The sequence below is a fragment of the Macaca nemestrina genome, chromosome 3, assembly GCF_043159975.1.
Source record: "Macaca nemestrina isolate mMacNem1 chromosome 3, mMacNem.hap1, whole genome shotgun sequence".
In the NCBI taxonomy this organism is placed as follows: domain Eukaryota; kingdom Metazoa; phylum Chordata; class Mammalia; order Primates; family Cercopithecidae; genus Macaca; species Macaca nemestrina.
Window position 1 is genome coordinate 61,811,446 of NC_092127.1, and position 288,358 is coordinate 62,099,803.

The 288,358-nt window shown below is 37.4% G+C and overlaps 4 protein-coding genes across 10 annotated transcripts; all 4 read right to left on the bottom strand.

Annotated features, from left to right (window-relative positions):
* Positions 1-1,714: 1,714 nt before the first annotated feature.
* Positions 1,715-64,491, bottom strand: LOC105486102 (heat shock protein family A (Hsp70) member 4 like). 2 transcript variants are annotated; one of them, XM_011748796.3, is made up of 20 exons: positions 64,370-64,491; positions 63,047-63,244; positions 51,813-51,870; positions 50,061-50,201; positions 47,268-47,390; positions 44,702-44,801; positions 44,055-44,188; positions 42,101-42,345; positions 41,887-41,963; positions 40,767-40,918; positions 40,208-40,314; positions 37,879-38,012; positions 29,068-29,267; positions 22,896-22,994; positions 20,382-20,519; positions 18,065-18,190; positions 17,338-17,445; positions 13,263-13,382; positions 9,614-9,775; positions 1,715-7,700 (listed from the first exon to the last, which is right to left on the bottom strand). In XM_011748796.3, the coding sequence occupies exons 2-20, from the start codon at positions 63,151-63,153 to the stop codon at positions 7,509-7,511; spliced, it is 2,523 nt and encodes an 840-aa protein (XP_011747098.2). In that variant the 5' UTR covers positions 63,154-63,244; positions 64,370-64,491; the 3' UTR covers positions 1,715-7,508. The 2 variants fall into 2 exon arrangements, with proteins under 2 accessions (XP_011747098.2, XP_011747099.2); XM_011748797.3 differs by lacking the exons at positions 63,047-63,244; positions 64,370-64,491 and adding an exon at positions 61,951-61,994.
* LOC139362326 (SOSS complex subunit C) lies at positions 31,211-37,872 on the bottom strand. Its single transcript, XM_071093068.1, is given in 2 exon segments — positions 31,211-31,236; positions 31,239-37,872. Coding segments are annotated over 2 exon segments (219 nt in total). The 5' UTR covers positions 31,432-37,872.
* A 7,191-nt stretch (positions 64,492-71,682) lies between the features above and the next one.
* On the bottom strand, positions 71,683-104,451 carry LOC105486103 (solute carrier family 25 member 31). Of its 2 annotated transcripts, XM_071093069.1 has the most exons (7): positions 104,060-104,451; positions 90,518-90,645; positions 80,039-80,156; positions 77,202-77,356; positions 75,627-75,752; positions 74,694-74,817; positions 72,447-72,581 (listed from the first exon to the last, which is right to left on the bottom strand). In XM_071093069.1, the coding sequence occupies exons 1-7, from the start codon at positions 104,289-104,291 to the stop codon at positions 72,574-72,576; spliced, it is 891 nt and encodes a 296-aa protein (XP_070949170.1). In that variant the 5' UTR covers positions 104,292-104,451; the 3' UTR covers positions 72,447-72,573. The 2 variants fall into 2 exon arrangements, with proteins under 2 accessions (XP_011747100.1, XP_070949170.1); XM_011748798.3 differs by lacking the exon at positions 74,694-74,817 and having other exon boundaries at positions 71,683-72,581; positions 104,060-104,448.
* Positions 104,452-117,156: 12,705 nt separating this feature from the next.
* On the bottom strand, positions 117,157-214,123 carry LOC105486104 (inturned planar cell polarity protein). Of its 5 annotated transcripts, none has more exons than XM_071093071.1 (16): positions 213,956-214,123; positions 186,976-187,511; positions 173,572-173,657; positions 167,382-167,585; positions 161,509-161,627; positions 156,411-156,500; positions 152,312-152,389; positions 148,921-149,110; positions 136,169-136,234; positions 131,963-132,025; positions 130,437-130,658; positions 129,298-129,780; positions 127,600-127,697; positions 123,490-123,679; positions 120,518-120,675; positions 117,157-118,281 (listed from the first exon to the last, which is right to left on the bottom strand). In XM_071093071.1, exons 1-16 carry the CDS (start codon positions 214,042-214,044, stop codon positions 118,170-118,172), a joined length of 2,784 nt encoding a protein of 927 aa, XP_070949172.1. In that variant the 5' UTR covers positions 214,045-214,123; the 3' UTR covers positions 117,157-118,169. The 5 variants fall into 5 exon arrangements, with proteins under 5 accessions (XP_070949172.1, XP_070949174.1, XP_070949173.1 ...); XM_071093073.1 differs by lacking the exon at positions 213,956-214,123 and adding an exon at positions 203,932-204,484 and having other exon boundaries at positions 148,921-149,047; positions 152,330-152,389; XM_071093072.1 differs by lacking the exon at positions 213,956-214,123 and adding an exon at positions 203,932-204,484 and having other exon boundaries at positions 148,921-149,047.
* Between the last annotated feature and the right edge of the window lie 74,235 nt (positions 214,124-288,358).

The following is a 288,358-nucleotide window of genomic DNA, read 5'->3' on the forward strand; positions in this document are numbered from 1 at the left end:
AAACTGGGAAATTGAGAAATCAAATGTAGTACCTCTCTTAAAAAGAGGAATTGTTAACAAGTAGGAACTAAACTGCCAAAAGTTATTTTCCATAATGACTAGAGCCAGTCATTACATACATAAATTATTTTATTTTTTATTTTTTCCTTGAGATGGAGTCTTGCTCTGTCGCCCAGGCTGGAGTGCAGTGGCGCGATCTTGGCTCACCACAACCTCCGCCTCCTGGGTTCAAGCTATTCTCCTGCCTCAGCCTCCAGAGTAGCTGGGATTACAGGTGCACGTCACCATGCTCAGCTAATTTTTGTATTTTTTTTTTAGTAGACATGGGGTTTCACCGTGTTGGCCAGGCTGGTCTCAAATTCCTGACCTCAGGTGGTCTGCCCAGCTTGGCCTCCCAAAATGTCAAGTTATTTTAATAATGGTTGGAGAAGAGAAAAGATGACTTGGATGCCACCTTACGAATACTAAGCAATTCGGTAACCTCATTAAAAATTGCTTCTATTTGCTGTGGTATTAAATAACAATGGCTTTATCCTACTAAATATAAAAACCACTTTTAATGTGAGTCTCTTTCCAAGACATTAAATCATAAAAGTTTATTTCAGGGAAAAAATACAACACTTCAAAGCTTCCTTTACCTAGATTTCCATTTCTAATTACTTTTCTTTCTTTCTTTTTTTTTTTGAGACAGAGTCTTGCTGTATCCCCCAAGGTTGGAGTGCAGTGGCAGGATCTCAGCTCACTGCAACCTCCACCTCCCAGGTTCAAGCAATTATCTTGCCTCAGCCTCCTGAGTAGCTGGGACTACAGGCGCCCGCCCCCACACCCGGCTAATTTTTTGTATTTTTAGTAGAAATGGGGTTTCGCCAGCGTTCAAGTGATTCTCCTGCCTCAGCCTCCGAGTAGCTGGGACTACAGGCATGCACCACCACAGCCAGCTAATTTTTTGTATTTTTAGTAGAGACGGGGTTTCCCCATGTTGCCCAGGCTGGTCTCAAACTCCTGAGCTCAGGCAATCCACCTGCTAGGATTACAGGCGTGAGCCAATGCACGGGGCCTCTAATTACATTTTAACATCTACATTCTGGGTAGATTCATATAATTTTAAGAACATTTTAAAATACTCAAGTCCCCAGAAGCAAAAAATTTAGGAAACTAAAAAAACAAGGAAGATGCACAACACATGTACATAACCAGACAGCAGCAAAGAATCAAAGGTGTTTAACAGCTATTCTGAATTTCTGACCCTTGTTATTCTGTCAAATTGATATTTGGATTAAAAATGAAGGATGTTGTTTGCTTAATAGGCAATACTCACAAAATTGACCTCTTTTGGTCCAGAATTAAAGTATTCCAAGGCCAGAATACTATATATATATATATATATAGTATGTGTGTGTATATATATATATATATATATATATATGAACACACACACATACACTCCAGAATGCTACTATTAAATGACACAAATAACATGGCTTATCAGTACGAATTTAAAGCCAAGAAACCCTTAACAGGAAGAATAAGTATTAAAAGGAAACAAAAATAAAATTAACTATCCAAGTGACTGGATTATCAGTGAAACTATTTTTAAAAAGCCATGAACAAAAAGATCTAAAGGATAATAAAAAATAACAAATACTTGAGAAAAATACAGTGATTATTTAAGAGTCTAGAATTGGATAAGAGCATAAATAAAGCAAGATAAAGGAAAGACAAAGATCATTTTTATTTATAGTTTATATGCTATAATGCAATTAAATTATTTAAAATATGTTGAATTTCACCAGTCTCTTTACAGGATAGGTAATTTTTAGGTGTCAATGACATTTTCCTAATAATCATCCTGTGACTTAGGGCATGATAATAAATTAGAGATTTCAAAGCAAAGAGCATACTATTAATTTTTTTTTGTTATGGATTTTTGACTTGCCTGACTGAACCAAATGTACATTGTTTCAATTAGCTTTGTTTCTTTGACTTGGGAGCAGCACCAAGTCATTTAGTAACGTTTTTCAGCAAACCTACTTTTTCTTTTAATACTTATTCTAACAACATGTTAGAAGTATCCTTAGGGATAAGGAAGATGAAAGAGCCATCACCCACTTAACACTGATCACTTCCATAGACATTTAGGTTTCTTCTTTTCTTCTAAGCGGTTTCAGTTTTTTAATGTTCTGAAAATTCCAGGTGCCCTTTTATTGTTGGAAATAATTACCTTTGAATTTAGAAAAAAATTTGTAATGACATCTGGCAGCATTATAAATCCAAAGCTGTTTTGTTAGAAAACATGAATATATAAAAGAACATTGGCCGGGTGCCATGGCTCACGCCTGTAATCCCAGCACTTTGGGAGGTGGACGTGGATAGATCATTTGAAGTCAGGAGTTCAAAACCAGCCTGGCCAACACGGTGAAACCCCGTCTTACTAAAAATAAAAAAATTAGCTGGGCATGGTGATGGGTGCCTGTAATCCCAGCTACTTGGGAGGCTGAGACAGGAGAATTGCTTGAGGCTTGACCCCAGGAGGTGGAGGCTGCAGTGAGCAGAGATCGTGCCCTCCAGTCTGGGTGACGGAGTGAGACTGTCTCAAAAACAAAACAAAAACAAAAACAAAGAATGTAATTTTCATGCATTTTAAATTAGAGATGTGAGTTAAATAGCTAAAGTTTCTTTTTGCTTGTTTTGTTTAAAAGCCTTGCTCTTTGATCTGCATTAGATTTTTGTTACTTTTTATCAAAAGAAATTATATGCTTCTTAAAATTATTTTATATTCTTACTTTATATTAAATCAAATGTTGGGCAAAAACCGAAAGGTATAATGTTAAACCTGCTATCTTTTTTGATAAAAAAGTATCTTCTGAAACTTGACTGCTTTACAAAGATTAGTTTGCTAAGTGGACTGATTTTTGCAAAACATACTGTAGTTAATAAGAGGATAGTATCAGAATTAATCTTTATAAGCATATCCCTCTCATGCCACAGGAAAAGTCATCAAGGGCTATTTAACCAGTATTACCAGATTTTAAATGTATATTGATATGTACAATTAGCTATGCTTCTTGTTAACAGTTTATACAAATATCAAACAAATTCTGCTTGCAATTCAAAACTTTAGATTAACCACAAAATAACACTAACTTTAAAAGCAAAAATTTTTGCCGGGTACGTGGCTCACGCCTGTGATCCCAGCACTTTGGGAGTCTGAGGTGGGTGGATTATCTGAGGTCAGGGGCTTAAGAGTTCAAGACCAGCCTGGCCAACATGGCAAAACTCTGTATCTACTAAAAATATAAAAATTAGCTGGGTGTGGTGTCATGCACCTGTAGTCCCAGCTACTCAGGTGGTTGAGGCAGAAAAATCGCCTGAACTCAGGTGGTGGAGGTTGCAGTGGGCTGAGATCATACCATTTCATTCCAGCCTGGATAACAAAGCCATACTCTGTCTCAAAAGAAAAATGTTTTGTAGACTTTTAAAAACTGAGAAAGTTATATTTTACCAATCACTTAAGAATCATTTCTAAATCTATAATTTGTAAAATTAATGCAATGACTTTAATTGTGGACTATCAAATACCAACTAATTACTACAAAACAGAAAATCCTAATGGGAGAGGCTTATTATTTTTCAAATTTATGAAAATGGAGGAATGGTTGTATGTATTTGGAGTTAAACCAAAATCAGATAATTTGATTGCTATATTCAGATGTCTACTGCCTTTAATAAATATAGATTTTTCAAACCAGTTAAAAGATGGGCTAATTTGGATTAAGTGCTTTAACAGTGACATTATGTTAAATTGAGCCCCAAAATTCTCTTTAAAGACTTCTATCATGGAATTAATCACAAATATACTAAAAATTGATACCCCCCTCCAAAAAAAAAAGTCTAAGAAACCTTTACTTCTCACCGTTAGCTCTTACTATACTGAAAATTGACACCCCCCCCAAAAAAAAGGAAAAAAGTGTAAGAAACCTTTCTTTCCTTTAGCTCTTCTTAGTAAATGACTTATTTATTTATTTATTTATTTATTGAGATGGAGTCTTTCTCTCTTGCCCAGGCTGGAGTGTAGTGGCGCAATATTGGCTCACTGCAACCTCCACCTCCTGGGTTCACGCCATTCTCCTGCCTCAGCCTCCTGAGTGGCTGGGACTACAGGCGCCTGCCACCACGCCTGGCTAATTCTTTTGTATTTTTTAGTAGAGACGGGGTTTCATCATGTTAGCCAGGATGGTCTTGGTCTCCTGACCTCGTGATCCACCCGCCTCAGCCTCCCAAGTGCTGGGATTACAGGTGTGAGCCACTGCCTTTTATGTATTTAAGACAGGGCCTCACTCTGTTGCCCCAGGCTGGAGTACAGTGCTATGATCATGGCTCATTGCAGCCTTGACCTCCCAGGCTTAAGTGATCCTCCACCTCAGCCTCCAGAGTAGCTGGGACTACAGGTGTGCACCACCATGCCTTGCTAAGTTTTTATTTTTTCTAGAGACAGGGTCTCACTATGTTGCCCAGGCTGGTCTTGAACTCCTGGGTTCAAGTGATCCTCCCTTCTCAGCCTCCCAAAGTGCTAGGATTACAGGTGTGAGTCGCTGTGACCAGCCTTGTTATCCTTTTCAAAATCAAGTTTATCTGTTATTTCAATAGCCATATTCTTTGCTGTGCTCTTTCTAGTTTTTTGTAAAACTTAATTTTTTTTTTTTTTTTGAGATAGAGTCTTGCTCTGTTGCCCAGGCTGGAGTGCAGTGGCATGATCTCGGCTAACGGCATCCTCTCTCTCCTGGTGATTCTCCTGCCTGAGCTTTCCGGGTAGCTGAGATTACAAGGGACATGCCACCATGCCTGGCTACTTTTTTGTATTTTTAGTAGAGACAGGGTTTTTTACCATGTTGGCCATGCTGGTCTTGAACTCCTGACCTCAGGTGATCCGCATGCCTCGGCCTCCCAAAGTGCTAGGATTACAGGCGTTAGCCATGGCACCTGGCCAAAACTTAATAATTTTCCATTACTGCTAAGGAATTAAAACATCACAAACTTCTGTTATATTATTTAACAATTGTTTTTTTATAATTACAGTACAACTGGCTATCAAGAGTACAGAGCCAAAGTATACTAATTTATATTAATCATTCTAAATATTCCCTACAAACTTAATTCTTATTTGCTTACCATAGGAAAACACTGTTTTACTATGTATCTTTTAAAATAATTTCTGAAATAATAGCTTTTTATTTTGAAAATCTGTCTAGCATTGCATATTTTAATGTAGATTAAAATTGGACTGAATTAGACTGTCTACCCAAAGCTATATTAAAGAGAGCACTCTCTCTCATTAATGAATTAAATAAATACATTATAAGGCTAAATTGCTTTTGAAATTATCTTTTAAGTTGAATAATTGGGTAGAAAAAGTATATATATATGGATGTATTTAAGTTACTAAATGAAGTATTATATAATTACAAAAATTAGTGGTACTATCTGACGAAAACACAAAACTAAAAGTGATTTCAGAGCAGGAATGGAAAATGTCAGGATATACTAGAAAATTTAGATGTATTAATAGAAAAGTTGTTCCCATATTTATTCCCAGGAAGTTTCCGAGGCATAGCTCCTAAACAAGTGAGTGGATATTTTAACTCAAACAAAAGCTTTAAAGTCCCTACTTGTATTGTTATATATTTGCTTTCATTATCTTCATGCCTTTCCTGAAATGAATCTATACATTCAACATACAAATAAAAAGCATCTATGTTTTTAAAAAATGTATTTAATCACCTATTTGATATACCTATTTCATTTTAAGAGAATTAAGAGAAAGTTTAAAGACTAGAAGTTTTAAAAATATATTGTTTATATGATTTTTTAATGCAAAAAAGAGATTCTTCCCCTCAAAAGACTGAATAAAAATCCCTGCAAAATGCACTACTCCATACTCTCCATTAAGTGCCGACTACATTGTAGAAACAAAATCTCTCGTAGAGAACTAGTTGTGAGAAATAATGACTATCCCTAAAGATATTATACTCTCAATTTTTACAACTTAAGTCAATATTTAGTTGTTCCTAATATAAAGATTTAGCTTTGGGAGAAAATGAGCCTTTTGAAATTTTAACCTAGGTCAATCTAGTTGATTGGCATTAAGGACATAAGGGCTCATACACTTGTCTATGCTTCTGTCTCTTGTAGGTCGAAACATCATTTCGGTCTGTTCCCATACTTAAAACAGTTTCAGGTCTCTGGACAGAAATTAACAATGTGAACAAGTTTGGTGATGAAGCACAGATAAAGTCCTTAAAATACATCTTAAGTTTACAGTCCCTTTTCCCATTTAATTTGTATAAGCACCACCAAAACTGGAGCCAAGGTTTCAAAAGGTAATGTTAACAGCAGGAACTATAATTTAATCACATCATACAACACTATGTAACATTCTATATTTTTGCCTGTTGATATGTAACATAGTTAAGTTTATTACAAACATTATTTCCTAAGACTTACGGTATAAGTGCTCCTTTTCAAGTATTACCACTTAATAGTGTTTAATCTACAAGGTAACATTAGGTAAATCAATGATAAATGTATATAATGCAATACACTGTGCCACTTCTCCCTACCCTGTGTTAAGGTATTATTAACAAAATCAATTAAGAAAAAAACAAGACAACTATTATAACTGAAACAAGGCTATGAACATCACAGATGCATGTCTGAGTAGATAAACAGCATTTCCCCTTAACATGAAGGTCATTTTGTCACAGACTCCTGTGTCTTTAGGCTAGCATTGTTTTTAGCAGCAGCTAGTCTTCAGGACAAGATCAAAAATTTCAAGCAAAAAAGATGAGTTACTCTGAGAAAACATCAATCCACATTACTAATAAAAGAAGCAAACTGCTGGTTTCACCTTAACATAAAATCGGGTGTGTTCCCTTTCACATGTGATTTAGTTCATTTATGTGATGATAGCAAAGCTTTGGAGTTCTGTGGTACATCAATGAGATGGACTAATTTGTTGAGAAAGCTCTTATTTGTTTTAATATTTAAATTGTAACAATACAATAACTAGAAAAAGGTCAGTGCCTCTGTAGCTTTCAACCCCATCAATTTCCATTTGTTTTTCAAAATAAAGTTGCAATGAAATCTATGCATCTGCAACAATAGTGCAATAAAGTATCCTTTCCTGAATAAAGGAATTGAGGTTTATCCCAGTAGAAGCTTTAAATAAGGTAGACTGTTGCCAACTATCTATCAATTCTGTTATGTTTGATATAAAATGTATCTGGAAAGCTTAAATTGTCTTGTAAATCTAATTCGGCTAAAGCTTCATGTAAGCAGCAATGGAAATGAACAGAAGTGCACTCAATATAAAACACTTTTCAAAACTACTCCAAAAAACAAATGACAAAAAGAGGTTAAGAAAACTGAACATCTGTTGTGTGTACCAGATGTAAAAGATGGACCCCGTGGTTACTTGCACTGTTTGAATTATGTGAAGGTAAAATTAAGACTTAGTCCACTTCCATCTCTCCGGAGGATTTAGTATGCTGTGAGCTGTCTTTTGTTGAATCTGATTTCGTTTCATTTCCACTCTGTCCATCCATTGGGCCATTGTGTTCACTATTAGCTTTTGCTTTGTCTTCAGGAACTTCTACTTTTGGTTTGGGCTTGTAAATGATGGGGTTACAGAAATTATCCAGTTCCTAAAGACACGAAGAAATTGATTATATTAAAATGATTACAGAACAAGTTACCATTAACTTTCTAAATTTCACATTAACTTTCTGAATTTTCACATAATTCCAACTTTCTGAATTTGTGTTAGCTCAGCCAGATAACCAACTGTTTTCTTCAAATGCCTCATGAAAGATTTACCTTCTTTGTTAGTATATGTCTGTGGCAGTCAAAAATTATTGAATCGTAAACAATTATTTTTTGTACTTAACCTTTCTAAAACTTGTTTCTTTATAATAATTCAAATATAGTTTACTTTGGCAGGAATAATTTTTAATTCTTCCTTTACATTATGTGTAATGCTTTGCTATGAGAATTACATCAAATAACACCTATTTCATAAATTGAAAATTTTCAACATTTATATGAAAACAATTCTAATAAATGGAATCATACAAATACACAAACAACTTTTTTTTTTTTTTTTGAAAATAGCTCAGTAGCCTCTTCTGTTGAGGGAAAAAGTGCCATGAAAGTAAACTGTAACTTAATAATTTAAATGAAACAATGTTCTTCAATTTCCTTGCTTTTTACGTACAAATAGAAGAACACTACACAAACACTACTCAAATTTAAAAACCTTTGAAGATCAATGTCACAAAGATTGGGGTAGGGACGGAAATATAGGGATTAACATCCTAGGGGGAATGTTTTAGTTGCAAACTGCTCTTGTCACACTCCACATCTCATCTCATTAGGAGTAAAATATATATTATAGCTTCTTGGCAAAACTTTGTTAGAATAAAAATATTTTTATTACGCATTTATTAAAAATACCAGCTTTTGTTAAAAAAAGAAAAATTAACATATCCCAAAACATACTGAATGATATTTTTAAAATCCCCTGAAATTCCATCTCCTACAAATAAAGAATATTAACCTTTGGTGGATATCCTTCTAGATGTATATTCATGCATACACATACATATAAACAAATCTATGAGCACACATATTTATACAAATGAACACATTTTATTTAGGTTTTGTAATTTAACTTAGCAATACACTGTATACATCTTTATATCTAAATAGATATCTCTATATGTAAAATGCTATATTTAATGGCTGCATAGTGTTGTATGGATGCATCAATTTATTGATCTAGTTTCCTAGTGATAGGTATTTAGATGCCTTTTTATTTTTTTAAATAGACAGGGTCCTGCTCTGTCGCCCAGCTGGAGTGCAGTGGCACGATTGTAGCTCACTGCTGCCTCAAATTCCTGGGCTCAAGGGAGCCTCCTGCCTCAGCCTCCTGAGTAGCTGGGACTACAGATATGCGCTACTACGCCCAGCTGATTTTTGTATTTTTTGTAGAGACAGGGTTTCGCCATGTTGTTTATGCTGGTCTCTAACTCCTGGGTTCAAGCAGTCTGCCTTTCTCAACCCCCACAAAGTGCTGGGATTACAGACATGAGCTGTCTCAACCCCCACAAAGTGCTGGGATTACAGATATGAGCCACCACGCCTGGCCAACATTTTCACTGGCAGTGTTTTTTAAACTGAAAAGTTTATCTCGGAATAAGATTTTACCATGAAAATTTATACACTTCAAACTAGGTCAAAGACAGACTTATACTGAAAAATTCTGTAATGAAGACTTAGAGGTCTCATTCAACCTATAAATCTGAAATACTTAATCAGAAGTTGCCACATTGCTTTTATTTCATTCTATATTACTCTTGAAGTTTAAAAACCAGCCTTGTATGACAAATTAAATCAATTACCCCATACCTAAAATCTTAATTTAACTAAATAAAAAATTAGCCTTAAATTTCTGTTCTTCTAAGTTCTTCTGCAAGTTGATTATTTGCCAAAGTATGACTCTCATTAAAAAATTTTAATCCTTGAAACCATTAAAAAGGCAATTTCGTAAACTTCTTACCTTTGACTTTGCTACTATTTCTGAAACTTTTACCACAGGATCTTGAGTGAGACTTAGTTTGTTTTGTGCATTCATCTTACTATTCAGCCAACTCATGGCATCACTGATATATTTTTCAACCTTTTCCATTTCAGCAGGATCCAGATGGTCATATCTTTCATCCTATTTAAAAAAAAAAAAAAAAGCTTGACTGCATGTAATGATTTTTCAGGTAGCACCAGTTTATTAATAATTTCTACTTTAAAAATTTAGACTCTTACTGACTGTATACCTCAAATGTATTCATCTGAAGAAACCACATACAAATAACACAGAACTGAAGAGAATGGGATAAAAGATAAAATCAGTGTGAGTTTAAAAAGGAAAGGTTCTCTGAAGAAATCACGTTTGGGAAAGAATGACTACTAAGGAATACTCATGGAGAAAGCACTTAGCCAAGAAAGAAGCTGCAACGAAATGGAATGTGTAAAGGAGAAATAAGGTGAACAAGGCATATAGCAAATTAGACACAAAATTATGAATATATAACAGAAAAGTATGTTAAATTCTTGATTAGAAAAATGACAAAATTCTTTCTGAAAAAGAGAAACTGCAGTTGTCACATGTAATAGACAACCAAGTAGTCATGGTTTAGATTAGTAGTGATAGAATCAGAAAGAAATGGCAATGAACATACAGAAAGAGAATCTCCTGATGGATTACAGTTTGGACACAGAATATAAAGGGAAAGAGAATGTAAGAACACTCCAAAGTCAAAGAAGTGGGAGGATGGTGATGCCATTTTTAAAATCATAAAGCTATATATATGAAGGAAAAAAACCCCAAACAAACAAAAAACCCATAAAGTTCCCTCAGATACCCAAGTCCTGTTTCTGCTTGTATGATCAGAAATCATGCATCAATCGTCTGACTCAGTTTCTAGGTTGCCACATTTTCTTGAATTTCTTCCTATGTCATGGATCACTTTTTAAGTTTCTTTTGCCATTTCATCCTCATTCATCTCTCTACCCACATGCTTTAAAAAAAAAATGCTTATGTTTCAAACAACTGATTATGTCCCCACCTCCTCTTCCCAGTTTTCTTCATCTCAGCAAATGGAAACTTCATTCTTTCAGGTCAAAATCCTTGGAGTCATTTTCAACTTATTTGTGATAGATTTACATCAAATCTATCAGGAAATCTTAAAAGCATCTACCTTCAAAATAAATGGAAAAATCTGACCACTTCTTGGCTCCCCAACCCTACTCTCTGGGTTCGAGCCTCCATCATTTCTTGCTGGTATTATTCTAATAATGTCTTAATCTGTCTCTCTGCCTCCAGATCCTTAAAAAAAAAAAGCCAAATGTTATTACTCCTGTGCTCAAAAACCTCCAACAGCTTCCTATCTCAGAGTAAAACCCAAACTTTTACAAGGGCCAACAGACCCATTTATGATCTGGCAACTGCCACACTTACCCCTATTTTCAACCACACTGACCTTGCTGTTCCTCTAACATGTTCTCCCCTTGGTGTTTTGCAACTGCAATTCTTTGTCTAGAACATTTCTCTTCCAGTTATCACATATCTTTGAGTTTTCACTTCTTCATTTCTCTCCTAACATGTGTATCACCTTATTAGTACACCCTTCTGACAAACTTCTACCAACTCTGGCAGTCCTTTACTTTTTCTTCAGCTTTTTATTACTATCTGATATAACTTACAGTAATTTATTGTCCACTTTTCACTATTGAAGCATATTAAAAACAAGTTCAATGTTTTGTTTGACACTATAGTTCAATCACCTAGAAAACAGCCTAGCACATAATAAAAACTCAAATGTTTGAGCAAAAGTGAAGTCTTGCCTTGTGTGGGATAATATCTTAAACCTGTATATTGAAGAAGATAGCTAAAGCCTGGGGAGAACTGTGCCACTAGTAATTATACCAGATTTAAAATATTCTTGGTGTTTTCATTGGGTTGTTTCTTCTTTCTTACTTTTTCATTATCCTTACATTCTATCTGTGCCTATAAGAACAATTTGAACACTGATATTAACGGGCATATTTACAATCAATATCTGAATTTTTCCTTTAGGTCTGCTGGACTGCAGTTTTTGTTTCACAAAACTCAAGAATCTCTTATTTCTAAAATAAGTAACTCTTTTCCATTTTGTGTAGTGGGAAGCAATATAGTTGCTGAGAATTTGTATGTTGATGTCAGACTGGTTAGGTTTGAATGTTGATTCCATCATTAACTACTTGGGTAAACCTCAGTAAGTTGCTTAAGCATTTCTGTTTTCTTAGTTGTAAAATAAAGATAACATTAACTTTGTATAGGATATATCCTGGTGAGATAATCCACACAAAGTACTTAAAATTCATGACATGCTCAATAAATGTAAGCTATTTTCACATGTTTGAGTATTTCTGGTGCTGGTCTCTGGTCTCTTCTTCCTACTAATGCACGTTTAACATAATGACAAAAACTAGGGATTACAGAGAATATTTCCTTAGAGTAGGGATCAAAAAACTTGTACCATCAGCTAAATCCAGCCACTGCTTATGATTTTTTAAATAAAGTTTTTGGGAACACAGCCATGTCCATTAGTTTGCATACTGTCTATGGTACTTTTGTGCTACAATGGCAGATATGAATAGCTGTATAGACACGTAAAAACTGTAAAGCCTAAAATATTGTTTGTCTTAAAAAAAGTCTGATAACTACTGATTTAGAGAAACAAAATAAGCTTAATTTTCTCAAATTTTATGGTTATATCTAAATGGAAATATCATCTGTATAACTACATATTTGAGACTTAAAGACAGTGGAAAGATTAAGGTTATATAGATTTGAATATGTTTATAAAAGAAAAAAGCATACAGGAGATTATGGATGACTAATGGACTGGAGGACAAAAAGCAACTAAAAGAAAAATGAGCCAAGAAACAAAATAATGGCTAGCAGAGTCCAGTCTCAAAGAGGCCCATAATTTAAAAAAAAAGTCACTACATAAAAAACATAAAAATGTTTCACTACATAAAAAACATAAAAATGAAATCGCTGGCCGGGCGCGGTGGCTCAAGCCTGTAATCCCAGCACTTTGGGAGGCCGAGATGGGTGGATCACGAGGTCAGGAGATCGAGACCATCCTGGATAACACGGTGAAACCCCGTCTCTACTAAGAAATACAAAAAACTAGCCGGGCGAGGTGGCGGGCGCCTGTAGTCCCAGCTACTCGGGAGGCTGAGGCCGGAGAATGGCGTGAACCCGGGAGGCGGAGCTTGCAGTGAGTTGAGATCCGGCCACTGCACTCCAGCCTGGGCTACAGAGCGAGACTCCGTCTCAAAAAAAAAAAAAAAAAAAAAAAAAAAAAAAAAAAAAGAAATCGCTAAGAAGAAAACAATGGATTTGGTCACTGGGTTATTTTATAATGTAGTTTCAGGAAATTCTAAAAGATGAAAGCTCCGTACCTTCACTGTTATTTCAAATGTATCAGAATCCTTAAGTGAAATTCTCCAATAAAAAAGTAAGTTTTAAATTTGGTATACAAAGTCTCTGGAATTTGATAGCTACAACTGCTATAGCTTTGTAGCTGAGAACTTTTAGATTTGCCCCATTCTATGTACCATGCACATGCCATCGTCAACAATTGGCTTTATGAATTCAATACCTTGTTTCTATAAGCTTCTATCACTTTCATGACAAGTTGGATCTTTTTTCCCAAGTCATTTAAGGCTTTTGGTCTCTCTTCATGCTCCATGTACTTCATTTGAATAGGCTGGCCATATTTCTGTCAACATGAGAAATTTTTAAAGAAGAAAAAATGTTATTATTTGAGTTTTAACAGAAAACTTTTATAGGGCCCTTATAGGATGATAAATAGAAAAGATGGACAGATAAAAATATGTCCCCTCTTATTTTCCTATATGGAAGCGAGTTCCAGTAGCTACTTCCTCAATCCTACACACGGATGCCTTCCTCACACCTTATCTCTTTTTCTCACTCATTAAGATTACGTCTTAGCTTCTCCAATCCGAAATCTCAATCAAAACTTTAATTCCTTAAAAGCTGGGTGTTAAAACTTTGTAGAACTATTAAAATAAGAAAACCATAAAAACTATACTGCATGCAGAATTTGTAGATTTGAAACTTGGTATCAAATACTCAAAACCATAATATAACCCTCTATGTACAACATAATTACTGGGACTGATAATTATTATCAACTAAACATTATTTGTATATTTAATCAGTAAAATGAGTACTGTAGTATATGTAGGTTTTTCCCCTACATGTCTTGGATTAAAGAGTTTCTAAATGTTAAAACAGACTGTAGTTTTGGGAAGGGGAGCACATTAGAAGGATAAAATAACTATTTTCTTTTAAATTCTTTATATACTGAAATAAAAATCGGCTTATTTTAGAACAATTTTAGATTTACAGAAAAGTTAAAAGGAAATTATACAGAGAGCAAGCACCAGACGCTTCTCTATGCTTTTCTCTAATGTTAGCATCTTAGGATACATTTGTCAAAACTAAGAAACTACCACTGGAGCATTACTATTAACTGAACTACAGTCTTTATTCAGAGTTCATTATCATCTGTTCCAGGATACCATTACTAAATTTGGTCTATTCATATCATATTCTTTATAGTTTAAATGTTTTTGAAAGGGAAGCAAGTAGTGCTTTTTTTTTTTTTCCATTGGGACAGGGTCTTGCTGTGTCACCTAGGCTGGAGTGCAATGGCAACGGCTTACTGTAGCCTCAAACTCCTGGGTTCAAGTGATCCTCCTGCCTCAGCCTCCCAACATGGAACTACAGGCACATACCACTGCCTGGCTAATTTATTTTTTTGTAGAGATGGGGTCTTGCTTTTTTGCTCAAGGCTGGTCTTGAACTCCTGGCTTCAAGTGATTCTCCTGCCTTGGCCTCTCAAATTGCCAACATTACAGAAAAAGTAAAACTTGTGAAACCTTCTGTAATACTAATTTCTATGGCTACTTATATATTTGAAGCAGAAGAATCCATGATAGGAACTGCTGGGATTTCCAGTTATTTCTACTGGCCTCTGCTGCTTGGCTTGTGTTTCTTTTTGAGAAGGAGTTTCACTCTTGTTGCCGAAGCTGGAGTGCAATGATGCGATCTCAGCTCACTGCAACCTCCGCCTCCTGGATTCAAGCGTGTCTCCTGCCTCAGCCTCCTGAGTAGCTGGGATTACAGGTGCATGCCACCATGCCTGGCTAATTTTTTGTACTCTTAAGTAGAAATGGGATTTCACCATGTTAGCCAGGCTGGTCTGGAACTCCTTACCTCAGGTGATACACCCACCTCAGCTCCCAAAGTGCTGGGATTACAAGTGTGAGCTACTGAGCGTGGCCAGCTTGTGTTTCTTTTAGGGAGATAGGGATTAAAAACCACCAAGAAGATATGGTAAAGCCTAGTTTTGCTATCACAAACTTAGGTTTTCTAATTATTTCCTTTGGAAGTAATTTGTTGGCTTGAAGGTAATTTTTTGCACAATATTAACTTCTTTTAAGTTGAGTAACTTCTTTTGTACACCCTCCCCCACCTCATGCCTGTCCCAAGTTGTAAAGGGCCATCTTTTCCCATATTCTAAAAATCCTTGTTAATGTCATCATGTAGCATCTATGTAATCCCTTCCTACTCAAAGAATGGTTCGGGGACCAGCAGCATCAGCATCACTTGGAAGCTTGTTAAAAGTGGGTCCACCTTGTATCTACTGAATCAAAATTTCCATTTCAGTAAGCACCCAGGTAATTCATACGCACATTAAAGAACTGCTATGATCCATACTAAGAAGGAATGACTGAAAATTTCCTTCATCCTTCCAATATAGACTTTTTTTTTTTTTTTTTTTTTGAGACGGAGTCTCGCTCTGTCGCCCAGACTGGAGTGCAGTGGCGCAATCTCAGCTCACTGCAAGCTCCCTCCCGGGTTCACGCCATTCTCCTGCCTCAGTCTCCCAAGTAGCTGGGACTACAGGTGCCCGCCACCATGCCCGGCTAATATTTTGTATTTTCTTTTTTTTTTTTGGTAGAGATAGGGTTTCACCGTGTTAGCCAGGATGGTCTCGATCTCCTGACTTTGTGATCTGCCCGCCTCGGCCTCCCAAAGTGCTGGGATTACAGGTGTGAGCCACAGCGCCCAGCCCAATATAAACTTTTAATCTTTTAAGGTATTTTTTCCAGATTTGGTAGCAAGTATGGAGAAAGGAGTCAACAGTGATCTTTCCCTAGAACACCACTGACCTAAAAAACGAGATTTTGTGGCCAAGTCTCCTTATTTGTGAAAGGACGTTAAAATTCAAGAGCATTGGTACTATTTTTTAAGTCCTTGGCTGGTCAGGTATCCCCATGAGCTACACTGTGAAAATACAACAGGCCACTGTAGTATTACTCCCTAACATCAGACAGTTAAGAGTCAGAGGAGCAGGGGAAGAGGATGACTCCCTTAATGGATAAGAAAGGGTCAAGATGATATACTTATCACTTCTTAAAGACATGCCAGTAATATTTAACTTGTGCAAAAGTAACACTGATCATCTATAAACATTTATATTTCTTTTTTTTTTTTTTTTTTGAGACGGAGTCTCACGCTGTTGCCCAGGCTGGAGTGCAGTGGCGCGATCTCGGCTCACTGCAAGCTCCGCCTCCCGGGTTCCCGCCATTCTTCTGCCTCAGCCTCCTGAGTAGCTGGGACTACAGGCGCCCTCCACCGCGCCCGGCTAATTTTTTGTATTTTTAGTAGAGATGGGGTTTCACTGTGGTCTCGATCTCCTGACCTTGTGATCCGCCTGCCTCGGTCTCCCAAAGTGCTGGGATTACAGGCTTGAGCCACCGCGCCCGGCCAAACATTTATATTTCGACATTATGACTATACAATATCTGATTTCAATTATGTAGCACTGCTTGCCTCTCAAAATGCTTTTAAAATTAGAACATTTCCTCTTATACATTTCTGATTTAGTAATTTTTCATGTACTTACTAAAAACATACCGATCCAGCAATCTCACTACTGTGTATATATCCAAAGAAAATAAAATCAGTATGCCAAAGAGATATCTGCACTCCACGTTCACTGCAGCATTATTCACAATAGCCAAAATACAGAATCAATGTAAGTGTCCATCAATTAAAGGTTGGACAAAGAAAATGTGGTATGCATACACAATGGAATACTACTCAGCCTTAAAAAGAAATAGATCCTATCATTTGAGACAATTTAGATGAACCTGGAGGACATTATGCTAAGTGAAATAAGCCAGGCACAAAAAGACAAATACTGTATGATCTCAAAGGTTGACTCTAAAAAAGGTAAACTCTTAGAAGCAGATAGTAGAATTGGTGGTTATCAGGTGGTATGATGGAGAGCTATTGGTCAAAGGACACAACATTTCAATTAGACAAGAGGAGTAAGTCCAAGAGATCTATTGTACATATATACATAACAATATACTGTACATTTGAAAATTGCTTGAGAGAGTAGATTTTAAGTGTTCTCCCTCCCAAAGAAACATATGTGAGGTAACTCATTTGTTAAATAGTTTGACTTAGCCATTCTACAATGTGTGCATAATCAAAACATCATGTTGTACACCATATATACAATTTTCCCCTCAATTAAAAAATTAAAAATTAATAGAACATACACTGTGCTCTTACACCCTAATTTTTAGAAAAAAATTACTGATTTACACTAACATGGACTTTAAAAAATGTACCTTTAGTTCTTGAAGCTTATCCACATAAACTTGTTTAGGTTGGTCCTCTCCATCTTCATAAAGCCAGTTTTCTGTGTCTTCCAGTATTACAGACAGTTTATTCATGTCCTAGTAATATATTTGAGAGACACTAATTAAAAATACTTTCCTAAGAAATAAAAGTCATCATTGGGCCCAGTGCAGTGCCTCATGCCTGTAATCCCAACACTTTGAAAGGCCAAGGTGGGAGGATCGCTTGAGCCCAGAACCAAGAGACCAGCCTGGGTGATATGGCAAAATCATGTTTTTACAACAAATTAAAAAATTAGCCAGGCGTGACAGCACGTGCCTGTATTCCCATCTACTTGTGAGGGTGAGGTGAGAGGATTGCTTGAGCCTGGGAAGTAGAGGTTGCAGTGAGCTGAAATCGTGACACTGCACTCCAGCCTGGGTGACAGAGCTAGATGCTATCTCAAATAAATAAATTTAAAAAAAGTAAAAATTATGGAAAGACAGAATGTTTTTCAAGTATAAAATATTAAATTTCAAAATTTTCTAACTTCTTATTCAAAAATATGTTTTTAACCATACTTCTGCAACTTGCAAAAATAACTAAGAACCTTCCCCATATGGGCCCAAGATTGGCAACAATAACAACATTTGGTACATTTATTTATGTAATTTGTACTAGCATTCTCAAGTAAACATTTAAATAGTCCTCACAAAAAATTACGGAATTTAGACTTACTTCTGGAGTGATGAATTTTTCATAGACAGTGCCCAGCCTGTCTCTAAAATCATATACATATTCTTCAACGGCATTCTTAGCATCATTTCTTTCTTTCTCTAACTTATCTTGCATAATCATCTTCCCCTATTCAAAAAGCTTCAGATTAGTTGTCATAAGAATACGCATTAGGGAAACAGAAATCAAAACCACAATGAGATACCACTTCACACTCACTAGAATGATTACAATAAAAAAATAAGCATTCATGAGGATGTGGAGAAAGTGAAACCCTTGTACACTGCTGAGAGGAATGTAAAATGCTGCAGCCACTATGGAAAAAGTTTTGGCTGTCCCTCAAAATGCTAAGTGCAGAATTTCAATTTCACTCCTAGATACACCCACAAAAAAAATGAAAGCAGAGACTTGAACAGATATTTGTATGTCAATGTTCACTGCAGCATTACTCACAATAGCCAAAAAGTAAAAACAACCCAAATGCACACTAATAGATGAACGAATAAAAAAAGTATATAAACGCAATGTAGTATTTTATTTCATTTTAAGAAGAAATGAAGTTATGATACATGCTGAAACAAGGTGAATCTTGAAGTCATTATGCCAAATAAGCCAGACACAAAAGGACACGCATTGTATAATCCCACTTAACATGATTCTTATCTATTGATAACTAGGCAATTCACAAAGACAGAAAGTAGGGGACTGGGTGAAGGGAGGAAAGCAAGTTATTATAGAGTTTACGTTTGGGGTGATGGAATTGTTTTGAAAACAGACAGTGGTGATGGATGCACAATACAGTGAATGTAATTAAAGTCATTGAATTACACACTTAAAAATGGTTATAATAGCAAATTTCATGTAAAAATTTAATGTAGTATACCAAAAACCACTGGATTGTATACTTTAAATGGGTTATGATATGTACATGTATCTCAATAAAGCTGTTAAAAAACAAAAGAAAACATAACCTATGTCATTCTACATACTCAGGTTAAAATCCTAGGTTCCCTATTTACTATCTTGAGATAGCAGAAAAATCATTTAAACATAAGTTTTCTTATCCTAAAACAGACGGCATAATTCCATCTAACTCATAGGGCTGCTAATAAGGTTGAGAGAATTCATGTCAAATATTTAGTTAAATGTTTGACACATAACTGGTACTGAATAAAAGCCTTGTGGGGGTGGATATGGTATAGTTGTTATGATATTGAGCTTTGGAGAACAATCACCTGGATCCAAATCTAAAGGGTATCCTGGGTTATTTAATCTACTTGTGTCTCAGTTTCCTCACCTGTAAAATGTAGTTCTCTAACAAAACCTACACTTCATAGGTTTCAGGGTATAAATAAAAAGTATTTATAGATGTTAGTTTATGATGAACAAAAGCAAAGAAATAACCTGAAGATTATAATACTTGAGCAAAATTTTCACTTTAATAAAAACACATGTAAACATAAGAATCCCTTTATAAACTACCATGTATTCATATTTGTGAACTGAAAATGAGATATTCAAAAGTTAAGAAAATCTCATTTTATATACAAAATTTGCTATAACCGTGCTTCCCTACAATTCATTCCTTTGGGAAAGTTTTTCTCAAGACACACAAATTCCAAATTATTCAGGATCTCCAGGAATGCTTGCTTCACATAAAATGCAGCTGTTAACAATTAATGAATAGATGATATAGGTAGGTACTACAAAAGCAAGCATTGTAAAGTCAGAAGACTGACCTTTTAATACAGGCCAAGCTTGTAAAAATTAGGAACTACCACTTAAATGCAAAGTTACAAAATATAAATTACTTCTTACACAGATACTGGTAAAGAAACAACACTCATTTCCTCTAGAGACTGTAACTTAAACATGTAAATAGAAAAGAACATGTAAGAAAATGTCAAGAATGACAAAGATTAAAAAAAAAAAATTTAATGGATGTCAGAAAACATTTTGAATAGAGATATAATCTTTAAGGACAACACAGGAGAAGAGGGGAACAGCTAATATTTCCCCATATGTTGTCTGCTGGGTGTCATTGTTAAAGACAGGATAAAAGGAAGAATCAATTTCAGAAGTCTTTCCCTATAAAGGAGGCAATACATGTTTTTCACGCAACTAAGATGAAAGCTACACGGTACATAAGGCATTAATACAGCTCAGTATTTTGTAAAAAATGAAGCAGTTTAGTAATTTACTTAATATAATTCCTTAGGAGTTATAAACTAGTGCCCTAAATTTTGGAGATAATCATTGACTTCTACAAAATATTGGAATAAATTACCACCTATTTCAACATCAACTCAGATTTACATACTTCATTTTCAATGTAGCTGTTGAGAAGATCTTGGCCCAGTTGTCTACATAGGCTACTCTGGATCGGTAGATCAATACTTTTGACTTTTCCTTTTTTAAGTGTCTGATTTAATCGGTCTTGTTTGTCTGAGACAGCTGACTGCAAATCCGAAAGAGAAGTATAAATTTCTAAAATTAGCTTAAAATAGATTTAAGAGGTAAAACAGAAAGTAAAATCAAAACGATTGTGATCTGTTATACTTATTTTAAAGTACTACCTTAAGACTGATGGTATTTTGTAGTCTGGGTATGTTAAATCCTAGTTTCTATATTAAAATATTGGGTTGGAAATGCAAAGCAAAACTAAAATGAGTAGCTACTTCTCACCCATTACGGTGGCTATAAAAAAAAAAAAAATAAGTGTTGGTGAGGATGTGGGGAAACTGCAACCTCTCATACATTGTTTGCAGGATTGTAAAATGTTGCAGCCATTCTGGAAAACCGTTGGGAAGTTCCTCAAAATGTTAAAGATGACAATATTAACAAAACAATGTTAACAAAAATGTTAAACAATTATGACCCAGCAATTCCATTCCTAGGTATATGCCCAAGAAAAATGAAAATACACACCCCTGCAAAACTTGTACATGATTGTTCATAACAGCATTATTCATAATAGTAAAAAAGTGAAAATAACCCAAATGTCTATCAATTGATAGATGGCTAAATAAAATGTAGTATGTATTCATACAATGTCATATTATTCAGCCATAAAAAGGAATAGTGATATTTCCTACAACCTGGATGAACCTTGAAAACATCATGTTTGGTGAAAGAAGCCAGTCACAAATAAGCACATACTGTATAACTATATGTATATGAAATGTTCACAATAGGCAAATCTATTGCCTATTCCCTATGGCTGGCAGGGAGAGGGTTGAAGGGAAATGGGAAGTCACTGTTAATAGATACAAGGCCTCTCTTTGGGATGATGAAAATGTTCTAAAATTGTGATGATGGTTGCACAACTGAATATACTAAAAACTGTACATCTAATTGGATGAATTGAATATGTAAACTAAATCTCAATAAAGCTGTTCAACAATTAAAATTTTGAAAAATGCCAGAAAAAAAGTTTCCAGGTTTTAAATAACTTTAGAATCTAAGATTTAAAATTAAATTTTTATAATCTCTGAGAAATGAATCTATTTGGCTAACCTGCATAGATTAAATTCTATGCAGGTTAGAAAAATCTGTTGAAGATGACAGCTTAAGAGTTATAACCACATTCATCTGGGTGACTGGGGCAAGGTCTCTCCCTTCTGTCTTATTGGCAATCGCTGTCTTAGAAAAATAATTACTCTCAATAAATCATTTATCCTTTAACATTTTATTTCTGAAAGTATTATTTTTTGCACATAGAAAAATATTTTATGATATACTTAGAGTGGTTAATTCTGAGATACAGAGTACAGCTAATATAAGTTTTCCTCATATAGCTTGTTCCATCTCATATTTTTCTGAAACGATTTTTTTCACTTAAAGTTAAAATTTTAACTTATGTATTCATACTTTAGAAATACAATGCAGTTGGCCGGGTGCGGTGGCTCAAGCCTGTAATCCCAGCACTTTGGGAGGCCGAGGTGGGTGGATCACGAGGTCAGGAGATCGAGACCATCCTGGATAACACGGTGAAACCCCGTCTCTACTAAAAATACAAAAAACTAGCCAGGCGTGGTGGCGGGCGCCTGTAGTCCCAGCTACTCGGAGGCTGAGGCGGGAGAATGGCGTGAACCCGGGAGGTGGAGCTTGCAGTGAGCCGAGATCAGGCCACTGCACTCCAGCCTGGGCCACACAGCGAGACTCCGTCTCAAAAAAAAAAAAAAAAAAAAACAAAAGAAATACAATGCAGTTATTGGTGAAGCATGAGAAATAATGAATTAAGGAAATAAGGTAAAGAATTTAGGCAATTTTATTGTTCGGTTCTTTGATAAAAGTTTTTTTTTTTTTTTTTTTTTTTTAAAATAAGTTCAAGGGCACACGTGCAGGTTATATAGGTAAACTCATGTCACAGGGGCTTGTTGTACACATTATTTCACCACCCAGGTATTAAGCCTAGTACCCGTTAAGGGGAGGGATCCTCTCCCTCCCTTCCACCCTCCACCCTCCACCCTCCACCCTCCACTAAGCATCAATGTTTGTTGTTCCCCTCTATGTGTACATGTGTTCAAATGAGATGAAAAAAAAAAGTTAATGAAAAATGTATCTTTTTTCCTACCAAAGAAAAAGTTAATGAAAAATGTATCTTTTTTCCTACCAAAAAAGGTAATTTTGCTGATGTTGTTAGGGTTCATTTTTTAAAAACACAACTCTTAATAAATCATTAAAGTATACTTATTCCGGCTATCAGCTTTCTATACTTTCTCACAGTTCTAAAATCAAAAATATCAAGTGCATTAAAAGAAAGCATTATAAAATACAATAATTCAAAATATAAATTTCAAAAAGACACAACTATAGAAAAAGTAAACCGAACCTTTGTTTTGGCTCCTGTATGATCAATTTCCTCTTCTGGGGTGTGTTCTGCATGACATTTTTGTTGCCCTCCTTCTTCTTGGTCAACCTGCATTTTATCCTAGAAAGAAAATACATAATTGATAATATATGCAGTGTCTTTTTTTTTGTTTTAAAAATGTAAACTGCATCTTAGAGTTCAAGCTTGTTTTGAAATGTAAAATGTAGAAACAGTTAAGTAGAAGCTCATTTTTCAAACGAGAATTGCTACAAATAAACAGATTAACAGGTAAGTAAAGTGGAAAGATCTATTTGATGCTATGGGATAAATCTTGTTTGATTTGTCTATGGCTAAGTAATTGCAAAATACATGGAAAATTGTTCTCAATTCAAATTTACAAATAAAGATTCACAAAAGCTTACAAAAAAAAGAGAACACTCAAGGGTTGGGGGCTAGGGGAGGGATAGCATTAGGAGAAATACCTAATGTAGATGACGGGTTGACAGGTGCAGCAAAGCACCATGGCACGTGTATACCTATGTAACAAACCCGCATGTTCTGCACATATATCCCAGAACTTAAAGTTATAATAAAAATAAATAAAAAAGAGAACATTCAACTTGATATGAAAAATGTTAATAACACAAGAAAATAAAATGAAAAAGATACAAAATCTATGAATTACACAAATACAATACCATATCTTTAAATTGTAAAATGTAAAATAATTAGAAATACCCACTGTGAGTTTTGATATAAATTAATGAAAATTAATCAAATTAATCAAAACTCAAAGTGGGTGTTTCTAAATTATTAAAAGGTACACTTTTAAGATTTTTTTCTTTTTATGTCTAAAAACCAAACTTTCTACCAATAAAATCTCCAAAATGAACTCTCCACTTGGCAAATAATCCCATATATATAATAGATTTTTTTGGTCACCTTCTTTTTTTTTTTTGAGACGGAGTCTCACTCTGTCGCCCAGGCTGGAGTGCAGTGGCCGGATCTCAGCTCACTGCAAGCTCTGCCTCCCAGGTTTACGCCATTCTCCTGCCTCAGCCTCCCGAGTAGCTGGGACTACAGGCGCCTGCCACCTCGCCCGGCTAGTTTTTTGCATTTTTTTTAGTAGAGACGGGGTTTCACCGTGCACCGTGTTAGCCAGGATGGTCTCGATCTCCTGACCTCGTGATCTGCCCGTCTCGGCCTCCCAAAGTGCTGGGATTACAGGCTTGAGCCACCGCGCCCGGCCTTTTGGTCACCTTCTTAATCCTATCTGTCACCATCCTCCTGAAGAAAGCTTGAAATGTAGGAATCAGCATAATTTAGGTCTTCAACTACATCTAGAATTAAGCAAATCTGTAATACCCAGAAAGCTATCTTGAATAAAAGTTTATTTCTGCCAAAGAGGAGCTAATTTTTTTTTTTTTCTTTTGTAGTTAAAAGGTCAATTATTCTTTGGGAGGCTGAGGCAGGCGGATCACGAGGTCAGGAGTTTGAGACCAGCCTGACCAACATGGTGAAACCCCTACTAAAAATACAAAATACTAAAAATACAAAAATTAGCCGGGCGTGGTGGTGTGTGCCTGTAATCCCAGCTACTCAGGAGGCTGAGGCAGGAGAATTGCTTGAACCTGGGAGGTGGAGGTTACAGTGAGCTGAGATCGTGCCACTGCACTCCAGCCTGGGTGACAGAGCAAGACTTCGTCTCAAAAAAAAGAAAAAAGAAATCAATTATTTCTGATATTTCAACTGCCCTCCCCCACCTTACAACCTCCCCAACTCTGTTGATAGGTAAGATAAGTGAAAAAAGTGATAAAGTGTTGAGTTATTAACTCTAACTTTTGTATTACTCAGAAAAAAATGCTAAAGGTCACAATGCCTTATCACTTAGAATTTTTATATTTATTGAAAGAGCTCTTCTATTGTTTATATATTTGTATCTCTCATAGAGAAAAGGAAAATAAACCAGATTAAGTAATCTTCACATTCAGAATCCAACTCTTCTGAATCACTTAATCCAGCTGTTAATGTATATTTCTATACAATATCATTCTATGTGTCATCAGGAGTATAAATGACCCAGCATTTGTTTAAAAGTTGCTCTAATATGGTCTCCAGTGTTTTCTTATAAGTCACTAATACCTATTCTACAAGACTTATGACTGTATCTTTATTACAACCTGTTTTTGAACAACCAGGACTCATATTCCTTCCTTGAATGCTCCTTAAATGGTTTGTTCACTAAAATGTCAAGAGGTTGCCAACTACCTAGTCATGCCACTAGGAATTTCAACCGAGTTAACAGACGCACAGGTGATGAGAAGTATCTCATGACTATTGTGATGGTCAACAGCAAATATAAGATGTTATCATTTGCAAGACTCATTAAGATACATTTAAAAGCAGAAAATTACACATCTTAAAATGGATATGAAATGCTAATAAACTTAATTCTTTGAAATGATTTAAAAATGTTTATAGAAATATTATCAATAGTGGGATAATTTAATGGAAGTGCCTCTAGACTCTGGCTTCCCTGACAGATTTTAAACTCCATGAGAGTTGAAACCATCTTTCTGTTTGCTGCTATGGCCAAGCATACATTTTAGGTACTCACAGCTATTTGTTAAATAAACATAAAGCACTTAAGAAACAAATCTAGATACTATCATGAACTATAAGGTTTTACCCGATTTGTCGCTTGATTTGCCCTCTCAATTTCACTTTTTTTTTCCGGCTATTCCCCCATTCTCCACACCTATATCCTATACACCAACAACTCTTCTATTTGTTACAACAAAAAAAATGAAGGCCTTCCTGTCTCGGTACCTTTCTATTTGTTATTCACTCTGCCCGGACAACTATCTACCTACTCCTTACCCTTAAACTGCCTTTTGCATCCTTCAGACTAGCTTACCTGTTTATTTCTAAGTGGTTTCCTCATCACTATCACGTAATTCCCACTACACATCCCATTTCCTTTATGTTTATATGCTATCTTTTTGCTTCATGCCTGTCCTCTCCCACTAGACTGTAGGTTACAGATGGGTGGCAACCTTTTCAATCTTGTTTAATCACTGTATCCCTAGTGCACAGAAGAGTCCTGGCTACACATAATCAAATATTTTGAATTAAACAAATAAATAGAAGTAGATAAAGAACCCAAATGGTCAACAATTGGGAAATAGTTAAACTGTGGTACATTAGTAAGATGAATAGCATATAGTTTCTTTGATCCCTGGGTTTTGTGATATAGTTTTAAGATGTGATAATTTTTCTTTTTTTTGAGGACTGTGTTGTCCAGGATGGACTCAAACTCTGGCCCCAGCATCCTGAGTAGCTGTAACTATAGGCACAAACCAAAGTACCCGGGGCTTGATGTAGTAATTTTTTAGTAAGTACCTGGAGCCTGATGTGGTAATTTCTTAGTAAGTACCCAGGGCTTGACGTGGTAATTTAATATGCCCCTGTATTAAATTATACCTACAAGAGAGGGGTCAATTTTCTCACACATCATTATATTGAAGTCAGCAAGCTCTATTGTGATTTTTCAGGAAAATCAATGCTATTTTAATTTTGAATTAGAAAATAACACATATAAAATAATCTTTCACAAACTGACCCTCATAGGAAAAAAAAGGCTCCTGCTGATGTTCACTGGTTTATGTCTAGGCCTCTTTATCTACCTCGGAGCCAGCAATACCATCAACTAGGATAGAGTAAAAAGAAGAACTTATTATCTTATTATTCCCCACCCCTTGAAATTTAAACAATTAGCTTCCAGAGTCTTTGAATTGGTTTACTTTTTTGAGGGGAAGGGGAGACTACTTTATAATGGTATTTAAGTCTTTAAACTTCCAAATACAGAATTAAAGACAAAAATCCTAGAGAGAACCATTAAGAAAGTGCACAGGCCGGGCGTGGTGGTTCACACCTGTAATCCCAGCACTGTGGGGGGTAGAGGCTGGCGGATCACAAGGTCAGGAATTTGAGACCAGCCTGACCAACATGGTGAAATCCCATCTCTACTAAAAATACAAAAATTAGCCAGGCGTGGTGGCGTGTGCCTGTAATCCCAGCTACTAGAAGGGTGAGGCAGGAGAACTGCTTGAACCTGGGAGGTGGAGGTTGCAATGAGCCGAGATTGCACCACTGCACTCCACCCTGGGCGACAGAGTGAGACTCCGTCTCAAAAAAACAAAAAAGAAAAAAAGAAAAAAGTCTACAGAATATTTTCAACACAGTGTATTCAGCATCATCACTTTTATTAGCAAGGAAAAGAAAATAAATTACAATTTATTCAATATTTATTATATTAGCTGTGGTAGGGATTTAAAAGATTTAGGCTGGACATGGTGGCTCAAAAAAAAAAAAAAATACATGAATGTGCTCACCAACAATGACAAGTATATGATCTGTGTTAGTTACCTTTTTCTTTTGATTACATACATTGTAAAAGAAATATTAAGGAACACATCACCTATCCAGAAAGTCCTTGTATGGGAACCTCAACTGCCTGCAAATGTTCTAGCAAGCCAAAAACTATCATAAGCAGGTAAGTCTCTGAGTAACCAAAGCAGAGGTCATAAATCCATGCACTTTATTCACATGTGAACCCACTTAGTTCACATACAGAAATCATCCTTTAAAGTTTGGTTAATTGAATTTCCAGCTCACAAACAGAAGCAGCAAATAAGAAATGCCAGGGGAAGTACAAGATGGGTGCCATACTATTCTTGTTGTATTTTCAGTTCTTAGGATTCACTAATATTATATAAAGAAAATTAAAGGTTTCAGCAGAAATACTTAAAAAAAGATAAACGAGCCGGGTGCGGTGGCTCACGCCTATACCCCCAGCACTTTGGGAGGCTGAGGTGGGTGGATCACGAGGTCAGGAGATCGAGACCATCCTGGCAAACACAGTGAAACCCCGTCTCCACTAAAAATACAAAAAAATTAGCCAGGTGTGGTGGCACATGCCTGTAGTCCCAGCTACTTGGGAGTCTGAGGCAGGAGAATCACTTGAACCCATGAGGCAGAGGTTGCAGTGGGCCGATCGTGTCACAGCACTCCAGCCTGGGCGACAGAGCGAGATTCTGTCTCAAAAAAAAAAAACCAAAAAAACACAAAGATAAATGATTATAAACACCTGGTCTTAGAAGGCATACAAAGCACTTCCAATTTCAGTAAAAATAAATTTTAATGGATTAAATTTACATATCTAAGTTATTGTGGATTATAATTTGAAATATTAACTTTTCACCCTTGTGTTAATTTATGAAAAACTATCTTCACTAACAGATAAAGACATTTCCTCTTCCTCAATTCAAATAAGAAAGTGATTACAAAATGATACATGGAAAGAGTGAAAGAAAAAACCATAGTCCTTAAATGAAGTAGTTTAAAGGGCTAGTGGTTGAATTCTGATCAATTTGGAAGAAAGATGCATAGTAATTATTAATAAAAACAAAAAGCAACCTTAAAAAAAGGGAGAAACTGTCTTAAAATAGGACAAAAGAAAATCTAGGGCAGATTTCCAACTGTAATTAACAAATGCCATTAAAAATAATGCACAAAAGTAATTCATGAGGAGCGCACATAAAAAGATGAAAACGTTGTGTAATTAAATACAATAAAGTTCTCCTAAGATTCCTTCATCTATAATATCCCCACAGTAAATTCAGTGTCACTCTTTAATAAAGAAAAAATTTAAAAATCTGTAACATTACTGAATGTACAGCACATTCCTCTGTTTAACTGTCTCAGATGTCCCCCAAATAAACCCTGAAACATTCTTTATTAAGCATGTATTTTCAATCTAAAAAGAATGTATAGTTCAAAATTTATCATTCTGAAGTGGTTTATCTGTAAGCTAAAAATCTAGCCATAATAAAATACATGTTTTAATGGAAGTTAAGAACGTAGGAAAGAACTCCAGATTCACACGCTCCATGTAATACTATGAAAGATGCACCAAACTCTTAAAAAGTATATTACAACGTGAAAGATGTAAAGCATTGAAAATAGTATTCCTTAATGCTTTTATCAAAAGACTTTACACTGATTCCCACAGCAGAAAATCAAAGCAAAACCTCAGAGAGTAATGTATTCAACTATTAAAGTCCCAATTACGATTAAGATATACCATATATACTATCTATTACAAGAACATTGAGAAAGAATTTCTACATACCATATTATCTTTGTTTTCATTTTTAAATGAAGTTTCTGTCTCCATTGGAGCATCACTGTGATCCCCTTCCAAATTTTGCTTCTCAATTACTGATGCGCTAGCCACACTGAAGATTCCATGGATGTTAACACGAACTTTAACCTTCACTTTGGAACTATCACCATCAGACTGTGGAAAAACATTCTGAATAGTGAAGCTCCCTTAAGGAAAAAAAAACTCCAATCAGTATGTGAGCCTCAGATTAACTTATTCAATTCATTGAATAATTTGGCTATCATCTTTAAGATGTTGGCAAATAATCATGTTGGCAATAATTATGATCGTATCCTGATTGATCACTATGGGGCAGGTACTTCCCCCAGATTATCTTTTATAAACCATAACAAACCTGTTATTAAGTCTCAGGAAGCTTAAGTAACCTGCCCAAAATCATGGAAGTAGGAAAAAAAAAAAAAAAAAAGAAAGCATTGGGAATTTAACCATGGACAATTTGATTCAAAGGCAGTAAGTTATCTTATAATACTGCTACTCTAAAACCAAAATAACAAAATTCAAATTCTGAATTTGAAAACAAAATAGATATTCCCTTTTTTGATATAAGCTTTACAAATCATAACCATCTTGGTAATTCATAAACAAAGCAATTCCAATTTTTTTATTTTTTCTATAGCAAAATACCTGCAGAGATTATTAGCAATGCTTTAAGAAATCTACTGATGTTTTATTTCTCTAAAGAAATCTCATATATATATTATCTACAGTAGAAGAGAGAATATTAGGCAGTAAAATCAGGTAGTAAAAAACTTGGATGACTTTTTTATGGGTTAAATTTTGCCCCCCACCTGCTCCCACACTGTGCTTAGTACCTCAGAACATGACTATGTGTGTTTTGTTTTGAGACGCAGTTTCACTCTGTCACCCAGACAGTAGTGCAGTGGCATGATCATAGGTCACTGCAGCCTCAAACTCCCAGGCTCAAGCAATCCTCCCACCTCAGCCTTCAAGTAGCGGGGACTACAGGTGCACGCTACCATGTCTAGCTAATTTTTCTGATTTTTAGTACAGATTAGGTCTCACTATGTTGCCCAGGGTGGTCTTGAATGCGTGGGCTCAAGCAATCCCCCTGCTCAGCCTTCCAAAGTGCTAGGATTACAGGCATGAGCCACCATGCTCAGACTGTGACTGTATTTGGAGATACCTTGACTTCAGACTTCTAATCTTCAGAACTGAGACAACAAATTTCTACTGTTTAAGCCACCTAGCGTGTGGTACTTTGTTATAGCAGCCCTAGCAAACTAATATAATGTTCAATAATTTTACTGCTTTATATAATATCCTTGAAATATTTATAATATTTGTGCTGTCCCCTTCTTAGTCTATAAAGCAGCACATAGACAAAAATATAAAACTTGAAAATCCTTTTAAATGTTATAAAATAATTTCATTTTATATCTTCTGAAAAGATCGCTCAGTTAAAATGGATATTACAATCTCCTATTCTCACTTTCCTTTTTTTTCTATTATTTTTAATTGCATTTAGTCACATCATTTATAAGGGAATATGTTTATAGAAGATGGTTAAGACTGGTTAGTGATTTATTCTTGGGGTTTGTTTTAAAATGAGAAAGGGGGAAGTAGTTATGAGTTCACAAAGAATATTTCAGGATGATACAGGTTGACTGTAAACTCAAAAGGGACACTGACACCAATCCTATAAACAGCAAATATGGATGTAACTGATTTAAGCCTATTGGTTCATTTTTAAAAAGTACTCTTCTTTCTTTAAAGTTAAGTACTATAAATGATTCTTGAAAATCTACTGTGGGCATGATATATTCAGTCAAACTTGTTAGGGGTTGGGGAATGTTTTTGTGACTATCCAATTCAGAGCATGATTGAGAGTTAAAACAGCATTACAAAGAGTAACAGTCATGGTACATAATCAATTCCTTGGACGATACAGCTTCCACAGCTCTCATCATCCTGGTTACCCTTCTTTCCGCTTTCACTTGCACACTCCTTTAACAAACAAAAAACATCAAAGTTCACCAAAATTCTTAAAGTCACAGTTCATCTAGCACTGAATGATAGTAGCTTTGGCATTTGATATTACAAAATCACTTTTCCATCACAAATATTTTCTTCATTCTGGATCAAGGCGAGGTAAACAGGAACAGTCAGGTTCCCAAATGCAGAGTCTTGAATTATGAAGTATCCAAATGAATGTGCATGAGCATGCTGCAAAGCTGCCTTCTGCTGGGCTGCAATATACTGCTGCTCAGCGTGATCCTGGAAGTCCTTAAAAGAGGGTCTCGAGAGTGCAATGCTAGCTCCAGCATGATTTGTTGAAGACTGGTTCTGCATAAGTAGTTTTCTTTTCTCTTTGTCCAGTTCTGCCAAGATTGCAACTTGTTTTGAAAACCTTGTCCTGAAGAGTTTGCTGCAATTTTCCTATTGTGTTTCAATTATGTCCAGTGGCAACTGGTCAGCACTTCACAATCACCTGGGACGTGAGAACACCGGGACCGCCTCACCTTCCAATCGCCCTCACTTTCATATTAATCCAGTAATAGTCATTCTAATTGTTGCCAGTGAACATAAAGTTTAAAATTAGAACATACAGTCTGTCTGGCAGCACAATTTCAATCTACTGATTAAAGTTAAGTTTTTCAGTAAAAAATAATTATTCCACAAACCTTTCAGGACAGTTACAGAGCATTTTATTTTTATAGAGGGAGTCTCACTGTGTCGACAAGGCTGGAGTGCAGTGGTGCAATCTCAACTCACTGCAGTCTCTGCCTCCTGGCTTTGTGCAATTCTCCTGCCTCAGCCTCCCAAGTAGCTGAGATTACAGGTGTTTGCCACCACACCCGGCTAATTTTTGCAAAGCATTTTAAATACAGAAGTAAAAATGAATTAGAAATATAGCTGTCCCCTCAGTATCTACTGAGGATTGGTCCTGGGTCTCTCTGAGGATGCAAGAACCTTGTACACATAGTTTTGCATGTGAGTGAAATGGGGTCTCACTATACTACCCAGGCTAGTCTTCAACTCCTGGGCTCAAGCAATCCTCTGGTAGTCAAGTCCCTTATTAAAAATATGACATAGCGCCTCCGCTGTTGATACCCAGGCAAACAGGGTCTGGAGTGGACCTCAAGCAAACTCCAACAGACCTGCAGCTGAGGGTCCTGACTGTTAGAAGGAAACCTAACAAACAGAAAGGACACCTACACCAAAACCCCATCAGTAAGTCACCATCATCAAAGACCAAAGGCAGATAAAACCACAAAGATGGGGAAAAAGCAGGGCAGAAAAGCTAGAAATTCAAAAAATCAGAGCGCATCTCCCCCTCCAAAGGAACGCAGCTAATCGCCAGCAACGGAACAAAGCTGGACAGAGAATGACTTTGACGAATTGAGAGAAGAAGGCTTCAGTCAATCAAACTTCTCAGAGCTAAAGGAGGAACTACGTACCCAGTGCAAAGAAACTAAAAACCTTGAAAAAAGAATGGATGAATGGACAACTAGAATAATCAATGCAGAGACGACCATAAATGAACTGATAGAGATGAAAACCATGACACAAGAACTACGTGACAAATGCACAAGCTTCAGTAACCGACTCGATCAACTGGAAGAAAGAGTATCAGTGATTGAAGATCAAATGAATGAAATGAAGCGAGAAGAGAAATGCAGTGAAAAAAGAGTAAAAAGAAATGAACAAAGCCTCCAAGAAATATGGGATTATGTGAAAAGACCAAATCTACGTCTGATTGGTATGCTTGAAAGTGATGTGGAAAATGGAACCAAGTTGGAAAACACTCTGCAGGATATCATCCAGGAGAACTTCCCCAACCTAGCAAGGCAAGCCAACATTCAAATTCAGGAAATACAGAGAACGTCACAAAAGATACTCCTCGAGAAGAACAACTCCAAGACACATAACTGTCAGATTCAACAAAGTTGAAATGAAGGAAAAAATGTTAAGGGCAGCCAGAGAGAAAGGTCAGGTTACACACAAAGGGAAGCCCATCAGACTAACAGTAGAATTCTCGGCAGAAACTCTACAAGCCAGAAGAGAGTGGGGGCCAATATTCAACATTCTTAAAGAATTTTCAACCGAGAATTTCATATCTAGTTAAACTAAGTTTCATAAGTGAAGGAGAAATAAAATCCTTCACAGACAAGCAAATGCTTAGAGATTCTGTCACCACCAGGCCTGCCCTACAAGAGATCCTAAAGGAAGCACTAAACATGGAAAGGAACAACCGATACCAACCATTGCAAAAACATGCCAAAATGTAAAGACCATCAATGCTAGATAGAAACTGTATCAATTAACGAGCAAAATAACCACCTAATATCATAATGACAGGATCAAGTTCACACATAACAATATTAACCTTAAATGTAAATGGACTAAATGGTCCAATCAAAAGACATAGACTGGCAAATTGGATAAAGAGTCAAGACCCATCAGTTTGCTGTATTCAGGAGACCCATCTCACATGCAGAGACACACACAGGCTCAAAATAACGGGATGGAGGAAGATCTACCAAGCAAATGGAAAACAAAAAAAAAAGCAGGGGTTGCAATCTGAGTCTCTGATAAAACAGACTTTAAATCATCAAACATCAAAAGAGACAAAGAAGGCCATTACATAATGGTAAAGGGATCAATTCATCAGGAAGAGCTAACTATCCTAAATATATATGCACCAAATACAGGAGAACCCAGATTCATAAAACAAGTCCTTAGAGACTTACAAAGAGACTTAGATTCCCATACAATAATAATGGGAGACTTTAATGCCCCACTGTTAACATTAGACAAATCAATGAGACAGAAAGTTAACAAGGATATCCAGGAATTGAACACAACTCTGCACCAAGCAGACCTAATAGACATCTACAGAACTCTCCACCCCAAATCAACAGAATATACATTCTTTTCAGCACTACATCACACTTATTCCAAAATTGACCACATAGTTGGAAGTAAAGCACTCCTCAGCAAAAGTAAAAGAACAGAAATTATAACAAACTGTCTCTCAGACGACAGTGCAATCAAACTAGAACTCAGGACTAAGAAACTCAATCAAAACCACTCAACTACATGGAAACTGAACAACCTGCTCCTGAATGACTAGTGGGTACATAACGAAATGAAGGCAGAAATAAGGATATTCTTTGAAACCAGTGAGAACAAAGATACAACATACCAGAATCTCTGGGAAACATTTAAAGCAGTATTTAGAGGGAAATTTATAGCACTAAATGCCCACAAGAGTAAGCAGGAAAGATCTAAAACTGACACCCTAACATCACAATTAAAAGAACTATAGAAGCAAGAGCAAACACATTCAAAAGCTAGTAGAAGGCAAGAATTAACTAAGATCAGAGCAGAACTGAAGGAGATAGAGACACAAAAAACCCTCCAAAAAATCAATGAATCCACGAGCTGGTTTTTTGAAACGATCAACAAAATTGATAGAGCGCTAGCAAGACTAATAAAGAAGAAAAGAGAGAAGAATTAAATAGACGCAATAAAAAATGATAAAGGGGATATCACCACCGATTCCACAGAAATACAAACTACCATCAGAGAATACTATAAACACCTCCACGCAAATAAACTAGAAAACCTAGAAGAAATGGATAAATTCCTGGACACTTACACTCTCCCAAGACTAAACCAGGAAGAAGTTGAATCCCTAAATAGACCAACAGCAGGCTCTGAAATTGAGGCAATAATTAATAGCCTACCAACCAAAAAAAGTCCAGGACCAGATGGATTCACAGCCGAGTTCTACCAGAGGTACAAGGAGGAGCTGGTATCATTCCTTCTGAAACTATTCCAATCAATAGAAAAGGAGGGAATCCTCCCTTACTCATTTTATGATGCCAACATCATCCTGATAGCAAAGCCTGGCAGAGACACAACAAATAAAGAGAATTTTAGACCAATATCCCTGATGAACATTGATGCAAAAATCCTCAATAAAATACTGGCAAACCAAATCCAGCAGCACATCAAAAAGCTTATCCACCATGATCAAGTGGGCTTCATCCCTGGGATGCAAGGCTGGCTCAACATACGCAAAGCAATAAACGTAATCCAGCATATAAACAGAATCAAAGACAAAAACCACATGATTATCTCAATAGATGCAGAAAAGGCCTTGGACAAAATTCAACAGTCCTTCATGCTAAAAACTCTCATTTGGTATTGATGGGACGTATCTCAAAATAATAAGAGCTATTGATGACAAACCCACAGCCAATATCATGCTGAATGGGCAAAAACTGGAAGCATTCCCTTTGAAAACTGGCACAAGATAGGGATGCCATCTCTCACCACTCCTATTCAACATAGTGTTGGAAGTTCTGGCTAGGGCAATCAGGCAAGAGAAAGAAACAAAGGGTATTCAGTTAGGAAAAGAAGAAGTCAAATTGTCCCTGTTTGCAGATGACATGACTGTACATTTAGAAAACCCCATCGTCTCAGGCCAAAAATCTCCTTAAGCTGATAAGCAACTTCAGCAAAGTCTCAGGATACAAAATTAATGTGCAAAAATCACAAGCATTCTTATAAACCAGTAACAGATAGAGAGCCATATCATGAATGAACTCCCAATCACAATAGCTTCAAAGAGAATAAAATACCTAGGAATCCAACTTACAAGGGATGTAAAGGATCTCTTCAAGGAGAACTACAAACCACTGCTCAGTGAGATAAAAGAAGACACAAACAAATGGAAGAATATACCATGCTCATGGATAGGAAGAATCAATATCGTGAAAATGGCCATATTACCCAAGGTAATTTATAGATTCAATGCCATCCCCATTAAGCTACCAATGACTTTCTTCACAGAATTGGAAAAAACTACTTTAAAGTTCATATGGAACCAAAAAAGAGCCTGCATTGCCAAGACAATCCTAAGTCAAAAGAACAAAGCTGGAGGCATCACGCTACCTGACTTCAAACTATACTACAAGGCTACAGTAACCAAAACAGCATGGTACTGGTACCAAAACAGAAATATAGACCAATGGAACAGAACAGAGTCCTCAGAAGTAACACCATACATCTATAGCCATCTGATCTTCGACAAACCTGACAAAAACAAGAAATGGGGAAAGGATTTCTTATTTAATAAATCGTGCTGGGAAAATTGGCTAGCCGTAAGTAGAAAGCTGAAACTGGATCCTTTCCTTACTCCTTATACAAAAATTAATTCAAGATGGATTAGAGACTTAAATGTTAGACCTAAAACCATAAAAACTATAGAAGAAAACCTAGGTAAGACCATTCAGGACACAGGCATGGGCAAGGACTTCATGTCTAAAACACCAAAAGCAACGGCAACAAAAGCCAAAATTGACAAATGGGATCTAATTAAACTAAAGAGCTTCTGCACAGCAAAAGAAACTACCATCAGAGTGAACAGGCAACCTACAGAATGGTAGAAGATTTTTGCAATCTACTCATCTGACAAAGGGCTAATATCCAGAACCTATAAAGAACTCAAACAAATTTATAAGAAAAAAACAACCCCATCAAAAAGTGGGCAAAGGATATGAACAGACACTTCTCAAAAGAAGACATTCACACAGCCAACAGACACATGAAAAAATGCTCATCATCACTGGCCATCAGAGAAATGCAAATCAAAGCCACAATGAGATACCATCTTACACCAGTTAGAATGGCAATCATTAAAAAGTCAAGAAACAACAGGTGCTAGAGAGGATGTGGAGAAATAGGAACACTTTACACTGTTGGTGGGACTGTAAACTAGTTCAACCAATGTGGAAAACAGTTTGGCGATTCCTCAAGGATCTAGAACTAGAAATACCATTTGACCCATCCATCCCATTACTGGGTATATACCCAAAGGATTATAAACCATGCTGCTATAAAGACACATGCATACGTATGTTTATTGCAGCACTATTCACAATAGCAAAGACTTGGAATCAACCCAAATGTCCATCAGTGACAGACTGGATTAAGAAAATGTAGCACATACACACCTTGGAATACTATGCAGCCATAAAAAGGATGAGTTTGTGTCCTTTGTAGGGACATGGATGCAGCTGGAAACCATCATTCTCAGCAAACTATCACAAGAACAGAAAACCAAACATCACATGCTCTCACTCATAGGTGGGAATTGAACAATGAGATCACTTGGACACAAGAAGGGGAACATCACACACGGGGCCAGGGGGAGGGATAGCATTAGGAGACATACCTAATGTAAATGACGAGTTAATGGGTGCAGCACACCAACACGGCACATGTATACATATGTAACAAACCTGCATGTTGTGCACATGTACCCTAGAACTTAAAGTATAATTAAAAAAAAAAGACACAGTATTTTGCGTATAACCTACATACGACCTCCCAAATACTCTTAAGTCTATATCATCTCTAGATTAATTATGATACCTAATACAAAATAAATGGTATGTCAGTAGTTGTTATATGTAGTAGTGGAATAATGACAAGAAAAAAAAGTCTAGACATGTTCAGTACAGGCACTTGGTTTTTCCCTAATATTGGCTGAATCTACAGATGCCAAACTCATGAATACTGATGGCCGACTGTAATAAACCCTGCTGTCATTATAGAAATAAACTGAGCACTACAAATGCACATTTTAAAAAAGAGTATAAATATCTTTTTTTAAAAGTACAGTACTGGCTTAGCTGAAATGTCTATTTGTTTCCTTGATTCTAAAATAACACATTATGTATAAAAGGCCAAAATGTTATCGAAAACTTTTTTTTTTTCTCTTACCAATTCTTGCATCAGGATAAGGCACTTCATTTAAATTAGTATAAAATGCTTCTAGTTCAAATGGTTCCTTCTTGTGGAAAGTAATGACTTTTGAGAATGGGGCAGGATGGTTCTTACAAAAAACTTCACATTCCCTAAAATGGAGTGGGAAAGACACTCACTTAGAAACAAATAGAAAGATGCCTATGAACCTATTTACTGAATCCATTTCATTCTTAATCCATTAGCAGCAATTGCAAAAATCTCTGCACAAATAAAAAGAGAAACGATTATTGATTTTGTTCTAGACATGCATTGTGACAGATTTATGGCTCAAAGTTTTCATGATGTCTATCATAGTAACAGACAACTGTATACTATTAAAAAAAGAAAAATTACCTGAGAATATGTATATTTTAAAGTCAATGTGTAGGGTTTTTTCCCCTCACATCTGAGGGCCAAGTCCTACCCATTAACTTCTAAAATACTTGCCACCTATTACCCTTGTAATTCTGGCTACCTTTAATAGAAACTTTTGTTTGCAAATAATTTTAAACCTACAGAAAGGTGCAAAATTAAAAATAGGACAAGGAACACTTGTATATCTTTTACCCTGATTTGCAACTTTACTCCATTTGTTTCATCATCTGAGCGTACACACTTTCTGTGTATATTTTTCCTGAACCAACTGAGGGTTATACATACATTATGGTCCTTTACCCCTAAAAACGTCAGTGTGCATCCTAATAGGGATATTCTCTGATGCTGAACTATTCATATTTCAATTTTTGTTTTCAGTTGATATAACAATGTCCTTTGCAGTACTTTACCCCACCAAAACAGGGAGTTTTTAAAACCTACATAGCAATTCCTATTCTTAAATCATTTAACAGAAACAGTTTATGACTATTTGTTATAGTGGCCCAGAAACCAATCTTTAATACTATATTATCATCCTATTACTGTAAGTTTGCAAGATTTTAAAATCTTGAATCCTTAAACCTCTTACTCTATCCTAGTTTTCAAGAAACTACCAACACCTTCTACTTTCTTATTGTAGTCATTAGGCTTTTCAATTTAGCTCCCCCATATGTTTTCTCGCAATTTTTTTCTGGATCACTTATACCTTGAAACTGAAATTAAATTTTATAGAATAATAATTCTTGCCTCAAAATTGACATTATCTGGGGCAGACAGGTGAAAAAATATTTAAAAAGAAAAAACTGACATTAACACATGCCATTAAAATCCTTTACAAGACATTCAGATAAGGCTGATAATTCGTATTTTTGAAATGTATACAAAAATCTCGTTTTCTTGGGGGTACTTATGTATAGCACACAGAACAAAATTTAAAAAATAACTTCAAAATGTAAACACACCATTATTCATTGTACAAGCTATACTTCTGAAAAGCAGGCAAGTAAAACGTTTGAAATATAAATTTTGATTCTGGTAGGGAAGCAAGCTACCTAAATCCTGGGCAGTTCATGGAAAAAAATGTAAACGTTAACACAAGCATGAAAATATTGTAGCTTATGACAGACAAAAACATTAATAACAGAGTACTTTTTTTTTTTAATATCTTCATGTTCAATTGAAAGTATAGGAGAAAATGAGCTAAAATAGGCAATCTCATGAAAATTAATATGAATATAAACCGGTATCCTTTTAGTGAATAATTTGCCAATATTACTCAAAATAATGTGCATATTCTTTGGCTCAACAATTCCATTCCTACACTGCTATCTTACAGATACACCATGCACAACTGAACAAGGGTATGTGCACAAGGATGTTCTTACTAGCCCTGTTTAAAATAGCAAAAATATGACTTAATACTGTAGTGGTTAAATTTATTATGGCACATACAACTAATGAAAAAACAGTTACTGTGTGTTGACATGGAAAAATAAAACACAATATAATTTAAAAAGCTAAATTGCACTAGAGATTTATAGATAATTCTATATGTACTTAAAAAGTGTATGATTTATTTATGGATAGTCAAAGAAAATGACTGGACAGATAAACTAGCTGTTAAAAATGTTTATGTCTGTAAAATGGGCTAAGAGAGAATATGACAAATGCAGGTCTTTTTTATACCTGTATACTGTGATTTATTTGAAAATGAGCCTTGCTTTACTTTTATAAAAAACACAAATTTAAAAATATGCCCAATTATGATTTATAGGTGATATATCATTTTTATATTCTTTTTTATCTAATACATTATTTAAAAGTATTTGGCAGAATTTTAAGAAGTGTAAATTTCTCTAATTTAGAAAAGTAGGTTTAACTGGTTAAAGATTTACGACAAGCTCTAATCAAGGTTTTAAAAATAACTTACCCAGTTCCATCTTCAAAAGAGGTCTTCCACCTTAATGTAATTGAATAGGGAACAAGGTCTGTTATGGAAAATTCACGCACTTTAAATGCTGGTGAGAGAATCGCACACTGAAAATAAGATACATACCATATTTAAATCAACAAATATAAAACATACCCTAGATTACTCTGATTGAACTGCTTAAGAGTCCTCCTATTACAATTGTTACATTTTAAAAGTTACTGGTTTTTGGCAATGAGAAGTGAAAATTTAAAAGGGCCTGAGTACTCTTTATGTGACCTTACAAAAATTAACATCTTTACTCTAAAGGGATTTTAAATGGGCAGATTGCAAGAATTTGTAAAATTAATATTCTTTCAGTGTCGTTACAGACACACTGTCCTATTATAGCTTAAAAATATAAATGGGAAAGACGTAATACTTATTTATCAGAAATAACTTCAATTTACTTTAGCTTATTGATAAGTGGAATGGAACAGGTAACATTAAAAGGCCCCTTTGGATCTATCACTCATTTCTGGCAAAATACATACTCTACAAAATAAAATAACAATCATACCTGTAATGCACATCCTCTTGCAACAGCTTCATCAGCATTTAATGTGGTACTTATGTCTTTAAGAAAGAATTTAGTGATTTGTTCTTTCACTGCAGGAATTCGTGTTGCTCCTCCTACAATTTCTATACTACTAATGTCTTCCCGTTGTAAGTCTGGAAAATTTTTTTAATTGAGAAAAATGATAGTCTTTAAAAATCTCAACAGAAGGCTTTGTCAAGTACTTTTTTAAAAAGTGGATTGACTTTTTACTTGTCAGAAAATAAAAGGAAAGAAAAATGCAATTTTTAGAAATAGATAACATTTAATAAATATTATTTATGTGACAGGCAATGCACTTGGTCCAACTTGGTACAGATGATAGAGTGGCAATAGAAGCACTTCATGGGTTTTAAAGGATCTCTTCAGAGTCCTTCAATTTTCTTATTTCTACCTCCTAAATCCCTATAGAAGATATTTTTGATTACCAAAATCCTTATGAAAAAGCAATCATGTCCCCATTTCTACATTAATTTCATTTTAGAATCATCTATAGTTTATAAACACTTCCAAATAGAACTAGCATGAGTCTTTTTGTTGTTGCTTTCATTTTTTGTTTTTTGTTTTTTTTTGAGACAGAGTCTCACTCTGTTGCCCAGGCTGGAGTGCAGTAGGGCAATCTCAGCTCACTGCAACCTCCGCCTCCCAGGTTCAAGTGATTCTCTGGCCTCAGTCTCCTGAATAGCTGGGGTTACAGGTGTGCACCACCATGCCTGGCTAATTTTTGGAATTTTAATAGAGATGGGGTTTCACCATGTTGGCCAGGCTGGTCTTGAACTCCTGACCTCAGGTGATCCACCCACCTCGGCCTCCCAAAGTCTTGGGATTACAGGCATGATCCACCATGCTTGGCCAGAATTAGCATGAGATTTATGATATAAACCATAAAAAGAGCCAGGAAGAATTCCTATAAACCCAGAATTATAGTGCCTTACTCTTATGAATAATGAGTTATAATCTTCTCCTCTAAAATGAGAAATATAAATCTTTTTAAATAACAAAGTTTATTCTTTTATCATTATCTACCCCTGCTAAGTAGGCAACATTATGGTACAGTTTTGATAGTCCAGTAATTTCCACTTACTAGCTTGTTCCATTACTGCTTTTAAAGGTGGTTCAACCCTGGCCAAAAGGGAAGCACACAGTTGTTCAAATTGAGCCCTGTGAGAAAATAAAATAAAATTCATTATTCTGGGCTTAAAAGTTGAACATATCTTCTAAAACAACAAAAAAATCAGATATGATCTAAACATTATAAAATAAGTAAACACTTTTCAAACTAAAAACATACGTGGTACCTGTTCATTTTACTAGAAACATCAAGGTCATTCATGAAACACTCAATGTTCAATGGAAGATCTGATGCATTTGCACTCATTAGCTTCTTTAGTTTTTCACATTCCTGATATAAACGCAACAAGGCCCGAGAGTTTTCTTTCACATTTATCTTATATTTGGTCTTGAACTCATCACAGAAGTAGTCTACTAAAGCCTCATCAAAGTTCCTGCCACCCAAATATGGATCAAAGGTAGTAGCCAAGACCTGTTTAATTGAAAAAGCAGAACTGTATTTTCAGAATTATAGATTCTTCTAAAAAAAAAAAAAAAAGAAAAAAAAACCTCTAAAATAAAAAAGTTTAAAAATAAAAACGACTCTAAAAAAACTTATCCAATCACAGGGGTGCTGAAAGTGGAATCAGAGTTAAATTATCACTTACATTTAGCCAATGTATTCCCTTATTCTGAATTTTCTACTTTATAGTTACAGATCCATGTATCATAATTAAAAGAATTCTAATTCAGAAATAACTGAATTACAACAACTAAAGCCTCATTATCTCACTCACTTGGTTCTACAACAGCACTGAAAAGACAGACCTAAACCAAGTTTAAGAGAGCAAAGAAACAGTCCTAAGGATATAAACGAGAACAAAACATCCAAGAAAAGCAGATTCAAAGATTAAATATAAAATACCATAATTGGTCAATTTACAGATCAGAAATTAGGCCTTCTGACTATCACAAAACAAAAACAAAAACAAAAAACAAAAAACACAACCAAAAACTAACCAACAGAAAAAACCAGGTAACAATTTAACCAGCTAGTTGAGCAACAGGCTTCCCAGCAGAAGGGAGTCACATAAATTCAACACGATAGTTCTTGAAAACATGGGACCAAACATCTAGGCTCTCTCCCTAGGGTAAAATGACTACTTACAACAGTCACTAATAAAGAATTCTACTGTTGGTGTGGTTTTGCAGCTCTTTCTTTACAAGGTAGGTGGTGGGGTGGTAGTATGGTGGTAAATATCACAGGAGCATATGAGTGCAATCTGCGTGGAATGTTGCCCCACAGACTAGCATGGAGAATCCATGTATGGACCTCTCATGGAGTCTAATATTACCCAAAATTAAATGCAAAATTATCTTGGTATATAACTAGTACAAGTGTGTATTTTGGGAAGAAGGGCTATAGCCTTGATCAGATTTTCAAAGGGGTCTGTGATCTAAAAATTGTATTTCACTACAAAGTTACCTACTATAAAGGAAGGAAAAAAAACGTTCGTTTTAAAGTAAGTCAATATGTAAGACTAAACGCCAAGGATTAAGTCAATTTATACTGAACATTACCCTATATTCAGTCTGAGTCATTTTCCTTTAATTTTTTGATTACAAAGATGTTATTATAGTAATACAAATTAAAACAGAATACTTTTGCAGTGTTGCAGTTTATCTCCTAAGTAAACTCTACTCTGCACATACTAGAGAGAGACCATAAGTCTGGACAAAAGAATCAATGTAAAAATGATTATAAATCCTAATTTGTAAGAAGCACATAGAAGTAAAATTATGATTAGAATGCTTGGATAGAAAGGTTTCTATAATCAATGGGAATCATTTTAGAAAATGCTTCCTGTAATTATATTTATGGATAATTTATGCTCCCTGATAGATGACTTCATTAACAACCTAACAATAGAAACAACAATAAAAATAGCTAATATATATTACAGCAGCTACCCTATGCCAGGCATTCCAAGAATTTTGTACACATTAACTCATTTTGTCCTGAAAAATTATATGAGATAGTTACTATTGTCGTTCTCAGATAAACAAACTTAAAATTTAGGGAGATTAAGTAACTTGCTTGAAGTCATAAAGGGGCAGAGCCAGGATTCAAACCCAGCTATTATGGCTCTTTAGTCTGTGTTCTTAATATATGTAAATATAACAACCCATGTGTTTACTTACTTTAAGTTTTCCTTTGTTAAAAGCACAAACCGAGACCTGATAGGCAGAATGTCCCATATCAATAAATACTACATTTCTTGGTTTCTCATCTAATGGGGGAAGATCCTGTTTATAAATTCCATATGCCAGTGCAACTGTATAAGAACAAAGAATTATGTTAATTCTAGCAGAGTAATTACTTGGAAAACAAGAAATGTAACTTTGATACTGTACTGTAACATGCAGTACAGTAATACATATTATCTTCAAAGTAAATTAACTTTTCACAATTTGGTTAATAATGTTTTAACTTTACTTTTTCCTTACTCAACTACAACTCTGTAATAGTAAAGATCTGTAAAGCCATTAAGACATTTAACCTCTGCCAAAAAGTTGTACTACAAAGTAACAAGCTTATAAGAATCAGTACATACACATACACACACGCATTTATATGTATATATAATTTTTTTAAAGAGACTGTGTGTAGCTCTGCCTCACAGGCTAAAGTGCAGTGGTATGATCATAGCTCACTGCAGCTTTCAACTCCCAGGCTCAAGCAATCCTCTTGCCTCAGAGTTAAAAAAAAAATAATACTTTGTTATTAATTAGAAAAACACTGTAACAGTATTTTGCTTATAGTGATTTTCAAATTGCAAAGTGATTACCTGCAGTAGTTTCATTCATCAGCCTTAAACAATTTAAGCCTGCAACCTGGGCTGCAGCCATCACAGATCGTCTCTCGGCATCAGTGAAAAAGCTAGGAATCTAGTATTTAAAAACAACAGTTAAGTATAGTTTTACTTAAACATTTTGTCAACTGAGAAATATAAAATAATTACCCTAAAACTTATGTACAGTTTAAGGCAAATAATGATGTTCTAACTAAAGAGGAAAAATACTAGTGTTTTATTTTTTAAGTTTGACAATTTATATGCTGTAAAGATCTAACCTAAAGTATGAATACTAATTTAAAGTAAGGTAATATGGCAGGGTTGCCTAAGTTTTGTTAATCTAAATATTTCCTGTGTTAGTCCGATCTATTAAAAATATATTTGCTCATCTTTCATAATAAAAAACTGAAAACTCAAGAGTCTGAAAATGAGATTATAGAAATATATTATGGTATATCCATGTAATGGAATCCTATGTAGCTGTTACAAAGAATCAGGTAGATCTGAATTGTTAAGGAATTCTATCTTTATTGTGTTAAAAAGGGCACGTATAACATTACTTCATTATTGTATGTATATACACCCAACCAGGAGAATATAGTTCCAACTGTTTAAAACAATTATATTTCAAAGGAGGGGAACTATATTGTAGGGAACTTGTGATAAATATGAATTTCCTTTAAAAATCACCAAATAACATTAAAAAATATACATACATACATACACACACACACATATACATGTATATATATAATTTTTTTTTTTTTTTTGAAAGAGACTGTGTCTAGCTCTGCCTCACAGGCTGAAGTGCAGTGGTACAATCATAGTTCACTGCAGCTTTAAACTCCTGGGCTCAAGCAATCCTTTCGCTTCAGCCTCCTGAGTAGCTGGGACTACAGGTGTGTGCCACCATGCCTGGCTAATTAAAAAAAAAAAAAAACTGTACAGACGGGTCTCACTATGGTTGCCCAGGCTGTTCTCCAACTCCTGGCCTCAAGCAATCCTCCTGCTTTGGTCTCCCAAAGTACTGGGGTTATAGACTAAGCCGCTATGCCCAGCCCATTAAATACATCTCTATTTAAAAATTAAACTCAGTCCTAAAATGTATAAAGATGTATATATGTATAAACCTTAGTTTTATCAAACTAAGAATTATTTTAATTTGGCATATAGACCAATTTCTAAAAAGCTATTAAGTGTATTTACATATAAAATAACTTGGGATCTTCCAGTTTTAAGTTTCAAATAAGTAGCTTCCTTTAATTTTATTGTTTTATGAATTTAGACATTTCATTGAACAGATTAACAACAGGAAAAGAATTTAAATTTTGCTCAATAAACTTGCTTATCTGATTTGGTATTATCCTCCTGACAAAAATCTAAGTTATAATGCATGATTTATTTAATATTCATTGAGCACTTACAAACCAGGTACTTTCTAGCTATCAGGAAAATAGTGCACAAACCAGACAAAATACTTGTCCCTGTGGAGCTTACAATGGATCTACTGCACCAACCACAAAGTTAATAATGGTCAAAAGTTTGTATTACTCTGTTCTGACATGTATTTCTGACACAAAAGTAAAAGCAAGTATAATTAAATAGAAATGGATTTGAATTTAAGATGAATCTTTAAAATTTGTATGATTCTAATATATCCTTTCAAGTGGCAGTAAAACAATTATGAGCATGGGCTTGGGAATTAACTATCCAGCTCTAACACTGTATTAGTTAGCTGTGCTGATTTTGGGCAAGTTATCTGACATCTCAGTATCCCAATTTTTGAATCTGTAAAAGTAGGGTTAATAATATCCCTACCTCATAGATTGCTTCTGAGATTAAATGGGTTAAAATGCCAATAAATAGTGCCTGGTCAATGGTAAACTCTATTATTTGCTATTACTAAATGGCTAGAAAATAAAATATTAAGCTCTAATATTTTTCTCCCATTAAAAAATTCCAAATGCCTATGGAAAAAAATTGATTACTAAATTCACTGAAAAGTTCATAATCTGATTCTGTTTTTCGGATGACATGAGACTCCTGAACTTTTGTAGTCAAGTTTAATAGTAGGAATTTATCAATTTAGTTAACATGTAGGTAAAGAACCAGTTGAGGATGTTTAATGGGACCTCAAGAGATAAGACAGGGTAAATAATTTAAATGTTTTGTTAAGAATCCTTAAAGAATATTTTCCCCCGATACACAACCTCAAATTCCCAACTAGAAATTTTCAACCTTTGCTATAAAATGTTAAGGTCCTTACAGGTGGGAAGTTAACTGCTATCTGAGAAGATTCTTAGGGATAAATCCCAGATAGCAGCAGTCACTAGTTACATAACAGTTTTTCAAGAGTCACTGCTCATCATAACTGATTTTATGGGAAATTCAATCCTAAACTTTAGCAAGTAAGGCAATTTTTTTAAAAAAGAAAGTCAAATGGATTTAGGTTATTTACTGGATAAGGGCAGAAAGTGTAAGGGAAGAAAAATCTTTCAATATTACATTAATACACTGAAAAATATAATTCAAGGGTATTCATTACTGAAGTAAAACTTACTGAAATCACACAGTCAGCCACTGGTTTCTTCAAAGCATTTTCTGAAGTCTCTTTAAGCTTGGCTAACAGCATTCCAGTAACTTGCTCAATTGCAAAAGGTCTTTCTTCTTCTAAGTACCGCACCTAACACCAAAAGTTGGGAAATTTATTAAGAATGATTTGCTTATCCAACAAATATTTAGTGAGTATCTAACTCTATATGTGACACATACAACATGAAAAAGACACCCTTGCTCAAGGAAGTTTTATTCCAGAAAGATTGCCATTTTAGAATCATGATCCCATGAAAAACAGTGACTATGTCATTTCTGAGGTTGTAGTACCTCACAGCCAGTATTATAACCAAAGTATTTTCAAAAGTATAGTCTCTACCCTCTCAGATCCCGACTTCCCACAAAAACAATTTTTATCATTCATTTTCCAAGTGTGACACAGCAAACAATGAAAAAGGAAAAGATCAAATAATCTTTCTTTTGAAAGTCAGAACTCTCCCTGGGTTTAAAATAAAAGCTTCAGTCATACAGTTTTGGGAAAAGGAAATGAGAACATCATTCTTTCAAGCAGCACAATGTGTTTATGTATATGAGTATGTATAAATATGTATATCAAATGACATAAGATTTACTTTGAATCAGACCTAAAATTGATAAGCATTTGTTTCCAAACCTATTTACAAGTTAAGTTCAAAAACAAGTATTATGCCAAACTACTGCCTTTAAACCAGGTGTGCAGAAAGAAATCAAGCACACAGAAATAAGGGAAAATGAATCACAGTCTCAGTTTGACTATTGGAGGCATGATCATACAGTATTCTTTTGTATAAGAACATTCTATGTAATCCCAGCACTTTGGGAGGCCGAGGCAGGCGGATCATGAAGTCAGGAGATCGAGACCATCCTGGCTAACACCGTGAAACCCTGTCTGTACTAAAAATACAAAAACTTAGCTGGGCGTGGTGGCGGGTGCCTGTAATCCCAGCTACTTGGGAAGTTGAGGCAGGAGAATGGCGTGAACCCAGGAGGCAGAGCTTGCAGTGAGCCGAGATTGCACCACTGCACTCCAGCCTGGGTGACACAGCAAGACTCCCGTCTCAAAAAAAATAAATAAATAAAAATTTAAAAGTTAGATGAAATAAATTTAAATAAATGTATAAAAAACAAATGTATAACATGCTTGAGGAGTTGAACATTGATTTTCTTAAGTCTTCAAAAGGTGATGTTTCAAAGCTTTTTCTACTATCTTACAGGCACTTACTATGAATGTATAAAATTATATCACTCAAAACTTTGGTTCTGCCTTTCTTTAAAAACATTATTCTGTTTTTCTCAGCCTATTCTCAAAGCCTGATCATTAATTTTCACTTTTAGAAGTTAAACTACTTATAAAATTAAGTAGTTCAAATTTTAAACTGGAGTAGAATAAAACTGCTCTAGGTAACTATTAACCAGAGCTTACCATATCTAAAAGATACCTGAATATTATTTTATCTCAGTTGTTACTATCATAACCCATCCAGCTTCTCAGTTTAGTAACCTGAAAATTTCACCTAAACTATGGCTTCACAATTTGTTCCGTCTTCAACTTCTCATGGTGTCTTCCTCAACTATTTTAACAGCCTCCTGTCTCCTTACTAAGATTCATCATCCACCTTTTAGTCAGAACGCTCTTCTAAAAATGGAACTGTGTACATATCCGTAACACATACATCAAGTCTAAAATTACTTACTAAAAATAACTTTCTTAAGAGATAATTTGCACAGCAATAAGTTTATCCTTCTGAAGTGTACAATTCAGTATCTTCACAAAGCTGTGCACTGATCACCATTATCTAATTTTAGAACATTTTCATCACCCAAAAAGAAACCCATTAGCAGTCACTCTCTATTTTTCCTTCCCCTTAACCCTTAGCAACCACTAATCTGACTTTGTTTCTATGAATTTGTCCTACTCTGAACATTCTATATAAAAGGAATCATACAGTATGTGGCCTTTTGTATCTGGCTTCTTTCATCAATTGGCATGTTTTCAAAGTTCATACATGTTGTAGCATATATCAGTACTCCACTCCTTTTTATGGGCAAATAATATTCCATGTGTTAAGATACACCACATTTTGTATATTTACTCATCAGTTGATAGAAACTTGTATCGTTTCCACTTTTTGGCTATTATGAACAAAGCTTTTATGAACATTCATGTACAAGTTTTTGTGTGCACATATGTTTCAATTCCTTTGGGTATAAGCCCAGGAGTGGAATTTCTGGGCCATATAGTAGTTCCGTGTGTTGTGAAGCTAGTTTTTGAAAAAAATCAGCACAAACATGTTTTGGTTAACTAATGTACAGAATATAAAATTAAAAATTCAGAATCCAAGTTTTACTTGGAAGAAAAATATGCTTTAACATTTATAGTATGTTATAAGATTCTTCTAAATTAGAACTCATTAAACTCATTACAGCAATTAACATAACTTTTGGGTCCATTCTTCTGAATAACATACTTTTTGGGTCTATTCTTTTGAATCCTATATACCTTTATTTTTATCCCCTAAAAGCTATTCTCTCGAGTCTCAATAACCATTTTTTTCCTTGACAATAACAGTGTGATTTGAATGAAAAAATTATCTAAATTAGATCTCCTGGTATTCACTAAAATTATTACAAAAACTATTGTCCCTTGGGTGTGTATGTACTGTATCTAGAGGAAAAAGGTCAAACTACAAATAGCAATATTATCATATTGGGTTTCCTTAATTTGAAGATATGTTTGTAACCCTGGGAATATAAAGCTCACCTTAACTCCTGCACTTCCATTAGGCATCTTCTGCAGTTCATAGGGAAGCCTGATCCTTTCAGTCTGTACAATGGGATCATCAAATGATCGCCCGTGAAGCTTTTTGAAGCCATGAATCGTATTTCTTACGTTCGTGACTATCTGTTGGCAGTAAACACTCGTATTTATCAGTTACTTAATAAATGCAAAATAAAATTCTATCCTAATACTTGACAACCACCAAGTTCCCTTATCCTACACATCCAAGTTTAGGATTACACATAATCATTCATTTTTCTGGTTTCCAACTGATGGTAAAGTCATACAATGAGAATGTACACATTTTAACACTTGCCTCCCAAATTCTCCACCTATCCTGGGAATGTTAGGATTCAAAATTAATGTCTTCGGAAGAGAAAGAACAAACCTTTAAAACATTTCAAACAACAAATATCTACAACTCATCTTTTTGGTTTTCCTCAACACTTTTGCTCTAGTGAATCAGTATGAGCTGAGCATCCCAAATCCAAAAATCTGAAATATAATACTTCACTGAGCATTTCCATTGCGCATCATGTTGTCACTTAGAAAGTTTCAGATTTTGGAGCATTTTGGATTTCAGGATTTGAGATGGTCAACCTGTACCATGCAAACATTCCAAAATCTGAAAAAATACAAAATCTGAATACTTCTGGTCCCAAGCATTTCTTATAAGGGATATGCAACCTGTATCTTTGATTATTTCTTTCCACTTCCATTTCTGTGTTTTAATTTAAACTGGTTTATTATTGTCTAGTTTTTCTTTTTCTCTCCATATCTAATTCTTTGTGAAAATCTTCATGTGCTAGTATGTTGCTTCCATTGCTGTGGATTGCTCCTAGGCTAGTAAATTAAAATCTCTTCCATGTAGCATAGTGCTAAGTGAAAGTGTCTTAATTTGTAAATGGCTTGCATTTTTGCAAAGCATTTTTTCTTTAACTAGAATATGCAGTTCAAATTACAGAATATTACTGAGATCCAGTTGCTATAATCCTAGTGACCTCTAAAGTCAAATAGACCCTGATCTTCAATTATGAGATGAAAACTATAGGGATGCTGAATTACTATGTTGTTCTCTTTAGCTCCTTAGGAGAAATGACTTTAAAGGTTGCTTTTAGAGACTCTGATTATCTGTGACACACTTAGAAGGTCAGCCAGAATGTGAGATATAAGACCCAGATATATATAAAATGCAAGAAGTAATTGTTAAGGGCTTTTGGTTCAGGGAAGTAATGAAAGTCAAAGGAAAATCGATCGATCTATAACATGGGATGTTAAAAGTCAACGTTCTAATCATAAGGATTACAAAAGCCTAAAAATACAAATACTTCAACAAATTCTATGTAAATTAGTGGTACCACATTGAGTTACTCTGGAAATTAGTTCTTTCATTTTTCTCACCTTATTTTACAAAGATGTTACTTACCTGTCATTCAAATGTATGTTCTAGACAGAATATCCCTCATTATTTCCTGGATGGTCACCTGAGACACCATTCAGGGAAAAACTGATGTCACATAGTAGCACACCCTAACTTCACAACTAAAAAATATTTAAAAAAAATAAAATTCAAGAAATATTTTACAACCCAAAGCAAATTATATCTAAAAACAAAGTACCTGTCCTATTTTCCTCACTGTCTTATTCACTCTTAACAATATAACTTATGGAACTTAGTTACCAATATTCAGTTAATTCTTCCTGTAAGTCAAAACATCCACATTAACAATTTACCTGGCTCTTTGCTGCATTTCCAATGGCTCGAGTTCTTGATCCCAATGATATACAGGCCCTAAACCAGAAAAACAAAGTTGGTTCCACGGTACTTTTCTATTATTGTGCTATTATTTTGCTTCTCCTTACACAAAAATAAATTTAAAAGGAGAAATATAACAATATATTATTTTAAAAATACGTTACGCAAATCAAAAATTTATTTTAAAGCTTCCCTATATAATAAAATGGTGGTCAGAATAAATGTTACAATTAAAAAAAAAATGTCCTTATAGCTGGCAATACAATGTTGATCTCCAAAACTGTTTTTCAAATTATATTGATTTATGACCCCTTAGAAGAAAACTCAACCATGTTGACCAATGGATTTTCAGGGAAGGTAAACAGTTAAAAAGGCCAAATCCTGGCTTTGCCACTTAACCTTGTGGAAATTACATAACCATTAGGTGCTTCGGCTTCTCATCTAGAAGATAGTGATAATATCTGCTCATATGATTATGTGAGAATTAAGAGAATGGATATAGGTAAATTCTTTGAACAATACTTGGCACATAGTAAACATTATGTAAATTATTGTATTTTAACGACCACATTTAAATGTAATAGCATAGAATAATAACATAGAGCAAGCACAGAATAACATCTTCATCAAAATACCATTTCATGTTATGATTCAAGAAAATGTTTCCATGATTTCAGTTATAACTACAAAAAACTACATTCAATCAACAAATATTTATAGGCACTCCGTGTATACAAGTCACAATCCCTGTCTTGGAGAATGTATAGTCTATTGGAAAAAACATCAATAGAATATATAGAATTAAGAGTAATAGTAGCAAAGAATAGAATAATCACTTCTAGACAACAGAGGTGACTTCTTGAATTAAGACTTGAAAGGACAGAAAAATTTAATACCTATTTGTCTTGCAGAAAAAGACATTCCTGATATATAGGTATGTAAGTCTGTTCTCCATGTAGTAGTCAAAGTGATCCACTTAAAAACTAAGATCATGAAACGCTGCTGTTCTCTGATCATGAAATAATCCTCCAGTGGTGTCCTATCTCACAAAGTAAAAGCTTGGGTCCCCCTAGCAGCCAATAAAGCCTTTCATGGTCTGGTCCTTGGCTGCTCTACCCTGCAAATTCAATCTAGGAGGCATACTGATCTCCTTGCTATTTCTAGAATATGCCAAGCACCCTTTTGCCTCAGGGCCTTTGTAAATGCTGTTCTCTCTTTCTGAAGTGTTAAGAAAATGCATCCATAAGGCCTGTGCTTTCACTGCTTTCAGGTCTCTGCTCAAATGTCAGCTTATCGGAAACACCTATCCTCACCATCCTATATAAACAACATTCCTGCTCCTCCCCAACACATACCTCACACTGTTTATCCAATTTTATTTTTCTCCATAGTATGTATTACCATCTCATACAATTCATTTAGTGACTGTATCTCAGTACCAGAAGCCAGAATGTGAACTCCATGAAGGCGAGGTAACAGGTATCCACTGCCTTGATCTGCACTATCTAATATGGTAGCCACAAGTCATGTGGTGCTAGTACAATTTAAATTAACTAGAATATTCAGTTTCTCAGGACTAGTCACATTTCAGGTGCTCAACAGCCACTTGTAGGTAGCAGATATACAGAGAACTGAATATACACAGAACAAATATACAACAGAAAGTTCTACTGGATAGCACTAGCCTAGATCTTCTAGCCTAGATCTTTTTCTAGGACATAATAAAACTACCTAATGAATGGAATAATGGTTCCTAAGGTAATGTTTATTTGAGGACTAGAAGAATGTAATTTAGACTCAGCCAGGGAGAAAACAAAAAGAATATAACTTGGCTAGTTTCATAGGACAATTTGATAAGATAGTATCAAGGCCAGATTATATAGTCTCAGGTGCCAGATTATAATCTTAAAATTTATTCAGTTAATGAGGATTAAATTTCAATGAGGATTCATTAAACATTTCTGAATGATGGAGAGGACCCTACCTACTGATATATAATACAAACTGGAGATGCAATATTCCAGAGCAGTGCTTTCCCAGGGCTGAACAACATACTGTTCTGCTGGGGACTACTGGATTTTCAGGGAAAGCAAACAGTTAAAAAGTTAATTTAGTCAATTTAACACATATTTGTTAATAGTTGTTATATGCCTGGCACACTGTTAGTTGCTAGGGATATAATAATGAAAGAAAATATGGTTTTGGCTCTCTTGGATCTCACAATGCTATAGACTCACACAAAAGAAAGTAAACCAGGTGCTATAACGGAAGGTGACCACGGTGCTACAAAAGTTTGTAACAGCAAGAATTAACCTAGAGGAGGAGAGTCAGGAAAGGCTTATTCAAGGAAGTAAGATTTTAAGGAAGAGTAAATGATGTGGGATAAAAGTGGTAGAGAGTTTGTTGGAGATCATATTGAACATAGTGTTAACTGACGAGAGAAGAGCAAAAAGTTACCAGTAATCTATATCAGGATGGTGACAGCTGGGACACAAGAAGAAAGAAGAGATATTTAGGAGGAAACTTAAAGGACTTGGTGACAGACTAGATCTTCACCATCCCATATGTTAGCCACTAGCCACCAGCCATATGTGGTTATTACGCACATGAAATGTGGCTAGTCTGAATTGAGATGTGCGTATACAAAGTGTAAAATAAACTCTAGACCATGGGTGTCCAACCGTTTGAATGCAGGTACTTTTTTGTCTGTGGTGGCAGATATCACAAAAATTATGCATGGACCTTTCTTCTAGCTCATCAGCTATCTTCGGTGTTAGTGTACTTTATATGTGGCCCAAGACAATTCTTCTTCTTCCAATGGGGCTCAGGGAAGCCAAATGGTTGGACATCTGTGATCTAGATTCTAAAAATTTAATACTAAAAAAGTAAAATATCTCAATTTAAAAATATTGATTATATATTGAGATAAAATTTTGGATATACTGAATTAAATAAAATATATTAAAATTAATCTCACTTGCTTCGTTTTGCCTTTTTAATGTAACTATTGGAATTTTTTTTTTTTTTTTCTTGGAGACAGGGTCTTGCTGTGTCACTCCGGCTGGAGTGCAGTGGCACAATCTTGGCTCACTGCGGCCTTGACTTGCAGGGCTCAAGCGATCCTCCTATCTCAGCCTCCTGAGCAGCTGGGGACTACAGGTTGATTTTTAAAATTTTTTGTAGAGATGGGGTTTCACCATGTTGCCCAGGCTAGTCTCCTAGGCTCAAGTGATCCACCTGCCTTGGCCTCCCAAAGTGCTGGGATTACAGGTGTGAGCCACTGTACCTGGCTCTATTAAAACATTTAAAATTACCTATGTAGCTCATATGCTTTTAATGGGCAGTGTTGGTCTAGAGAGTAGGAAAAGGCAAGTGACAAGAATAACGTCTAGGTTTCTAGTTGCACTCAATGAGACAGAAAATTTTCTAAGAAAGATAGGTTTGGGGACAGGACAGTCACAAACTCTATTTTGAACACGGTAGGCTTGAGGTAACTTTGAGGCATCCAAGCAAATATATACTTATAACTGAAATGTTAAAAGTGATGATCAGATTAAAGAGGAAATGGAAATTACTGGTCTTTAGTTGTGATTTGGTAAAAAACAGGAAAATAAGGGTACAGCAGGAATCAGTGGCTTAGATGACATCTTCACATATCTTATAAATAACTCCTTGATTCAACATATTCTCTGTCAGAGTAAAAACTTACATATCCAATATGGTAATGTGTGGATGTTGGCATTCCATCCTAAAACTCATCTATTAGAGAAAATATAGCTTTGCCATTTCTCAGTCTACTTTATAGCCCATCTTGCTCCCAACTCCATTATTTGGACACACTTCCAAATACTTCTAATTTTTCAACAGTAGGCTACCATCACTTGACTACACTGAACATTTTATTTGTAGGTTGATTCTCAAGAGTTTAATTTTTGTTAGAACAGTAGAGCTAAATAAGATTCAGATTCAACTACCATTAAGCGCTGGTTCCTTGAAATATGTTTCATACATGTATCACTTCACAAAGAAAGCTAAACAGTTACCAGTATCAGATATTCTCTGAAGTCAAAAGCAGACAATTTTTAAAGTTAAAAAATCTGTCATTTAACCAGGTTTGGACATGCCCAGTTTCAAATATATAGAAAACCCATTTCATAAAGGCACCCTTCAAACTCCTTCGATTTTCTTTCAAATACATTCCAGGATGTTACAATCATTAAATAAAAAATATCTGCCAAGTACTTTCAGAAAAACCCAAATAAATTAAACACCTATTTGCTCTCAAAACTTTTACATTAGTAATAGCAAGGGAAATAGACACATTATAACAAGTATTAGGCTGATGTAAGAGTTTTCACAGAAAAAGATAGTTTATCCAAGTGTATACAGCATAATCTATATTTACTTTGTATTGATTATTTCAACTACTATTTAGAAATGTTATTTTATGGCTAAAATAAAGGGAGGGTTGGGTTTTCAATGCAGTTTAAATCTATAATATCCAATCTGCTTTTGCTATTGTGTGGTAATCTCAGATTATCAGAAAATACCACGAAATTCTAAACAATGAAGATTTCTAAACGTCCTATGTTCCTTTTAGTAAGAGAGGGGCATAAAAATCAGAGGACAAGATGCTACTTTAAGAAAGCTGTATCTGTATTTTCTCCTTAAAATTCAGGATTTTCTTCCTCTCTCAAAAAGCTTACTTTTATAAGGCCAAGCATGATTAGGTTGGAGAAAATACATACTACCAGAAGAGATTTGTTGCCTAAGAGCTCAGCACTAAGTTTGTTTGCTCCTTATTATTCTCCATTAAGATTCAGTCCTCACTCTCTAAGCTTTAAAAGCAGCCCTTTTCTTTTCCTTGCCAGTTCCATAAAACCACAATTACTCTTCACCCTCTATTATCAGTGTAATCCATAGGTTTAAATCACGGGCTGAACAAATAGTTTCAACTGTGCTTGCCAAGATGTCTACGGAGCAGGATTTCTCTACCTTGGCACTACTGACATCTTGGCCCAGGTAATTCTTTGTTGGGTCACTAGGGCTGTATTGTGTGCACTGTAGGATATTAGGAGTATTCCTTGCCTCCAACCACTAGATGCCAGCAGTACCTCCTCTTTTGATCTCAGTTGTGACATACCCCAAAATATCTCATTCTGTCAGTTATCGCTTCAGAGGCAAAATCACCTCCAGTTGAGAACCTCTGCCCTAGAACAACATTTCCAAAATAGTGCTCTATGAAACATAGTTCCTCAGACGTTCAAATAAGGTTGGGAAAAACATCCCTTTCTGGGAGAATTTCAATGCTTATGAACAAATTAAAGGAACTACAAAATTCTACAGCAAAGAAAACATCTGGATATTGTTTCTCAAATTATTTGGAAAAAATGTTGCCCTAGAAGAGGGAGGGGGAAGAATGCTCTCAAAAAAGCTCACTGTTGCAATTTGCTTTCTAGCTTGCTATTTAAAAATAAGACCTCTAGGCACATATGATTTAGTAATAACAAAGCTTTCAGCTTTTCATTATGGACAAAGAATTAAACATTTAACAATATATAAACAATAATAATTTAAGAGTTTTCAAATGCTTAGTAAATGTAATGATAAATAAATCAGCTTGAAGCCATTAGGAGAAACCACACAAATATTTACATAGATAGACAATATTTTAAAAGCTGATTAGGTATACTAGCTACATTAAATTTGATACATTATTTAACTATTATTATATTAGATACATTATTTGAAAAACTCATATTACCTATAATTCACTTGGTTCAAACACAAATATCAATGCATAACAATGTTAAAATTCTTTTGGTTATAATTGCTTAGACCAGGAGTTTGAAAACTACCACAACCTGCAACCTATTTTTGTAAATAAAGTTTTATCACAACACAACTATACTCATTAATTTATAATGACCACATAATAAAAGACTGTCAGTGCTATGTTAAACCTTTTTTTTTTTCAGTGCTTAAGGAAGTCAGTTCAATGTTAAACATTTAGAAATCACCTGGCTTTTCACTCTTCTCAGCAAATTTGATTTAAAAAAAGCAAAGGTATTAACCGAATTTTTGTATGTCACTAGCAAAATATTAACTTGAAATGTCCATAACAGTCAATATATCAATGGGATATTACACAGCTAGCAAAAAGAATGAGGTAAATTAAAGCCATAAGTTTGAGAAGATATCCACAATATTTTGAGGTGAAAAGAAAACAATTTACAAAATATTTAAAAAATATTTTTTAATGAAAGCAGAATGTAATGTAATTCTGCTTTTGTTAAAAAAATTCCCAGTTACATACATATAATCACATACTCGTATAGCTAGAAACTATAAATAAAACTTTAGGAGGTGGTTGGGAAGGGATAAAGGGGGAGACTTACTTTGTGTAATTCTTCAGCATTTAAAATATTTTAAATAAAATATAAGCTCAAATAGTAAAACATATAAAACCAACTCTTGTAGTAAAAAGAATACTTAACAAAAAAAGGTAAAAGCCTCTTCTTCATCCCAAACTGCCAGCACCAGAAAATGCCCATCTATTATAGTTACAGTTAACCCCTGGAGTTTAACATTTTCTATGTGCTGTTGTTTTTAATGCAACAAAGTGATTTCTATTTTCATGCATTTAAGAGGGGTCCCATTCATCTGAAACACAGCATTTAAACAGCATTTTCCCATATTTCCAGATTATTCATACACTAGTAAAGAAATAGGAAATGTTGAAGAATCATGCAGAATTTTGATGATAAAATATACCTAACAAAAATCTTCAGTTTCATTTAAAGAAAATCCATATTCCCTCCTACAAAGTATTCATTACAGACCATAAATTAAAAGCACCTCCTTCATAATTCTATCTCTGAGAAGTATATATCCATTATTAATAGTTTATTGTCTTCCACACTACTTTTTCTCCAAATGTTTACACTAATATTTGTTTTGTTATGTACTTTTTATGAATTTTAAAAACAAAGTAAGATTTTACATGTCCTTAACATGACTTAAAAGAATTACTGGCTGGGCACGTTGGTTCACACCTATAATCCCAGCACTTTGGGAGGCCAAGATGGGAGGATGGTTTGAGGCCAGGAGTTCGAGACTAGTCTAGGAAATATGGCAAGACCTTATTTCTGTTGGAAAAAAAAAAAATAGTGGGGCATGGTGGCATGCACCTGTACTCCCAGCTACTCAGGAAGCTGAGGTGGGAGGATCCTTTGAGCCCAGGAACTCAAGGCTGCAGTGAGATGACTGTACCACTGTACTCCAGCCTGGGCAACAGACCAAGACCCTGTGTCAAAAAAATTTTTAAGAATTATTAAAATAATGTTTTTAAAAAAGATAGTATTTCTTAGAAACTAGATAAAATTAGACTTTTACTGATAGTAGAGCAAAGATGCTTTCCTGTACAATAACTGCTCAACCAGGTAATTTATTCCTTTCATCATTAACCTAGTTACACATATGCCATACTTACAACAACGGATACTGGAAAGACATTTGGGTTCTAGGGTCAGAGAGGCCTGAAACAGAGTCCAATTCACTGTTTTACTAATTCTTGGCCAAGTTATTTAACTTTGCTTTACGCTTCTTATGGAAAAAAAGATAGCTAGTATGATCAAACTCATAGAATTGTGATACATATGACAATGCTTGCTTAGCACATAGCAATCCTATTCCAGTTTACCACATGCTTTAATTTGATACTTAATGACGATTCTTGGCTATCGCTTTTTTCCTCATGTGTGAAACTAATCACCATGGTATATTTAAGCCTGGGATGGAAATTCTAATCCCCATATCCATACTTAAGTGAACAATAACAGACATGTACCAGACCTTTAAAAACGTGGACACTCAGGAATTCTACTTCTAGGAATTTACTGGAAGGATCAAAAATTTAGTCACAAAGATAGTTATTGCAACACTGTTTATAAAGTATTATAAACAACTTGAATGTCTAACAGGGTATGGATTAAATTACCATGATTATACAGACACTGCAACTGATAGTATAGAAATACGTATGTTTTACATAGAAAAAGGTTACTAAACATAGGCTGGGTGCAGTGGTTCACACCTGTAATCCCAGCACTTTGGGAGGCCGAGGCGGATGGATCACCTGAAGTCAGAAGTTCGACACCAGCCTGGACAACATGGTGAAAACCCGTCTCTACTAAAAATACAAAAATTAACTGGGTGTTGTGGTGGGTGCCTGTAATTTCAGCTACTTGGGAGGCTGAGGCAGGAGAATTGCTTGAACCCAGGAGGCGGAAGTTGCAGTGAGCTGAAAACACGCCACTGCACTCTAGCCTGGGCAACAAGAGCAAGACCACGTCTTTAAAAAAAAAAAAAAAAAGAAAAAGGTTACTAAACATAAAGTATATACTTCTCCTTCCCTTTGAAAACACACAGAAAACCATCTGGAGGAATTACAATTTTTAATTTCATCTTTTAATGTGCCAGTATTTTTTATAATGAGCATATGTAATAATTTTTCAATAAGAAAATGTTCAGAAAAAGTATTTTGTCTCTTCAGTTTATGCATAATTTCTCTTTCCCTCTTCCACAGGAGATGAGAGGCTAGTATAACCACTCCAACTTTACAGAAGGTGAATCTGAATAAATAGGTTAAATTAACTTGTCTTTTGTCCCTTAATTACAGGCCAAAACTTGGTTCTTTTTCATTAAACTGTCCTTCTTGGTTTATACAGGATCCTCTCAACTGTAAGCAATCAAGTATGCTAATGAAAGAAATGTAAAAAGTATGAACGCTGAAAACAACTAAATTGAACATTTCTTTCCTCTTCTCACAGGATCATTTTATAATGTATTCGCATCTTAGAAATATGTCACATTACCTTGATGTAAGCAATTGGAATATGAAAAACATTTTATTTGCAAAGGTAACATTTTATATATGTGTGTTATTAAATACTGTGGTGTATTAGAAAAGTTAAAGGTTATCTAATAGTTACAATGCTTTTTGCATGATCGGTGTTGAATTGATGGATAAATGTCCTGAGGTCTGGAAGGGCTATGTTTTTCCTCAACATCTGGACCTACAAAGTAATACATAGTGTAAGAGGACTAGACTACTATGAAGAGCTTTTGTTCAGAAACAACAAAAAAATACACTTTTGAAGTAAATGACAGTGCCCAGCCATGGAGAGAAGACTTGCTGATGCAAGCTAAGTGAGAAACATCTTTTCACTTTAAGAACTTTCTAGTTTAGATTAGGCTCATTAAATCTAGATATCACTATTGGCTTTCTAGCTCACAAATCAGAAATATCACATTACTTCTCAGCCACACAGAACCAGCCAATATGCCTAAGTACAGTAACAAAGAGACTTTTAGAAGACTCTAGAAGCCCACTTTTAAAAGAACTCTCCAAGTCTGGCCAGCCAGGCTCTTTAAAGAGTCACAGGTTCACTCACTACTAAAGAGATTTCTCAGCCTGGAAATGTAGATCGATGTTTCTTACTGCTCTGGTTTCTGATCTTTTGGGATATGGCTTTAAGGACTAAAAGAATGTCCACACTACCTCTCAGTTTTTTCTCTATAGACTGAGAGTCACTGAAGCCAAAGATTGCTCCCATTTTTAACCCCTACTCTGCTGAAGGTGGAGAGTGAAATTTCCGGTCCTTTTCTGGCGAAAGCCAGTATTTGTTGTGGCTTAATATAAAACCTTGCAGAGACGAATTCATCGACTTCACAGTTACTGTTTTGGCCTCCCATTGCGCATAAAAGCCAGAAAAAGATGTAAAAAGTAGAAGAGTTCAAACAGTATTGAGGATTACCCTATCTATGCCCATATATTGGAAATATAAACGTCTAAAACGTTTAAAATTTCAATATCAGAAATGTGTACCTCTAAGAAAAAAGGTATAAAACCTTCTAGAATCTTCTTTGAAAGAAATCAAAGACAGACTGCTTCAAGTGAGTTACTCTTCAATATCTCTTTGCCATATTTTAAAGCTGTCCACAGAATAGTAAATGAGGTATTTAAAGACCATTTGGACACCGACTTTGTTTTAGTATAGCTTAGGTATTGTATTTTGGACCATTCAGAACGGTCAAATTAAGATGCCATATTACCTTCCCGTAAAAAGTAATACAAGTTTCATACAGTTGATTTCCTCATAAAATTACCAGTAACAGCAGCCTATAAGCAGCTAGTTTTTCATATTACAGAATTACTTCATTATATTCCTTGCCAACAAACTTCCCAGGCCAGAGAAACAACGGAACATGTGGAAACATGTTTCCATGACATAACGCCGCTCCTAAGCCTTTCATCAAGCGTTCATAATAGAATCACTCCACAGTCATGTTTATACGGGACAGCTGCCCCCGACTCCGACAATTCACTTTGCAGAAACACGCTTCTGGTCCGACCCAACCCCACCGCATTCCAGCAACTGACGTAGTTACCAATGCATGAGGCCAGTGACTCCCATCCCCAGGCTCTCCCTATCAATGCTCTCCCTATCAATACACCATTGACCTGGTCCTGGAAACCGGCTCCATTACCTCCAGTTCTCAAGGGCACTGGGTTTTGTAAAACCCCACAAGCTTCACTCCTCGCCCTTAAAAAAAAAAAAAAAAAAAAAAAAAAAAAAAAAAAAAAAGGCTTTCGGGGCCAGACGAACCTGCAATTCATCTCTGACGTGTGCAGCCGAAGCTGACTTTTTACTTTTCTGAGAAAAAGCTGTCACCCAGAGGGACGGGGAAAGCAGGGAGGGCAGGATTAAGAACTCTACTCAGCTAGTGCGGGGCTGCTTGCCCGCGGCTGATAATCCCACACAAACCTCGTTAGAGGCAACCGGAGACCTTTCTGGATGTTCCGGACGCCAGGGGCTGTCCCACAGCAACCTCTTTCTCGCAAGCAAAAGAGGCGTTGGGGGACAGCGGCACGAGGAGGCACGGGACGTGCGTGCGTGGCTACAGAAAAGAGAGCTGCGCAAACTAGTGCGGTCCCTCGTCCTTGAAGGAAAGAAGCTCTGCGGGGCAAGGAAGTCCGACCGCCACCCGGCGGTCTCTAGGGACTGCGGTTGACTAGCTGCACCTGTCATCTCGGGGTTCGGCACACATTAGGGGAAAATCCGAGGAAGCCAGCAGACAGGACAAACGTTAAGGGCGGGAGAGAAAAACGTTTCTTAGGGTCGAGGTGATACTCAGCAGAGGCACTTACGGGGTACACCTGTCGCTGTACTCATTGGCGATGGTCTCGATGCCGCCACTCCTCGCTACAGCGATGTAGCAGTTGAGAAAGCCGAGGTCAATGCCAACCACAGACATCCCGCCGCGTGATGGTCCGGCTGCTGGTGGTGAAGCCTTCGGTACGGGAACCGCGTCCTCTTCTGGGCTATTGCTGCTGGGATTGCGACTCCTACGAGAAGCAAACGAGAGGGGACCCCAAGTCGCAAAGCAGAAAATCTAGGGCAGGGAGTCGGAAACCCGCGGAAGGAGCAGATGCCGTCCCCGCCGAAGCCTGCGTCGCGTCCCGCCGCCTGGGTCTCTCCCTATTGCGGATCGGCCGCCTCCAACCGGCGGTTGCTGGGACCTGCGCCTGCGCGCTCGGCCGCCCGGGAGGCGCGCGAGCCTCCGCTCCGCGCCCGAGCCCGCTCCCGGCCCGGACTTCGGCCGCTTCCGTCAGCACTCGGGCAACGGCTGCCCAAGGAGCTGCGGGTTCGAGAAAGATCTGGAAAATGGAGGCTGCTGAGCCATCCGGGGGCGGGAGAAGCGGGAAGGCGGGGGCGGGGAGGATCGGGGAAAGGAGGAGAGGAAGCAGAGTTGGTTCGCTCGCCCTCGCGCGGCAGCAGGACGTCGGGCGGTCGGGCTAGGTGAGAGGCAGGCGACCGGCCGGCTCGGGGCTTTGCAAACGTGTTTTGAGGCACATTTTTGGGTGGTTTTGGCAACTGGAGGCGTGCTTGTCAGGTCGTCAGGAAGCTGCCCTGACTGGCGGGCGCCGCCCCCTCACTCCCTGCTCTCAGAAGGGCTCGCCCCTAGGCCTCGCCTCCCCGAGGGGCCCGTGTGCCGGCCTGCGCACTCCCCTTGTGGCTCGAGGCCTGCCGCGCCCGGCTCTGTGAGGTGGCGCGCATTGTGCGGTGCCCGCTGCTCCGCCCTGCCCAGCCCCGGGGGAGCTGCTGATCTTGTGCGAAAGCGGGATGAGCACATTTTAGGCTTTTTTTCTTTTTTCCTCAGCAGGATTTGAAATATCAAAAGTCAGACTTCTGTCAAGATATAAGATTACACTGACAACTTTCGCTCCACGTACCTTTCCTCACACCGTTGTAAAAGATGCTGGCCCCGCTGCTGACCCTTGTCTCTGGAAACCAGTTTTACAGGAAAGTGACCTTAAGTGTGCCACTCACACCAGCCAAGTCTGCTTTAGCCTCCAGCCACTGCCCTGTGGTCCTCAAAAAAGAGCCCAGTGTGGTCCAGCGCCCTCCCTCTTCGTTTGATCGGCATGTGTTGCCTGTTTGTAATTAACCAAGTTTTATGTTACACTTACGAAATTTGGCTGCCCTGTTGCTTTTCGTTCACTTTTACATGTGTGTCCTGTTCCTTCTCTCCCAGTCCTTGGTCTGTTCCCCGTTCCTCCCCGTCCTCTTCATCTGATCTCTGTTCCTTCTCATCCAATTCCTTGTGTGTTTTCCTGTTCCATTTTGGTTGCCATCTTGAAAATAGGCGTGTTGTTTTTTGTTTGTTTTGTTTGCCAGATTCTTTAGTACTCTGATTATCCCTAGTTGTCCACTTCTTTAAAGAACTCAGATTTTTTGCTATTAATAATGTTGCTACAGTAGCAGCAGCAGCAAGGATGGCTATAGTTCCTGCTGCTGTTAGAATGAACGTGAAATCCATTTTCAAGGGCAATACTGAGGCAACTGGATTGTACAGTATTGCTTGGGCTTTGGTCTCTACATTGAAGAAGTCAATCAGGCCTCTCTTCCCTTCATGAGCACTCAGGGACGTGGAGCGCCTGGGCGAAGCTGCGCTCTGAGACACCGCAGAACTCGGCGTCCCAGTGGGCAGCGCGTGAACAGAAATTGGGCGCTGCCCTGCGACTGAACCCTGGGCCCCGGTCCTACTGGGCGCCCGTGGCTTCCACACCAGTTCTCCTCACGCACCTCTTCTGACATCGCCGTTTTGGGGCCACCTCTGTCTAGATTTATTCCAGAAATATCCTGAAATGCTCCTAGTACAATTAATTTATCTAATTCCATTAGTTTATTCATGTTGTCTAGAATGTTTTTTTTTCCTATTAAAAATACCACTTAAAATATCAAAGTAAAAAGAAAGTTGAGGCCAGGAGCAAAGTGGTGTTATCATCACGTTCCTTACAATTACTGGCAGGATGTGGTTAAAACCATGACGGGCTTTGGGGTCACACAGATTTGGGTTGTAGTACCAGGCTTGCCTAACTTACTATCTGTAGAACCTTTGGCAAGTTACTTAACGCTCCAAGTCACAGGTTCAGTCTGTTAAAATGAAGACAAATATGCCTAATGGGCTGCTTTTATGATTAAATCATGTAAGCACTGCATCAGCCCCTGGCACCAAACAGTCAATAAATGCTAGCTATGCTTAGCTGCTGTTACAATGTAAGAAGGATCCTGATTTATGTACATTGGTCATGTATCCAGCAACCTTGCTGTCTTCTCTTATACTAGTATTTGCAGAATTTCTTGGATTTTCTGTGTATAGAACAATATGGCCTGGGAAATAATGAATTTCTTCATTTTTATTTCTTCTGTTTCTTATTGTTTTGTCTGGATTATGTTCCTTAAGTGCTCCAGTAAAATTTTGAAAATAAACAGTAGTGGTAAGCATCCTTGTCTTGTCCCTAACATTAAATACTTTTGTGTTTATGATGTAAGAAAGTTAACACAATTATCTTCTATTCCTACTTTGCTAAGAGATTTTCTCATAAAATCCACTTACACGCCTGTAAGTGGATACTGAAACTTAACAAATGTTAACCATCATCTAATAACCTGTGTGTTGCTCTTTAATTTGTTAATGCAATGAATAACGTTACTAGAGTTTTCTAACATTCTTGTATCCCTGGGATAAACCAGAAAGGCCATAGTGGTTCTGATTGTTTTGGTCTGTGATTATTTTATGTAGGATATTTACATCTATATTCATAAATGAAACTGGCCTTTAATTTTTCTTTCTTTACTGTTTTTATTGGCGTCAAGATTATCGCCTCATAGAAGAAGCCAAAGGGGTTGCCTCTTTTTTGTTCCCTTCTGATAGTTTTGGTAAGAAAAGCCTGTAAACCGGCTGGGAGCAGTGGCTCACGCCTATAATTCCAGCACTTTGGGGGCCTAGGCAGGCGGATCACCTGAAAGTCGGAGTTTGAGACCAGCCTGACCAACATGGCGAAACCCCGTCTCTGCTAAAAATACAAAATTAGCTGGGTGTGGTGGCACATGCCTGTAATTCCAGCTACACAGGAGGCGGAGGCAGGAGAATTGCTTGAACCTCGGAGGTGGAGGTTGCGGTGAGCTGAGATTGCGCCATTGCACTCCAGCCTGGGCTACAAAAAAAAAAAAAAAAGAAAAAGCCTGTAAACCATCTTAGCCTAGTGTTAATGAGGTTTATGATGAATGATTAAATTTCTTTAGTGGTTATGGTCTATGTTTTCTATTATTCTTGAATCATTATTGGTTATTTATATTTTTATTACAAATTTACCATTTCGTCTAGGTTATCAAGTTTGTTGGCACAAAGTTGATTATTCACTTAAAAAATTTCTTCAGTAGTTATATGTACATCTTTTTCATTCTTAATATTGTTTATTTTAATCTCTTCCTTTTCTTGGTTCCTGTCAGTATGGTTTGTTAAAAGAACCGGCTTTTGGTTTTCTTACCCGCCTTAATTGTCTTTGTTTTCTGTTCCATGTGCTCTGTTTCACTCTCTATTTTTGTTTATTTTTTTTCTAGTTCATTAATTTTCATTTTCTTGTTTTCTAATACATACACTTGAATCCGTAAATTTACTTCTACATACCATTTTAGCTATACTCCTACCTGAATTTTCAAAGAATTGAAGTTGGAGAGTAGGCAACGGGGCTAAAAATGAAACAGGTCAATGGTCACTGGTCTTGTTGTCTAAGGTGTTATCCCAGTTCGTTGTCTCACGACCGAAGGAGTGTGGATGCAAAGGGTGAGATGGGAGCGAAAGTTTAATATGCAAAAGAAGAAAGCTCTGCACAGTGGAGAGGGGAGCCCTAGTGGGTTGCTGTTTTTACAGTTGAATTCAAAAGCTTTTATAAGAAACTCCTCTCATCTCTGTAGCTATTTGAGTAATTTCTCTTATTAGTAAAGCTGTCTGTGCAACTCCCCTTATCTTATGTAGTTGTGGGTATGTCTCTAGGCACGCACAAAGTGCCACTTCTCTTGTTTCTATAACTGGGCTTAATTTAGGTAAGCCCTCCTTCTCCCTGCGCAAGTTCCCATGGAGCCCACCGTGTACATGCCCGAAAAGGTGAGGACACTTTTTCCTGGGAGCCTGCCAATCACACAAAGAACAAAAGGCTTCTGTGCTGGACCCTGCCTGCTTATCTGTGCAGGTGCAGCCTGAGTTTTCCCTAGGCTGCTCTATTTTTGCCTATAGGTGTGATTTTGTAGGCAGGCTGCTTCTCTGAGGACTAGCCTTAGCTGTGTACCTAACATTAACATTAGAGAAATGTCTTAGGTGCTGATGGGTTTGTTAATTATTGCACCCCAGAATTAAGTAGACTTATCTAGTCACAGTAATACTAATGTTTCATTGGGGTCTTCTCCTATAAACATATCAAAGGACAAGAGAAAAGAATATGTGTAGGCTCCCAAGAAAAGTGAGAAAGAGGCTAAATTATTCTGAAATTCAAGATAAGTCACTCCTCTCACCAAAAAGTATGTATTTTTCCTTTCACAGGCAGTGTTTATCTAGGTCTACTAACATGTTTACCGATTTCTTTACTTTGTTGCTGCTTGCATTCAACTTGACTTCCTCTTGAGTTCGGTTTCCTTTCAGCAAAGGCAGGGGTCCCCAGTCCCCAAGCAGCCAACTGGTCAGTGACCTGTTATGAACTGGGCATGGGCACACGGCAGGTGAGCAGAGGGCAGGCAAGCATGACCACCTCAGCTCTGCCTCCTGTCAGGTGGCATTAGATTCTCATAGGAATGTGAACCCTATTGTGAACTGCGCATGCAAGGGATCTAAATTTCATGCTCCTTACGAGAATCTAGTGCCAGATGATCTGAGGTGGAACAGTTTCATTCCGAACATCTTCCCCCAATTTGCGGAAAAACTGTCTTCCATGAAACTGGTCCCTCATACCGAAAAGTTTGGGGACTGCTAAGCAAAGATTTCTGAATGGTGAACTATTTTATTTGTTTGAAAATATTATTGTTATGGAACTGTTTAATTACTTAGCTGACTAGAAATTTTGACAGTATTTTCCAATCTTTTGTCATCCATTATTGAGTATAATGTTCCTTTTTAAATAATCAATTTGTCTTTTCTTTGACACTTTGCAATTTTATTATGTCTTTAACTGTAGATTTTTTATTTATTCACTCAGAGTTTTTTGTTAACCTGAAGACAAATGGGTTCTTGAGATTCTGGAAAAGTATCAGGCATTATTCTTTTGTTGTCTCTCATACCCTTTTTCAGTTTCTTCTGGATCTCTTATTAGAATATGTAAAACGTATTCAAACCACTATGACCTTTAGACTCTCCTTTGTCATGTTTTTAATTTCAAACACTGTACTTACAATTTCTAGATGTTTTTTCAAACTTGCCTGTCCTTTCATACTGTACTATTTTTATTAAAAAATGAATCTATTTAAAAACTCTCTTAATCATTTTAAACATTCTATAGTTTCTTTTAGAGTGTTTCATCACATTTTTAGTTCTTGGGGTGCTAATTCTGTTTGTCATGTCTACCACCTTTGCCACACAATGCTTTTTCAGATGACTCATCAGTTCATCTTCATTGAAGGCTAGTTTTTCTGTAGGATTTTTCGTGGCCTACGTTGTAGAAGTGTTTCAGAGAGGTTTTGTATTTGTTTTTGCCAATGCCCCGAGGGCTTCACTGCTCCTATAACAGTTTTAATGGTTTGGCTTGGAGTTCCTGTAGTATATAGTTTAAATATACATATGTGTTCCATACTTGGTTGTGGCACAAGCTTGTGGGGTTTTGATTTCTCACAGGTGGCTTTTTAATTTTTAAAATTGTTAACCCCCAAACCAGAGACATCACAGGTGGGTTCTTCTTTCCCTATTCACTGTTGGGGTAGTTGGCAATTCTTTTCCACTATGATTTGTTGCCTATTTTTCTAGCGTCTCTTCTTAAATAAAACACTCTTTTTAAGATTGTAGCTTTTTTTTCTTTAAACAGTCTTGCTCTGTGGCCAAAGCTGTAGATCAGTGGCATGATCTTGGCTCACTGCAGCATCAGCCCCCTGGGCTCAAGTGATCCTCCCACCTCACTCTCCTGAGTAGCTGGGACTACAGGCATGTGCCAGCATACTTGGCTAATATATATATATACACACACACATATACATAATATATATATACACACACATATACATATTTTATATATATATATTTTTTTCAGAGACAGGGGTCTTGGTATGTTGCCCAGGCTGGTCTTGAATTCCTGGCCTCAAACCAGCCACCTGCCTCGCATCCCGTGCCTGGACCCAAGTTTGTAGCTTCATTGGACAGTTTGTGTGGTTGGTAGGCATGGTATGTTTCAGTTTCAACCGCCTACTCTAGCAGGTCCCCAATTCCTTAACTCCTATCTACACATGTGGGTGTCAAAATCACCCTTAGTGTCTATTTGTTTTTGAAATCTGTGGGCTGCTACAATGTTAGCTCCCAGTTACCCTCCTGTCCTTCAGTATCTTATTTCTGACATCTCTTGATATGCTAGTTCCCTATTTAAAACAATACAAAACAAAACCAAATCTTTTTGGATATATTTTATCCAGCATGTTCTTGGTGGGGGAGGGGCATCTGTGTCAGCACAATCTACCATATATAAAGTGAGAAAAGAGCAAAGGACTGGCCCCTGGAGAATACTAACATTTAAGAAGTGGTGGAAGAAAAGGAGCCCTTCTGAATCTACATTTCGATCTATCAGCTAATGAGGAATTAAGGTATCAATTTCTTACTTGTGTAGCATAATGTTTATATATGAACAAAGGAACTGTTTCAGAAAATTTAATGTGAGGGTGCCAAAGTTCTAAGTTTTACTAGAAAGCATGACTCTAAAGTAGGAATATAAAATAGCAAAAATCTCTTCAGGGGCTTTTGGCCTCTTACTACCCAGACAATGTGTTATTTTCATTCCCCCCTCCACTTTCTCTAGCATAATGAGAAAACAATGTAAAATTCATCAAAATAAATGTAGTTTCAGTAAGTATAAATGACTATCAAAAGGTCATCTTGTTTTATGGAGAGTGTATTTTAATAAATTAATGAAGCTCTGAGTATGGAATTTTAGGTATTATTTGGGGAGATAGTTTTAGGGCAGGAAATTAAAAATCCTATCTAATAAGACACTGTAAAAGATGCAGTACTCCAGCTCTCTTCTACAGAAAAAAAAAAGATGCAGCACTAGTCATTTAAGATAAAAACTGTACATATTTTAAATATATTTTTATTCATTTTCCAATGTTGATTTTAAAAAATAATTTCCTTATATAATCACGTTATGATTTTGCTCATTATAAACTCTCTCTCAATAACAGTTTAATGTAGTTTATACAGTTTTAGCTCTGTCCAGGCTACTAAGTAATATTTTTACTTTTTGTTCTAACTATACATCTTTTAGGCTTCAAAGAATAGCAATTTGTCTAGCAATTTAGCGATTAAATTCCTCTTTGCCCTCTATCCATGCCAATTCAGGGTTTCGAGCCTTTTTTCCTCTATGCATGCCTCTGTACAAATTGAAAACTTTTATATTATCTTACTCTTTATATGGGAAACTATTCCTCATATTTGGTTATTTTAACCATCTTTCTTTGAACCATTTGATAGTGTAGAAGGAAAGGAAACTCTTTTCTATTTTGTTCCTATAACTCCGTTATGTTGACCACTGCAAGAAATGATGTTTAGAGTTTGATGTTTTTCCTCTTTTTTTTTTTTTTTTTTTTTTTTTGAGACGGAGTCTCGCTCTGTCACCCAGGCTGGAGTGCAGTGGCGCTATCTCGGCTCACTGCAAGCTCCGCCTCCCGGGTTTACGCCATTCTCCTGCCTCAGCCTCCCGAGTAGCTGGGACTACAGGCGCCCGCCACCTCACCCGGCTAATTTTTTTGTATTTTTAGTAGAGACAGGGTTTCATTGTGTTAGCCAGGATGGTCTCGATCTCCTGACCTCGTGATCCGCCCGTCTCGGCCTCCCAAAGTGCTGGGATTACAGGCTTGAGCCACCGCGCCCGGCCATGATGTTTTTCCTCTTAAGTGATAACACCAATATATTTAAAAGTGTGGTCTGTATTATTGTCCTTGAAATACACTGTCCCTGTGCACGATGAAGTTCACCCACCCCATTTTGCTCATTCACAGCCTCACAAAATCTGTCTATAGTTTATCCCCACTAGCTTAACATCCCTTTACTCATTAGAACATAAAAAACTTGGGGATTTCAAACATACTGTATTCTACAACAGCTCTGAAAAACAAGACAAACTCCTGTACAAAACCTTGGAATGCTGTTTATATCTATCCATTGAGAAATACCTTTCTCTTTAGTTAAGCCAGTTCTGACAAAAATTTTGCTATACTCTGCTTACTAATAAAGTCAGAGTCAGGGAAAGAAAGATTTTAACAGTTTTAAACTTCCTTTATTGTCAACAAAATATACAAACTAATTTTCAAGAGGATATTTTTTGTTCTAATATATATTCACACTAGCAAGATTTTATTTTAAAGATAAACATTAGCAGATAAGCCATTTTTATTTTCCAGTTTCAGTTTTATAATGTCACTAAAGTCATTATCAAATTTTAAATGATCACATCTATAATCAAAGGCTGATACTATAAATATTGTACACAGTAATAACAGCTGTCTTAGAAGAGATATAGAACAAGGCTTATTTGTGCCTAGAGATATGATGACATCTATTGATAAGCTTTTAAGAAATATGTCATACCATATGACTTTAAAACATGGGAAAACAGGTATACTAAATGAATAGCAATTTAAAAGAAGATACTTTCATTTCTTAGATTTCAGCATTATACGTTTTAATTTTTAATCATAAAAACAATTTTAAACTAACAAAATATACTACCTATAATAAATGAAATATCACACTAAAATGTGTTTGAGTCTAAGTGGGAAGAAAATCCACATTTATCTGATTTTTAGTATTTAAATCCTTGAAAAAATATATGCTTTATTGCAGAACTAACACTTTAACAAAATACAGACAATAACAATACACTATCAAAATGTATGCAAATGGCAGCTATGTAATTTGTATGTTAAACAAGTTAAATCCATGTATTTTTTAATTTACTCTCCCAATTACCTACCACCAATATCGATATGAAAGAATTCTTTAATTTTATCATATAATACCAACACCAAAGCACCCCCTGTACCACGAAGAACATTGGAGAAAGCGCCACGAAAAAAGGAATTGATTCCCTCATGTTGGTATATCTTCACAAAGCAGTCTAAGGTTCCTTTATATTGCCGTTTAGCCTCACCACTCTATATAAAGAAAGACAAAGGGTTTTCCATTATCTGAATATCTTTTATCTTAAGATAGTCTTCTATTAGCACTAAGGATAGATAAGATAAATACTGTGTTGAGTAGCACTGTGTTAATAGGCATATATGATGACTGTCCCTAGTGGTTAGAGAACATTCATACTTTTCAGGCACACTTGAAAACTGACCATACATTAGGTGTAACAAATGTCAAAGGATGTCATCACATAGACCACGATTTATCCTCTCACTACACTGCAATCAACTGAGAAATCAATAGCAAAATAGAAAAATGCCATATGGGCTACGCATGGTGGCTCATGCCTGTAATCTCAGCACTTTGGGAGGCCGAGGCAGGAAGATCACTTGAGCCCAAGAGTTTGAGACCACCCTGGGCAATATGGGGGCAAAATGCCATCTCAACAAAAAATACAAAAAGTTAGCTGGGTGTGCTGGCACATGCCTGTGGTCCCAGCTACCCGGGAGGCTGAAGTGGGAGGATCACCTGAGCCTGGGAAGTCAAGGTTGCAGTGAGCCATGATCACATCATTGCACTCTGGCCTGGGCGACAGGGTAAGACCCTGTCTCAAAAAAAAAAAAAAAAAAAAAAAAAAAAAAAAAAAAAAAAAAAAAAGGAGGAACAGAGGAGGAAGAACCCTGTGAAAACACAGGAAGAAGATAGCCATTTATAAGACAAGGAGAGAGGTCTTCAGAGGAAACCAAGTCTGCTGACATGTTGATCTCAGACTTGTAGCCTTCAGAACTGTGAGAAAATAAATTTGTTGTTTAAGCAAAACACTTTTGTGGATGATACCGGCCCTAGCAAACTAATACACACACACACATATATAAGACATCATATTCCCACTTTTTTTTCTCTGTACTATTGTGAGATTAGGTTGCAGACATCATGCCCTTTATCCTTAAACACTCAAGTGCATATTTTCTTTTTTTTTCTTTTTTTTTTTTTTTTGAGACAGAGTCTCGCTCTGTTGCCTAGCCTGGAGTGCAGTGGTGCCATCTCAGCTCACTGCAAGCTCTGCCTCCTGGTTCACACCATTCTCCTGCCTCAGCCTCCAGAGTAGCTGGGACTACAGGCACCTGCCACCATGCCCAGCTAATATTTTGCATTTTTAATAGAAGACGGGGTTTCACCATGTTAGCCAGGATGGTCTCAATCTCCTGACCTCATGATCCGCCCGCCTCAGCCTCCCAAAGTGTTGGGATTACAGGCATGAGTGCATATTTTCTAAATATTAGGCTCGAGTGCGTATTTTCTAAATATTAGGATATTTTCTTACATATCCAAAGTACAGTTATCAAATTCAGGAAATTTAATACCATTGACCCAATCCATAGTCTACATGCATATTAATTTTCCATTTTAAAAAGTTTCTCAATGTGCTAAATTAGAACTAATTATAGAAAGAGAAGAAACACAGACATAAATGGAATAACTAAGTATTATCCTGAAATGAAGTAACAGGTTAGTTTTATCCTGCCAGATTGCTTACTGGTCCTTCCAGGGCCATTCTGTAGTCAATAAAAATGAGGATAATGATAGTAACTACACCTCAGTGTTCTGAGAATTTAATGAGTAAAAAGTATAGAATTCTTAGGACAGTATAAAGCATATAATAAGCACAATATTACTATTCTAGTTTTCTGACCTCATTATTTTCACTTGCCCTCATAAAACTTATGACCTGGCTATACTGAACTACTTCTCAAGCCATATTTCTGTGTACGATTTTCCCCCTATGCTTAGAATGTTCTCTCACTGACTGAAGTAAGCCTACTCACTGAGATTTAGCTTTCTAAGAGACCACGTCTGATCATTTTAAGCGTCTGGGCAACCCTCCTCTATGTATTCCTGGAACCTACACACATTTGTATTTAAACCATTAACTGTTGTCTTCAATATTAGACTATGAATTTGGGTGCAGATTTTGTCTTTTTCTTTCACCAGAGCGTAGCATAGATAAAGCATGCAAATATTTGCTGAATGAATGAATGCAATAAGTACAGGTTGGTATCCCTTATTTGAAATGCTTGGAACTAGAAGTTTTTTGAATTTTTTCAGATTTTGAAATATTTGCTTTGTATACTTACCAGCTGAGCATCTGAAATCCGAAAAGCTCCAATGGGCATTTCCCTTGAGCATCATGTTGGTGCTCAAAACATTTTGAATTTTGGGGTGTTCTGGATTTAGGATTTTCAGATTTGGGATGGTCAACTGGTAATAACAATAGAGATCAAATTCATCAAAAATTTGGTTTAGGGATTTATATTTGGAACATAAACCATTACAAACAAGTTTTTGTCCTTGGAGTCAAAATTATTTACTTTCTTAAAAATATATTACAATAAACAATGAAATATTTCAATGGCTCATGACTAGGCTCATTCTACTTAATGTAATATTTCAGTTAAGATAGATATACTCGGCCGGGCACAGTGGCTCAAGCCTGTAATCCCAGCACTTTGGGAGGCCGAGACGGGCGGATCACTAGGTCAGGAGATCAAGACCATACTGGCTAACACGGTGAAACCCCGTCTCTACTAAAAAACACAAAAAACTAGCCGGGCGAGGTGGCGGGTGCCTGTAGTCCCAGCTACTCAGGAGGCTGAGGCAGGAGAATGGTGTAAACCCGGGAGGTGGAGCTTGCAGTGAGCTGAGATCTGGCCACTGCACTCCAGCCTGGGCAACAGAGCCAGACTCTGTCTCAAAAAAAAAAAAAAAAAAAAAAAAATAGACAGACATACTCATCCAATTTCTGCCATAACCCTCTACCTTCCAAGCAATATATGCTACAGGAATAGTAGGTATTTCTGTTTTGATGGTAGGTGAGGAAGAAGCTTTGCTGGCTGATGGTTATTTTAGGATAGGAAAGAATATAAGACAGAATACATCATGTATTTATTTTAGCTAAGTAAAACAAATGATCTATGCCTTTCAGCCAAAATTTCTCTTAAATTTGACTATACCCAAATATCAGAGATATTAAAAACTCAACTAAGCTTAGAAACAATAACATAAAATACCTGCATCATCATACGTCTTCTAACTGTGTCAAAGGGATAAGAAAGTATTCCAGAGCATGTAGTCACAACTTGAGCAATGAAAAAGGAGACAAGAAATGGAGTTTTCTTTGGCTTTGGTAATAAACCCTAGAAAAGAAAAATGTACCAAGTAACTATCCAAATTTCTAAAATATCTTAAATTCGTAAGTTAAAGGATAATTTTTATAAATATATGAAAGAGGGTCCAATTATACTTAAAATGCAATAAAAAAGCTGGATTTAATAGTAGCAGATCAACAAAAAGTGGATTGCCACACATGACTATATTTCAAAAGTATATTTCAAAAATATAAAGCATATTTGCCATGATAAGAATTTGTTACTAATGCACATAAAACTAGGGAAGGTAGCAGACATTGACAAGAAAGAAGTTCTTCCATGGCTCTTCCTTGTGGGGTTGAAAAAAAGTGAAAAAAATGCTTGCTTTAATCATCAACACGTATTTGATGAGCAGCTTTAAAACCTTAAGCTAGTGGGAAAACGTTCCTAAATTTCACTACTGCAGGTGATAACAAAGAAAACTAGAGACAGAGTATGCACATAACATTTTTTGTGATTAAATAAATGTATGAGATCCTGTAATTTTCATTAACATAGCAGTCTAAAAAATACACTAAAAACTGATCTGTCCAGATTTCATTACTTCCTTTTGGAAGCATTATAATGTAGGCATCAAGAACATGGGTTTTTTTGCTTGCCTTTAACAAGTAAATTACTTACCATTCCTAGGCTATTTACTTAGCAATTCCTAGGCTATTTATCTTTAAACAAAGGGGGGATTTTATTTTTTTATTATTTATTTTAAACAACTACAAGTATCTTTATTTTCTTGTTTTTTTTTTATTTCAATAGGTTTTTGGGGAACAGGTAGTGTTTTGGTTACATGGGTAAGTTCTTTACTGGTGATTTCTGAGATTTAAGATGTAAAGTACTTAAAAAAGATTCCTAGAACTAAGTAATAGCTAAAAATTGGTAGCCATTATTACAATTTTTCTTTTTCCTACCACATGGAGGTGTTCTTAAAATCTGAAATGAAAAGGTAAATTGCAGAACAACCTGGAGAATACAACACAGAATCTAACAGTATCCAGGAGATAACCAAGCTACAGTAGCATTTATTTAATTAATTTGCTTTGCCTACTTCTCAAAATGACAACATTTGATTATTTGCATATAAAAAGTGATAATAGGGTTAATATGAAATCAGAAAAACTGCTAGAAGATGCCTTTCCATATACCAATGATTTGATTATGATGTAAGCTTAATTAGCATGTTTTTCATTTGCAATGTGATGTATAGTGAAAACATCTCAAAAACTTAGATACATGCTTTATAACTAAAGTCAGATCCACACTGCAGTTATAATTTAATTAGGTTATGGCAAAATCATGATTAAGCAGAATTTCATGTCTCTCTTTATTTCATCACTGATTTTTATTTTTATAATTAAAAGTAACATATCTGCTGAAAACATTACTAATTAAATAAATGGAAACCATATATGTAATATGTCCAAGTTAAAGCCCCCAGATTACCTTAACTGTGTCATAAGCTCCAAAATAAGAGGCTCGGTACACAATGATGCCCTGTACTGAAACACCAAACCCTTGGTATAAACCAGCAATTCCATCTGATTTTGCTATTTTCATAATACAGTCACCTAAACCCTTGAATTGTCGCTCTTCAGGACCTAAAATAAAGCCATTTAAAATTTATTAGCAACATTATATATCCAATAAACACTTTAATCAAAATAAACCTTCACAGATCTAAATGGTCTGAAATTCCCACTTACAAATCTAACAAAGAAGGCACAAATCAAAATCCTCCCATTCTTTTACAGATAATCAAGATTTCAAGTAATATCTCAAAAGAAATTATGGAAAATATTAATCTCTCATGAAAACAATTTACTTCAAACAACTTGCCTTAAAGCATTTTATTAAAGTTACCAGAAGTTACTAATTGAAGTTCAGAAAATAATTTGAAATGGGCCAGGTGAGATGGTTCATGCCTGTAATTCCAGCACTTTGGGAGGCCGAGGCAGAAGGACTGCTTGAGGCCAGGAGTTCAAGACCAGCCTGGGCAACATAGTGAGACCCTGCCACTACAAAAAATAAAAAAATGTTAGCCAGGAGGCTGAGTTAGGTGATCACTTGAGACTAGGAGTTGGAGGTTTCACTGAGCTATGATTGTATTCCAGCCTAGGCAACAGAGTAAGACCCTGTCTCTATTAAAACAAAACAAAACAAAACAACCAAACACTTAGAAATGAAAAACTCGACAGGGCACTGTGGCTCACATCTGTAATCCCAGCACTCTGGGAGGCCGAGGTGGGTAGATCATGAGGTCAGGAGTTCAAGACCAGCCTGGCCAAGATGGTGAAACCCTGTCTCAACTAAAAATACAAAAATTAGCCGGGTGTGGTGGTGGGTGCCTATAATCCCTACCCAGAGGCTGAGGCAGGAGAACTGCTTGAACCTGGGAGGCAGAGGCTGTAGTGAGCTGAGATCATGCCACTGTACTCCAGCCTGGGTGACAGAACGAGACCCTGTCTCAAAAAAAAAAAAAAAAAGAAATGAAAAACTCTGGGACTGCTGAAAAGCAAAAAGATAAAGCTAAAAACTTGTAAGGATAGTTTAAGATAGTTAACATTTCACATGAAGGGGTCATATTTTTCTAGTATTTTCTGGTTTTATTTTTCTTTTCCCTTGACCAAGAATTCCTTGACAATATTTTAAAACTATTATACATGTACAATGTAATCTTCTAAAAATAAACTAAATCCTCCTGATCTGAAAGAGAAAATAAAACTATGGGACTTAAAGCAAGATAATATTGATTTATTTTACCTTTATTAATAAAAATAAAATTTCAACTTCCAGTTAAATAGATGAAACTCACATTTTTATTTTTGTTCAAACTGCCACCCCTTCTGAGACATTTTCTGATCACTTATTGAAAATTGGTATCACTCTCTTCTAACTTTTTTCCCTAGCATTTATCATTCAGTGACAATATATTTTAGTCATTTATTCATTTATTATTACTTGTATCCTCCACTAGACTCTTAGGTACACGAGGCGTGAGCTCTATGTCTTATATGGGGGGTGGGGTGTGAATATGTGTGCATATATATACATATACACACTCACACACACCCTGTATCTGCAGGCACCCTGTAATCCACAAGGCACTCAATATTTGTTGAATGAATCTCTGTACCCTGAAGAAACTCTATTACATTAACAATAATGAAATAAAACAGGTTTAAAGCCAGATAGGCCAAGAAGAGAACATGACAGAACGAAATCCACAAAATTTTGCCAGATAGAGAGAATAGGGAGGAGTGGTAACTCACCAAATAGAGCAGAAAAAGCTGAACCTATTTTCTTACAGAGGAAGATATTGTTGGGAAGCAAGCCATTTGATCACAATAACCTCAGAAAGACTTAGAAATCAGAGGAACTAACTACTACTTCCAGGATGAAAGCAAAGGAGCAGGGAGATGCTCAATATCCACAACCTCACCCTGAGCACAAATGACTTACTGTGCTGCCACCCACAGAACTGAACACAAGGTTCCAGATTTAACTGGGCCAGTTGTGCGATCTCTGCAAACACTCAAACACTGCAAAAAGACTCACATAGAGATATTTTACTGTGAAATATAAGATCATCAGGGATAGAAAGAAACTAAAAAGAAAAAACATATACAAAAGGATCCAGGGTAAGCAAATGGGTATCTTAAGAGCAACATCAGAAACTAGAAGTCAGGGTAATTTTTCATAATTGTGAAGGAAAATAATTTTAAACTCAGACTTTTATATATGTCTTACCCTTTTTGAGAGGGTAAGACAAATACTTTTTTTTTAAGATATGTAAGAGATTATTTTATTTTTTTCACTCTTTCTCAAAAAGTTACCAAATAACATACTCTTCCAAAAAAAAAAAAAAAAAAAAAAGGGTGTAATAACAAAGAAGGGAAGATGTGATATTTAAGTAAGGATAGAGGCAAAGGGACTCCCTAGGATGAGACTTGTGCGTCTATCCTAGAAAGGAGCCATAGCTGAGACAGGACTAACTGCATGGAAAAAAATCTAGGAAGGGGTTTCTAGGAAGAAAAATGGGACTAAGTTATAAGCAGTTTTTAACACTCACTTTTTTGTTACAACAGGCTTTCCCTCCTTCCCTTTTTTAAGGGAAAAGCAGCAAGTAATATACTTTAGGCCCTATGCCTCTACCATTTGGTTGAGAATAAAGTTTGTAGACTTTATCTGGTAACACTATCATAGCACAATTAATGATAATAAATAACACATGGTTCCAAATGCAAAGAAGGGAAAAGTTAGTATTTCTAAAAATCTCATACCTTTTCCAATATCGACACCTAATCGGGTTCGGGCAAAATCTAGAGGATATACTACACATAAGGATGTTGCTCCAGCAGCTCCACCAGAAGCCAGGTTTGCCAAAAACCACCTCCAGAACTGAAACATATTAATTTAAAAGTGATTATTAAACCACAGAATCTAACTGTTTAAGATACCTGGTAAATTCTTGTTTTTATAAATGTTAAAACAACAGATTTATAAGCTACTTTTATAAAGTAAACATCTATAATAATGCATACCATGCTATCCAAAATATTTTCTCTTCACAGCCACATAGCCTTTGTTTCATGCAGTCTGGAAGACACAGTTTAGATGCTGACATACTGAAATTCCAGGATATTTTAATGTTCTCCAGCAAAGCAGCCCAAATTAGCAAAATAGGTCGCATAATCAACTCTTTACACTGCATACTCTTTTTTATTAATAGCTACATACATTCTTAATAATAGTGCTTGCTATGATTATAATATCAGGCACATATGGAGGCTTTAGTTGTGCCCTTTTACTGGGAAGGGTACAGTAAGTAGTAGTATGGCAAAAAACTGCAGTTACTTTTTGCACCAACCTAAAATACTTCATAATGCCCCAGCTTCACTTTGTAATTTAAATAGAATTAAATTTGAATAGCTCAAAAATATATATTTAATTATGTTCAAATGACAACATGGAAATTGGCAGACATCAATCATAACGTAGTTGTATGGAATTTAAGTTGGCCTCACTGGTCTACTAGTTCACATGAGCTATTGAAGAAGTATAATTATTTTTGATCTACATTTAAAATGTGCCCTCTCCAGGCTCAGTAAGATGCTTTTCAACATCTAGTGCTTATGAGAGAAGAAAGGAGTATCTGAATTGGAGCTGTTATGAAAAATCCAGGATATGAGGACACTGCAAGCATTAAATACATTAAAGTGAATAATATTCTAGTCATGCTCAATTTCTTGTTTTATTTTCTGGCTTTTATTTCTAACGATAAAGTGTCAGACAGCTTTGCAATTCTCAGTGTTCTCTAGTCCTGGAATGCCCTTCCTTTTTTAAACAAAAAAATAGTTACTGCTTCATGCTCTAATTCAAGTTCCACTTCTCTCATGAAATATCTGATCTCCAACCCATCTATTGAAACTGTGTATGATCATATCTTTTTCCCATAAATACTTCATCTCTTTCAGAGAATTAAAGTTGAATCCCATGACCAATACGTAAAACGTATTAACATGTTATAGACTCTTATTTTTTTTGAGATGGAGTCTTGCTCTGTTGCCCAGGCTGGAGTACAGTGGGGCAATCTTGGCTCACTGCAGAGACTCTTATTTTTTAAATAGCACTTACAACCATTTTCTACTTTCAATTTATAATTATTTGTGTACATTTATACTCCTACAGACTATAAATTTCCTTTTCTTCTTTTTTTTTTTGAGACAGACTCTTGCTCTGTCACCCAGGCTGGAGTGCAGTGGCGCGATCTCGGCTCACTGCAAGCTCTGCCTCCGGAGTTCACACCATTCTTCTGCCTCAGCCTCCTGAGTAGCTGAGATTACAAGTGCCCGCCACCACACCCGACTAATTTTTTATATATATATTTTTAGTAGAGACGGGGTTTCACCGTGTTAGCCAGGATGGTCTCCATCTCCTGACTTCGTGATCTGCCCACCTAGGCTTCCCAAAGTGCTGGGATAACAGGTGTGAGCCACCACGCCCAGCCCAGACTATAAATTTCTTGAGGTCAGCATTATTTTCCCTTAACAGCTATACTAAGTATAATTCAAATATCATAAAATTCACCTATGTAAAGCATACAATTCAATCGTTACTATATTCACAGAGTTGTGCAACCATCACCACAGTTTAGAATATTTTCATCCCACCAAAAAGAAACCCCAGGCCTGTTACAAGTCACTCCACATCCTCCCTACCTCCCTCAGTCCTAGGCAACCATTAAATTACTTTTTGTCTCTAATTATTTGCTTACTTGGACATTTCATATAAATAGAATCACACAAGACACACTCTTTTGTGACTGGTTTCCTTCATTTAGCATAATGTTTTCAAGGTTCATCCATGTAGCAGTATATATTAATACTTCATTCCTTTTTATTGCCAAATAATATTCTATTTTAGGAACATTATCTACTCATCAGTAGGCAATAATGAGAAAACAGAGCAAACATACACATGAAAAGCAGGTAGAGAGAAAGACCAGGTGACTTGGGAGAGAAAGATGAGAGTATAGTTTGGTCCATAGAGGTGCCTGTAGTTGAAATTCAAGTGCCACTGTATCATTACAATAAATCCTCTTTTTCCTGAGGTAATCTGAGTCAATCTCTGCTTCTGAAAACCAAGCACGTCAACCAAACAAGATATGTGACATAAAGATTTATAAAGTAGACCTTAAGTTCTACTTAATCTTTTTTTTCTTTCTTGATAAGAAAGAAGGCAGATCAATGATTTTTGGGGTGGATAATCGTGTACTTTATCATTCAAACCAGGACACTTCCGATAGAGAAAGTGGGAGCTATGAAAAAACGACAGGGGCAGGCACAACATGTACAAACAGTATGGCCAATCTATGTAGTGATGGTAAGAAGGATAGAAATAGAGGGAGAAAGGCAGTAAGAATCTGCCCATGCTGAGTGATGATCCTGCATTTATGTAACAAAACCTGTCCCTCCACAAGTAAGATTGAAAATAAAACAGACCCATAAGAGGTAGTATGTATATAAGTATAAATGAGTTTTGGTTGTTGTAAGTTAGTAATTTAAAGTATTACTATATTGGTGTTTTTTTTTCTTTCCCTCAGGCTGGAGTGTAGTGGTGCAATCTGCGCACACTGCAAGCTCTGCCTCCCGGGTTCACGCCATTCTCCTGCCTCAGCCTCCCGAGTAGCTGGGACTACAGGCACCCGTCACCATGCCTGGCTAATTTTTTGTATTTTTAGTAGAGACGGGGTTTCACCATGTTAACCAGGATGGTCTTGATCTCCTGACCTTGTGATCTGCCCTCCTCGGCCTCCCAAAGTGCTGGGATTAAAGGCGTGAGCCACCACGGCCAGCATACTATATTGCTAAAAGAAGAGGCACAGAGAAGAATCAGGAAGGGAGAAGAAGATGAAAGTCTGAGAGTTCTGAGGAAAAATAATCCTATTTATTTTTAATTGTTGACAAATACTGTGTGAAAAGACTCAATGATGCATCAAACAACAAATGCCCTGATACCAAAGTTGTTTAAAACAACTTGTCTGGACAGGGAAGAGAGCTGGGAACAGCTCTAGTCTTCCCCATTGAGGGTTGTGCTGAAAGCTGCTAATGGGTGGCTGAGGAGCAGTTTATGCCCAGGCCCAGCTGAGTCTCATCCATTCTAGTCGCCTCAGGTGAATTTAGGAGTTAGATTGGAACAAACTAGCAGAGCAAATGCTTTAAGCTCTGAGTCCTACTCTCCTTATCTGTACCTTTTGCGTAAAAATAACTACCTCAAAGAGTGAAGTGAAAATTCAGTGAAACAATACATAGTAGGCACATGCTTCTCTTACCATTTTTAAAAAAACTTTTTATTTTGAGATAATTTTGGATTCACATGTATCATAAGGAGTAATATACAAAGAGACTATAAATCATTCAACGAATTATCCCCAGTGTACCAGCATATCTGTAGTACAAGAAATGGACATGATAAGGCCTACCCTATTCAGATTTTGTCAGTTTAACATGTACTTAGTTGTGTGTTTATTCAGTTATACACAGTTTTGTCACATGTTCAAATTGGTCAACAGTTCCACAAGAAGGATCCCTCATGCCACTCTTAAAATCACAGCCACTTTTCTCCCCCCTGGCAAACAGTATTCTTTTTTCCATCACTATAATTTCATCATTTCAAGAATGTTATATAAAAGCAATCAGACAGCATATAACCTTTGAGATTGGGTTTTTCTACCTTAAAACCCAAAGCTGGTGCACATATCAAAAGTTTGTTCCTTTTTTGTATACTGATAAAATATATACAAGATTTACCATTTTAACTATTTTAAGTATACAATTCAATGGCATTAAGTATGTCTGCAATGTTGTTTAAACTTTGTCACTCTTTCCAGAACTTTTTCATCATCCTAAACAGAACTCTGTAACTCATTAAACACTAATTCCCCATCTCCCCTCTCAGCAGTTTAACAGAGGTTAACCACCTGTTAATTTATAATCTGCCTTCTGTCGCTATGAATTTGTCTATACTAAGTACTTAAGTAGAATCATACAATATTTGCCCTATCAAAACTTTGTTCCTAGACAAGAATGTCCACTCTCACCATTTCTATTCAACACAGTGATGAAAGTCATAGCCAAAGCAATCAGGCAAGAGAAAGAAATAAAAGGCATCCAAATAGGAAAACGGGAAGTCAAATTACATGAGTAACTTAACCAAAGAAACCCTAGATATACCTCTCAAACCCTAAATATACCTCTAGACCTGATAAATGACTTCAGTAAAGTTTCCGGATACAGAATCAATGTACAAAAGTCAGTAGCATTTCTACACACCAATAGCATTCAAGATGAGACTCAAATCAAGAACTCAATCCCATTTATAGTAGCCACACACATACACAAAAAAACACATAGGAATACATTTCACCAAGGAGGCGAAAGATCCCTACAAGGAGAACTACAAAACATTGATGGAAGAAATCATACATGACACAAACAAATGGAGAAACATTTCATGCTCATGTACTGGAAGAATCAGTATCATTAAAATGACCATACTGCCCAAAGCAGTTACAGATTCAACAGAATTCCTATCAAATTACCAACATCAGTTTTCAAAGAATTAGAAAAAAGCATTCTAAAATTCACATGGAACCAAAAAAAGAGACTGAATTGCCAAAGGAATCCCAAGCAAAAAGAACAAATCCATAGGCATCACATTACCTGACATCAAACTATACTACAAGGCTATAGTACCCAAAACAGCATGGTGCTGGTACAAAAACAGACACATAGACCAATGCAACCGAATAAAGAACCCAGAAACAAGGCCACACACCTACAATCAACTGATCTTTGACAAAGTTGACAATAATAAACAGTGAGAAAAGGACACTCTATTCAACAAATGGTGCTGGGAAAAATGGCTAGCCATATGCAGAAGAATGAAACTGGGTCCCTACCCTTCACCATATACAAATATTAATTCAAGATGAATTAAAGACTAAAATTAAATGTAAGACCTCAAACTAAAAAAATCCTAGACAAAAACCTAGGAAAAATTCTAAACATTGGCTGTGGCAAAGAGTTGATGACTTAGACCTCAAAGGCAAATGCAACAAAAACAAAAACTGACAAATGGGACTTAAAGAGCTTCTGCACAACATTCAGTGGAGGAAACAGACAACATGCAGAATGGGAGAAAATATGTACAAACTATTCACCTGACAAAGGATTAATATCCAGAATCTATAAGGAACTTAAATAAATCAACCAGAAAAAAACCAAATAGCTCTATTAAAAAATGGGCAAAGGACATGAACAGACATTTCTCAAAAGATGACATACAACTGGTCAACAAACATATGAAACACATAGGAATATGAAAAAATGTTCAACATCATTAACTGATATGGTTTCGCTGTGTCCTCACCGAAATCTCGAATTCTATCTCCCAGAATTCCCACATGTTGTGGGAAAGACCCAGGGGAGGTAACTGAATCATGGGGGTCAGTCTTTCCTGTGCTATTCTCATGATAGTAAATAAGTCTCATGAGATCTGATGGGTTTATCAGGGGTTTCCACTTTTGCTTCCTCCTCATTTTTCTCTTGCCACCATCACGTTAAAAAGTGCCTTTCACCTCCCGCCATGATTCTGAGGCCTCCACAGCCATGTGGAATTGCAAATCCAATTAAATCTCTTTTTCTTCCCAGTCTCAGATATGTCTTTATCAGCAGCATGAAAACGGACTAATACACTAATCATCAGATAAATGCATATTAAAAGCACAATGAGATACCATCTCACACTAGTCAAAAAGGCTATTAAAAGGTCATAAAATAATAGATGTCAGTCATGTGCAAAAAAGGGAATGCTTATACATTGTTGGTGGGAATGTAAATTAGTTCAACCCCCATGGAAAACAGTATGGAGAGCTCTCAAAGAACTAAAAATAGAACTACTATGCAATCCTATTACTGGCTATCTATCCAAAGGAAGAGAAATTGTTGTATCAAAAAGACAGCTGAACTTGTATGTTTATCTTAGCACGAATCACAATAACAAAGTCATAGAATCAACCTAAGTGCCCATCAACGGTTGACTGGATAAAGAAAATGTGGTACATATACACCATGGAATACCATGCAGCTTTAAAAAAAGAATGAAATAATGTCCTTGGCAGCAACATGGATGCAGCTGGAGGACATTATCCTAAGTGAATTAATGCAGAAACAAAAAATCAAATACTGCATGTTCTCACTTGTAAGTGGGAGCTAAACAGGGGGTACATATGGACATAAAGGTAGAAACAATAGACACTGGCAACTCTAAAAGTAGGGAGGAAAGGGGGGAAGGGTTAAAAAGCTACCTGTTGGGTAGTATGTTGACTATTTGGTTGATGGGTTCAACAGATGCCCAAACCCCAGCATTACACAATATGCCCATGTAACAAACGTGCATGTATCCCCTGAATCTATTATTTTAAAAATTTCTTCCTTTCTATTGCTGAGTAATATCCCATGATGTGATTTACCATAGTTTAACCATTTGCCTACTGAAGGACATCTGAGTTGTTTCTAGATTTTGCCTATTGCAAGAAAAGCTACTATTGAACATTGTGTATACTGGTTTTTGTATAAACATAAATTTTCATTTCTTCAGGATAAATTCCCACCCAAAAGTGTAAACATGCATCATATGGTGGGTGCATGTAGTTTCTAAGAAATCGCCATCCTTTTTTCCAGAGTGGCAATGTCATTTCACATTCCACAAGCAATGTAAGAGTGATTTGGTTTCTCTGCACTGTGACCAATTTGGTGTTGTCATTATTGTAGGTATTTAGTGATATCTTACTGTGTTGTATCAATGACTTAAAAAATTTTTAGGTACAATGGCTAAAAGTATCAATGACTTAAAAATTTTTTTAGTTGACAATTGTATGTATTTATGGGGTACAATGTGGAATTTTGATATATATTTATATTGTTGAGTGCCAAGCTAATTAACATATATATCGCATACTTAAATTTTTGTGGTGAGAACATTTAAAACCTACTCTTTTAGCAATTTTGAAATATACATTATTATTAACTACAGTCTTATGGTGTACAACAGAGCCCTAAAACTTATTCCTCCTGTCTAAATGAAACTTTGTACCCTTTGAGCAACATCTCCCCATTCCTCATCTCCCGACCCTCCATCCACCCCAGAAACCACCAGTCTACTTTGCTTCTATGAGATCAACATTTTAAAATTCCATATATAAGTGGGATGTACAAAAGTCAGTAGCAGTATTTGTCTTTCTGCACCTGGCTTACTTCACTTAGTTGGTTATTCCACGTCACAAATGACAGAATTTCTGTCTTCTATAAGGCTGAATAATATTCCACTGAATACATACATTTTCTTTATCTATTCATCTGCTCGTGGACACTTAGGTTGCTTCCATATCCTAGCTATCGTGAATAATGCTGCAATAAACAAGACTGCAGATTGTGCAGATCTCTTTTCATCATGCTGATTTCAACTCCTTTGGAAATATAACCCAGTAGTGGGACTGCTGAATACTGTGGGAGTTCTATTTTTAGTTTTTTTTTTTGAGACGGGGTCTTGCTCTGTCACCAGGCTGGAGTGCAATGGCACGATCTCGGCTCACTGCAACCTCCACCGCCTGGGTTCAAGCGATTCTCCTGCCTCAGCCTCTCTAGTAGCTAGGATTACAGGAATGCACCACCACGCCAAGCAATTTACAGATTCAATGCTATTCCTATCAAATTACCAATGTAATTCTTCACAGAACTAGAAAAAACCGTTTAAAAATTCATATGTAACCAAAAAAGAGCCCGAATGGCCAAGGCAATCCTAAGCAAAAAGAATGAAGCTAGAGGTATCATTTTACCCAACTTTGAACTATAGAACTGGGCTAAAGTAACCAAAAGAGCATGGTACTAAGGCCAATGGAACAGAATAGAGAGCCCAGAAATAAAACTGCATACCTACAGTCATTTAATCTTTGACAAAGCTGACAAAAACAAGTAATGAGGAAAGGACTCCTTATTCAATAAATAGTGGTGGGCTAGCCATATACGGAAGATTAAAGTTGGACTCCTTCCTTACACTATATATAAAAATCAACTCAAGATGGATTAAAGAGTTAAATGTAAAACCCAAAACTAAAAAAACCATGGAAGACAACCCAGGCAATATCATCCTTGACATAGGAATGGGCAAAGATTTCATGAAAAAGACACCAAAAGCAACTGCAACAAAAGCAAAAATTGACAAATAGGATCTAAACTTAAGAGCTTCTGCAAAGTAAAAGAAACTATTAACAGAGTAAACAGACAACCTACAGAATGGGAGAAAATATTTGCAAACTGACAATGGTCTACTATCTAGCATCTACAGGAACTTAAAAAATATTTGCAACAGAAAAACAACCCCACTAAAAAGTGGGCAAAGGACGTGAACAGACACTTTTTTAAAAAAGACATACACATGGCCAACAACCATATGAAAAAGGCTCAGTATCACTGATCATCAGAAAAATGCAAATCAAAACCACAATGTGATACTGTCTCATAGTCAGAATGGCTACTATTAAAAAGTCAAAAAATAATAGATGGCGAGGTTGTGGAGAAAAGGGAACCCTTATATACTGTTGGTGGGAGTGTAAATTAGTTGGACCATTGTGGAAAGCAGTATAGCGATTCCTCAAAGAGCTAAAAACAGAAGTATCATTACTGGGTATATACCCAGAGTAACATAAATCATTCTACTATAAAGACACATGTATGCGAATGTTCATTGTAGCGCTACTCACAATAGCAAAAACCTGGAATCAACTTAAGTGCCCAATGGCAGATTGGATAAAGAAAATGTGGTACATATATAACATGCAATACTATGCAGCCATAAAAAAAAATCGTATCTTTTGTGGGAACATGAACAGAGCTGGAGGCTATTATCCTTAGCAAACTAATGCAGGAACAGAAAACCAAATACTGCATGTTCTCATAAACTTGTAAGTGGGAGCTAAATGATGAGAACTTATGAATACAAAGAAGGAAAAAACAGATATTGGGATCTACTTTAGGGTGGGGGGTGGGAGGATGGAGAGAGGCAAGAAAAATAACTATTGGGTGCTAGGCTTAATACTTGAGTGATGAAATTATCTGTACAAAAAAACCCCTGTGACACGAGTTTACCTATAAAGCAAACCTTGACATGTACCCCCAAACCTAAAATAAAAGTGAAAAAACCTCATGTAGCTACATAAGATCCAAATCTTAAACCTTCCAACTCTAAGTCTAGGGAATTTTCTTGGTTACCTTTCTACCTGCGTCCCCTCACCCCGCCCCACCACCCTGGCCAAAGCGCAAAGCATTCAATGAACAACTTAATAAAATAGAACTGTGAAAAAAGGGAATACAGAGCATAAAAGGAAATTTAATGAAGCAGCAACAAAGAAATGTTCTACAAAGACTTGCTTTTAAAAAACCTTCTAAGATAGCTTAGTTGGCTGAGGCAGGAGTGGGAGGTGAGGAATGACAGTGAGAAAAAGACAAAAGATGAGGGGGAAGGGAGATTTTGTAAGAGTGAGGGGAAGATCTCGGGAGTAATGTAGATAGTATAGTGTATTGGATACAACCAAACAAATAGAAATCAGAATAAATGACATGTAGTTTATATGAGTAGGAAAGTTTGAAATTGAGATTTTGTAACCAAGGGAGTAATTACTTTGAAAACCAAAAATTATCCTTGCAATAAAAAGAATTCTCTAGTTTAAATTTATCATTTTCCAGTTTTGCTCAATTTGGACTTCCTATATGCTTTAATCTCACCTAAATATATCTTTATTCTTAAAGAAGAAATAATTTACTTCTTCAGGATATAAATTACCTCAGTAATAGGAACTACGTACTTGTTGATTTCTTTCTGTGCTTAAAATAAGCAGACAAAATGCTGTGTTTCCCCAGTGCAAAACAGTGATAAGATGAAATTACATTAAGTGTAATATTTATTCAAAAAATACTGTCTTGAGACAAAAGATCCCTTACGATTTTTGTAACAATACACACTTATTATTTTTTCCCACTACTTGAGCACCTTCCCCCCAAATAAAACATCACAGTTAAGACAAATCTAACCATTTTAAAGAAAATTGTAGAGATAGTGAAATATATTTACATTGGATAGGAAATTTATATTGGATGGAAAATTTCTATATTGCAAGGAAAAAGTAAAAAAAATATAATTACCTGTTTTTCTTTATTAACTCCAGACATGAACAGCTGCTTGTATTTGTCCTTAAATGCAAAGTTTAGAGCTTGTGTTGGAAAATACCGAATAACATTTGCCAAATTGCCACGCCAAAAACTGAAGAAACCTATAGAAGGAAACATACAAATACATAAACCTACATTGTATTATTATTGAACAATTGCCATAGTTTTAACAAATTTAGCGATATGAACTATCTAAAACATACTCTTTCTTATGAGAAAAAGTTTTCTAAAATGTGTGTCTCCATTGAAAAATAAAAAGGTAGTGTTAACTCTATTGCACCCCATTCCATTTTTAAAAAAAATTTCAAATAAAGAGCTTTGAATACCTAAAAACTAATGGAAAGTGGTATCAGTTGAATATAGGGCTCTTTACTAGCAGAAAAACAGAGCTTAGTAGTATTTGTCAAAGGCTAGTAACCCTTAGGCTCACTCCCAATTCCTGATGTACAACACCTATGGTGGTAAGGCTGTTATACAAATGAGTATGACAGAATAAATCCACTTACTGATTTGTACATATACTTATGAGAATGAGAACAGGATAAAATAATCTAAAGTGCCCTTATCTTTATGATCTGGAACCATTTTTGAATGGGTGTTAAAACTTATCCAGAAAAGGGATCCATTTCAATTCCAGGCAGTTTCTAGACAACTGAGGAAGAGATTGGAAGAAATCTTTGAGGCCTGTAATCTCCCTACCTGAATTCTCCAGGGACTGACCAACCTTGGGGAATATAATTCATTGTGTACCCCTTAAAATTCAGGACTATCCTTATGATATAGAGCTGCCCTAGAGCATGGCGGGCTAGCTCTTCAATAGCCTTGGTTGTTTTCACTAGATTACAAATCGTAAAATGCTTTGGCCTTGCTGTTCTGAACAGGATACCTCTAGCACCAGTTTGGAGAATACCCAGAATCAGTCTTTTAAAAATAAAGATTCAAAAGAAAATAATCTCAGTTAACTGGGGTAGTGCTCAGAATTGAACAAAGTTAGATTAGGTAAGTACATAGAGGGAAAGATACTTATTTGTTAAATAAGTAACATTAACCCTGTGGGAAAAAGTAAAGAATCTTGGTGAACCCAAGGCTGAATATAAAGTGACTGCACAAAAACAATTCAGAAGCATATTTAATGGCAAAGAAATAATCTGACTCCAACAGCTGACTCCATCTTTACTCGGGTATTCAACATGTGATGGTAACAACTACTACTTACTGAGCATTCACTATACGAACCAGTCACTGGCAAAGAATTTACATGTATATCATTTAATCAATTATGCTTATTATGTAGGTTCTCTAACAGCACCCATTTTAAGTATATACAAAGTGAAACTTTAAAAAGTTTAAAAACTAGGCTAGGTACAGTGGCTCACGCCTGTAATTCCAGCACTTTGGGAGGTCAAAATGGGAGGACTGCTTCAGTTCAAGAATTCAAGACCAGCCTGGGCAACACTGTAAGACCGCATCTCTACAAAAAATTAAAAAAATAAATTAGCCATGTGCAGTGGCACATGCCTGTAGTTCCAACTACTTAGGAGGCTGAAGTAGGAGGATTTCTTGAGCTGAGGATGTAGAGGCCGCAGTGAGCTATGATCACACAACCACATTCCAGCATGGGTGACAGAATGAGAACCTGTCTTTAAAACAAAACAAAAAAAAAAAAAAAAAAAGAAAATAAAAAAGAAAAACTGTCTGAGGATTACTAGCCAACCAAGATTTAAAATCAGGCTTTCTGTCTGACTCCAAAACTCTACTCTAGGCCTGGATTTCTGGAGAAACAAATCACAGAAAAGTTCTAAAATTATTATAATAGATGCTTTATTAAAAAAGAAACTGCTCTAACAATTTTTGAACAGGAAGATAATTAAAAAGTTCACAAATACGTGGAAATTAAACAACATGCTCTTAACAACCAATGGGTCAAAGAAGAAATGAATAGGAAAATTAAATCTTGGGATAAAACTGAAACACAACATACCAACACTTATAGATGCATCAAAAGCAGTTAAGAGAGAAGTTTATAGCAATAAATGCATGTGTTATAAAGAAGAAAGATCTCAACCTAATATTATACCACAAGGAGCTAGAAAAAGAACAAACTAAGTCCAAAGTTAGAAGAAGGAGGGAAATAATAAAAATTAGTGTTACCGAAATGCCAAGGGTTTAGTCTAGGTCCTGCTGCTCATTGCACAGAAAGTCAATCAGAGACGATGCGTATTACCAGGGAAGAAGGCTTTTTTGGGTGCTGTGTCTGAGGAGAACAGATCAATCTCAAATCCATCTCTTTCACACACTAAAATTAGGAGTTTATATAGCAGAAAATAAATGCAACTATGTGTGGGAAAGCAAGAATTAGGGAGGAATAAGAAGAATGACTTGGTCAACAAGTAATCAATCAGGCAATCATGACAGGTGATGGGTCAGTGTCTCAATGTACAGATGTGGTGATCTGGTAAGTTTCTGTTCCTTGATACTATCTGGGAGGCCCAAAGGTTGTTTTCCTGAGAAAGGAACTCAGATATGACAAATACGAGTTTCTCAAGTTTTAAGACTGAGGTGGTCAATTTCTTGGTTTATTAATGATAAACACTAAACATCAGTTCCATGGGCCAATTGAGCTGGTTTCAATGGCAGAAATAAATGAAATAGAGACTATAAAAAGTAATAGAGAAATATCAATCAAATTAAGAGTTTATTTTTTTCAGATCCAGTGCTGGTTGGTATTTTATTAGAAGAAGATAAACAAAATTGACAAACCTCTAGCTAGACTTAAGAAAAAAAGAGAGGAGACTCATGTAAGTAAAATTATAAGTGAAAGAAGATACCTTACCACTAATACTACAGTAATACAAAGGGTCATAAGAGATTACTATGAACAATTATATACCAAGAAATTAAATAATATAGATGAAACTGATAAATTTATAGAAACATAATCTACCAAGTCTGAATCATCAATAAATATTTGAACAAACAATGACTGAATCAGTAATCACAAACTTAACAATAAAGAAAAGCCCAGGATCTGATGATTTCACAGCTGAATTCTGCTAAATTCCTTTTACAAGGCCAACATTACCCTGGTACCAAAGCCAACCAAAATACTACAAGAAAAGAAAATTGCAGGCCAATATTCCAATGAACAAACATGCAGAAATCCTCAACAAAATACTACCAAATTGAATTCAATATAGTGATAAAAGGCTCATTCACCACAACCAAGTGGGATTTATCCTTGGGATGCAAGGATGGCTCAACATGCACAAATTGGTAAATGTGATATACTACACCTAATAAAAACTTTCAACAACTTAGGTATAGAAGCAACGTACTGTAACACAGTAAATGTCATATATGACAAGCTCACAGATAACATCATACTCTGTGGAGAAAAGCTGAAAACTTTCTTCTGAGATCAGGAATAAGACAAAGGGATCCACTTTTGCACTTTGATTCAATATAGTACCTTAAGTTCTAGCCAGAGTAATTAGAAAAAAAAAAAAAAAAAAAAGAAAAGTATCCAAATTGAAAAGAAGTTAAACTGTCTCTGTTTGCAGATGACATGATCTTACATACAGAAAACTCTAAATATGCCAACAAACTATTAGACTAATAATTCAATGAAGTTTCAGGGTATAAAATCAACACAGAAAAATCAATCACATTTCTATATACTAACAATGAACTACCTGAAAAAGTAATAAAACAGTATCATTCACAATAGCATAAACAAAACATTAGGAATAAATTTAACCAAAGAGGTGATAGATCTGTACGCCAAAAAGTTTTAAAAAATTGATGAAAGAAACCAAAGAGATCTCCAGGCATTTGGAGCACCCACTCACCTAGATGAGCAGCCTGAGCCACCCTACCCTTTCTGTGCAGAGATTGTGGTGCCGTGGGACCCTCTCTGCTCCATACACAGTCAGATCTCCAGGCATTCAAAGAACCTGCTCACCTGCATTGGCAGCCTGAGTCACCCCACCCTTCCTTTGCAGAGATCTGTGTGGAGGGGGCTTTCTCAGCTTCACACTCAGGCAGGCAGAGCACCTACTTGCCATGATCAGCAGTCTGAGCTGCCCCATCTTTCCTGAGCAGACATTGTGGTGAAGTGGGGCTGTCTCTGCTCCACAACCAGGCAGATTTCCAGGCATTCTGACCATCTGCTCACCTGAATCATCAGCCTGGCCCGTCTTTTCTCCCAGTAAATAAGGGTTAAGTATATATGTAGCTGTGTTTGCCTCAGTTGACTTAGCTGTACATGCCATCTACTGGCCTATAGGTGGGATCCCATAGCCCATAGAAGAAGAAAAAATCCTACCTGCATTAAAATGACTACAAAAATTGGAAGCACTAGTGTCCCCAGATGAGAAGGAACAGGGCAAGAAATCGGGCACCACAAAAAATGTGAATGTAACACCACCAAAGGATCACACTAGCTGTCAAGCAATGGTTCCTAGCCAAAATGGAAACTCAGAAATGACTAAGAATTCAAAGCATGAATTGCAAGGAAGCTCAACAAGATCCAAAAGACGGTTGAAAATAGACACAAACTTCTAAAGTAATCTGGGAAATGAAAGAAGAGATAAACATCTTCAAAAGAAATCAATCAGATCTTATGGAATTGAAAAGCTTACTTAAGAAATTTCAAAATACAATTAAAAAATTATCAATTGACTGGACCAAGCAGAGGAAAGAAATGCAGAGCTTGAAGACTGGTCTTTTTAACTAACCCAGTTAGACAAAAATACAGAAAAAAAGAATTTTAATAAATGAACAAAGTCTTTGAGAAATATAAGATTATGTAAAGCAGCCAAACCTACAAGATACTGGCATTCCTGAGAGAGAAAAAGAAAAAGCAAACAATCCAAAAAACATATTTGATGAAATACTTCAAGAAAATTTCCCTAATCTTTGTCCAGATATGAGAAATCCAGAGAACACCTGTGAGATACTGGACAAAATGAACATCACCAAGGCATATAGTCACCAGAATGTCCAAGGTCAACACTAAAGAAAAAATCTTAAGGAGAGCTAAAGGAAAAGGTCAGATCATGTACAAAGAGAAACCCATCAAGCTAACAGTAGCCTTCTTAGCAGAAACATTATAAGCCAGGAGAGATTGGGGTCCTATTTTCAGCATTCTTAGAGAAAAATTCAAACCAAGAATATCATATCACACCAAACTAAATTTTATACATGAAGAATAGATAAAATCTTATCCAGGCAAGCAAGTGCTAAGAGAATTTGGTTACCACCAGACCAGGTGACAAGAGATCCTTAAGGGAGCTCTACATATGGAAAGGAAAGAAAAATATCCACTACCACAAAAACACTATTAAGAACATAGCCAAGAGACCCTAGAAAGCAACCACACAATATAAAATACAAAGAAACCAGCTAACAAATTCACAATATGATCAAAACCTCACATATCAAATATTAACCTTCAATGTAAACATCTAACCAGCCCATTTAAAAGGTACAGAGGGACAAGTTGGATAAAAAACTAGATGCATCTGTCTGCTGTCTTCAAGAGACCAATCTCACATGTAACGACACCCACAGGCTCAAAGTAAAGGGTTGGAAAAGGATCATGCAAATAAAAAACAAAAAAGAGCAGGGATCATTATTCTTATATGAGATATAACAGAGTTTAAACCAGCAAAAATAAAAAGGACAAAGATGTGCATTACATAATGAAAAAGGTTCAATTCAACAAGAAGATTTAACTATCCTAAATATATACATACCCAACATTTGGACCACTCAGATTTATAAAACAAGTACTTCTACACTTACAAAAAGACTTAGCCAGTCACACAATAAGAGCGGGGGACTTTAACACCCCACCAACAGCATCAGACCATCAAGGCAGAAAATGAACAAACAAATAAAATTCCACACTTGACCATTCGAACCTAACAGACATCTACAGAATACTCCACCCATCAACCAGAGAATTACATTCTTCTCTTCTACACATGGAACATACTCCAAGATTGACCACATGCTAAGCCCAAAGCAAGTCTCTATAAATACACAAAATTGAAATTATACCAACCATACTCTCAGACCACAACAGAATAAAAATAGAAGTCAATATCAAGAAGATATCTCAAAACCACAAATTATATGAAAATTAAACAATTTCAGCCAGGCATGGTGGCTCACACCTATAATCGTAGCACTTTGGGAGGCTGAGCTAGGTAGATTGCCTGAGCTTAATTTGAGACCAGCCTGGGCAACACGCTGAAATCTATCTCTACTAAAATACAAAAAATTAGCTGGGTATGGGGGTGCACGTCTGTAGTCTCAGCTACTCAGGAGGCTGAGGAATGAGAAATGCTTAAATCCGGGGTGGGAATCGCTTGACCCTGGGAGGCCAAGGCTGCACTGAGCTGTGATTGTGCCACCACACTTCAGCCTGGGGGACAGAGTGAGACCCTGTCCTAAAAAAAAAAAAAATTGAAATCAGCTGTTTAAAGGAAAAAACTAATAATCTGGCTCTTTTGAAGCCTATTTTACACATCACTTTTTAACTATTAATGGCCACTTTGGAAATGGCCAATTCAGCTGACTGGTATGAGATATTATGGGTTTCAGACTAGGAGTTATTAGTTATAATTCTGTAATTATGATTATATTGCTGAGTATATAAAAATGAGTATCATATATAATAGTAGTACAAGCCAGGCATGGTGGCTCATGCCTATAACCCCAATGACTTGGAAGGCTGAAGAGGAAGAACTGCTTGAGGCCAGAAGTTTGAGACCAGCCTGAGTAACACAGTGAGACCCTGTCTCTAAAAAAAACAAACCCCAAACAAACTTAGCTGCCATGGTGGCATGGCCTGTGTTCCCTGCTACTGAGGAGGCTGAGGTGGGAGTTCTTGAACACCAAAATTCCAGGCTGCGGTTGAGTCACGATTGTGCCCTGCAGTCCGGCCTGGGCGATGGAGCAGGACCCTATCTAAAAAAAAAAAAGTAGTAGAAAGGTTTGTAACTTTGACTAGTGTACTGAACATAAACAGAAGGTTTTAATGATAAAGACATCTGGAAACTAACATGAGACCATGATGACAGAGTGTCAGATTTATGACTAAAGAGGTTTGCTAGAGTTGGCTGAAGAATGTGTTCCTTCGAGAAAAATTGTATTTGCACGAATGAAACCATTTATATCAAAAGAAATGTCAATATCTCAATGAAAATTTACAAACAAATCCCTAGAAGTGTAATAGGAAAACTGTTAAAGTAGTACAGCGGCAATTCTTAATGGGTTAGGCCAGAAAAAATACAAAATCTCACATACATAAAATAGTTTTACATAGATGTCACAGAATTCTTGAATTCCCTGAAGCTCCAGGTGTCAGGTTAAGAACTCATGTTTTAACCTCTTTTGCCATAGATCACACTAAAACATCTTATTCTTATTTCCTTCTTTGCCCCTGCTGTACCTTGCTGTTAGAAACTCCAATGTCCCTGCTAAGAGTACAACGCAGGAGGAGCCCCTAAGTAAAATTCTGAATGCATTTCTAACTATATTTGGGAGTCAGGTTTCAGCGTTTTAATTCAACTCTACTTAGATATGCTATGCACTACATAGGTTCCAGTTCCCTTGGATAGATTACAAAATCTACTCTATGTGTAATGCAAGTTTATCCCAAATTATTTCATTTACAAATGAACATCTGGAATACATGTTTACAAATTCAGAAACACACACATACACATTAGTTACAATTACTTGAGCACTAACTATGGTATAGACACACGTTGAATATTTTACATGCATTATCTTCTTTAATTCTCACAACTACCATATCACCATATCAGATAGGTATAGTTATTATACCAGTATACCGCTGAGGAAACTGGGGCTGAGAAAGGTTAAATAAAAACTGTTCAAAGTTACAAGGTATGGGAAAGGCTGAGACTTGGTTCTAGGTCCATTTAACTCCAGGTCTAGTGTTACTGCACTTCTAATGCCGCTATATAAAAATCCATTTTGGATAAAACAGTACTTTTTGGTTAGAATAAAACAAGGTTAAAGCAGAAGTGATACAATGGCAGGAATGTTTTGACTCTCTAGTCATACAGAATAAATGGATGGTTTCCTAATATAGATCACAAAATTGGTACAGAAAAATATAGTGATGTTGACCTCTTTCTCTGTTAAAAGTAAAAATAAATAAATAAAAGTTTAAAAGTTTCTGACCTAATTCCTAAGAAAAAAATTTCTTCGATATTTAAAAAGGATGAGAAAAACCTGCTCTGAACCTAATTTTGAACAAATAAATAAGAATTGAAATAAAAGGGACAGGAAAAAGTTACTGGGCCATTTATTGGCTGGCCTTGCCAAGAACAAGAATGTTAGGCATATTTGGATACATAGTCTAAACCGACTTTTTTTTTTTTGCAGAGAAGGTTCAACATCTTTTGATGATATGCCTATCAGTTAAAAAAAAGTCTGCATGACTTCCAAATAGTATACATTAATAAATTATATACCTTTGCAACTATACTACCATATTATGTACATCTGTAAAACATACCCAAAATATAAATTAAAGAATGAGATAAAGATTTTTCATTTAAAAACTTTTATTTGGTACCTCCTCCACAGCAGACATTTTGTGCCTGCTGGAGATAGCACTAGGAACAATGTTCCTGATCTTACAGAGCTTACATCTTAAGAGGGAGGGACCAGGAAGATAGGTAGCAAATAACTATGTCTGTTAGCAATAAAAAACTGTAAAGAAAAAAACAATATATGAAGATTGGAAATAATAAAAGGCTATTTCGATAGCGTTGTTAGGGAAACTTGAATGTTAGATGATACTAGAGCAAAGTTAAATATTTATTTAAAAGATGAAAAACAATATTTTCAAATATCTTGCTAATTATGATGTTTTCACACCATCATTTGCTATTATCCCAAGGCACTGCTAGGGTGAGGTTCATTTTTAAGAACAGTATATAGGAATCTATATTTCAAAGAGTCTTCTTGTCTCAGGTCCAATTAGACTGTCATTGTTTCTACACTGAATATAATCTGAATGATGAAATAATATGCCATTTCTTGGAGTAAATGGCATCAGTGCCATTGCTTGGAGTAAATGGCATCAGCTATGTCTTTTTCTTGTGGTTCATCATTTGATACTGGTGTTATCCTTGATTTGGTTTTCATGGCAGAATCTTTTTCAAAGTTTTGTCCATGTTTTGAGGATTTAGTTAAAACCTGATAACAGAATCTATAAATTCACTTAATTGGGCAAACATAACCAATAATATATTCTTGAGGAAGGGTGCTTGTCATTCCCTCTACCCTGTATAACTCCCACTCGTTTTTTCAGGATCCCTTAATGTCCTGTGATATGTAACTGACATTGGGCCCAAGCACAGGTGACAATGCCAATTCATATATTAAATATCAGTAAAATTTATTTTGTATTTTACTTAAAGTACATATAAGTAAAATACCTAATATTTTCTTCCCATACTCCAAAATAGCATCTTCAAGATGGACCATAGGATATTAAAAAAACTCACTGTTCTAAGTCTTCAGAAAAATGGGTTTGGGAAACGCTTAGATGAAAGCTGATAAACTCATGACATGAGCTCCTAAAAGAGAAGAGTTCTGATAGGCTTGTAACAATGAGACTGTATGGATCTTTTTTTTTTTTTTTTTTTTTTTTTTGAGACAGTCTTGCTCTGTCACCCAGGCTGGAGTGCAGTGGCACAGTCTTGGCTCACTGAAGCCTGTGCCTCCCAGGTTCAAGTGATTCTTGTGCTTCAGCTTCCCAGGTAACTGGGACTACAGGTATGCGCCACCATGCCCAGCTAATTTTTGTATTTTTAGTAGAGATGGGGTTTCACCATCTCGGCCAGGCTGATCTTGAACTCCTGGCCTCAAGTGATCTGCCCACCTCTGCCTCCCAAAGTGCTGGGATTAGAGGCATGAGCCACCACACCCAGAAGATCAGTTCTTTAAAAGGCTACACTTACAATATACTAATAAGACAGTTTCTTTGATTAAACATATATTTACATATGCATATTTTGCTCAGTGAAAAACCAAAATGTTAACTATGGTGACTTTAGCAGTGATGTTATTTTTTTTTTGCTTCTTTGTATTTGCTAATTTTCTACAATAATTATGCATTATTTGCATAATAAAGGTTTAAACAGCATTAAATAGAAGTACACATACAAAGCTGGAAGGTGATAGAACCAATTAAAGAATATAATAAATCTTTAAGAATAACATAAGGATAAATCCAGAAGTTTTCATAAGCCAAGAAAAGCCTATAAAAGTGTCAAAACACACTCAAAGCAATATTTAAAGCTATACTCAAGGCAAGAATACAGAGATCTATCCTTGTAATGGAAAGAAAGCAGAGATAAGGTAAGAAACTAGAGAGCATCTATATGTGAATTCTGAGTTCATGTCTCTTCCTCCAGCTCATTTTACATTGCCTAAAGAAAGGACAAGTTGTGAATAAAATTAGAGAAAACATAAAAACAATCTTCAGAACACTTGAGATGGGCATGTGCCTTGACTTTCAAAGAAGAAAGAGAAGGCAAATTGCAAGAAATTTATGTTTTAAAATAAGTAAGTTGGTAGGTCATGACCGTACCAAAATATGTCAAGCTTGCTTCTACTTTTAAAGAATCATTTGTAATTAACTGCATATTGACATTTTGAAATATGTCAAATAAGTACGTGTACAAGTACACATACAATCATCATAGATTCAATAGCTACAAATACAGATGATACAGGTTGAGCATCACTAATCCAAAAATCCAAAATTCTCCAAAATCTGAAACTTTTTGAGCACTGACATGATGGGCACAGGAAATGCTTATTAGAGCATTTTGGATTTTAAATTAGGGATGCTCATCTGGTAAATATAATGCGAATATTCTAAAATTTGAAAAAATAAAAAAATCCAAAACTTTTGGTCCCACGCTTTTCGGATACTCAACCTGTATAAATGACCAAATACTATAAGCAGAGTTGCTGACATGAGTTTTTGCAACCATGAACAACTCTTAGTAAACTTCTGAAGAGAAGGAAGTACAATCTTTCCTCTACTTCCTTATATGGTAGCTGCATTACTGGAATCAGTGTATACTAAAACCATGCCCCAGACAATGTGTGTTTATAAGTAAATCAGAGTTAAGTTATTTCTAGGCTTAGAGAATCATAAACATGTTTCACTGCTACACGAATATGCAAGGGGAGATCTAAAAGTCATTCAGGTTGCAGGATAAATCTTCACTGTGTATGACTGGCTGGGATATAGCAGCAGGATGTTTAACATCCCTGGCCCTTGCCTTTCATATCATTGTAATGTACGATTACAACCCTCTATCTTTGTGCTAAATAAAAAAAATTGCCCCACCAAGTTTCCAAAACTGCCTCTAGATGGCAATAGTATCCTTGTTGTAAATTACTGATCTCTTAGCATAGGATACACCATGGTACCTTCATAAAGCTTTATATATAACAGAAAACATCTTCAAGTTCTACTTAATGATGCTCTCATCTTGGAAGGTAAAGAAAGCAGGGACCAGGATAAATTTGAGAATGACATGAACTTACAAGAGCCATACTGAATATGTTTAGGTTTAAATATTGTGAAAAACATTTAAAATATAAAATAAATTAGCACTAGTCAGCCCTAACTGATCAGAATACTTCATTTTACCTGACAAAATATTTAAAGCAGAAAAGCCAATAACAGGCCCCTACTTCTCTTCAGAAGTCTTAGAATATAAATGAAGAAGAGACAGGTTCCTTGCTTTTCCTGAAAAAATCTCAGGCAAAATGAGAAGCTTGCTTTAATTAAATGAAAGAGTGAAGAGAGGCAAACTATGAAAGATCCGAGCTTAGCTCCCAGACGATGCATTAAGTTTCTACCCCTTACCCCATATACTCCACGCCACAGGTCTGGAAGAGTTGTAACCACATCCCTAGCATTCCCAGGGACAAGGTGCTTTTTTGAATGGGACATTATCTGGCCCTAGAACAGGACTAAAAGAAAGGTCTGCGCTGGAGTTGAAGCCACTTCATTTCTTGTTGAGGATACACAATAAATAGGTCTATTTCTTTTTAAAAGATCATACAGATTTTTCTATTAAACCCAACTATATGGGTGGATTATAAAAAATATCTGATAAACTTATCCCTTTAGCTAACTTGGGAGCCATTTTGCAGCGATGGCTCACAAGCACTTTTGTTATTTATTCCTTTAAATCATTACAATATTAATAGAAAAAATTCATGATGAACAAAAATGAAATTTTAAATAAGGACAGCACTTGATGCAAAAAGAAAAGCTGGTAATACTGATCCCATCTTTGTTTTAAACTTGTATATATTGTGTTGGTTATGAATTTTTTTTGCATGACTTGATTTTTTAAGATTGTATTAAAATAGTTCAAAGGTTTTTTTTTTTCCCTGTTTTTAGGAGTGGAGGTTTAACAGACAAAATAAAGAGAAAAGAGAACAGCTCTCTCTCTAGTGAAAGAAAGGGGCTTCGGAAAGGGAAGGACCCTAAAGTTTTGTTTTTTTGAGACAGGGTCTCACTCCGTCATCCAGTCTGGAGTGAGGTGGCGCCATCTGGGCTCCCTGAAACCCCCGCATGGTGTCCCCCAAGTAGTTGGGACTACAGGCGTGCGCCACCATGCCCGGCTAATTTTTGTATATTTAGTAGAGACGGGGTTTCAACATGTTAGCCAGGCTCATCTAGAACTCTTGAGCTCGAGTTCAAGTGATTTGCCCGCCTCGGCCTTCCAAAGTGCTAGGATTATAGGCGCGAGCCACCGCACCTGGCCTTAAAATACTTTTTATCGTGTGTGTGTGTGTGTGTGTGTGTGTGTGTGTGTGTGTGTGTTTTAGCGTCCCCTTGAATTTCGGGCAGAACGAAGTGCCTCCTTGGTCTTCAGTAGTTCAAGAATAAGCAGAACCTCTTTTCACTAACAGGTTTCAGAGTACTGGGAGGCCCCAGTGCTTCCATATTTGTACTTCTCTTAAACGTACTATTTCAACAAATACACATACAGTTTTTGAGACAAGGTCTCGCTCTGTTGCCAACGCTGGAGCATAGTGGGGTGATTATACCAACAAATATTTAAGCAACTTACAACAATAGTTATAGCAGAGTGCCTAAGGGCATCTCCCTCAATCCTGGGAGGTCAACCACTTTCCTTTTGGACCTGGTACAGGTGCACCAAGGTGTAAATCGCGCTGCAGCAGATTAGATAAAGATAAGACAGTGGTTTCCCCTGTACCAGGACTTGGTCAGGACCAAGACAGCCCTGGAAAAACAGAGCCTGTTAGGTTCAGAAACTAAATTCTGGAAGGGTAAGAAGCAAATTCATTACCGACAGCTGTAACCATAGTTGTGGGGCCCACAATCGTGCCCCTCCCAGCCACCCCTCTTCTCTGGGAAGCTGATGGGGGCGCCGGGAGAGGCTGACGGGGCGGCCTGCCTTTACGCACCCTGCTCGCGAGGAATCCGCACCAGGCAGTCCACCATGCCTTTGTACCGCGCCTCCGGGCTGATCTGCTTCGACGACGCCTGCACTTGCAGCAGCAGCTTCACCCGCTCGATGGGCGCCACCGCTGTCTTGGACACAGCTGCCGCGACTCCACCGGCCAGAAGGTCCTTCCCGAAAGACGAGGCGTCAAACAGCCGCTTTTCTGCCTTCTTCTTCGGAGGCTCACGATGCATGATGGAGAAGGATATAAAAACCGGCAGCAGTGGCTAAAAATGAGTGTGGGAGCGACGATGAAGGGAAGCTGAAAACCGCTGTAGCATCGTCCTGGCGAGAAAGTGGCTCTTGGGACGCTGGGAGAGCTGCGCGCCGGCGTGGGGCGTTCGGAAAAGCTGCGCAGGCGCTCCAACGGCCTCCAGCCACTAGGCGCCTGACACGTGGCACCTGACACGTGACTCCTGACACGTGGCTTCTGGATGCGCGGTGACGCCTGCGCACTTCTACGAGCGGAACCTGGGCTTTCTGATGAGGGAGGGGTCTGGAGGCCGTGAGCACCGAGCAGGAAAAGTGAGTGGAGGGACCCAGGAGAGCCAGTTCTGTATGAAGAAATTTAGTAGCTGAGACTAGGCCAGAGCAGTCAACCAGCGGTGTGACATTAACAGAATTTAGTTTTTTATTTTTATTTTTTATTTGTTTATTTTTTTTGGAGACATAGTCACCCAGGCTGGAGTGCAGTGGCGCCATCTCGGCTCACTGCAACCTCCTCCTGCCGGGTTCTTGCCATTCTCCTGGCTCAGCCTCCAGAGTAGGTGGGACTACAGGCACCCGCCACCACACCAGGCTAATTATTTTGTATTTTTAGTAGAGACGGGGTTTCACCTTGTTAGCCAGGCTGGTCTCAATCTCCTGACCTTGTGAGCCACCCGCCTCCGCCTCCCAAAGTGCTGGGATTACAGGCGTGAGCCACCGGCCAGAATTTAGTTTAATTACCAGTATTATCCCCTTCATTTTCTTAATCGCTTTAATCCGTTATGTTCTCTTTGACCAGAGATGGTTCCTTTGACCTTTCTTGGCATCTTAAAAAAGACAGTCTTATTTGTAGTGTGATTCAAGTAATGTTCCCCTTAAATTTCTCCCTATGTGCCTGTTAATCCTTCAAATTCTCTTGGAAATTGCTTTAATCCGTTCCTTTAATTAAGCAGGGATCCTTTGTCTAGTCACTTTCTGTGTCGTTTTGCTGATTGTGCCCCCATAGCATAATACATGTTCTTCTTTTTCGTATTGTATTTAAATTGATAATATCCAGAGCAGTGGTTCTCAATCCAGACTGCACATTCAAAGGGATGAGTGGTGTTTTGTTTTGTTTTTCAAATTGATGCTTGGGATTAGGCCCTGCCCATTAAATCAGGACGTCTAGAAGTGAGGCCTGGCATCAGTATTTAAATTCTCCAGGTAATTCTAATGTTTGAAGTAATTCTAATTCTAGGGTTGAGGGCCAATGACCTATCTAGAAGAGTAGTTCACAAACTTTTCGACTGTGGGACCCCTCTTTATTCACTGAAAAATTATTGAAGGCCAGGTACCAGTAATCCCAAAACTTTGGGCCAAGTCCAGCCTGGGTAACATAGTGAGACCCCTCCTTTACAAAAACAAACAAACAAACAAACAAAAAAACAAAAACCTGGGCATGGCTGCACAAGCCTGTAGTCCTAAGTATAGCTACTCAGGAGGCTGAGACAGGAGGATTGCTTGATCCCAGGAGTTGGAGGCTGCGTGAGCTATGATCTCACCACTGCACTCCAGCCTGGGCAACAGAGCAGGGCCCTGTCTCTTAAAAAAAATTATTGAAGACACAATGAACCTTCTGTTTTTGTTATGTATATTGGCATTTACCACTCAGAAATTAAAACACAATTTAAAAACATTTAATTCATTTAAAATAAAAATAATCCATTACAGGATAGTATAAGTAAGACTTTTAAATAAAAAATGTAGTAGAAAAATAGTATTGTTTTATATTTTTGAATCTCTTATGTCTGGCTTAATAAAAGGCAGCTAGATTCACATTACTGCTTTTGCATTCAGTCTGTTGCAATATCACATATGTAGCCACTGAAAACTCCAGTTTATTCAGGACAGAATGAAAGTGAAAAAGGCAAATAATAGTATCGTTTAAGAAAATACCTTTGACCTCACGGTGTTCCTGTCTCCGTGACACAGAGGGGTTTTCCACACTGCACTTTGAGAACTCATTTAGAGGCGGTTGGCAGATTCAGGTTTGACTTCTTTTGGCAAAAATACTCAGTAGAGGTACATCTAGCCTGTACATAACATTTGTCTTTTTCTTCCACCTCACTTTTTTCACTTAATATATCGTGGAGATCCTTCTATAATAACATTTAATATATCCCTTTTTACAGCTTGTTTGGTGGTTTTAAATAAATGGAGATCCCATCTTATCACCTCTTACTCTGTAGGACCTGCAGAGCCTTACAACACGTCTATAAAATGTGAGATGAGTTTTTAGCTTTTTTTGAATGTTAGGTTCTAATTTTTCCTTTGTCTTAGGTGTGTTATAACCCTTCTACTAGTACTTGTCACTAGTAAAAAACCATTTAGGTCAGGATTCCAGACCAGGAATGTTGTCAATATTTTGATTACCTCACATAAAATCAATTGGCAAGTCCTACTGATATATGTTTGGTGCTACTTCCTTTCCATGGTGGCTTATTCAACTTTTTTTTGAGACAGAGTCTCGCTCTGTTGCCCAGGCTGGAATTCAGTGGTGCAATATTGGCTCACTGAAACCCGGGTTTCAAGCAATTCTCCTGCCTCCGCCTCCCAAATAGCTGGGATTATAGGCATCTACCATAACACCCAGCTAAGTTTTGTATTTTTAGTGGAGACAGGGTTTCACCATGTTGGCCAAGCTTGTCTCAAACTCCTGACCTCAAGTGATCCACCCGCCTTGGCCTCCCAAAATGCTGGGATTACAGGCGTGAGCTACCGCACCCGACCGGCTTATTCAGCTCTTAACTGGGTTTTTCAACTCAAATCTCTGTTTCTCTCTTTCACACGCAGCAGCCAGATTAATGTGTCTAAAGCATTAATTAATTCCTAGGCTTAAACAAAACAAAGTCTTTCCATTGCATTGACTTCAAAATCCTTTGTCAAATTCATTGTAAATTCAATAAACAATTGGCTTTTTATTAGCAAACATCTGAAAAATGAAAGGTTTCATTCTCCTTCAAGGGAATTTGAAGCATTATCAGGCACATAGGGAGAAATTTAAGGGGGAAATTACTTGAATCACTACAGGTAAGAGTGTCTTTTTAAGATGCCAAGAAAGGTCAAAGGAACCATCTCCGAGGACAGAAAGGAAGTGTTCTGCGGCTCCCCAGGGCAATTTTCTCTTTCTACCCTCCTCTAACATTTGATTTGATAGTTGCCAATGTTTATATCATATTCCTTTATGATATCAAACTTATTTCTGACATGTATTCATCGGTAGAAGACAGACAAAAGTGAAAGTATCAACTTAGAAATGTAGCTTTGTAACCTTTTAAAAAACTTTTTGTTGAGACGGGGTCTCACTCTGCACCCAGACTGGAGTGCAATGGCAAGATCATGGCACACTGAAGCTTTGAAGTCCTGGGCTCATGTGATTCTCCCACCTCAGCTTCCCAAGTAGCTAGGACTACAGGCAAAGACCACCATATCCAGCTAATTTTTAAAATTTTTTGTGGAGATGGGGTCTCCCTATCAAGACAAACCCAAGCTTGTCTTGAACTCATGGACTCAAGCATTCCTTCCGCCTCAGCCTTTCAAAGTGCTGGGATTACAGTAGTAAGCCACTGTGCCCAATAGCTTTTTAACCTTGTTAAGAGCACTAAATCAACTCTTCAATAGGTTGGAGCTGAAAATGAGTAATTTACTGCATTGATTTTACTTACTGGTAAGGGAAGGAAAAAAAATTCTAGTGATTTATGTTAATATTAAAAGTGTAGTCTCTGGACCTTTGTTCTGTTCACTTTGCTCTCCGGAGAAATCAGCATGATTAGTTTCCTCACTTCAGGTCTGCAGTCACCTCAGCAACCCTTTCCTTGGTCACCCTGTCTGCCACATCTTATATCCCCTTCTCTTGCTTCATGATTTTTTCTTTTAGCATTTACATATTTTACTTACTTATCTTGTCTGTGGTATGCCTCTCCCATTGGAACATAAACTCCACGAGGGCAGGAATTTTTAGCTCTTTTATTCATTGCTATAGCCTCTGCATCCAGATCAGCGCTTGGCACAGGGTAGATATGCAATAAATACATGTTGGATGAATGCATGAAAAGGCAATACAACTGCAAACAAACCTCCAAATCAGTTTTATTTAAAACTATCAATATAGTATAAAAATAGCTTTAATTACATAGAATATAGAAACACAACTCTGCAAAATTATTTCATACAGTTTTGGTGCATAAAGTTTCAATAACATTTAATAATTTTAAAATATCCAAAGTATAAATTCTTGTTCTCAAAACTGTTTTTTGATAAATGATTTTTCTGAGCTTTTCCCCAACATTTTGTACAGTAGCAGGTATGATTTAGCTGACTATTTGGTTTTCAACCAATGGATATTTAATAATAATAATAATAATAATAATAATAAATGGTAGCAGTAGCAGCTAACACTTTCATAGCAAGCAATATGTGCCAGGCACTGTTTAGAAAGAATTAACATGTACAATAATGTTCAAAGCAGAAAAACCTAGTAAATTGGTTTCACAGCTTTGCTCATTTGTATTAGAAATATAAAAAAGCAGTTATTACAAAATACTATCTTGCCATTATACAGCATCATCAATGGTCCCTTGGCACAAATAAGAAACATTCCCTTACTAGCTACACTTCTCTGGCAAGACAAAAACAAGAGCTAAAGAAAGGGGAGAGGGAGAGAAAGTAAGAGTCTAAAATGTAATTTTGGGGGGCTAAAACATGATAATGAGAATTTGATATTTTAAAAAACGCTAGCTATATATCATTTTTCACATTAATAGTCGGTGGTGGAAGGGAACATTTGCATGATACTAATGAAATTCAACTTAACAATGTTTCTGTGTCTTCTAAAGCATATTTCTAGGATATCTGCACTATCATCTTGTCCCCCTTTATTTAATAAAGTATTAGGCACTTTATTGTCTGATAATCAGTTTGATGTTTCAGATGTGCTTCTGAACATATTTGGAAAAATAGGCAGCTAAGTTTGCCTACAGAGCTTAGTTCAATATCCATTTAGAAATGAAAAAATAAGATGTGTGATTTTATTTCTTAAAAATGCAGTGCCTCTTTAACATGGAAATTACAGTGCACATCTACAATACAGCAAATAATTTTCTTTTTATTAAGATCAGTAGTCTGCTCTGCCTTTTTATTTCCATTATTGAGTGATGGTCTCATGTTTCTCTGACACCAGGAAAGCAGTTCAACACATCAAAATTTCATTAAATGAAACAAAAAGTACCCTATGATAAAACCCTAACTTAGTTCAGTTTGTATGAAAATCTGAGGTGATCAACAGCTACATTTATTCATAATTATCAGTATTAGAAGTAGTTCATGGTATTTTCAGGGACATTTCCAGAAATTTAAGACATTTAATAAATTGTTTTGACCAAAGTGTCTTAATACATATATATGTAAACAAGCAGCCCTAAGACAGCAGTTGTGGGTCAAATGGTAGCATGTGACAATATTGTGATCTTAAGGGGAGGATATTTCAAGCTTTTTTTTTTTTTTTTTTAAACAGCGCCTTGTTCTGTTGCCCAGACTGGAGTGGCAGTGGCACGAGCTAGGCTCACTGTAGCCTTTACCTCCCAGGTTCAAGTAATTCTCCTGTCTCAGCCTCCCACATAGCTTGGGACTACAGGCACCTGCCACCATGCCTGGCTTTTATTTTATTTTATTTTTGTATTTTTGTATTTTTAGTAGAGACTGGGTTTCACCATGTTGACCAGGCTGGTCTCAAACTCCTGACCTCAAGTGATCCGCCTGCCTCAGCCTCCGAAAGTGCTGGGGTTACAGGTGTGAGCAACTGTGCCTGGCGTCAATCTATTTTCTATAGCATTTCAAGAACCAAGGTTTTTTACCCTAATTTGAATGCCAAAATTAAGGCCCACTAGTCACTAATGGGACAAATATGTAGTGGTTTGCAACTTAAATGCTTAGGTGAAAATCTCTGAAAGTATGACAGTGATAATAGTGATTCTTTTAAGACCAAATGAATCACTATTTGTACTGCAAACAGTACACCCACTGTTTTGCAGTTAGTTTTGATTAAGCTGGACAGGTCATGTTTAAGAAAAATGCAGAGGCCGATTTTAGATGTGCTGGTATAGCTTGTCTTCAAAGCTTAAGACCTGAAGAAGAAACAGCTCAGTGTTGGAATGTCTTGGGGGCATCGAACCTCTAGGAGGATCTACAGGTTAAATGTCAAGTAAAAATGCAGTATTGATGTTCTTCCTTTCTCTCAATCTACCAAATTCTCATAGCCACAGAAAATTATCCACCATTAGTTTTCTTTTCCAACTAAAGGTCAAGTAAACTATTGTTCACTAAAGTGTTCCCCCTTTTGAAAAAACCCAATGCATAATGATCTATATTTCTAAGATAAAAATTAGTATATACATATTTTTGAGATGGAGTCTTGCTCTGTCCCCCAGGCAGAAGTGCAGTGGCGTGATCTCGGCTCACTGCAACCTCCACCTCCTGGGTTCAAGCGATTCTCCTGCCTGAGCCTCCTAAGTAGCTGAGATTACAGGTGTGCACCACCACGCCCAGCTAATTTTTGTATTTTTTGTAGAGATGGGGTTTCACCATGTTGGTCAGGCTGGTCTCAAATTCCTGACCTCATGATCCGCCTGCCTTGGCCTCCCAAAGTGCTAGGATTACAGGTGTGAGCCACCACCGCGCCCGGCCAAAAATTAGTATTTTATAAAAGAAGTCACCATAGAATTTCAGTTAACTTTTTCAGTGTCTTTAACATGATTTAGTTTTAAAAAAAGATTTACATGCAGCTTTCCTGAAATTCATGAATTATATAAAATGCATGTGTAATATACTTGAATGTGATTTTTTTTTTTTTTTTTTGAGACAGGGTTTCACTGTGTTGCCCAGGCTAGAGTGCAGTGGCATGATCATAACTCACTGCAGCCTCAACCGACTGAGGTCAGGTGATCCTCCCACCTCAGCCTCCCAAGTATCTGGGACTGTTACAAGAGAGTGCTACCACACCCAGCTAATTTTTGTATTTTTTTGTAGAGACAGAGTTTTTGCTATGTTGCCCAGGCTGGTCTTGAACTCCTGGACTCAAGTGATCCACCTGCCTCAGCCTCCCAAAGTGTTGAGATCACAGGCATGAGCCAGCAAGCCCAGCTGCTGAATATATTTTAACAAAAACAAAAACAATGAAAGTTGACAAATAGTTAAAAAAAATACATGTATATATATCTTAGTCAAAATCGAGCTTACCTGAAACTTAAAGAGAATCAAATAAATAAAAAGTAAGTTTAATTTTCATCTTTCCCCCCCTTCCCCACAGTGAGGTATGTACTGGGTTAAATTAATGAAAAGTATTTGATAAGGAATAAGTACTTGGACATTGCTAATTTAGGAGGTGACCAATATGCAAGAAGCAAAAAAAAAAAAAAAAAAAAAAAAAGAGTGAACAGAGAGCCAAGATGGTCAGAGAGAGGCAGCGCTGCTCTGCAGCTCCCACCGAGAAGGAAGAAAACTGTGAGTGAACTCTGCATCTTCAGTTGAGGTACCAAAGTTCTCTTATTGGGACTGACTAGGTGGCTGGCCTGACCCACGGAGAGTGAGCAAAAACAGGGTGGAGCAAGACCCCATCTGGAAGCTGCACACGGCAAAGGCAACTCCCTCCTCCAGCCAAGGGAGATGGTAAAGGATTTTGCTTCCCCTTCCTGAAAACCAGGCTTTTCCCACAGATCCTTGCAACCTTTAGATCAGGAGGTCCCCTCCTGAGTGCATGCTACCAGAGCTTTGGGTCCCAAGCACAAAGCTGTGCTTGGGTGGGCAGCCACTTTGAGTAAGCACTGAGACACCGGAGTATTTGCATATTCTGGTTCTGGGAACTCCCGTGAGACAGGAGATCTGTTCACTCTCATGGGGAGGGGGCTGAAGCCAGGCAGCCAAGCAGCCTTGTCCTCACAGAACTCCATAAGCTAAAACCCACTGGCTTGGAATCCTCCCCCGGCAGCTAGAAACTGCCTAAGAAGATTGAGTTCTGGAAGTGGGGGAGGAGGTGGGGGAAGGAGGTAGGGAAGCCCACCATCACTGTGGCTCCAACTGGCCAGTTTCCCTTGCTGCTGGCACTGGTGAGATGGGGTGGGACCCAGATTCACTCCTCTTCACTGGACAGGGCTTCCCTGTGAGAATCTCAGCATCCTCAGTCAGGGGTTAATGGACAAAACACTGACAACCCTGAGAGAAGCCCCTAGGAGGAGGGATGGCTGCAGTATCGTGGATCAGTGATCTTAGTCTTTTCTGCCTGCTGGCTCTGGTGAGTCAAGGCAGCCCAGATGAGGGGGATTCCCCTCGTGTAGCACACCCGCCCTGTCAAGGGGCAGACAGACTGCTTATTTCAGTGGGTCTCTGACCCTGCTCCTCCTGACTGAGACCTCCCAACAGGAGTCTCCAGACACTTCATACAGGAGCTTTCCGGTTAGCATTAGGCAAGTGCCCCTCTGGGACAGAGATCCCAGAGGAAGAAGCAGGCTGCCATCTTTGCTGGTCTACAGTCTCCACTGGTGATATCTCCAGGCATGTGAGAGACCCAGGCGAATAGGGGCTGGAGTGGACCCCAGGCAAACTGCAGCAGCCCTACAGAAGAGGGGTCTGACTGCTAAAAGAAAAACAGAGTGCAACAACATCAACAAAAAAGACACCACAAAAACCCCATCCAAAAGTCAGCAGCCTCAAACATCAAAGATAGATAAACCCATGAAGATGAGAAAGAATGCAAAGATATGGAAAACTCAGAAAGTCAAAATGCCTCTTCTCCAAAAGATTGCAACATGTCTCCAGCAAGGGCACAGACCTGGGCTAAGGCTGAGATGGATGAATGTCAATCATCCATCATGCCCAACATGTTAAGGGCAGTCAGAGAGAAGGGCCAGGTCACTTATAAAGGGAAGCCCATCAGACTAACAGCAGACCTCTCAGCAGAAACCTTATAAGCTAGAAGAGGTTGGGGGCCAATTTTCAATATTCTTAAAGAAAAGAATTTCCAACCTAGAATTTCATATCTGGCTACAATAAGCTTCATAAGTGAAGGAGAAATAAAATCTTTTTCAGACAAGCAAATGCTGAGGGAATTTGTCACCACCAGGCCTGCTTTGCAGGTGCTCCTGAAGAAAGCACTAAATATGGAAAGGAAAAACCGTTATCAGCCACTATAAAAAACACACTGAAATACACAGATCAGTAACACTATGAAGCAAAAAAATAAATAAGTCAGCAAAATAACCAATTAGTATCATGATGTCAGAATAAAATTCACACATAACAATATTAACCTTAAATGTAAATGCACTAAATACCCCAAATAAAAGACGCAGAGTGGAAAGCTGGATAAACAGTCAAAATCCATCAGTGTGCTGTATTCAAGAGACCCATTTCACATGCAAGGACACACACAGACTGAAAAGGATGGATAAAAATCTACCAAGCAAAAGGAAAACAGAAAAAAGGAGAGGTTGCAATACTTGTTTCTGACAAAGACTTTAAACCAATGAAGATTAAAAAAAAGAGAAAGGCATTACACATTGGTAAAGGGGTCAATTCAACAAGAAGAGCTAACTATCCTAAATATATATGCACCCAATATAGGAGCATCCAGATTCATAACACAAGTTCTTAGAGACCCACAAAGAGACTTAGATTTCCACACAACAATAGTGGGAGACTTTAATACCCCACTGTCAATATTAGATCATCGAGACAGAAAATGAACAAAGATATTCAGGACTTGAACTCAGCTCTGGATCAAGTGAGACCTGATAAATATCTACAGATCTCTCCACCCCCAAACAACATAATATACATTCTTCTTGGTGCCACATGGCACTTACTCTAAAATTGATCATGCAGTTAGAAGTAAATCACTCCTCAGCAAATGCAAAAGAACTGAAATAATAACAAAGTCTCTCAGATCACAGTGCAATCAAACTGGAACTCAAGAGTAAGAAACTCACTCAAAACCACACAACTACATGGAAATTGAACCACCTGCTCCTGAATGACTCCTGGGTAAATAATGAAATTAAGAGAGAAATCAAGAAGTTCTTTGAAACCAATGAAAACAAAGAGATAATGTACCAGAATCTCTGGGGTGCAGCTAAAGCACTGTTAAGAGGGAAATTTATAGCACTAAATGCCCACATCAAAAAGCTGGAAGGATCTCAAATCGACACCCTAGTATCGCAACTAAAAGAACTGGTGAACCAAGAGCAAACAAACCCGAAAACCAGCAGAAGACAAGAAATAACCAAGATCAGAGTGGAAATGAAGGAGCTAGAGACATGAAAAACCCTTCAAAAAATAAATGAATCTAGGGGCATGGTTTTTTTTTTTTTTTTTTTTTTTTTAAAGATTAACAAAATAGACCATTAGCCAGACTAATAAAGAAGAGAGAATAATCAAATAGACACAATAAAAAATGATGAAGGGGATATTACCACTGATCCCACAGAAATATAAACAACCATCAGAGAATACTATAACAGCTCTGTGCAAATAAACTCGAAAATCTAGAAGAAAGGGATAAATTCTGGACACATACACCCTCCCAAGACTGAACCAGGAAAAGCTGAATTGCTGAATAGACCAATAAAAAGTCCTGAAATTGAGGCAGTAATTAATAGCCTACAAACCAAAAAAAAAAGCCCAGGATCAGAAGGATCTATAGCTGAATTCTACCAGAAATACAAAGAGAAGCTGATACCACTTCTTCTGAAACTATTACAAATAACTGAAAAGGAGGGACTCCTCCCTAACTCATTCTATGAGGCCAGCATCATCCTGATATCAAAACCTGGCAGAGATACAACAAAAAAAGAAAACTTCAGGCCAATATCCCTGATGAACATCAATGCAAAAATTCTCAATAAAATACTGGCAAACTGAATCCAGCAACCCATCAAAAAGCTTATCCACCACGATCAAGTTGGCTTCATTCCCAGGATGTGAGGCTGGTTCAACATATGCAAATCAATAAACGTAATTCATCACACAAACAGAACTAAAGACAAAAACCACATGATTATCTCAATAGATGCAGAAAAGGCCTTCAATAAAATTCAACATCCCTTCATGTTAAAAACTCTCAATAAACTAGTTATTGAAGGAACATATTTCAAAATAATAAGAGCCACTTATGACAGACGCACAGCCAATATCATACTGAATGGGCAAAAGCTGGAAGGATTCCCCTTGAAAACCAGCACAAGACAAGGATGCCCTCTTTCACCACTATTCAACATAGTATTGGAAGTTCTGGCTAGGGCAATCAGGCAAGAGAATGAAATAAAGGGTATTCAAACAGGAAGAGAGGAAGTCAAAATATCTTTGTTTGCAGAGGACATTATCCTATATCTTGAAAACCCCACTGTCTCAGCCCAAAAGCTTCTTAAGCTGATAAGCAACTTCAGCAAAGTGTCAAGATACAAAATCATTGTGCAGAAGTCACCAGCATTCCTATACACCAACAGGCAAGCAGAGATCCAAATCATGAATGAACTCTTACTCACAACTGCTTCAAAGAGAATGAAATACCTAGGAATACAGCTAACAAGGGAAGTGAAGGACCTCTTCAAGGAGAACACAAACCACTGCTCAAGGAAACCAGAGAGGACACAAACAAATGGAAAAATACTCCATACTCATAGACAGGAAGAATCAATATCATGAAAATAGCCGTATGGCTAAAGTAATTCACAGAGTCAATGTTATTCCCATTAAACTACCACTGTTATTCTTCACAGAATTAGAAAAAAACTATTTTAAAATTCATATGGAATCAAAAAAAAGAGCCTGTATAGCCAAGGCAATCCTAAGCCAAAAGACCAAGCTGGAAGCATCACACTACCAGACTTCAAACTGTACTGAAAGGCTACAATAACCAAAACAGCATGGTACTGGTACAAAAACTGACACATAGACCAATGGAACAGAATAGAGAACTCAGAAATAAGATTGCACATCTACAACCATGTGATCTTCAACAAACCTGAGAAAAACAAGCAATGAGGAAAGGACTCCTTATTTAATAAATGGCGCTGGGAGAACTGGCTATCCATATGCAGAAAATAGAAACTGGACCCATTCGTCACACCTTATACAAAGATTAACTCAAGATGGAATAAAGGCTTAAATGTAAAGCCCAAAACTATAAAATCCCTAGAAGAAAATCTAGGCAATACCATTCAAGGCATAGGCATGGGCGAAGATTCCATGATGCAATCACAAAAGCAATTGCAATAAAAGCAAAACTTGACAAATGGGATCTAGTTAAACTAAAGACCTTCTGCATAGCAAAAGAAACTATCATCAGAGTGAACAGGCAACCTACAGAGTGGGAGAAAATTTTGGCAATCTATCCATCCGACAATGATCTGATATTCAGAATCTATAAGGAACTCAAACAAATTTACAAGAAAAAAAAAAAAAACAACCACATTAAAAACTGGGCAAAGGACATGAACAGACACTTCCCAAAAGACGACATTCATGCAGCCAACAAACATATGAAAAAAAAGCGCAATATCATGGATTGTTAGAGAAATGCAAATCGAAACCACAATGAGATACCATCTCACACCAGTCAGAGTGGCCATTATTAAAAAGTCAAGAAATAACAGATGCTGGCAAGGTTGTGGGGAAATAGGAATGCTTTTACACTGTTGGGAATGTAAATTAGTTCAACCATTGTGGAAGACAGTGTGGTGCTTCTTCAAAGATCTAGAACCAGAAATGCCATTTGACCCAGCAATCCCATTACCCAAAGGAATATAAATCATTCTACTATAAAGATACATGTACATGTATGTTTATTACAGCACTATTTACAGTAGCAAAGACATGGAATCAACCCAAATGCCCATCAGCAATAGACTGGATAAAGCAAATGTGGTACATATACAACATGGAATACTATGCAGCCACAAAAGGGAATGAGATCATGTCCTTTGCAGGGACATGGATGAAGCTGGAAGCCATTATCCTCAGCAAACTAACGCAGGAACAGAAAACCAAACAATGTAGGTTCTCACTTGTAAATGGGAGCTCACCATGAGAACACATGGACAAAGGGAGGGGAACCATACACACCGGGGCCTATTGTGGGGGTAGGGAGAGTATTAGGGAAAATAGCTAATGCATGCTAGGCTTAATACCTAGGTGACAGGTTGATAGGTGGAGCAAACCGACATGGCACATGTTTACCTATGTAACAAACCAGCACATCCTGCACATGTACCAGAACTAAAACTAAAACTAAAACAAAATAAAAGCACATTTTACTTAAGAGGGACTTTTGAAACCTCAATGCAATCATCTCATTTTACATGAAAACTCTGAGCTTAGAGAGGTACAAAAACTTGCTCATGGTCATAGCACTACTTAGCTACAGCACCTGGTCACCTCCTCCCAATCATAATTGTTTCACCAGATATCAGTATGAATTTTGAGAAAAATAAACAAAGTGGATAGTTTTCAGGAGTAAACATTTCCTATATTAATCTTATATGAAAAACTTCACATTATTTCAAACTAGTCAATAAATTAACATTATATATCAAAATAGCAATAAGTTAACAATCCCTTCTTTCACATTTTGATCAAGTATATTCTCAAAAGTCTTACAATATTACATTAAGATTTAACATACCAAATCCAACAGCATTTCATATCAATATTTAACAATACTATGTTCAATATTGAAAAGTAAAAAGAAGCTAAATTTTATCTCTTTTTGTATTGATTTCAGCAATTCTGACAGTGTTTAATCCTCTATGCATGTATTTCTACACATCAAGAAAGCACGGCTACAAGGTTAACCCAAAGAACAATTTAAAAGCTATCTCAATGGCAATTTCTGTGACTGAGTCATGAAAACAGACATAAAGTTCTTGAGGTTTTGGATGAAGAAAAAGTCTCCTGCAGAAGAAAAGAACACACTCATTTCAGAAATTAAAACAACAACAACAACAACAACAAAAACTCTAACTGTCCAATTTATTTTCTGTTTCTGAAAGTATCAGTAGTAAATTTAAAATCCACAAATCTAAATCTATACTAGGGAGAAAGCAGCTAGATTTATTTCTAAATAAATAATATATGCCTTAGGACAATTAGTTTTTATTGCTCTGGAGTGTAATAATCCTATTTTATCAATATGTATTACAATACCACCAAGTTTTTAAATAGTAAATCTAGTTATTACAATAAAGGCAATAGCACTAGCATCATAGGCACAATAGTTATTAAATATTTTATTGCTCTTTACTTTCTAACATTTAATTTTTATTAAAACATTAAATATATGGTAGCTTTTTTTGGCAAACAGAACTGAATTGGAATTAACATTGAAATTTTATTTGATTTTCTTAAAGAGTCAAAATTTGAATCTATTTAATCAATACTAATTTATATAAACTGATCTATTTAAACTGGAGATAATTCTGCCTGATTTTCTTAAATTTCTGTTCTGCATAAATCTGCATTATCATAATTCAATATCTTTTGATTCTTTCTATTCCTATAGTCATGAACTTAGTTAACACTCCACTGAACAGCTACATGTGTGCCTAACTGGTCTTCTCATTTCTAGTCTCTCTCATATGCACATCATTCCATTGGCTGCTCCCAGTTTAATCTTCCAGTAGTACAACTACATGGAATTAAGCTTACACTGATGTTCCCAAGCCTGGTTCATATGATAATCACAAGGGAGCTTACTAAAAATACAGATTCCCACTCTCATAGATTTTGATTTAGTAGATCTGGGGCCCAGGCATCTCAGATTTTAACAAGTGACCCAGGTGATTCTAAATCCCATGGACCAGCATATGGGAATTTCTGCTTTGGATAATGTCTGTAAAGTGTGTATCATACAGCTTAATACTACCTGGTACATGTCCACTACCCCTACTCCCAACTAATTCTGTGCCCTTTCCTCCACCAACCTTTACTCCAACTCAAAGAACCTTCTGCAGTGGTCCTAACTTAGGTTCCCAACTTCATCTTTCACTTAATCTTTGTATATGTCATTCCTCTACCATCCTGGCAAACCAGTCTGCTCACTGCTGTGCTGTATAATTTCCATTGTTTGGGTCTTTGTTCATTAGATTTTGCCCCCTCCTCAGAATTCCTATAGCATTTGGTTGTATCACCTAATTCATTTTACATATATGTATATACAACACACACATATATAGGATTTCTCTCTATATCTATATAATACAGATATATAAATATATAGATATTTGAGCATATTTCATAATTCTTTTGCTAGATATAAGGCCCGTAGAGGCAATGACTATGTCTCTGTGTTTGCCATACCACCCACTGACCACCAACCCCACCACCAGTTCTACATTTTGCCAGGCACAGTCTCACCTACTCAACCATCACATATTTATCAAGTGACTATATTATGTGGCAGGTACTGTTGCAGGTGCCAGTGGTGGACAAGACAGATACAATTCCTGACCTCATGAAGCTGCCACTGTAATGAGGGTGGGAGGTGGAGAAGGACAAGAAAATAAACAATAAAAGAGTGATATAGAGAATAACTGAGTAGCCACTTTGATGAGGGAAAGAGATCATGGATCCTCTCTGACAAGATGACCTACCTGTTAGCACTGGTCTGAATACCAAGGATGCAGAAGTGCAAAGGTCAAGGGATAGAATATCCCACGCAGAAGGAACAGCAGAAACAAGATGTGATTGGTACTCATGCAGCTGGTGCACAGCAGACAGAAGAGGAAGGAAGACAGGAGATGGAAACAAAGGTGGGCAGGGTCCTGATTGGGCATGGTCTTGTGGCACAGGGCAGAGAGAGGGGAAGGGAAGAAAAGGGAAAGGATGGAAAGAGGGAAAGAAAGGAGAGAGGAGGAAGAAATGAACGAAGCAGGGGAAAAAGGGAAGAGGAGAAAAACTGTGGAATTATTCTTTCAGTGTATTACTAAAATTTAATTTTGTAAGGTAATTTTTAATAGAAAAATACTTGGAAGGGATTTAAAGGAGATACTTAGCAAATAAAATAAAATATATTAAAATATTATAGCTAGATTAAAAATTCCGTGCCTACATTTTAAAATGTTAATCTCCTTTATCAGTTTTCTTTCACTTTTCTAACACTTTACTTTCAAATACTTTTTTTCCCACTTACCCTACTACCCAGTAGGCCATAACTGGTGGTGCTTTTTTCTGATCAGTCCAGTTTCCAGGTGAACATTCAAACAACACACCATGTTCTTTAACAGGGTTAAGAGAAGACACCGACTTTGCGGAATCTGAACGGTCTCTACTATTTAGTCCTTGCTTTTTCTGTAAATTAATAAGTATTGTTAGTATTAACTGGTATTACTAGTGTTACTTTAAAATGTTTTCACAGATTAATTTGAATTGGCTGATCCAAATACTTAAGTGCCTGCAATGACATTCTTCTTATCTGCAGGAAAATTTCTACTCTTCCTCAATATTTAAATACCATATCCTAAAGGAGGCTTCATGGATAAAGTGTCCCTTGACTTTTCTAGGGAACACTTTGTTCACAGCCCTATGTTATTAGTATGTGCATTATATTATATTAGCAGTTTATAGACCTGTCTTCCACAGTGGAAGATAGAAAATTATAAACTTTTTTCCCCAGGGCACAGACAATATACAATCTTTGTGTGTTTTAAAACCAGCAGTGCCTGGTTCATAGTAGGTGCTTAATAAATATGTTCTAAATGAGCAGATAATTCTGTAATAAATTGAAAAAATATATATTTAAAGCAGCATTTTGTCTTCCTTTGACCCATAATCTCTAAATTTCATACTGATTAAAAGCATTAGCAAAACAATGACTCATTTGGACTATAAAGACTTCTTATAAGTTTCAGGCCAAACAGTGGAGTGATTCTTGATCCTTTTCTTTCCTTCATAGCTTTTATCTAATCCTTCAACAAATTCTCTTGGTTTGCCCTCCAAAATATATCCAGAATCCAGAAGCTATAATCATTTCTTGCTTTCAGAATTTTGAAAGCCTCCTAACTGGTCCCTGCCTCCACCCTTGCTATTCTGTTTCCTGTTCTACCCACAGTAGCCTGAGTGATTCTTTAAAAAAAATTATGGATCATGTCCCTTCTTTGGGCAGAACTGTTCAAGAATGTATCATCTCTTTCGGAACAAAGCCTATGATAAGGATCATAGTCTACCTGGCCATGCATAAGCTGGCCCTGCTACCTTTGTGATCTCTTCCTCCACTCTCTTCTCAGTCTGCTCCAGCACTCTCCCAGCCCCTAGGGGATGATTTCGGGATGAAACTGTTCCACCTCAGATCATCAGGCATTAGAATCGCGTAAGAACTGGGCAACTAGATCCCTTGCATGGACAGTTCACAGTAGGGTTTGCACTCCTATAAGAATCTAATGCCACAGCTGACCTTACAGGAGGCGGAGCTCAGGCAGTAATGCTCTGCAGCTTTGCATTTGCTGTTCCCCTTGCTGGAAGCTCTGCCCCGAGAGAGCCACATGGCTTGCTCCCTTACTTCATTCAGGTCTCTGTTCAAGTATCACTTGACATGATCAGAGACCTTTCAAAATAGTCACTCCCACCTCTCATCCTTACCATGTTCTATTATTTTGCTTGACACTGGTTCTTCTTAGCATACTATTTTCTAATTCTTTTCTTTCCTCCATTAGAAAATAGGCTTCATGAAGGAAGAAACTTTGTTTTGTCCACTGTTGTATCCCAAGCTCCTAGAATAGTGTCTGGTGCAGAGTAGGTACCTCAATGTTTAAATAAGATAGGGAAAACTAATTTATATTACTAAATATTATCAAATAAGTAAATGAAATATTCCTTTATAACATTTATCAGTTATGTTAAAAAGGAAAATAGGAGCATAAGAACACAAAGCATATAGGAATATATGGTCAAACACAGTATTTCTACAGAATAACAATTTCTGAGGACTCAAAGAAAAAATCCTATAAGACATAAAATTTTACTGCTGAATGAGCCTGGAGAGAAGATAAAATCTATCCCACTAGCTTCATAGCTAAGGAAACAGGAGGAGGTGAGGTTCAGTCCGGGATTCCTTATTCCTTGTCCAATGTTCTTCCACTTTTAAACCCAAGTTCTTCACAAATTTGGCATCCTTAACACATGTATTGCTATATACATTACAATCATTTTCAGAGAGGTTTTTTGGCTGTATAATGTCACAAGTAAACCTCTATATGTTTTATCCTTTTCAAGAAATCAACACCTATCTTTTCCAGCCATTTAAACGATCTGATATTGTAATTGTATACAGCATTATTATTTATTCAACAGATGACAACATTCAATGAAACTTCATCCTGGATAGAAAAGCAAGCAAGCAATCAACCAACCAAATGCCAAAAAATTTGCATTAGTCTTGTGTCTATAGCTATATCTTAACCCAGCGGTCCCCAATCTTTTTGGCATTGGAGACCAATTTCTGGGGGAGGGATCGTTTCAAGATGAAACTGTTCTACCTCGGATCATCAGGCATTAGATTCTCATAAGTGTACAATCTAGATCCCTCACATGCACAGTTCACAATAATAGGGTTTGCACTCCTACGCGCTGCTGATCTGACAGGAGGCAGAGCTCAGGCGGTAAGACTCCCTGGCCCACCACTCACCTCCTGCTGTGCAGCCTGGTTCCTAATAGGCCACAGACAGCTACTGGTATGTGGCCCGGGGGTTGGGGACCTCTGCCTTAACCCATTATATTCCAAAATACCTTATACTGTTGGCTAAATACTTGAATTATCAAAGTTATTTTAGGAACCAATTGGTAGATATTATTACCCAAGTAATGGTTGAGTCACAGATATGAAATGTGGAAGGTTAATTTACATTACAAATGACTGTATTGTGCTTTGCTGTAGAAAACACAGGTCTACCACTTCCTGAAATAGTAACCCAAGACATCAAATTCAGTATGAAATAAAACCTTGAAGTACTGTGAGTATAAACGTTTTGGCACCCAAGTTAGATTGAGTGACTATTTAAAAAAACTTAATTAAATGAAAACAATGCTGGGCATGTTGATTACAGAACAGAATGCTTAGAGATCTGGAAATTAAACTGGCAGAAAACTGTATTTATAGCAGTGCCCTACCTCTTCAACCAGTGTCTGTTGGAAAACTGCACGAATGGAGAGACAACACTGATGGAAATTCTTTATTAGCTGAGGGTGGATAGAGCCACTTAGCTGCGCCACCTCTTCAAGGGTAGGAGTAATAAAGATTCCTTGCACTGTTTCTAAGGCAACATAATGGAAAAGTGTGTTCTCAGGACCAGATGTCAGTCTTAAAAAGAAAAAATAAGAAAAAAGAAATTTTAGTAAATTTTGAAATATTGGTTCATTTTGAATTTAGTAGACTTCTTACAAGCTTTTATCTACAATATAATATTAGTAGTATAATTAGGGATGGGAAACTGGGCTAAACATTTAATTCCCTCTTCATCCTTAACTGAAGTACAAGCTAGGGTTATTCATTCCCTTAATGGAGGCAAATACTACATGTTATGCAAGGATAAGTAAATATCAATTCATTTGCAAGTAACTTAATCACTTCTTTGCTAAACAACCCAAATTGGCTAACTGCCTCTTTTTCCATGGTTGGTATTAAATAATTCAGCTCGTGTCTGAACCAGATAGCTATAAGCCATAAACAAGATATCACTCTAGGGTAGACCACATATAAAAATACCTTCCAACAAACTAAATACATTTAAATTAGTAGCATTAAAGTATTTTACCATGATAGTCAAACTGATGTTCCTGAAGAAAAATCAAATTATTATTACAACCTGAAAAATTTGATTAATATTCTATAATACCATGACAATTCGTGATAGTATTCTACCACTTCTCATTATTACTATCTTCTTTCTTTCCTATGTTCTCTTAATCATTTTTTACTTTCTTCCCCATCTTTCCTCCCTGGTTTAGTCTCAAACAGGCCAGCAGAACCTATAAATACTGTTAATTTCTACCAGTAGTAAGATAAGCAAAAGAACAATAGTAATAGCAACAACGAAATAATAATAATAGTTAACGTATAGTGAATGCCCTCTATATACCAGGGTAGGTGTTTTAAAATACCTTAGTCTTAATTCTCATAATGATATTGCAAGATAACATCCATTACTATCCTCATTTTAGCCATGAGAAAATCAATGGTCAGAGGACTTGGATTAACGTGCTTGAGAGGTCGCATAGCCAAATGGCAGATTTTAGCTGACTCTGAAGCTTGTTCTGTAAAACCGTGCTTTTTCCTCTCCGGGGCTGACTTCTGATTACAGCAATTCCCCTCCTGCATCTCAAATACTCAAGCTGCCCCATTTTAATCCTTCTATGGTAAAAGGCTGTCTATACTAAAAAATATCATCAGTTGATTTTTTTTTCCAGCCATAGCATAGAGACAAGAAAAAGGCATATTTCAGCTCTTAGCCTAGATACTGCCTAGCTCATCCATGCGGATTAAATTATTGTTAAACAGTTAATCAGACAGCATGATCCAAATAAACTTCTTATCATTGATTTATGGCTTTGGAACTCTTTTGAGACCAGGGATAGGGAGGGAAGGAAATAATTTACAAATTCGTCTTTCACTTTTCCACAGGGTAGCTGGCTCATTAACAACTGGTGGCTGACCACCTTTCCAGAAATAAAAACTTAAATAAGATGAAAGGAATTATGATTATTTTAAAAGGAAAATAATTTAAAACATACATTTTAATCTGGAGATCTTCAGGTTAAAAAAAGTACAGAACAAAAATTATTCTTTACAAAATAACTTACAACATTATTCTTTACAAAATAAGTTTCTTTTGGGGGGGTCAGAATTAACATTTTTGTTATCTTTTACATTGTTCTTTAAAAAATAAACCACAATACAATAAGCAGGTTTAGCTCTTGAAACCATAAACTCACTCAGTATATATTAACTAAAAGTTTTAAAAATCACCAAATAAGCAATTACCCAGTAGGAAGACAAAAGATTTGTACAAAAAAGCAGATAAAATCAGATTTAGTCTTCAGAAAGGTCACTCGTGCAGTAGAGAATGGGTTTAGGGTAGGCCAGGAGTTGGGAAGCTGTTGCAATAAAACCAGGTGAAAGAAAATGGGAGCCTAAACTAGGGCAGTGTCAATAGGGGGGTGAATGGATTCAAGAACTACTGGAATGCAGAATGGGTAGGACTTAGTTACTGAAAGAGATGTTTTGTATATATTATTTTCAATATATTATATATATTTTATTTTACAAAGATAGGTGCATATAGGTTAGAATAATATATTACATCCTGTTTTATATCATGCTTTTAAAATGAACTGCATCGTATAAAAACACCTTTGCATATCAATAATGAGAATAAACACACATCTTTGGCACCTTTTAAAATAGGAGAGCCTATGATTTACACCACATGTGAATTTATGTTTAAAACATTGTTGAGAGAAAGAGTCTCCTTTTACTAGAGACAATGCCAATATAACATACATATTTTAAAAATTCTGATATGGAGTTAATAAAATTTCTGAGCAATAGTTTTTGTTAAATGGAAGACTAGAGTTTTGTGAGGGTACTTTTGGGTTCCATAAAAGGTTTGGTTCCAATTTATTTGTCTTAAAATCATGTTTAACTATCAAAAATTAAACATTTATATTTGGAGGCATTAAATACTAAATTTTAACGCATCAGATTTCTGATATATTTTATGCAGACAAGTTACTTTTTGTCTTGACTTAAGAAAAAAAGAATTTCCTAACAACTTTGTAACACATACATTTGAACTTATTGTAAAGTGTTTCAGTAGTTAAGAATGTGGTAGCTCTGTACTGTGTGTATGTGTGTGAATTCTATTAGTATGTGTCTAGTTGTTCAAATAAAAGTAAGCAATTAAGTTTATTACACTAGTTGATCCCACACATGATGTCATAAATACCTGCCAAGGCGCAGGTGGACCTGCGTGTCACCACATAAGTGCATAAGAAGTGAATATATAACATTTCATATTATAATAATTACAGACAGTTTAAGTTGCTAAACATTCTCTCCTCACTCAGTTTCTTTTACCTCAGAATTCCCTACTTGATGCAAGTTTGAAATTATACCTACTTTCTAAAGAGAGTGTTAAGGGACCAGTTCCCTGGTTCCCAAACTCTGAGAGCGAGATATACCGGGAGGAAACTTATTAGGAAGTACTCTTGGGAAAAACAGCTATGGGGTGGAGTGACTCAGCAGAACTGAGCAGAGGGAGAAGATGAACTGTCCTGCAGTGGCAACAAGTCTCAGCCGATACTACTGGGTACTGTGAAGCTTGGCTGGCCTTTCAGAGTTGTCTTCAATTTAGGCAAGGGGCCAAGCCTTTGTACTCACTTATTTATTAGTCATTAGAAGTGGGCTCCTCCCAGGGAGGAGTGTAACCTTAGCTGAGTCAACAAGTTTCCATGTAGGACACAGCCAGGGGAGTGACAAGGCTAGGGATCTGTGAGGCATTAGCAGCCACCATTCTCAAGTGTTGGGAAGGAATACCCTGAGCTAAGGTGTAACTGGACAGCACACCACTGCATCCACCAAACACTCCAAAAAATAGTAAACTCTAATTTAAAAATTATATTAAATATACAAAAGAGAGGTTACCTGTGGAGAGATAAAGGGGGACTTACACATTTTGAAATATTACTTTGTGGCCAGGCATGGTGGCTCACGCCTGCAGTCCCAGCACTTTGGGAGGCCGAGGCTGGCGGATCACAAGGTCAGGAGATCGAGACTATCCTGGCTAACATGGTGAAACCCTGTCTCTACTAAAGATACAAAAAATTAGCCGGGCGTGGTGGCGGGCACCTGTATTCTCCCAGCTACTCGGGAGACTGAGGCAGGAGAAATGGCGGAAACCCAGGAAGTGGAGCTTGCAGTGAGCTGAGATCGCGCCACTGCACTCCAGCCTGGGCGACAGAGCAAGACTTCGTCTCAAAAAAAAAAAAAAAAAAAAAAAAGGAAATATTACTTTGTGTGTTTTTTCTCTCTTACAATACTAATATGGTAATTTTCCTAAATGTGTAATGAAATATTAAGGAAATACCACAGATCTTACCTTTAATATGTAAGATATATCAAAATTACATTTATTGAGTAAAATACATGTTATAGAATTGTACTTTCTCACTGTGAAACTTCCTGAAAGAGTTTAAGTGAATAAGAAGAAGAAAGTTTCTTACTTCACTGTATTATATATTTCTAATTCTGTTTCTGGAAGGTCCTTTTTCAAGTTTCCCAAATGAAATGGATTTGGAAGAGTAGACTTCTTTTTAGTGACCTGAAAAATACAGTTAAGTAGATTGGTTTATATCTAAGATTGGAATAATATAGCAGAAACAATTTAAAAATTAAACATCCTTCTAAGAGAACTACTTACCACTTGCAATGCTTCTTTTAAGTATTTTTGATGCTAACTTGTACCTCTTGGCTTATCCATGGCTGACAGGGATCCCAGGGTCATGTCCTGGGAGGGCATGATGGTGTTCCCTGAAAACCTCCTACCAGAGCCATTACCAAGTTTGTATGTATGCATACTTGTCTCCCTTCCTAGACTCTGCACTCCTCAAAGTCAGGGGCAGTGTCTTACTCATCTCTGTATCTCCTTTGTGTAGTATGGCCCTTGGCACTTAGTAGGTATTCAATCAACATGTGTTGAATGGCTGAATCTTAAAGGTTAACTCAGTTTCTCTTAGGAGCTATTCATGGTTTGGTAATTCTTTAGTCTGTCCAAATCCTTTTACACTATTTCCTACCAATTTCATCAACTGGGATAACAGGTATGGTACTGATGTGAGTACTTCCAAATACACCCCACTTAGGGGTCCAAAAGTATTCTATTGTTTGGTATGAGGAGATTGCATCTGGTTATTTATGCCATGCTACTAGCATCTCATATTTTATTTGTGCTCCTTCTCAGACTCCTCATCTGGTATCACCTCCATCTACCCAAATGACAAGTTTCAAAAGTGTTTTGAAAGATGACAGCATCACTAGAATAAGTACAAAGCCTCCCAGGATGAATGTTTTGATAATCATTTGGATATTTTATGGTATTTTCATGGGAAAAAATCAGGAAAAATGATCTGAAAAATGAACACCCTCTTTAGAGTCAACTTTAAAATCTTTAAGTATTACAAAGGCTCAGATTTTAAAATCTATAAAAATAGGATAATACACACATACACAGACACATAAACACACACATACACACATTTAGGGTTCTGATTCTCTTTGCTGAACATTTCATTGGCTATTTAGTCAGATCAGCCCCCAACAGGCCCCACAGCTTGGATGCTCTCTGTTGTCATTGCAAATAGGAAAGAGATGAACACGGAAATTGAAATTAAAGCTTTCCTATTTCTAAGTACTGTTAAACAGATATGGATGTCAAGGAACTCTTGTCTTATTACTTGATATTTCTCTCTCTCTCTCTTTTTTTTTTTTTTTTTTTTTTGAGACAGAGTCTCACTCTGTCACCCAGGCTGGAGTGACAAATCATGCGGTGGCACAATCTCAGATCATTGCAACCTTTGCCTCCTGGGTTTAAGCAATTCTTGTGCCTCAGCCTCCCGATGTATCTGGGATCACAGGTGTGCACCACCATGCCTGGCAATTTTTTTGTAATTTTATTAGAGGCTAGGTTTTGCCACGTTGGCCAGGCTGGTCTCGAACTCCTGGCCTCTAGCAATCTGCCATGCCTGGCCTGATATTTCTTTTTCTTTTTGGTTCAAAATCATTGGTTTGCCAGCAATGATTGAAATAACCACCATGTCAAATGAAGAATGGTATGCCACTAAAAAAATTGTCTTGCAATTATAAAACAAGGACTAGAGAGACAACTTAGCTCCCAGAATGTACACACTTGAATGAGTACACACCTTAAGCAAGGTCCCCCTTTCTTCTAAACCATCAGAGCCCTGAGATTCTCTTTGCTTCCGTACTGCATTTGGTGTAGTATGGGGGCTAAAGCCATCATCTTCTCCACCTTCACAACCATTGTCAGATCCTCCACTGCTACGGGAAGGACTGGGCTTACGTGTCTTTAAGGAATAGTCACCAAAAAGGGTTCTTCTGCATGTTGGAGAAGTTGCTACTTTGGAAGTACCTTGTAGCCTACTGAGAATAGGGGAAGTGGTCAAGCTATCTGTTTTTTCACGTGATCCAGTAAGGAACCAATCAGCACAAGACAAACAGGGGGTTGGAGAAGATGCTAGCCGTTCATCTATGCGAGAATCTACTCCATTCAGCTGGTGAAGAGTTGTTTTGACCTGATCCACATATATACAGTCTGGTCCAGGACTCCCAATAGCTTTGGATGCGCAACCTCCAGCTTCTAATAGTACACATAGCATATAATGTTTCTATAGGGAAAAAATACAAATGTAGGTTTAGCTACCATGAAAATATTTACATAAAATGTGCATGTATAAATTTATAAATATTGAAGATATAGAGGCATATGGCATAATCATGTGATGATTATTAAAAATTCCTCCCTCATCTTTCCTTTTTGGTTATTATCAATGCTTCCTGATCCCAGCTGAAAACAATCTTACACTGCCTTATCTTGATATACCATCAAACCACTTCTTTTGAGACACAGAATTCCCTAAGATAGCTGTCAAGAGCCTCAGTTACTGGAAGTCCTTTCATCTGCAATTGCACATTTATTCTGTTTCTGATTCTATATTCTTTTCATGCCTCCCTCCATCTCCAAAACAAGCCAATGGAAAAAACCACTATAGAAAGGGGAACAAAAGACTTTAGAAACCTGCTAAAATCTTTTCTTAGATTTTATTAATATTTGTCCATGAGTATTAAATGGATGAGGCATGTAACATTTCCTTGAATACTGGTATTAGACAAACTAATAATTTTACATGAGCATGTTTGTTTGTGTATTTATTTAGACAGTCAATAGATACCTATCTACCGCTACATCCCTCAATCCCAGCTGAAAAGAAAAAAAGAAAAGAAAAGAAGAAAAATCCCAAGAAAGAAGCTGAGGTAAACTTACCAAGCCAACAACTAGCAAAAAATATCTTCCTTCAGGTTCCGGAAAGACTTCAGCGCTTGAGTCTGCCAAAGGTCGGAGGTGATACTGAGGAAACACTTCTCTCCATATTATCAACTGACCAATTCTTTGTTTTGCTGCTAAAGGCAGCAGGCAATAGTGGCGACAGTATACGGCAATATCAATAAGATCATCCTTGGGTAAATGATTGCATATCAAATAACCCTTGAATTTAACCACAAAGAGCAAAAGTCTACCAGTGATATAAAGCAATAGTCCCATAATATATTTCTAAGAGTTTTATAAACACTTCTTCACTTGATTTAGAATATTCTAGTTTCAAATGGTGTAAATGAAGATATAGTAGATTTTTTTTTTTTTTTCTTGAGGTCAAAGTAGAGCTCAAATGATAACTTAAGGTCTACCAACAGGCAGACTTAAGCACAAAGCAAGATCACCTCTGCACAGTATAGCTTCAGTATTTGGCAAAATTGGAAAAGAACTGAATTCTGATAATGGAAAGTCAAGAAGCAGGGGTCATGACAGAGACTTTTCACTTTGCACCCTTCCCTATGGCTTCTTTGTTAGATATGTTTTACATTGTGTTTAAAAATCCTTTTTTAAAAATAAAAGTACTTAAATTCATTTGATGCTTTATTTGCTTTACATGAACATGAACTAAATGTTATATAAGATTTATTTAAAAGAAGTAGGTTACTTTTCTTTTTTTTTGAGACAGAGTCTCACCCTGTCACCCAGGCTGGAGTGCAGTGGCGTGAACTCAGCTCACTGCAGCTTCTGCTTCCCGGGTTCATGCCATTCTCCTGCCTCAGCCTCCTGAGTAGCTGGGATTATAGGCACGCACCACCATGCCCAGGTAATTTGTTTTTGGATTTTTAGTAGAGATGAGGTTTCACCATGTTAGACATGCTGATCTTGAACTCCTGACATCTGGTGATCCACCTCCCTCGGTCCCCCAAAGTGATGGAATTACAGGTGTCAGCCACCGTGCCCAGCCAACTTTTCAACACAGGATAAAAAATATACTCTTTCAAAAGGAAATCCAGAAAAATATTGTTCTCTCTTACAAACTTGGTCCTTTGAGTATTGTTTCTCCTGTGCACATTTGTAAATACTTTATAAATGCTTTAGAATGCAATGAAACCATAAATATTTATTATATTTACAAATATGTAGATGCAAATCTTGTTTTAAGGTCTTAATCTGGTCAGGCATGGTAGCTCACGCCTGTAATCCCAGCACTTTGGGAGGCCAAGGCAGGAGGATTGCTTGAGCCTCGGAATTGCTTAAGCCCAGAAATTGGATGTTGCAGTGAGCTATGACTGTACCCTGCGCTCTAGCCTAGGTGGCAGAGCGAGACCCTGTCTCTAAAGTGAGAAAGATCTTAATCTTATGGTACCTACATTTAAAAGAAAAGAGATAAATGTATTTTTCATGTTTGTAAAATTTTTGACAATTTAGGTCTGTTTATACAATGTTGGACATTTAGACTTCCAGCTTCAACTTACCTTGTAAAATAGAGAAGACCCCAAAATTGTATACAGCCGCCTCATGTCATAGTAATCCTCAGACTGGGGGAAAAATTCATAGTGGATTTTATATTTTTATTTTTTTGTGATAAAAATTCCAATTAAGCTATAATAGTTAAAATGAAAATTACATTCTTTAGTAACTAAACTTTTCATAGTGTCATCTTTAGAAATCAATATACTAGAGTATTAGGATGAAATATAATATGTATATGTTTATTTCACTGACAACAACCTTATTTTTTATTCTTTTAAGATGCTTGATTAGAGACATTAAGAACATAAAATCTGTTACTTTATGAGGGATTTCTTACAACATACCTTTTTAGGACAAAAAACTTTTACTCTACATCATCTACAGTATCCAATATTACCATATGCTATTTTTGAAAGCACTAATTGATGCAACCTATTTGCAAGCTACTGAGTAGTATGTAAAAAAAATTAAGTATACATACCCTTTGAATAATTCTACTTCTAGAAATCTACAGGAATACTCAAGCAATGGAATCATGATTTTTATATAAAAAGCTAACAGTTGGATTATTTGTAATATGGAAAAATCAGAGATAACATGATATTCAACAATAGAGGAATGGCCAGCAAAACTAGATATACCACAGAATATCACAGATATGTTAAAAAAATATGATTGATCTATATGAGCAGGCATAAAAGGTTTCAGATACACTGCTCAGTAAAGAATGCAAGCTGCAGAACAAAATATACACTATCATCTGATTTCTGTTAAAAATAGCATCCCCACCAACTATATACATGTGTGTTGGTTTGTGTGTGGGAATGTATGTATATGGAAAAAGGTCTGGAAGGATACATTCCAATCCATAAGAGCAGTTACACCTGGGGATGGAAGTGAGAGAAAGGGATAAGCGAAGGTATTTGCTTTTAATAACCATGCTTAGAGCTTCACCCTGTACACAGCTATTACTTTTATAAGCTTTTTTTCTTCTTAAAAAACCCAACGAAACCTAAAGAAAACTAAAAACTGGAAATAACACAGCCATTCCTCAGTCAGGGAATGGATAAACAAATTGTGATACATGTATATGATGGAATACTACTATTCAGCAATATTAAGTACTGAACTGCCTGCACAGTAGCAGGAATGAATCTTAAATCCATTATGCTAAGTTAAAGCCAGACACAAAAATTACCTACTGTATGATTATTTATTTATTTACATTCTCAAGACACATGTGGAGTGTCTGGTTTATTCAAAGGGGCTGTCAGAGGTCCGACCACGGAGCAGGAACCAAATAGTTGGCAGCAATGGGGCTGAACAGGGCAGGGATGCCCAGGTACGAGAAGGGGGGTGTGCTGAGCAACCAGAGCAGCATTATGGCCAGGTTGAGCAGGATGACTCACTTTATATGACATCCTGGAAAAGGCAAATCATGGGGACAGAACACAGATCAGTGATTGCCAGAGGTTGGGGGTATAGAGAGGGGTTGACTATAAAGGGGAAAGAAGAATTTACTGAATGTAAATTACACCTTAATAATAGTTTTTAAAAACTAAGGAAAACACAGCATTAGGATTAAATCTTTAATTTCACCAAAAAGTATAGAATAGATCCTTATTTTCGTATTTTTTTAATTAAGGCAAAATTCAATGTGAAGTGTTCTATGAGTTTTGACAAATGCATACAGCTATGTAAGCACCACCAAAATCGAAATGTAGAACAGTTCCCTCAGCACCTCCCTAAACCAACTTTTTTTCTGAGTAGTAGTCCATTCCTGGATATACCAGAATTTGTTCTGGTATTCACACCTGCTGATGGACAGTTAAGTTATTTGAGTTGTTTCCACTTTTTGGCTATTACAAATAAAGTTATTTTGTATACAGGTCTTTGTATTACATATGCTTTCAGTTCTCTTGGTTTAAAAAGACAGGAACAGACTGGTTGAATTATATGGTAGGTATATGTTTAGGTTATTAAGAAATTGCCAAACTGTCTTCCAAAGTAGTTGTACCATTTTACATTCTCAATTTATCCATTTTTTCTTTTATGAATTGTGGTTTTTTTTGTTTGTTTGTTTTGTTTTTACTGTATCTAGGAATCCCAATAGATTATCTTTAACCACAGAAAATATTGTTAATTCCACTGCTCATTAAAATAGTGTTCTATAAAGGCAGGAATTAGATTTTTAAATTAAACACTGGATGTAAGTTCCAAAAATCAGATATTTTAATATTTTAGTTCTGAACTGCTCCTAATGGTTAATATCCATCTAAACATTTTCCATTACTCAAAAAATTATGAGCCATAAGAGTTTACCATGCCTAAATTTCTATTGTTTTTACAGACAAAACACCCTTCCATTTGTTTAGGGTGTTTGTTAAGACTCAGTTACCCCTTCAAGTTAACATTCTCCTCCCAATTTCACTGGCAATCCTCTTGAGAATAATCCACACCTTATGGCTTTTACTTCCCTTACTTCCCATTTACTTTGTAAAAGAACTTTTATTACTGAGAATTTCAGCGTATACAAAAAGGGAATTGTATAATTAGTTCCTGTATAGCCATCACCACCCAGGTTTAACTATGACCAGTCCATGGCTCATCTTGTTTCACCTGTATCATCATCTTCCCTTCCTCCTGCTGAATTATTTCAAAACCAATACCAGATATTATATCATTTCATCTGTAAACACTTCAGAATGTATGTATAAAACAGAAGGAATTTAAAAATACATATAATCATAATACCATTATCACAATATAAAGAATTATTTTCATCTAATACCCAGTCATTTGTGCTTACATTTCCTTGAATGTATGAGACTCATGAATAGATTCAGCCTCATCTATGAGATTCGTTATCTCATAGATGTTTTTAAAACTTTGTTTGAATTAGGATCTACGAAAGGACATATATACACTTGGTTGATAATATTCAGTCTCTTGTAACTGAGTTCTCTCTCAACTTCTCTCCCTTCTCCCCAACTTCAGACCACCCTTTTCTAATTTATTTGGAGAAGAAACTGTCCTGCAGTATTTGCCAGTCTGGATTTTGCTGACTGCAACCCCTCTTCCCCAAATGGGGTCATTTAACATGCCCCCTTTTCAATGGTATTTCCTATAAATTAGTAGTTAGATCTTGAGGCCTCATCAAGCATATTTTATAGGTGGTCTGTGTGCTTCCATCAGGAACAACATATTACCTGTTGCTTTTCTGTTTGTGATATTAATAGCTGTTGATGACCATTGCCTAGATCCATTAATTCATTGAGGGACTGCAAAATGGTGATATTCCAATTCTGTGTCTTTCTTGACATTTCAGTTAGACTACTTTCATAAAAAGAAGCTCTCCTTCACCTCCGTTTGGTAACCTTGACATATGGTTTAGACAGGAAAGGCAGGATAAATGTCTGATTTTTCTTCATTTAACAGTTTTCACAAAAACAAGTTGATGCCCTCATATTCTCCAAAGTTGACTAGCAAGTTTCTTTTTTTTTGTTTTTAGTATCTTTATGCACTTATGAACTTACACATATCTGATGTGTTTCAATCTGTTGTAGGTATTTCCTTATAGATGTTCAACAGGGAGCCTCTTCAAGTTGTCTCATGACAATTTGAGCTCTACCATAACCCTATTAATTTTTGGAAAGCCTTCTGAATTTCTGATACGACAAGATGTTCTCAGACTTATCTTGTACATTTTCAGCCCCAAGTTTGAATGAGCCAATTCTTGAGGAGTCCTGGTTCCTTTTGGTGAGAAATGTTATTTATACACCATGGCCTGGGTATTAGTGGTACTTATCATTACTGCGACGGTCACTATTGCTAGGCCTTTTCATTGGACATAGCTAGGAAATACAATAATTAAAATATTAAAAACCATATTGAGACTTCCAATTTAAGTACAGCTCTACAGGGTTCTTATTTAACTTAATCAGTATTACATTTATATTTGTTTTCCTCAAAAACTTAGTTCTTAGTGACACCAGTGTAATCAATCATTTTTAATCCCATAATATACATTGTGTAACAACTATTTCAACTGAGTAGAAAATCCTAAGGCAAGAAAATGGATTTTGTCACAGTCAAAACAGAGGACTAATGTGTATTTCAAGATTATTATATATCCACTTGGTAAATATTTAGAATAATGACTGGTATACAAAACAAGAATTCAACATTGAGGCTTTTGTAAAACTTACTCCTTCTCTTACCAGTTCTGCAAAATCTGCAGCCTCCAAGTCACTTAATGCCATGTCTAATTCCATCTATGTTAAAAAAAAAAAAAAAGAGAGTAACATAAGCATTTGACTCATATTAGTTACTTTTTTAGTAATGGCCATACAAAAAGTGCTTAATTACTACTTGAAAATTGAGTATCTTTCTCCTTTGTGTTACTTAAGAAATGTCTCAAAATGGAACATAATGTTTTCAAGCTTTGCAATTATAAAAGTTTACTTATTTAACATATTGTTTTTAAGCTTTGCAAACATAAAACAACTTACTCATTTAACATAGCATATTTCAACTAAATCTCAATAACTGCAAAATGGGTCTTCAGCATATATTCAATGCATAGTAAATTTATGAGCTTCAGAAGTTGCTTTCCAGTTTTAAGTTAGAAATTAATTTAACCCTTTTGATTTCATAGAAGAAAGTGAAAATCAGTCTTAAGGTAGCCAACTTATTTTGAGTTGTTCTTGTTTCTCCATTTTTTGTATATTACTCAACGGTTGGATTCTTGAAAAATATCAACATTCTTCCCTGTCTTTCTCCTGGACACAACGTTTTGCATTCAAGGGTTGTCAATCTTTATTCCTAGATTAAAACACAAAGGCAAGTGTTCCTCTGGAATCTGGCACAGTTCAACTATCCCAGAGAGTTATCAGAAAAAAAACTCTTACTTAGGATTTGGGTTTTGTTTTTATGGAAATTGCCTGAACTCTGTCATGTATCACCTTTGTTCTTCTTTGAAGCATTCCAAATTTAAAAACAGAATAAATTTAATCTGAAGTTTAATCTGTAATACAAATATATATATAAATCAAAACTATAGGCAATTGAATTTTATAGCATACATGCTATTTGTGAATAAGAACCCCCCCTTTTTTTTTGAGATGGAATCTCGCTCTGTCGCCCTGGCTAGTGTGCAGTGGTGCAATCTCAGCTCACTGCGATCCGCCTCCCAGAGAATCTTTTTTTTTTTCTTTAAAGGCCAAGGCACTCTCTGCAGGACTGTTTCACACACTAACTGTGTCTTACTGAGATGACAAAAGCTTTTGAAATATTAGTCATGCCTTTCAATGCTTTTCACACAGTATGAGTTATTACTCATTTGTGACCTACATTTTTCTGCATCTAGCAAATACTTCAGGTTCCCTTTTTTTGTGGCTATTAGTCTGTCTTGTGAAAAACCACAGGACAAAAAATTACTGATTTGTGGTATTTGATCTCAGAAACTGTTCAATGAGTTACTATTCCTGCTACTAAACTCTACAGGCTAATTAATGTACAATATTACTATAATATATATGTTTGTTTATATTCCTTAAATGAAAATATAAAAATACCTTTTCTCTTAATTATTTCACTGTACCCTAGGAAAATATGATTGGAAAAAAAAAAAAAAAAAAACCAAAATGAGGAAATTCTCAAATACCTGGGAAGAAAAACTAAAGTAAGACCTCATCATATACTAAACCTGGAACAAATAAGTTTTTTCCCAGTTAAAAATAACTATTTAGTTTGTTTTTAAAAATAAGCAAGCAAAAATAACTATTTCCACCTAAAATTGCCAGGCATAAGTTACCCCACACACGATTTTTTTTTTTTTTTTTTTGAGATGGAGTCTCCCTCTGATGCCCAAGGTGGAGTGCCAGTGGCTCAATCTTGGCTCACTGCAAGCTCTGCCTCCTGGGTTCACGCCATTCTCCTGCCTCTGCCTCCCAAGTAGCTGGGACTACAGCGCCCACCACCACGCCCGGCTAATTTTTTGTATTTTCAGTAGAGACGGGGTTTTGCCATGTTAGCCAGGATGGTCTCGATCTCCTGACCTTGTGATCCGCCCACCTCAGCCTCCCAAAGTACTGGGATTACAGGTGTGAGCCACCGTGACCGGACTCACACACGTTTTAAACTAGATTTCTTTTTTGGACGTAGTTTCACTCTGGTTGCCCAGGCTGGAGTGAAATGGTGTGACCTCAGCTCACCGCAACCTCCGCCTCCCAGGCTCAAGTGATTCTCCTGCCTCAGCTTCCCACGTAGTTGGGATTATAAGCATGCACCACCACGCCCAGCTTATTTTGTATTTTTAGTAGAGACGGGGTTTCTCCATGTTGGTCAGGCTGGTCTTGAACTCCCAACCTCAGGTGATCTGCCCGCTTCGGCCTCCCAAAGTGGTGGGATTACAGGCATAAGCCACCACACCTGGCCTTTAACTAGATTTCTTAAGGCATTAAATTCCTTAATATTTTCTATGGGAAGATACATAGTCAATAAATCCTACTGTTTTTACTACAATGAGAAATCTCAAGAGAAATGGAATCAACCTAAGTGTTCATCGACAGATGAATGGATAAAGAAAATGTGCTATATGTACATAATGGAATACTATTCAGCCATAAAAAAGAACAAAATCCTGTCATTTATGACAATACAGATTAACCTAGAGGGCATCATGTTAAATGAAGTAAGCCAGGCACAGAAAGACAACTACCACATGATCTTACTCATATGTGGAACGTAAAAAAGCTGATATCACAGGAGAGTAGAATGGTGATTACCAAAGGCTTGGTTAGTTAGGGGAGAGGGTGAATGAGGAAATGTTGGTCAAAGGAATTACAATCACAGATAAGACGAGTCAAATTTAAAAAATATATTTAGAACAGGTAAGCTTACAGAAATGAAACTATGCAAATGATTGCCTGTGGCTGGAGGGGTAGGGAGAAGAAGAAATTGGGAGGGGAAAGAGAGAAGTAAATAATAACTACTAATGGTCATGGAATTTCTTTATTAGATGGTGAAATGTTCTAAAATTGATTGTGGTGATGGTTAGGCAGCTCTATGAACAGACTAAAAATATTGGATTGTACATTTTAAATGAGAAAATTCTATGGTATGTGAAATATCTCAATGAAGCCATTAAGGAAAACGAACTTAAGTTCACGTAACTACTGTTCAAGCTGAAAATTTAAAATACACTGAGTAGAGAATCTTGACTATTAAACTGCTGTGCTATACTGCCTTAAATAAGTAATTGGCAATTTAAACAGATAGGGCTTTATTGGTCTAAAACAATGAGGTTTAATAATTTACTCTCATGTCTCCGAATGTTTCAGTATAAAGTGAAGGTCTTAAAAATATTTTGAACTAAAAAAAATGAAATCACAACTTATCAAAACTTATGTGGTACAGCAAAAGTGGTGTTCGGGGGAAATTTATAGCATTAAATGCATATATTAAAAAAGAAGAGAGATCTGAAATCAATAATCTAAGTTTCTATTTTAAGAAACTAAACAAAAAGCAAATTAAATCTAAAATATGCAGAAGAGCAGAAATAATAAAAAATTAGAGGAGAAATCAATGACAATGAAAACAGGAAAGCCATAGAGAAAAATCAATGAAACCAAAAGCTGGTTCTTCGAAAAAAAATCAATAAAATGTATAAGCCTCTAGCCTAACTAAGATAAAAATAGAGAGGACACAAATTACTAATAGCAGAAATGAAAGTGGGGGCATTAGCACAGAGTCCATGGACATTAAAAGGATAGGAGAAGAATACTGTAAACAACCCCATGCTCACAAATTTGATAACCTAGATGGAATGGAAAAATTCCTTGAATGATACCAGAAGAAACAGATACTATAAATTGGTCTATACTTATTAAAGAAATTGAATCAACAACGATTTAATCAACTTGCAAAAGCAGAATGCACCAGGCCCAGATGGGTAGACTGGTGAATTCTACCAAACATTTAAATAAGAAATTATACCAATTCTCTATAATTTCTTTCAGAAGACAGAAACAGAGGGAATACTTCCTAACTCATTCTATGAGGTCAGCATTATCCTAATACTAAAACTAGACAAAGACATTATAAGAGCAAACAAACAAACAAAAAAAGACAGACCAGTATCTTTCATGAACACAGATTCAAAAACCTCCAATAAAATATTAGCAGAGGGAATCCAACAATGTCTAAAAAGAAATATACACCACAGCCAAGGGAGATTTATCGCAGGTATGCAAGGCAGGTTTGACATTCAAAAACCAATTAATGTAATCCATCAAATCAATGGGCTTAAAAAAAACACATGATTCTATCAATATATGCAGAAAAAGCATTTGATAAAATCCGATACCCCTTCATGATAAAAACTCTTAGTATACTAGGAATAGAGGGAAACTTCTTCATCTTGATAAAGAATATCTACAAAAAACCTAGTTAACTTCATAGTTAATGGTGAGAAATGAGATACTTCCTAAGATCAGAAAGGGGAAAGGATGTTCCCTACCACCACTCCTTTTCAACATCATACTGGGAGGCCTAGCTAATGCAATAAGGCAAGAACATGAAATAAATGATTGGGAAGGAAGAAATAAAACTGTCTTTGTTCATAGATGACATGATTGTTTACACAGAAAATCTGAAAGAATTGACACAATCTTATATATTACAATTTTCTATATTAACCTTATATACTGTATCAGTATATAAGGAACCTCTGCTTCCCGGGTTCAAGTGATTCTCCCACCTCAGCCTCCTGAGTAGCTGGGACTACAGGCATGTGCCACCACACTTGGCTTATTTTGTATTTTTTGGTAGAGGTGGGGTTTCACTATGTTGGCCAGGCTGGTCTTGAACTCCTGACCTCAAGCAATCCGCCCATCTCAGCCTCCCAAAGCACTGGGATTACAGGCACGAGTCACTGTACCCAGCATAAAAGTCAATTGCTTTCCTATATACCAGCAATGAATAAGTGGAATTTGAAATTAAAAACACAATATCACATACCTTAGCATTCCCAAAAATAAAATATACTTAGTTATAAATTTAACAAAGTATACACAATATCTATATGAGGAAAACTACCATACTCTGATAAATGAAATCCAAGGAGAACTAAACAAATGGAGAGATATTCCATGTTCAAGGATAGAAGACTCAATATTGTCAAGATGTCAGTTCTTCACAACTTGATCTATATATGCAATGCAATCCCAATCAAAATTCCAACTAGGTATTCTAAAGTTTATATGGAGAAGCAAAAGACCAAGAATAGCCAGTACAATATTGAATGACAAGAACAAAGGCTTGGGACTGATACTATCCTACTTTAAGACTTAATATAAACCTACAGTAATCAAGACATTGTATTATTGGTGAAAGAACAGATAAATACATCAATGGAACACAGAGTCCACAAATACACCCACATAAATACTGTCAACTGATCTTTGACAAAGGAACAAATACAATGTAAAAAGGAAAAATGGTCTTTTCAACAAATGGTGCTAGAACAGCTGGGCACCCATATAAAAAATATCAATCTAGACACACACCATACACCCTACACAAAAATTAACTCTAAGTGGACCATATGTCTAAATGTAAAATGCTAAACTATAAAATTCCTAGAACATGGGAGAAAATTTAGATGACACTGGGTCTGACACTAACTTTTTAGATACAACACCAAAACCACAATCCATGAAACTGATAAGCTAGACTTCATTAAACTAAAAACTATTGCTCTGCAAAATACGATGTCAATAGAATAAGATGAGCCGCAGACTGGGAGAAAATATTTGAAAAAGACACATCTGATAAAGAACCATTATCTAAAATATACAAAGACCTCTTAAAACTCCACAATAAGAACACATACAAAAAAATTTTAAAATGGTTGAGAATAGGATTAAGATGGCAGATAGGAGGCAAGACTAGTTTGCAACTCTTGCTCGAATGGACAGGGCTGCATGTGGACATTCACATCGTGAACTTTTGCTCCAAGAACTATGGCAGAAACATACCAGGAAAGCTGAGAAAATCCGTAGACCCTTTGAAGGAACTGGATCACTGCTGCAGGCTCCCTGAGATGCTGAAAAACTATGAGTCTGCTTGCTTTCTCAATGGGGAGGCTCCTGGTCTGGGGCAAGTTCTAAGCCCTGGTCACTGGCTGCCTAGAAATAGACCCGGTGCTGTTGAGGGGGCATGGTGGGAGTGAGACTGGCTTTTAGGACTGCAGGCTGTGTGGGAGAGGGGTAAGGCCCGTGACTGCCGGTTTTCCCCTACTTCCCTGGTGACCTGTATGACTCAGCAGAGGCAGCCATAATCCCCCCTAGGAATACAACTCCATTGGACTGGGAACTGCACCTCCATCCCCCACAGCAGCTGCGGCAAGCCCTGCCCAAGAAGAGTTGAAGCTCAGACAATAACAAGCTCGGGCCTATCCCTGTCTCCACCTAGTAGTATTTCTCTACCTACTCTGGTAGCCAAAGACAAAGGTCATAATCTCTTGGGAGATCTATGGCTCTGCCCACTGCCTGAGAAACCTGAATACTTAACCAGGTGTCCCTAGGGCAAGTTTACATCCTCCCTAGATGACTGCAGCTGATGCACTCTTGAAAGTGCCACCTCCTGACTGGAGGCCAACACAAAACCAGTGCACTAAACAAAAACACAACCAGGGACACCTTACAGAGTCCACTTCACTCCATTGCTACCTGCATTGGAGCAGGTGCTGATATCCACAGCTGCAAGACCTGAAGATGGATCACATCACAGGACTCTTTGCAGACACTTCCCAGTACCAGCCTGGAGCCCGGTAGCTCTGCTGGGTGGCTAGACCAAGAAGAGCAAAAACCATCACTACAGTTCAGCTCTCAGGAAGCTCCATTCCTAGGGGAAGGGGGAGAACACCACATCAAGGGATCATCCCATGGGACAAAAGAATCTGAATAGCAGCCCACGAATCCCAGATCTTCACTCTGACATAGTCTACCCGAATGAGAAGGAACCAGAAAAACAATTCTGGTAATATGAGAAAACAAGGTTTTTTTTTTTAACACCTTCAGAAGATCATACCAGCTCACCAACAATAGATCTAAACCAAGATGAAATCTCTGAATTGCCAGAAAAAGAATTCAGAAGGTCAATTATTAAGCTAATCAAGGAGGCACCCGAGAAACATGAAGTCTAGCTTAAAGAAATGAAAAACATTATATGGGATATGAAAGGAAAATTCTTCAGTGAAACAGATAGCATAAATAAAAAACAGTCACAACTTTTGGAAATCAAGGACACACTTTGAGAAATACAAAATATACTGGAAACTCTTATAACAGAATCAAACAAGCAGAAGAAAGAACTTCAGAGCTTGAAGAAAAGGCTTTTGAATTAACCCAATCCATCAAACACAAAGAAAAAGGAATTAAAAAAAAAAATGAACAAAGCCTCCAAGAAGTTCGGGACTATGTTAAACGTCCAAACCTAAGAATAATTGGTGTTCCTGAGGAAGAAGAGAAATCTAAAAGTTTGGAAAACATATTTGAGGGAATTAATTGAGGAGAATTTCCCCAGCCTTGCTAGAGATCTAAACATCCAAATACATGAAGCTCAAAGAACACCTGCGAAATTCATCACAAAAAGATCATCACCTAGGCACATAGTGATCAAGTTATCTAAAGTCAAGACAAAGGAAAAATCTTAAGAGCTGTAAGACAAAAGCATCACGTAACCTATAAAGGAAAACCTATCATATTAACAGTAGAAACACAAAAAACTAGAAGGGATTGGGGTCCTATTTTTAGATGCTTTAAACAAAACTATTATCAGCCAAGAATTTTGTATCCAGTGAAACGAAGCTTCGTAAATGAAGAAAAGATATAGTGTTTTCCAGATAAACAAATGCTTAAAGAACTCGAGATGATTCAAAGACTTAAACAAATCTAAGACGTGAAACCACAAAGATGCTAGAAGGTAACATTGGAAAAACCCTTCTAGACATTGGCTTGGGCAAAGGCTTCATGACCAAGAACCCAAAAGCAAATGCAACAAAAACAAAGATAAATAGATGGGACTTAATTAAACTAAAAAGTTTCTGAATAGCAAAATAAATAATCAGCAGAGTTAACACCCCACAGAGTGGGAGAAAATCTTCACAATCTATACATCTGACAAAGGACTAATATCCAGAATCTACAAGGAACTCAAATCAGCAAGAAAAAAACAATCCCATCAAAAAGTGGGCTGAGGAGATGAACAGACAGTTCTCAAAAGAAGATATACAAATGGCTAACCAGCATATGGAAAAATGATCAACATCATTAACTATCAGAGAAATGCAAATCAAAACCACAATGCGATACCACCTCACTCCTGCAACAATGGCCATAATAAAAAGAAAAATAGATGTTGGTGTGGATGTGGCAAAAAGGGATCACTTTTATACTGTTGGTGGGAATGTAAACTAATACAACCACTATGGAAAACACTGTAGAGATTCCTTAACTAAAAGTAGATCTGCTGGTTGATCCAGCAATCCCACTACTAGGTATCTACTCAGAGGAAAAGAAATCATTATACAAATAAGATATTTGCACACACGTTTATAGCTGCACAATTCACAATTGCAAAAATATGGAACCAGACGCCCATTAATCAATGAGTGGATAAAGAAAATGTGGTATATATATACCATGGAACACCACTCAGCCAGAAAAAGGAACAAAATAATGGCATTTGCAGCAACCTGGATGGAATTGGAGACTATTATTCTAAGTGAAGTAACTGAGGAATGGAAAACCAAACATCGTATGTTCTCACTCATATGTGGGAGCTAAGCTATGAGGATGCAAAGACTTAAGAATGATACATTGGACTTTAGGAACTTGGGGGAAAGAGCAGGGGGTGGCAAGAGATAAAAGACTACACATTAGGTACAGTGTACACTCCTTGCGTGGTGGGTGAACCAAAATCACAGAAATCGCCATTAAAGGACTTATTCATGTAACCAAACACCACTTCTTCCCCAAAAACCGATTGAATTTAAAAAAATGGGCCAAAGGCCTTAACAAACAGTTCACCAAAGAAGATATTCAGAAGGCAAATAAGCACATGAAAAGATGTTCCATATCATATGGTCATCAGGGAAATGCAAATTAAAATAACAATGAGACAGAACTAGACACACAGTAGAATGACCCAAATCCAAAATACTGACAACACTAAGTACTGACAAGGATATGGAACAACAGGAACTCTCATTCATTGCTGGTAGGAATACAAAATACAGCCACTCAGAAGACAGTTTGGTAGTTTCTTACAAAACTAAACATTCTCTTGCTGTTTGACCAAGAATTAATTGTCCAAACGTGGAAGCAACCAAGATTTTCAGCGAATGGATGAATAAACTGTGGTACATCTGAACAATGAAATACTATTCAGCGTTAAAAAGAAATGAGCTATCAAGCCGTAAAAAGACAAAGAGGAACTTAAAATATGTATTACCAAGTGAAAGAATCCAATCTGAAAAGGCTACATACTATATGATTACAACTATATAACATTTTGGAAAATGCAAAACGATGGAGGCAGTGAAAAGATCAATTGTTTCCAGCGGTTAATGGAAAGGGAGGGATGAAAAAGAGGGATAGGCAGAACACAGAGGATTTCCGGGACTGCGAAACTACTCTGTATAATACTACAAGGATGGATCCATGTCATTATAATCTGTCTAAATCCATAGAATGTACACCACCAAGAATGAACCCTAATGTAAATGATGGACTTTGGGTTATTATGATGTGTCAATGTAGGTTCATCAATTATAACAACTGTACCCCTGTGGTGGGGGAATGTTGATAATGGAGAGGCTATGCATGTGTGATGTATGGGGGAAGGGGGCATGTGGGAAATCTATACCTTTCTCTCAATTTTACTGTGAACCTGAAACTGCAGTAAAAAATAGAATTAAAAAAAAAGCTTCAATTGTTATTGTTATTCAAATTTTATATTAATCAAATAGAGCTTTAGACTACTTTAGTAGAAGGTATCTAGCTCTCTTCCCAAAAGTATTGTTCTCAATCTCCTAACTGGACTACAAAATATAGAAAACAACTAAGCCAGATCCTCACTGTTTCCTGTGTATTAATTTCACCTGCTCAACTTGCCTGTGCACATCTAGAGGTTTTTCTGCATTCTGCAAAGCACGGCACAGACTTGAGGAACCGGCACAATGAACACTGATGTCCACACAGTAGTGTTAGATGTAACAAGGATAAAAGCAGCCAAAGCATTGACAAGATAAGCAACAGCTATGTTTTAAGGCAATGAATTAAAAATATATACCAGAATTCACACAGTGATTTCTCAATTTGATATTCTTTTAGGGTGAAATAAAGAAAAGCATATAAATCTTTTAAAGAAATATATGCTAAATTAACAAAACTCTCAATGAAAAAGAGGTAGCCTTCACATGCAATCTGTAAGCCCCCAATAGACAATATTTAAGAACATCTTAAACTTTTTTGAGGAAAGATAATATTTAATCTTAATGTATCTAAATTCTAAACACACTACCCCTAAAACATTAAGTACCTCTACTATTACAGAAAGAAGGGACTATATATTTTGAGGGAAGAGGTTTCTTTAATGAAGAAATTCTGACAGAGGGGCAAGAACCTAGGTAATGGCCAGGTAGAATGGCAAGCCTCAAGAGATGGTACCTTCTGACTCATGAAGTGGGCATGGGCCCTGTGGCTGAGGAAAAAAGACCCCAGAATGAGAATGGACATGAGACAGTCTTTGGAACCAGGGTCTTTCTCTTTTTTTTTTTTTTTTAAAGTATCAACCTTATTGAGACAGAATGTACATTCAAATAAACTGCACCCATTTTAAGTGTATAGTTTGTTTTGATGAAGATATGCAATTGTGTGATTACCACCACTTTCAAGATATGGGTCTTTCTCTTTTAAAGGTAAAGTTATCTAGTTACTTTCTATGTTTCTACCTATATCGAACACTTACATCCTTCCGTCCCTCTTCCCTCCCCCTTTCCTTTCCCCTTTCCTTCTCCTTTCCTTTTTTCTTTTCTCTTCCTTTTTTCCTCTTTTTTCCTTTTCCTTTTTCCTTTCCTTTCCTGAGATAGGGTCTCACCCTGTTGCCCCACTGTAGTACAGCGGTACAATCATAGCTCACTGCAACTATGATAGAGTGGGGAGCCCAACTCCTGGGCTCAAGTAATCCTTCCACTTCAGCCTACTGAGTAGCTGTAATTACAGGTGTGTGCCACCATGCTCTGCTAATGTTTAAAGTTTTTGTGGAGACAGGGTCTCCCTATGTTGTCCAGGCTGGTCTTGAACTCTTGGCCTCAAGTGATCTTCCCACCTCTGTCTCCCAAAGCACGAGGATTACAGGCATGAGCCACCATGCTCAGCCAATGCTTATATATTTTTATGAAAACATTAGGTAGAATTATATATCTCATACTTTTTAGTTTTTTATACAATTTAAGAAAATGGTAGGCCAGGTGCCATGGCTCATGCCTGTAATCCAGCACTCTAGGAGACTGAGGCGGGCAGATTGCTTGAGCTCAGGAGTTCAAGACCAGCCTGGGAAACATGGAGAAACATGGTCTCTACTAAAAATACAAAAATTAGCCAGGCATGGTGGTGTGCACATGTAGTTCCAGCTACCTGAGGGGCTGAGGGGGGAAGATCACCCGAGCCTGCGATGTGGAGGCTGCAGTGAGTTATGATTACGCCACTGCACTCCCACTCCAGCTGGGGTGACAGAGCGAGACCCTGTCTCACAAAAAAAAAAAAAAAAAAAAGAAAAGAAAAAGAAAGGAAGGAAGGAAAGAAGGAAGGAAGGAAGGAAGGAAGGAAGGAAGGAGTAATTATTGTCCTGAAATATCAAAAGACCAGGCAGTTGACAGAGCTAAGGACAAAATAAAAACACCAGAAGGCAAAGCATCCTTTGAACATGCTCTAACACCTCATCTCCCTTCAAATAGTAATTGTATAATAATGCTCCCATACCTACAACTACAACATGCCAGGCGCAATTCTAAATACTTCATGTGTAATAACTCGTAACTTTTCCATGAGGTAGGGACTATTATTTCCTCCAATTTACAGATGAGGAAACTGAACAAAGTGATTGATACATCAATTTAAATAACTATTAAACTGTCAAAAAGGCATTTATTTGATCATACACTGTACAGTCTTATGAAGAGTAGGAACTTGAATTAAGTTTCTACTGTAACATAGCCTAGGTTTCTTCATAAGCAGAGAAGTGGCTATGGCATACTGCCTCATTTAATACTAATACAAATGCTGTAACTAAATAGATTATATGGTGGTCTACATTGATGAAAATGTCTGAAATAATCTTGTCAATCATTCAATAATAAAGTTATTCTAGGTATACAGATACAACTAAAATCATATTGATAATTCTTAACCATCATACAGTCTTACTATTGGTAGCTATCTATGGGACAAGCCAAAAGCTAATCACATATGTTCATGTAAAAAAAGATTTTGGTAGACTAGTGGACTTTGTATTTTAACTGAGAATATTGTTAGTCAATCAGGTCATCTACTTTTTTGTACAGAAACATAATTCTAACTTGACAACCTTACATTATAAAATCAAAGTCACAAAATTCCAAAGGAAGATACACCATTTAATTATGATTTCTGAAAAGCAGTCCCAGCTTGGACAAAGCTTAAATTTAAAAGTAAGAGGAGAGAGCAAATCTCTACTTATAAAGAATAATTTCTCTTTCTGGGTTTATTGCACTGGACCTCCTATTTTGTCAACCAACTGCCTCTTTAATTTTTAACCACAATTCCAAAAATAACAAAAAGTCTACGAAAAAAGAAGATGCAAGATTATAATAAGCCACCTGGTTCTGGTTCTTCTTTATAATATCTAAGATTACCTTGATTTCCAGTGGAAGAGTGAGCCACCGGACTCCAGGGAGGTTGTCTAAAAGTACTGCACTGGAAGCATCGTACTGCTGAGCACTGGGACTGGCGCTGGAATGCAGTTTCGCAGGCTGAAGCGCTCTTTGAAAGAACAAGTTAAAAAAATGATCCAAACGAGGAACATTCTCAATCTGGCAAAAGGCACTGGAGAAATAAGAGCTGTAAGTTAGAACAACATATGGAAATGGTGGTCATTTTTTGTGTGCTCCTAAGGGAACTGGATCTTTCCCAACTACATAGGCTATCTTCCTCACTCCTCTCCTTTAATAGAATTGCTGCTAGAATGTTACTGACGGATTGTGTAAAGAAATTCACCCTGTCCATACTTTTCACCCTAAAACTTACTCTCAAATGTATCGAGTAGATGGTTCTATGGAAGAACCACAGGGCTAACACAAGTGACATATCTATAACAGAAAGGGCTGAAATACCCTTTTTGTAAAAAAGGTAGGTTGTTCTTACCTCTGACTATCTCTCAACCATTTACAACTCCTGAAATCTTTCAGGCAACGTGGAATGATAAAGAGATTTTGAACTTTGTAATAGAACAGATGTGGCATATCACAGCTCTTTGTAGGTAGCTATCAAAGGCAAATCACCCAACCTCTCTCTAACTTTGGTTTCCAACTCTGTAAAAATAGGGTTAATACAATCTAACTCACATGCAGAATGCCTAGAACATAACAAGCATAAGTTCTTGTTATGCTTATTATTTACTGGTAAACAGTAAGTACATAATAAGCATAAGTTATTTCCTCCCCTCGTTACTGCTGAAGGTATAATATTAAAGAACTCAAAAAACAAAATGACAGAAAAAACCGAAATACTTGGTTTTAGCCATATAAAAGTAACACAGCATTGACTGCAAGCATTTATTGGAAGAGCTCACTGAATGACAAAATAGCAGGTACATACGCTATCGGTGTACCAAAATAATATTCACTGATTCATCCAACAAATATTTGAGTGACTACTACATTCCAGGCACTATTCTCATTGCTGGAGTTATGGCAGTAAAAATATCAAGACAAAAGACAATGAACTCCCATGAATCTTATGTTCTAATGGAGAAACACAGCAAATGAACAAATGGTAAAAAACATGAATTCGTATAAAGGACTATGCAGAAAATAGCACAATGTGAATGGGTGGTGTGACAGGTTGGCTATTTTAGGTTGAATGGTTGGAGAAGAATCTCAGAGAAAGGGCATTTGAGCTGATATTCCAACGTCAGGAAGATCCAGCAAGAAGAAAAAGTACAAAAGCCCTGGGGTGGGGAAAAGCTTTGCCAGGGTGTTTGCACCCTGAGCAAAGGAGCAGAGGAGGCACGTGTGCTTTGATATCTGAAGTCAGAGGGGTAGGTAGGAGCCAGATAATAATGTAGAAAGATCACTCTAACTGCTATATGAAAATTAGTTCAAGTGGCAAGATTGAAGGGAAGGAGACCAGTTAGGAGGCTACTGAAGTGTGTGAGAGAGAGCAGTGGCTAGACAGGGCAATAGTAAAGATAAAGAGAAACGGACACATTGGAGATTCTGAAGACAGACTGATGAGGACTTGCTGATGAATTAGTTGGGAATGGTGAAGGAAATTGTTATAGCTTTAATTTGGTCACAACATTAAACTGGTAGTATATAGTTAGTTTTCTATGGCTCATAGAGAATTAACCAGCTCACAACATTAAAAAGATAATTAAGTCTCTACACTTTTTGGTCTTTTTGTAATTTTTCACAATTGGCCCTTAATATCTTTCATAATCAGAAAAAAGTTGTTATAAAAAATTATTACAAATGTCTATTAATAACATCCTGGATTCACTGTGCTTCTTGGTTTTAAGAACTCAATGGATCTTCATATTTATTATTGTAGTTTGCTCTTTAAATTCTCACTTGAAGTAGAAAAGAATTAAATTTGCTGCCATCAAAAAGATACTTTCACTATCAATGGAAGATAAATTTCAAGATGAAAGAGAAATTAAGTCCCTCTGTCCCCAGTCTACTCTAATGGAATTTGCAGGACAACTCCAATGGACTATTTTCATGTATGAAACTCATTGCAAAAATTTAATCTTTGATAATCTCTGGTTTTATGAAAACAAAAAACTTTAATTAGGGCAAAATATGGCAAAGTTTGCCTCTCTCGAGTAAACTTAAAGAGGCAGTTCATAACCACATTCTTACTCTTCATTGGTTAAAAATTTCCTTACTAGTAAAAGGTAAAAGGACTATTTATGGATGCCCAGCTCTTTGTAGCTCACTCATTTGGAAAATGTTGGTAAGCGATCAGGTTTGACAGGGATGTGCCTCCTCAGTGGTTCCTCTAGAGAACACTGCACTGCAAACTAGATAATTTTCCCAGATGACACCATCACAGAAAATTCCTTCATGACGCTGTCAGAACAATAAGAACAAAGATCCACTATAGATAAACAGAGAGCTGATATCACTATGGTTTGGAAAAATGTATAAACTGCCTTTGGATTTTTGTATTGATATACTCCTAAGGCTTTAAACACAAAGATACCATTTTAGCCCTCAGAAATACAAGAACAAAAGTCACTAAGAGAAAAATCGATTTCCCATACCCAGTTTTGTGTGCTCAAATGTTAAATGTTACCTCAAATTTCTGCCTTCAGATCAAGAAGGTTAAAAAAGCAAGAAGCAGAAAAATATGCATAGCAGCATACTTTTATTAAAAAGGGAATATATTTTTATTATATAGAAAAATATATGGAAGGACACAAACAAAATCAGTCAATACTGTCTCTACTGTATGTCTTTCTTAAATAATACTGCATAAATTTTTTGCTAAAGAATTTTTTTTGAGAAAGAACCATCATATTTCAGGATAGGGAATTTAATGGTCTTATAAGCCAAAAAAACTACAAAAATATATTTTAAGTCTTTCTCTTTTCTGTATCTGTTATGAAGAAATACTCTTACATTTGACCCTACAGAAATATATCAAATCAGAATACAGTTGTGGTTATGTCACTAATTCACTAAGAAATTTCACTAAAGTCATATATGAGACCAAAAACAAAACAAAACAAACAAAAAAAAAGGAATCAAATGAAAAACTGCCTACTGTTGTAACATAAAAGCCAGTAATAAAAGATGAGAAAATAAGAAGAGGAAGGAGAAAAAGAAGGAGGTGGAAGAATAAGGAAAGAGAAAGGAGGAAGGAAGAGGAGAAGGAAGAGGAAGGAAGAGGAGGAGGAAAGAGGGAAGGAGGAGAAAGAGGAGACAAATAACTAACCTGTCAAGCAAGAAATGGTCTGAAATGCAAAAGGTGACTTAGAATCATGTAATTAAAACTTGAGAGTCAATTTCAAGAAGTACTTACCTATCTAAAGAACCATACATAAATTTTAAGGTTTGGACAACATTTTCTATCATGTTCCTTAGCCGAGGAAGAGGAACTCTAAAAGAGTAAAATTACACGTATTAATTTACAGCATAATCAAATGACATTTATCTAAAAGAAGCAGATCATCCTTGAATTTTACACATACGGAATGTGAAAAGTGTATGTGTCAACTCTGAGTAAAGCTGTATGAAATGGTCGCTTTCAATGACCATTGATCACTTTATTCTAGATTTAGTTCCAGCATGAATCTAACAGGGACTTTATAACACCACTTATTTGCAAATCATGTAACTCTCTCTAAAGTTCAGTTTCTTCATCTGTAAAATGAGGCCAATAGTCACCAAGCCCTTCTCAGATTGATTCTGAGGATTAAATGAAATTAATGCAAATAAACTAGTTTTTACAAGACCTGGGCCCACACACACAAAAAAATGCTAAATTCTTGACACTTTTTAGTATTACCCACATATCAACTGGGCCTCCAAATCCTGTGACAAAAACACACTCTTAATTGAAATGGAGAATGGGAAGAAAGTAGGAGAAAGGAAATAAAGAAATGGACTTATATTTTCTCATTGAAGCCTTATAAGAATTTTACAAGGTAGCTCTTATTATTCCCATTATGCCAGTGAGTAAACAGAAGTCCAAGAAGTTACATAATTTCTGCAAGGGTAGAAAGGGAGTAGAGCCTGCTGGTGAGCACTCATCTTCTTAGACCCAAAGTTATTCTCCCACTACCCTACACTGTCCTCCTGGTTAGGTTTCCGCTATTCACTGCAGCCATCACGGGCATGTGATCTTCCCATCTGAAAACACATATCCCTCGATCATGTGCCCCACCCTAAATTCTGTGGGACAGCACTTTTCTTACCCTGCTTATAAAAGGCATAGAGGTGAGGAGGGAAACACGCAGTCTATGGCACTGAAATGGACGAGGAGAAAATCCCAGGGCTTTGAGTTCAATTACAAAGCACGTGCAAAATGTTGGTGATATGAAGACATGTAAGTTGACACTGAAGAGGTGCTTGTGCGTGATCTCTCAATACTCTATTTCCAAGTTTGAATAAATGAGAATACTACTACCTATCTTTTAGTTATGTGAAATGAGATGGAAGAGGGAAAATAATCTGGAACAGAAGGTTGGTGTGAGCATTTAAGAGAAGGGTAAAGAGATGGCTCAAGCTTACTTTTCAGTGGAAGCTCAGGAAAGAGAATAAAGGGGATCTTCAAGTTAATTCTAACTTATCAAGCCAAGTTCTTTAGTATAGGAATGACATAAATATTTAGGGAAGATGGCCTCCCTTCCCCCACCCTGATTAATAAAGATTAAGAAACTGGCTAGAGCATCCCTCATGTGGCACAACCTTGGTCCAGAGTTCAGCAGTGACAGTCCTTTGTTGGCTTCAAGATACAACCTCACCTGGAAACTGTCTCTGCTTAGCTGATTCGGCTGGTATTATCAGAGTGTGGTTGAACAGCCTTTGCTCAGTTCCTTAGCCAGGTCTGCCTTTCCTCTCTCTAACTGCCTATGCTACCTTTATCTCACCACTGTATTTTCTTTCTTCTCTTTTGCCTTTTGGGCTGATACAAAAGTCTTAAAGAGACATATTTTACACTGCTGCTACATACTAAATCATCTCATTCTGGATGTTCTCCAATCCTTGTAAACCCAAAATTTATTTCTTTTCTTTTCTTTTTTTATTTTTGAGACATTGTCTTGCTCTGTCACCCAGGCTGGAGTACAGTGGCAGCATCACAGCTAACTGCAACCTCCGCCTCCAAGGCCCATGCAATCCTCCCACCTCAGTCACCCAAGTAGCTGGGACTATAGATGCATGCCACCGTGCCTGGCTAATTTTTGCATTTTCTGTAGAGACAGGGTTTCACCATGTTACCTACGCTGGTCTTGAACTCCTGAGCTCAAGGAATCCACTAGCCTTGGCCTCCCAAAGTGCTAGGATTACAGGTGTGAGCCACTGCCTGGCTGTAGACCCATACTTTCTAAACAACTCTTTTGTTCCTCATAATCCAAACCCTCAGGGCAGTCTCTGAGAAGGGTTCAGTATCCTATTTTAGACAGAAAAACACACATTTTTCTCTTGTGTGGCTGGTTAAAGAGTGCCCTCATCTAGTATATGTCACAGCGCCATTATCCCCCATGTTAAAAGATTTGAACCCCACATTTATGATAGATTATATTTCTTTCTGTCCAAAATTAAAGTTACCTTCAAAATATAATCATTTTGATATTTTTCACTGTAGCCATCTTTGGAATTCCTGTTGTGATGGTAAAATAGGTCCACAAATTCTTTGATACTCTTCCCCTCAAGAAGTGAGGCTTAATTCCTCTCCCCATGAGTGTGGGCTGAGCTTAGTAACTCAATTCTGACAAACAGAATGGTGGAAATGACAAATATTGTGGAAATGGCAGTGTATCACTTCTAAGGTTAAGACATAAAAGGTCTTGTAGCATCCCCCTCTTTCTGTGTTTTGGCTCGCCACTTTGGAGGAAGGCAGTTGACACGTTATGTGGACACCCAAGCAGCTACATGGAGAGGTCCACGTGACAAGAAACTAGGCTTCCTATCAATGGCCATGTGTATAAGCCACGTTGGAAGCAGATTCTCCAGCTCCAGTTAAAGCCTTCAGATAAGTCTATCCCTGGCCAACACTGGATTGTAACCTCAAGAAAAGACCTTGAGGCAGAACTACCTGCTAGGTTACTCCTGGATTCCTGAACCACAAAAATACCTGTGTTAATAAATGTTTACTATTTAAGTTTAAATTACCCCTATGTTTTGGGGAACGATTTGTTACACAGCAATAAAAAATGAATATACTGCTATATAATGAAGGAAATCTGGTTAACAAAATCATTAGTAATGAAAAATAGTCATATTCACATTCAGATTGGCTAGATAATGCATCTTCCTGGTACATCTTTTTCTTTCTTGGGAAGCTTGAAGCAACACCAAGAGAAAATTTATCTCAACTGGTATTCTCTAAAGTTGTATCCATCACATATTACAGTATTTGCTTTGATATTTGATTCCTATTTTGTAGACCATATGCTATGATTCTACAGACCAAAGGGGAAAACTAAAGTGTGTTTAATTACTTAATAAAAGTTGTCCGAATACCTTTTAAAGTAGGCAAAAGTCTAAATTACAAGTTTTAAAAACCATTGAACAGGAACATAACACTATTATAATAGTAGTTAAGTTCATCTCCTTGGGGCCATTCTCCATACTTGTAGTCCATTTCTCCCTTGATTTTCAATGTCCTATGACATTAGGGAATCAATGTTGTAGAAAGAATTCAGACAGACCCTCAATCAATTTCCAATCCTGCCTCTTGTTGACCATGCAAGCTTTGGCAAGTTATTGAACCCTCTTTTGATTTTACTTTCCTCATATACAAAATGGAGCCAGTAATCACTAAGTATGTCTGGAAGTGATTTTGAAGATTAAATGAGTTTAATAAATGTAAAGTACCTAATGCAGTCCCTGGAGCACAAGGTCAGTTTATTATAAATGTCAATCCTGCTTTTACCTCCAACTATTAAATGTATACTTCAAAATACTCACAAAATAGTTAAGAGGGAGACCATGATAATATAAGACATACCATTAGAGAAGTCACTTTAGAGTTACATATACCTTATTTTGTCAAAGATGCTCAAATCAGGGCAAAATACCCTTCTGCTGACCCTTAATTCTCCAAAATCTGGTCCAACAGTAAAAAACTGTAAATGTGCAAAATCCAAATCACAATATTGTCAAAAATTTTAGCAGAGGCAGAGCTCATCTCTTAGCCACCTCTCTACTGACCACAAAAGAAGCAAGTGTATTGACAGCCCACCCCCCTTTACGAACCGGCCCAGCTGAGGCTCCATGGCACCTTTCTGCATTATTCATACCAAATGAACACAGGTAACTATTTTACTAGTGCAATAGATCTTTAAACTGTAAAACTGTTAAGGAGTTTGTCTTTTGACAAAAATGTAATAATTTTAACAAAAGAAATGTAATATTATTTTGAAATGATTTTAAGGTAAGCAAAAACCTCAACTTACTCTTCAGCAGGCAGGCCAATTAGCAACAACTTGTCAGATTCTTTCCAATAAGCCACGTGAATTTGTTTTCCATTTAAAAGGAGGGATGAGCTAAGAAACAATAAATTCAAAGTAAGATAAAAATATCTTTAAATGTCATAAAATTATAAGTATAATTCATAAAAGATTGCATATGGTATGATTTAAGAACTGCATACTTAATAAGTAGATTCCTTTTCATATACCTGTCACACAAAAAACGCAAGGAATTATATGACAGTAAAAATATACTGCAACATATTGAAAAAAAAACAAAACAGAAAACTCTAGGCCAGGCTGGGTGTAGTGGCTCACACCTATGATCTCAGCACTTTGGGAGACCAAGGCAGGTGGATCTCTTGAGGTCACGAGTTCGAGAACAGCCTGGTCAACATTGCAAAATCCTGTCTCTACTACAAACACAAAAGACAGCCTGGTGTGGTGGTACATGCCTGTGATCCCGGCTACTTGGGAGGCTGAGGTACAAGAAGTGCTTCAACCTGGGAGGTGGAGGTTGCAGTGAGCCGAGATTGTGCCACTGCACTCCAGCCTAGGTGACACAGTGAGACTATGTCTCAAAAAGAGAAAAAAGAAAACTCTAGGCCAAACAAAAGTAGACCCATTATAGAAAAAAAAAAAAAAGTTGAAATTCTCTTGCTAACATTAAGCATAATATAAATTTTTTTTTTCCAAAAGAAAGTTTCAAAACGGGGTGCAGTGGATCATACCTATAATCCCAGCACTTAAGGGAAGCTAAAGTGGGAAGATCACTTAAGCCCAGAAGTTTGAGACCACCCTGGGGAACAAAGTAAGACCCCATTTCTAAAAAAAATAAAAAAAAAAATTAGCTGGGCATAGTGGAGTGGTCCTGTAGTCTTAGCTACTTGGGATGGGGACTGAGATGGGAGGATCACTTGAGGCTGGGAGGTCAAGGCTGTGGTGAGCCATGACTGCACTCCAGCATGGGTGAGAAAGCAAGGCCCTGTCTCAATTAAAAAAAAAAAAAGAAAGCTTCATCTCAGTTGGTTAATTTAACAAATATTTTGTGACTGCCTATTTATGAAGATGATTTGCTAAAGAAAGGAAGATGTAGTCCCAGCTGAGATGACAATCAGTATGGGACACAAATATATAAACATGTAAACAAAATGTAAGTCAGATTTAAATGTGTTCTCAAGGAAACTTTTGGCGTGATGAATATATTCATTGTGTTGATAGTTTCAGGGTATACACCTATGTGAAAACTAATCAAATTGTACATTTTACATATGTTCAGTTTACTTCATTATACTTCAGTGAAGTTTTAAAAATTTAAATATGTTCTAAAAAAAGATACAATAACGAACTATGATAATATAGAGAACTTTGTGTAGAATTTAAATATAAATCATTAAATGAATTTTTCCACACAGAACATTACTTTTGTCTTAATATATTTTAGAAATGCATACACTTTTAGACAAATATTAGACTCTTGTAGTATACTAATATTACTATAGTTTAAAAAGTGTGTATTCAACAAAAGATACACACATTGCTAAGGAACCCCTAAAATAATTTTCATATTTATTACCTTCTCAAAAAAGTTTTTCTAGCTGTATTTACTGCTTTCCACATTTAACCCATATCTCATAGTTAATAACAAAATCTAAATATTAGGTAAAATAACATCTATTCTTTACAGTAGAAAAAACGAAGACAAAAAAACCAAAAAACAAAAAACAAAAAAACCAAAAAAAACCCCAAAACACCACACAGAGAAACAAATTTTCTTTCTAATAAGACTGTAAAGGAGGAATGCACACCTTATGCTAAATGAAATGCATCTCCTATGCTAAATGAAAGAAGCCAGTCACAAATAGCCACACATTATATGATTCCATTCATATGTAATGTCCAGAACAGGGATATCTATAGGAATGGAACATAGATTAGCAGTTGCCCAGGGGTTGGGCTGGCTGAGCTAAAGGGTATAGGATTTCTTTCTGACGTGAGAAAAATGTTTTAAAATTGACTTTGATGAGGGTTGCATATCTCTGTGAATACACCAAAAAGCATTTACTTGTACACTTTAAAATTTGTTATTTGTATATATTTAGGGGGTACAAGTACAGTTGTAATAGATGGATATTGCATGGTGGTGAAGTTTGGGCTTTTAGTGCAACCATCACCTGAGGAGTGTACATTGTATCCATTAAGTAGTTTCTCATTTCTGACTCCCCTCCCGCCCTTCAAAATCTCCAGTGTCTGTTATTTTACACACTACGTCCATGTGAATACATTATTTAGCCCTCATTTATAAGTGAGAATATGTAATATTTGACTTTCTGTTTGACTTGTGTCACTTAAGATAATGGCCTCCAGTTCTATCTACGTTGCAGCAAATGACATGATTTCATTTTCTGTTATTTATTCCATTTACTTATTTAATTTATTCCATTTATTTATTTGTTCTTTTTTATTTCATCGTATATACATACACCACATTTTCTTTATCCAGTCATCTGTTGATGGATGCTTAGATTGATTCCATTATCTTTGCTATTGTGAGTAGCACTCATAAATATATGAGTGCAGGTATCTTTTTGATATAATGATTTCTTTTCTTTGGGTATATACCCAGTCATGGGGTTACTGGATCAAATTGTAGTTCTATTTTTAGTTTTTTGAGAAATCTCCATACTGTTTTCTGTAGAGGCTGTATTCATTTACAATTCCACCAGCACTGTATAAGCATTCCCTTTTCTCTGCATCCTCACCAGCATCTATTATTTTTTGACCTTTTAATAACAGCCATTCTGACTGGTGTAAGATGTTATCTCATTGTGCTTTTAATTTGCACTTCTCTGATGATTAGTGATAAGCACTTTTTCATATGCACGTTATCCATTTGTACGTCTTCTTTTTAAAAATGTCTGTTCATGTCCTTTGCCCACTTTTTAATGGGGTTATTGGTTGTTTTCTTGTTGAGTTGAGTTCGCTATATAGATTCTGGATATTAGTCACTTGGTGGATGTGCAATTTGCAAATATTTTCTCTCATTCTGAAGGCTATCTATTGACTCTGCACTATTTCTTTTGCTGTGTAGAAACTTTTCAGTTTAATTAAGTCCTACTTATCTATTTTTTGGTTTTGTTGCATTTGCTTTTGAGGTCTTACTCATGAATTATTTGCCTAGGCCAAAATCCAGAAGAGTTTTTCCTAGGTTTTCTTCTAGCATTTTTATAGTGTAAATAGTGTCAGGAATTATACTTAAGTCTTTAATCTAACTTGAGTTCATTTTTGTATATGGTGAGAGAGATGGGTCCAGTTTCATTCTTTTGCATATGGCTATCCAACTTTCCCAGCACCATTTATTGAATAGGGTGTACTTTCCCCAGTGTATATTTTTGTCAACTTTGTCAAAGATCAATTGGCTATAGGCATGTGGCTTTATTTCTGTTTCTCTATTCTGTTCCATTGATCTATGTGTCTATTTTTATACCAGTAACATGCTGTTTTGGGTTACTATAGCCTTATAGTATAATTTGAAATCAGGTGATGTGATGCCTCTAAGTTTTGTTCTTTTTGCTGAGGACTGCTTTGGCTATTCAGGCTCTTTTTTGGTTCCATACCAATTTTAGGATTACACATGCACTTCAAATGGGTGAACTGTATCACTTATGTACTATATCTCAATAAAGATGTTTAAAAAATAAAAAGAGGCCTGCAATACGCTTTTATGAACCCAAATTGATAAACTAAATAGAGCCTCCAGTACTACTGTATTGAAAATAAACTAACAGTTTGTATATACAATATATTAAAGTCACATAAACATGACTTTCAATTAGTTAAAAAATAAAATTCTTCTTTCTATTGCCTTGTAGATTCTACCTCTTTTAAAATCATAGAAATGTCATTTCTACCTAAATATGGGAAAAAAAAGTTAAAGGCTAGAAAATCCAATTTGATATTTTCTCAGTATTATGGAGGCTGTTGAAATTTGAGATAAAATTTTTTTGTAAAGTCTAAAATTGTTGAATATTAAAGAAGAAAAATTGTTTATAATTCTTAGATTTATTTTATGGAAAAAAACACAAACCTAAAAGCTTTGAGCCTCTTCTTCCCATAAATTATGGCATTTCAATGTCAGGGCTTAATAAATCAATGGAATGGGTATTTGACTCTATAACTGACTATATTAAGAGTTCCAAATATAAAATTATTTGACATCAATTGGATGAATGGTGCTCATCTATCACTGAGTATCTACACTGATGATGAATGCATCTGTCCTATTTGTCTATTTTTGGTTTTGTTGCATTTGCTTTCAAGGTCTTAGTCATGAATTATTTGCCTAGACCAATGTACAGAAACATTTTTCCTAGGTTTTCCTCTAGCATTTTTATAGTGTCAAGTCTTACTTTTAAGCCTTTAACCTAAATCAAGTTAGATTAAAGGGACAAATGGGAGCTAAATAATGTGTACACATGGACATAGAGTGTGGAATAACAGATATTGGAGAGTTTTAAGGGTGAAAGGGTAGGAAAATTCACTGATTATGAATAGCCCTCCTAAAGAACATTCTGTATTTTTCTATCATTGTTGTAAGAACAGAGTATGTCCTCACTATATGACCAATTTTGGTGTTCAGTCATTCTTGCCAATTCTGTTTGCCATAAAGGTATTGCCTAGGAAGTTAACAATCAAGATAGAAACATGAAAAAGCTGAGATTCATAATAATGCCATGCTTAAAAGATACACCTTCATGAAGAAATAATAAATATAGGCCCAACTGTTATTTAAAATGTGCCAAAACACCCAGATCTACAGCTGCATTGAGAACCTACACTTCAAATAGATGATTGGTAGAAATAACTTAGATGAAGCAAAAATCTGCAGATATTCTGTAGATCTCGTTATCTATAATGTATAGATATATACATGTATGTACATAGATTATGGACTATAATGTATATAATACATATATTGTAGATACAAGTATACTTGTATAACAGATACTTGTTTCAGCATTTTGTCAGGGTGAAATAAAAGAACTTGAAAAAAACAGAATTAAAGCCAAATAAAAATTATTACCTAGTAACTTGTGTCCCAGTTACGTTTTCCAGCATGTCACAGAGTGTGAGAAAAATCCCTCTCACACTTTTAAGTTTCTGAGATGCTTCAGACATTGGATAATGATAAAGAATTTCCTGCTGTTAAATGAAACAAATGATCAAACCACCCAATTTTCCAACTGGTATCTTTGTCAGGGAAAGTTCAAACTTTGTATTAAGAAAAGAACAAAAAATGAATCCTTTCAGCTTCAGTGGGAGTTTTGTTCAAACACAAGGGGAGAACTATGCTTGGAATTTTAACACATTAACTAGCATGTAAAATACTACACTTGAAAATAAGTTAGAGACTGCCAAAATTAGTCATAACAACAAATAATATACTAAGTAGGATACTAATTAATTTAAATTACAATTCATTTAAAATAGTTTTAAACTTTAATCTCTTTAATAGCAATTTGTAATACTAATATTTTATTATATTTTGTTAATAGTATACAGTTATTCTCGTCCCTGTGGTTACACAGCTACATAGGTACCACAAGTAACTATTAGGAGTCTTTAAATTTAATTACTTTTATACTATTTTTTTAAAAGACAATACTCAACATTTTTGCTGAAATCATTAAATCCAAGCCAAGACAGCAATTAAACTTACAAAGTGAGAATACAGAACTAAATTATAATATAGATAATAAGAAAAAAGTGTCACAATATTATAAAACCTTATCTGTCAAATTTGAAACACTGTGTATGCCACAAACTAATCTGAATTCAAACTTGAAAAGAGCATATTTTATTTTAAAACATGGAAAATACTAGATGTACAAGATAATTCACAAAATGCCTTATGTTTTTCTATTTTCGAGAAGAGCATGTCTCAGGAAACAGTTTTTACAAAATAAAATGACAAATTTCAAAATCAGGATGTGCACTGTCTCAATACTGTCATACAAAGAGATGAACCATTCTGTACCTCATTTTTTGTTGTTACTTAAAGCAACATTTATTTCTCTCACAAGGAAAATTAAAAGCAGGCAAAATGAAAATGTTAAGATAGAAACCATGAAGAATTCAGAGTGCTTCCAGTTGCCCTGTTTAATGACTGTATCCATAAATATTAATATTGCCACTATTGAAAACCCAAGCTCCTTAAATAGTATCATATATTTTCTCTGGTTCTCTCTCTCTCTAAAGAGTATTACATATCTTGCTGTGGTCTCACTATACAATAAATAATTACATGATACAGTCTCCATGTCTTGCCAACTTTTACATTATGACAAATATAAATAAATTGGAGACATCTGCTTTTTATACTTAGTAAGCACATTCAATATATGCAAATTACCATAGAATATGCTGGCCAAATACACTCTGCCTAACAACTAAAATTTTATTGCAGTAATTCTAATGTAAAAAAGTTACAAAACATTATTTTATATCTAGAAATTAAGTTAAATATCAATTAAGAGCTTCTGTTGTCTACTTAACAGATTTAAATCTTGGCCAATAAGTAATTTTATTGTATTTAGCCAAAATACCATACACTACTTTAAACAAAAAAAACCCCATATACTCTTTGAATAGTTTTTCGAAATCTCCAAGCTTATGGTCTTTACATTTTGAAACCTTGTAACTTAAAGAAGATAAGCTTTTATCAAATATGTAACTCACAGAAAACCTTGTGACACGTAAAATGACCTTATGAGATTTTATTATAAATTAAGTCATACCAGTCAAAAAAGGTCATTTGAGAAGGTCTCTATTCCAATCATAAAAGCCTCACTATTAAAGACCTGGCAAGCTCTACGGTTCTTAACCAATTTAATTAGCTGCATTTTTAAGCACTTATTAGTAGCATGCATTTGCAGCAGCTTCCACTCTGTTCAATAAGAATAAAAGCCTCTCTTAATTACAATGTTGATACAGGGCTGGCAACAGACAGAAACCTGTTCTTTTGAGAAACACCTACACACTTTCCCATGGAAAGAAAGGCAAGGATGACAAAAGGTATTAGCAGTATCTTACTCCAAAATGACTTAGAAGATTCAGGATGTTATCGTCCCGGAAATTTGTTGTATGTTTTATATAACAAATGCTTAAATATTTCATTTATTTTAAAAATATAAAGGATCAGTACTACACACAAGAAACTAGAATTATTAACTCAAGGTCTGCATGTATTTTTTTTTTTTTTAATTTATTTTTTGAGACGGAGTCTCGCTGTGTCGCCCAGGCTGGAGTGCAGTGGCTGGATCTCAGCTCACTGCAAGCTCTGCCTTCCGGGTTCACGCCATTCTCCTGCCTCAGCCTCCCGAGTAGCTGGGACTACAGGCGCCCGCCACCACGCCCGGCTTTTTTGTATTTTTAGTAGAGACGGGGTTTCACCCTGTTAGCCAGGATGGTCTCGATCTACTGACCTCGTGATCCGCCCGCCTCGGCCTCCCAGAGTGCTGGGATTACAGGCGTGAGCCACTGCGCCCGGCCAGGTCTGTATTTTTCAGAACACAGAAATAACAAAAATGTGTTTAAGTAAATTCCTTCTTTGCCATTTTGATTATTCACTAAATTTTGATATATGAAGCAACACAAGGAAATGAATCCTTTTGGATAAAATAGCTTTAGCATTGAGAATACAGACTCGAAGGATTTCAAAAAGAAAGAGATACAGATTAGATAAAACCTTTTAAATCTCACTTCTGTGGAAAGTATTATGTTTGACTAGATGCTCTGAGAGACCCTTTCGTTGTAAAACTAGATCCATGGCCAGAACATACTTGTCAAATTGCTGACATGCAAGAAGCAGGGAGGTTTCCAAGGACAACCTTCCAACCTCCTCCATTACTGCAGAGCAAGTTAGGGCCTCTGCTGGGAGTGTTGAGTGGTGGGCAGAAGGACAGAAGCAGGCCTGTCCTGAGGGCTGATTCCCATGACAGCTTCCGTCAGGACACTGAGTACTGGGCTAGGAACAAGGTAGGTGAGCTGAGCCTAGAACCACTTTGTTAAGACCATACCCTCAAGTAAGACTGAAATATCCTAGGTCAGTGGCAAAAGCAGAAGAAACAAATTATCTCTGGAGGACAGCATTCCCTCATTAGAACGACAAGACTCCCAAAGATAACATCAAGCAATAAGTTTAGTCAAAGATCCCTAAGGACATAAGAAGGCAAGCCATTGCAAGTGAAAACCTTGTGACACGTGAGAATCCTCTCAGGACTAGAGCTTGTAGAATGGGCAGATACAGAATATAGAGTCTACAAGTTTAGAGTTACAAAGATGAGCAAGCAATAAAAGACCCCCAGGAATATCATGGCAGATTTGAAATGATGATTAAACACTTTTCAGAAACTTCTAAAAATAAATATGTAATTGTTTAAATACAAAACACAATGGAGAGATTAAACAACAGTTGGGGCATAGAAGAAGTAAAAAGCTGAACAAACACTAGAAAAGGCACATTCCTTACAAAGGAATGACAGACTGACAGTAGACTTCTTAAGAGCAATAATGGAGGTCAAAAGACAAAGGGATACTATCTTCAAATAGATTAGAGAAAATAACTATTTACCTAGGTGGCACAAGCAACTTACGTATTCACTTGATCTTCTTCCTGGCCACACAGGAAGGCTACATTTCTTACTTCCTTGCATATGGATAGACCATGTGACTAATTCTACCCAATGGAACATGAGCAGAAATGATGTTACTTCTTTCAAGTCAGGTCTCCAAAATGTCCCATGTGATACTGCCTGCCTTCTCTCTTCTCTCATTGGTCAATTAGATGCAAAGGATCTAATAGAGGACTCCTAAGCCCTTGGGAATAATAGGAACACTAGAAGAAAGGCTGGAGTCACTGAGCCACATGACCAGGAATAGTTAAATGAAATGAGATCTAAACTTTCATCATGTTAAGCCACTGAGACATTAGGATTGTTTGTTATAGCAAGTAGCCTACCCAAATGAATACAATCTAGAATTATCAAGCTACCTTTCAAGAAGAGGTAAAAGAAGCCATCATCAGATAAATAACAACAAAAAGAATTGATCACCAACACACTTTCACTAAAAAGACATGTTTAAAATATATGTTTTAGGAAGAAAATAATGATCCAATAAGGACAGTCTCCGATGTAAGAGGATGATGAATAAAGAAAATATGAGGCACAATTGTAAATTTAAGCTATGTAAAGCTGTATGAAATATATAATATTTATATTAAAAACAAACATACAAATATATAATATATAATTATATTTATACATTTTATAATACATCATTTATATATTGTATAATATATACTTAATTTATAAATTTTATGGTGTACAAAATGTTATAATAAGTAGTAGTTATAATTATAGATGATGGAGAAAAGAGATAGCACTAAAATATTGATGACAATAGCACATAAGTAAAGAGAAGGGTAACTGAAGCTAAGGTGTATTAAGGGGTTTGAATTATTTGAAAAGGGGTTAAAATAATGTTTCACTTTAGAATCCGTTAAGACAAATATCATAAAATTTTAACTGTAATCATTTAAAAAACAGAAAGAGTATATAGCAAAAATAATGACACAAGCAACCAAAAATAGATAAGAAAAATATCACAGAAAAAGCAATTCCAGTAGAAATTTTCAAATAAGGTAGCAGAAATGAATTCAAATATATCAGTAATCTCTATAAATGGACCCACTGAGTTTGTTAGAAGAGAGAGACTGCCAGATTGGAAATAGGCTGTGTGTAAAAGACATGTCACATACATAAAGACACGGACTGAGAAAAAGAAAGAAAAAAATTCAAATACTTATAAAATAAAGCTGTATGATATTAAATATTATTTTTAAAATGTGAATGTTAAAAAAGGACTTTAAGACAGAAACAAACTAGGGTGGAGAGGATCATATCATGAGGTCAAAAAGTTCAGTTCTCCAGGAAGATTTAATAATTCTAAACATTAATGCACATAACAAAATTGTCTCAAAATATATAAAGCATAAATATTTAGAACTGGAGGGAAAAATGGACAAATCCTCATCAGAGGGGGAGATTTCTATATCTTTCTTAATTATGAATAGGCAAAGCAGACAAGAAACCAACAAAAGATAAAACTTGAACAAAACAATTAACAGACTCAAAACATTGATGTTGAAAGGTAACCTGGTATCAAAGAAAGGGCACAGAATTTGGAAACACTTCAGCTTAAATAGAAATGATCAGTTACTAGCTATGTGAACTTAAACATTGTACTTATCTTTACTAGGATTATTTCCTTTACCTGCAAATAAAAATACCCAATATCTGATATTATGCTAGACAAAAAGTAGGTGTTCAATAAACATTGAAAATGAATTTTAAAAACATGTAAAATATAAAAACTATCGACAACCTATGTAAGAAAGTTAATGCTACATCCCCCTGCATTAAAAGCTATTAACAGAAGGAGGGGATTGACTGTAACAGGGCACAGAGGAAATTTTTTGAGGTGACAAAAATGTCCCATATCATGATTGTGATACTGCTTACAAAAGTATAATATATTTGTCAAAACTCATCAAACCGTATACTTAAAATTGTTGAATTTTATTATGTATAAGTAATACTTCAATGAAACATATCAAAAAGAGCTAAAAAGACCTTAGCTTCTAAGTTAAAACATACTGCAACAATACCTTCCTCTTTTTTCTTCTCCTACAGAAATAACTGAATAATTTGTTTTCATTTTAAAAACATTTGTGGTATGAAATATTCATATCTATAATAGAGTATTAGATACACAATTTTAAAGAACAATAGTTAATTCATTTTTGTCTCTTCCTTAAATCAAATATACTCACTATTCACTGGGAATACAATAAAAGGTCCTTACTTTTTCCTTTGGACTTTTGAGGACACTCACCTCTTCCTTTGAGGTTTCTGAGTCGAGCTGTAGTGTGAGATACATAATGATATGAGGAGTGTTTAGGCTACTCTGCTGGATACCTTCAACCTCTTCTCCCCAGAGAAGCTTGACTAAATCACTTGTGTTCGATTGTGTCTTTTTCTGTCTTGGTTGGGATGTCTCCTTTTTCACAGCATATGCATTTTCAAATGTCAGTTTCACCTTTAAAAATTAAAACAATGTGTTGATTTTTCAACAAGGGAAAATCAGCTGCAATTTTCACAATGAAGGATCTGTCGATGCATATACACCCAGGTATGTAGAGTATGTATAAATCATCCCAGAGTGAGGGCTCCTGATGGCTGGGGCTGCATATTCTATTTATATTTGTATCTTCAGCTCCTAGGAGAGTGTCTGATACATATTACCACAAATATTTATTGAAAGAATGTATAATGTTCTGTATAAAAATTCATTTAATCAAACATAATCATTGCAGTCTAAATTGTTGACTATAAAAATAAGAAAGGCCATCAAAACCCAGAAATTAGTATGATCTGATAGTGCAAAAAGAATAACATCACAATATGAATGCTGACAGCACTGGCTCATCTGGGAAGATAGAAGGAAGAGATTCAGCATTAAGAGTGACTTCACACAACAGAGTTAACTCTCTTTTCAAATAAGGCGGTATTTCAAATATTCTTCTCTTAGACATTCTTTCTGGTTCTTTAAAACAAAGGCCAAGGAGAGTAAACGCTATCGATATGCTAGATCTTAGAGCAACATGGCTCTAAGAAGATTATCAATTTTATGAAGACAGTTTTAATTTCATGGCCTGATGTTAAGACTGGTAAGAGTCCAGAATGTGGCCATTTACCACAGGTATGGAAAGGTAGCCTCCACTTCTCAATTACCTAATGGTCTGGTACTGGTCCGTGGCCTGGGGGTTGGGGACCCCTGGTGTAAGAGGATGTCCTTATTCTTAGGAGATACATGCCAAAGGACTTAGGGATGAAGTATTAAAATTACCTATCCTTGGAAAAGGAAATATTTGTCTAGATACCAATTGGTCAAAGATAACTCGTTCATTTCAAAGAAGTACCAAAATTGGATAGCCACACGTAGAAGAATGAAACTCTATCTCTCACCGTATACAAAAATTAACTTAAGATGGATTAAAGACTTAAATCTAAGACCTGAAACCATAACAATTCTAGAAGAAAACGTACTCTTTGGACACTGGCATAGGCAAAGAATTTACGACTAAGACTCCAAAAGCAAATGCAACAAAAATGAAAATAAATAAATGGGACCCAATTAAACTAAAAAGCTTTTGCACAGCAGAAGAAATAATCAACAGAGTAAACAACCTACAGGATGGGAGAAAATAGTTGCAAACTATGCATCTGACAAAAAACTAATATTCAGAATCTCTAAAGAACTCAAAGAAATCAACAAGAAAAAAGTAATCCCATTAAAAAGTGGGCAAATGACTTGAATAGACATTTCTCAAAAGAAGATATACAAATGGTCAACAAACATGAAAAAATGCTCAACATGACTAATCATCAGGGAAATGCAAGTTAAAATAAAATGAGGTACCACCTTACCCCAACCAGAATGGACATTATTAAAAAGTCAGAAAACAATAGATGGAGCAGACGTGGTGAAAAGGGAACGCTTATGCCCTGCTGTTGGGAATGTAAATTAGTACAACCTCTATGGAAAACAGTATGAAGACTTCTAAAAGAACTAAAAGCAGATCTATTATTAGATCCAGCAACCCCACTACTGGGTATCTACCCCGAATTCCTTTATCTAGAATGAGGATTTAGAAGTACCCAAAAGAAAGTATATGGGAGCCTTTGGTGGTATTCTCCGGAAATGTGAGAACTCTTTGGGGAATTCCTGAGTACAGACTTTGTGACAGATAGATGGGGGCTCTGAAGATTGTCCCCTGGCATCGGGCTTTAGGAAGGAGCTCTGAGTGAAGATGTGTGAGCAGTATGGAAGGGGAGAAATCAGATCAGAGGGAGCATGAGATGAGTCACATCCTAGGGCAGCAGGTGTCACAGAGATGCAGCTGGAGTGTCTATGAGACTTGTGCATAAGCAGTGGTGACAAGAAAGCAGGTCCTCAGAGAAAGAAACGCATCTCAGAACAGGGAAGGCATCTTTCCCAGCTGAGATTCTTATGGGTGGAGAGGTCAAAAGATAGGGTGCAATCTACCAAAAATAAAAAAGGGAAATTTTTAAGTCCACCAAAAATAGACTTAAAAATTCACTAATTTTCTTCAGGCAGCAGCAACCACCTCAAATTTATGACTGGTTTGCTATGCTTGGTGAAAAACAACATACTTGAAAACTACTGTTATATTTGGCAAACAACATCATTTCTTTTCTGTGGTGCAAGGATCTTTTTGTCTCACCATGACAAAAACTCTAACACACATCACCGAACCATCCATTAAAATTCCCTAAGGAACTATTTCAGCCACCATTCTTCTGATTTAAGTAAAGTTGGCTTCATAATACAAATAAAATTATACTTTAAAAAGACATTTTTAAAAACTAACATGTTAAGTAGCTACAAATGTCAGGAAATCTGGTTGCCTTGATAAAATGGTAAAGGGTGAGACAGATAACCAAATTAAGAGTTAAGTGCTATTTTAAAAAACAGGTTGATATACATAAATATTAGGGATATTATGTGTTTTATAGGGAAAAACTTTTATTAAATGATACTTAATGTAAGTTAGTTTACATGAAGCTTCTTATAAAGGGTTTTCTCTTATTACTCGGTGAGACTTTAACCTGGTCAAGGTTCAGGATCCTTCGTGTCCTATGTCCCTCTTCTTTGTGCAGTTTGCCCAGCCTTTCCTCAGACCCAAGGAAGCACTCTCTATGACTCATCACTTCCAAAGTCTTGTCGCTTTGTCTTTTCTTTCTACTTCAGTCTTTAGCCTATCCTATTTAAAAAGCAATGTCTCTTCCAAACAAAGAAATCATCTACCAAACAAAGAAATCCTCTGATTCCCCTTTAGCTACCATCCTCTTCACAGATGCGACCTGGGGAGGCTGTCAGAATTTCCAGCAGCTGTGGAAGCTGACCAGTCTCTCACCTCTGCCTCAGTCTGCACTGTCTCTCCCATCATCTACACTGCTCTATGCATGTCTCATCCTTTCCCTGTTGGCTAACAGCTGGCAGATGCTTTCAGTACTCCTTAGTCAAAATTCTGAGGGAATCGAGTCTGACTGGCTTAGCAGATAATCTCTCCTCTATCCTCTTCTCTTCTTGGGCCACCTCACTGAGTGACTGAAGACAAAACTTGGAAGGCTTCTTGGACTTCTCTCTATCCTGTAGACAGTATTGTCCTCTTTCCTTCCTCTCTATCTTAAATCTAATCTCCTCCTCCATTCCCGGTCAGCATGTTGCTCAGGCCTTTATCATCTCTCTTCTGGACTACTGCAAAACCAACCACCTGGTTTCCTGACCTCCAGTCTTGCATATGCTTCCCCGATCCAGAGTGAAATATTCCTAAAATGCAAATCTGATTTGCATATAAGTCCTGCACTTTAAAATGTTGATATAAATGGTTACCTCTGGGTTCTGAGAATAGATTTACAAATATCTAAAAAATTTTACTAGTTTGTTTTCTAATTTTTCGACAGTATATGTATCATTTCTGTGTAACAAGGAAATAATAAAAGTTAAAACATTCCACTCAAGAATCATCTCCTTTAAGAAGCCTTTGCCCCCTCCTTCAGGCCTAAGAACTACCTGAGAGAGAAGAGTCTAAGACTAATAATCTTCAGGCTCTTCTCCTAGAAAAGCAGTTAGGATCCTCCAAAGCTCTAAAAAAGCCAGCTATGGCCCAGAGCTAAATGAAATCAGTCTTGGTCTTCTGCAAAATTTGGACCCAAGCTCCCAGATAAAAAGACAGGGGAGGAGATGATGTACTACATGCATGATTATGTACCTGTTAAATAAATGAGAGCACAGAGCTGCAGAAACGGATCAGAGTCACAAAAGTCAGCAATTAGATGAGTATTTGAACCTTTGTTCTTGTTATTTAAATTTTTGAAAACCTCTTTTAAATCAACATTTTATTTTAGAAATTTTGAAACTATAGAAAAGTTGTAAGAAGAGTACAATGATTGCCCATAATCCCACATATAATGGCACTATTGTTAACATTTTGTCACATTTGCTTCATTTTGTCTCTTCTCTCTGGTCTTCCTTTCCTTTCCTTCCATACTCCTCCCTTCTCTATATGTATTTTTAAGTTTCTTGGCTGAACCATTTCAGGTATCTTAATACATTGTCCCTGAGTACTTTAGCAGGTCTCTCCTAAGGATAAGGGCATCTTCTTACACCAGGGGGCGTCAACCTCAGGCCACGGACAGGTATCAGAACCATTAGGAACCAGGTGGGATAGCAGGAGGTGAGTGGCCAGTGAGTGAAGCTTCATCCATATTTACAGCCACTTCCCATCATTCACATTACCACCTGAGCTCTACCTCCTGTCAGATCAGTGGTGACATTAGATTCTACCAGCAGCACAAAACCTATTGGGAACTGTGCATGTGGGGGATCTAGGCTGTGCACGCCTTATGATAATCTAATGCGTGATAATCTGTCACTGTCTCCTGTCACCCCCAGATAGGACCATCTAGTTGCAGGAAGACAAGCTCAGGGTTCCCACTGATTCTACATTATGGTGAGTTGTATAATTATTTCATAATAATAGAAATAAAGTATATAATAAATGTATACCTGACTACTCTTGCATGTTTAAAAAGGATGGGTTAATTGTGGATGGAACTGGTCCAAAATATTTAAATCCTTATTTCTTTCTCTCCCTTTTTCTTCTGCTAAGTGTGCACAGCTGAATTTGCAAAGGTTAATTAAATATAAGTATAATGTGATTCTGCTATAAACATAACTTTTCATATTTTTGAAGAAGAAGAGACATGATTGAACTCTGGTAATACTGGAAGCACACCTGCAACCAACATAAGAAGAAAAGGGGATCGCTCACTCAAGGATAATACATAGCACTTTATTTCTATTATTATTATAATACATTGTAATATATAATGAAATAATTATACAATTCACCATAATGTAGAATCAGTGGGAACGCTGAATTTGTTTTCCTGCAACTAGATGGTCCCATCTGGGGGTGATGGGAGACAGTGACAAATCATCAGGCATTAGATTCTCATAAGGAGCATAGAACCGAGATCCCTTCCTTGCATGCACAGTTCACAATAGGGTTCGTGCTCCTAGGAGAATCTAATGCCACCGCTGATCTAACAGGAGGTGGAGCTCAGACACTAATGTGAGCGATGGGGAGCAGCTGTAAATACAGATGAAGCTTTGCTCACTTGCCCACTGCTTACTTCCTGCTATGGAGTCCAGTTCCTAATAGGCCATGAACCACTACCAGTCCATGGCCCAGGGTTTGGGGACCCCTGTTCTAACCCATATAAAGCATATAATCTTCCCTATGCCCCCAAAAACAGAACACTAATTCCTGATGCTATCTAGAACAGAATATTCATGGTATACTCTGTTACCAAAAGGTATAGCACTTGCAAAATAACTGTAATAACCAAAAAATGTCATTTACAATACACAATGTCAATGCTTAGGGTATCAAAATGACTTTTTATACAATAAATTTATTTCTATCTACAAGGATTGAAAAATAATTCGTTAAATAGCCAAACAAAAGTCCAGGAGAAAAGTTTAATTAAATGACAAAAAAAAAAAAAATCAAGAAACTTGTATAATTTGTTTTTAAAATAAAATCACATTGGAAAAAAAACTTTATGGCAACAGTGATCTTAGTAAGTCAGAGAACAGAAAACTCCATGACTATTTAAAATGACTATTCTAGGAACTAAATTATCACAAGCATATATGGTAGTTATAATGGGAAGTTTATAATTATATATGTTTTCATTACTGTTGCTGTTACTGCTTTACGTAGAATTTTATTTGCAGATATTTTTCTCTCTTTTTAGAATAATCTCTGAAAGCTAATAATATTAGCAAGAGCTAAATTTTCTTAAATAGCCAATTACCAATGTAACTCATCCATTATACGTGATACTTTTCAGAAGCTTAAAAAGGAAAATAGTGCAGGATATATTTATTTTATGTAACATCATAAAATATAGAAAAAGAATGTCCATACCTGCATAGGTCCAGGAATGCAAGACAGAACCCTCTCGATGTTTTCAGTAGTAACATCAACATCATTCACAGCAACAAGGACATCACCTGAAACCAGAATAACAATAAAAGAGTTTTATTAATATCCAAAAACCATAGAGGTCTAGAATTGGAACATTAAACAGCTACTCTGACCTCCTCAAAGTTCAGTGAGAAATGTGGCACAGACAAGCAGGAACTTGTCCAAGTTTATACAGCTCATTGGTGGCAGGGCTAATCTCCTAACTTTACTCCTCTTAATCTATGATACTGCCCACCATTACACCATAAATAATACAACCTATGAATATTTAAAAAGATAAATATTTTTATTCTTGATGCAAGTGGGAGAATTACGTAAATCCAAAGAACAAATGGAAAATTTGTAGCATGAACCAAATACTGTACTTGACAAAACTGAATCTAACCACTTACACCCACAGTAAAAACAAAACAAAACAAAACAAAACAAAAAACAAAACAAAAAAAAACCCAGCTGAAATTCTAATTAAATCCGTGTGGCACATCGTAACACAATATGCTATGGTATTCACTTCTGTTACTGATCTATGTCTATACACAGTTCTTCGCTTCAAAGGCCCCAACCATATCAAAATACACTGCATGTTTGGTAAAAATTTCCTTTTCCATGTACTTAAAAAAATGTGTATGTTTTCCAAATCTGACAATAAAATAAAGATCAGTGTTGAAATAGAAACTTACTTTCAGAACATAATTAAAGATACTATAAAAATACCAGTGAGCTATATTATTAGAAATATAGACATACCAAAGTTATTTTTCTCATCATTCCTAAGTATATTATTAGGAAATTGATGAAATAATTCATATTCATCCATTCACTTAACAAATATTTACTGAGCACTTACTGTGTGCCAGGCACTGCTCTAAGCACTAGAGACAAAGAACTGAACAAAGACAAAATCTCTATCCTCGGGGAGCTTAATATTCTTTGGGGAAGATGGATAATAAACATGTATAAAAGTTGAGCACCCCAAATCCAAAAATTGAAAACCCAAAATGCTCCAAAATTCAAAATATTTTGAGCATCAATCTGACCATCAAAGGAAATGTTCATTGGAGCATTTTGGATTTGGGATTGTCAGACTTGGGATGCTCAACAGGTAAATATAATGCAATATCCCAAAAAAGAAAAAAAAAATTCGGAAGCACTTCTGGTTCCAGGTATTTTGAATAAAGAGTACTCAACCTGTATATGTAGAATGGTGTTGGTAGACAATTCTTCAGGAGTCTCATGTTTCTGTACATCTTACAGGCCGAGGCATTGAGAGTCTTTGTTCTAGACTGTCTTTTCTTTTTCTTTTTTTTTTTTTATTATTATACTTTAAGTTCTAGGGTACATGTGCACAACATGCAGGTTTGTTACATATGTATACATGTGCCATGTTGGTGGGCTGCACCCATTAACTTGTCATTTACATTAGGTATGTCTCCTAATACTATCCCTCCCCACTGCCCCCGCCCCACAATAGGCCCTGGTGTGTGATGTTCCCCTTACTGTGTCCAAGTGATCTCATTGTTCAGTTCCCACCTATGAGTGAGAACATGTGGTGTTTGGTTTTCTGTTCTTGCAATAGTTTGCTGAGAATGATGGTTTCCAGCTGCATCTATGTCCCTACAAAGGACACGAATTCATCCCTTTTATGGCTGCATAGTATTCCATGGTGTATATGTGCCACATTTTCTTAATCCAGTCTGTCACTGATGGACATCTGGGTTGATTCCAAGTCTTTGCTAATTGTGAATAGTGCCACAATAAACATACGTGTGCATGTGCCTTTATAGCAGCATGATTTATTACCCTTTGGGTATATACCCAGTAATGGGATGGCTGGGTCAAATGGTATTTCCAGTTCTAGATCCTTGAGGAATCGCCACACTGTTTTCCACAATGGTTGAACTAGTTTACAATCCCACCAACAGTGTAAAAGTGTTCCTATTTCTCCACATCCTCTCCAGCACCTGTTGTTTCCTGATTTTTTAATGATCGACATTCTAACTGGTGTGAGATGGTATCTCATTGTGGTTTTGATTTGCATTTCTCTGATGGCCAGTGATGATGAGCATTGTTTCATGTGTCTATTGGCTGCATAAATGTCTTCTTTTGAGAAGTGTCTGTTCATATCCTTTGCCCACTTTTTGATGGGGTTGTTTTTTCTTGTAAATTTGTTTGAGTTCTTTGTAGGTTCTTGATATTAGCCTTTTGTCAGATGAGTAGATGGCAAAAATTTTCTCCCATTCTGTAGGTTGCCTGTTCACTCTGATGGTAGTTTCTTTTGCTGTGCAGAAGCTTTTTAGTTTAGTTATTTGTCAATTTTGTCAATTTTGGCTTTTGTTGCCATTGCTTTTAGTGTTTTAGACATGAAATCCTTGCCTATATCTATGTCCTGACTGGTACTACCTAGGTTTTTTTCTAGGGTTTTTATGGTTTTAGGTCTAACATTTAAGTCTCTAATCCATCTTGAATTAATTTTCGTATAAGGAGTAAGGAAAGGATCCAGTTTCAGCTTTCTACTTATGGCTAGCCAATTTTCCCAACACCATTTATTAAATAGGGAATCCTTTCCCCATTTCTTGTTTTTGTCAGGTTTGTCAAAGATCAGATGGCTGTAGGTGTGTGGTATTATTTCTGAGGGCTCTGTTCTGTTCCATTGCTCTATATCTCTGTTTTGGTATCAGTACCATGCTGTTTTGGTTACTGTAGCCTTGTAGTATAGTTTGAAGTCAGGTAGTGTGATGCCTCCAGCTTTGTTCTTTTGGCTTAGGATTGATTTGGCAATGCGGAGTCTTTTTTCGTTCCATATGAACTTTAAAGCAGTTTTTTCCAATTCTGTGAAGAAAGTCATTGGTAGCTTAATGGGGATGGCACTGAATCCATAAATTACCTTGGGCAGTATGGCCATTTTCATGATATTGATTCCTCCTATCCATGAGCATGGTATTTTCTTCCATTTGTTTGTGTCCTCTGTTATTTCACTGAGCAGTGGTTTGTAGTTCTCCTTGAAGAGGTCCTTTACATCCCTTCTAAATTGGATTCCTAGGTATTTTATTCTCTTTGAAGCAATTGTGAATGGGAGTTCATTCATGACATGGATCTCTGTTTGTCTGTTATTGGTGTATAAGAATGCTTGTGATTTTTGCACATCAATTTTCTATTCTGAGACTTTGCTGAAGTTGCTTTTCAGCTTAAGGAGATTTTGGGCTGAGATGATGGGGTTTTCTAAATATACAATCATGTCATCTGCAAACAGGGACAATTTGACTTCTTCTTTTCCTAATTGAATATCCCTTATTTCTTTCTCTTGCCTGATTGCCCTAGCCAGAACTTCCAACACTATGTTAAACAGGAGTGGTGAGAGAGGGCATCCCTCTCTTGTGCCAGTTTTCAAAGGGAATGCTTCCAGTTTTTGCCCATTCAGTATGATATTGGCTGTGGGTTTGTCATAAATAGCTCTTATTATTTTGAGATACGTTCCATCAATACCGAATTTATTGAGAGCTTTTAGCATGAAGGGCTGTTGAATTTTGTCAAAGCCCTTTTCTGCATCTATTGAGATAATCATGTGGTTTTTGTCTTTGGTTCTGTTTATATGCTGGATTACGTTTATTGCTTTGCGTATGTTGAACCAGCCTTGCATCCCAGGGATGAAGCCCACTTGATCATGGTGGATAAGCTTTTTGATGTGTTGCTGGATTCGGTTTGCCAGTATTTTATTGAGGATTTCTGTATCAATGTTCATCAGGGATATTGGTTTAAAATTCTCTTTTTTTGTTGTGTCTCTGCCAGGCTTTGGTATCAGGATGATGTTGGCCTCATAAAATGAGTAAGGGAGGATTCCCTCTTTTTCTATTAATTGGAATAGTTTCATAAGGAATGGTACCAGCTCCTCTTTGTAATTCCTCCTTGTACCTCTGGTAGAATTCGGCTATGAATCCGTCTGGTCCTGGACTTTTTTTGGTTGGTAGGCTATTAATTATTGCCTCAATTTCAGAGTCTGCTATTGGTCTATTCAGGGATTCAACTTCCTCCTGGTTTAGTCTTGGGATAGTGTATGTGTCCAGGAATTTATCCATTTCTTCTAGGTTTTCTAGTTTATTTGCGTAGAGGTGTTTATAGTATTCTCTGATGGTAGTTTGTACTTCTGTGGGGTCACTGGTGACATCCCCTTTATAATTTTTTATTTCGTCTATTTGATTCTTCTCTCTTTTCTTCTTTATTAGTCTTGCTAGCGGTCTATCAATTTTGTTGATCTTTTCAAAAAACCAGCTCCTGGATTCATTGATTTTTTGAAGGGTTTTTTTGTGTCTCTATCTCCTTCAGTTCTGCTCTGATCTTAGTTATTTGTTGCCTTCTGCTGGCTTATGAATGTGTTTGCTCTTGCTTCTCTAGTTCTTTTAATTGTGATGTTAGGGTGTCAGTTTTAGATCTTTCCTGCTTTCTCTTGTGGGCATTCAGTGCTATAAATTTCCCTCTACAAACTACTTTAAATGTGTCTGGAGATCCTGGTATGTTGTATCTTTGTTCTCATTGGTTTCAAAGAACATCTTTATTTCTGCCTTCATTTCATTATGTACCCAGTAGTCATTCAGGAGCAGGTTGTTCAGTTTGCATGTAGTTGAGTGGTTTTGATTGAGTTTCCTGATCCTGAGGTCTAGTTTGATTGCACTGTGGTCTGAGAGACAGTTTGTTATAATTTCTATTCTTTTACATTTGCTGAGGAGTGCTTTACTTCCAACTATGTGTCAGTTTTGGAATAAGTGCAATGTGGTGCTGAGAAGAATGTATATTCTGTTGATTTGGGGTGGAGAATTCTGTACATGTCTATTAGGTCCGCTTGGTGCAGAGTTGAGTTCAATTCTTGGATATCCTTGTTAACTTTCTGTCTCGTTGATCTGTCTAATGTTGACAGTGGGGTGTCAAAGTCTCCCATTATTATTGTATGGGAGTCTAAGTCTCTTTGTAAGTTTCTAAGGACTTTCTTCATGAATCTGGGTTCTCCTGTAATGGGTGCACTATATTTAGGATAGTTAGCTCTTCTTGTTGAATCGATCCCTTTACCATTATGTAATGGCCTTCTTTGTCTCTTTTGATCTTTGTTGGTTTAAAGTCTGTTTTATCAGAGACTCGGATTGCAACTCCTGCCTTTTTTTGTTTTCCATTTGCTTGGCAGATCTTCCTCCATCCCTTTATTTTGAGCCTATGTGTGTCTTTGCATGTGAGATGGGTCTCCTGAATACAGCACACTGATGGGTCTTGACTCTTTATCCAATTTGCCAGTCTGTGTCTTTTAATTGGAGCATTTAGCCCATTTACATTTAAGGTTAATACTATGATGTGTGAAGTTGATCCTGTCATTATGATATTAGCTGGTTATTTTGCTCGTTAGTTGATGCAGTTTCTTCCTAGTATTGATGGTCTTTACATTTTGGCATGTTTTTGCAGTGGCTGGTACTGGTTGTTCCTTTCCATGTTTAGTGCTTCCTTCAGGATCTCTTGTAGGGCAGGACTGGTGGTGACAAAATCTCTCAGCATTTGCTTGTCTGTAAAGAATTTTATTTCTCCTTCACTTATGAAACTTAGTTTGGCTGGATATGAAATCCTGGGATGAAAATTCTTTTCTTTAAGAATGTTGAATATTGACCCCCACTCTCTTCAGTCTTGTAGAGTTTCTGCTGAGAGATCTGCTGTTATTCTGATGGGCTTCCCTTTGTGGGAAACCCAACCTTTCTCTCTGGCTGCCCTTAGCATTTTTCCTTCATTTCAGCTTTGGTGAATCTGACAATTACGTGTCTTGGAGTTGCTCTTCTCGAGGAGTATCTTTGTGGCGTTCCCTGTATTTCCTGAATCTGAATGTTGGTCTGCCTTGCTTGAAGAGTGTTTTCCAACTTGGTTCCATTCTCCTCGTCACATCAGGCACACCAATCAGACATAGATTTGGTCTTTTCACATAATCCCATATTTCTTGGAGGCTTTGTTCATTTCTTTTTACTCTTTTTCTCTACATTTCTCTTCTCGCTTCATTTCATTCATTTGATCTTCAATCACTGATACTCCTTCTTACAGTTGATCAAGTCGGTTACTGAAGCTTGTGCATTTGTCACGTAGTTCTCGTGTCATGGTTTTCATCTCTATCAGTTCGTTTATGGACTTTTCTGCATTGGTTGTTCTAGTTATCCATTCTTCCATTCCTTTTTCAAGGTTTTTAGTTTCTCTGTGCTGGGTACGTAGTTCCTCCTTTAGCTCTGAGAAGTTTGATCGACTGAAGCCTTCTTCTCTCAACTCATCAAAGTCATTCTCCATCCAGCTTTGATCCATTGCTGGCGATGAGCTACGTTCCTTTGGAGGGGGAGAGGCGCTCCGATTTTTTCAATTTCTAGCTTTTCTGCCCTGCTTTTTCCCCATCTTTGTGGTTTTATCTGCCTTTGGTCTTTGATGATGGTGATGTACTGATGGGGTTTTGGTGTAGGTGTCCTTTCTGTTTGTTAGTTTCCTTCTAACAGTCAGGACCCTCAGCTGCAGGTTTGTTGGATTTTGCTTGAGGTCCACTCCAGACTCTGTTTGCCTGGGTATCAGCAGCAGAGGCTGCAGAAGATAGAATATTGCTGAACAGCAAGTGTTGCTGTCTGATTCTTGCTCTGGAAGCTTTGTCTCAGAGGTGTACCCAGCCATGTGAGGTGTGAGGTGTCCGTCTGCACCTAGTGGGGGATGTCTCCCAGTTAGGCTACTCAGGGGTCAGGGACCCACTTAAGCAGGCAGTCTGTCCATTCTCAGATCTCCACCTCTGTGCTGGGAGAACCACTGCTCTCTTCAAAGCTGTCATACAGGGACATTTACCTCTGCCAAGGTTTCTGCTGCTTTTTGTTTAGCGATGCCCTGTCCCCAGAGGTGCAGTCTACAGAGGCAGGCAGGCCTCCTTGAGCTTGGTGGGCTCCACCCAGTTCGAGCTTCCCAGCGGCTTTGTTTACCTACTTAAGCCTCAGCAATGGCATGTGCCCCTCCCCCAACCTCACTGCCACCTTGCAGTTAGATCTCAGACTACTGTGCTAGCAATGAGGGAGGCTCCATGGGCATGGGTCCCTCCGGGCCAGATGTGGGATATAATCTCCTGGTGTGCCATTTGCTAAGACACTTTGTAAAGTGCAGTATTAGGGTGGGAGTTACCCGATTTTCCAGGTGTTTTGTGTCTCAGTTTCCCTTGGCTAGGTAAAGGAATTCCCTTCCCCCTTGTGCTTCCCAGATGAGGCGATGCCTCACCCTGCTTCAGCTCTCGCTGGTTGGGCTGCACCCACTGACCAGCACCGACTGTCTGACACGCTCCAGTAAGATGAACCTGGTACCTCAGTTGAAAATGCAGAAATCACCCATCTTCTGTGTCGCTCATGCTGGAAGCTGGAGGCTGGAGCTGTTCCTATTCGGCCATCTTGGGCGCCCCCTCCGCAAATAAAAAATAGACTGTCTTTTCAAAGATGTTTGTATAATGAACAGCCTTGGACAACAGAGATAGTGTTTCCATCCTGAGCAAAGGTCAAGCTTGTTTACTGAATGGTATAATAAGGTCAATGCTGTGCTCAATATCTTATTATTAATAACGGTTCTTTATAAAAGATTGGTGTTTCCTAAGTTCAGAGTTCCTTTCCTTTAAGGCAACCAATTATTAGGCATCACTTGGCCATCTGTAGGGTTGGCAAACAGATGAAAATGTTGACACTTTAGGTACTAGTATTCCTCCTTTTTTGAGACAGAGTCTCGCTCTGTCACCCAGGCTGGAGTGCAGTGGCCAGATCTCAGCTCACTGCAAGCTCCGCCTCTCAGGTTTACGCCCTTCTCCTGCCTCAGTCTCCCGAGTAGCTGGGACTACAGGTGCCCGCCACCTCGCCTGGCTAGTTTTTTATATTTTTTAGTAGAGACAGGGTTTCACCATGTTAGCCAGGATGGTCTCGATCTCCTGACCTTGTGATCCGCCCTTCTCGGCCTCCCAAAGTGCTGGGATTACAGGCTTGAGCCACCGTGCCTGGCCTATTCCTCCTTTTTTCCCTTCCTCTCCTTGATATCTCCATTGAATGAGAACAGGGTTAAGTGCAGAGTGAGCAGGAGTAGTTTCTTAGGCCAACTGTGAAGGCTTGAACTAGGTTTAGATGCTCAAGAGATACAATTCAGATGAGAGTTTTGCAAGCATGGGCACCAAGTCATTATGATGGTTAACTATTACAACACTTTGGACAAACTTTTCTTAAAAGTAAGAACTTGCAGAGTAAAATAAACTTTCAACTTGAAGTTCACTTGGAGAAAAAAAAAAAAAAAAAAGACACAACAAGATGCCTGTTTAATTTCTCCTACATAAGAGATTAAACAAGAGTACTATGTCAAATTACTTATAGCTGTAGTGATTTAAAAAAAAATAAAGGAATGATAGACACAGTATAGCTGTGTCAATGTAAAATGAAACCACTTTTGGCCTATCCTAATGATTAGTTCTGTTGTCTATAGTTTGTTATCCTCAGGGCATAGAAATAGTAAAACCATTTTAAATTTGTTACTTTAAACTAAAATTCCATCGGATGATGTCCCAAATGACTTTTTTCTCCAAATCCCAATGAATACATGCCTGTAGCTGAGTGTTATAGGGAGTATCATCTAAAAGTATCAAGTCTAACAAACCTCTATAAAGAGGAGATGGCTCATCATAAAAATATATGAAAATAAATTTTTAAAGCAAGTGTAGTATACTCAATATTTTTAAATGTTTAGTAGAAAATTTTCCCATTTTATGAAATAAGTATTATATCCACTTCTCATTCTCCCAGACTTTGTTTTCCTCTAGTGTTTCTGAGCACTTCTGTGAAGTGACTCAGACATGGCCGGCTTCCTAGACATCACACCTTTGCTGTGAACATCCTACACTCCAGGAAAGGTCTTTCTCAATAAGTACACAGGAGTCATTAATATGCTTTGTCCCATTTCAAAGGCTAAAAGGAAATGAACTATATGATTGGTTTGCATTGTTAAATAAGAAATGGCCTGGGAATTACTGATGGGTAGAAATAAGAGAAAATTTTTATTAAGAGATATATTTAAGAACCAAATAAAATATTTTAAAAAGAGACCAGTTTATCACAGTTCCTCAATGTAAAGTTAATTATATGAGAAAAGCCATCAATTTCTCAGTAGATACTTAACATCAAACAACATATGTGTACTAAAGGGCTACTACATAAGGCACCAAGGGCTATGAAAATATATATGCAAAAGCTTGTTTACTGTTGTGTTTATACTACATATAAAATGAATATACAAATTAAGACATTATTTTTGACAAAAAATTATTGTATATAAAGGTAGGAAAAGGGAAGAATATATATCAAAATGTTATCTTTGGGAATATGGAATTTTTCTTTTTTGCTTAATTGTATTTTCTAAATTGTCTACAATGAATGGATATTATTACTATTGCAAAAAGAAAAAAACTCATATTTTACCAAGAAACCTCCACTGTGGTAGGCAGCATAATTGCCCCCCAAAGATGTCTATGTCTCAATCCCTGAAATCTCTGAATATGCTACCTTACACAGCAAAAAGGACTTTGCAGTTGTAATTAACTTAAAAGATTGGAAGATTATCCGAATGATCCTCAGGTAATCATAAAGGTCTTTATAGGAGGAAGGCAGAAGTGTCAAGGTCAGCATGAGAGAGACTGGAAGATGCTATGCTGCTGGCTTTGATTATGGAGGACAGGACCACAAGCCAAAGAATGCAGGTAGCCTCTGAAAGCTGGCCAAGGAATGAGATTCTTCCCTGGGGCCTCCAAAAGGAATGTAGCCCTGTGGACACCTTGATTTTCATACAAGAAGACCCATTTTAGATTTCTGGCTTACATTATTGCAACATGATAAATTTGTATGTTTTAAACGACTAATTTTGTGGTAATCTGTCACGGCAGCAATAGAAGATGAATGCACTAGCCTAATAATATAAAGCAATCTTTGTGATGCACCAAAAAAGGAACCACGAATGCTAAAAAAACAAAGATGGACATACAACATGTATCTGGAGGTCAGTTAGGAAAAAAAATAAATCAGCCTTGCTTGTTACAGGTGGGGATTTATGGACAGACGGAGTGGCAAATATGTATGGGACAGAAAAATGAGATCAAATTGTGAATTTAAATTGATTCTTTAAATTAAGCCAAATTTGACTTCAGGGAAAGGGAATTTGGTTTTTGAAAAGCAGTTACTATACTGCCATTTTATACATTCAAAACTCAATGTTTTCTGCCAATGCATTTACTAACAATAAATTTTGTTACTTTTTTTTGAGTTCAATCTCAATCCCTCATCTATAACATGTGGGCACTAAACTAGAGAGAATTAAGGCCCTTCCCAACCTACCATTCTAGAAGTCCTTGAATAATGGTACTAATTTGTTTTTGTGAAAACTGTTAAAAGAAGAAAAATTAGACATTTATCTTGCCTTTCCTGTCTGAACCATATGTCAAGGTTACCAAACAGAGGTGATGGGGAGTTTCCTTCTACAAAAGTAGTCTAACTGAAATATCGAGAAAGACAGAATTGGAATACCACCATTTTGCAGTCCCTCAATGAATTAATGGATCCAGGCAATGATCATCAATAACTGCTAACATCACAAAAAGAAAAACAGCAGATAATATATTGTTCTTGATGGAAGCACACAGACCACCTATAAAATATGTTTGATAGGCCTCAAGATCTAACGACCAGCTTATAGGAAACACCACTGAAAGGGGAGCATGTTAAATGAATTCTGGCTCCTTTTATAGAACTAAAAGAACAAACCATAGAGATATTTAGTTCAATCCTATCATTTCACAAGAAGGAAAGTTGAGGACCCAAGGGAATGTAAGTATGTATTAGCCCCTGTTCCAGTCATCTATTGCTGCATAATCAGTCATCCAAATAATTTTTTTTTTTTTTTTTTTGAGACAGAATCTCTCTGTGTTCCCCAGGCTGGAGTGCAGTGGTACAATCTTGGCTCATTGCAAACTCTGCCTCCCAGGTTCAAGTGATTCTCATGCCCTAGCCTCCCTAGTAGATGAGATTACAGGCATGCACCACCAGGTCCAGCTAAGTTTTGTATTTTTAGTAGACACGGGGTCTTGCCATATTGGCCAGGCTGATCTCAAATCCCTGGCCTCAAGTGATCTGCCCATCATGGCCTCCCAAAGTGCTGGTTACAAGTGTGATTACAAGTGTGAGCCACCAAGCCAGGCCTATCCAAATAATTTTGAGGCTTAAAACGACAATTGGCTGGGTGTGGTGGCTCATGCCTGTAATCTCAGCACTTTGGGAGGCCGAGGTGGGTGGATCACCTGAGGTCAGGAGTTCAAGACCAGCCTGACCAATATGGTGAAACTCTGTCTCTACTAAAAAATACAAAAAAATTATCCAGGCATGGTGGTGGGTGCCTGTAACCCCAACTACTTGGGAGGCTGAGGCAGGAGAATCGCTTGAAGCTGGGAGGTGGAGGTTTAAATGAGCCAAGATGGTGCCATAGAACTCTAGCCTGGGCGACAAGAGCGAAACTCCATCAATATATAACAACAACAATCATTTATCATCTCTCCTGGTTCTGGGGTTAACTGGGGCCAGCTGTGGTTCTTACTTGGGATTCCTCATGCAGTTACAGCCAGATGGTGGTTGGGGCTGGAGTCATCTTACAGGCTTCTCACTCAAATCTGGTGGCGAGGGCTTCAGCTGGGAATATCAGCTGGATCACTGGTGTCTTGGCCTCTTCACATAAGGGTGACTGGGTTCTAAGGGCAAGTATTCCCAAAATAACCAGGCAGAAGCTGCATCACTTTTTATGATCCAACCTCTTAAGTCACATGGCACCAATTCAGCTGTAGTCACCAGCCCACTCAGATTCAATGACAAAGAGCACAACTCTCTGCGGGAGGAGTATCAACACTACATTTTAAGAAAGTGTGCAGATCCTGTTGAGATCATTCTGGAACACATACTTTGCCACAGATGCCCTTCCTACAAGATTGTATATGATCCTCCTTGTAAACCGCTATGATGACACTTACCAGTGAGGAACTGCCTGCCTATCTGTAACCCATCTCTTCCACTATAACATAGCTCCTTTCAAGAAATAATTGGATCAGTAAAGTAATCTTTTATTCCTGGCACTTAGCAGACGCTAAAAAAACAAATTGTCAAATCAGTGAACAAACAAATGAAATTCAGATTTAAAGTTGGAAATATTTGAAAATGTATCTGTAAATGTTCTTCATTTAAACCTCTTATGTTAGATAAACTTAAAAGACTGTCAGCTTTTAGAACTTATTACTTTTAAATTTTAGTAATGATATATCCTCACATTTGACTCATTTATCTATAAGTAATAAGATTGCTACTCGGCCGGGCGCGGTGGCTCAAGCCTGTAATCCCAGCACTTTGGGAGGCCGAGGCGGGCGGATCACAAGGTCAGGAGATCGAGACCACAGTGAAACCCCGTCTCTACTAAAAATACAAAAAATTAGCCGGGCGCGGTGGCGGGCGCCTGTAGTCCTAGCTACTCAGGAGGCTGAGGCAGGAGAATGGCGTGAACTCAGGAGGCGGAGCTTGCAGTGAGCCGAGATCGCACCACTGCACTCCAGCCTGGGCAACAGCGTGAGACTCCGTCTCAAAAAAAAAAAAAAAAAAAAAAAGATTGCTACTAACTCAAACATTGTATCTAACAGCTTAAAATTTATCAGCAACACAAAATGCTCATTTTAATATGTATTCAGAATAACTTGTGGGTTTATTTTTCTTGAAAATTGGTGGGATATTTTATGACACATATATTTTATGACACACGCCCTTAAAAGGAAATTTATGTATAATACCACTGTTGCTAAATATGCCAAATGAAACAGTTGCAAACCACTCCAAGAACTTAGTGTACTCAAGTGCAAACATACAATTTAAAAGTATTTTTATTCATAAATTATATATTTTTGTATCCTGTTACTGGATATAGCCATTCAAACCTAAATTATCACTCTATGATCAACTTTTTTTCTTGTCAGCAAATATAACCAAGATGAAATAAAATTATATAATTCAAAACTTGAAAATTAGGTAAGCTATTTCTTGGCCTGAACAAGGCACACACATATTCAACACACTGAACTGGTTATTTTAGAACACTATACCTTGTAGTGTACCATGTGTAACCATTTCTCTACTGTACCAAATGTCATTAATCAGTTCTTAATCTGTGGAGACTGTATGTAATTGCTTTTATCACATTTCCCGCAAGGTGTCATCGTTAATCATGTATCTCTGTAAACAAGGATGGATGTGTACCAGCAACACTTACCAATGAGTACCTGACCACTCTTCATAGCAGATCCCCCTGGCAGCAGGCCATGAACCACAAGCCTCTCTCCATCACCCTGCCTTCCAGTTCTTCTCCAGCTCCACTTGGTCTGATGAATAATTCCAACCAGCACTTCCAGAAGCTTGAGCTGCTCTTTGGCTTTGATGACAGTTAGCTTTTTGGGGTTTACATAAACATTCACATCTTTGTACCGCTGTTGGACAATGACTCCTGTCTTCTGATTGGACTGATGCTTTAGAATGGATACTGGTCCATTGTCATTGCTATTTTTTTTATTGCAGCGCTTGGGTAAAAGTCTTTTCCTTCTTAAAATGTTGGTAAACTGCTTGAGTTTGGGTTCATACTTTTTTCTTTCTTTGTAATCATCTTCAATGATAATCTCATTTTCACTGAACCTGACATGGTTCACAGTTGGTGTCTCAGGAAGGAGGCTTTCTTCTTCATCCTCACTCAATTCCAAATAAAACAGCTCTCCATTTTTCTGCACACTGTCCAGCCATTCAGGCTCAAGATCACTATGAAAGAGAGAAAAGATAATCTTAATAGCAGCCCAATATATATATAAAAAAGGCATGTCATCCTGGCATGGGGGTGAGGGTAGAGGCTGGGGAGCAGGAAGATGGGAAAGGGTGAAACTTCTTTATTATTTCAATTATCCTTACTATTTCTAATTTATTGTGAGCCTCAACATTATTTCCTATATGATGCTTTTTTTTGTAGAGCTTTGAAGAATAGGAGTTGGGGGAGAAGGAATCAAAAAGGCATAGCAATAGAAAGGAAAACCAATGAAAAAAAAAGATGGTCCCCTTATAGAATCTATGAGTTGAAAAAAATTAAATCAACCACTGTGTGGTTACTGTTCACTTTAAACAATTTCACTGAATGATAATTTGCATTAGCAGTTGATTATGCAATTATATCCACAGAAGTATGCCACTTGGAAATTGTACATGAAAATATATTATTTGCATATAAATTATTTAGGATGGTTGTCAGGTTAAAATGAAAGCTAAAGCCTACCAGCTTTAACAGACTTTTACATAAGTTTTCAAAACAGAAACATCCACTTCACCATGAACTAAAATCTGCCCTGAAAACAACCCATTTATAATCACAGTTAATATAGTAATGATCACTTTACAGTCTATAATTTCCATAAAGCTCCTTTTTATGAAAAACTGTAGTAGAAAAAACAAAGCATATATTACATAATTCATCATGTGATTATAAAAAATATTTTTAACTGGGAAGTATGCTGCTGAAAAAAAACAAATTACTGCTATTAAAATGATTGAAATAGCATTAAGAAGCAAACATACTCATGGTAACAAACCTAAACTCTACCCTGTTCAATGTTATGAACAGTTTACCTTTCAAACTGCTCTTCTTTAAAGTGAAACTAGTTATAGCAGAAAAATTAACATGTAGAGAGTCTTTTCAGAAACATGAGCTGTAATATCCCGGCCTGAAAGAGTATAATTTGTGTTGTAATCATTAAATCAGATAGAAGACATTTCTGTTTTCTGCAGTGTTTATTAGCAACTCCAGTTCTTTTAACTTAAAAGTCAAATGTCTCTTTCTAAAATACTTTGAAAATTAGTCCCCAAAATATACTATTCTATTACTCAACTCAAACTAACCACTGCTTTCGTCTGTGGCTGGTTGTTAATATAAAATTTTCAACTACATATGAGTCATTTAAAAATAATGCCTAACAAGCTCAAAATATCAAAACTAACATTTCTTTGGGACTTGTTGGTTCCCAGTGTGTGGCATCATCATAGACACTAAGCCTCATTTGTTACAGATTATTAACCAAATATCGCTTATTTCAACCATACCTATCTGTACCCACAGAATCAATATTTAAATAACTATGCAGTTCTACTCTTGAGAGTCTAAATAACTATATCCCCACCATAATCATTTAGATAACAAGGCTACCTTAATTTTAATTGCTACAGTGTAAATACCATGATTGCACATTAATTACCTAAAAACATATGTATCAATTTAATATATATATATCAATTTAAACAATGAATAAAGTGTATCAGCCTTATTATCTCACCCTTTTAACCTGGTAAGTTATTTGTATTAGAGATATATAAAAGAAACATTTTCTTCCACTTGCTAAATACGAAGATGATTCATTTCAATCTCTAAAATTTGAATGTGAAATCACTTTTGGTTATGATTCAAAGATCCAATCCAAGCAGGTGGGGGCCAAGGGGATAGCATCTTGGCATTCAATTGTGGAGCAACTAAACAGCGCCAGGAACTGTGGTAAGTACCAGAATTATGATGAGAATGTCAGTTCCCGCCCTCGGTTAGTAAAGAAGAGAAAGTGAGGAAGAATTCATGACAGTACACAGGGTAAGTACAAGACAGAGGCATACAGGAGAGTCACCCAGCTTAGTCATACAGGAGAGTCACCCAGCTTAGCCTAGCTGGAAGTTGAGGGGAGATCAGGGAGACCCCAGAAATCAGTTTGAAAAGGATAAATGGGGGAGGGAGAGAGATGGGGAGCTGAAGGGAAAGCCGTGAAGAGGATTTCAAACAAGAGTAACAGCATAAGCAAAGACCTGATGATAGTCCCCATGACCTAGACGGAGAACCACTGGCAGTCTGCAGTTGCCAGAGTAAATGTGGAAGGTGGGGAATGACAGAAGTGGTCAAGCCTTAGTTTTGCCAGGGTTTTTAGATCATCCTAAGGGGTTTGGCTTTTGTAGTGCAGGTGAGAAGGCATCAACAAAGAGTTTTAAGTAGAGAGTTTATGTCTTAGATATCCCTGGATAGGCCTACTTTGGCAAGTAAATGGTTGGTGGATTTGAGGTGGACAAGACTCAAGTCAGGAGGACTAGTCAGGGGGCTGTTTCAGTAGCTGAGGCAAAAATGACAAATAAAGCAATAGAAGAGATGGAAAGTAGGAAACACATTTGAGAAACTCTTGAGAATCACCAGAACTCTGAGACTGATTAGGTGGGGAGAGAGAGAGAGCAGGATTCAGGTTGACTGGATTTCTAGTTGGTGACTATACTTTCAGGCATCCTTTTGTGCATATCCATGTGCAGACTCATTGTAATAAATGGGAACACAATCTTAATACAAGTCATTTTCTCTCACTATCTCTCTCTCACATGAACACTGTTAAAAAATCCATGCTTTATAATCACATACAAACACATATAGGGTTATTCTGTCACTGTTTTTAAAAAGTGGAATCATTATATATGTACCTATATAAAGGTATATACTTAACTTCATAATTTCTCACTTAACAATACAGCTTAGAAATCACTAGTGGTTGCATATAATATTCGATATCAAGGATGTAGGACATTTGGTCATTCCCCTACTGATAAGCTTTGTGTTCAGTTCTTGTTTTTCCACCACAAAGCTGTAGGAACCATCAATATACACGTGTGTGTGTGTGTGTATATATATATATCTTTACCCAAAAGACTATACCAATTTATATTTTCACTAGTGATATGTGGGATCCATTCTCTTAATGTCTAGATTTTTAAAGATACATCATTTTAAGAAGAGAAAGACATTTTTTAAAAAGAGGAAGAAACTAAAAAGGAAGATAAAGAGGTAGAGACAGGGAAGTGTATATAAGAGACCCCACACAGAAGGGCAACTTATACTGAAAAGCAAATGAACTGAGAAATCATGAAGAGCTGAGTTCAAATTTTGTTCTATTACGATTTTAACCTTTTTAAGATCAACTGATTGATTGCTTTAGTTTTCCTCTTCTTGAAAACAGATTATAGCAGTGGTTCCAAAATGGTCAAATAGGAACAGCTCCAGTCTACAGCTCCCAGCATGAGCGACGCAGAAGACGGGTGATTTCTGCATTTCCAACTGAGGTACCGGGTTCATCTCACTGGGGTTTGTTGGACAGTGGGTGCATGACAGTGGGTGCAGCGCACCAAACGTGAGCAGAGGTAGGGCGAGGCATCCCTGCACCCAGGAAGCGCAAGGGGTCAGGGAATTCCCTTTCCTAGCCAAGCAAAGCAGTGACAGACAACACCTGGAAAATCGGGTCACTCCCACCCTAATACTTCGCTTTTCCAATGGTCTTAACAAAAGGCACACCAGGAGATTATATCCCGTGCCTGGCTCAGAGGCTTCCACACCCACAGAACCTCACTCATTGCTAGCAAAGCAGTCTGAGATCCAACTGCAAGGCGGCAGCCAGGCTGGGGGAGGGGCGCCTGCTATTGCTGAAGGTGGAGTAGGTAAAAAAAGAGGCCTGAAGCTCCAACTGGGTGGAGCCCACCACAGCTAAAGGAGGCAAGCCTGCCTCTGTAGACTCCACCTCTGGGAGCAGGGCATAGCTGAACAAAAGGCAGCAGAAACCTCCGCAGACTTAAATGTCCCTGTCTGACAGCTTTGAAGAGAGCAGTGGTTCTCCCAGCACGGACCCTGAGATCTGAGAACGGACAGACTGCCTCCTCAAGTGGGTTCCTGAACCCCAAGTAGCCTAACTGAGAGGCACCCCCAGTAGGGGTAGACTAACACTTCACAAGGCTGGGTACCATTCTGAGACGAAACTGCCAGAAGAACAATCAGGCAGCAACATTTTCTGTTCAGCAATATTCGCTGTTCTGCAGCCTCCGCTGGTGATACCCAGGCAAACAGGGTCTGGAGTGGACCTCAAGCAAACTCCAACAGACCTGCAGCTGAGGGTCCTGACTGTTAGAAGGAAACTAACAAACAGAAAGGACATCCACACCAAAACTCCATCTGTACGTCACCATAATCAAACACCAAAGGCAGATAAAACCACAAAGATGGGGAAAAAACAGAGCAGAAAAACGGAAAATTCTAAAAATCAGAGCGCCTCTCCTCCTCCAAAGGAACGCAGCTCCTCACCAGCAACGGAACAAAGCTGGACAGACAATGACTTTGATGAATTGAGAGAAGAAGGCTTCAGAAGATCAAACTTCTCCGAGCTAAAGGAGGAAGTTCGAACCCATGGCACAGAAGTTAAAAACCTTGAAAAACGATTAGATGAATGGCTAACTAGAATAACCAATGCAGAGAAGTCCTTAAAGGACCTGATGGAGCTGAAAACCAAGGCACGAGAACTACGTGACGCATGCACAAGCTTCAGTAGCCTATTTGATCAACTGGAAGAAAGGTATCAGAGATGGAAGATCAAATGAATGAAATGAAGCAAGAAGAGAAGTTTAGAGAAAAAAGAATAAAAAGAAAAGAACAAAGATGCCAAGAAATATGGGACTATGTGAAAAGGTCAAATCTACGTCTGATTGGTGTACCTGAAAGTGATGGGGAGAATGGAACCAAGTTGGAAAACACTCTTCAGGATATCATCCAGGAGAACTTCTCCAACCTAGCAAGGCAGGCCAACATTCAAATTCAGGAAATACAGAGAACACCACAAAGATACTCCTTGAGAAGAGCAACTCCAAGACACATAATTGTCAGATTCACCAAGGTTGAAATGAAGGAAAAAAATGTTAAGGGCAGCCAGAGAGAAAGGTCGGGTTACCCACAAAGAGAAGCCCATCAGACTAACAGCGGATCTCTCAGCAGAAATTCTATAAGCCAGAATACAGTGGGGGCCAATATTCAACATTCTTAAATAAAAGACTTTTCAACCCAGAATTTCATATCTAGTCAAACTAAGTTTCAGAAGTGAAGGAGAAATAAAATCCTTTACAGACAAGCAAATGCTGAGAGATTTTGTCACCACCAGTCCTGCCCTACAAGAGATCCTGAAGGAAGCACCAAACATGGAAAGGAATGACCGGTACGAGCCACTGCAAAAACATGCCAAATTGTAAAGACCATCGATGCTAGGAAGAAACTGCATCAAATAATGAGCAAAATAACCAGCTAACATCATAATGTCAGGATCAAATTCACACATAACAATATTAACCTTAAATGTAAATGGGCTAAATGCTCCAATTAAAAGACACAGACTGGCAAATTGGATAAAGAGTCAAGACCCATCAGTGTGCTGTATTCAGGACACCCATCTCACATGCAGAGACACACATAGGCTCAAAATAAAGGGATAGAAGAAGATCTACCAAGCAAATGGAAAACAAAAAAAGGCAGGGGTTGCAATCTGAGTCTCTGATAAAACAGACTCTAAACCAACAAAGATCAAAAGAGACAAAGAAGGCCATTACATAATGGTAAAAGGATCAATTCAACAAGAAGAGCTAACTATCCTAAATATATATGCACCCAATACAGGAGAAGCCAGATTCATAAAGCAAGTCCTTAGAGACCTACAAAGAGACTTAGACTTCCACACAATAATAATGGGAGACTTTAACACCTCACTGTCAACATTAGACAGATCAGTGAGACAGAAAATTAACAAGGATATCCAAGAATCGAACTCAGCTCTGCACCAAGCAGACCTAATAGACATCTACAGAACTCTCCACCCCAAATCAACAGAATATACATTCTTCTCAGCACCACATTGCACTTATTCCAAAACTGACACATAGTTGGAAGTAAAGCACTCTGCAGCAAATGTAAAAGAACAGAAATTGTAACAAACTGTCTCTCAGACCACAGTGCAATCAAACTAGAACTCAGGATTAAGAAACTCACTCAAAACCTGCACAACTACATGGAAACTGAACTACCTGCTCCTGAATGACTACTGGGTACATAACGAAATGAAGGCAGAAATAAAGATGTTCTTTGAAACCAGCGAGAACAAAGACACAAAAAACCAGAATCTCTGGGACACATTTAAAGCAGTGTTTAGAGGGAAATTTATAGCACTAAATGCCCACAAGAGAAAGCAGGAAGGATCTAAAACTGACACCCTAACATCACAATTAAAAGAACTAGAGAAGCAAGAGCAAAACACATTCAAAAGCAAGCAGAAAGCAAGAAATAACTAAGATCAGAGCAGAACTGAAGGAGATAGAGACACAAAAAAACCCTTCAAAAAATCAATGAATCCAGGAGCTGGTTTTTGAAAAGATCAACAAAATTGATAGACTGCTAGCAAGACTAACAAAGAAGAAAAGGGAGAAAAATCAAATAGATGCAATAAAAAAATGATAAAGGGGATCTCACCACCGATCCCACAGAAATACAAACTACCAGCAGAGAATACTATAAACACCACTACACAAATAAACTAGAAACTCTAGAAGAAATGGATAAATTCCTCGACACATACATCCTCCCAAGACTAATCCAGGAAGATGTTGAATCTCTGAATGGACCAATAACAGGCTCTGAAATTGAGGCAATAATTAAGAGCCTACCAACCAAAAAAAGTCTAGGACCAGATGGATTCATAGCCGAATTCTACCAGAGGTACAAGGAGGAGCTGGTACCATTCCTTCTGAAACTACTCCAATCAATAGAAAAAGAGGGAATCCTCCCTAACTCATTTTATGAGGCCAGCATCGTCCTGATACCAAAGCCTGGCAGAGACACAACAAAAAAAAGAGAATTTTAGACTAATATTCCTGATGAACATCAATGTAAAAATCCTCAATAAAATACTGGCAAACCAAATCCAGCGACACATCAAAAAGCTTATCCACCATGATCAAGTGGGCTTCATCCCTGGGATGCAAGGCTGGTTCAACATACGCAAAGCAATAAACGTAATCCAGCATATAAACAGAACCAACGACAAAAACTACATGATTACCTCAATAGACACACAAACAGCTCTGACAAAATTCAACAGCCCTTCATGCTAAAAACTCTCAAAAAATTAGGTATTGATGGGACGTATCTCAAAATAATAAGAGCTATTTATGACAAACCCACAGCCAATATCATACTGAATGGGCAAAAACTGGAAAAATTCCCTTTGAAAACTGGCACAAGACAGGGATGCCCTCTCTCACCACTCCTATTCAACATAGTGTTGGAAGTTCTGGCCAGGCAATCAGGCAGGAGAAAGAAAGAAAGGGTACTCAATTAGGAAAAGAGGTAGTCAAATTGTCCCTGCTTGCAGATGACATGATTGTATATCTAGAAAACCCCATAGTCTCAACCCAAAATCTCCTTAAGCTGATAAGCAACTTCAGCAAAGTCTCAGGATACAAAATCAATGTGCAAGAATCACAAGCATACTTATACACCAATAACAGACAAACAGAGAGCCAAATCATGAGTGAACTCCCATTCACAATTTCTTCAACGAGAATAAAATACCTAGGAATCCAACTTACGAGGGATGTGAAGGACCTCTTCATGGAGAACTACAAACCACTGCTCAACGAAATAAAAGAGGATATAAACAAATGGAAGAACATTCCATGCTCATGAATAGGAGAATCAATATCGTGAAAATGGCCGTACTGCCCAAGGTAATTTATAGATTCAATGTCACACCCATCAAGCTACCAATGACTTTCTCCACAGAACTGGAAAAAACTCCTTTAAAGTTCATATGGAACCAAAAAAGAGCCCGCATTGCCAAGTCAATCCTAAGCAAAAAGAACAAAGCTTGAGGCATCACACTACCTGACTTCAAACTATACTACAAGGCTACAGTAACCAAAACAGCATGGTACTGGTAACAAAACAGAGATATAGACCAATGGAACAGAACAGAGCTCTCAGAAATAATACCACACATCTGCCACTATCTGATCTTTGACAAACCTGACAAAAACAAGAAATGGGGAAAGTATTCCCTATTTAACAAATTGTGCTGGGAAAACTGGCTAGCCCATATGTAGGAAGCTGAAACTGGTTCCCTTCCTTACATGTGATACAAAAATTAACTCACGATGGATTAAAGACTTAAATGTTAGACCTAAAACCATAAAAAGCATAGAAGAAAACCTTGGCAATACCATTCAGGACATAGGCATGGGCAAGGACTTCATGTCTAAAACACCAAAAGCAATGGCAACAAAAGCCAAAATTGACAAATGGTATCTAATTAAACTAAAGAGCTTCTGCACAGCAAAAGAAACTACCATCAGAGTGAACAGGCAACCTACAGATTGGGAGAAAATTTTTGCAATCTACTCATCAGACAAAGGGCTAATATCCAGAATCCACAAAGAGCTCAAATTTACAAGAAAAAAAACAAACAACCCCATCGACAAGTGGGCGAAGAATATGAACAGACATTTCTCAAAAGAAGACATGTATGCAGCCAACAGACATATGAAACAATGCTCATCACTTGCCATCAGAGAAATGCAAATCAAAACCACAATGAGATACCATCTCACACCAGTTAGAATGGCAATCATTAAAAAGTCAGGAAACAACAGGTGTTGGAGAGGATGTGGAGAAATAGGAACTTTTACACGGCTGGTGGGACTGTAAACTAGTTCAACCATTGTGGAAGACAGTGTGGCGATTCCTAAGGTATGTAGAACTAGAAATACCATTTGACCCATCCATCCCATTACTGGGTATATACCCAAAGGATTATAAATCATGCTGCTGTAAAGATACATGCACACTTATGTTTATTGCGGCACTACTCACAATAGCAAGACTTGGAACCCACCCAAATGTCCAACAATGATAGACTGGATTAAGAAAATGTGGCACATATACACCATGGAATACTATGCAGCCATAAAAAATGATGAGTTCATGTCCTTTGTAGGGACATGGGTGAAGCTGCAAACCATCATTCTCAGCAAACTATTGCAAGAACAGAAAACCAAACACCGCATGTTCTCACTCATGAGTGGGAACTGAACAATGAGATCACTTGGACACAGTAAGGGGAACGTCACACACTGGGGCCTGTTGTGGGGTGGGGGAAGGTGGAGGGATAGTATTAGGAGATATACCTAATAAAAATAACGAGTTAATGGGTGCAGCACACCAACATGGCACATGTATACGTATGTAACAAACCTGCACGTTGTGCACACATACCCTAGAACGTAAAGTATAATAAAAAAAATTAAAATAAAAGGTAAAATAAATTAAAAAAAGAAAAGAAAATAGATTATAGCTACCTCACGGGACTCTTGTCAATAGAAAATACAATAATGTTGTTCCTGGCACGGTTAAGTTCCAAATAAATATCAGTTCCCTTCTTCTTGCTTTTACTAGATATAACTCTCGTGTTTCTGTATTTTTCTAACTGGCATTAAATGAAGGTGTCTCTAATGATCTCGGTTTGCCAGGTTTCAGGGTAGGTGAGAGTGACACAAGAAGTAAAGCTAGGCACTGCCTTTAAAGACCCTACAGTTCAATATTCCTGGAAGGTTCTTTATTCCTACTCCAGAGGATTAGTACCTAGTTAGATAAGCATCAAGAGATTGATCAACGGGTACAAAGTTACAGTTAGATAGGAGAAATGAGTTCTGGTGTTCTATTGCACAGCAGGGAGACTATATTTAACAATATTATAGTGTATATTTCAAAATTACTAGAACAGAGGATTTTTGAATGTTCTCATCACAAAGAAATGATAAACATATGAGGTGATAAATATGCCAAATGCCTTGATTTAATCACGACACAATGTATACATCTATTGAAACATCACATTGTATTCCACAAATATATATAATTATTATGTGCCAATTTTTAAAAAAGAGGATAAATGATTAGTGTATTAAGAAATTTTAATAGAATTCTAATGACTGTTGTCCCAAACTAGTTGTTCTAGCCCTATTAGAAGAAAGGGGATGTGTTAACAACAACAACAACAAAAATAACAACACAAAAACCTAACCTTTCATTACAACTTCCCCAAATCAAAGAAATTAATACATATAGATAATCCCCACTCCAGGAGATGAAGTTTAATCCCTCCTCCCCTTGAGTATAGACTTAGTGACTATACTATTCTGGAGAACAGAGTATGGAAAGAGAAAGATAGTGACTTTCCAGGGAAGAGCCCTGGCAGACACTACCTTACAAAACCAAGTGATCAAGGTTATGATAAACAGGAAAGGACTAAGAAATTGTTACAGACCATAGGAGACGAAGCAGACAATACAGTATTCTGGATTGAATCCTGGAATAGAAAAAGAACATTAATGGAAGAGTGGTGAAAGCCAAATAAAGTTTGGAGTTTAGTTAATAGAAATGACCAACGTTCATGTCTTGTTTTGACAAATGTATAACAGTTGTGTAAGATGTTAACATCAGGGGAAACTGGGTGAAGGATTTATGGGAAGTCTGTACTATCTTTGGAACTCTTGTGTAAATCTAAACTTACTCAAAAATAAAAAGAAAATTAATGAAAGGAATTAAATATAACAGTTTTAATTCAGATATTTGTAGTACATGGGTCGTATTTCAGCAGTAATATAAATACTCCTTCAACATTTTCTAAGACCGTATGGTACAAGCTACAGAATTACTGTGTAAATGTTTTTCAATTTTCTTTCAGCGAGTCTTATTTTGTTTATTCTGCTTTGCTTTAAGCAGAATAACTGCATGTTTATAGCCTGCCTGCAACATTTTAGGGCACTTTAATTGGTACTCAAGTCCCTAAATGATGTGGTAAACAGGAGTAGAGCCGTTCTTCCTAAAGAAAGACTTGCTAATTTGCAAATAAGCAAGTTCACTAACATAAGCTGTAACATAGATGTATTAACGAAAATGAACTTCAGATAATGTTAATAATTTTCTCATTCCTGACATATTCAAAAATATCTAGGTCAACACTAAATCTTTTAATACCCCTCTAATAGTTATTTGAATCTCTCAGGTCTTTATTTGCATTAATGCCAGCATTTTTCATCATTTGCAATAGTACGGCAATTTCCTTAACTACCACAAAAAAAGAGTTATAAAACAGCCAGCCCTACTTGCACATTTCCTTAGTTAAGGAAAATAATATTCCAAATCTGTTACATTACACTTTTTTTTTCTTTTTTCTTAGTGGGCAAAGCACAATGCACTTTACCAAAGTGATCAACACATATAGTTATGTGGTGCTAATAGGTATAACAGGACAATTCTAGGAACAGAGAAAAACCACACACAATAAAAACACTGTAACAAATTAATATGGGTTCTATCTGGCACTTGTTCAGTAAGCACTTGCTTGCCTATGCTTTTCTGTGTTTTCTTTTCTGTGCTCTGTCTACCAACGATATCTAATTTTCAGTCTTGATGGTCTTCTCATCATTTTCTAAAGGAACACCATGAATTTCAATCATTAAAACGTATGCTGGATGATATAGCAGCTTAGGGGTAGGGAGTCTCAGATGAGCTGAAGCTCTTCTTGCCAGTCAAATTTGAATAACTGTTAAGCATGTCAAAGAAGGCAAAGGGATCAGTCAAGAATGCGTAACTGTTCATTCACTGTAGTTAATACATTTCTACATCAGGAACACATCTAATAGTGACCTCATTCCCTGGGTCACATTTCCTACCACCTGCCCCCTCAGCTAAGTGCGGCATTCCTAGGCATCACTAAGTTAGTGATACAATCTAACCCTGGCAGAACAAAAGTCATACAGCAACAAAACATTTTGTGATAGGACTTTACTGTACTTTTAAAGATGTCAGATGGGACAGAGAGCTAATCAAATGGCTGAAATGGAAGTGCCAACACTCAGGAATAAAGACTGTTATAGGATTAGAGCACAGGATGGAGAGATAGTCTAAGACAGACCAGAAAAGAGTCTAGAAGAAGGTAGCACTTAAGTCGGACCCTGAATGATTTTGACAAGTAGAGATAGGAAGAAACGGTATTCCAAACAGAGAGAACAAAGTACATACAGGTGTAGGTGTGAAAGCAAGTGGTCAGTTTGAGAATGAGTGGATAATCATTTTCAATAATGAACAGGGAGATCAATAAAAATGAGATAGGAAAGACTTGGGACAGATCTAACATTTAGAAATCATCCTAAGGAATCCAGAATTTATTTGGAAGGCCACCAGACTTTTGAGTAGAGTAGAAAAATGATTTAGAACTGTGTTTTAGAATGCAAACTGGCAGTGGTATGGAAGAAAGACCAGAAACAGGATAAATCAGAGGTATGCAGATTAGTTAGGAGGCAACTCCACTGGTGCATGGGAAACAGGCAAGAGGCAAGAGGCAAGCCTTTTAAGTAAGGCAGTGCCTGTGAGAATGGAGAAGAGAGAAAACCAGAGAAGGAAGTCAACAGTACTGGAGACATCAGATCTGAAAACAAGAGTAAGGAGATAATGATGTCAGTAAATGAGATGGGCAGCCTAGAGAAGAAATGGAAGACAATGAATTCTCTTCACACACTAAGCTGGAAGTAGAGATAACAGCAGGGTATTACCATTTTTCATCATAAACCTAGTTATATACCATGTGTCTTTTTAATCTATATTAAATTAAAAGTAAAAAGGAGTCAGTGTTCAGAGCAGAAGAAAAAGTAGAAAATACTATCCTAAATTGGATGTTAATAGTATGGCATCATGAGTTGAAATGAAATATTTTTATTCTTCACAAGTAGTATGGTCCCATGTTAAAAATTCAAGAAAGAGAGAAATTTCAGCATTTCTACACATCATTGAGTTGGGGATATGATGTAACTCTGGCAGAACAAAAATCATAGACCAGCAAAATATTCTATGTTAGGGCTTTGCTGTACAGAACAGATTTTTTTTTTTTTTTTTTTTTTTTGAGATGGTGTCTCACTTTGCCCCCAGGCTGCAATGCAATGGTGCGATCTCGGCTCACTGCAACCTCCACCTTCTGGGTTCAAGTGATTCTCTTGCCTCAGCCTCCCGAGTAGCTGGAATTACAGGCGGACACCACCACGCCTGGCTAACTTTTTGTATTTTTAGTAGAGATGGGGTTTCACCATATTGGCCAGGCTGGTCTTGAACTTGTGACCTCAGGTGATCCGCCCTCAGCCTCCCAAAGTGCTGTGATTACAGGTGTGAGTCCAGCTCAGAATAGGTCTTTAGTGTACAATGGTGATAGGGCTTCACTGTACAAAAAAAAAGCACTTTTTTTCCGTCAGACAAAATTTTGCTGTCACCCAGGCTGGGGTGCAATAGTGTGATTGCAGCTCACTGCAACCTCAAACTCCTGAGCTTAAGTGATCCTCCCTCCTTAGCCTCCCAAGTTGCAGGACTACAGGCATGTACTATCATCCCTGGCTAATTTTTTTATTTTTTATTTTAGAGATGGGGATCTCACTATGTTTCCGAGGCTGGTTTCTGACTCCTGGTGTCAAGCAATGCTCCTGCTTTGGCCTCCTAAAAGCAGGATTACAAGTATGAGCCACCATACCTGGCAGAGAGATGAATTATTAACAGGGGCTACAACATGGATGAATCTCAAAGTAACTATGCTGAGTAAAAGAAGGCAGACAAAAAAAGAACATTCATACTGTACAATTCCATCTTTATAAAACTTTAGAAACTACAAACTCCTATAGAGTGACAAAAAGCAGATAAATGGTTATCAGGAGAGGCATAAATGGACGCTCAGTAGGTACATGGGGAGACTCTTAGGCGAGATGGATATGTTCATTTTCTTGACAGATGTACACATGTCAAAACATCAAATTGTACATTTAAAATATGTGCAGTTTTTTTGTATATTAGTTGTCCTTCAATGACACTATTTTTAAAATCCCAGAAAAAAATGTAAAGGACATACCTCCCTTCTCCAGTCAATCCTCGTGTTTTAGGTAGAAGTTCCTTAGCTTTAACAACTAACATCTCATTTAAAATCATTCCTGTTTCTCTCCATCAGTCAGTTTTAAAACTGACGTAACAACAACAAAAAATTCACTTTGAAAAATTAAAAATCCAAGTCATAACACTGACAAACTCTGTGTAACATGAACTAGGCATATTAGCTGGTAACTTGGCATTGTTGCAAATGAATGCGTGATTTCTGTTATCTTAATACTAAAACTAGCTAATGGCTCCCTCAACCCAACCGACCCACCAGTATTATCTCTGAAGCCTCCCAGGGTACATGCCCATGTGCCAACTTAAGACATACTGCAGCAATATAAACTCTTCTTTAACAAACCTAAAACAAACCTATTAAAATAACTCTACCAGAATTTACCATAATGTAATTTTATCTCAAAGATGATAAACTTTTAAATTCCATATTGACAATCACAGAACATGCAGGTAACTAAAACCTCGAAAATTTAGGATACTTTATGTGAATCAATATGCAGTACGACTTCCTTAGTAAGCTTCATGTAGTCCATGAAATGCAATAGGAAATTCATGTCTTTGCTTTAATGAGACAGACTAAGGTTGGCATTCCTGTACCTTTGATCAAAGAGTAGTTCTGTACAAGTTGGGAAGGCCACCGCTTATAATGATGACTGCAGCTTAGGGAAGTAAACATCTACGATAAGGGAAGAACAGAACATAAGCCTTTCTGGCAAGTTCAGCAAATTAACCTTCAGGTCCTACAAATCAAGAAAGGACAGACTTAAAATTTGAAACCTGGTAGGACTTGAAACACAGATCAGCAAAACATCTTATGGTAGGGATTTGCTATACTTTTATTATTAGGAGGATAAAGACACTAGAACATTTGGCGTGGTTATTGAAATGTGAAAAGCTTAATGATCATTTTTTACAAAAATGTAACACATATATATGTATTTTGAATCATGAAATACTTTTAAGTGACAAGTTCTCCTATCACAAGGTCCGCAGATTGGTCATTTCCTAGGAAACAAAGTTCACTATTTTAATCCCATCGAAGTCATGGTGGCCCATTAGGTATCAGGCATCTTGAATTCTCACACTGACAACATTCAGCTGTGCAACCATACATGAATTACAGATTCTCTCTGGGCTAAAAGTGTGTGACTCTAAAATGTGAGAAACCAAGAGTTTGAGTCTTACACTGTCTATGGCTTCACATACCAAGACCAAATAAGGTTCTATGTAATTCATATTTCTTTCCAGCAGTCTTGTGTAATAATCATGAATTTTAAAATTATTTTTTAAATGCCTACAGCATATTACAAAAAATATGATATTTAAAAATTTCTTTAACTCTTCAAGAACGTATTAAGCAGGTTTCTTCACCATACTTTTAAAGGCAATGATAAAAATCTTTTACATACTGATAGGTAAAAACGATTGCCAAATAACTGTTCCTCCTACATACACATAAATTATTTCTAACTGTTGTTCCTAAATACACATAAAATATCATCCTAAAACTGACAAGGTATGGTTGTCCATTACTGGGTTAGTTGACATTTTGGCACCAAAACTTTTTCACGATTAGTCAGTCATTCACTTCAAGCTACTGCTAACTGACTTTTCCAAAGTTCTTAATCTATTGCGGCAAGGGATAGATTTTTTTAAAAAATGAAGTAGCACTGAGTACTGTGAAACAAAATAACCTTTTCATGGCATTATTAAGAAAGTGAAAACCTTTAGGTATCTGTATTTTTAAAAATTAAATTATGACGTAAAATGGAAAACAAGAAAACCATGGAGATGCATAGGAAAATCCAGCAGAAATATCCAGAAGTGCTGAGAGGTTGTCCTTGGTGGTGAGACTATGGGTAGGCATTCCTTCTGTTATATAGCTATTCATTTCCATAACAGAAAACATCTACATAAATTTAACAACTGCCTTATAAAACGTGTAGGGTGTCTCTCTACTCCAAATACTAAAGAGATTAAGCCACAAAGACCCCACCAAAGAAGCAAGAAGACACTGCGATCGGAAGGAAGAGTTTTTTGAACACTGTTACAGATATATCCTCCTATGGCCTAGACAGAGCCCATGACCAGAAAGAGATTCTCCTCATCTAAGAATCATTTTAAAAACAAAAAAAAACCCTACAGTAGCAAAGAATGGCATCGTTATTTCTGCTCACACCACCATACAATGGAACGTGGTGCAATTAAATCCCACTTATTATAGAACCCCAAATACTCGATTCCAACCACGCCAACACCCTTGCAGTCCCCCCAGCCCACGTGTATATTCTCTGGATTGAAGGGATGGGCTTAATTGTCCCTCTTTGAAAACCTTACTCATAATCGCTACTCGCTGAGGAATATGAACCCGAGTCGCTGACTCGATCTTCAAAATCACAGTCCTCATCTTCTTCTTGTGAAGAGGGGTCCCCAGGGAGCTCGTCTGAGCTCGGACGCGAATCGTACGAAGCCACAGAGGCCATTGTCAGGAATGCAACAGCTACAAGTGAAGTAATTCAAATCTCGCAGCTACAGCTTGCTAAGGCCGCCATGTTGCCTCTGCATGGAGGGGGCAGAGGCCATGTGACCACCAATTCTTAGCTGCAATTGGTGGCAGTTCGGGTTGCCAGGGAGACGGAGAAGCTTCCCAGAAGAAACAAGGAGGACAGAAAGCAGCAGCCAATGAGCTGAAACTTCGAGGAGGGCTTCTCAGTTGGAAGGATAGAAATAGGTGAAGTTTCACCGCTTACGCTCCCCGGAACGCTCTTCCTTAGAGCAGCATAACTTGTTAAAACAGGCGGAGATCCACTGGGTTTTTCCCCTTTTTCTTCCAGTGCTAGATATCCAGTTTGGTCTTTGTCCTGTGTTTCTAATGCCTAACAGCTGTCGGTCAGCCTTCCCCTCGAAGGAAACCGCACTTTACCGTTCCTTAGGGCCTCATCCGTGCAAGTAATGGACACTTTCAAGCAATGCGATCTAGATGTTAATATGAACACGCTCTATAGTTTTATGGGTTTCATATTGTTTCGCAATTGCAAACATTATCCCAAGTGGGTATTGTAGAGTGCCACAAATGAGTGGCAATCCTGTGGAATCAACTTCATGTTCATTTTCTAACTCAAAATTGTATAATCTAATTAAGTGTTCTCATTACTAAAGTTGGAAGTGTAAACAGGTAAAATCTACCTGTCATTTATGAATACCTACATCAAGTATTTTTTAAGTACAAAAATAACAGCTGGCACTGACTGAGAGTCAGCCTTGGCTCTGGTTACTTTTTTCATATACAATGCTGAGCATTCACATACTATGAAGTAAATATTTTCTCTATATTAAAATAAGGAAACTAAGCTTTAGAGAAGTTACGCATCTTACTAATGGTTACATGGCTAGCAGTCAACAAAGCCAACCAAGGAATGAACCTAAGTCAATAACCATTACATGAAATTTCCTCCCTCAGAATCCAGTAATTCAACTATTAGAGATCTACTCTGAGAAAGAATGCAAATTTATAAAATTTGTAAAAGTGAAAAGCTGAAAGCAATCTTAAAATGTCAAATAATGGGGAAAAAGTTAAATATATATAAATATCATTATGATTTTAACTAGAATGTGTTCAAAGAGTAAAGCATGAAGGAAATGTTCATGTTGCGGCATGTAGAAAAAGGATATAATGTTATTTTATGATCTCAAAGGCTGGGTGCTGGGGATTCTCTAATGGGCAATTATAACACGGTGATAAGTATTACAATAAATACAAGGTTCTAATGGAATACCCAGAAAAAACCAAAAGAGTATATGTGGGGCCACGACAGATTTCTTAGAGGAAGTATTAATTTATATTGTTATCATGGCATGGTTCCAACAGAGAAAGAATAATGGGAGATGAGTCATCACATGGCTGGTAGGGGTATATGCATGGAGAACTCAAAGGAACCTGGATTGTAGCTGTTGCAGGGGCAGAAAAACTCTACCTCCATCTTAGGGTCCCAGCTGGGCCTGAGAATTAAACTTACCTAAAATAGATTAACAAAAGAAAAGCAACTGGAACTTGTTATACAGATTTTGAGGCCCTGCTCCACATCAACAGGATCAGAATCTCCAGGGGAGGGGCCTGGAAATCTCTATTTTAAACAAGTGCCCCCAGTGATTCAGCAAACTTGGGGAACTGCCCTAAATTTTCCCTCAGTTCTGTGCTTCATACACACAGGCCAACTGGCCATTCCCTGAATAGGCCGGAACCCACTCCCACCTTGCAAATTTGAGCCTGGCAGAGAGACCTCTCTCCCTGCTCTAGAATCCAAGTTTTTTACATGGCAGGGGAGCCCTCATAAAGAAACAAAGACCCAAAGAAGCAGTTAGAGTCAGTTAACTTATATACTGGATCGGACAAAGAACAGGTAGCTGTGCAGAAGCAACTAAATTAAATTGGGAAGTTTAAAAGATAAGTTATTTTAACAAGGTCTGTACAGAATTCTCTTGGTTTCACTTCTATGCCCTTGAGAATAAGAATGTTACATTTTTCTAGTATAGAGAGGGTGTCTTTCACATGGGAGCTTTATCTGCTGCTTTCAAGAAACAGCGCAAAGGCACTTGCTGTTTTTCAAGTGCACTAAACTTAAATGTATAGTTTACCTCCCTCATAGCCAAATAAGCTGCAGTATGCAGCTTATACTTTTAAGCTGAAATTTAGTTGTATTTACATTAACTATGTACATTACATGTAAAAATATACATTAAACTATGTACATTTGAATTTGTACATCTACAAATGTACATTAAACTATGTACACTTGAATTTCCTAGGTTTTATGGTTTTATTTAATTTCTAAAGGTGCTTTTTATAGTGTTATAACAGCTATTAAATTTTGTAATTTGTATTAATTCATAAAATGGTTTTCATCTTATATAGGAGCTATAAAGCAGTTTATACCTCATTTATTTAAAATTATAATTAAAAAACTTAAGTCATCCCTGGAAATCCACAAGAGTCTTTTCCTTAAAAGTGGTCTGTATGTTACTAAAGTTGAAGAACAGGAGGAGGAATTTGGAAAGGGGTAATGGGCAAAAGGAGTGTCAGAGGCATTTGAACCACAGCGACTCCATCTTGAATAGGGGCTGGACAAAATAAGGCTGAGACCTATTGGGCTGCATACCCAGGAGGTTAGGCATTCTTAGTCACAGGATAAGATAGGAGGTCGGCACAAGATACAGGTCACAAAGACCTTGCTGATAAAACAGGATGCGGTAAAGAAGCCAGCCAAAACTTACCGAAACCAAGATGGCTACGAAAGTGACCTCTGGTCATCCTCACTGCTCACTATATGCCAATCATAATTAGCATACAGTGAACAGTGAGTATAATGAGCATTAGTTGCTAAAAGGCACTCCCATCAGCACCATGACAGTTTACAAATGCCATGGCAATGTCAGGAAGTTACCTTATATATTCTAAAAAAGGGAAGAACACTCAGTTCTGGGTATTGCCCACCCCTTTCCCAGAAAACTCATGAATAATCCACCCCTTGTTTAGCATATAATCAAGAAATAATATATAAGTATACTCAGTCAAGCAGCCCATGCCCCTGCTCTGCCTACGGAGTTGCCCTTTTTTTTCCCTTTACTTTCTTAATAAACTTGCGTTCAATTTATTCTGTGAACTTGCCCTGAATGCTTTCTTGGGTAAGGTCCAAGAATTCGCTCTCTCTTGGGGTCTGGACTGGGACCCCTTTCTGGTAACAAGAGGTCCTTGAGGTGGTAGGAGGCGATAGCATACAAGACACAGAAGGAGAGATATGACCTCCCTGGACACCTCTTCCCTAAAACTAGAGGGAAGAGCCAAAGAAGGGTGCTGGTGTGGATGGTGACTTGCCAGTTTCAGGCAGGAAGCTGAGGCAGTCTCCATGTGACAGTGTTTATTGTCTGGTAAGTAGGCTGCAACCTTGCCAGCTGAAAGTGATGGAGGAAGTAATGGGGTCAGAAGTTTGAAGAAAGTGGAGACAGGAAGGAAGGGAAACAAATATTTCCATTAGCATTGAGATCCAACAAAAAATGTATTACTTTTAAAATCAGAGAACAATATTATTTTAAAAAGCTGGAGTCACTATACTCATTATTTTGAGTTTCATGGTAAAATATACATGCTTACTTTCACCATAATCTTAAACATTAGGTATGATTTAAGATTCCATTTCAAAATAAAAAGTGCTTTAGGTACCTCTTTAATAAGTTAACCTTTTTTGTTTTAAAAGCAATTTATTGGAAGTAAAAAATAAAATAAGAAATTAAAAAAGGACATTTACAAATTTTAGCAAAATAACACATTTTCTTCCTACAAATTTTTCATCCATTTTTTTTGTAAGCATCTAATAGTTTCATACCCTGCCTCATAAACCTTGCATGGTACCTCCTTAAATAGAGAACAAAGTTCAAACTGTGTAGCTTCTTTTAAAATTTTTTCTCTAATTCTACACACAATTGAACACCAATTCAGAATTAAATGCTTTATTCCATGTTACATCTTAAGTTAATCAAGCTCATCAACTTGCCTATTCAAAAGAATCAACTGGAGCTTGTTACACAGATTTTGAGGCCCTGCTACACATTGACAGGATCAGAATCTCCAGGGGAGGGGCCTGGAAATCTCTATTTTAAACAAGTGCCCCCAGTGATTCAGCAAACTTGGGAAACTGCCCTAAACTTTCCCTCAGTTCTGTGCTTCATGCATATGAGCCCATTGGTCATTCCCTGAATAGGCCGGAACCCACTTCCACCTCCTGAATTTGAGCCTGGCCAACAGACCTCTCTCCCTGTTGTAGAATCCATCAACCACATAACCTTGAGCAAAAGATCTCCACAAGCTTCACTTTCCTTATCTGTAAGTTCAGATAATGGTACTTACTTCACAGGACTGTTTGGAATCTAATGAGTTAATGCATGTAAAATACCTAGCACATAAAGCGTCAATAAAACAGCTATTTTATCTCATTTACTCACACAGTTTTCTTACTGTGGAATGATACTTACCCAAAATTCATTTGTTGAAATACTACATCTTTCTTCAAGATCCAATTCAAATAGCACCTTTTCCCAAAAGCCCTCCCAGACACATCTCCTACCTCAGCAAGAATTCCTTTTTCTACTCTTTCCTCATAATCTATCCCATAAAATTAGGTTATAACTAATATCAGTCTGTCTTATATCTAAATTAAATAGGAATACCTCTATCATTGCCACCAAATGACAATCTCCTAGAGAACCTGACTGGGTCTTTTTTTTTTTTCTCTCTCTCTTCAGTCTTTCACCTGTCACAAGGTTGAACTGGAGCAAAAAACGCCACATGAAAGTATACCTGCTAGGACGTTAGCTATATCCCTGAGTTATGTTAACTCCCTTGTCTAATTTACTTACATGTGTTAGTTAAATGGATAAAAGTGAGCAACAACAAAATTTACCACCTTGCTTGATCTTTCATCAAAGAAGAAACAATATCAATCATTTTTATCCTTATTTTAATTTTCAGGTTGTAGTATCAATTAGACATATTTCTAAATTTACATATCATATTTCTACTAACTTACTAATATTTAATAAGCTTAGATATTTTCGAAAGGATGAAGAAAGGAAAGGAATAGGATGTCATTTTCAGGGCTTTTATAAGAATATTCTGTCTGTTTCATAATTAGCAATTGCAAGAAGATTTAAGAGATTTAGACTGGGGTATATTTTCATTTTCCCTTTTCCACTACAAAATGACCAGCCATCTTCTGAAGCCCAAATATGTTTAATTTAATGCATATGAGACATGACATCCTTATTTCCATAGATTACCATCTCGATTAGGCAAACAATACAATTCTAACATAAAATACACCAGATAAGGACATAATTAAATATTTAGTATCATTAGCAGGTTCAGGAGCTCTTTCTCTAGTAGTAATAGAAGCTAGCAATGAGAAGTAAATGAAAATAGGGCCACATGAGGTCATATTCATTAAAAAAACTTAAACTACAAGGTAAAAATTATGTAAGAGTTTGTTAGAAACTAATATTGCCTTAATTGTGAACACAGAAATAATTATACTTTATGAACTATGTGGTAATAATGACAGCCATAATTGTTTTAAAAATATGAATAAATAACTTGGTAGACCAATAAAATAGCATTTTAGAAAGTGAGACTTTATTATGTAGAAGATTTCAAATTTCAGAGTTTATATATCAAAATAACATTTCAGCAATCCTAAATGTACAGAACTGCATTGTGATCTAAAATTCTCATTTCCCTCTATAAAAGTTGAATTACTTGTTAAAATGCATGGAACTGGCCGGGCGCGGTGGCTCAAGCCTGTAATCCCAGCACTTTGGGAGGCTGAGACGGGCGGATCATGAGGTCAGGAGATCGAGACCATCCTGGCTAATACAGTGAAACCCCGTCTCTACTAAAAAATACAAAAAAAAAAAAACTAGCAGGGTGAAGTGGCGGGTGCCTGTAGTCCCAGCTACTCGGGAGGCTGAGGCAGGAGAATGGCGTGAACCCGAGAGGAGGAGCTTGCAGTGAGCTGAGATCCGGCCACTGCACTCCAGTCTGGGTGACAGAGCAAGACTCCGTCTCAAAAAAAAAAAAAAAAAAAAAAAAAAAATGCATGGAACTTACCTGCAATAAGATCATATATTCCACATTTCGATAGTAATGGAATACAGATGAGAATCCAGAAGCACAAGTGAGACTAAAATAGATGGCACAAAGCTCAAGCCCAAAACCCAATTCATTTACTCCTGTTTCTTTTCATTTTATATCTTCATTTACAAATTATAACAAATTTGGCAAGTTGTTCTACCACTATAGATAAACAGCTGCCAATCAGAAAGAAAGGCGGCTCCCTTAAAATAGGAATGCAACAACCCTGGAAATTGTTGATGGCCGACAATCTGCTGATGAAGAGGAAAGTAAAAAACAAAAGGCAGACATGAGAATTACCAAAAAATCATAGTTTATAAATGACTGCCAAATGCCCTAAGTAGCACCTAAAAAAAAAAAAAAAAAACAGCACTGTTGAATCCTACAATAATTTGACATCAACTGGAAAAAATACTTGATAATCTGTAAGTGCCATGCATTCTCCAGTCAGGGGATCCAAGTTCTCATCCTGATTTTGGCACCAGTAACCAAGTGGAAGTGGACGAAGTCAGTTTCCTCATCTGAAGGCAGCAATAATAATCTCTGCCTACTATATAGGGTTGCTGAAAATCAAATGAGATAACCCTTGAAATCTAACGCCTTATACCTTAAGAAACAGAGCAGTGTGTACTTTATATTATATTTTCAAAAGCTTTTGGTTTTTTAATTATTCATTTTAGTTTTTATTTTTAGAACTTAAAAAGATATTACATACTCTTTTACTAACAGGAATATTACTTAATTGGGCATACCCCCTGAGAATTCTGGATAGTTGCAGTATTTTGAATTTGCATATTTTCGCCTTTGGTAAGAGTATGTAATTTGGGTCGTCGAAAATTTTGAAAATCACCTCTAGTTCACTTTCTCCACTGGCTTAGGGGTCAAAAAGCCAGCACGCTAGCCTGGACCAGCACCATTCATTAGCTATTAGGCCTTGGGCAAAGTCACTTGGCTGACTCTTCTCAGAATCTTTAGGAATAGCTATCCTTTTGTGTTTTGTTTTAGTTTTTTATTATAGAACAGTTGTTAACATAATCCCTTATATTTGACAGAACTTTAGTTTTATAAAGCACTTCCATATCATCAGAAATTCACACCAACACCTTGTGAGGTGGGTATTATCCCTTAATATTAAAGAAAGAACAGGGGAAAATACAAATAAGTGAAAAATCTTGCCAAGTTACACAACTACTGTGCAACAGAAGAATTAGGACTCCAAGGAAATGATTAATTTGCAATAGTATTGTGCATGTGTGTTTTTAAAAAAAAAATTTGCAAAATACTATTAAGAGGATTGTTTGGTTATTTCTTCTAATCAAGATGACACAAAAATAACGTAAGTAAAAGTAACTGAGAAATGCAATACTGATGCTTTTCCTTGACTCAGACAACTTATGTGTAACTTTTTTCAAAAAGCAGAATAGCTAAATTTATTTTGCTGAGCTATTTTTATTTTAGTATTGACATTTTGATGTTAGCACCTCATGCAGAGAAAAGTTTGCAACTTCGCTTTAATTTTGGGTTGGCTGAAGTATCTTTTTCAAAAGCACAGCAATTTAATGCTCTACATTTTAAAAACCATATTTGCAATGGAAAATATACAAGTAATTTAAAAAAGTACACACTCACAAGACTTACCCTTTAAAGTAAGACGTTAAAATAAAATAGAATAGTATGTTATTTTCTCTTAATAACACGGCTACTAGTCACTTTAATGCAATTGCCAAAATTTTGTATATAATTTACAATGGATGTTTTAAAGGAAAAAATAAAAGTTTTGTAATATTAATACTTTTTAAAAAGGCCATGCATTGATATGGTTCATGAGAACTATGAATGATAAGTACGAGTATGATTTAAGGGTTGTCAGATCTCGCTAATTTCTATAATATTGTGCCTAAACAAATCTATATATGCCAGCAAAAGACATTTGATTAGATGTGAACTTGTGTGAAATACAGCTTCATTAAATGAAAGAGAAACCTCTACAGATGTCGAAGTTTTTTTTAATGTATGTTTGAAAACATTAATACATAACCACTAATAAGAGTAATTTATTGCAGTAGCAAAAAGATTTTCGTATAATGTTGAAAAGAAAGCAGTGTTAGCCATGATACTGACAAACACATTTATAGTTCCAGATTCCATTGGTTCCTCTAGCATTTGGGAGCAGTTATTTGTAATTCAGATAAAGTAGCTTTTCATTCTAATACTGAGCAGGTTATTCTAGAAATATTCCACTACTTCCGAAATAATCATCTCAGTCTTCATGACTATAGCTTAAACGTATTCTTTTGCCTGGTTTATTCGGACGGGTTTGTGCTTTGGATCTGAACTCCTAAAGTGTTAATCAGTTTGAAATTTTTTGGCACTCGACATTTAAACATGAGAAATATGAAGAAATTCTGTTGCAGCAAGGTCTTAAGCTTTTAAAATCAGCACCTCTCCCAGCTTTACAACAAAGTCATGCTGTGAATGAGTTTTTAGTTAATGCTTCTTGGGATTTATTCCTGGACTATAATTTTATCAAATGCAGGGGGAATTGTTTTTGGGAATTTAACAGAATACCCTTTTCACTGCTCGTTTAATAATATTTTATTTTGTATGGCAGGGGCTCTTTGGGGTTTGGGGGAAACCAGCTGCAGAAAATTGCAGGTTTCAGAAGAGAGCTCTGAAATCGCAGACACCCGATTTCTCCCTTGCACACTGTCTTTCTTTTTTACTCACACTTCCAATAGAACAGGATTTCTACAGCTCATATGGTTTTGTACAAAGACTTAAAAGGGCCACTTGAAACGTTTACAGATGAGAGGGCTCACATAAACCTCCCTCTGACAGATATTTACTAAGCGCCACTTACTCTTTCTCGCCACAAATGTATTCAAGAGATACTTTAGATATATTTATAAGAGGTTTTTTTTTTTTTTTTTTTTTTTCCTACAACGTCTTATGAAGGCCAGGCCTTCCTAGAACTAAAGCAGCATTAACTGCCTGGTATTTCATCCATCCTTTCTTAAAATTGAAAGACAATTTGCTCTTCATGTGGACTATTTCTTTCTCTTCTCTACGCCCATCACTGTAACCATGGGATTTAATATTTGTTAGTCTATTTTGCATAAAGGATAAGGTTGGACGAAAGTACCAGCGGTTAAAATTAATGCCCTAGCAGCTTACGGAAAGTTGGGGTTCTCATTCTTCCGAGAGAAACTCTTAAATTTCTTTTGTGTAGTTGTTGGTGTGTGGGCGCGAGCGCATGCGCGCGCGTGTGTGGGAGGGGGGTGGGGTAGAATTAGATTTGTTAAAAAAGCTGCTCTTTTCCATTCCAGTCACAACTAAAGTTCAAACAAAACTCTTAGCTTCCTGGAAGAAGCCTGGAGGTGTTAAGGGACAGCTTCGCTTAATCTTTCTCTTCTTCCTAAGGTAGCGTTTTCCGGAGGAGATGGGTGACCGGGACCCACGCGGGGCCAGTCTCGGCAGCGGGACAGGGTGGATCGCTGGCACCCGACTCTGGAAAGGGTGGGGTGCAGGTCCCAACGGCCCTTCGCGGCCAGCGCCGCACTAAGGCGAATCCCAAGTCAGATGCTTCCAGAAAGACCCCAGAAAGAAAAGCGGCCCCTCCCTCGCCCACATCCCCGGGGCAAGAGGGCGGTCTCGCCCCGCGCCCCAGGGCCCTGCACTGACCTGTGTAACAGGACACGCTGCACTGAGTCCAGGTCCTCTAGGCTGCGGGGGGCAGGTTTGGGGATGCTGGACCTGCCCACCTGAAACATGCCCACTGGAGACTCGCTGCAGGGGCGGAAGACAGGTCACCTAGGTGCCAGCCCCGGCGCCCGCCGAGCCGCCTGGCCCCCGCACGGCTCCGGCCGCCGCGGGGAACGTGGAATTGCCAGCCTCCGACGCGCGGAAGCCAAGGGCTGAAGGCGGCGGTGTTAGCGACGGCGGCCCCTCCTTCGCCCGCGCGCTCCCCCGCCGGTCTCGGAGCCCGGCTCACTGGCGGGCGGCGCGGCCACTCCTCGCTGCGGGGCACGGCGCAGGTGGGCGCTCTGTGGGCCGCCACCCCCACCAGGGCTCGCGAAGTCCAGACTACCCCGTCTTCCACGTCTGGGTTTCCCGGTCTCTTCCTCTGGTCCAACTACACAGCCCGTCTCCCGCGCTGGGGGCGAGCCGTCGAGCGCCTCCAGACCCCGCCGCCTGGCGCTGCGCTCTTTCGCCGCCTAGTGCGGGATGCAGCTCTTCACCCTCCCTTCCAGGACAGCGAGGCCGCCTCGGCCGGGGACACCGGCGTCCAGGCGCCGCCCCCAGCGAAGGAAACTACCACCTGCAGCTTCCAGGGCCACAAACGAGGGAGGAGTGGAGGAAACTCTCAAGGGTCTCTGAGGCTCTGGCTGCTATGTGGAAGACCCGAAAATGAGTGGGGAAGAGAGGCAAGGTAGTTGTCTGTTCTTGGTGGGAGTTTAAATTCAGCCTAAAGAAGCCATATACATTCATCCGTCCATGCAAATGTGTATTATCACTTGCTATGTGCCAGGCCAAGTTCTAGTCCTTGGAGGTACAAGAGTGAATAAAAGGTGGACTCTGACTTGTCTAGTGTGGCTCTGTTCTCTTTTTTGGGGATTTATTTGCTTTAAAATATACTTGACCCCAGGAGACAGTCTCTACTCTAGGGCATTAGGTATTTCAGTGAACTATTCTGTGGCCTGTGGCCAAGAGAAGACAAAATTAGCTTGGTGGTTTTTCCCTCGTGGGAAAAGTGACGCGTGTGTGACTTCTTACTCTAGACTGTCCCTAAGTCAGAACCGGCCAGAATGGTAAGGGGAACCACTGAAGGAGAATAAATGGAGAAACTGGAGCATAGTAGTTTAAAATGTGAGCTACCATAGGTTATAGATTAATGATAAATGGTAATAGATTAATTTTAAACTTTAGGGTAATTAGCTGGGACTTGGCTACTCACTGTAGGACCTCTAAATGTCATTATCTGCAGATCTTTTCTCTTGGGTCCATTTCTCCAGTCAGGGATGTCTTTCTGGCTGCCAAGTGGGTTAAGAGGGTGAATGATGGAGGCCCCATCTCTTAGCATATAGACTTTTACTTAATTCCTCTCTTTTCAATAAGTTGCCTTACCCCTGGTCTACACTGTACCTGTGTTCTTGAGTCCACTGCCTCAAAAATCTGAAAATGTTCATGTCTTTTGATTCAGAAATTAATCCCAAGAAAATGATAAAAGGTGAGGGTCATGATGTTCGTTGCAGTACATTATTATAGCAAAAATATGAAAGGTAGAAATGTCCAAAATTAATATAACTACCTACATAGATTAAAGTTCATTCATACAATGATCTAATATATATTTATTAAAAGGAAGTTTAAATAAAATGCTTAATGGCATAAGAAAATATTTATGATTTAAACTTTAGTAAATATTCAGGAGACAAAATTGTACATTCAGTTTTTTGTTGCTATGTAAAAATTGGGAAATTGATTGGATGGACATGCACCAAATCTTAAAAGTGATTATATCTGGAAGTAAAATTATGAATTATTTTTTCTTGTACTTTTCCATGTTACATTTTTTATGATAAATATATATTATTTTTATAATCAGAATGTATTCAATCCATTGTGGGAATGTAAATGTGTGAAAAGAATGATTTATAGTCCCACTAGGGAGGCTGAAGTGGGAGGATACGTTGAGTCCAGAAATTCAAGGCCACCCTAGGCAACACAGCAAGATCCCCCTCTCTTAGAAACGAAAAAACAAAACAAAAACCAGATTGATTTGAAGAATAGTTGGTGGCAACTGAATTTGTGGATAAAAATTTCCAGTTATTATCTATTTCACATTACCATTCTCAGATATACATCAGTGGTTTTGCTAAATATTTTATCATTTAAGGGTACAAGGGTAGCCTACATTTTAAAAAAGGACCATTACGAATCTTTTATATAGAGAATAGTTATTAAGTAAATCAGATATTTGTTACTTTTTTTAAGCCATAATAATTTATCTTTTGTTTGAAACTACTAGGTAAATTTTCCTTCTGACTTTAGATTTTGTGAAAAGTCCGTGTTCTCACTTACAAGTGGGAGCTAAACATGCTATCCTCATAGACATAAAGATGGCAACAATAGACACTGGGGACTACTAGAGGGGGAAAGGAGGGAGGGGAGCAAGGGTTGAAAAACTGTTGGGTACTATGCTCAGTACCTGAGTGGTGGGATCATTCATATCCCAACCCTCAGCATCAGGTAATTTACCCAGGTAACAAACCTGCACATGTACCCACTGAATGTAAAGTGAAAGTTGAAAAAGAAGTCAGTAGTAAACATTAAAAATGTTTTGTGTGAAAAATTTATGATGTTATAAATTGCTATTCAATTACATGTTCAAAATAAATCTTCATTTACATATGTTTTCTTAAAGTAGGATTTATCTACAGCTACTTCTGGGCAAGAAAATATTCTATACATTCAAATTTATTCTAGACAATGACAACTTATATCTCATAACAGAATAATCCATTTCACATGGAAACTTTTACCACTAAAAGACTCTCACCATGTTTTTATGTTTGTATATTAATTGGATTGTTTCAATCATAAGTTCCTTATAGCAATATAAAGAAAATAAGAGAAAATATTTGCAACATGTATTTTGAGATGAACAACCTGTACAGAGGGAGAGGTTGATGATGCAATAAGAGAAAACATTTGCAGCATGTATTTTGAGTTGAACAACCTGTACAGAGAGAGAGGCTGATGATGCAAAAGAAAAATGAGATCATTGGTACTGCCATGTCCCAGAGTTAGGAGAAAATGGTATCTTAGTGCATAATTGGAGGCCTCACCTTGGACTAGAAGAGGCACACTCCATTGTTATGATTGCCATAATTTTCTGCATTTCATAGTAGAGATTTTTAAATAAAAATTGACAGCTACCAGAGAAATCAGGACAGAGCCATACCTTTTCATTAATTTTAGGTGTCATTATCCTTTCTGACCTTTATCAATAATGGTTTCCATAATGATTTTTAGACTTTTGCCTTGGAGAAATAAATACCTTTTTTTAAAAAAAGAAAAAAAAACACACTAGTTTTCGGGTCATAGAATATTGGTACTATTTTTTAATGCATCATGTATTAACTGATCTCCTCTAATAGATTCAAAGGCTTTTTGAGGTCAAATGATGTCAAGAAGCTTTGGAATCTATTCGATAGTACATCATTTGACCTCAAGCATCCATATATATTGAGTGACTGCATCCTGGATCATGGTTGCTTCTGAAGGTGAAATCCTGGGTCAACTCAGTATTGACTTGAAGTTTGAGAGAGCTGTTTTCACTGGCTTGCTACAGGGTTCTATACCTGACCTAGTTCTATTTAATAGTTTAATCAATGATATTAATGAAAATAGGGAAGGTATGCTTGCCAAAATTGCAGTGAATAAAAAATTGGAAATGTGTTGACTCTTACAAAATTTCTGGAGTCTGGAAACCCTAACTCAAAAAGGAAAAGATATGTGTATGTATTTTTACACATATTTAAAAAATAATTATGATAGATCAGGAAAACAAGCAGGCTTAGCAGTCATTCAAGTGTAGAAGATGCAGACAAATTATTGAATTGCAATATAAACAACAGTGTTAAAGTGGCTACCATTGTACACTACTCAAGTGCCATATAAATTTCTGTCTTCTGTGTACCAGATTTTAACAAACACATTGCACCAGAGGAGTGGATTAGGATCCATCAAACTCACCAATCTGTCATAAATCTCCTGATTTATGTGGTCCATCACCCTCTTCTGTGGTCCATCACCCTCTTGGAAATACTTGAGCATTGTTACATGAAAGGTGGTTAGGAAAAAAACTCATTCAGTAGAATTGTCTAAGAATTCTTGACACATCTTTTTTTTCTTTTTTATATACTCAAGGGGTATGTGTGCAGTTTTGTTACATGGATATACTGTGTAGTGGTGAAGTCTGGGCTTTTAGTGTACCCATCACTCAAGTAGTGAACATTGTATCCAATAGGTAATTTTTCAATCCTCACTCCTCTCCTACTCTTCCTGCTTTTGGAGTCCCTGGTGTCTATTATTCCCCTCTCTATGTCCATGTGTACCTGATATGGTTTGGCTCTGTGTTCCCACGCAAATCTCATGTTGAATTGTAATCCCCATTGTTGGGGGAGGGACCTGATGGGAGGTGACTGCATCATGAGGTTGGATTTCCCCTCTGCTGTCCTCATGATGGTGAGTTCTTACGAGATCTGGTTGTTTGAACATGTGTAGCACTTACCCCTTCACTCTCTCTCTCCTACCAGCCATGTGAAGACCTTGCCTGATTTCCCTTTGCCCTCCAGCATGATTGTAAGTTTCCTGAGGCCTCCTCAGAAGAAGCTGATACGGCCTGCAGAACTGTGAGGTGATTGAACCTCTTTTCTTTATAAGTTACCCAGTCTCAGGTATGTCTTTATAGCAGTGTGAGAACAGACTAATACAGTATCCATTGCTTAGCTCCCACTTATAAGTGAGAAGTTGTGGTATTTGATTTTCTGTTTCTGAGTTACTTCACTTAGGATGTAGGCCTTCAGCTGTACCCATATTGCTGCAAAACACATAATTTCATTTTTTATGGCTGCATAGTATTCCATGGTGTATATATACCACATTTTCTTTATTTAATCATCCATTGATTAACACTTAGGTTGATTCCATGACTTTACTTGTGAATAGTGCTGTGATAAACATTTGAGTGCAAGTATCTTTTTGATCTAATGATTTTTTTTAATAGATACCTACAAGTGGAATTGCTGGATTGAATTGTAATTCTATTTTTAGTTCTATGAGAAATATCCTTACTATTTTCCACAGAGGTTGTACTAATGTACATTTTTGACAATAGTGTAAAAGTATTCCCTTTTCCCCACATCCTTTCCAATATCTATTGGGTTTTTTTTTTTTTAACTTTTTAATAATAGAAATTTCCAGCACATCTTTAAAAATTCTTTCTCTTCTTCCAAATTCTGTATCTAGGTATATGTGGCAAGCAGAGGCCAGATTATATACACTACCTTAAAGATTATGGTCTTTATCCTCAGTGCAACAAAATAAAGTCATTGAAGAGTTTTAAGTAGAGGACTGACATGATGACATGGTGAGATATTTTGAAAAATTCACCCTGGTTTGCTCTATGAAGAATGGATAGCCAAGAATGAGTCTTAGTTTTTGTTGTCATTTCCTTTATGAATGGAGTGAGTCTTGAAGGACAGCAACATTTAATGGCAGGATAGAAGTATATATTCCTGGAAAGGACACAGAGAAATGGCCAGAGAAAGGAAGGGCTTAACTCACGGAAGCAAAGGGAACTTAATGTTTCCACTGGAAAGTCAAGGATGATGAAGCCTGAAATATGTTCTTTGAATTTAGGCACAAGAAGGTCATTAGTGAGTGCTGATTGTATGGAGTAGTGGTGGTGGGGAGATGTATTGAGACAGCTGGGAGAGTGAGTTGGAGGGGAGGAAGTGCAGGCAAAGGGCAGAAATAGCTCTTTTGCAAAGTTTGCATCAGAAGAGAATTAGTTATGGGTTAATGTGGTGTTAAGGCAAATTTCTTCCTTTCTCCTTCTATTCCTCCCTCCCTTACCTTATTATAATGTCAGAGGCTTGAGTAAGGTTAAAATGACTGTGAGGATAATCTATTAAATAACTGAGAGGAAGAGGCTGAGTATAAAAGAAAGAAAATGATTGTCTTACAGAGGAGAGGGGATGCTGCTCTCTAGTATCCTGTAGACGACAAATCAGGGCAGGTGTGAAGGTTTGTAAGTTAAATGGTAGAAGATGGAGTCTTCCAGTCAGGGGGCATTATGGGTTGGTTCATGTCCCCTCAAAATATATGTGGCAGTCCTAACCTCTGGTAGCTGGATGTGACTGTGTTTGGAGGAGTATCTTTGCAGATGTAATCAAGCTAAGATGAGGTCACACTGAATTAGGGTGGGTCCTAATCCAATATAACTGGTGTCCTTATGAGAGAGGAGAAGAGAGACATACACACACAGAGGGAAGACATACACACACAGAAAGACAGGGCCATAAGACAGCAGAGGCAGAGATCAGAGTGATGCATCTATAAGCCACGGAATGCCAAAGATTGCTGGCAGCACCAGAGGCTAGGAGCAGGCATGCAACACATCATTCCCAAGAACCTTCAGAGAGAGCACTGCCCTTTCATCACCTTGGTTTAGGGCTTCTAGCCTCCAGAACTGTGAAAAGATAAAGTTCTGTCATTTTGTGCCACCCAATTTGTATTAATTTGGTTTGGCAACCCTAGGAAACTAAGACAGCTGGATTCTATTTTTTGGGTGTGTGAGATGGGAGACAAGATCATCTGCTAAATATGAGAGGGCAGGTAGGGGATGGAGGTTTGAAAACAGCACAGAAAAGATCATGCTGGGGTGGTGAAAGGAAGACAGGGATGACCAGGGTAATAAATGTAAAGAGCTTGTCTGGCATGTTCAGGGCACTGGTCAGCAGGATTTCTAAAATGGTCCCCAAAAGACATTCTACCCTAATCCTCAGAACCTGAGAATGTGCTGAGATATCAATCCTGTAATGATCTGATATTATATGGCACAGTTGATGTTAAGATGGGGAGATTATCTGGGTGGGAAAGATCTAATTGCACGAGCCGAAAAGCAGAGAGCTTTCTCCAGCTGATGGCAAAAGAGGAAGTTAGGAGATGCTCTTGAGAAGAACTCTATCGGGCATTGCTGATTTGCAGATGGAGAGGCAGCCTCTAGAAGCAGAGAGTGGCCCCTGGCTGACTGCTGGCAAGGGTATCTCAATCCTACAACCACAAAAACTAAATTCTGCCAGCAACTGGGATAAGCTTGGAAGAAGATTTTTCCACAGATCCTTCAGGACCCCTGGCAAGGATGTTGCACTAGTGGAATCTAGTATTGAACAGAAAAATGAAGTGGAGTGTGAGTCCTTAGAGAATTTCTAAAATTCTTTTTATTCTCTGGCATTTCCGGTGGCCACAGGTGTCCATTCCAATACTGGCTCACCCTTGCAGCTTTAACGTAGTGACCATTTATGCGCTCTCTGCGCTAGGATGAAGATATAGCATGAGTCAAAGTATGGAATGGAGTATTAATACTTGACTACCCTTGACACGTTGGGTTTAATTGTGTTCTTCTACCCTCAGGACAGTACATATGTAGTCAGGAAGGTTCTCCAGTTAGGTTCACCTTTCTGAAGAATTTGAGAATCCATCATTACATTGGAAAATGGAACAAAAAGTAGACCTAAAAGGACCTTGCCCACAAAATACCCCAGAATGGTGGTCACCTGGCATGGGGAGGCTGGAATATGTGGGAGGTGAGGTGGGGGCTGAGAAGGAATAAGGAAGACAGAGCTTCTGGGTACACATCAGCCTATGTAATGTAGACAGGAAAGAAATGGGTTTTTTACTTGCTGAACTCTGTGCTTATGATAGGAGGATTCTGGTAAGACTGTTCTTTTTGGTAATGCTCCGTATGTGTATAATCTTGCAGACATTGAGAGGCATAATGGCAGGGTTATAACAATTTAACATTTCTGACTTTTCTTCATGCATATTATTTATTTAACAAATATTTAATGAATATTATCAAATGCAAATCATTATATCATCCATTAAAAATGCTTTTAATGCCCTATATCACTTGGTTCTTGTTCTAGCTTCCTAATCAGATGAGGCATCTTGTCAGAGTTTCGGCATCCTCTAGGGTTAGGGATCCTGGCCATTTCTCAGGAGTTAGCTTTCAGCTCTGATATACCAAGCTCTGCCCTGTATCAGGCTGTCCCACTGCTGTCTCTCTGGAAGATAGCAGGAGCATCTTTACCGCTACCATCTGATACCCAATTGATACACTCTTGCCATTTCCTGGACCCCTGAATGCATATTCAGGTCTTTTCATGCTAAACATTGAGAAATAATATATGTGTGGAGTGATAGATAAATAGGATGGTAGGCAGATAAGTAGATAAAGTTTTATTTACTTGGGGCCGGGCACGGTGGCTCATGCCTGTAATTCCAGCACTTTGGGAGGCCGAGGCAGGTGGATCACTTGAGGTCAGGAGTGAGACCAGCCTGGCCTACATGGTGAAATCCTGTCTCTACTAAAAATACAAAAACTAGCCAGGCATGGTTGCGTATGCCTGTAATCCCAACTACTTGGGAGGCTGAGGCGGGAGAATCACTTGAACCCAGGAGGCGGAGGTTGCAGTGAGCAGAGATCACACCATTGCACTTCAGCCTGGGTGACAGGACGAGACTCCGCCTCAAAAAAAAAAAAAAAAAAAAAAAAAAAGGTTATTTGCTGGTATCCAAATCCTCTCTGCGTGCAAACCTTTACAACAAAATAGGTGTAAAGGGCTCTTTCCTTGCTCTCTTCTCTCTGGGGCCTGGCATATACCTCCCTCTTCAGGAGCTGGAAATTCATTAAATGGCATAGAGCACCAGTGGCGAAACCTCTGACTTCTTCATTTGAAAGATACAACTCAGTCTTAGAGTATGAGAGTGTGTTTTGAACATTCAATTGGATGCTGCATGTTTGTGTGAGCTGCTAACAGTAATGCTGTCTCATAATGCATGGTATCACCCTTCACTCTCCTTTTAATGGCATCACACAGATGAAAGGTAAGCATAAGCATCTGTAAGAACCTGTGTAGGTGGTAGGAATAGACAGTGAAATGCTACAAAGATGCGGTGATGTTGTTAATTGTCTTTTACTCTGTCGTGGTCCAGATATAATTAATTATACTGTGAAGTTGTAAAAATAAGGATGGCGTGTTCACATAACTGAGAATTAAGGAAGTGAGAGGAAACCTAAAAGGAAATAAGGCAGTGGTTGCACAAAAAATCTGTGTTCTGATCTTTAATGGACTAAAGGGAATTTGGTAACTTTAAGCAAATGCCTCCTCTGGGGAAAAGATAGCACAGTTTATTCAAGGTTATCATGTCTGGCTCATATATTAATTTGGGGGGTATATATGAATAGGATGCACCGAAACAATAGACATAATTTATCATTCAAAAAGCCTTTCACAAAATTTCCTGTCAACGTTACAGTGGGAAAAGATGAGGTGGGTAGACAATTTAAAAGGTGTGAAAAGTCTTAGAGGCATAAAACGAAAAGTCTCTGGGAATAGAATTGTGATCAATAGAGGCCTCCAAAAGGAAAGGTAGAACTGGATGAGTTTAACAACTTATAAATACTGGAAAGTCAAACTAGGTAGCGACATACTTGAAGATATTGCTTGTTGCTAAGCTATTTTGGGAATTTTAATGACTATGGAATAAAGGGGTAACTACATGAATAGACAAAAAGGCATATTAATTTCAGTGATTGAAAATATATGAAAAATTAATCCAAATTAGATTTATCTATGTATTATCAGTTATGAACCAGGTGAAAGACCTGAAAATCAGTTAAGGTATAATCTTAGTGTAGATAGCCTAGAAATTCAAGATTTTAAACATAATGTTTATACAAAATAAAAGCTATTATCTACCCTAGGTCAAAGTCATGTGCTCTGATAGCAAAATTCCATGCACAGTTTTAATATACTCCATAATAAAATAATAAGAAAACTGGCAGTATGTTTCAAAAGAGGTAATTTAAATGATCCTAAAAATGGGTGGGCTGAACGTTTGCAAGAGATCAGGAATACAGGTTTGAAAGATGACCAGGGAATGTGATTTATTAATTTTTTCGCAACTTTTTTATTTTGAAAAATTGCCAACCCTCAAAGAAGTTGAAATGAGCATCTATATGTCTTTCACCTAGAATTCATCAATGAGCATTTTTTACATTCATAGTCTGTTTTTTCAAATTATTTGAAAATACGTTGCGGAGGTCACATTGTTTTATTCCTGATACTTTAACATCTGTTTCCAAAGAAAAAGAACATTCTGTTATATAACCACAATATTATCACAATATTACTGACACATTAGTGTTATCTAATAAATGGTCCACGTTTTCAAATTTCCAAAATTTTCAACAATATTTTAGTCATTCTTTAAAAAACTAGAAGCCAATCAGTAATTATTTGTGCATTAAGTTGTCATGTCTCTTTAATCTTTCATCTTAAACATACTACCAGTCCTTTTATTTTTCTGGTCTTGGTATTGACATCTATGAAAAGTCTAGGCCAGTTGTTTTGTAGAATAGTCCACAATTTGGATTTTTTTTTTTAAAATATATACAGGGTCTCTGTCACCCAGGTTGTAGTGCAGTGACACAATCTCGACTTGCTGCACCGTCGCCTCTCAGCCTGAAGCAATTCTCTCACCTCAGACTCCCCAGTAGCTGGGACTACAGACATGTGCCACCACACCTGGCTAATTTATTTTGCATTTTTATTGGAGAAGGGGTTTCGCCATGTTGCCAAGGCTGGCCTTGCACTGCTGGCCTCAAGTGATCTACCTTGCTTTCCACAGTGCTGGGATTACAGACATGAGCCACCATGCCTGGCCCATGATGTGGATTTATCTTATAGTTTCCTTATGACTGTATCAGGTTAAATATGTTTTAATATAAATAATACATAGGTGATATTGCTTTCAATGCATCCCTCCAGGTTGCATATAATGTCAACTTGCCTCATCATTGATAATGATAAGTTTAATCACTTGGTTGAGGTGGTGTCTGCTAGATTTCTCCACTGTAATAGTAACTTTTCCCATTTGTAATCAATAAACAATCTTTGGAGTGATGTTTTGAGTCTGTGTTCCTCAATAACTTTTTAACCAAGAGTTTTGGTGTCCGTGGAAGATTCATACCTATTTTCTCATTCTCTTGTTGCTTTTGTATTATTAGCTGACATTCTCCTAAGGATGAACTCCCTCTACCTTTTTAAAGGATCACTGTTGCCTTGTGGATTCTTTTTCTATTTAATGTGTTAAAATCCACTCCATAGTTATTCTTTTTGATGCTTAAATTGTTCTGACTCCAATGTTCCTTTGAACATCTCCATCAATTTTTCAGGATTCTTTTGCTTTCCGACACAATACAATATTTCAAATTTACCTTGATCTTTCCTTGCTCCAAATTTATAATCAACTGTTTATCAAAGAAATTCATTAAAAGTTATTTATGTATTTATTTAAAAGGAAGGAGTAGTGTTTCCACACCAAGATATGACTATTGGGAGAGAGACAATTCTGTCCAGGTCTCTCACATTTCTGTGCACCTTGTGAGGGAGGGAGTCCCAGCTCTTTGTTCTGGACTCCTTTTTCCAGGGTGTTTGTGAAGTGAATGGCCTTGGAAGATAGAGATAATGTCTTTCTCCAGAGCAAAGGCCAGGTTTGTTTACTGTCCAGCATAATCAAGATAATGTCTCTCTCTGGGCAAATGTCAGACAGCCTTCCCATTCTACAAGATTCAGCAAATTCAGGGTTTCTTTCCTATAACAGAACCCATTGCGTGTGCAGACGTCACCTGGTTCTTTTCATGTTGCTCTGCGGGAATTGAGGTTGGAGAACAGGAGCAAATACTGATACTCTGGGAACTCTATTTCCATGAATAATAAAGTCCTTTGTTGCTGACCCAGGAGTTTCTTATGTTCTGCCAGCATTCATGAAACTGGCAGCCTAGCTTGTCAGGTTTCAAGTAGGATAAAATCTCAGATTCTGTACAGTTCTTGACACTGGGGAATGGGTGTGTTTACTGCTACTGATGTGTCATTGCTTCCATGCCTTTTCAATGGAGAAAACTAGAAAATATATTTTTTAAAAATCACGAGTCAATACTAACAAGTCCTATTTCAAAACAATGCCATTAAATTCTTCCTCTCCTTCCCCAATCCATATTTGCATCTCCCTTCTCCAACAGAGAGAGCCCCAGTTCCTAAGAATATCAATATATTCACACAATTGCTCTTTTCTGCATTTCATATAAATTGGGATCACAATTATTATGCCCAAATCATTATAAGTTCAGTAGTTGTTTGCAGTTTTTTTTGTCCTTACAGTATATCACACCAAAGATGCAGTTACATTACTGTACTATAAAGATACTTCAATTATCTTTTTTTCTGATTATGTTACCAATTTGGTATACAGTGAGGTTCATTTGTTTTTCTTAAAATTCAATTTTAGACCTGCATAATATTCCATCTTGTTTATTCAACCAGGTTCCTATACATGGGCATTTTGATCGTTTCTAATGTTTTACTATTACCAGTAATACCATATTGGATAACCTATTTTAGGTGAGGTATACCTTCAGGGTAAATTCCTAGAAGTAAAAATGCTGGAACAAAGAATAAATGCACATGCAATTTGCTAATACCCTCCTAATACATTATATCATTTTGTAGTACCATGTAAAAAGTTTGAGAGTGCCCTCAAACTTTTCATTCATTTTGAGACGAGTCTCCCTCTGTCTGCCTAGGCTGGAGTGCAGTGGCGCGATCTCGGCTCACTGCAAGCTCCGCCTCCCCGGTTCACACCATTGTTCATTTCTCATTAATGGTGTGTATGCAAAAGCTCCTGAATTTTTGCCTATCTGAAAGGTGAAAAATTGTGTTAGTATTTGGCATTTCCAATTATATGTGAAATTATGCATCTTTTCATGTGGGGGGAAATCGGTATGATTGTTATACGTATGCATATGTCAAAGCTCAAGTTAAATATTTTAAATGTGTTCCACTTATTGTATGTCAATTATAGCTAAATAACACTTTTTTTTAATTTAAAAAATTAAGGAGTGAAAAGAGACTAAAACCCCAAAAGAAAAAAATGAAAAGACAGGAGCAGGCAGTTAAAAAAGAGAGAGATAAATACTCTTTAATAAAATGCCTTAAAATGATGGCATAAATTTAAATTTTTTTCTGTGAAGCTTAAGGAAAATTATAGTGTATGCCATCTCAACCCAAGATAATCAAACACTTTTCACAGACAGAAAAAAGATCACTTGAATAATATAAGTAATAAAAACAACTTGAAAGTAAAGAAACAGGTCATACATAAAATGTAACATGATAAAGATTTATTATATTCTCCAAAGGAAGAAGAAATGGCTTGATAGTGGGTGGCAAAGGAGGATGTGGGGGGTTGGGGAGTCATTCTTTGAAAGGTGCATTCTTTTTTCTGTATGATCTTCATCAATTTTTTTGACTTTAGGGAGATCACGATTATTTGCACTCAAATTACACTTAAAACTAAAGTTTATAGGCCGGGTGCAGTGGCTCACGCCTGTAATTCCAGCACTTTGGGAGGCCGAGGCGGGCGGATCGTGAGGTCAGGAGATCGAGACCATCCTGGCTAACATGGTGAAGCCCCGTGTAGTCCCAGCTACTTGGGAGGCTGAGGCAGGACAATGGTGTGAACCCGGGAGGCAGAGCTAGCAGTGAGCCGAGATCGCGCCACTGCACTCCAGCCTGGGCAGGCAGAGAGAGACTCGTCTCAAAGTAAATAAATAAATTAAAAAAAATAATAAAGTTTATAACAGTTAAGAACACCCTCAAAGAAAAATACAGGGTAGACATTACAGTGCTTTGAAACACACGGACATAGCTAATGTGTAGCACAAACTGCAGAGCACAGATCTGTTGGCATAGGTCCACAGAGAAAAATATTTTTGGACCATCCAAACATGGAACTCAATTCAAATTTGCTCCATTTTAAAATTTCCTGACTAGAAATGTATTGAGTAAAATGGTGACTGGATTTTTCTAAAATTGTAATATTGAAATATCACTTTTTACAGTAAATCTACTTAGCATGTTTTCTTGGGGAAAGGTAATTATAACAAGAAAAAAAAAAAAACCCAGATAATCTGAAAGACAGTATAACTTTTCAAGAGGTGTAATGGTAAGAATGTCATTGAAATCAACAATCATTATATAAACTGGGCTTGTATTTCAATGCTACTATTCTAATGGATAAGAAAAGCTGAAATTATCATGTCTAAGTAAGTAGTTTACTTTGGTAGAGGTACTGATGATTCATCAAACATATTGCTCTTGTAGACGCTGAACATTTCCAAGTCTGGTTATCACATGCTTTCATGTTTTAACTCAGAACCTTGATTTATGCTTTCCATTGTTTTTGGATAAAATCCAAATTTCCTAATTCTGTTGAAAGAGCCTCCACAGTTTGGTTCTCACAAATCTCTCCAAGTCTTTTATTTTCACCCTTCCTCTAGAGCTCTGTGTTTTAGCTATGTTGAAATGCTTTTACCTTCTAGAATTTGACCTACTTTATCTCACCTAAAGGCCTTTTAAAACCTGTTTGCTCACATTAAACACTCTACCTTTTATCTTGATTTGATGGTTACACAATATATACGTGTATCTAAATATCATGTTGTACCCTGTAACTATGTAAAATTATTATATGTCAATAAAAATAAACATAAAAACCCCAACCCTGCCTTTTGTTCTTTGCCTCATTCTCTCCTACTGAGGAGTGTCAGCTTAAATTTCAATTCTTTGGAAGGTCTTCCCTGTCCCCCAGATTAGGTTAGCCCTTAGGTTCCCTTGCTAGGTGCTTCCAGAGTACTGTGTATTTCCTTAATTACAATAGCCTTTATTATAATGCTTGCTTCATTGAATGCCTTCTGAATTTTCAAGGACAGGTACTATGATTGTCTTATTTATTCCTGTCTCTTCAGCATATATCTCTGTATTTCTTGGATGGATGAATAAGTAAAAATGGATACAAACTATGCCATTAAATATACATTTTTAATATACTTTTGTCAACTCCATCAGTTAAAAATTGGGGGCTTTTAACGCGATCATTAACATTTTTATTACGAAAATGTATTTATATTTGTCTGTTTCTATTTCCCTGCAATGAGAATGACAGAATTCTGAGGCATAGACACAGAATAAATAATGCCTCCTTGCTATTACAATTTACTTGGAAAAAGCATGTCTACTTTATAAACATTGTTATTTTTATCCTATACTTTCTGATTGGCACAGGGCAGATATTAAAAATATTATACTTTATAACCTGAAATCTGTTTTTTAAAACTTAATAATTTTTTTTGCTTTTTAAATATATATATTTTCAGAAACTCATTGCTTGCTAACTGAAATCTGTTTTAAAGGAATAAATTTTCTATAGAGAAGGTATTTTGGATAAAAAGAATGATGATGTAGCAAGTTGGAGATTTGGGAGAGTACTTTAAGTAGTTTGATTTGTTTAAGATTGAATATGAAATTTAAATCACGTTTTAAGTCTTTCCTTTAAAAGTATACAGATCTTTAAAACAGTATTATTAAAAACTTTATTTTAGATATTTAACAATACCTTTTAGAATTGGTGGCTTTATATTAACCTTGCAGTTTTAGCTAGTCCATGGTATTTGGAAAGAAACCAGGTTTACAATGGTGATAAATATAATGAGAAAGTCTTAAAATGATTTAAAATGATGACTTAAGAGTTATGAAATAATCAACGTAAACCTGTATTAAATTAAGAAAAATTTCCTCTTTCAGTTTTGAAAAGCAAAAGGGCTCCACCTGGTGTTGAATGAAACTATAGATTTTTAAAAATGATTTGATGATTTTACATTTTCTGAAAATTGTAATTCAAAATGCTTTTCTCAGTTTTCTATTTATAGTAATGCTATTGATATTATTTCAAAATTACATGGACTTAGTTCTTTTATGAAGTAATTAATGTATGTCTGATAGAAAATGTTTCCTTTAACATTAAAGATTTTAGAGAAACTTCTCTCATGCACCTTCCCTTCATCCTACCTTTGGCAGGCATGAAAATGCCCCTCACAGACAGAGCACCCAGCTGCTGTGCTTTGAAGTCAGCCATACCTCCCATTCATTGCTCTTACCAATGGACTGAGTGCTGTGGTGATACTGAGGCCGTCTTGGTCCTGAAAGACAGGTGGGGCTCCTTTGTCCACCGCTTAGGCTGGAGTACTTCCCCATGGCTTTGACAAACAATTCTCAGACTGCAGAGCAGGATTCTTCCATTCAACCTTCTCTCCATCATCCTGGGGTCAGACTTGGATGCAGTCCGACAGCTCTCCCAGACTTTCCTAGTTCCTTCTTTATTTCTTTTTACACAGGCATTTCCCACTGTTAAAATCCTGACATATTTAACCCTGTCTTTGTATCTGTTTCTCTGAGGTTCTGGGCTAACACAATTTCCCTTCTGGAAGTTTTATGAAAAAGGAGCAAGTGGAGACATGGTCTTATTTTCTAATATCTGGGTGATCTACTATTTGGTTCTTATGCATTAAATTAGATTCTGAAATCTTAAACTCAGGTCCAGGTCTCTTTGAGCTTTGCTAATTAGTGCATGGTGTGGAAAAGTTCATGTGTCCTATGGAACCACTTGATATTTTGATGCTCCATAGCATCAAAGCATGAAGAATGAAATAAAATGGTAAAATTATTTTGTATTTTAACTACAAGATATCAAAGGATGTTATAGTTAAAATTCAAAATAATTATGCTATTTACATGATATAACTATATACCATATAAGGTATAAGGGCTCTCTGTGATCCTTTAATTCTCCAGGATCTCAGAGAAACAGATGCAAAGACAGGATTAATAAATATAAATAAATTTATGTAATAAAAATATTAACGATAGGGTCAAAAGCCCCCAATTTTTAACTGATAGAGTTAACAAAAGTATGTTAAAATAATATAATCACTTAATTTAGCCAGCATGGTATTGTTTGCACCAGTCACAAGGGCTTTTGGACAAGAGTGATGATAAATCAATGCAAATCCAACATCGCTTCTAGAAAAATGCCTTCTCATGCCTGTAATCCCAGCACTTTGGAAGGCTGAGGTGGGTGGATCACCTGAGGTTGGGAGTTCGAGACTAGCCTGACCAACATGGAGAAACCTCGTCTCTACTAAAAATACAAATTAGCCGGGTGTGGTGGTGCATGCCTGTAATCCCAGATACTTGGGAGACTGAGGCAGAAGAATCGCTTGAACCTGGGAGGCGGAGGTTGCGGTGAGCCGAGATTATGCCATTGCACTCCAGCCTGGGCAACAAGAGCAAAACTGCATCTCAAAAAAAAAAATTTTTTTTTTGTTTTTTTACTGGTGAAGGGTAGGACTTTAATGTCACTTTTTACTGACACAACAAATCATATTTAGTGTTATTTTTCATTATTAAGTGCTGGTCATGATGGAAATACATATTCAGATTTGTTGGCTCTCACTGAAACAGGATATACATTACTGGAGTATCCTAGAGAATAATCAACTATGTGAAGTGAAAGACACTTCAGTTCCTGATAGAAAGGCAACAATAAGCACCAGTAACTTGCAATTTCTGGAAACTGCCCAGGGATCTTGTGTCATTCCATGTGCTTGGTTTGCTTTTATCTCACTGATATTTACACTACGAGGTTAATGCAACTCTAGGAAAATAAAACTTCAGATTACTTTGTAGTATAACAGAGTGGAAAGAAACCATACCCCGGGAGGTAGAATATCTGCATTTGAATCTTGGCTTTACTTACCTTGGGTAAGCCACTTACCTTCTTTGAGCTTCCCTTTCCTTATCTGTAAGATGCGTCTATAATTCTCTGACTCCCATTCACATGGTCATAAGGCTTAAATGAAATAACCCACTTGAGAACACTCGGTAAACTAAAGCACATTGCATTTTTAAGGTTATATAATCATACTTTAATTGTACTTCTAATAAAATTATCTGCCAAAAATGTAAGTAGGTATTCTGATCTTTTATAGGAATTTTGAAATTTATAGTACATGTAAAGATATTTAAGTAAAAATTTTCTGAAACAACTATTTAAATAAACAAATATGTTTTAAAATAGACCTTATTTTGCTTTGCTTCTTTCATGTAAAATACATGGATTATTTACTAATAAAGACAAAGATTATAACTGAGCTACTTTTTGGTAGGTTAAAAATGGAAACAAAAGTAAGTGTAAATTTGAATTGCATGAAAGATCTGGAGAGATAGAGAGGTTAATTCTCTCCCTTCAATTTTTGAGGCAGTGGTGGAGGAAACACATTTTTATAGCACCTGACAATTGAAGCACAGAATGAAAGAAGACATCCTTGTTTATCTGTAAACATGAGTAATGAATAATATTTTTGTTTTAATTTTTTTATTGTGCTCTTTTGTAGGTTTTCATGAAAGTAAATTAATAATGTAACATCTCCACAAATTCTGTTTTAAAACTATAGCTGATAATGTTCTTACATGGTAAAATATTGTCCATAAATTATTCATGTGTAGTTAAAATACAAAATAATTATTCCACTTAATTTTGTTCTTCATGCTTTATACAACCATTTAACTGTGATAAGTATAACACCGATATTATGAAGTAGTTTAATTAGGCATCCTGATTCTGGTTAACTTAAGCAAAAAGAGGAAAAAATGAGCTACCGATATTTCACACAGATTCCGAGGAAAAGTTAACAGGAGGCTCTGAGGTCTGGGGAGAAACTTTTCATCCCCTCTTTGCTCTGCCTAAGATACTCCTTAAGTTAAAGTCTGGGTAAGGTTGCACTCTGAACCCATTCGTTGGTCCTGAAGAAAATAAAATACCTTCCATGCAAAGCCAGTTTTGTGAAAGGCAAGAGAGGTCGTCCCCAAAAGAAAGTGAAGGGATGCTGGGCAAGAAAAATAACAGATACTCACTACTTGATGTATTCAACTCAAATATTTTCCAATGACTTTTTCATTTGTGACAGTTATAATCACTTTCCTTAGTTTCTAAGATGACATGCACTATCTGTTAAGTCATGACAAGCTCAGATATTCAACATGCTTTTTGATGTTCCTGTTTCTTCTCTCTAAGCAAATGTTGCACTAGATAGATCAGGCACTGGTGCTTATCACTGATGTATTGGTATTTTTTTGTTCTTGGGATTGTATATTCTTGAAATGATAAAGTTAAGGCAAGGCACACAGGAAAATTGCAAGCTTGGCGAGTGTCCAGGTAAATGGTTTTCTTTACTGCTTCCCTATGGACATTGTTAACAGGATGACTTGAGCAGAGGCAGCAGATGCCCATGGAAATAGTGTTTTATCTTCTAGAGATAGAAGCTCTGTGTATGCATGCTTATGGACAGGGCGCAGGTATGGCTTTTGGGCCAAAATATGTGTATTTGCTGCTTTGAGAATGATTTCTTCATTGGGAGTCCAATTTGGGAGGATTGCTTGATCCAGGAGTTTGACCCGGCCTGGGAAACATAGCAAGACTCTGTCTTCACAAAAAATAAAAAATGAGCTGGACATGGTGGTGTGCACCTGTAATTCCAGCTATTTGGGAAGCTGAGATGGGAAGATCCTTTGAACCCAGGAGTTCAAGGCTGCAGTGAGCTATTATCGCACTGCTGCACTCTAGCCTGGATAACAGAGCGAGATCCTGTCTCAAAAAAAGAAAAAAAAAAAAAAGACTTCTATAACTACTTTAGAGTTAGCTAGAAAAGCAGTACTAGAAATGAGCATGATACATGTTTCACATCTGAAAAACTCTCAGAACATCTCTGATTTCTATCACCATTATGTATACATTACAATAATATCTATTATTTAGATTGGACAATATGTGTTGCTACTCTATTTTTTATTACATTTGAAATATTTTACATATTCAGATTCTGTTGTTTATAATTTACTTTTTAAATAGTTATAAAATATCATTTAAATATATAATTTATCTTTCTGTTATTAAAACAGATATTCTAGCAAGAAACACTAGAGGGCATTCACTGCTTTGTTCAAAGACATTGGTCCACTTCATATGCAGTTGCTCATATGTGATGCAATGTGTTAATATGCTTGAGAAATTAAATATGAAAATTTTCATTTTCTAAAATATCTCAGCATATTATTGAATGCTGAAACAACAGAAACCAAAAAGTGGATAAGTAGGTCACAGGGCACAAGAATATCTAATTCTTCATATTGGAAACAAATCTTTAAATAATCTTTAATGTGACTTAATTTCTCTTAAAATAAGTCAAAAAATAATACAAAATATCAAGTTTTTAGCACTTCTAGCACAGAAAAAAAGATTGATATAATTTTAGACTTACTTTTATTTTAAACACACCTGGAATTTAAAAATGCAAATAAATTATGTAGAAGCATCAATGAGTTAAATCAATCATTTCCAATTGTCATTTTATCATATCACTGAAATTATCCTGTTTCTATTTCCATTCTCAAGTTTTCTTATTACACTTACCTATCCTTTTGCTCTCTGTTCAATTTAACTTATTTATGCATTCAATTATTTTATTGGGCACATTCTCTATGTATTAGTTTTGGGTTTGTAATTCTCAAAACACTGTGTGTATGCTACAACAAAATATGCTCAAATAATTTGAGTAAGAACAAATCCAAATCCTCAAGAACTATATAGATGACAGAAAGAACAAGCAGTTTTTTTAGCCTCAGTTTCTTTTTTGATAGGTTTATTTTATATTTTATGTATTATTATTATTATTTTTTTTGAGACAGGGTCTCACTCTGTCGCCCAAACTGCAGTGCAGTGGCAGGATCTCAGCCTGCTGCAATCTCTGCCTCCTGGGCTCAAGCAATCCTTCCACCTCAACCTCCTGAGTAGCTGGGGCTACAGGCGTGCACCACCACACCTGCCTAACTGTATTTTTAGTAAAAACAGGGTGTTGTCATGTTACCCAGGCTGGTCTTGAACTCTTAGGCTCAAGGAATCTGCCTGCCTCGACCTCTCAAGGTGCTGGGACTACAGGAGCCACTGTGCCCTGCTGATAGGTTTATTTTAGACTGGACATCTGACTAAGTATTTATTGGCTTAAGTTTAGAACAAAATATGTAAAATAATCTGAACAATTTTATAGATAATTTTGTAATACCACATGGCTTAACAAAAACTTAAAAAAGCAAGTGTTTTCTTAACATTTTTACCCCTAATTTTTATATTTATATGTGGAATTTTAAAAAATGCAAGTATCACAAATATGAATCTTAGCATGTTTCTCCCCTGCCTTCAGGAACCCATTTTTAGATACAATAATCTAATAAAAGTTAAGTAAATTTTGGCCCTGTGCAGTGGCTGATGCCTGTAATCCCAGCACTTTGGGAGGCTGAGGCGGGAGGATCACGAGGTCAGGAGTTTGAGACCAGGCTGATCAACATGGTGAAACCCCGTCTCTACTAAAAATACAAAAATTAGCCGGGTGTGGTGGCGTGCACCTGTAATCCCAGCAACTTGGGAGGCTGAGGCAGGAGACTCGCTTGAACCCAGGAGGCAGAGGTAGCAGTGAGTCAAGATCACACCACTGCACTCTAGCCTGGGTGACAGAGTGAGACTGTCAAAAAAAAAAAAAAAAAAAAGTTAAGTAAATTTAAACTAGGTGTGTGAAATCCTTTAAAAAGTATAAGTGCTGTATAAATGTAAGAAGCTGTCATTTTGGGGTTTAAATTTTGACTTTGGTATTTTATCAGCTCAGTGTTTTAATCTGTAAAAATGAAAACGACGACTCATTTGATGACTTTCCTCCCTTTTTGCGTCAGTACTTTCCTGAGAAATGAGTCTAGCTGATGGATCGTGTCTAGATACTGCAGAAGGTGGGGAACCACATGAGGAGCAAGAAAGAAAAAAGCAAGGAAAAAACGACATGAAATTTAAAAAAACTATAGAACTATAGGAATGAGTTTTTCAATTGTAATGTACCACTACCAACCTAAAAAGATGACAAAAATAGTTGTAAAGGACTATTTGCATGTCTTTTAAGTCACTACCCTTACAGTATCTTGGTTCTCAAATTCCTGTGTGAGTTTTCTGTTTTATGGGTTTTTCCAACGCATTTTAAAACTTTCACTAGCTTCTTCTAATCTGCACTGTTTGTGATCTGTCTCCTATGTTATGTCATGTGGGATTAGGAAATGCAATAATAAATTATATTAAACATAATTAGAAAAGCAAATCTGTTAGCATTCCAAAAAATATATTGATAGGTGACAAAGTGCTAGCAGCCCTCACTTGCAGTGTCTCCTTGGCCTCAGCGTCCACTCTGGCAGCACTTGAAGGGCTGCTCAGCCTGCCACAGCACCGTGGGAGCCCCTCTCTGGGCTGGCTGAGGCCGGAGCCCCCTCCCTCTGCTTGCCAGGAGGTGTGGAGGGAGAGGCGCGGGCAGGAACCTGGGCTGCGCGCTGCACTGACGGGCCGGTGTGAGTTCTGGTGGGCGCGGGCGCCGGCGCGGGCTCGGGCTCGGCGGGCCAGCACATGGAGCGGCCGGCCGGCACCGCCGGCCCAGGGCAGTGTGGGGCTTAGCACCGGGGCCAGCAGCTGCGGCGGCTGTGCCGGGTCCCCCAGCAGTGCTGTCCTGCCGGGAGCGCTGCACTCAAATTCTCACCGGCTTTGGCTGCCTCCCAGCGGGGCAGGGCTTGGGACCTGCAGCCCTCCGTGTCTGAGCTCCTCCCCCTACGGTGGGCTCCGGCGTGCCTGAGCTTCCCCGACGGGTGCTGCCCTGTGCCCCGTGCCACCGGGTCCCATTGACAGCCCAAGGGTTGAAGACTGCAGGCGCGGCTGGGGACTGGCAGGCAGCTCTGTCTGCAGCCCTGGTGCTGGATCCACTGGGTAAAGCCAACTGGGCTCCCGAACTGGATGGGGACTTGGAGACTTTTATATCTAGCGGGGAGGATTGTATGTGCACCAATCAGCATTCTGTGTCTAGCTCAGGGTTTGTGAATACACCAATTGGCACTCTGTATCTAGCTAACCTAGTGGAGACTTGGAGGACTAGCACTCTGTGACTCTGTGTCTAGCTCAAGGATTATAAATGCACCAATCAGCACTCTGTGTCTAGTTCAAGGTTTGTAAACGCACCAATTGGTGCTCTGTATCTAGCTAACTAGCACTCTGACTCTGCATCTAGCGCAAGGATTGTAAACGTACCAATCAGCACTCTGTCAAAACGGACCAATCAGCTCTCTGTAAAGTGGACCAATCAGCTCTCTGTAAAATGGACCAATCAGCAGGATGTGGGTGGGGCCAGATAAGGAAATAAAAGCAGGCTGCCCCAGCTTGCCAGTGGCAACCTGCTTGAGTCTTCTTTCCAAGTGTGGAAGCTTTGTTCTTTCGCTTTTTGCAATAAATCTTGCTGCTGCTAACTTTTTGGGTCTACACTGCTATGAGGTGTAACACGGTGAAGGTTTGCAGCTTTGCTTCTGAAGCCAGTGAGACCACGAACCCATGGGGAAGACCAACTCTAGACCTGGTGCCGTATTGAGCTGTAATGCTCACCACCAAGGTCTACAGCTTCACTTCTGACAGACCAGGAACTCACCGGAAGGAAGAAGCTCCAAACACATGTGAAAGTCTGAAGGCGTAAACTCCGGACACACCATCTTTAAGAACTGTTAACGCTCACCACGAGGGTCCGCAGCTTCTTTCTTGAAGTCAGTGAGACCAAGAACCCACCAGTTCTGGACACAATATGACTTTTGGAGTATTCTTTTTTTTCTGTTTGTAGTTACCTTCTTTAGTGTAAAGATAATTAGGAAGTTTCACTAATAAACTTGCTCTCTTTTGATTGTGCAATTAGCTCTGATGCAGCAAAGTATAATTGTGCAACCAGCTCTGAGGCAGCAAAGTACAAATGGTGTATCTTTTTTTTTTTTTTTTGCAAGCAATGACTCTGTTTCAGAGTCCGTGCTTTTGTTCAAATATTGCAGAGGTGTTTTGGTGTGGGATAGGGGTGTATTCTGGGAGTTAGCTGGTGGTGACATTAGAATCAGGAGCATATATTGTTTTAAGAAGCACGTTTCAGCTTTCAACAATGAGAACAGTTGGACACAGGATGGGGAACATCACACACCGGGGCCTGTCATGGGGTGAGGGTGGGAGGAGGGATAGCATTAGGAGACATAGTTGTGTAAATGATGAGTTAATGGGTGCAGCACACTAACATGGCACATGTATACATATGTAACAAACCTGCACGTTGTGCACATGTACCCTAGAACTTAGGGTGTAATAATGGTAAAAAGAAGCACATTTCATTGTATAATTGCTTTAATGTGTTCTTGATTATCATTTTACATTGAAATTTTGACTAACATTTAAAAGGGCCTGAGATTTTTAGATTTATTAGAAAGGGGCTATAGGTTTAAAAGAAGGTTGAAAGACAAATTATTGGGCAGTTACTTTTGGCACAAAATGATCCTCTGTTTTGCAAAAGGAAATCTTGAACTGCAAGATTCCTGGGTATATAGCACATAGTTTGATCTTTAAAAATTTTATTTACCCACATTTTGGGGGGACTATATTTACTTTGGAAATGGGGCATGTCTAGAACCATTTTTTCCCGTTTAATCTTGCTAATATGCTGAGCACCTCCTAGTTCTGATAACTACCAGAGAAAGTGAGGAATTAAGGGTAACAGCATCCACTTACAGGGGAGTTTCTCTCACAAAATCCTGAGTGTCTCTGGGACCCTGAAAAAGTGAAAGAAACTTTCATGTCACCATACTCCTCGTAATTCTACAGTGCATGTCCAATTGCTTCCACTAACATTTGACTGCTCCAGTATTCTGTCTTCCCCTTAAGCTATTGACATTATCTGGAACCTGCCTCACCCTCAGCCTGCCTGCCTGACTTCACTGGCAAGAGGCCTTGCTACACACGGTTTCATAGCTTTCTCCTTTTTTCCCTCAAAATATTGTATCTTGTAATCCCCTGACCAAAATCTTCAGAGACCCACTTGCATGTTTCAAACTGAGTATGTATCCTTCAGCCTGGTATTTAGGACCCTCTATAATTGGCTATCTCTGTATAACCTCTCATGAGTTGTTTTATTCTCTACCCTCAAGTCAAACTCATCAATTTGCTTTTTTTTTTTTCTTGAAAATGTGCTACATTTTCTCAACTTTTCACATATTCTCTTGCTGTTCTACTCACCAGTAATACTTTTTTTTCATTTTCATCTGTAAAAATTCAAGCCATCTTCAAGATGCATCTAGATGCCAAGTTCTTGGTTAAGCCCTCCCTGTTCTCATTTGGATGTCACATCCCTTTCCCCCCTGAATTATGCATTCGGCTTATGCCTTTACGAGGTCTTATATTAAGACCTACCTTATATTCAAGCTATTTTATATTTTTCCTGAATTCTGTTCTTGAGGACAGAAGGGTATCTGAATCCAAGTTTTGTCTTGTTTTTTTGAGAGTGTAGTTTTATTTTTTCATACAATGTCTAAAACAAAGTTTGACTCACAGTGAGTGATCGACAAATATTTGTTCAGGCTGGCCTGGGCAACACAGTGAAACCCTGTCTCAAAAAAAAAAAAAAAAAAAAAAAATTAGCCTGGCATTGTGGTGCACGCCTGCAACATCTGCAGTCCCAGTTATTCGGGAGATTGAGGTGGGAGAATCTCTTCAGCGTGGGAGGCAGAGGTTGCAGTGAGCCGTGATCGTGCCTTCGGCCTAGGTGACAGAGTGAGACCCTGTCTCGAAACAAAAATAAAAACATACAAAAAAAAAGAAAAATATTTTTTGCATTATTTTTTGATAATGTGGGGTGAGTATAAAGATTGATTTTCAACACAGCACAGGTCTGGAAACCATATTATAAAATAGATGTTATAAAGTAGCTTATGTTTTTTGTATTGGAATGATAAAATTCTCAGGGGCTTGATATGTGCCTGATCATCAATTTTGGCATAATATTACCAACAACATGTTTTAAAAAGCAAGACTTGGCCGGGCATGGTGGCTCACGCCTGTAATCACAGCACTTTGGGAGGCCGAGGGGGGGGCCGATCACCTGAGGTCAGGAGTTCGAGACCAACCTGGCCAGCATAGCAAAACCCTGTCTCTACTAAAAATACAAAAATTAGCTGGGCATGGTGGCGTGCACCTGTAATCCCAGCTACTCAGGAGGCTGAGGCAAGAGAATCACTTGAACCTGAGAGGCAGAAGTTGCAGTGAGCAGAGATCACACCATTGTGTGATCACGCCCATCCAGTCTGGGTGACAAGAGCGAAACTCCGTCTCAAAAAAAAAAAAAAAAAGAAGGCAAGTCTTTAAATTCAATAACTCTCAATAGTCATTTTCTCAGACTGTGAGTATAGTGTTGATTATATAGTATTTTGAAAGTGGGCAGAATCACACAGAATCACCTTTTCCAAACTTCCTCAGTTTATGAGATGACAAAGAGGTTAAATGACTGCTCAAGGTTGTACAGCAGATTAGTGGCAGAACAGTGATTAAGACCCAAGTTTTCTAATCTCAGTTAAATACCTTCTTCAGGACTTTGTTGTATCTTTTTAATAAAATTCACAATATGAGTTTAAAGGTACTTTACCTATTCATTATACCAGGGTCTATGACAATTTTCTTCGAGTGTAAATATAGCTCATAAAATATTCCTATGAACCTATTCCTATGGTCTCTGAATGTGTCTCCTCAGAATTCTATGTTGAAACGTAATTACCAAAGTGCTGGTATTAGGAGGTGAAGCTTTTTAGAGGTGATTGGATGAGTGCCCTTGTAAAAGAGACCCCAGAAACCTGCCTTGCCTCCTCCACCATATAACACAGTGAGAAACTGGAAGAGGGCATTTACCAGAACCCAGCCATGCTGTAACCATGATCTTGGACTTCCCAGCCTCCAGTACTATGAGAAATAAACTTCTGTTGTTTATGAGCCATCCAGTTGATGGTATTTTTTATAGCAGTATGAATGGACTAAGACACTTAAGTTGTATTTTTCTTATCTAAATGTTATTTTAGTTTAATACAGTTGTGTATTGCTTAACAATGGGAATGCATTCTGAGAAATGCTCTAAGTGAATTTATCATTGCATGAACATCATGGAGTGTATGTACACAAACCTAGATGGTATATATAGCCTATGACATACCTAGGCTATATGGTATAGTCTATTGCTCTTTGGCTACATACCTGTAAAGCATATTACTGTATTGAATGCTTTAGGCAATTACAACCATTGTGTAAGTAAACATAAAAAAGGTACAGTAAAAATATGGTATAAAAGGTAAAAATGGTACACCTGTATAGGGCATTCACTATGAATGGAGCTTGTAGGACTGGGAATTGTTCTGAGTGAGACAGACAGTGGTGAATGAATGTGAGGCCCGAGGACTTTATAAACACTGTACGCTTTGGCTACACTTGATGTATAAAACATATTTTTCTTTCTTCAGAATGAATTAACCTTCGCTTACTGTAATGTTTTTTAACTTTATATGCTTTTAAATTTTTTTAAATTTATGGTCTCTTTTGTAATAACCCTTAGCTTAAAACACAAATTGTACAGCTGTGCAAATATTTTTTCTTTATATTCTTATTCCATTTTTTTCTATTAACATTTTTAAATTTTTACTTTCTAAACTTTTTTGTTAAAAATGAAGACAAAAACACACATATTAGCCTAGGCCTGGACCCAAAGCGCTCCATGGCCTCTATAATATTCATGCCATCTTTCACCTTGCTAAAGACCACATGCTTGCCATCCAACCACTCTTGGCAGTGCAGATGAAGAACTGGGAACCGTTTGTGTTGGGTATAGCATTTGCCATGGACAAGATGCCAGGACCTGTATACTTTAGGATGAAGTTCTTGTCATCAACTTTCCCTCTGTCAACGGACTTGCTACCAGTGCCATTATGGCGTGTGACATCACCACCCTGACACATAAATCCTGGAATAATTCTGGGAAAGCAGGGACCCTTATAACCAAATCCTTTCTCTCCAGTGCTCTGAGGACGAAAGTTTTCTTTTGTCTTCAGAACCTTGTCTGCAAACAGCTGGAAGCAGACGCGGCCCAAGGGCTCACTGTCAACAGCGATGTGGAAGAACATGGTGGGGGTTGACCATGGTTGATAGTACAGGGCTCCTGGTGGCGGCGGCAGCATCTGCAAAGCGTCATTTCCCAGATTTTCTATAGTAAACTATGCATTAAACCCATTCCACTGAACAATCTTTAAAAAAATGCAACTATGGAGAACGGAACTATCATGAATCTAGGCCTCCCGAAATCTAGGCATCTTGCCCTCTCTTTTTTTCTTGAAGACTTGGTGTAGAAACAGGGAAGAGTGATAATATTTGTAGTTTCTATTTGTTGTAACAAGACATCGTTGGACTCTCAGTGGCTAAGTGCAATCTAGGCTTTTTTTCCCGCTCATGTCACAGTTTACAGCAGGTCAGGAAGCTTTTCTGGTCAACTCTCTTCTCAGTGGTGCTTTAGGCATCTGAGCTGTTTCCTCAGTGTGGTTCTGCCATCTTGGAGTTCTTATGTCCGGCACCATAGACAGTGAAAAGAGAAAAGAGACAGTGACAGAGAAAGAAGAGGAAGAGAGATTGACAGACAGATTTGAAAGACAGGTTGACAGAGACAGAGATGGGAGAGGGAGAGACTGAAACAGAGAGAGAGAGAGAATGAGAGATTGTGTGAGAACTTTTTGTACGATTAGATTTAGAAGTGATATACGTCTTTCTACTTTGTTTTTACTTACATTCCTTAGTCCAGAGCTAGTCACATGAGCCTACCTGTGTGTCCAGAAGGAAAATGCAAATAATTTGATGCATACAAAATATTGTTCTTGCCATAGTATATAGATAGATAGAGATAGATACATAGATACACAGCAATATACAGAGATAAAGAGATACAGGCTTTAAAAATAATTGCAGATTATTTACTTATTTAATTAATTTTTACTCTTTCCTATTGCCTCATTGATATGGTTCGGCTCTGTGTCTCCACCCAAATCTCATATCGAATTGTAATTCCCAGTGTTGGAGGAGAGGCCTGGTGGGAGGTGACTGGATCATGGGGACGGATTTCCCCCTTGCTGTTCTTGTCATAGTGAGTGAGTTCTCAAGGGATCTGGTTGTTTGAAAGTGTGTGGCCTTTCCCCTTCCCACTCTTCCTCCTGTTCTGCCTGTGAGGAAGGTGCTTGCTTTTGCTTCACCCTTCTGCCATAATTGTGAGTTTCCTGAGGCCTCCCCAACCATGCGTCCTGTACAGCCTGCACAACTGTGAGTAAATTAAACCTCTTTTAGTCATAAATTACCCAGTCTCACTTTCTTTATGGCAAAGTGAGAACAGACTAGTACACTTGCTAAGTGAGTATCTTTAGATTTCTGGTATAGAAAACAATAGAATAATGAGTAAAGAATTTGAGAAATGAAATACAGCTTATTATTAGTTTGAAGAAGCAGAGCAGAATACCGAATAGCAGCGTTTTATTTTTAGGTTTTAAATGAGACAATGTATAAATTAAGCTTAAATCATATCCAATATTGGATTTATTGAAGTCCGTAGCCAGAAGAATTGGAAGTTAGACAAGTTTCTTTAAAAAATAAACTCCACAAAACAAGGCTTAAAGCCAGCAGTGTGTTGGTAACTTGCTCGGGCAGTAGTTAGGGTGGGAGGAAACCCTGATTTGTAGCATTTGCTGATTTCTGCAGTGTAAATGTTTCCACCAATGCCACACTTGAAAAATTAACAGTTAATAATTAGCCCTCGAAGCCAGAACTAGCCAGGGTAGCACACCACTCCTTAAACTCTACTACCACAATCAAGCCCAGGAAACACTTTCTGTGTTTTATTGTGCAGGCAATTAATGGCCACCACAGCTGCCCTCTCCACCTCCACCACCGCAACTGCCACATATTGGTGCTTTCAATGGGCCATGCCCTGTGCTAGGCATTATGAAGTTGATCTCTTCAAATCCTCACAACTATGCTTTGAGGTAAGTATTATCAATATTATTTCCATCTTACAAATGAGAAAAATGAGGATTTGACTACTCCAAAGTCAAATAGTGAGTAAGTAGCAGAGCCAGGATTAAAAACATATACAAATCTTAATTTAGCCTAAAACTAGGAATGCTTCGAAGCTAGTATCTGTAGCAAATATCTTGCCATCTAGGGAATAAAAAATTACATTTAGGAAGCTTCTATGGGGGGATTTTTGAGAAATATTCAAAGAACAAAATGCTGTCATTTGAGATGCACACTGCTATTACTCTCAAACTTCAACTGGCATTGAAGTGTTACAAGTGCTCTTAATATATCACTTTTAGGTTCTGAAAATATTTGTACACTACAGGCATATTTTATTTTATTGTGTTTTGCTTTATTGTATTTCGCAGATAGTTCGTTTTTTATAAATTGAAGATTTGTGGTAACCCTATGGGGACCGTTTTTCCAACAGCATGTGCTCACTTCATGTCTCTGTGCCATATTTTGGTGATTCTCGCAATATTTTAGCTTTTTCATTACGATCATATGTGTCGTGGTTATCTGTAATCAGTGATCTTTGATGTTACTATTATAATTGCTTTGAGGCACTATGAATCACACCCGTAAACAACAGTGAACTTAAGCAATAAATATTGTGGGTGTTCTGAGTGTTCCACCTATTGGCCATTCCTTCATCTTTCACCTTCTCCTTAGGCATCCCTATTCCCTGAGACATAACAATATGGAAATAGGGCCAATACTGACTCTCCAATAAATGTTCAAGTGAGAGGCATGGTAGCAAATCTCTCACTTTAACTCAAAAGCTAGAATTGATTAATCTTATTGAGGAAGGCATGCTGAAAGCCAAGATAGGCCAAAAAGCTAGGCCTCATGCACCAAACAGCTTAGTTGTGAAAAGAAAATTCTTAAAGGAAATTAAAAGTGCTACTCCAGTGAACACATGAATGAGAAGAAAATGAACAGCCTTGTTGCTGATATGCAGAAAGTTTGAGTGGCCTGGATAGATCAAACTAGCCACAACATTCCCTCAAGCCAAAGCCTAATCCAGAACAAGGTCCTAACTGTCTTCAGTTCTAAGCTTAGAGAGGGAAGGAAGCTATAGAAGAAAAGTTGGAAGCTAGCAGAGTTTGGCTCGTGAGGTTTAAGGAAAGAAGACAGCTCCATAACATAAAAGTGCAAGGTGAAGCAGCAAGTGCTGATGGAGAAGCTGCAACAAATTACCCAGAAGATCTGGCTAAGATCATTGATGACGGTGTCTACACTAAACAATAGACTTTGCATGTAGACAAAAGAGCCTCCTGTTGGAAGATGTCATTAGGACTTTCATAGCTAGAGAGAAGTCAATGCCTGGGTTCAAAGCTTCAAAGGACAGGATGACTCTCTTATTAGGTGCTAATGCAATTGGTTACTTTCAGTTGAAGCCAATGCTTATTTATCATTCCCCAAATCCTAGGACCGTTAAAATTATGCTTAATCTGCATTGCATGTGCTGTATAAATGGAACAACAAAGCCTGGATGACAACACATCTGTTTACAGTGTGGTTCACTGAATATTTTAAGTCCACTATTGAGATTTACTGTTCAGAAAACAAGATTCCTTTCAAAATATTACTGCTCATTGACAATGCACCTAGTCCCCTGAGACTTCTGAAGGAGATGTAGAAGGAAGATTAATGTTGTTTTCATACCTGATAACACAACATCTATTCTGTGGCCCATGGATCAAGGAGTCAATTTGACTTTCAAGTGTTATTATTTAAGAAACACATTCTATAAAGTTATTGCTGCTATAGATAATGAGTCCTCTGATGGATCTGAGCAAAGTAAGTTGAAATCTTCTGGAAATGATTCACCATTCTTCATGTCATTAAGAACATTCATGATTCATGGGAGGAGGTCACAATATCAACATTAACAGGAATTTGAAAGAAGTTGATTCCAACCTTCGTGAATGACTTTGAGAGGTTCAGACTTGAGTGGAAGACATAAATGCAGATGTGGTGGGAATATCAAGAGGCCTAGAATTAGAAGTGAAGCCTGAAGATGGGACTAAACTGCTGATATAACTTTAACAGAGGAGGAGTTGCTTCTTAAGGATGAACAGCTTGTTTTTACAGTTTTTTTTACAGTTTTCTTTATTTATATTTATATTTTCAGCTGTTCTTTTAGATTTAGGGGTACATATACAGGTCTGTTTTCTAGGGAATATTGTGTGATGCTGAGGTCTGAGGTACAAATGATGCCATCATCCAGGTACTGAGCACAGCATCCAATAGTTAGTCCCTCAACCCTTCACCCTACCCTACCTCCCTGCTCCCAGTAGTCCCTAGTTTCCATTGTTGCCATCCCTACGTTCATGAATATCCAGTGTTTAGCTCCCATTTGTAAATGAGAACATGCAGTATGTGCTTTTCTGTTCCCTGTTCCCATGTTAATTTACTTAGGATAATGGCCTGCAGCTGCATCCATGTTGCTGCAAAGGACGTGATTTCATTCTTTTTTTATGGCTGCATAGTATTCCATGGTGTATATGGACCAAATTTTCTTTATTCAATCTACTGTTGATGGTCACCTAGATTGATTCCATGTCTTTGCTATTGTGAATAGTGCTCTGATGAACATATGCGTGCATGTGTCTTTTGGGTAGAAAGATTTGTTTTCTTTTGGATATATACCCAGTAATGGGATTGCAGGGTTGAATGGTAGTTCTGTTTTAAGTTCTTTGAGAAATCTTCAAACTGCTTTCCACAGTGGCTGAACAATTTACATTCCCATCAACAATGTATAAGCATTCCTTTTCTCCACAGCCTCACTAGCATCTGTTGTTTTTTGACTTTTTAATAATAGCCATTCTGACTGATGTGAGATGGTATCTCATTGTGGTTTTAATGTGCATTTCTCTGATGATTAGTGATGTTGAGCATTTTTTCATATGTCACTGGCTGCTTGCATGTCTTCTTTTGAGAAGTGTCTGTTCATGTCTTTTCCCTGATGTTTAATGGAGTTATTTGTTTTTTACTTGTTCAATTGTTTAAGTTACTTATAGATTCTGGATATTTTACTTTTATTGGATGTGTACTTTATTAATACTTTCTCCCATTCTGTAGGTTATCTGTTTACTCCGTTGATAGTTTCTTTTGCTGTGCAGAAGTGCTTTAATTTAATTAAGTCCTACTTGTCAATTTTTGTTTTTGTTGCAATTGCTTTTGCTAACTTACTCATAAATTATTTCCCAAGGCCAATGTCCAGAGTGGTGTTTCCTAGGTTTTCTTCTATGATTCTTATAGTTTGAAGTACTACATTTAAATCTTTAATCCATCTTGAATTAATTTTAGTATATGGTAAAAGGTAGGGGTCCAGTTTCATTCTTCTGCATATGGCTAGCCAAATATTTCAGCTTCATTTATTGAATAGAAGTCTTTTCTCCATTGCCTATTTTTGTTGACTTTGTTAAGATCAGATGGGTGTAGGTGTGCAGCTTTATTTCTGGATCTCTATTCTGTTCCATTGGCTGTGTGCCTGTTTTGGTATCTGTACCATGCTGTTTTGGTGACTGTAGCTTTATAGTGTAATTTGAAGTTGGTTAATGTGATACCTCTGGTTTTCTTCTTTTTACTGAGGATTACTTTGGCTATTCAGGCTCTTTTTTGCTTCCATGTGAATTTTAAAGTAGTCTTTTTTAGTTCTGTGAAAAATTATGTTGGTAGTTTGATAGGAATAGCATTGAATTTATAGGCTGCTTTTGGCAATATGTCCATTTTAACAATATTGAATCTTTCAAGCCACGAGCATGAATGTTTTCAATTTGTATATGTCGTCTTTGAGCAGTGTTTTGTAGTTCTCCTCTTAGAGATCTTTCACCTCCTTAGAGGTATTCTTTGATATTTTCTTTTGTGGCTACTATAAATGGTTTGCTTTGGTTCTCAGCTTGAATGTTATTGGTGTGTAGAATTGCTGCTGATTTTTGTACATTGATTTTGTATCCTGAAACTGTACTGAATTCATTTATCAGTTTCAGGAGCCTTTTGGTGAAATCTTTAGGTTTTGTACATATAGATTTATATAATCAGTGAAGAGAGTTAGTTTGACTTCTTTTCCTATTTGGATGCCTTTTATTTCTTTCTCTTGCCTAATTCCTCTGGCTAGGACTTCCACTACTATGTTGAATAGGAGTAAGAGTGGGCATCCTTGTCTTGTTCTAGTTCTCAAGGGGAATGCTTCCAGTTTTTGCCTGTTCAATGTGATGTTGGCTGTGGGTTTGTCATAGATGGCTCTTATTATTTTGAGGTATGATTCTTTGATGCCTAGTTTCTTGAGAATTTTTATCATGAAGCAATGTTGGATTTTATTGAAAGCTTTTTCTGCATCTATTAAGATGCTCATAATTTTTGCTTTTAATTCTGTTTAAGTGGTGAATCATATTTATTGATTTGCATATGTTGAGTCAATCTTGCATCTCAGGAGAAAAGCCTACATTTATTTATTTATTTATTTATTTATTTATTTATTTATTTAAGATGGGGTCTTACTTTGTCATCCAGGTTGGAGTGCAGTGGCATGATCTTGGCTCACTGCAACCTCTGCCTCCTGGGCTTAAGTGATCCTTTCTCCTCAGTCTCCTGAATAGCTGGGACTATAGGCATGCACCACCACATCTGGTTGATTTTTTTTTTGTAAAGACAGGGTTTCACCATGTTTCCCAGACTGATCTAGACCTCCTGGACTCAAGCAATCTGCTTGCCTCAATTTCCCAAAGTGCTGGAATTACAGGCATGGGCTCCCATACCTGGCCTGACTACTTTTTGATGTGCTGTTGAATTTGGTTTGCTAATATTTTGTGGAGAATTTTTGTGCTGGTGTTCATCAAGATTATTGGCCGGGTGCGGTGGCTCAAGCCTGTAATCCCAGCACTTTGGGAGGCCAAGACGGGCGGATCATGAGGTCAGGAGATCGAGACCATCCTGGCTAACACGGTGAAACCCCGTATCTACTAAAAAAATACAAAAAACTAGCTGGGCGAGGTGGCAGGCACCTGTAGTCCCAGCTACTCGGGAGGCTGAGGCAGGAGAATGGCGTAAACCCGGGAGGTGGAGCTTGCAGTGAGCTGAGATCCGGCCACTGTACTCCAGCCTGGGCGACAGAGCGATACTCCGTCTCAAAAAAAAAAAAAAAAAAAAAAAGATTATTGGATTATAGATTTCTTTTTCAGTTGTCTTTGGCAGGTTTTGGTATCAGGGTGATGCTGACTTTGTAGAATGAGTTAGGAAGGAGTCGCTCCTCCTTCATATTTTGGAATGGTTTCAGTAGAATTGGTGCCAGCTCTTCCTTGTATCTGGTAGAATTTGACTGTGAATCCATCGGGTTTGTGGCTTTTTTGGTTGGTAGGTATTATTTTATTTTGTTTTTTGAGACAGTGTCTCACTCTGTCAGCCAGGCTGGAGTGCAGTGGACCCATCATGGCTCACTGAAACCTCAACCTCCTGGGCTCAAGCAATCCTCCTGCCTAAGCTTCCTGAGTAGTTTTATTATTATTATTATTATTACTGATTCAATTTTGGAACTTGATATTGGTCTGTTCAGGGCTTCAGTTTCTTCCTGATTCAATCTTAAGAGGTTGTGTGTTTCCAGAAATTTATCTATTTCCTCCATATTTTCAAGATTGTGTGAATAGAGGTGTTCATAATAGTTTCTGAGGATCTTTTGTGCTTCTGTGGGATTGGTTGAAATGTCCTTTGTCATTTCTGATTGTACTTATTTGGATCTTCTCTCTTTGTTAATCTAGCTAGCTGACTATCAAAATTATGCTTATCCTTTCAAAGAACAAAGTTTTGATTTCACTGATGCTTTGAAGAAAGTTTTGGCATTCTATTTCAGTTCTGCGTTGATTTTAGTTATTTCTTTTTCTTCTGCTAGCTTTGAGGTTGGTTTGTTCTTATTTTCCTGGCTTCTCTGTGTATGATATTAGATTGCTAATTTGAGATCTTTCTAACTTTTTGAGGTAGGTGTTTAGTGCTATAAACTTCCTATTAGCACTACTTTTGCTGCATTCCAGAGATTTTGGTATATGTGTCTCTGTTTTCATTTATTTCAAAGAATTTTTGGAACTGGGTGGAGCTCACAGCAGCTCAAGGAGGCCTGCCTGTGTCTGTAGACTCCACCTCTGGGGACAGGGCACAGTTAAACAAAAACAACAGCAACAACAACAAAAAAGTAGCAGAAACTTCTGCAGATGCAAACGACTCTGTCTGACAGCTTTGAAGAGAGCAGTGGATATCCCAACATGGAGGTTGAGATCTGAGAACGGACAGACTGCCTGCTCAAGTGGGTCCCTGACCCCTGAGTAGCCTAACTGGGAGACATCCCCAACTAGGGGCGGACTGACACCACACACCTCACACGGTGGAGTACACCCTGGAGAGAAAGCTTCCAAAGCAAGAATCAGACATGTACACTCGCTGTTTAGCAATATTTTATCTTCTGCAGCCTCTGCTGCTGACACCCAGGCAAACAGGGTCTGGAGTGGACCTCAAGCAATCTCCAACAGACCTGCAGCTGAGGGTCCTGACTGTTAGAAGGAAAAAAAACAAACAGGAAGGACACCCACACCAAAACCCCATCAGTACGTCACCATCATCAAAGACCAGAGGCAGATAAAACCACAAAGATGGGGAAAAAGCAGGGCAGAAAAGCTGGAAATTCAAAAAATAAGAGCGCATCTCCCCCTCCAAAGGAACACAGCTCATCGCCAGCAGCGGATCAAAGCTGGATGGAGAATGACTTTGATGAGTTGAGAGAAGAAGGCTTCAGTCCATCAAACTTCTCAGAGCTAAAGGAGGAATTATGTACCCAGCACAAAGAAACTAAAAATCTTGAAAAAAGAGTGGAAGAATTGATAACTAAAATAATTAATGCAGAGAAGGCCATAAACGAACTGCCGGAGATGAAAACCATGACACGAGAAATATGCAACACATGCACAAGCTTCAGTAACCAACTCGATCAACTAGAAGAAAGAGTATCAGCGATTGAGGATCAAATGAATGAAATGAAGCGAGAAGAGAAATCTAAAGAAAAAAGAAGAAAAAGAAATGAACAAAGCCTGCAAAAAGTATGGGATTATGTAAAAAGACCAAATCTACGTCTGATTGGGGTGCCTGAAAGTGAGGGGGAAAATGGAACCAAGTTGGAAAACACTTTTCAGGATATCATCCAGGAGAACTTCCCCAACCTAGTAGGGCAGGCCAACATTCAAATCCAGGCAATACAGAGAACGCCACGAAGATACTCCTTGAGAAGAGCAACTCCAAGACACATAATTGCCAGATTCACCAAAGTTGAAATGAAGGAAAAACTCTTAAGGGCAGCCAGAGAGAAAGGTCGGGTTACCCACAAAGGGAAGCCCATCAGACTAACAGTAGATCTCTCGGCAGAAACTCTACAAGCCAGAAGAGAGTGGGGGCCAATATTCAACATTCTTAAAGAAAAGAATTTTAAACCCAGAATTTCATATCCAGCCAAACTAAGTTTCATAAGTGAAAGAGAAATAAAATCCTTTACAGATAAGCAAATGCTTAGAGATTTTGTCACCACCAGGCCTGCCTTACAAGAGACCCTGAAGGAAGCACTAAACATGGAAAGGAACAACCAGTACCAGCCATCACAAAAACATGCCAAAATGTAAAGACCATCAAGGATAGGAAGAAATTACATCAACTAATGATCAAAATAACCAGTTAATATCATAATGGCAGGATCAAGTTCACACATAACAATATTAACCTTAAATGTAAACGGACTAAATGGTCCAATTAAAAGACACAGACTGGCAAACTGGATAAAGAGTCGAGACCCATCAGTCTGCTGTATTCAGGAGACCCATCTCACATGCAGAGACATACATAGGCTCAAAATAAAGGGATGGAGGAAGATCTACCAAGCAACTGGAGAACAAAAAAAAAGCAGAGTTTGCAAAAATAGTCTCTGATAAAACAGACTTTAAACCTTCAAAGATTAAAAAAGACAAAGAAGGCCATTACATAATGGTAAAGGGATCAATTCAACAGGAAGAGCTAACTATCCTAAATATATATGCACCCAATACAGGAGCACCCAGATTCATAAAGCAAGTCCTTAGAGACTTACAACGAGACTTAGACTCCCATACAATAATAATGAGGGACTTCAACACCCCACTGTCAACATTAGACAGATCAACGAGACAGAAAGTTAACAAGGATATCCAAGAATTGAACTCATCTCTGCAGCAAGCAGACCTAATAGACATCTACAGAACTCTCCACCCCAAATCAACAGAATATACATTCTTCTCAGCACCACATCACACTTATTCCAAAATTTACCACATAATTGGAAGTAAAGCACTCCTCAGCAAATGTACAAGAACAGAAATTATAACAAACTGTCTCTCAGACCACAGTGCAATCAAACTAGAACTCATGACTAAGAAACTCAATCAAAACCGCTCAACTACATGGAAACTGAGCAACCTGCTCCTGAATGACTACTGGGTACATAACGAAATGAAGGCAGAAATAAAGATGTTCTTTGAAACCAGTGAGAACAAAGATACAACATATCAGAATCTCTGGGACACATTTAAAGCAGTGTGTAGAGGGAAATTTATAGCACTAAATGCCCACAAGAGAAAGCTAGAAAGATCTAAAATTGACACTCTAACATCACAATTAAAAGAACTAGAGAAGGAGAGCAAACACATTCGAAAGCTAGCAGAAGACAAGAAATAACTAAGATCAGAGCAGAACTGAAGGAGATAGAGACACAAAAAACCCTCCAAAAAATCAATGAATCCAGGAGTTGGTTTTTTGAAAAGATCAACAAAATCGACAGACTGCTAGCAAGACTAATAAAGAAGAAAAGAGAGAAGAATCAAATCGACGCAATAAAAAATGATAAAGGGGATATCACCACCGACCCCACAGAAATACAAACTACCATCAGAGAATACTATAAACACCTCTACGCAAATAAACTAGAAAATCTAGAAGAAATGGATAATTTCCTGGACACTTACACTCTCCCAAGACTAAACCAGGAAGAAGTTGAATCCCTGAATAGACCAATAGTAGGCTCTGAAATTGAGGCAATAATTAATAGCCTACCAACCAAAAAAAGTCCAGGACCAGATGGATTCACAGCTGAATTCTACCAGAGGTACAAGGAGGAGCTGGTACCATTCCTTCTGAAACTATTCCAATGAATAGAAAAAGAGAGAATCCTCCCTAATTCATTTTATGTGGCCAACATCATCCTGAAACCAAAGCCTGGCAGAGACACAACAAAAAAAGAGAATTTTAGACCAATATCCCTGATGAACATCAATGCAAAAATCCTCATAAAATACTGGCAAACCAGATCCAGCAGCACATCAAAAAGCTTATCCACCATGATCAAGTGGGCTTCATCCCTGGGATGCAAGGCTGGTTCAACATACGCAAAGCAATAAACGTAATCCAGCATATAAACAGAACCAAAGACAAAAACCACATGATTATCTCAATAGATGCAGAAAAGGGCTTTGACAAAATTCAACAGCCCTTCATGCTAAAAACTCTCAATAAATTTGGTATTGATGGAACGTATCTCACAATAATAAGAGCTATTTATGACAAACTCACAGCCAATATCATACTGAATGGGCAAAAACTGGAAAAATTCCCTTTGAAAACTGGCACAAGACAGGGATGCCCTCTCTCACCACTCCTATTCAACATAGTGTTGGAAGTTCTGGCTAGGGCAATCAGGCAAGAGAAAGAAATCAAGGGTATTCAGTTAGGAAAAGAAGAAGTCAAATTGTCCCTGTTTGCAGATAACATGATTGTATATTTAAAAAACCCGATCATCTCAGCCCAAAATCTCCTTAAGCTCCTTAAGCTGATAAGCAACTTCAGCAAAGTCTCAGGATACAAAATTAATGTGTAAAAATCACAAGCATTCTTATACACCAGTAACAGACAAACAGAGAGCCAAATCATTAATGAACTTCCATTCACGATTGCTTCAAAGAGAATAAAATACCTAGGAATCCAACTTACAAGGGATGTAAAGGACCTCTTCAAGGAGAACTACAAACCACTGCTCAGTGAAATAAAAGAGGACACAAACAAATGGAAGAACATACCATGCTCATGGATAGGAAGAATCAATATTATGAAAATGGCCATACTGCCCAAGGTAGTTTATAGATTCAATGCCATCCCCATGAAGCTACCAATGAGTTTCTTCACAGAATTGGAAAAAATGCTTTAAAGTTCATATGGAACTAAAAAAGAGCCCGCATTGCCAAGACAATCGTAAGTCAAAAGAACAAAGCTGGAGGCATCACGCTACCTGACTTCAAACTATACTACAAGGCTACAGTAACCAAAACAGCATGGTACTGGTACCAAAACAGAGATATAGACCAATGGAACAGAACAGAGTCCTCAGAAATAGTACCACACATCTACAGCCATCTGATCTTTGACAAACCTGAGAAAAACAAGAAATGGGGAAAGGATTCCCTATTTAACAAATGGTGCTGGGAAAATTGGCTAGCCATAAGTAGAAAGCTGAAACTGGATCCTTTCCTTACTCCTTATATGAAAATTAATTCAAGATGGATTAGAGACTTAAATGTTAGACCTAATACCATAAAAACCCTAGAAGAAAACCTAGGTGATACCATTCAGGACATAGGCATGGGCAAGGACTTCATGTCTAAATCACCAAAAGCAACAGCAACAAAAGCCAAAATTGACAAATGGGATCTAATTAAACTAAAGAGCTTCTGCACAGCAAAAGAAACTACCATCAGAGTGAACAGGCAACCTACAGAATGGGAGAAAATTTTTGCAATCTTCTCATCAGACAAAAGGCTAATATCCAGAACCTATAAAGAACTCAAACAAATTTACAAGAAAAAAACAAACAACCCCATCAAAAAGTGGGCAAAGGATATGAACAGACATTTCTCAAAAGAAGACATTCATACAGCCAACAGACACATGAAAAAATGCTCATCATCACTGGCCATCAGAGAAATGCACATCAAAACCACAATGAGATACCATCTCACACCAGTTAGAATGGCGATCATTAAAAAGTCAGGAAACAACAGGTGCTGGAGAGGATGTGGAGAAATAGGAACACTTTTACACTGTTGGTGGGACTGTAAACTAGTTCAACCATTATGGAAAACAGCATGGCGATTCCTCAAGGATCTAGAACTAGAAGTACCATATGACCCAACCATCCCATTACTGGGTATATACCCAAAGGATTATAAATCATGCTGCTATAAAGACACATGAACACGTATGTTCATTGCGGCACTATTCACAATAGCAAAGACTTGGAATCAACCCAAATGTCCATCAGTGATAGACTGGATTAAGAAAATGTGGCACATATACACCATGGAATACTATGCAGCCATAAAAAAGGATGAGTTTGTGTCCTTTGTAGGGACATGGGTGCAGCTGGAAACCATCATTCTCAGCAAACTATTGCAAGAACAGAAAACCAAACACGGCATGTTCTCACTCATAGGTGGGAACTGAACAATGAGATCACTTGGACTCGGGAAGGGGAGCATCACACACCGGGGCCTATCACAGGGAGGAGGGAGGGTGGAGGAATTGCATTGAGAGTTATACCTGATGTAAATGACGAATTGATGGGTGCTGACGAGTTGATGGGTGCAGCACACCAACATGGCACAAGTATACATATGTTACAAACCTGCATGTTATGCACATGTACCCTAGAACTTAAAGTGTAATAATAATAATTTAAAAAAAAGAATTTTTAGATTTCTGCCTTAATTTCATTGTTTACCCAAATGTAATTTAGGAGCAAGTTGTTTAATTACACGTGTAATTGTGTGGTTTTTACATATCTTCTTGGTATTGATTTCTATTTTTATTCCACTGTGGTCTGACATTATGGTTGGTATGATATTAAGTTTTTTTGAATTAATTGAGACTTGCTTTATGACTAAGCATATGATCAATCTTGGCACATGTTCTGTGTGCAAATGAAAAGAATGTATATTCTGTAATTGTTGAATGGAGTATTCTGTAGATACCTATTAGATCATACAGGCAAAGTGTTGAATTTAAGTTCAGAATTTTTTTTTGTTAGTTTTCTGCCTTGATGATTTGTCCAGTGCTGTCAGTCTGGGGTTGAAGTCCCCTATTATTATTGCGTGGCTACCCAAGTCTTTTCATAGTCTAGAAGTACTTATTTTATGAGTCTGCATGGTCTAATGTTGGATGTGTATATATTTAGGATAGTTAAGGCTTCTTGTTGGATTGAACACTTTATGTAATGCCCTTCTTTGTCACTTTTTATTCTTACTGGTTTAAAATGTTTTATCTGATGTAAGAATAGCTACTTCTTTTTTTTCTTTTCCATTTTTGTGATAGACCCCTCTCTAATCCTTTAGTTTGAGCCTGTGAGTATTGTTACATGTGAGATGGGGTCTCTTGGAAACAGTAGAGCAATGAATCTTAATTTTTTATCCAGCTTGCTAGTTTGTGCCTTCTAAGTGGGGCATTTAGACTGTTTACATTCATGGTTAATATTGATATGTGACATTTTGATTCCATCATGAAATTGTTAGCTGGTTGCTTTGCTGTTTCTATTGTGTGGTTGCACTACAGGGTCTATGGGCTATGCACTGAGGTATGTTTTGTGGTTGGAGGTATCTTTTTTTTTTTTTTTTTAGTTTCCATGTTTAGCACTCCCTTAAGGATCTCTTGTAACGCTGGTATAATGGTAACAAATTCTCTTAGTTTTTCCTTCTCTAGAAAATATTTTATTTCTTTTTTGCTTAAGTAGCTTAATTTGGTGAGATATAAAATTCTTGGTTGGAATTTCTTTTATTATCTTAGTGTTTTTTGAGACAGAGTCTCACTCTGTCACCCAGGCTGGAGTGCAGAGGCACAATCTTGGCTCACTGCAACCTCTGCTTCCAGGGTTCAAGCAATTCTCCCACTTCAGCCTCCTGAATAGCTGGGACTACAGGCACATGCCTCCACACCTGGCTAATTTTTGTATTTTGTATTTTTGGTAGAAATGGGGTTTCACCAAGTTGGCCAGGCTGGTCTCAACTCCTGACCTCAAGTGATCCCCCTACCTCTGCCTCCCAAAGTTCAGAGATTACAGGGGTGAATCACCATGCCCAGCTGGAATATCTTTTCTTTAAGAATGCTAAAAATAGGCCCTCAATCTCTCCTGGCTTGTAAACTTCCCACTGAGAAGTTTGTTGTTAGCCTGATGGGGTTCCCTTTGTACCTGATCAGACCATTTTTTTCTAGCTGCCTGTAAGATTTTTTCTTTAGTATTGACTTTGGACAATCTGGTGAATGCATGCCCTGGTGATGTTCTTTTTGTAAAGTATCTTATGTGTATTCTCTGGATTGTTTATATCTGAATGTCTACCTCTCTAGCAAGATTAAGGAAATTTTCTTGAATTATTCCCCCAAATGTGTTTTCCAGGTTATTCCCTTTATTTCTTTCAGGAATGCCAATAATATGTAGGTTTGGTCACTTTACATAATTCTATATTTCTTGAAGACTTTGTTCATTTTTTAAAGTTCTTTTTTATTTATAGTTGGGTGATTGGGTTAGTTAAAAAGATCAGTCTTCAAGCTCTGAAATTCTTTCTTCTGCTTGGTCTAGTCTATCAATAAAACTATCTATTGTATTGTGTTTTGAAATTCCTTAAGTGAGTTTTTCAGCTCTAGAGCTCTGAATGATTTCTTTTGAAACTGTTTATTTCTTCCATCATTTCCTGTATTGCTTTAGAAGTTTCTTTGTGTTGTTTTCAACCTTGTCTTCAATCTCATTGAGCTTCCTTACAATCCATGCTTTGAATTATTTATATGTCATTTCTGAGTTTCCATCTTGTTCAGGGACCATTACTGGAGAGCTAGTGTGATTTTTTGGTGGTGCCACTACATTCAGATTTTTAATGGTGCCAGAATTCTTGTGTTGGTTCCTTCCCATTTGGATATGCTGGCACTTCAAAATTTTGTAATTATTTCAGTGCAGGTAGAATTTTTTCTTCTTTCCCTATGATACTTTTTGTTCTTTTTTTTTTCACTTTCTCCTTGCTTCATAAAGGGTGTGACTATAGGGAATGCAGAGTAGGGTCTTTTGACTTTGTAGCCTCATGCACTTCTTTTGGCAGCTTTTATGTTGGGCTGTGCAGTTCAACCTACAAGCCAATAGATGGTGCTTATAGGTAAGAACTGGCTGCAGCCAATGCTGCTGGGTATATACCTGGTCCTTGTTTACTGGGAGATGCTCTCTGTTATCTAAGACAATGGGCTGGTTTGTGGAATGCATAGTAGTCTAAGCTTCTTGCTCAGCCCTGAGAGTGTGAGGGCCAAAGTAGTTTATTGAGATGGAATTTACTCCTGGTAAAGAGTCTGTGAACATTGTTGAAGTGCCAGCAAAGGATTTAGAATATTTCATAAACATAGTTCATAATGTGACAGCAGGGTTTGAGAGGATTGCCTACAATTTTGAAAGAAGTTCTATTGTGGGTAAAATGCTATCAAATATCATTACTGGTAATAGAAAAATCTTTCATGAAAGGCAGTGTCAATTCATACAGCAAACTTCATTGTTATCTTTTTTTAATTTAAAGGAATTTAATTTAGCAGTGAATGATTCATGTATCAGGCAGCCTCTTGAGCTAGAGTAGGTTCTGAGAGTCCCCACTGTTGTCATTTTTTTTTTTTTTTGAGATGGAGTTTCGCTTTTGTTGCCCAGGCTGGAGTGCAATGGTGCGATCTCGGCTCACTGTAACCTCCACCTCCTGGGTTCAAGTGATTCTCCTGCCTCAGCCTCCCAAGCAGTTGGGATTACAGGTGCCCGCCACCACGCCCAGCTAATTTCTGCATTTTTTAGTAGAGATGGGGTTTCACCATTATTGGCCAGGGTAGTCTCAAACTCCTGACCTCAGGTGATCCACCTGCCTCGGCCTCCCAAAGTGCTAGGATTACAGGTGTGAGCCACTGTGCCCGGCCCCCATTGTTGTCTTATTTTAAGAAATTGCCACAGCCACCCCAAACTTCATCCACCACCACTTCGATCAGTTAGCAGTCCTCAACATCCAGGCAAGACCCTCCACTAGCAAGAAGATTATGACTTGCTAAAGTTCAGATGATTGTTAGCAATTCTTAGTAATAAAGTATTTTAAAATTAAGGAATGTGCATCGTTTTTCTAGACATAATGCTGTTGCTCACTTAATAGACTACAGAATAGTATAAAGGTAACTTATATGCACTGGGAAACAAAACATTTGTGTGACTGACTTTATTACAATATTTCCTTTATTATGGTGGTCTGGAACCAAATTGGCATATATCTTCAAGGTATGCCTATATATTTTTCTTTAGTTCTTTTTGTTTTTATCCAGAGGATTTTTATGTATTAAAAAAGCTTCATTCATTCAGCACATTTAGTGTTGTCTGCAGATCATGACTTTGGGCACATCAAATGCTAAAACATGTCCACTTTACTTTGTGTGGACATGTTTTAAGTAATTACAGTTCTGTTGACCTCACTTTTGCATTCCAGGTCTAAATTTCTAACCCAGTTACATAGCTGTTCGTGGGCAACATGGGCATCTCCAATGTGGTGAGATACTTAGACTCCCTTAACTGTGTCTTCCTGTTGGCTACCTAAGTTCCGACTCTGGAAAAATCACATTTATAAATCATCTTGTGGCACGTCATTTAAAAATCTTTCTCATTATCTTATGTAGATGGAGAAAATTACTCATTTCATAACAATTTCAGGTGCACAGAAGCATTAACCTTAGAAGAGAGAAGGCACCCAATAATAGTTCAATTCTTTTGTTTGAGGTCGGTTTTATAGTTAGACTTTTAAAAACTTTATCCCCAAATCTGTGGTTGTTCTTATGCAGCGTAGTAGAGATGCAGTAGCATATGTGACCTAAATATGTAGCCAATTGTGTACACTCTGTGGAAAGACAGTAAACTCATTAGGTCTTGCTCTGATGGTAGTATCCTGTTAAATTTCCGGAATAAGAATGATACGTGTGACATTTTAAATATCAACTTACATATGCTTCATCAGTGTGCAATTTTTTTTTTTTTTTTTTTTTTTTTTTTGTGAGACAGTCTCGCTTTGTCGCCCAGGCTGGAGTGCAGTGGCGCGATCTCGGCTCACTGCAAGCTCCGCCTCCCGGGTTCACGCCATTCTCCTGCCTCAGCCTCCCGAGTAGCTGGGACTACAGGCGCCCGCCACCACGCCCGGCTAGTTTTTTGTATTTTTAGTAGAGACGAGGTTTCACCGTGTTAGCCAGGATGGTCTCGATCTCCTGACCTCGTGATCCACCCGCCTCAGCCTCCCAAAGTGCTGGGATTACAGGCGTGAGCCACCGTGCCCGGCAGTGTGCAATTGTTATTTAATTATTATAGCATTTTCTTATCAATCTAAAGTCATTTAAATAATTCTTTATATGTGAAATTAGATAAAATCTGAAGAGAGATGATAAAGAATAGTTGATAAACTATAAGGGATCATATAAGACAAAATGAGTCTTATTTATTTAAAAGGAAGGAAGGAAAGAACACTTAAAAGGTTGTGTCTGTTGAGGGTGGTGTATATGTATATATGCACATAGGTGTGGGTGAAATTTTTTTCTCGAACATGTTTTATGTTACATTATAAATGGAACTCAGTCTTTTCAAAAAATCAATCCAAGAAGAGAATATTATCATAGAATTCTTTAGATTGCCTGGAAAATAAAGTGTTAGTTGAGACAATTTGCACAAATGCCAACACTGTTGGGGAAGAATTTGGACCAAGTCTTGGTATACGTTGTTTAGCATACAAAGGGAACAAACGCCACCAATTTCACTTATTCCGAGTGTAATTTTTCTTAACTTAGCCATAAAACAGATCTTCAGTCAAACATGATTTTAACAATTTGCTCAATTTTAGACTATGTGAAATCAGTTGGCAAGCAGGACATCATCTAAATATTTTAAGCATCATGGCGAAAGTTATAACAAAAACCCAATGGTAATACTATTGTGGCTTTTTTAATTGGGTAAGCATTTTAACTTAGTGTATCCTTCTGAAAATATTACTGTATCAGTCAGGGTTCAACCAAAGAAGCAGAACCAGTGGGAGGTATGTATTAAGAGATTTATTGTAAGGAATTGGCTTATGGGTTGTGTGGGAGCTGTCTATACAAGCCCGAAATCTGTAGGGCAGGCTGTCCACAGGTGAAATTTCCTCTCTAGGGAAGTCTCAACTCTGCTTTTTAAGGCCTTTCAACTGATTCAATCAGTCCCACCAGATTATCTCAGATAGTTTTCCTTATCAAAGTCCATTGATTATGGACTTCACAGTCATATCTACAAAATGCCTTCCAGCAACACGCGGATTAGTGTTTGAATAACTGGGGACTGTAGCCTAGCCAAGTTGACATATCAAAAGACCGTTACACTAACCTAAAGAAATAAGCATAAATATAGAAAAAGCTTTCTGCGCAAATCTATTCACTTTTGCTAAAGACCTGGAAATTGTAAAATATTGAGTAATAGGCAAGTAGTTAAATTATGACACATTTATATGAGAGATGTTATTAAAATAATGTTTTTTAATTATATAGAAGATTTTTAAAGTTTCATAATGTTAGTTAAAAATTCAGGACACAAATGTGTGATTATTGCTTTAATCATTTTAAAAGAAAAAATGAATATTCAGCAAAATGTCAGAAAGAGTATCTTTGGGTACCAAAAATCACGATTACTAATTTTTTTCCTTTCTACATTTACATTTTTCAAATTCAAAGAAGCATCTATTACTCTTATAATAGGAAAATTACTATTCTAAAAACGAGTGTTACGAATTTTCAAAATATCATGCTAAGGACATTTTCATTTCCATTAAGGCAGTTGATTTTTAAATTTTTTTTTGCCAATAAACTTGTAAGGTTGTTATTAAAGATGTTTAAACTTGTATGCCATATCACTATCATAAATTAGGGCAGGAATGCACCACTTGCCTTGTGCCCTTTTAAGAAAGGAAGAAAAAATATAGATCTCAAATTTATAGGAATTCTTTATTACAAGTAAAAAAATTCTCTGGCTAACTTATTTGTAAAAATGTTTTCTAGCTTTAACAAACTTTAATAAGAATAAAACTTTAATAAAAGTTCAAAGTTTGATGAATTGTTAAGTATATTCTTATTTATTAGAATTTACAAATAACTTCTTGAAACAGATTATGTTATTGCAAACATGATCACATGGAAAGGTTGTGTATACTCCTTTGGGATAGTTGTGTTTCTTTTCTTTCCCCCTTTTTTTTTTTTTGAGACAGGGTCTGGCTCTGTTGCTCAGGCTGGAGGGCAGTGTCTTGATCATGGGTCACTGCAACCTCTGCCTCCCAGACTCAAGAGATCCTCCTACCTCAGCCTCCCCAGTAGCTGGGACTGCAGGTGCACACTATCATGCCCGGCTAATTTTTGTATTTTTTGTAGAGACAAGATTTCACCATGTTGCCCAGGCTGTCTCGAACTCCTGAGCTCAAGCAATTCATCCACCTTGGCCTCTCAAAGTGTTGGGATTACAGTTGTGAGCCACCACGTCCTGCCTATGTTTCATTTGTCAGTAGAAATAGACAAAATAAAACCATATACTCTGTATTATCCCAACTATGTATGAACTGTATGTATGTGTGTGTGTGTATGTATGTGTGTGTAATACAACATATCATTAACAGAGATTATGTATGTGTGGTGAAATTATTTTTATTTTTTTCTGTATTTTCCAAACATTTTCTAATGTTACTGTTGTGATCATGCAAACAAACTTTAAGAGTAGTCTTTAAGTGGAATAAAGAGAGTGACATCAGCAAGACAGAGGACTAGACACACGTGGCATTTGCCACCACCCCAACCCCCCAAGAAAGGACCAAGGCAATGAATAAACAGCTACAATTTGACAGAAGTCTCAAAGGGAGAGTGCTGGAGTGCAACAGGTGAGTGGAGAGATGCCTGTAGTGATTAAAAAGCCCAGGAGGGCAGCATGGAGACACCCGATCTCTGCTGCTCCATCTTCCCAGGCTGGATTGGCTCAGAGTTAGGAGGGACTTCCCTTGTGGGAAGAAAGTAAGCAGAAGAACCTCACTAGCCCTCATTGTTGTTGCAAACACCTACAGTGCTTACTACAAGAGATCCCATCGTCATCACAAGCACTGAGCTCGATTTAGGGAGCTGCTAGGAATTTACACAGCTGCATTGCTCCAGATTGAGAGCACAAAGTGTACACTCCCAATTCCTGCCTTCACTCTCAACCCCTGTGACCTAAGCTGCTGCAGTATGGTGCCATTTTGAGACCAGAGGCACTTCTGCAGTGCACCTTGCTCTGGGAGCCAGTAGCCACTGAATGTTTCCAGCCATGAGGCTCTGTCTCTCTTCCACTAAGACCATATGGTGCTATAGAGCCACATGGGTGACTGCAATGACATGACCCTGGCTGCCTGGAGCCTGGGTCCAGGATAGGCTGTGACTCGGGTCCTGCGTGGCCAGGAAACCAACCTCTGTTGGATGTGGTGGCTCACGACTGTAATCCCAGCACTTTGGGAGGTCGAAGTGGGCAAATTGCTTGAGCTCAGGAGTTCAAGACCAGCCTGGGTAACATGGTGAAATTCTGTCTCTACAAAAAATACAAAAATTAACTGGGCATGGTGGTGTGCACCTGTAGTCCCAGCAAAAGAAACAGTCTGGTAGACCTGCCTAGGGCAAACCTGCCCTTCAGCTGGCCAAACTGCCATGAACCCTCCCTCAAGCAGGAGTGGCCTCCGAGCTGCCTAGCAGCTAAAATGCTCCCCACTCCCGGCCAGTAGAGTGGCTGGGTTTCTGTGATCAAGACGTGAGAAACACTTCAGTAGGTCTGCCCCGAGCTGATATACTCCCAGGCCTGCATACAACCTATGCATACAATGGGTTGGCAAACTTGAGCTCTGGCTCACTGGGGTTGGGGTCACAGGGCTGTTACTCTGGCCTGTGGTTAGGGCACATGGCTGTTCAGCCAGCTTAGAGGTGTGTGTGCCAGGGATGGGCCCACAAAGCTGTTTCTCAGGCTCTGGACACTGGCACATGACCGTGGACATGGGCTGACGACTCCCTCACTGGTCAGCCCCCAGCTGACACACTCCTAGGCCTGCCCAGCAGCCCTGCACCTGTGCCCAGGACCTGAGAAACATCCTGGAAGTCCACTCCTGATAGACCCACTCCTAGGCTGGCCAAGTAATCATGTGCCTGAGCCCAGAGCCTAAGAAACAGCCCAGTGGGCCTGCTACTGGTAGACAAACTGTACCACACTGCCTCCACAAATGCGTGCAGTCACTGAAACACTCGCAAACATCACCAGTATGGTTTATAGCTGAAGAAACTGCACAGAGATACTATATTACTTCGTCTACCTAGAACCAAAGCCAGCGCACTCCACCCAGTTGACACATCAAGAGTCACCTATAGGAATAAGTCTTTCTCTACAAAACCTATTAAATAAAATTGGAAGAGGTGACTCTTTCAACAGATGCAAACAAAAACAAAAACAAAAAACAAAAAACAAAAAAACAAAAACAAAAAAAAATAGGCACATATCAAACATGAAAAAGGAAGAAAACATGTCACCTTCGTAGGAACAGAATAATTCTGCAATAACAGACTCCAGCAATAAGAAAATATATTAAATACCAGAAAAAGAATTTGTGTTAGGTCATTCTTGCACTGCCATTAAAAATACCTAAGACTGGGTAAGTTATAAAGAAAAGAGGTTTAACTGACTCACAGTTCTACAGGCTGTACAGGAAGCATAGTGCCAGGATCTGCTTGGCTCCTGGAAAGGCATTAGGGAACTTACAAGCATGGCAGAAGGTAAAGGGGAAGTTGATGTATCTATCACATGGCAAGAGTGGGAGCAAGAGAGAGAGAGTGGGGAGGAGTTGCCACACACTTTTAAACACAAAATTGTTGCAACAGTTTTGTTTTGTTTTGTTTTGTTTTTGAGAAGGAGTCTTGCTCTGTTGCCCAGGCTGGAGTGCAACGGCGCAATCTCTGCTCACTGCAACCTCAGCCTCCTGAGTTCAAGTGATTCTCATGCCTCAGCCTCCCGAGTAGCTAGGATTACAGGCATGCGCCACCATGCTTGGCTACTTTTTTGTATTTTTAGTAGAGACGGGGTTTTTGCCAAGTTGACCAGGCTGGTCTTGAACTCTTGACTCCACATGATCTGCCCGCCTCAGCCTCAAAGTTTTGGAAGTGTTGGAATTACAAGCGTGAGCCACTGTGCCCTGCTGCAATTATTTTTATTAGCTCTTTGGGCCCTGTGGGGTTCCCTTCGGCAGGGGTGCGGCAGAGAGATAGGCCATGCCCTTACAGGACCAGCCCTGTGGAGGGAGGCAGGCCTAGGTCCCAAACCAGCCCTCAAACCTGTGTGACTCAGCCCTCTCAGTGTTCTGAGAGTGTGGCCTCCTCCTCTCCAACTTCCAGTGCTGGGCATAGATCCCAGCTTGACCCTGCCTAAGCAAGGGTGGCAGACCTGGGAGAATAGGACTTACTCTTGGGCCCCTCCTTCAGACCCTCGGTGTTGAGTTCCAGGTGTGTTGGGGAATCCAAAGGGCTCCCAAGCTACCAGAATGCACTCACCTGGAGCAAAGCACCCATGCTGGGCAGCAGAGGTTGCACTGTGGACACACTCCTTTGGGGCAGCCAGGCAGAAGCCCTGGGAGGGGCTGGCTGACAGGTGGGCTTGCAGGACACACATGCCCTAGTCCCACAGGGAAGCCAGCACTGCTTTCTCCACGGAGGTTAGCTGGGACCAGAGCTTCTCAGACGGAGACGGAGAGCCCTGGGTGATGGACACTTATGGCCCGGCTCTGTTGGAGCTGTCCTGTGCACAAAGGTCCCTGGCTCCATGCCTGCTACATGTCTGTCTTCATTTAATCTCCAGGAAGATCCGCCTACCAGCTCAAACATCTGTGAGGACTGCGGGGTCCCCTGCAGCTAGGATCCCAGAGGTCCATGGTGAGAGTGGACATTCCCTCAGTTCCTTCACTGACTCATTCCCCAGGAGTTAAACCCAGCCCTAGCATTCAGGCATTCCACATGCCGTTCCCAGCTTCCTGCCTCTTCAGCTTCAGCATCTGTATCTTTTCTTCGTCCACATTTGGTATTTTCTCTCCAAATATCTGTTAAAATACGTTGATTTAGTTGAAATACTGTTGTCTCTCCGTGGGAGCAGCACTTCCCGCCTGCATCTAGTCGGCCATCTTGCCCACCCTCCCGGAATTCTTGGAAAAGGAGTCTTTCTGCCAGTTGCTGACCTATCTTCTTGCTAGTAGGGTATATAATAAGGTAGTTTTTCAATTTGAGAGGCATATCTGAAAAGAGTTCTCTCTCCAAATTTTCCTTGGAGTTGGAATTAAATTTATAACACTTGCCTGAACTATTACAGCAATATAAACTTAATACTTCTTTGTCAACCTAAAAATTTAGGAAGAGAAATAAGACATTTTTATTATGTATAAAGGCAAAAATGGTTGTATTCCTATGTTATGGATTAGTCACTATCTTCATTTAGCTCAAGGTGAAGAAGACTAAGAAGAAATGTCAAAACCCATTTCCCCCCTTTTTCTTTTCAAAGGGGAGCAAGCAGTACTTTAAGGGGAGAAGCCAGCAGGACTCCCTCCACGCAGGCCAAGAGGAGACAGGATTCTATTTCTTCTTAAAGACGCTCAGCTCACATTTTTCTGTTTTTAACTTTATAGCTGGACACAGAATCTTTAGAGTTGAGAGTCTTTACAAAGTTGGCTGAGTAGATTTCTGGCCCAGACTAAAATCTTCTCTCCTCCTTCTCTTTCCAGGATCTCTTTCCAAACACATGCCTGTATTTCCTGTATTTCCAAACGCACACCTGAATTTAAAATGTTACTATCAGTTGAAGTAGCTAAGGCTCCTAATTAACGTGTTTATTAGACACGTTTCTTAGAAAGGGATTAATAGATTTCCTTTTATTCCTTGATCCACTCTTCAGGAATATTTCACTCATTCATTCATTCAAATGACAAATATTTACTGAGCTTCTACTGTGTGCCAGGCATACATCTAGACTCTGGGGATCCAGGTAGTAATAGGAACAACATCTTTCTCATCATGGAACATAATTTATAGTGAGGGCCATGGACAAGAACAAACATGTATGTAATACATGGGTGATATGATTTGGATATTTGTCCCCTCCAAATCTCATACTGAATTGAGTTTATTTTGCTCTAATAGTTTAAGCAAGTGTTGTCATGGGGGTGGATCCCTCATTAATGACTTAGTGACCTCCCCACTGTAATGAATGAATTCTTGCTGTTAGCTCACATAAGTACCAGTTATTTAAAGGAGCCTGACATCCTTCTCTTGCTCCTACTCTTGCCTTGTGATACATCAGCTCCCCCTTTGCCTTCCACCGTGATTGTAGGGTTCCTGAGGCCTTACCAGAGACTAAATGGATGCTGGTGCCTTGTTTGTACAGCCTGCAGAATTGTGAGCCAAATAAATCTCTTTTCTTTATAAACTACCGAGTCTCAGGTATTCCTTTAGAGGAATGCAAAATGGATTAACACAATAAATATTAAAGGTATAGGGATAGAGAATGATATCATTGTGGTCAGGGAAAGCCTTTCTGATAGGAGATGTGAGTGAAGTGTCGGGGAAAGCTATGTAAATATGTATTGGAAAGGCATTCTAGGAAGAGAGAACAAGTGCAAAGACCCTGAGTTGAGATTGTGCACGGCCTATGGAATATGAAGGACAGTATTGAGGCTGCAGAGGATTGAGGAGAGACAGTACGGAAGAAAATGAGCTTACAGAGGTGGCGATATGAGATGAGATTTGAATGTGTGTTTCTGTACCTCACTGGGTTAAATGAAAGTTGAGGGCTCAGTTTTTAGATATGGTGACATGCGTTTAACTGTGATGATTATATTTATCTGAGAATAGTTCACAAGTGAATAAAGTATATGTTTTAATTTCAAGTGCTTTGATTAAGTCTTTAATGAGGTGCAAATTTTGTGCTTGCACAGTATTTTATATTTAAGATACTTTAATTAGAATTGAATTAAAAGAAGCTGTAGTAATCATCAAGTACCATCTTTTTATTTCATAGATGAGTCAATTGTGATCTAGAAAGGGTAAGTAATCATATTAATAGCATAATCACAGCTATAGCATTCTATGTCAAGCACTATGCTGAGTGCTTTACACACTTGATCCTCACAGCAGCCACATGGGGTGAGCATTATTGTCCCCATGGGGTGTGCCCTAATAAGTGGCAGAGATGTTCAAAGGCAGCGGCAACCTTCCTCTCTGCTGACAGTATGGCTGTTTTTAAGAGAGGCTCTCTGAAGATTCATGGTTTATTTTTAGACGTGAAAAAATTCCAGTATCTAGGCTGCTTCAGTTTTGGGACAAAGCCTTTTGTATTTCCTTTGCTTGACTCCAAAGCCCAGGTTGTTGACTACTGTGCTGTATTGCTTCTAAGCGATAATGTTCTAAGTTGATAATTGGGATAGTTGGGTCTCAAGCCTCTAAACAAACCCTTTATATTCCCAGTTTGGTGGTGTCTTCAGGATATCTCCTCTCCCTAACTCTTTGAGCAAGCGCTGGATCATACAGGGAGGTAAAGGGGTGTTAAAGCCGTTTCCGTTAGGTGTTCCTACTGCCATAGCCCTGTCTTCAGGTCCCCAGGTCCTCTCACAGAGCCAGCCTTCAGTGATTGCTTGAATTTTGGTCAAGGTCTACTTCACCGTTTTTACATGCCCTAAATTATTTTGCCATGTTGGTCTAGGAATGTTTCCAAATTAAACTACGCAGAGATTAAGGAGAATAATACTATCAGCATTTTTTTTTTTTTTCTAAAGAGTTATGAACTAGGGGAGAAATGAGGAGGAAAGACAAAGCATATTTAATGGTGTAGACCATACTGTTCTGCCAGAAATTCTTCCTTGTTTTTAATTCTTTTCATCTCTCCAGAGACAGCGTTTTATAGAACATTCAGAAGGAAGACATAAAGGGCTAACATCTTTGGAGAAGATAAATATGTGTTATCTGAGAATAACCTGAACCATCATTTGCAAATGACATAATAATCATCAAGAAATGCTGAAACCAAAGAATAGCGGGTTATTGAGTTCCACGGTTTTCTTTGAATTTTTGCCGTATCTTTGTTTTGTTTTCCTTGTGGGAGAAGGCCATTATGCACATATCCCAAAGGATTTTGGAGAGTTGGCTTGTTCTGTTCTCTCTCCACACCTGGCTAAATACTCTTGGGCACTATACAGCTTGGGTAAGATTTGGATTTATTGACCAATAGGCTGAGGGTGACTATGTCAAAGGAATACATTCAATCATTTTTCAGAAAGCTAAATGAGCAGGAGGATTCCAAAGACTTAGGAATCTTAAAAATTTGAAAATTGACTTAGCAAAACCACATCCAGAAATTTATATCCAGGAAGCAGTGGAATAAGTAAACAAAGTTGCAAATGCAAAGTTGTCCGTTGAAGAGTTATTGAGAATAGTAAAACTAGGAAGCAACTTAAATGTATGGGGGAATTTTAAAAGTTTTAAAAATTAATTATGGGGCTGGGCATGGTGGCTCATGCCTGTAATCCCAGAAATTTGGAAGGCTGAGGTGAGGGGATTACTTGATCTTAGGAATTTGAGACTGGCCTAACCAACATAGTAGAACCCTGTCTCTACTAAAAATACAAAAATTAGCTGGGCATGGTGGCGCATGCCTGTAGTCCCAGCTACTTGAGAGACTGAGGCAGCAGAATCGCTTGAACCTGGGAGGTGGAGGTTGCAGTGAGCTGAGATTGCGCCACTGCACTCTAGCCTGGGCGACGGTAGTGAAACCCTGTCTCAAAAAAGAGAAAATTAATATATGGTTCATTTATTGAATGGAATATTATTTAACTATGAAAAACTAATGTAGATATATATTTGCTTGGATGAAGAAATTTCGTAGTATATTGTTAAGGGACAAATCAGATATTTTACATATTATATATTTAAAATAGAATTCAATTGTGGTATTCTTTTGACAATTAGACAGTTTTTCTTTCTGATCACCTATGATTTTAACTTTTTCTACAGAAAACCTAGGACTACAAAAAGTTTAATCAACATGAAACACACATATTTAAAAGTGTCTCCCGTAAGATTTTCTCACTTCCTTTTATACAAATAAGATGTGTTTGTATGTGCATGTATGTGTAGAAATAAAACATTGTTTCTGAGAAAATTCTCTGGTATCTTAGTATTTAAATTAAGGGAGAGACCTTTAAGAACAAAAGTAATTATGCCACTTCTCTGCTCAAAATTCCCCAAAAGCTCCACATGTTAAAGCTACAGATCTTTAAAACGACCAAGAAAGTCCTACGTGAGCTGACCCTTCATTGCTTGTCTGCCTGCATCTAGTACTTTCCTTCAGTTCACTCTGCTCCAGCCACACCCACTGCTGTCCCTAGAACTCTCTAGGCTTGTTTCTTTCCTACGACTTTTGCACTTGTGGATCCCTTTGCCTGGAATGCTGTCCCCCCAGATTCTGCCTAACACTATCTCTTTCAATCTTTGCTCAAATGTGTTCTTAATGAGGCCTGAACCACTTAAAATGGCAACTTGCCCATTTTTCTCAGTACTCCTGATCTTTCTTGTTCTGGTTGAGTTTTTTTCTACTGGACAATATAGTATTACTTCAGTAGGGAGTCTAATGATGATCATTGTATTAAAAACACTCCAAATTCCATGAATTGTTTGGTTGACAATAAAGAGGTTCATAAACTTCAGATTTTGTTAATTATGTATGTTAAGTTTCTGGGAAGTCATAAGAAAAATAGAAATGGATTATATATATTTTTCAAGCTTTTAGAGGAGAATAAAGCAAAGAAGGGTAAAAATATCAGTTAATCCAAAAGAAGTCAAGGAAAAAGAAAGAAATGTAGAAAAAGCAGGATAAAATGAAAGCACAAAATAAATAAATAAATAAATGTTTATAGTAAATATAAATTAGCTAAATTATCTATTTAAAAGCAAAACACTGTCAGACTGGATCACACATCCCCCCACACACACCCACACACACCCCATAACGATACCAAAAAGGTGAAAGTAAAAGGATAGGAAAAGATAGGTAAATATGTGTGAAATGAAAGCAGGTATAGCTATATTACTGTTGGACAAAATAGACTTTAAACAGGGTAAAAGAAAACCAGTACATAGTTAATTTAAAAAGAATGAATTTATTCTTCCTAGATACTAACATAGCTTTACATACAAAAAGCAAAAATTAATAGAACTGCAAATAGAAATTGATATAGTTACTATGTATACACTGTGTATTGAACTGGTAAATATCACCTTGGAAAATTTTAATGATCTTCTCAGGAATTTATAGATTAAACCAACAAAAAATCATAACAATATGGAAGAGTTCAACAACGTAATTAGCAAGCGAAATCTAATGAACTTATATAGAAAGTGGAACCCTACAACTGATGTAGATCCATCCTTTTCAAGTTCATGTGAATCATTTACAAAAACTGACTAAATTCCAGGCCATAGAGCAATAATTCAAATAATTAATAAGCTATAGATCATGTTTTTGTTTCTCTCAAGACAGTTATGTTAGAGATCAATAAGATGATACAAGATAAAATAAATTCCCTATATTTGGAAATTAAAAAAACCCCAAGCCTCAAACACTTGTATTATAAAAGAAGAAATTTAAACATTTTGACCTAATTCAATGTCTTCAGAAATTTGAACAAGCACAGTAGAATAAGCATAATAAAGCAAAAAGAAGGAAATAATAAAATAAGAAAGGAATTAATAAAATTAAAAATGAGATATAATAAACAGAAGAAGTAAGATATAATAAAGAGAATAAAGAAGTTCATTGGTAAAAGAAGATATAATAAAGAGAATAAAAAATAAGATCATAATGAAGAGAATAAAAAGTAAGATATAATAAAGAAAATAAAGAAATTCATTGGTAAAAGAAGAAATCACACTGAAAATGAGAAAGATTTGATAGGGAATAAGAGAGAATTTGTGGTTAAGTATGTGAGGCGATAGACATGTTAATTAACTTGATCTAATCATTCTATAGCATATAATACATAAAACATCACACTGTACCCTATGAATGTATGCAATTATTATTTGTTAATTGAAATGTTTAAAAAAGAAAAAAAAGAGAACCTGTGGGAAACTTATAGTCTTGAAGACTTGTTATTATAAAAGAAGAAATTTAAATATAATTGGCTTAATCCAGTCCTTTTAGAATTAGAATGAGCACAGTAGAATAAACCTAAATAAAGTAAAAGGAAGGAAATAACAAAGAAAAGAGAGAAATAAATAAAATAAAATACAATAAAGAAAATAAAGAAGTCAAAAGTTGACTCTGAAATACCAGTAAAATTACCAAATAGATGGCAAGATTTGTATTAAAAAGAGAAAAGCCATGAATAAACAAAATGAGGAATGAAAAAGAGGACATAAATACAGATGCAGCAGACATTAAAAGGATAAAATTACAAATAATTTATGCCAGTAAATTTAAAAACAAAGTGGAAAAACTAGAAAAATGTTTACCCTAATTGACTTAAGAAGGGTTTAACAACCTGAATGTCCTATAACCACTAAAGAAACTGAATCAGTAGTGTTATATCTTTTCACAAAGAAAATACCAGATCAGAGACCTCTTCTGCTGAATTCTGGAAAACATTCCAGGAAGACATAATATCAGTCTTAAGAAAATTATTTCGGATACTCTCTATCTCATATTGTAAGAATGGTATAATCTTGATATCAAAACCAAATAGAGTAAGAAAAGGAAAAGTGCAGACCAATATCATTCATAAATATAGATAGAAAAATTCTAAACAGAATCAAATTCAACAGTGCACAGAAAAGTAGATTGCATAGTTATCAAGTTGAGTTTATTCCAGGAGTGCATTGTGATATCTTTAAATATGTTTTACCACATCACAGATGAAAATATTAACCCAAAAATGAAAGTATTGATAAATATGCTTATATTAAAATTAAGATCTGCTTGTCAAAAGATACCTTAAACAAAGTGAAACACAGGATTCAATTTGAGAGAAGAAATTTTCAGCACATGTAATTGACAAAGATTTTTACTTAATATATGAATTATTTTTAAATAATCAATTAGAGGAAGTCAGGCAATCCAACAGAAAAATGGGCCAATCATATGACCAATCACTGCACAGAAAAGGAAACAGAATGAATACAAAATTATGAAAGGATACTTGACCATATTTGTAATCAGGAAAATTCATATTAGAACTACAATGAGGTACAATGAGGTTTATACGCATAGTGGCAAAAAGTAAAATGTATAATACCAATGGTTGCTGAGAATGTAGATAAAGCAGAAACTCTTATACATTGATGATCATAATATCAATTGGTACAAAACTTTGGAAAATTTGGAATTATCTGATATTGCTGAAGATGTGTAAATCTTACAACCTAGCAATTACACTTCTACTTTCATACTTAAGAAAAACTCTTCCTCTTGTGGATCAGAAGACACACATAAAAATATTCATGGTTGCATTGCTTATGATAGCCCCAATCTAGAAGCAACCCAAATGTTCAATGGCAGGAGACCAGACAAACACATTGGGGAATTCATACTGTGGAAGACCACACTGCAGTCGAAAATGAATGAACTACAGCTACTCACATCAACATGGATGAAGCTCACAAACAAAACATGGAGTGAAAAAACAAGTCATAAAAGAGTAGAAACAGAATGAAAAAATATAAAAAACAGCCAAAATTAAATAATATGTTTTTAGAGTAATGAAAATATGTGGTGAAATATTAAGAAAAGCAAGGTAATGATAAACACATTTTAGGATTGAGGGGAGAGAGGGGAGATGGGGCAGGACTACCAGAGGCACAACTCCAGGGCACTCTTACCACTATAGGATATACAAACGATGAGCCTTGGAGTTAGGAAACACGGTGGCTTTTGGGAGGGGATCCAGGGACTTTAGCAAAAATGGCAATGTTCAGGTTTTTAAGCTGTGTGGTTGATTATAATATATGCGCTTTTGTAAGTAAAATAATTAATAAAATAGAAAAAGAAGTTTAAAAAACTTTCGGATAGTGAATGTGAGTTCTTGTTCCAGCACCATCTCTACTATAAAAACTATGTCATCTTTGGCAAGTCACTTAGCCTCACTGAGCCTCATTTTTCTTGTTTTAATAAATGGTTATAACAAATCCAGCCTTACCTATTTTATAGGATTGTGCAAGGATCAAATGTACTTTAATGCATTTTACATGTTATTAATGAAATGAGATATTCATATGCAACAGTTTTCCCACATGTGAATTCAAAGGTTTATCTCTCCAAACTTAAATGTTTATCAAACTCCAAACTTAAAACCCACATGATGAAAGATGAGGGTGATTAATTTAATCGTGCAGCGTTTCTTCTTCCAGTTACAGTGTTCTGTATAGTTATTAGCCAAAGACTGTCTAAAGCTGTTAGCAGCCATGATGTAGCTGGCCTTGGAAAGACTATTGGTCTTGGAGTTAGAAAACTTAGCTTTGACCCTTGGCTTTGTCACTTACTAACTGAGACGTTGGCAGTTTGCTTCCTACCTATGCTCTTTGGTTGTTGTATCTGTAAAATGGAGGTTTTATTGCCATTGTTCTAAAGGGGGGATTGCAATCTTTTCTTTTCTTTTCTTTTTTCTTCTCTTCTCTTTTCTTTTTCTCTAGAGACAGGGTCTCGCTGTCACCTAGGCTAGAGTGCAGTGGCATGATCATAGCTCACTGCAGCCTTGAACTCTTGTGCTCAAGAGATCCTCCTGCCTCAGCCTCTCAAATAGCTAGGATTACAGATGTGTGCCACCATGCTGGGCTAATTTTCTTATATTTTGTAGAGATGGGGTCTTGCTATGTTACCCAGGCTGAAATATTTCCTTAAGAGATGGCAGGGCTCCCCTTCATTCTTTGTTTCTACACAGGGTGCATGAGAAGTAGCAGCAGCCCAGTTTTCTTACCCGGGTCAGTCAAGGTAGGGGTAGGTTTTCATTATGGTGAGCACAACCAACCTGATTGTTTTCTTCTGTATTGTCAGTCCGTTTGCAGACAATAACCTATTCTGCCTGTTTTTTTTGTTTTTTTTCTTTTTCTTTTTTTTTTTTGAGATGGAGTCTCGCTCTGTCACCCAGGCTGGAGTGCACTGGTGCTATTTCGGCTCCCTGCAAGCTCTGCCTCCCAGGTTCACACCATTTTCCTGCCTCAGCCTCCCGAGTATCTGGGACTACAGGCGCCTGCCACTAAGCCTGGCTAATTTTTTGTATTTTTAGTAGAGACGGGGTTTCACCGTGTTAGCCAGGATGGTCTCTATCTCCTGACCTCATGACCCCCCCCCGCCTCGGCCTCCCAAAGTGCTGGGATTACAGGTGTGAGCCACGGCGCCCGGCCACCTATTCTGCCTTTGAAGTTTTGAGTTGCTTGTGGACCATTTGTGAGGCGGTGAACACATGCTTCTCTTAAGATAAACTGCTTCCTTCTTTTTTGCCTTTCTGCACCTCAAGTTCCCTACAAAACAGCAAACAATACAATCACGGTGATTACTAGTGCTTTTGACTGTAACATGTATTATCATGTTGCCTAATGCAGGAACCTAGAGCCGGTAAAGTTAACAAGGCTTGTTCCAATTTCATTAGGGCTTTTATGTGTTAAGGGCTAGTATTAGTAGATTGCATTATTTTGATGATTAAATCTAGAGGCATATAAAAAATTAAGCTTCTTATTTTGAGATAATTGTAGACGTATATGCATTTTAAGAAATAGTACAGAGAAGCCTTTGTAGCCTTTACCTAGTACAATATCACAACCAATCCAGCCTGTCTTACTCAGATTTACTTGTACTTGTGTGTGTGTGCATATTTAGTTCTGTGCAATTTATTATCACATGTGTAGGTTTATATATCCACACCACAGTAAAGATAAAAAATAGTTCTATCTCTACAAGGATCCTTTGTGTTGCCCTGTTTTTTTTTTTTTTTTTTTTTTTGAGATAGAGTCTCACTCTGTTGAACAGGCTGGAGTGCAGTGGCATGATCTCGGCTCACTGCAACTTCCACCTTCCGAGTTCAAGCGATTCTTCTACCTCAGCCTCCCAAGTAGCTGGGACTACAGGCATGTGCCACCATGCCCGGCTAATTTTTGTATTTTTAGTAGAGATGGGGTTTCACCACATTGGCCAGGCTGCTTTCAAACTCCTGACCTTGTGATCCACCCACCACGGCCTCCTCAAGTGTGTTGCCCTTTTATAACACCCTTCTCCCTCATTCTAATCTTTGGCAACCATAGATCTGTTTTCCATTTCTATAAGTTTGTCATCTCAAGAATGTTATATAAATTGAATCATACACTTTGTAATCTTTGGAGATTGACTTTTTTTCTAAGCATAATTCCCTGGAGATCTGTCCATTGTTGGATGTATCAAAGGTTCATTCCTTTTTATTGCTGCAAAGTATTCTATGGTACGGATGTACCAGTGTTGGTTTAAACATTCGTCCATTGAAAGACATCTGGGTGTCTTCCAGTTTTGGGCCATTATGAGCAAAGCATTTATAAACATGAATGAAAAAATTTTTCAGTGAATGTAAGTTGTCATTTCTCTAAGATAAATGCCCAAGAGTACAATTGCTGGTTTTTATGTGATTGCATGTTTAGTTTATGAGAAACTGCCAAACTGTCTTCCAGAGTGGCTGTACCACCTTCATTCCCACCAGGAATGTAGGAGTGATCCAGTTTCTATTGATCATTGATAGTGTTTGGTGTTGTCACTATTTTATTGAAATTTCGGTGATTTTGGTGGGCATATAGAATTATCTTATTGTGGTTTTAGTTAGCATTTCACTACTAGCTAATGATGTTGAACATCTTATCACGTGTTTATTAGCCATCTGCATATCCCCTGTGGTGAAATGTCTTTTACCTATTTCCTAACTGGATTTTTAAAAGTATTGAGTTTCAAGAGTTGCTTGTATATTCTAGATACTAGTCTTTTCTCAGACATGTGATTTGAGAATACTTTCTCCTAGTCTGTAATGTGTCTTTTCACCTTCTTCAGTAGTCTTTGGCAGAGCTAAAGTTTTTAGTTTTCATAAAGAATCTAATTGATCAGTTTTTCCTTTCATGGATTGTGCTTTTGGTATCAAGTTAAAAACTCTTTGTCTAGTCCTAGATCACAAAGATTTTCTCTTGTTTTTTATATGATTTTTCATAGTTTTAGGTCTTACATTTAAGTGTTTGATCCATTTTGAATTAACTTTTGTGTAAAGTATGAAGTTAGATCTAGGCTCACTTTCTTGCCCAGGTGGATGTCCTATTGCTCCAGCATCATTGAATTAATTTTGCACCTTTCTCAAAAACCTGCTGTGCATATTTGTGTTGGTCTATTTCCACTTTCTTCTATTCTGTTTCATTGATCTACATGTCAACTCTCTGCCAATACTATATTGTCTTGATTACCATAGCTCTATAATAAATCTTAATATTGGATATTAATCTCCAATTAAATAGGTCTTCTTTGATTTCTTAGAGGTATTTTTACTGGTAATTCTAAGTTAATTCTAGTGCTCAGAGTACCTCACACTGATTGGAATTAGAATATTATAGTACCTCTTTTGGGCAGTCCCATCACATTATGGGATAAAATGCAAGTCAAAACATCTATGACCTTATCAAGGTCTATGAAATTGATCAAAGCAGTTTGCAAACCATTTTCCATGTATGTGGCATATGGGTATATAATAATGGTTGTCAATAGCACTTATATTAGTAGAAGTATGATATAAAAGTTTTTAAAATTTAGCTTTTCATTCATTATTTGGTTGATTGATTTATACGAACCTTGGAGCCAAGAGTGAATGTCTGAAAGAATACACTGCAAGCATCATGGTAGGAATCCTATGTTTCCTGCCCCAGGTGCTTACCAGAGACAAAGCTCTTGTCCTGTGTTTGCCAGTTTGCCATAATTACAATTTTCACTCAGACTTTGTCATGGAGTAATACACGTGCCAAATCCTAATCATTTTAAAATCTGAATCTTCAGTTCTATTGGCTAGCACTTACTTTTTTCCTGGATATCTATTGTTCACAGTCACTTGAATGTACCAATAATCTCTAAAATGAAATGTGCCCAGAAGTAAACTGATTATCATAATTTACCAGAATATAAGCTCCATAAGGTCAGGAAATCTATCTTGTTCACTCTTATGTCACAGTACCCACAACAGTGCCTGGCACGTAGTAGGAGCTCAAAAATATTGTTGAACAACTAATTAAGAGCTCTCAGAGGCCAGTCATGGTGGCTCACAACTATAATCCCAGCACTTCGGGAGGCTGAGGTGGTGAATCACTTGAGCTCAGGAGTTTGCGACCAGCCTTGGCAATGTGGTGGAACCCTGTCTCTAGTAAAAAGACAAAAAAATTATCTGGGTGTGGTGGTGTGCGCTTGTAGTCCCAGCTACTTGGGAGGCTGAGGCAGGAGGATCACTTGAACCTGGGAAGTTAAGGTTGCAGTGAGCTGAGATTGCGCTCCTGCACTCCAGTCTGGGTGACAGGGCAAGATCCTGTCTGAAAAAAACCAAACCAAACCAAAACAAAAAACCCTCGTAGATATTATTCCATATTTCCAGTTATCTTTAATGAGTGCTTTTCTTTATCTTAGCAGTTCTCAAGAATGTTGGAATGTGGTGGTTTGGGAATGAGTTTATCAGAATCACCCAAGAAACTTTGTTAGCTAAGAATGACTGCTTATTAGAATTATATTAGACTTTAAAAAATATATCGAGTGAAAAAATAAACTTAGGAAAAACTCTCCAGTTTCACAAATCCATGTTAAATCATTTCACAAAGCAAAGGAAAAATATTATAAACCTCCTAGTTTTTCAACTTTGTAAATATTTCAGTTTTCTTTCGCTGTAATCTTAAGCCTCCCCAAAGCTTAGTGGCTTAAAACAGTGACAATTTTATTATATTTCATGACTTTTGGAATTCAGTCAGGGCATGACTAGGTGGTTCTTCTTTTCCACGTGGAATTAATGTTGACCACTTGGTGGTATTCGGCTGGTGGATGAGTTGTGTATATGGTGTAAGAACAGGGCAAATTTTTTAACACTCTTTTCTTCTAGAAGATACAGTTATTTTCAGTAATAACATGAAATGAAATTAATAACAATAATGCCCACAGGAGAAATAGAAAAAGTGAAAAATTCTTTTTTATTGAACTTTGTACACATAATCATACCTGTTTTACAAAAAGAAAGCAAAACACACTGCACTGCACTCTAGCCTGGATGATAGAGACCCTGTCTGTTAGAAAAAGAAAAAGAAAAAGAAAGCAAAATAGGACAGTACCAAGAAAAGGAAAAATACACAACTATGTATTAACTAGTTGTTCTATTTAATCTGCATAGTTTGAATTTTGATCATTTTTGTTCCAGTCTAATATAATAATATTTTAGATAATAATTGTGCAGTAACTAGTTAGTTTTAGGAAAGCTGAAAAGTCTATAAATGATTTAATTTAGGGAACTACTAAATTGTACTACTTATGTAATATTTCATTTTCTTGCTTTATTATTTAGATTTAAAATAATTAATTAAAATGGAAGAATACATTTTAACTTTTATAAATATTACTTAAACTCAGCAAACTAATGTATAAACTAAAATTTGCACTTACAAAACATCAATATTACACATTGTTTCACTGTTTTAGATGTTAAATACAAATAAAAACTCTAAGTGGTCAAGTAGAATGAGAGTATTGAAGACACTCAAGGTCTGTTTCTTTATTTTTGCAACTACTGTGCTATCACTGTTTGCCTCTCCTATCGCAATGCAGGAATATGTGCTTACAGGGGTTGGAGAATGAGCTGTCCACAGCTGTCCACAATGTTCCCACAGAGAGCTTGAAATAAGCATGTTGCTGAGGCTGGATGTGTTGGGGGTGTAACTAGGAGTTCTCCGAATTAACTTCCATGCAGAATATAATGTTTTTTAAAGAATAAGCAACAAAAATGTGCTAATCTGAAGTGCACATGCATCTGATTAAAACTTAACAATGACCACAGTGGTTGTTTAGAAATTAGACCAACGAAAGATTTTTTTCAGGTAATAGTAGTTTACCGCTGACATTGTTTAGAATTGCCAGCTCATGGTAATAACAAAAAGCAGCCTAACTTTTTGTCCATTTTATTATTGTTTTAAAAGTCTCTACATACAGTGAACCCATTTATTGGCTGCTTCTGAAACAGGTTGGTGCAGTCCAGTTTTGGAAGATCCAAGCTGTTAAGGGCCTGTGCAGGGGTTGTTGGCAAGTTATGCCCAGCGGAGACCGTCAGTTGGCACACCTGCTTGTGGCCTCTGTAGCATGGAAGGCTTCTCACATGGTAGTACAAGGTTCCCTGAGGTACTATCCTAAAAGACCTGGGCAGAAGCTGCGAGGCTTCTTTGACCTAGTCTTGGAAGTCAGCTTATTACTTCCTGTGCACTCTGCTGGTGTGATGGTTAATCCTGAGTGTCAACTTGATTGGATTGAGGGATGCAAAGTATTGTTCCTGAGTGTGTCTGTGAGGGTGTTGCCAAAGGAGATTAACATTTGAGTCAGTAAAGGCAGACTCACTCTCAGTCTGAGTGGGCACAATCTAATCAACTGCCAGTGCGGCCAGAGTAAAACCAGGTGGAAGAATGTGGAAACACTAGGCTGGCTTAGCCTCCCAGCCTACATCTTTCTCCGGTGCTGGATGCTTTCTGCCCTTAAATATCAGACTACAAGTTCTTCAGCTTTGGGACTTGGACTGGCTTCCTTGCTCCTGATCTTGCCGATGGCCTATTGTGAGACCTCACCTTGTGATCGTGTGAGTCAATACTCCTTAATAAACTCCCATTTATATGTACATCTATCCTGTTAGTTCTGTCCCTCTAAAGAACCCAACTAATATAACTGGTCAAGCAAATCACTAAGATCAGCCCAGATTTAAATGTGAGGGAAATTATAGCCTCCACCTGTCAATAGGAGGAGTAGCAAAACATTTGTAGCCATCTTTAACCTTCCAGAGGTAATGTACATTTTTATTCAGGGATTATATCTCCTATCATCTTGGCATTTATGTTCACTCCTCTCTCTCTTTTACCTCTTATCCAATAAGTATTCAAGTCTGCTGGTTCTTCCTCTGTCAGGCCCTTAGAATTTATGAATTGATTAGTTTGACTTCTGGATTTCTGATTTTATTCCTTTCCTGTTTTTATTTATTTATTTGTTCATGTCTCAAAGGTCCATTTGAGGCAGTGAGCAGCAGAGCTTAATATAGGTGCACAGGCTCTGGAGCCATCTGACTAGGTTCAAAAGATAGATATTTAACCTCTCTGTACTGTGGCTCCCTCATCTGTGCACTGAGAATGATGATAGTATCTATCTTATCCACTGCATGACATTTAAGTGGCTTAATAGGTATAAAGCTCTTAGAACAATGTCTGTCACATGGCATATCCTTAACAAATGATAACTATTGTGATTAATATATATCTTGATTTGAGATCATGGAGAAGCACTTTCTAAAACAAATATCTGAGTGCGGGTAGTTTATTTGGGAGGCGATCCCAGAAAACACTATAGGGAAGTGAGGATATAAAACAGAGAGGGGAAGGCAGCCAATAAAGGACAAGTTACCAGCATGGGAAACTAGAGCTTAATCCACCAGAGAACCTGAGAGCCAGTGTAGAACATACATTTCACAGGGAGTTTGCCCAAGGGTCAGGGAAACTGGGTATTGTCACCCATCATTGGAGAAGGACTCTCTCCAGCGTGTGTGAATTCCCTGATACTTCTTTTTGTGCTGTGTGAAAAAGTCTTCAGACAAGGAGATGTAGAGGCTGGCAGGTGGAGATCAGGCCATGGGCACAGAAATGATAAGGCCCGAGGGCACCTAGCAAGGGCAGTGATAGATTCCACAGACCACATTATTCATCTTCCAGGGATCGTGAACTGGGTTCTTCTTCTGGGCTTGCCACTTGAAAATTGGCCAAATATAGTGTGAGCTCAGAGGGAGAAAGAAGTAATAGAGGAAGTAGAAGTAAGAAATGAGCATGTTGCGGAGCCAATGATAATTGACTCATATGCCCACATGGATCTTTTTTTTGCATTTTCAAGACCTCTCATGACTTTGACTTTCTGTATTTATCTACTTTCTTCCTAATATGTCCTTTTATTTTGCCTCCATTTAGCAAGGCTGAGCTACTTATCATAGCCTACGTGAATCATGATCATTTCCACTATAAATGCAGAATGACAATATCATACATGCAGTAAGTAGGAGGAGAATTACTCCTTTACCGGCCTGACACATATTTATGCCTACAATAACAGTCTGCAAACTGTACAAAGCACAGATTTGCCTTAAACTATATTCATAAATATTGAGGAAGTTGTTGTAATTACAAACTATAGTACTTTAAAATCTGATCTAAGCTTGCAAAAATTCATTCACGACTACTGATCAGTTACCCTGTGATTCGAACATGCCATTCAGTTTCTCTGGAGCCTTCTCTGAAAGCCACACAACAAAGGTAGGAAGCACGCTCAGAAAAGTCTTGAGGGAAAGGCACAGCATTTGGCTTGTATTACTGTGGGTTGATCTTGGATCTGATCTGTTACTGAGGAGCAAAAAAAATTTAGTGCGGGGCTGGTTTTCATAAAAGGAGGCTTCCATCTCCTACTGGAGTTATTTGGGCTGAGCCACACTAGGAATGTTTTTGAAGTGGTATGCTCATTAAAAAATAAAAACCAGAAGAAATAATAAGAGTAAAGCATTGCAAATTACTTCTGTTTATTTAGGCAGTGTGTTACCACTGTGCTGGCAGAGGTTTTATTTTTTCAGTTTGGAACCAATCCCCTGAAACCAGAGCTAGCCTCATCAGATGTTCAATCAGCAAGTACTTGATGAGTGTTCAAGGAATCTACCACTGAATGTGAGGAGCGTGTATGAAAAACCCAAAAACTCTGGCCTGGAGAAGTTTGTAGTTTTATAGGTCAAACTAATGCATCATCAAAATAAATGTATAGTTGTAAATGCAGTAATTACTGATGTGTATTTAGGGAGAAGGATGGATAAGAACCAAGCTACTGGGTTGAAGAAAGACTGGAGTGAAGTGGTGAAAATTGCAGACACTTGTTCTTGACTTAACCTCTTTTTCCCTGATTTTTTCTTATTTAAGCTCTAAGGAAGACTATGACTACAGATTGATGGACAGGATATTTTGGAGGCTTTATGATTGAAAGATTCTGGGTGAAGTGCAGACCAGTGCTATTCAATGGGACTTTCTGTGATGTTGGAAATATTCTTTGTAGTCCAAATCCGTAGCCACCAGCTGTTATGGGATCACTGGGGTGTCGCTTTTCTGGCTGGAAACCTCTGTAGCTGGTGGCACCTTTGCCTGAGTTTTGCTCAGACCTGCTGGGCTCATTTTGCCCACTTGGCCTGGCAGGCTGCGCTCAGCTCATGCTACTGGCCTGGATCCTACCACCTGCCAAGGGTGAGTCAGGTGTGGAGTGGTGAGTGGTGTGTGAACGAGTGTGGGATTTGGCCACTGCACAGTCACGCGGGCTGCTGCAGTGGGGTGGGCAGCTCCAGGTGCTGGCATGGGCGCCGGCTTTCAGAGAGCCTATGACCAGACCAGGCGCACTGCAAACAGCTTCCATGGCTGGCACTGGAGAACGCAGTGGTGCCCAGAAGCTTGGAGATGCCAGAAACTGCAGGGCCCCAAAGAGGGAGTCACAGCCCTGGCTTGGGGAGCTCCCAGGTCTGGGCTTCCTGAAGGGCTGCAGTTCACCTCTCGTTCTCTTTGCCCACAGGTGGCAAGCAAGGGGTGTGTTTCAGCCCTGTTTGTGTTGCAGGTTGTCTTTCAGCCTTGCCATTTGGCAGGTCCTGAGTTCTTGTCCTGCAACCGGGAAGAATGAGGTATGCAGACAAGAAAAGGGCGAGCACTACGAAGAGGAGCTTTACTGAGTGATGTAACAGCTCAGAGGAGATTCACAGCGGGCAGCTGCTTTCTGCAGCCAGGGTGTCCTGTCGAATGTTCAACTCCCAGCCGAGAGGGTAGCTCCTCTCTGCAGGCAGGTTGTCCCAACAAGTGTTTAGCTTCCAGCAGAGAGAGTAGCTCCTCTCTGCAGCTGGTCATCCCATTGTCCAGCTTAGCCTGAGCTTGGGGCTTTTAGAGGGAAAGAAGTGTCTGCTGATTGGTCTATGGGCTGCTATGGGTGGGCCTGAAAAAGGCATCACAAGTTCCCATTCCAGTCTGTGGGACTGGTAGCCGAGTCCCCAGCCTTCAGGTCCTCCCTGGCTTGAAGGTGGGGCTTCACCGGGACTGCCCCCTTCCACCCGGGTGCCTGTCTGCCTCCTGCCACCACCCATAGTGCCCAGGCTGCTTATACTAACAGACAGCTGCAGGCCAGCACCGACCTGCCCTCAGTGCCTCCCCTTGGCTTTCCCCCTATCCTATACTCTTTGTTGCCCAAAGTCAGGAGTGGGCTGAGGCAGCAGGGAACTGGCATATTTCGAGCGTGCTGCCCTGAGTGTATGCACACCTGGATAGACTGTGAAGTGCCTGAGCTTGGCCCCAACCCCACTTCAGGATTGGAGAGGGTGCCAGGAGCAGAGAGAGGCCAGGTGGAGGGGGCAGACACCCCCAAGCCTGCAGGGGCAGGAGGGGTCTTCCCAGGCCCCCCAGGATGCAGAGTACAGAGATGCCCACATACAGTACCTGGGAGGGCAGGGCTCCCACCTGCTCTATGAAGCATGCAGTCAGCCCCAGCTGCACTTCCTCACAACCTGGGGTGGGGTCTCCAGGTCGTCGCTGGGCCCCTCTCTGCCTACCCCTTTGTGCCAAACCATGCTGCTCCCCTGCTGGCAGGCAGCTCTGCCCAGCCCCATTGTGGCAGCTCCCAGGGTGGTGGGCTTCAAGGGGACTCCTGCTTGTCCCTGGCTCCTGCTGGTTCTATGGAGTGTGGCACCACCCCAGGCCCACATCCACCTCATCCCGGCACCCTCCCCACAGTGGCTGTAGGCAAGAGTGGTGTGCGTCCAGAGTGGAGGAGACTCTGGGCCTGAGGGTAGGTCCTGCCCTGCCACATGAGGGTAGGGGTGGCACAATCAGCTGCTTTGGGCATGTGAGGCACAGGGGACCTATGCCGCCATTGCTGATCCCATAGCTCCTCCTGCCACCACTGCTCACACCTTCCACTGCAGCTGGCATGGTGGCAGCAGCCACTCCTGACAGCCTGCCACTGCCATCATAGCCACATGTGGGTAGTGAGCACTTGAAATGTGGCTAGTGCTAGTGCAACTGTGGAACTGAATTTTTTATTTAATTATATTTAAATTTTATTTAAATTACATTTAAATTTAAATAGCCACATGTGGCTGGTGACTAGTATCTTGGGCAGCACAAGTCAAGACAATACTTTCTATTGAGAATTAACCACTTCCCAAACAGTAAAAACTGAAGGAACAGACAAGACAAGAACAATAGCTGGCGAGAGGCCATGCAGCTTAGGTGGCAAAGGCAAACTTGAAGGCTGCTGTGGGTGTAATGAAGGTCCGTGTATCAGTCTGGCCCCAGTCCCAGTTACTTATTTATTTTTGCTGAGGCAAAACTGACATAATATAAAACTAATCATTCTAGAATCAATAACTCAGTGGCATTTAGTATATTTACAAATGTTGTGCAACTACTACTTTTTTCCAGTTTCAGAATATTTTCATCACCCCAAAAGAAAACCCTACACTTATTAAGCAGTTGCTCTGCATTCATTCCTCTCTTTAGCCCCTGGAAGCCACCAATCAGCATTCCATGTCTATGGTTTTGCCTATTCTGGATCTTTCAAGTAAATGGAATCATATAATACGTGGCCTTTTCTGTCAGCTTCTTTTGCTTTCTAGCAACACTATTCATAATAGCCAACAGGTGGAAACAGCCCAAATATCCATTAATGGATGGATAGGAAAAAATTGGGGTGCATACATATAATGGAATATTATCCATTGGTTTTGAAAGTGTTGGAAGAACCACAAACTGGATTCAACCACTGCTGTGGGAAGGTACTGCTGCTGCTGCTGAACTGAGGGAGTACGAAGACAGCCAGAAGAACTAACAGGAAGTGGACAGGAAGGATCATTCTCCCTACTGCAGCCCTACAGTCTGCCCCACAGTTAGAAAAGCCTGACAGGAGTCAACTGGCAAAGCAGACTGTGGTTTCCAGAGTTCCAGCCCCAGCGTCACAAGTCAGAATAAAGAGGGAGTAGTTTTGGAGCTGAGAAACAATAATTAAGAAAGGGCATAGTCCATACAAGGAAAGGACTCTGGGCTGTACTGATAGAGCTTGGGTGTGTAGGGGGGAATGCCGAGATCTCAGATACAGTTTTCTTATAACTTCATGGAGTTTCATCCTTACTTTATTCTTTGTTAGACGTAAGAAAAGGATCTACCTGGCCAGCGTACATTGAAATATAATGTATCATATTTATATACTTGAATTTTCAGGTACTTTTTTTCTTTTCCAGGCTATAAAAAGATGTTTACTGGAGGCTTGTAGTAAAGTTAGATTAGCTCTGTTCCAATGTCTCACCATTCAGAGAGGAGTCATGCCCTTCTTCACTTCATAAGGTATCTCTCACCTTCATTAAAAAAATTGAAATATAATCCATGTCCTGCAAAATTTACCATTTTAATGTGTACAATTCAGTGGTTTTTTTAGTTTTCTTCATAAAGTTGTGCAACTATCACCACTATCTAATTCCAGACTATTTTAATCATCCCCCAAATAAACTTAATACTCATTAAGCAGTCATTCTCTATTCCTCCATTCTTGAGCTCCTAGCAACCACCAATCTGCTTTCTGTCTCTGTGGTTCCGTATTCTGGACATTACCTATAAATGGGATCACACAATATGTGGCCTTTTGTATCTGGCTTCTTTCATGTGGCATCATGTTTTCAAGGTTGCTCCATCTTGCAGCATTTATCAGTACTTCATTCCTTTTTATTACTGAATAGTGTTCCATTTTGTGGAATATCATATTTAGTTTATTCACTCTTCTGTTGATGAACATTTGATTGTTTCCACTTTTTGGCTATTGTGAATAATGCTGCTATGAATATTTATGTACAAATTTTTGTATGAACATGTTTTCATACAATGGAGTGGAATTGTTGGGTCATATAGTAACTCAATGTTTATCAGATATTTCTTTTGATAAACACAGTTTTCAAAACTTTAGCTCTATTTGCCTACTATTTAGGATATCCATGTTTTTGCTTTTTTTTTCTTTGGATGTTTTGGTAATTCTCTTCATATTTTTCTTTTTCTTTAAAGGAAATATCACAAGATATATATATATATCTTAAATTATATATGTAATTTAATTGATTAATCACAAATAGAAATGCAAAAAGTACAATGTAAACATGCCTCTTAAACTTCCTCTTTAATCTCCAGTGATAACCACTATTACAGTTTTTTGTGTTTCTTTTATCCCAGTTTTTATCTATGTATTAACACACATATATGAGTATCTATGTCTATGTATATCAACCCATTTGAATTTTTTATAGTAATAAAATCTGGTTTTATGTAATGTTCAAAAGTCTTCTCACTTAAATCTATGTACCTGTTAATTCTTAGAAATCTACCTCTTTCCTGGTTTCTCTGCTACCTTTCTGACCACTCCTTCTCTGTCTTCTTTGCAACCCTTACATATGGGAGTACTTTCAGGTTCAATCCTTGTCTCCTCTCACCTCTTCCCTCTTCTCCTTTTCCCCTTTTATTCTCTCTTTTTCTCTTTTTTCTTTTCTCATGCGATATTTTCTCCTTACAAGATGTCATTCGCTCTCAGAGTTTCAATTGCCCTTTTATTTTATGACTTACAAATTTTTATTTTTAGTCCAGATCTCCCTTTTACATATCAGGTTTGAGTATCCAGCTTCTCACTTGATATTTCCATTTCAGTTCCATCATGTTCTCCCCTCACAAATGTGTCCTCCATTTGTGCTCTTACTTCAGAGAATCCAGTTACACATCTATTTAATTTTACAAACCAGACACCCATTGATCCTGGCAATTCTTCTCTTTAACCTC

Bases quoted from the DNA above. Each gene is read 5' to 3' on its own strand.
- LOC105486102 (XM_011748796.3), bottom strand. From the start codon at position 63,153: ATGTCTGTGGTTGGCATTGACCTCGGCTTTCTCAACTGCTACATCGCT. The intron at 51,871-63,046 runs GTAAGTGCCTCT...TTTCTGGTTTAG, and splicing joins TACAGCGACAGGTGTACCCC to GGCCTGTATATCATTGGGAT. The intron at 41,964-42,100 runs GTACCACGTATG...ATTTTCTCACAG, and splicing joins GTTTCTAGTAAAATGAACAG to GGCTCAATTTGAACAACTGT.
- LOC105486103 (XM_011748798.3), bottom strand. From the start codon at position 104,291: ATGCATCGTGAGCCTCCGAAGAAGAAGGCAGAAAAGCGGCTGTTTGAC. The intron at 90,646-104,059 runs GTGCGTAAAGGC...TTCCTTCTATAG, and splicing joins GCGGATTCCTCGCGAGCAGG to GTTTCTTCAGTTTTTGGCGT. The intron at 77,357-80,038 runs GTATGAGATTTT...GCTTTATTTTAG, and splicing joins AGGTGTCGATATTGGAAAAG to GTCCTGAAGAGCGACAATTC.
- LOC105486104 (XM_071093070.1), bottom strand. From the start codon at position 204,077: ATGGCCTCTGTGGCTTCGTACGATTCGCGTCCGAGCTCAGACGAGCTC. The intron at 161,628-167,381 runs GTGAGTGTCCTC...TTCATTTAACAG, and splicing joins CAGAAACCTCAAAGGAAGAG to CAGGAAATTCTTTATCATTA. The intron at 136,235-148,920 runs GTAATCTTAGAT...TTTTTAACATAG, and splicing joins CTCTTCCACTGGAAATCAAG to ATGGAATTAGACATGGCATT.